The sequence below is a fragment of the Symphalangus syndactylus genome, chromosome 20 (genome assembly GCF_028878055.3).
Source record: "Symphalangus syndactylus isolate Jambi chromosome 20, NHGRI_mSymSyn1-v2.1_pri, whole genome shotgun sequence".
Classification (NCBI taxonomy): Eukaryota; Metazoa; Chordata; class Mammalia; order Primates; family Hylobatidae; genus Symphalangus; species Symphalangus syndactylus.
Window position 1 is genome coordinate 29,920,759 of NC_072442.2, and position 288,358 is coordinate 30,209,116.

Here is a 288,358-nt window from a genome sequence, read left to right on the forward strand (position 1 = left end):
AATAAAAAGTAGCTAGGCCACAGGAAACATCAACGGGCCTCGCAACTGAGCAGAAGAAGCCAGATCCAAACACACATGCTGTGGAAATTCCATTCAAGTCAAGTTGAACAACAGGCCAGAATGGCATCACCCTTGGGGGTCTCTGACTGGGAGGGACAGGAAGGAGTCTTCGAGAGGCTGGAAATGTTCTGGATCTGGTTCTGGGTGGTGGTCACACAGGTATTTACATCCATTAACAACAGGCTGAGGCTGGGTGCAGTGGCTGACACCTGTAATTCAGCACATTGGGAGGCTGAGGCGGGAGGATTGCTTGAGCCCAGGAGTCGAGACCAGCCTGGGCAGCACGGCGAGACCTTGTCTCTACTAAAAATCAAAAAAATTAGTGGGGCATTGTGGTGCACACTTGTAGTCCTGGCTACAGGAAGGCTGAGGCAGGAGGAATGCTTGAGCCTGGGTGGTTGAGGCCACAGTGAGCTATGATCGTGCCGCTGCACTCCAGCTTGGGTGACAGAGCAGGACCCTGTCTCAAAACAAAACAAAACTCAAACAGAAAACCAGGATCTGTACATTTTACTCTACCTAGACAATATCTCCATAAAATACTGCTAAAAGAAAAAATCTCCCAGAGCCCAAGGAGACACAGGCACAGCTCAGAGCTCTAGCAAATCAGCACCTTAGCATCACCTTGAGCCTTGGAGGCGAGTCACAGGTAAGCAGCCTCGCTATAGAGTCCAGTCCATAGAGGAGAGTCCTCTGCTCCACACCCTGCCTGGAGGGGCCCCAGTCATACCCAAAGGCTGATGTGTTTTTAGACTAATCAACACAGTAGGGAGACACTTTGAGGCACAGTGCCGGCACCCTTCAGTCACCACAATCCATTCCCAGTGGTTAACTCTGGTCTTCAGGAGATGAGAAGCAGCCCTCGTGAATGTTGCTTCTCAGAGCTCTAGTATTCAAAGTCACAGACCCATCTCGGAGGCTGTCTGTTCTCTGCCCTGTAGACTGAGGGATCTTTTCAAAATGTGAGTCTGCCACCTCACACTCATTAGGATGGCTATGATTAAAAAAAAAATCCAGAAAATAACAACTGTTGGCTAGATTGTGGGTAAACTGGAACTCTGTGAAAACAGCATGGCTGTTCCTCAAAAACCTCAACATAGAATTACTATATGATCCAGCAATTCCGCTTCTGGGTATATCCCCCAAATAACCAAAAGCAGGAACTCAAAGAGACATGTGAACACCCATGTTTGTAGGAGCATCATTCACAAAAGCCAAGAGGTGAAAGCAACGCATGTCCATCAACGGATAAGTGGTCAACAAACTGTGGGCTAGACATACAATTCTATACATAGCACGAATAGCCCACATTTGAATCGTGGCCCTGTCACTTAATTCTTTTGTGATCTTTGATAAGTTCCTTAATTTCTCCAAGCTTCCTTTCCTCACCCATAAAATGAGGCAAATGAATGTGAACCTTAGAGAGACGCTGTGGGGATTAAATGGGCTAATGCATAAAAAGGACTTGGGGCTGAGCTCCGCACGTAGTGCCCACACACCAGCACTCCTGGGCTGCACTGATCCTGTGCCCAGACCCGTTCACCTTCGCCAGTAGTAGAGTTCCTCGAGAAGGAATCCTTCCATCTGCAGTGACACCTCCAGCACAGAGGGCCTCGGCAGGGCAGTCAGTGATGCCCGTAGACACCTGAATCCTGTCGTACAATGCAGGGGGCCCTGGGTCGTCTCGTCCAGTTCCCTTTGGAAACCTCATTGTATTGGTACAGCCGTATTGAACCACATTAATCACTAAAACACGCATGCGCATCCCCCCCGTTGAGAACAAACATTCTCTTCGAGCGTATTCTACCTCCATGAAGTCAGATATATGGTTCTAACTGCTTCCTAATGGGCTAATTGACAGTGCACCTCCCTCCCGCAAACAGACTATGACAAAACAGTACTTCGTTTGCCTCACTCAGTAAATCCAGTAGTAGTTTAAGGCAGCAGTCACCAACCTTTTTGGCACCAGGGACCAATTTCATGGAGGGCAATTTTTCACGGATGGAGGGGGATACATGATGGTTTCAGGATGAAACTTTTCCACCTCAGATCATCAGGCATTAGACTCAGATTCTCCTAAGCAGTGCACAACCTAGATCCTTCACATGCGTAGTTCACAACAGGGTTTGTGCCCCTATGAGAATCTAATGCCGCTGCCTAACTTCATCCTATTGTGGTTGGAGAAGACGCTATGTTATCTGTTTAAATCTATTGAGACTTAATGTGTGGCCTACCATGTGGCCTATCCTGGAAAATGTTCCACAACTTAGCACTATCTTATGAACACAGTAGGTGCTCAGTAAATGTCTGCCCAGCAAATTCCTAGACTTCTGGAGAGGTTCTGGAGTGAAAGCTGTGGCCCGAGTCCTGGATTAGCCACCCTGCAGCTGTGTGATCTTGGGTGAATACCTTAACCTCTCCGTTTCTCATTTTCCTCAGCTGAAACATCACAATTCTTACCTCAAGGCCTTGGGAGGATTTAAGTGAGATGGTGTTTAGAAAGTACCTCTGTATATATAACTGGCAATGAAGGGCTCCTAGATACTGGATTCAGATGAACACCACCTCATCCCTCCAAGGCTTCCATAAGGCTAAGGCATCTCCAGCTCAGGAGATGCTGGGCCTGCTCATGGCTTTGTTGCTGCTGGGGCCTGGATGATCTTCCTCTGCGTATTGTGGGGCCATTGACGCTGTGCCTTCTCCATTCCTCCATCTGTTTAGAAACACCTGCCGCTGAGGTCCTGGCACAACTTCTTGCTTTGGAAGGAGCTCCTTAATCTATAGACCAGGGGTTCAGTCACCCCAGACCTATCCATTCCCGTGCCACCCATCCAAATGGTCCCCAGGACTCAGCTGGAACTGACCAAAGCAAACACAAGCCCCAGAACACCTTGGTATAACTTTATTCACAAACTCCAGACACCCAGGCCTGGCTTAGCACAGAGGGCATGTTCTTGCCAGTGGCAAAAAAACCCGATACAGCATATTTGTTAATACTAACCATTTTAATTTAAATTAATAGCATGTCTGGAAGACAAATGCAGTTGATAGAAAATATAAAAACTTTACTGTACAAATTTTACATCACATTCAAAAAAAGCAAGTGTGTGGCTTGTGGCCACAGAAGATGCTAGGTTTGCACGCTGATGAGATCCTGGCTAACACTGCTGCATAGCACAAACTCCAACTGGCTTCACATTTACATCTCCACCCTCCCCCCACACCAAATCAACACAGAATAACACAGGTTTCCAGGGCTTGCCATTCCTCTCTGTGACCTCAAGAGGAAATGCCGTAGGATGACAGAGGGTGTTTTGATTTGGTGACATGGAGAGATCAACTTTGCTACACACTGGTCACAACCCCAAACTAGCTAGGATTCAAGACTTCGAGTTAGACAGAAACCCAGGGGGCTGCGGCTCTGGTGGTTAAAGGCAGCAGGGCTTCAGAGGTGAGGCTGGAAACTGGGGACGCCTGGAGGGCCAAAGCTTGGGCTCCACTCTTAGACCCCAGTGGGGACTTCCGCAGCCCCTAAAAGCTCTCCCCGAGCCCTCCCAGCCTTCTCCATCCCCTTCACAGTTGGCCGTGAGGGCTGAATTCACAGTATCTGTCGTCCTTCGTGTGTTTCCAAAGCAGATGGAGAGAGCACACAGAAGGGCAGGTGTGCCTTCCTAACCTCAATTCACAGTCACTGAAATACAAGGGGAACAGAGGGGACCATCATGGGGTGGGGTGGGGTTCTTTAAAGACAGGCAGTGCAGAGGTGGCAGGCTGAGAGCCAGCTGCCCCCAGTCCTTCAGTTCCACCTTTGGGGCCCAGTGCCTTCTGGGTTCCTTGAAGATAACAGGGCCCCACCAGGTTATCAGTTCCTTAAGAGCAGGGACCATGACCGTTCCTATCTCTAGGTGCCCAGCACTTGCAGAAGACCAAGTGCACTGTAGTTGCTCAATGAGTGCTTCTTTAACTGTGATGCTCACGAGAAAAAGCAAAACCCAGACTGACTTTCTGTGGGCCTGTGCATGCCCACTGCGGCCTGGTGTCAGGGGTTGGGGAGGAACTGAGCCTACTTTTCCTCCCAGTTGGACGGCTGAGCTGACGTCCAACTGTGGGGCTCACCAGTACATCCATCGGGCCTGCTCTTGCCTGGACAAAGACCACCATTGCAACAGAAAGGTGAAAGGCTGGAGACACACGTGAACCCTGGGAAGGGGCAGGTGTGTGGGAGGCCAAAGGGATGATGGGGCAAAATGAGCAGTCCCACCACAGCACAGAAACTCCACGCAGCGCTGAATCCACATGGTTTACAGCCTCCCCACACAGACTGGGAAGGGTGAAGATGCTGATGGCCAGGCACACTGGCACTGTAATACGGCTGTGCCCTCCAAGGAGGGGCTGACCAAGGGATGCCAGGCCTGGACAGGAGGCAGCTCCACAGCTTGCTGGCAGAGCAGCTCATTTTCTGTGGCATTTTGACCAGACTCTGGTGCTAGGGAAAGGGCTGGAGACTGGGGCTCTGCTAGGCAGGTCTTCAACGGAAGGGGTGGGAGCCACACCCCTCCCTCCCCAAGTCTGAGCTCAGAGCATGGTCACAGGTTCTGGGCCTGAATCCAATCACGTCTCCACCCCATCACCCTTTTTCCTTTCTGGTTTTGGAGTCTAATGCAACCTAATCTCCACTTAAGGGCTCCCTTGCCATCTGGAACTTTTCTCTGCAGGTGAGAGTTTCTAACGAAGACAAGCGTGGTGCTCTCACGTCAAAGACTTTTCCAAATCCAGCCCCTCCTGCTTCAAATGGACACAAGTAGAAGGCCTAATGGTGCTAAGGAAGGCTCTGCAGATGGGGGCCAGCCAGGTAGGTCTAAATGAAAGGGGTGATAGGCCACACACCGCCCAGCTGAGCTCAGAGCACGGACTGAGGAGTCGGAAATGGGCTAAGGGGTTTCAGCAGGACTGAAATGGAAGAGGTGGGCAGTTCGAGAACCTTCTGGCATGACTAAGGGTTTTTACAGTGCTAGGGTCACCCTGTGGCTAGGAAGGGGGCTCAGGTACCTTTGTCATCTACTCCTCCTCCTTCCTCCATCCTCCTTGTTCCCACCCATCCAGCCCTCACGGTCAGATGTCAGTCAGGGACTGGGATGTATCTAAAAGCCAAGGCCCTGAGTCCCATCACCTTGGTGCCTGCCTGGGGGCTTCATCAAAGACTCACATCTGTACAAGCCATGGATGTTTCCTCACCTTGTAGCAGAAACCCTGGCTGGGAACCACCGGGTGAGTCCAGACCTTTTTTGGATTCTGTTTCTACTTTTCCGGCAGGAGCAGCCTGGATTACAGGGGTGAGAAGGTGAACCCAAGCTCTCCAGGAACTCCAGACTCCATAAACTAGCTCAGTTCCTAGCCAAGGTTTCCTCTGCAAGATGAGGAAGGGGCAGTATCCCTTTGAAAGGACAAGGGGAGAGCCCTAGATAGAGATTCCCCTGATAGCGTCTTGGGCCAAAAAGCAGAGGCCAGGTCAGACCTTCTGGGCTCCCCGCTCTACCCCAAGAACAGCTGCAATCACCATGTTTGTCTTCCTTCTGGCCCAGCATGGGTCCCTCACCGCCTACAAGGTCCTCTAGAGGGCACGGCCATTTCCGCCATCCTGGCCGTCAGTGCCAGTGCATCTATGCATGGACTGTTTTTATCATTACCTACTGTAAAACATCAGGTTCACTCAGGAGAAATATACGTGTAAACATTTGCTGTCTGTCACGACAGGTTTGGTTGTTGGTGGTGTCATTTTAAGAAATAGCAGGTGCAGCTCCATCTCCCGAGTGGGGTTTATGGCGAACAGTCTGAATCTAGGACGCGTGCTCCTGGTTTGCAGCGCTGGGCAGGCAGTGCTTTTTTGTCGTGGTGGTTGCTTGGATGTTTCAGAAACACATTTTAAAAAGAAAGAGATCAGCAGCGAAAAACCACATGGCTGGCTACATCTTTGGATTACTGGACTCCAGGACACCCAAGCCAAACCTTTCAAACCGGGGTACAACTTTGCTGCTGTTAATGCTGCAAAGAGGAACAAAAACAAGAATTATAGCCCCGTTGGTCTTCATCAGAATTAGGGTAACACTAGCTAGGAAATGAGCTCAGCAGAGGACCTGGCCTCCAACAAGAAATGAAAATGATTGATTGGCCAACAGCCCTGGCAGAGCTGCCCCTGGTCATACTGCGTCCAAGGCCTCAGCTACACTCCAAGTAGTTGTACTTGGAGCACCAACAGTGGCTCATTCGTCTCCAAGTCCCAAGCTCCCAGCGTGCTCAGTACTGCTGTGGGGTCCTTGGAATTGTTTTCTCATTTGCAGCCTAGGAAAGCTCTTGCTCCAAGTAGAACTGAGAGAGAAGAGAAACATGACCCCCAGGATACCAGGAGTGACAGGGCATGTTCCTCTTAGCAATAAACTCTAATACTGGGGTGCATCAGGGCCACCTGGGAAGCAGGTTGAAATATAGATTCCTAGAGCCCTGTTCCAGAGATCTGGGTGAACCAGATCAGCAGGTCTTGCTGGGGAGGGAGAACAGAAACCTGCATTTAGTAAACAGTGCAGTGACTGCTGCAGGGGACCCAGCAGCCATGCTCTTGACAAATGCTGACCTGGGGTCTGGTCTATGGCACACTGGGCAGCTGTAAAGGAAGTAACTTTGACAGGGTGGCAGGGTGGGGACGGGGCAGAGACTTTGTTTTCATCAGAAAAATTGTCTGGAGCCAGGTAACTCTTTGCTTTAAGACAACTTTTCTGAGGGTGCCACTGAAGACACAACCCTTCCAAGCTGGTATCTTTCATGGCCACAGAACTTTCTGTGTCTTCTGATCTAACTCTACAGAGGGGACTGAGAGACAGGAGCCAGCGCAGAGGGTTTCTGTGACCAGGGTGCCAGCCTCAGGGCAGCTCTGAAATCATTCCACTCCTTGTTGGACAAAATCCCCACAGGTTAAAAGCCAAGCCAACACCCTCCCAACCTCAGCCCGCCCCGCACTAGGCAAACACCCAGTGGGAGGCTGGTGTGCTCAGGAGGGTGGAAGGCATCTCACTAAGGTGTTAGCAGTGAGATAGAGCCACCCAAACAAAAACAGGACCAGCCCTCAGAAGAACACGGGAGCAATCAGTCACGTCCAGGAAGGTGGTTAGAAGCTGCCCACACCGCCTTGGAGGGAGCTCAGTTAGTGGGATCCTCTGAGAGCAGTTACTCGGGCAAATGCAGGCCACGTGGAGAGGGCAGAGGGCCAGTTTTTAAAACAAAGCAAAAGAAGTAGCCTCGAGAGAGACGACTGGAGCAGCAGAGGTGGCATCCCCTGGGTTAGTGCCCGCATCTCATTTTGCATTTTAGCAGAAGTCACGGTGCTGAGTTGTTGATTAGGAGGAAGAAAGCCCCTGGTGCATGCAAGGCAGCCAGGCCTACAACCTACAGAGGGAGAGAAGAAAGCAAAGAAGAGCGTCAGAATCACAGCCCCATGCAGAGCCTGTCGGGAGCTAGAGGTCTGGCCAGAGCAGCTAGGCAGGGGACTCCCTTTCCCTTCCAGAGAGAAAGGGTCATCCTGGACTCCCTCCCCCAGGCTTGGCTGCACTGCACGCTCAGAAGGGAGCCTGGGCACAAAGAACCCTCTCTAAGCTCCCATAGGGCACGGTTGCAGCACGTTTATAAAGAGGCTCCTTAGCCCTTGACGAGAAAAGTCTACTTCCAGGAGTATTTCTGCTTAACTGGATTCTCTTCTCTTGAGCTCTGGCTGGGGGACTGGGATCCTGGGGGCTCAAATCAATGACCAGAGTTTTCTCCGACCCAGGGACAAGCCACCCGTTCACTCGTGGTGTGGACAAAGGCCCCGCCACATGCTGTGGCTCTTCTCTCACCCAGCGAAAAATGCAAGCCTGTGTGACCCTTGCTGGTAGCCATTTCGGCTGCAGAAACCTCACTTTGGTTTGCGAGAATAAATGACACAAAGATGGGAGAAGCTGGGAAGCAGCGACAGAAAGGAAGCGGGGTTTGCGTCAGGAAAACCAGAGACAGGCAGCCAGCGAAGGAAGTAACAGGAACACACTATTCCTCCAGAACCGGACAGGAGCTCTTAAAGTCGGGGTGGCCGTAGCGTCCTTTTCCATAGTAGCGGCTCCTCCAGCGACTGGGAGTGCCCAGCGACCATTCCGCCAGGCGTGGGAAGAACGCAGTCCGGCCCCGGCAGGTGATGGAGTCAGGCACGTGTGGACAGGTGGAGGAATCAGGTGATGGGAAAGCGGGAGATGACCGAACAGCACATCCGCAACCCCCCGAAAATAAAAAAGTGACAAGATCAACGGGAAAGAAAAGAGGAAGTGAGAATTAGGAGGTAAGCGTACAGAAAGTCAACACTGTGAACAAGAAGCTTTGACACAGACTCATTCAGGAAAGGAAAGTCCACATGCTTTCCTCGAAGGGGCTGGGCAGGGAACAGCCCCATCTGTGACTCAGTTTCCTGCCTGTGAAATAAGAAGGTGGGACTATATGGTTTTTGGGGAATCTGGAATGATGTTCTGAATGCCAGTGTCCACCTAGTGGAGCCTTTTCTTTCATCACGGAGAAAACCAGTGCCCAGCTTGTTAAGCAAGTTGCCCAAGGTCTGACTGGAGTTTGGCCTCGCCGCCTCACATCACCCTCCTTGAACTGCTAAGAGCCCCATGCTCCTGGTCTCTGCTGGGATAGTTCTGGCTCAAAACCCAGCCCTGATGACCTTCTTCTAGAGACTCTTCCTCGCGTCCCCCAGGTGGATGCAGAGGCCCCCACCTGGGCTTTATCACAGCACTTGGCATGGTATCACCCTTTGCCCACATTCACTCGTGCACATCAAATATTTAGTGCACAACTATAATGTTCCTGGGACTGTACTAGGAGCCAGGAATACAAAGGTGACAAGAAAGAGTCCTGATGTGTGCAGGTTTCATTACAGTGTGTCTGTTTATGACGCTGGAACCTCCTTGCTGGTGGAGCCCTGGCCTCGGCCATCTGTGTTTCCCCAGGTGTGCAGCAATGGCTGCCTAAAATGCACACGTGTATGGCTACGATCCATTACCCCACATTTGTACTGGACTCTGACCCATCCTAAGAGCAAAATACTGAACCCAGTATTGCATGAGATGTGGTATTCCCTAACCCCACACTGTCATTCCTCCAGACCATCCCTCTAACTGGCCTGAATCAGTGAAGCACCAAGCATTTCTTTAGTGACTTCTGCAGGAGAGAAACTCATGCTGAGTCTCTCCTCAACTGCAGCTGGAGGCCCACTTTGGTTCTTTATCAAGACAGGGCCTGAAGGCCGGGCGCGGTGGCTCATGCCTGTAATCCCAGCACTGTGGGAGGCCAAGGCGGGCAGATCATTTGAGGTCAGGAGTTTGAGACTACCCTGGCCGACATGATGAAACCCCGTCTCTACCAAAAAAAACCACAAAAATTAGCCAGGCATGGTGGCAGGCACCTATAATCCCTGCAACTTGGGAGGCTGAGGCATGAGGATTGCTTGAACCCGGGAGGCGGAGGTTGCAGTGAGTTGAGATTGCACCACTGTACTCCAGCCTGGGTGACAGAGCGAGACTCTGTCTCAGAAAAAACAAAAAAAATAAAAGACACAGCCTGGAGGCTGGGTGCGGTGGCTCATGCCTGTAATCCCAGCACTTTGGGAGGCTGAGGTGAGTGATCACCTGAGGTCAGGAGTTCGAGACCAGCCTGACCAATATGGTGAAATCCCATCTCTACTAAAAATACAAAAATTAGCCGGATGTGGTAGCGTGTGACTGTAGTCCCAGCTACTCAAGAGGCTGCGGCAGGAGAATCGCTTGAACCCAGGAGGTGGAGGTTGCAGTGAGCTGAGATCGTGCCACTGCATTCCAGCCTGAGTGACAGAACAAGACTCTGCCTTAAAAAAAAAAAAAGATACAGCCTGGAAAACGATGTGCAAGCCAAATCTGGCCACACACTAAGAAAGGTTCTGACTACTTTAATGGGTTAAAAAACAGTAACAAAGAACATTTAACAGAGACTGTGTCACCTGCAAGCCCAAAATATTTACTACCTGACCCTTCCTAGGATAAGGAATGCTGCCATCACCACACCGGCACCAGGTATGGGAGTTGGGGATGCAGCTTCTCTAGGCACTCAGTGACACACATACACAGGGACGGGGGCCTCAGGGGCTTTCTTGGCAGTGGTGGCAGACAGGCTCTTCCCTTCACTCTCATCAAGAGCAGCTCCACTTTATGGGTTTTATATAGCGGGACTGTGTGGGAGATTTCACTTTTAGAAAGTGTCCTTTTCCTTAAAGTTTATAACTGGCTGGGTGCAGTGGCTCACGCCTATAATCCTTGCACTTTGGGAGGCCGAGGCAAGAGCATCACTTGAGCTCAGGAGTTTGAAACCAGCCTGGGCAACATAGTGAGACTTCATCTCTACGTATACAAGAATTCTTTTTGAAAAGTTTTTCAGAAAGGTAAAACTATTCTTAGTTTGCAGATTGTACAGACACAGGTGACAGGCCACACTTGACCTACAGGCTGGACTCCTGGGTGAGATGAAGCGATTTACTTTCTACATGGTTGGGGGCAAAAATACCACAAGAAGACTATTTCATGACATGTGAAATCTCAATTTCCAGCGTTAAGTCTTACTGGCACGCAGCCAGCTCCCTGGTTTATGCTGTCCATGGCTGCTCCTGTGTTGCGATGGCAGAGCTGAGATGCTGTGACAGAGACGGTGCTCCGCACACTGCCGAAATCAACCCCAGAGTGAGGACTTGAGTTGCCCTCTTGGCCTGCAATGCCTCCAATATTCACCTGGCCCCTTACAGCAAGTTCACCTGCCCTAGACCTGGCCCAACCCCTAGCCCAGAGACTTTTTAATGCCGTGGAAACTGAGGCCCAGAACAAAACTTCCCAGGTTCTCACAGAGCATTCGTGACAGGGCAGAGGTCTCTTCTGAGTGTTCTAGCAGAGGCAGCCAGAAGACAAAGGAAAAAGGGAACGAGATAGAATGCAGGAGAGACGACAGTGGCCTGCGACCTGGTGGACATCACCCCCGCACCAAGGGGTGCAAAGGGCTGTGTATTAAACCAGGAGGGAGACAGCTTCTAAACCCAAGTGACGATGGTCCCCATAAGAGGTGGCTGGCTTCTTGTGTTTCAGTGGGTGCCATTGTAAGCAATATTGGCTCTGCTTATTTCAGTGAAGCTTATAATACCACGTCACTCTGACTTCTAACTGGCCCCATCTTGCCCCTCCCTCGGCAGAGCCTTCTAGTCCTGGCCTGGCCTGGCATCAGTGCTGGTCTGCTAATAGTGATGATGTAGTTTTTCAGAGCTGCAAACTGGAGGTGCTCACCTGTCAAAGGGAGTCTCCAAAATAAACATGGTAAACGAAATCCTGGTATCACTTGGGCAAGGGGACTAGTCACCTTTGGGTGACCTACTGTGTGTATTCCTCACATCAAAGTCCTGGGCAGAGGCCAGGCGTGGTGAATCATGCCCATAATCCCACCACTTTGGGAGGCTGAGGCGGGAGGATCACTTGAGGTCAGGAGTTCAAGACCAGCCTGGTGAATATGATGAAACCCCGTCTCTACTAAAACTACAATAATTAGCCAAGTGTGGCGGCAGGTGCCTATAGTCCCAGCTACTGGGTAGGCTGAGGCAGGAGAATTGCTTGAACCCAGGAGGTGGAGGTTGCAGTGAGCTGAGATCGTGCCACTGCACTCCAGCCCAGATGACAAGAACGAGACTCTGTCTCCAAAAAAAAAAACCCCCAAAAGCAAAGTCTTGGGCAGAAAGAGCAGAAGGTGCCCTCTAAGACCCCAGGTGAGGCTGCGAGGGCCTGGCTGGCAGTCTGGCTCATGGAAGAGGTACTTACTCAGCTGACTTCCAGAAGTGTCCAGGATGGGAGAGCCGCCGGTTCAGCTTGGGAAGTTTCTCCAGCATGTCCATCAGCAGGCTGAAGCTGGGTCTCTCCTGCAGGTCGAAAGCCCAGCAGGCCGACAGGATCTCCTGCAAATGGAGCTGCCATCAGTGGTGTGTGAGCTGGCTGGGAGGGAGGGGGCACACAGTAGGGACACTCCACAAAGGGTCCCTTCGATGTTCTCAAGTGCCCTCTAGCTGGCGGCCCCCTGAACACCCTGCCGATGTGAAGGGGTCAGAAGTAACTGGGTTTCAGAGAATCACTCATGCTTCTGGTTCAACATGGAATGCACGAGATTACCTCATCTCCTTCCTTCTTAGATCCACGCTCACCCCAAAATAAGAGTAACCATGATGAACACGCCAGCAATGGGAAAGAGATCAGAAATGGGGCTGTTGGTTTTTTGAAGATGCAAAGTGCAAGGTACAATGTTCACAGGTGAAATGCAAGATGCTTGGAATATGCGAAAGGCAGGGCTGCGGCGGAGGAGGGAGCCTCAGCATTACTAGAACGGTGGCTGGAGTGACAAGGAAGACTCGATATAGGGGCAGCAGCTAAGAGTCAGCAGAACAGCTGTCCCGACTGCCCCCAGAGCAAAGCCCTTCTCGCTGTGGCATTTTGCTGCCTACTCTCAGGATCCACGTGTGTACCAGCACAGCCCTGCAGCCTTCTGATTCAGAGCTGCCTGTGAGGAAAGGCCTATTTCTTGCACATACGACCAGGCAGAACACATACACCCACACAGATTCAGCAACTCAGGCTTTTGCTCTTAAATACAACTGGACCCCATGGGGTTGCCTGCCGTATCAGGAAAACCAGAGAGAGATCAAAGATAAGCAGATCAAGACACTGTCTCTGGAGGATATGGGGTGTACGTGTGTGTGTACATTTGTGTAAAGCAGCTACTCTATCCATAAAACAAGACCAGGCTGCAGTAAAAAAGAAATCAACAAATAAGAAAGTGCTTGAAATGAAAATATAATTTCTGAACTGAAACATTAAAAGATAAAAATCAAGGAAATTCCCCAGACTGTAGGCTCAATTCTAAAAAGGGATGGAAAATACAAAAGAAGGTAAGAGAAATGTAGGCTCACTAAGAGGAACCAAATTCTGTCTAATGGGGATTTCCACAAAAGTAAACAGACTACTGGGCAGGAAATTACCAAAGAAATAATAAAAGAAAATTTACCAGAAGCTTTCAAAGGTAGCAGCTGTCTTCAGCTGAAAAGGTCCAATAAAGGGACCTCACTAAAAACAGTTAAAAAACAAACAAACACACACACAAAAAAAACTCTACCCTCAGATATATGTTTATGAAATTTCACTATAGCAGGGATAAACAGAAAATCCTAGATGCTTCCAGAAAGAGTAAGATAGGCATCCACAAATGGCTGAGAATCAGAGCAACACCAGACTTCTCAACAAGGCACTGGACACTTAATAGACAGCAGGGCAAAATCCCCGTGTTCTCAGGGAAAGTTATTATGAACCTGGAATTCTACTCCTGATATGAGGACGAAATAATAACTTTTTTAGGCATGCAAGGATTCAAAGATTATCTCCCATTCTTCCACTGGGAGGCAGTTTCTTCAGGTTTCACTCGCAGTTTGTTTGCTGGAGTGCAAATAAAGAGAGGGCAAGGTATGAGACATAAGGAACAGTGCAACTGACCCAGGAGTGAATGAAAACAGAAGGGTAACAGCTGTGCAGCAGGCCTAACATGCCATTGATTCCAATGACAAGAAACCAGTGGGCTCCGAAAAGAATGGAACAAATTCCATTTAGGAAGCAGAATGCAGAAGCTGAAAGACCTCAGGAATATGAGAAAGGTGTTTGTTTCTTCTCTCAGCAATAAGAAAAGGCAAGAAGGAAAAATGAAGGCAATTAGAAACTACAGGAAAAACCTAAACTGCACAAGAAAGCCATGGTCCAAATGTGAAGCCAATAAAATTGTGAGCCTTTGAGTAATTGATGAAGTGGAAGAGATGGACCCACAAAGAAGAAAATGTAATCCCAGTGAATTACTTGACCAGTGGCTAATACCACTTACAGTCTACTATAGTAGTGTATACACTGTTCATCATCTTCTCACGTTTAGCCTCCATCAACAGGCACAGCATGGAAGATTTAATCATGGTAACCTTAACAATAAGTAATGGGAGAGCTGACCAAAGTGGTGCAGCAGAAAGAACAGAGTGCCAGAGTGAAAAGCTGATAGACCCAGGTGATGCCTTTGGAGAATGATCTAGGGTGAGGGACTGCTGGTTTTCATTAAGAACCCTCTGGTCTTTTGATGTCTTCCCATGTGCATGGACCCTTAGATATAATGACTAAAATAACTCACTGGCTGCCTCAGCACATAAAGCAGTGCCCGGTGGTGAACTATACAGCAGTGTGGCTGGAGAGACAGAGAAAGGCACCACTCAGAGGGCACTCCCAGCTTTTGTCCATGACAGAAAATAATTTTATTGCGTTGACCAATGTTCCCCTACCCCTAATAGCAATGTGTTAAAAAGGGAAGGCAAGACCGGACAAAAGCCAGGGAACTCCTGTGAGCCACAGGCTGCTGCCAGAGCATCTGCTCTGTCCCCACTCCCCACGCCCTGACCCCAAACTGGTCTCAAACCAAGCATCACCCCACACTAAAAGAAATCCTTCCAATTAGTTCAGAACTCTGGCTGTGCTCTAGAATGATCTGAGGAGCTTTATTTAAAAATAAAAAATAAAAAAACTGTGATCTTATTCCCATCCCAGGCCAATTAAATTGGTACCTCTGTGGGGGAGGCCTTAACCCTGGCACTTTTATAAAGCTCCCAGATGATTCCAACTTGCAGCCAGTGCTGAGCCCTGACTCCCTTGCAGCCCTTTGCTCAGCTCTGCTCCAGCCTTTGCCTCCCTGAAGACGGCACTTACCATTCTCTGCTCCAAGATGCTAAGTATGCAGAAAGGAAACAAACTGTTGCCAGGAGGGCAAAACGAAGAATATCCTTTCTCTCAGATGCAACAAACACACATAATACTCTGGTTTATACAAAGATGTCCTTGCTAACTCTATTGTAAAGAGAGGTGAAAACTGGAAAGAATCCCCATGTCCAGTGACAGAAGTAGTTAGATTATGGTGCGGCCACAGGACATAAGGGCAGACATTCTTAACAATAAGGATTTGTTCATGATTTGTGGTAATGAGCATAATAAAATGTCATGTGGAAAAAGTCACAATAGAAGAATCAGCTAGGTTTTATGATATGTATGTCTTAAATATTTTTTTAGAAAACTATGCTGGGCATGGTGGCTCATGCCTGTAATCCCAGCACTTTGGGAGCCTGAGGCAGATGGATCCCTTGAGGCCAGGAGTTTAAGACCAGCCTGGCCAACATGGTGAAACCCCATCTCTACTAAAAATACAAAAATTAGCCGGATATTTTGGTGTACGCTTGTAATCCCAGCTACTTGGAGGCTGAGGCTGGAGATCACTAAAACCCGGGAAGTAGAGGTTGCAGTGAGCCAAGATCTTACCACTGCACTTCAGCCTGGGCGACAGAGCAAAACTGCCTCAAAAAAAATTTAAAAAGACTGGAAGGCAGTGGTTACTTCAGCTGCCATCTGAGCTGCCCCAGAGCCCAGCCAAGGAGGCTACAGCCACAGCCAGGAGCCCAAAACCTGCATCTTGAGCCCACTGACAGTTGCAGGAGGCAGATAAAGAAGGGTCCCTGGAGAACCTCCGTCCTGCACCACAAGTGTTTACACCAGATGTTTTTGTGCAGATGAGGGAACCTGCACAGGGTCTTGCCTGGGTACACCCACAATGGACTGGAGACCCACATGCACCGGGGGAATAGGGTGGAGCCACCAGGAATTCGCGCCTTATGCAGGGGAGGAGCCTGGCCTCTTCAGCTCGTGTGTGGTGGCCTGATATTCAATCTGTGAGATGGGAGCCTGTTGGGAGGACCCCCTCTTTTTTGCTGAGAGCTTTCTTTTAATGAATTCCGCTCTCCTCACCTTTCAATGTGTCCGCATGCCTAATTTCTCCTGGTCATGAGACAAGAACCTTGGATTTTAGCTGAGCTAAGGAGCAAAAAATTCTGCATCACCACCACACGCTCCTAAGGCGCCCGAGGATGCACCAAGGTGAAGGTGGTGTTTAACTGGCCCTGGCCCAGAAGGAGGCCAAGAAGGACGGGCCTGAGAGTGTCAGAGAGGTGCTCATCACCCATGGTCCTTGCCCAGCACTCCAGATGAAATGGTATCAACTGGCCAAAGAGGAGCCTGCTGCTAGTGTTGTTAACTAGCATTTTGGTGTCATCTTTGGAGGGGCATCCCCGTACAAATATTTTGCACTTCAACAAGATGACATATACTACTGTGGAATAAAGTAGATCAAATATAATGTCATCTTGAGTGAGCCTTCTGAAGACGCCCTAGCTGCCTGCCACCAGTCGATTGAGAAAAACATTACAATCTATTAAGATCTTGGAGGAAGATGAGGTCGAATTCATCACTGCGAATTTGCAGACAGAGTCTGCAGACAGTGATCCTGCCAACAATGTTCATGACCTTAACAAGAAGCTCACAGCCTGTTTGTATTTTAGCCTGGACAAGTGCTGGGTGGTCCCTCTGAAGACTTCAATTGTTATGCTGCCCAAATACTGACTGGAGTTGCTTATTAACATCAAGGCTGTTTTGTCCCAATCCTATCTGATTCATGGACACATGGCTGTCATTGATGGCACTGAAAACACTGAGCCCTGGAGTTTCTCTATGTATCACTGTGCTGTGATAAAGGAAACTGGAAGCTGTCAGAATCAAAAGAGAGTCGCTAATGTGAAGAGAACTCTGACAAATCTGGCCTGGGAAAGCCATGGAGAGAGGCTTCTTGGGCTTGTATGTCTGATAACAAAAACTACCACTAAAGACTGCAAAAACTGCAACCTTGTACGAAGGCTATGTCAACCTTATACAAAAATACTCCTACAAGGACATCTGCCCCAAACAACCTGTCTAACCTTGGACTGACATCACTCTTGTTACTGATCTTTGTAGCCAGGGAAAACTATTAAATGTTTCAAAATAATTGCGTAATCCTCTTCATTTTTTCCTTTACCTCCCTGAATTAGCAAGCCTTTCACCATGGCATGCATACTCCCAGTGCAACGCTCTATTTCCAAATAAACATCTTTTGAGAGCCTCTCTCTCTTATTTAGCCTGACAAAACTTACAAACACAGAGAAATCATTAAGGAGAAACCATGCAGAAACGAGAAGTCAGCCACTATAATTAAGACTTGGTTTTTTTGAAAACAAGTTTGCTGTGGAAACTTTGATTTGTTCTTAATAGTCAAGAAAAACATTATGGGGAAAGATTTAATACTACAGCATAACACGACTATTTGTATTTTGAGCAGTGATTTTTTAAAAAAATTATCTTCTTTCATGTAAATAACATGGGGCTTTACTTTCTTTTCATCTCATAAATCAGTGAAAACCATTATCTTTAAGAAAAAAAGAAAAAGACTGAAAGGAATGAAAAAGGTGAGCAGTGGGGTGAGGATGGATATTTTCTTATTTATGCCTCCATGTTCCTTCCCCATTCCCGGGCAATGCATATCATTTTCATCTCTAGCTAGACAGCTGCAGGTGGCAGAGCTCCTCACCCACCCCATTTCTCAGGTGGGTGAGTGAAGGGCGGCCGTGCCACGTGCCCCACCCCACCTCCAGCCCTACTGCCCCACCCAGGGCAGGTGCTACTTACACTGACTTCCTTCCCCAGGGTGACAGAAGTCAGGACACGCTTCATTCCTTCCCCGCTTCCAATCTGCCAGATGGATGCCTCCGCAGCCTGGTTCTTCAAGGGCCAGTCTCTTGCTTGCAGCTCATACCAAACAGTCCTGCGGAGACCCAGCCATGTCTGTGAGCTCCTGGGCCGCTCTGCCCAGCTCACACCCAGGGGCCCTCGAGCCATAGCCCGGCCAGAGGATCAGGACCCTTCTCCAGCCTTCCTCACCCACTTGGCTTCAGGGGATGCTACAATGGGCTCCTGGAGGCTCCTCCCAACCCTAGAGGACCTGGGCCCTGTGCTGTCGTGGGGTGGGAAGTCTGAGACAGCGCAGGTTTGACCGGAGCACTGGTGGTCATTCTGACCTCAGCACAAATCCAGCTCTGCCACCTTCTAGCTGCAAGATCCCAGTAAAACTGCGTCACCTCAGTGGGGCTAATGTCTCTTGTCACAGGGTTGTTTGAGGAGTACTAAAGTGCCAAGCCCAGCACCTGGCACACATGGGTACTCAGGAAAGGATACAGTTAAAGGTCAGGGAGGAAGGACGGCGCCAAGGCCACCCCACTGGGAAGGATACCCAGAGAGAGCACAGGTGACCGGGCTGGTGAGCCTTCCTTGGCCTCTCTACGTCCCCTTGGCTTTCTTGACTTGGGATGGGACTTTCATCAGGACCACACTGTCCAATGTGGGAGCCTCTTGCCACAGGGGGGCTACCGAGTGACTGAAATGAGCACAGTTGAATGGAGGGGTGCTCTAGGCAGAAAACATGCCAGATTTTAAAGACTTAGTAGGAAAAAAGAATATAAAATATCTTATTAATTTGTATATTGATTACATGTTGAAATAATATTTTGGATATATTGAGTTAAATAAAATACATCATTTTATAATATATAAAACATAAACAGGGGAAACTGATTTTACCCATTTCTTTTTTAATGTGGCTATTAGAAAACTTTATTTTCTATACCGGGCTCACGTTATATTGCTACTGGTCAGCACCCAGGTCTTTGCGGGGTAGCAGAGCCGGCAGGACATCCAGCTCCCCCAGACTGGGAGGGGCAGTTCTCGGTCAGCTCTGGTGAGCATCCTCCCAGATCAGCTGGGTGGGGCTGACAGCCAGTGTTAAGCACTGCACACAATTACCTGATTTAGTCCTCATGAAATGACCTTGTTGGGAGGAGCTATTCCAGAAGGTCAAGGATATAGTCACGCACTCAACAAGCAGCAGAGCCAGGACTCAAGACCATGCACTCAACAAGTGGCAGAGCCAGGACTCAAGGTTGATTTTTTACTCCAGAGCCTGGGTTTCAACACCTAGAAGCATGCCTCCCTCTGCCCCCAGTGGCCACCAGGGCCCTCTGTTTTGGCCACACTTAGCCTCAGGGCACCAGGGGCCTACTCACCCAAATGCATAGACATCAGCAGCTTTGGAGAATGGCAGCTGATCCTCGTCCTTCCCAGGGGTCATCTCGCGTACGATCTCAGGGGCCAGATAGCACAGCCAGTCGTGGGACAGCTTTAGCTGGTTCTCCCGCCTGGAGACCAGGGAGCCGGGACAAGGACACAGGCCTTTCAGCAGGCAGCAAAGAGGCGTGCCTGGCACAGGTCTGCCCCAGGGCTGGCGGAACACCCACACACAGCTTAGAAAACACACCCAGACCCAGAACGCTGGTCCTGCACTTGGGAAAGGCACCGGTGCTTTTGAGGAATTCTACAAAGGAGTCATGACCGGGTGTTTCTAGAAAAGCAGGGCAAGAATGGATAAATATTGACAGGGAGCTGCTGGTGAAGGTGCCCAGTTCCCTCTGCTGGAGAATGAGGTGCCTCTTTAACCAGGAACCCCGATCTGCCCGTGGATCTCAAACTTGCCTGGGGCTGGCCTTGCAGCCTCGCTGCCATGCTCCCTTTTGGGGTTCCCCCAGATGCGAGGGGGAGGGGCCTTTCTTCCTATGCCAATCCCTTCAAGATTTGGGGAAATAAAATTTGACACTCTTCCTCATCGTGGGGAAATGAATCCTGGTTCCTTGGCCAAGCGGGTGAACAGCCAGGGCAAATGTGAGTGTGGGGACCTGGTTTCCGTGGAAGTCAGCCTGAGAATCCAAACGCGACCCAAATCTGATTCTGAACCAGAACTACAAGGGCAGGACCAAAGCGACCTGGGCTTCCCTGCAGGGAGGGCTGCGGCTCAGCAACGAACAGTGAAAGTGCCCAGACCTTAGCCCTGCTCCTTCCCCATCCAGCACCCACATTCCACCCAGACACTCAAGCCCAACTCACCGTCCCTCTCGGACCACGCCTGAGATCCCAAACAGCCCGAAGTCTGTGATGACCACCTTGCCGTTGTCATAGAAGACGTTCTTAGATTTGAGATCTTTGTGTACGATACCCTTGGCATGAAGATATCCCATGCCCTGGAGGACACAGCAAGAGGAGTGAAGATGTGCGACGATGACAGAGGTGCCACCCTGGGCTGGATGCTTTACCTAAATCCCCACGTTTGATCTTCACAATTCCATGCAGTATATTGTCCCCATTTTACAGAAGAAGAAATCGAGGTTCAGAGAGGGAAAGTCACTTGCCCCAAGCCACACAGCAGTGAAGGAGCAGAGCTGAGATCTGATCCCAGACCGGTCTATGCTCTTTTAATGTTACTATGCTTCTAAACAACCACGTTAACCTTGGCTAAGGTAGGAGGTGTGAACAGGGTGATGGGCAGGGAGCCGGGGGGTCAGGGACGGTGAGATTATTAGTATTCAGTCATCAAGGGCCTAAATGAGCTGGGGTTTTCTGTCAGGATATGCACAGCTGGTCTGTGCTCTCAGGCAGGGCAAGGGCTCAAGGTGGGGGAACAGAGAGGCATTCCCACAGTGGGGTCCCCAACTTTGAGTGCTCCTAATATCTGAGCTGTAGTAGAAGGAGCCCTGGACTAAGAAATCTGGGGTTTGAACTCCATCTCAGCTCAGATTCTCACTCACTCTGTGGCCTTGGACATAGTGCTCAACTTCTCTGAAGACTGGTTTCCTCGTCTATCAAGTGAAAAGGTGGCAGTGAGTGATTTCTAACCAATGCTCTATTTGAACTGAACACTGATGAGTCAGGTGCATGGAACGTGCGTGACCTGACACAGGCATGATCTCATCCAAGGTCAAGCTGTCTTCAAACACCAGACCCAGGGCTCCTGTGTACCCCACAGCATGGACTATTGCATTTTTAACCTCACACCAATCCACAGAGGCAGGATATACGAAGATCCCCATTTTACAGGGGAGAAAACTGAGGCTTAGAGAGGCTAAACCTACCCAAGGTCACACAAAGGGTGTGACCAGGATTGAAACTGGCCTCTAAAGCCTGCCAAGTTCCTTCCCAACCAAGTCAATTCCATCAAGTCTAATCATGTGGACAGTCAGCTCCCAGCTCTGAATGAATGAGACAGAGACAGGGAGGAAGAGATGGGGTCCCACCCTTGAGGAGCCTGAGCTAGAGGGAGAGGCAAAGCTGCCCAAACCACCCTAACAGGGAGTAACAGGGAGAGAGGAACAGCCGAGAGCCCTGGAACCGGCCAGAAACCCACCCCCAGCAGCTGGGCACCCCCTCACCTTGATGATCTCCTGAGCGATTTGCCTCGTCTTGTTGATGTCCAGAGACGTCTTGGGGTCCCTCACAAAGGAGTGCAACGTCCGCCCCTTGCAGAAGCTGTCGAGGGTGGTGGGGGTCAAGCATGAGTCTGGGGCTGGTGCAGCCTGACCCTATCCCTGGTGGAGCCCATGGGAAGAACTGTGCCCGTCTGCCTGCAAGGACTCTCTCCAGCCCCTCGACTGTGAGCCAAATCTTCTTTAACCCAGCCCATTCCTGCTGGGTCCTGGCCTGAACGTGCAGAAACACATGACACCACGCACGTACACACACACAAACCCCCATTCCCTGAGAGCCAGTGCCTGCTCATCCTACAACAGGAAACAGTGCGTCAAAGCTCTCAGGAACTCAGAGTAGCCATGCTTGATGGGTTCAAGGCAGGACCACCTTGATGGGGAAGAACTTGGCTAATTTAAGGCCGTCAATAGGCAACATCAAGGCTCTGGGGCTCACTGTCAAGAGTCTCATTATAGTTTTCGTTTTTTCTTGATCACAGGGTTTTTATTACAATAAAGGAGTGTGCAACGAGGGAAAGGGGGTGGGGTAGATGTTAGGGGCATCAGGGTGACTACTGGAAAAGGACCCTGAGTTCTGGGGTCTCCACCTGCAACAACCCCTAAAACCCCGGGTGAGGAGGGACCCAGGGAGAATGTGGGTCCAAGGGAGCTATCTTAGGAAGGGACTATGTTTTTAGGAAAATATTCTTGGAGTCTCAGAGCGTTTGAAAACCGGGTGAGGGGTAGAGAATATTGGTTGGTGATTTCCTTATCTGTGTCCCACTTTTCTTCAGCATATTCTAAACAAAGTAAGATTTTTTTTGTTAATGAATGTTTTCCTGTTTCAGGCAGGCCACAGTGGCTCACGCCTGTAATCTCAGCACTTTTGGAGGCTGAGGTGGGCGGATCACCTCAGGTCAGGAGTTTGAGACCAGCCTGGCCAACATGGTGAAACCTCATCTTTACTGAAAGTATAAAAATTAGCAAGGTGTGGTGGCGCACGCCTGTAATCCCAGCTACTTGGGGGGCTGAGGCACAAAAATTGCTTGAGTCTGGGAGGCAGAGGTTGCAGTGAGCCAAGACCACGCCACTGCACTCCAGCCTGGGTGACAGAGCAAGACCCTGTCTAGTTTATCATTAATTAATTACCTGTTTTGTTTTTCATTAACTAACTTTTTTTTTTGAGATGGAGTCTTTTTCTGTAAATAAATTACAGGACCACCAGCGATCAGCTCATGATTATACAACTCTTCCCAACTCTACTCCACTCCAGGGAGTTAACACTGGTAGTCTGAAATTGACCATGGTGAGAGTATTTACACCACAGGAAGTGATGGATGTTATAAATTAGGGCTTCCCTCCATACTGCCCCAAAACTGGTTGTTACACATTTACCAGCACACCACTGGGTTCAGCCTACGTGACGGGGATATTGTGCAGGTGTTAGAAGAGAGTAGACCTCAGACCCACAATCGAGTGCAGGAGGCAAGGTGTGAGCCAGCATGATCTCTCTTTTGTATTTTTACAAAAAGGAATAAACAGTTTAAAAACGTGAGTATAGGCAAATGTCTTCATTTTAACAGAAGGAATGTTAACTGTTTATAGTGTCTCTGACTTTGGGGAGAAGCGCTCACCTGCAGTGCGAGAAGACTGGCTTTCACTCCGTACCTTTTATGGACATTTGATTTTCTCTAAACTTAGAAAGGTCTCACTCTGTCACCCAGGCTGTAGTGCAGTGGCATGATCTTGGCTCACTGCAGCCTTCACCTCCTGGGCTCAAGCGATCCTCCTGCCTCAGCCTCCCAAGTAGCTGAGACCACAGGCACAGGCACCTGCCACCAGACCCAGCTAATTTTTTTGTATTTTTTTGTAGAGACAGCGTCTCACTATATTGCCCAGGCTGGTCTCAAGCTCCTGGGCTCAAGCAATCCTTCCACCTTGGCCTCCCAAAGTGTTGGGATTACAGACATGGGCCACTGCGCCAGCCCATATTTATTTATTTTTTAATGTCAATGGGGTTATGTGAGTAGGAAGTTATACCCCATTTTTGGTTTTCTTCTTTATGCCTCTATTAGAACTTCCACACCCTCTAGGGCATCCACACAAACAGGGCTCCCTGGGAAGCAGGAGGCTGAGCTGGCCATCCAGCAAGAGGTCCTAGGGCTTGGTTACCTGGTGATAATGGCCAGGTGGGGCGGGTTCATGCAGGCCCCCATGAAGAGCACCACATTCTCATGCCGCGTCTGCCGATAGTTCATCACCTCTTTCTTGAAGAGCTTCAGGTGGTCCTGGTTGTGGCCGTCCATCTCCAGCAGGCGAATGGCCACCTCGCCATGCCAGCGGCCGCGGTGCACCCGGCCCCAGCGGCCCTGCCCGATGGGCTCGCCCAGCTCTACCTGCTCGAAGGGGATGTCCCACTCCTGCAGGTACACGCTGGTCTGGCTGGCCTTGCGAGAGATGGGGCCCCGCCAGGGCCGGCGAGAGCTGGGCAAGTCGTCCACTTCGTCCTCGTCATCTTCTGCCTCTGACTTGCCAGCCTCTGGCTCCTCAGCCTGAAAGGAGAGCAGGCAGGAACAGGGATGGACGCAGATCTGGGCTCTGCGATGTCTCCTCCTTCTCCTGGAGCCCTAACCAGGTAACAGGCGAGAGAGGCATCCTGCCAGGGGACCCAGGTTGTAGTTGCAGCTCTGCACTGGCCTGCTGTGCAGCTCACTTAGCACCACTGGACCTCAACGTCCTCATCCACAATATGTGGCGGCTGGCCCCAGTGACCTGAGGCCCTCCGTCATGCTAATACTCCAATACCTACCTGTGGGCAACATCTAATTGTCTAGGGAAGAGCAAGAGCATCCCTGGCATAGAAGAATTTCACTGCATCCATCCTTCTGGAACTCTTGTTTAAACACAGAGTTTCTGACTCTCCCCTGGGCAGGAGTAAATCAGTCTGTTAACATTCTCCAAGCCATAATGCAATGGAGGGATCCAGCCTCGGCTGACACTTTTGTCCAAGGGTCAAGGTAGTGAGTGGTTCTTGACCCTGGCTACAATCACCTGGGGAGTATGGGGAAGACAGAGCTTGGACAAGCTTGCTCCATTACATTCCTCATCGTTCTTCCCTGCCATGCACCTCTGCAACAGGTACCTGGGACAGCCCTTGCCCAAGTCCCGCACCCACTCACCCTCAAGCCCCCTGCACATTCTCAGATGGGGAAGGGAGAAAAGAGGAGGGGCCATCTGTGGACGCGTGTGTGTCACCCTCACCTCTGCTTCGTGAGCCTCCAACACATTTGCTTTCGGCTGGTCATCGAGCCTAAGAGTAAAACATGGTTTGTCAAGGAGACCTTCAGGGAGGCTGCTCTGCTGTCAGCTGGCGGGGACTCCCGGGAGAGATCTGAGACAAAGGTACTTACTCTGACTCACACCTGGCTATGGGAAAGGCCATGTGGATACCATGGCGACAGGCAGGAGGCTGAGGGCCAGGCCTGCCCCTTGTGCAGCCTCAGCCTTCCCTAGGCTAACTTGAGGGTGGTGGGGGCTGAGAGGTGGGCACTGATCCCCAAAGCCCCTTTCCAGATGTGACACTGCTACACAGGGTCTCAGAGCACACCCACAGGACTCGGAATCTGACGGCCTTGACTTGGAACACCAGCTCTATCACTTCCTAGATGTGTGACCTTATGTAATTTCTTAACCTCTCTGGGCTGGCTGTATGTTAAGAATGACACCTACTTTGATACCTACCACCACACTGAAGGTGAGATGCGGGAATGTGAGTCAAGTGCTCAGCATGGCCTGGTAGAGAAAGGGCTCTGCACAGGAGCTATTCTTAGGCTTCTCTAACTCCAAGTACCCTCTATCCACCCCTCCCGGGTCCCAAGACTGCTCTGGTTTCACATGCGGCCCCACCCAATGTTGATCGCACTGATAGGAGGCAAATAAAACCCTCTGTGGAGTTCACTTGCCCAGAGGGCGAATGAGCCCAGGGAGTTCTGCATCTGGCTTGGCTGGAGATGGAAAGGTGGAGTGGGAGGTGGCCAGGGATGTGGATCCAGCCTTAATAATTCCCCAAAGAAGGGAAGGGGACACCACCTAGGGATGCCTACCGGGTACCGTCGGCAGCTTCAGGGGGCGGGGCTGCCTGTGCAAAGGCCGAAATGTCTGGAGGAAACAAAAACCAAACACAAAGCATGAGATCGCTTTCCCCTCCCCAAAGAGACACCGTGCTTGCAACCCAGCACCCCCAGAGAGGTTGATTTTCCCCTGAGTGGACTGCCACATGTTCCCCAGGCAGTTCCACCAGGACCAGCCCGGGCCTTTCCATAAATTTTGCAAGGACACAGCCTCCACAGCACCTGCTTCTGCATACAGAGCTCTGTCTAGGGAAGGGGCTCTGGGCAGGTGGGGAGGGTGAGACTTCTCATTACCACCACGCCCCTGTGGCCAAACTGCCCCCTGCAAGCAAGTGGTAAAAGCAAACTGGGCTCTCATTTACTGGACAGGCTGGCTAAAGCTGCTGTTTGGAAGCAGGGGCTGCTTGCAACAACCCTTGAAAGTAATGAGATTCCCTCACTTTGGCCAGCAAGGCCGGTGGCAGGACGTGCAGGTGGCTCATTAGTGACACCTGGTGCCTGGTACAGCTGCTGGGGATTTCCAGCACAGAGGCCCCGACCCCTCAGCTTCAGGTATGGGTCACTGGTGGAGCAGCTCTCAGGGGAGAGGAAGAAACGCTACATATCAGGGGCCCAAGAGTGGGCAGCTGGGGCTGACCCCTGAGCCTGGGGTGTTCCCAGTTTTGGCGCTAAAAGTCCCACGTCCAGGGAGACCAGAACCAAAGGTTTCTCCAGCATGGAACCAAAGTGCTACAGGGAGATTGGTGGCCCCAGGGCCGCCATGGGCGGCTCACTCCCCGCTCTTTTCTGCAAAAAGAGAGACAGGAAGTGGCAGTGGCTGAAGCTATAAAAGGCCTCTCTCCTGCCTGTGTGGACAAAGACTCCCCCAGCTCAGCCAAAAGACCTCCCTCGACCTTCTTCTAGGGCTTTCTTCTGCCTTTGAAGGTCATCTGAACCACAGGCTGTCAACATCTCTGGGACCTCACCGACTTGGAGAATCGGATAGAGGCCGTGGGCCTTCTTATCAGGGAAATGCACACATGTGCCCAACATCTTGTGCACAATTTCTGGGGGATCAGAACCTTAGAAGCCTCTACTGGTAAGGCCTCCCCTGGACACAGTGTGTCTGCAGACTACCAGCAGGGGCCTGGCATTTCCACCCATCCCACACTGCTCAAATGTTCCACAGAAGGCAAACACACGCCTAAAGCATGAGGGAAGTAGTAAGAGTTGGGGTGTGGTTTCTCCCCAAACCCCAAGTGGGAAGGCAAAATGCCTCTCTGAATCCTCATGCTTTTCCTTAAAAGTTAAGAGTGTATCATGCATTCTGTTCCAAAACGTGTCCACATTTGCTTTAATAAAAATGTATTTCCTTGCCCTCCCTGTGACATATCTTCGGGGGAAAATGGACCCTTCTGGGAGAAGAGCCATGTCTTCCCAACGTTTTGGGGTAGTCCCCTGTGTGCATCCTAGAGCTAGTAACCAGGGGAACCACAACAAAAAACGGATGTGAAACTGCAGAGGCTGCTCAGCTGTTCAGAGGGAGCCTCCGGGAGGCGGGTTCTCAGGGCCCTGACCGCTGCCCTGCACACACCTGAGCAATGCTATATGGACAGTCCTCTAAGGACTCACAGATGTTCCAAGTCAGCCCCCTAATGGAGCTGGCTTAGGGAACAGAAAAGCCTGGCATAACCAAAATACTATGACTTCAAGACAGTCCTGTTCAACCCAAGAAAAAAACAGCTACCGTCTTTGTTTTAAACACCATTATGTTCATCACCTTCGGTTACAGTACAAAGCACTGATCTCAAACACTTCAGGGGCAGGAACGAAAAGGTTGGTACACAGTAAGTGTAGAAAACAATTTTTGCAGAAGGGACTCAATGCATTGACTTATTCAAAGTGTTTTCCTTTAAACTTTCTGCAATAAGGAGGCATGTCCAGCAATGGCCAGCAGATGGCACTGTGTGGTAAGGCACAGAAAGGTGAAGCCCACTAAGAGACGCCCGCAGACCTTTCCAAATGCGTTTCTACTTCTCTAAGACTGTGCGTAAGATATCCTCCCATCATCGCGCAAGGGAGGATACGGTGACAGATGCTCATAAGGCATTAGCAAAAAGTCCTCTCCCCATTCTATAAACCCAGATTCTAGTCCTGCTTCTGCCATCTCCTAGCCGTGTGACTTTGAAAAGGTCGCCTGCAGTCTCTGTTTCAAGAGGCTGGACGGGATGGATTCCAGGGTCCCTCCCAGCAAGAACTTCTCACATAAGAGGCCTACCGCCAGGGCACTTGCCCTGCCCCCTTCCCATCCTCTATGGGCAGTCAGCTCTCAGAACAGGTGGAGGGAGACTCAAGTACCTTCAAAGGTACCCAGGGAGACGGCACCCAGGTGGGCAGGACAGAAGGGGTCACAGCAAAGGGCAGTTAATGGAACCATGCAAAGGACTCACCTGGAAAGATAAACTGCTGTCTATGATGAATGAAGTAGGCAGCTTTAAACAGAAGAGGAGGTGAGTCACACACACAGAACGGCCAACGCAGGAGGGAGGAGCGGAATTGCAGGTACCGGCTTGGGAGACAGGGACTTGTTACTGGGCTGGGACAGCCCTACCCCAGGTGGACCTGGCAAGGACAGGCCAAACCATGCAGGAAGGAGGAAAAGAGCTGGGAGAAAATGGGCCCTGGCAGGAGCCCGCAGGACTAAAGGGGCTCACACTGGAGGATTGGGCATTCCAAGACCCCGTCTCTTGTCACCAGCGCTCTGTGAAATGCATGTGAGCCCAGAAGGGCAAGATACAATGGGAGAGAAACAGTGATTCTGAAAAGTTTAACAGTGTTATGTGCGGAAGAATGGCCTCCTCCTGCTGAGTGCCACCTGTGCCTCCAGAGTGTCTCAATCTAACCACTCCCTACCCACATTTTTTTCTCTCTCTCTCACAGGCAACTGAAAAGGACACACTGGGGTTCTGGAAGCTGACAGCATGTCCCAACCTCAATTCTGCCACATAACTAGGCTCTGGGACCTTAGGGAGTTGGCTAACCTCTCCAGCTCTCCGTCAAATGGAGGTGTAAATACATTCATGCGCCACAGAACGTGGTTTTGGTCAACAAGGGGCCACATACACAGCGGTGGCCCTGACTATAATGGACTGGGAAAATTCCTCTCGCCTGGTGATGTGCTAGCTGTGGCAACAGGGCAGCGCCGTGCATTCCTCACGTGTCTGTGGTGACGCTGGCAGGAAATAATCCACGGAACTACAAGCTGTATAAAATGATGGCACGCACGATTATGCACGGTAGCATCTTACTTGATAATGAGACTAAACAACTTTATTACTGGTTATGTATTTACTATATTGTACTTTTAATCACTTTAAAAAATTTTTTTTTATTTATATATTTATTTTTTGACACAGAGTCCTGCTCTGTTGTCCAGGCTGGAGTGCAATGGCACAATCTCAGCTCACTGCAACCTCCGCTTCCAGGGTTCAAGCAATTCTCCTGCCTCAGCCTCCCAAATAGCTGGGATTACAGGCGCCCACCACCATGCCTGGCTAATTTTTGTATTTTTAGTAGAGACGGGGTTTCACTATGTTGGCCAGGCTGGTCTTGAACTCCTGATCTCAGGTGACCCGCCCACCTCAGCCTCCCAAAGTGCTGGGATTACAGGCGTGAGCCACCACACCTGGCCTTTTAATCATGATATTAGAGTATACTTGTTCTACTTACAAAAAAAAAAAAAAAAAAGTTATCTGTAAACTAGCCTCAGGCATCCAGAAGGTGGCACTGTTATCACAGGAGATGCCAGCTCCACGTATGTCACTGCCCCGAAGACCTTCCGGTGGGACAAGATGAGGAGGTGGAAGACAGTCATACTGATGATCCTGAGGCTGCACAGGCCTAGGCTAGTGTGTGTGTCTTAGTTAACAAAAAAGTTTAAAAAGTAAAAGAAAAAATAAGAATTTTAAAAATAGAAAAAAGCTTATAAAAATTCAAAGAAAAATGTTTTTGTACAGCTATACAATACGTTGGTGTTTTGGGCTAAGTGTTATTACAAAAGAGTCCAAGTTAAAAAAATTTTTTAAAGATCATAATGTAAAAAAGTTGTAAGCTAAGGTTAATTTATTATTGAGGAGAACATTTTTAAATAAATTTAGTGTAGCCTGTTTAGTGTTTATAAAGTCTACAAAGTGTACTGGAATTCCTGTACACTACTGTCGACTTCATAAACACACCATTCACTCACTGATTCACCCAGAGCAGCTTCCAGTCCCCTACAAATAAATAACATTTTATTTATTGATTTATTTATTTAGAGACAGAGTCTTGCTCTGTCACCCGGGCTGGAGTGCAGTGGCGCAATCTCAGCTCACTGCAACCTCCATCTCCTGGGTTCAAGTGATTCTCGTGCCTCAGCCTCCTGAGTAGCTGGGACTACAGCTGTGCGCCACCACACTTGGCTAATTTTGTATTTTTAGTAGAGATGGGGTTTCGCCATGTTGGCCAGGCTGGTCTTGAACTCGTGGCCTCAAGTGATCCACCTACCTCGGCCTCCCAAAATGCTGGAATTACAGGCATGGGCCACTGTGCCCAGCCCTATTTTTAATATTTTATGCTGTATACTTACTGTAGCTTTTCTCTGTTCAGATGTTTAGATACACAAATATTTAGCATTGTGCTACAATTGCCTACAATATTCAGTACAGTCACATGCTGCATAGGTTTGCAGCCTAGAAACAACAGGCTACACCACACAGCGGAGGCATGTGGAAGACTATACCATCTGGGTTTACGTAAGGACACTCTATGATGCTCACGTTACAATGAAATCGTGGAATGCATCTCTCAGAACATTTCCCCGTTGTGAAGCAGCACGTGACTATCATCTTTTCCCAGGTTTCCCCTGAAGTTCAAGTGCAATGCCCCTGCACAGCACAGGGCAGAGGGACGATAGGAGGTGTGTCTTCTCCAGCTGAACTACCGGGCCAGCGGGGCGGGCAGTGGGGGTTGCGGGGGAGGGTTGACCCATTGGTGCTGCCATGACCAAAGAGATAGGATCTTGGAGAGAGTGAGGCCTCTGTGCAGGGGACAATGAAAGCCCAACCTGGGGACATCAGGGAAAGCAGCAAGGGTCTGGCTGATTGTGCAAAAAGAACTTTTTCTGTGGCTGCCGTGTTTCAAACACACCCTTTCCTTTTACAAAAACCCAAACTGGGAGGTTTAGCAAAAGGCACAGTTTCAGAGCATAATAAAGACAGAGCAGAATGGGAGAGGAGGTTAATCAAATGGGCCATCGCTCAATGCAGGGAGGGGAGGGGCGTGCTCAGGACAACGCGTGAATGTCAGGAGATATCCAGCCACGTGCGTACTGAGGTGAAGGCAAAGAGAGAGATGCCTACAAGATCTCCGTCTCCACCGTCCCCAAAAGAAGTCCCAGGAGAAGCTCCCTGGCCTCCTGCTGGCTGGGTTCGGCTCCAGCTGGGGCTCTCCTGGCAGGGAGAGCTGTGCCTGTCCTCATGGACCTGCAGCTCCAGAGGCCAGAGACAGGGGCCTGACCTGGACTCTATGGGCTGGAGATGGCCTGTGGCTGGATCCAGAGCAAACAGGAGTGTCACAGCCACCTTCCTTCCTCTGGGACTGCAAACTGTAATAAACTGAAGGCTGAGACTGACTCTGAGGAGCTGCCAGGGAGGCCGAGGCAGCAGCTCAGTCCCAAAATGGGCAAGTGGGCTTCACTCTGCTGCTTAGAGAGGCAGACACCCCCAGGCCAGCAGCTGAGGGCAGGAGAGGCTGGAATCCTGACCTCTCCCCACAGACACCAGGCAGTGGGCTGGGGTGGAGCTGGCGTTCAGCTCTGGCTCAGGTCTACTCTGCTCTAAACTCCTGTGGGACTCAGTGTCTTCATCCACACAATGGGAACGACCTAATTCCAACTTTACATGGTCACCTATCTTATGGAAAGGGAATGAGAGGTCTCCTTGAAGGAGCTTACCCAGATCACAAGTGGGAAGCACCAGGACCCCAGATTCCCTCTTTGAGGACTTCTAGCTCCCTGCGTTGCTGGCCATGTCTCCTGGGAGCTCAGAAGCCAGTCCCGAGAAAGCGAGCACTGCCCAGGAGAGGCCACCCCACGAAGAGGAGGGCAGCGTGGGGATTATGTTATGTCAGACGGACTTGGGTTTGATCTCCATTCTGCCACTTACAGGCTGTACAACTCATGGCAAGCCCCTCCCTCTCTCTGAACCTCAGTATTCCCATCTGTAAAACAACAGCATCAACCTCAGAGCTACTGTGCTTGGGGCACCTGGCAAGTGCTCCATAAACATCAGCTCTTAGCTGTGGCCATGTCTGACCTTCAATCTGCCGGCCTTGGGTCTGCTGACAAGGGGATCTGGCCGCACCCCTAAGAACCCAGAAAAGCCTGGAGATGTGGTACCTGGGAAGTTGAACCTGCTGTCCCGCTGGCCAGGTGAGGGGTTGGGGGGCGTGGTGGCGCTGGATGGGTTGGATGATGTCGGGAAGGGCGCCGGTGAGGAGGGTGTGGAGGAGGTGGTGGAGGACGGGTTGCTGCTGGAGTCCAGGTGATTCATGGCCGGAGGGTGCTCCTGCAGGACCAGAGATGCTGGGAGTCGCAGGGCTGTCCCTGCCCCACCTGCCTCCACCAGCCACACCCTCCCTTCCCCATCTGGAAAGGAGCGGTCAGCCCAGGGAATCCTCAGGGTCTGACATTTTATATATCTAACATTGAGGAAGGGCAGTGCACAGAGGCCCTCGCCTCAGTGCTCACTCCCCGGGGGGCTCCTGCTCAGCTTTCTGATTTTGGCTCAAGCACGCTCTTCCCAGAAGCCTTTCCTGCACCCTGGCTGGGACCACGCTCCTCCTCTCCATCCTGGCACAGCTCCCAGCAGTTCTTCATCAGGGCACCGTGTCTACTGCAGACGTCCACGGGCACTTTCCTGACAAAAGTCTCTCCCACTGCCTTGTGTGTTCCATGAGGCCAGGGTGATCGTCACATACTCAGTGACTGGCTCTGAGCTGGGCACACATTGGCATTTTATAATGAATTAAGTTCAGGCTCTGATAAATGTTATATCATGTCTGCTAGGCACCAGGCACTCTGCCAGAAGTAGGGAGACCAATGATAATTGAGAGGCGTACAGTCCTTTTCTTTGGAAACCTGGCTGAATCAAAGGCATTGTGAAGTCTTAGAGTCAAACTACAAAACCCTGAAAGAGGTGATGGCTTGGGCTGGTGTGGTCTGCCATTTTGGAAGGGTAAGAATTCTGGAGCTAGAAAGAACTTTCTAGAAGATGACCACAGGAGTTGGTTTGTCAGGACAGGCCTGGTTCACTCATGCTGTCCCAACTTAAATGTTAATGTCATCCCTTCCACACTCAAAGCAAGCATGCTCCCCCTGCTAATGGATCACATCAACCAGTGCTTGCCATGGGAAACACGTTTGGTGGCCAGTGAGACACCTTTAGGAGGCCCTTGGACACAACACAGAGGACGCTGCGCCAGGGAGGAGGGCTGCCCTGTTTCCTGTCTTGTTCTGCCTGAGAGAAGGCCTCGGCCTGAGTTGCTATGTCTTTAATGCCTCTCCAACACTGGCTCATTACCCATTCAACAGAGTGAGGGCTTCAAGCTCCAAGCCTTGAGCAAGTGCGATAACCAGATGAAGCTTAATAACTTCTTGGTTTTAACTGTGCTTGTTTTAATGATTACCTTCTATCTGTAGGGATCATGGTTTTTCCAATTATGATAGTGATGATTACATAAAAATGAAGTGTTACAAGTAAGTATTAGCCCAGGTGGTACCTGGTTAAGACAGAAACCATAAAGATGGTTTTCAGCTTTGATGAAGTTTGGGCGGCACTGATTATCAACCCAATCCACGCTACGTGCCACCACGGCCCCACTGCAGAGCTCAGGGGAGAAGGGCCCAAGGAAGCCAAGGGCTTTGCCCACGGTCATGGGAGATGGGCCTGGCATGATCCTGGCTCCAGGATGCCTTGTGGCCATGGCTCTCCAGCCACAGCACAGAGGAGACCCCTGAGAATGGCACCAGCATCTCACAGCCCCGAGCAAGAGCCTGTGGGAGCAAAGCACTACCAGACAGCCCTGGGAAGGCAGGGCTGCTGCGCTAGAAATGGAAAAGTGGGGGCGAAGGCAGAAAGTGGGGGGCAGGGAGCCCTGGGAAGGGAGGGCTGCTGCACTAGAAATGAGAAAAGGGGGGTAAAGGGAGGAAGTGGGGGGCAGGGAGAGAGGCCTAAGCTCCAGCTTCTCCCTGTGGCCAAAAAGAAAGAGCAATGGGTTTGGAGGCAGACAGACTGGAATTCTCAGCCAGCTTCCACCACCACTTAGCTGGGTGACTCTAGGCAACTTCCTCCACCTCTCTGAGCTTCCATTTCCTCAACCACAAAAATAAAACATCAACACCTATGCCAGAGGGTTACTGTGCTGATCAGTAGCATCACAAAGGTGGGAGTGTGTGGTACATAGCAGGTGACTAATACATGCTTGTCCCACATTCTTTTGCAGACCTGCTAGCTGGGAGCACCCAGAAGTTTGGGCCCCAGCAAGGCCAAAAGACCAACAGAGAGAGGGCTCCAGGGGGATTCTACATTAGGCAGGACCCTGGATCTGACCAGTGCTTCCTGAATGCAAACATCAATTCCCCTGGGGGTGGGAGAGGAATTCCTTGGTTGAAGAAGTTGAGGCCAAGTTGGGTTAAATGCTAAGTTCAACAGGTTTATTTGCTGCAGGCTGTGAAGGCTCTGGGGTACACAGTGACCTCTGGAATCTACTGGCCAGGGATAGTTGACATCATGTGGTGCCAAGCTAGAAGTGGGAGCTGGATCCACTGAGCCCTCCCTCTTCTCACTCATGCTCCAAGGCTCAGGACCCTCCATCAGTCCCTCTGTGACCCTGGACAAATGACCCAACCTTTCAGAGCCACTGTGTAATATGGGGGTAACAGCTGCCAGGTCATAGGGTTGTTCAATCATTCAACAATCGATATGCTGGTTTCCTGACTGCCTATTTTGTGCTTGGTGCCAATGAGAGCAAGACAGCATCACTGGGCCCTCAGGGAGCATCTGTGCTGAAGGGGAATATGGGGCAGGCAGGGGTGGAGGGGCAGGTGGCAGGACTGAAGAGGTCAAAGGGGAACAGGATAAACACCTCTCAGCACCATGTGTGGCCCCTAGTGAGAACTCAGTAACGGTTAGCTCATGTTATCATAGCGACCTTCAGTGGGATCCTGGAGGGCCGCCGCTCTCAGAGATGAGAGGCCTCTGGCACCACCACTGTGTGGACTTAGAGGCCAAGCAGGTGCACGCAGGAGGGGCTCATGGGGGAGGTGGGACAGAGAGAGAGTGCTGTGAGGAGGGCTGAGGGGTGGTGTCCAGGTCGGTGGAGATGCAGGACTGAACATGATGGGCAGGGGGTCGTGCAGGACCCACAGGCATGGGGGGTGTGCTTGGTGTAGCTGGAGAGGAGAGGCAGGGGCAATGATGACATTGTTGGCAATGGGGACAGGGGGCACTGCATTCCTGCTGAGGAATTGATCCTATCTGTGACGGGCTGGGAAAAGAATTACTAGCTGATGGTATGGTACTGCTCCCTACAAGTTCATGAACATTCTCTCTTTACCCTTCAAAAACCCTGTGAATGAAGCATTAGTAACCCCAATTTACAAAGCAGAAAGTGAGGCTCAGAGAGGTCAAGTGGCTCACTCAAGGTCATGGAAGCAAGAGAGGAGTTGGGAGTCAAAGCCAGGGCTGGGCAGCTGCTGTGGTCTGAATGACTGTGAACTCCCACAGCTCACATGCTGAAACCCTAGCACCCAAGGAGGTGGTACTGGGAGCTGGAGCCTCTGGGAGGTAACTGGGTCATCAGGGCAGAGCCCTCAGGAACGGGACTGGAGCCCTTATGAAAGAGCTCGAGGGAGCTTGCTGGGCCCCTCCACCACGGGAGGATGTGGCATGAGTGACATCTGTGAGAAGGTGGACCTTCCCAAGACATCGAGTTTGCTGGCACCTTGATCTTCCCAGCCTCCAGAACTGTAAGAAACTAATTTCGGTTTTTTTTAAGCTACCCAGTCTATGATATTTTGTTATGGTAGCCTGAACACACTAAGACAGGACCCTATCATCTTACCCCTCTGCCTCCCCATTCCGGGTGAGCAGCTACCACCAGAGGGAAACAAGAGGCAGGAGAGAGGACAGGTGCAGGCCCATGGCAGACAGTCAGGCCTGGGGCAGCTGGCCTTCTTGTCTGACAGTAAGAGGTGGCCCTGGCTCTCCCAGAGCAGCCCCTGAAGCTGTACCTTCAGGGTTCCCAGTATGAATTGGCCACATTGCCTGTCTTTCTCTTCCGGCCTGAGCCACATGGCCAGCCACAGCCATGGGGCAACTGGGCACATGCTCCTCATCGGGGGGGACACACGCTAAGCCCCTGGTTGGGGGCTGCAGGTAAAACACACTTAAAAATACACAGCCAAAACCACAGCAGCCAGCAGCCTGCAGCCAGCAGCCAGCCAGGATGGGAGCTGCTGTCAGAAGCCATCAGCACTGGCACCTCCCAGATGCCAGGCATACCTGTGCAAAGGGGCCCATGACAGGTGTGCCAACCCTCCTGAGGGACACAGGCTTTACAGACTCCGTCTAGCTGCAGAGGACACCCGTCTGCCTCAGCAGAGAAGCCTGACCTGGCTATGGATGGAAATACACTCTTTGTGTTACTTTTGGGTGCATTCTTGTGAGGGCAGCAAAGCCTTGCTCGGTGGCTGCCATGGCAATTGCTTTAATGAACAACTGAAGGTGTATCTGCTGCACTGTGACTAAGGGCCCAGGTTTTGGGGCTGGGTGGCTGCCGAGGCTACCACTCTGGGTTTGTCTCTTGCTCTCAGGGAATGCTGTGCTGTTTTCTCACCTGTGAAATGGATCTGTATGTACTCTTCAGAACTATTGTGGGGCTCAAATGAAACAGCAATGGAAGAAGTTCCCGGTACACACTAAGCACACAGGAAGTGTTAGCTCAAAGGAGAAGGGACTGGGAATCACGGCATACCACCACAACTTAAATGTAAAGCCTCCTAGTGGCTCAAGATATGATCCCCAAGGCCACCCTCTGGCCACAAATCTGAGACTGTGGTGTCACACCCCACTTCCCCACTGAGCCTCTGAGGCAAGGGTGCTTTATCGGAAGGAAGGCCAGTGGCAGAAGGGGGTCCTCCCCAGCATTACCCAGCGTACCTTCTTTGTCAGTGCTTTGGGGAGGGTTCCAAAATGGGGTTCGGCTGCTCTGTCCACCGGGTTGTTGATGTCTGAGGGGACAGATTCTGTCCTCCGAAGCCGAGTTACTGTTTGAAAAGAGGGAAAACTCATCACCAGGGAACAGGTCGAGCTAAAGAAAGATTCACCCAAATCCAGAGGGCAGAGGAGAGGAAGGCAAAAAACTCACATGGCAGGAAGGATATTCTACAGGCAGGGGCTTCTTTGGTACATTTGTTGTGACATTTCAACCTGGTAAAGAAGGGGAGGTTGGCGTGCGGAGCGCCACATGGGGGGGCTCGGGCACACAGGGGTAGCCCTGCGTAGCATTCACTCAGGACTGTCTCCATTTTCACACACTTCTCAACAAATGTTAGCTTGAAAGTAGAGAACATCATGATATTAATAGTAATAGCAGCTGCTACACTGAGCCGCTATGCTGAGCATTTACCACGTTCCGCTGTCATCTACCCATCCTCACAGCAAAGCAGGTCTCATGATGCCCACTTTGACTTGCCCCAGGTCGCCCACCTATTTTTCTACCCATATTGAAAAAGCTCAAGACAAATCTGAACTTACAAAAAAAGAAGAATTAGACAGACAATGTTTGCTTTACCAAAGAATCCCAGGGACCCAAAGGGCAGCCCCTCCGGCTATATTTGTGCAATGGACCATGCAGTCTGAGGGTCAGCCCCGGGCCAGGATTGGAAAGAACTGGATTCTCACTGTGGTCCTGCCTTCTGCACTGAGTCTTAGATTTCTCGCTAATGGGCTGAGGGTGTCCTATCAACCTCATACTACATCGCAGGACAGCCCTGGGCTCAGAGGTCATCCTGTGCTCTCCACATGATGCGAGCTAGAGGTCCCTAATGTAAGCCAAGTGGGCAGGAGCCACAGGAGACCCAGACTAGAGAGAAAACTCAGCAACTCCCTAGAGGTCAGGAGAGTCACTGGGAAAGTAATGGGTCTGGCTGATATGCACAAGACCCACCATCTACAGTCTGACTGGAGCCCAGATGCAATCACACAAACTAGCTCAGGTTCTCAGAGCCATCCCCATGGTTGATGTATACATTAAAAATCAGGCCCAGAAAGGGCAAGTGCCTTGCCCCAGGTCACACAGCAATGCAGGGGCAGAGTGGGCTGGGCACCGAGCCTCCAAGGCCTCCCTGCATTATGTGAGGGCAGCCGGACAGCAGGGGGCACACTCTGCCCAGCCCACAGTGTTCCCTATCCTTGACCTTCCTTCCCACCAGAAACCACAAGGCATGAGAAATAAAGTTGGACTTATACAGAATCTAGACCCTCTGCTCACTCTCCCCTTCTGCAAGCCAACTCCCTGTTTTTACCATCGCCTGTCTGCCACCTCTCAAGGGCTACAAAATGTAAGGCTAAACTTCAGAACTCCTTACAGGTCCCAGAATAGTCCTCATATTCCTCCGAGCCTTAGTACAAGACGCACCCATGGCCTAGAATTCTCTTTTCCCCTTGGTCTACCTTGTAAACTTCTATTCATCCTTCAAAGCCCACCTCAAGTATTCCCTTCTTCCAGGAGTAACCTGCTTAATCTCCCTGAAGAGGCCTCATCACTCTCTGGTGTGCTGAATAGGACTATGAATAGCAAGTATAGGGAAGCGCGTTTGAACTCTGATTTACTAAACTAAAAGTGTCTGCTCCCCCCACCCCTACTCCTCTTCCCATCACCTGCAATGCTTGCACTTCACTCCAAATATCATGGTCTTCTGGCACACGTGGCAGACCTGTGACAGCCAGGACTTGGTGGAGAACCTGCAGAGGGCAGACACAGGCACATGCTTGCACCGGCTAGGAGGCCAAGACCCAGCCACAGAAGGTTTCCCATGGAGCTCCAGGGCAACTGGGAGTCTTGGCTCCATCCCAGAGCCCCATGGGCCCTCTCCCAGAGAGGACAGAGATACCCAGGGGCCACCACTTCTCCCCTCGCATTTAAATTTCCCAGATGCAAAGTCATCACTGTCAATATGCTGAAGTTGGTGTGGTCATCTGGCAGTACCCATTTGGCAGCAGCAATCAAGAGTACAAGTGCGTATACCCTTTGACCCCACAGTTCTTAGGAATTCTTAGGAATTTATCCAACACATAGGCCCACAAGTGTTGCAAGATACATGGACAAGGTATGCCTGCAGCATGTTAGCAACGTAAAGGCGGAAAATAACCTACGTGTCCATCGATAGGGGCTGAGTAAAGTATGGTCTTTCCATACAATAGAACACCATGCATCAAGAAACTAAAACAAGGACGCTCTTTCTGTGCAAATATGGAATGATCTCCAAGTCACACTGTCAAGTTAAAAAAGTAAGGTACAATAAGATATGATCCCATTCACATGAAGTTCAAGTACAGGAAAAAAACTAAGCTATGATGATAGAAGTAAATAGTAACCACTGGATGGTAGCACTGTCAACTAGGGAGAACTAAAGGTAACTTTCTGAGTGCTGGAATGTTCTTCATCTGGATGGTATACACAGGTGTGTGTGTATGAATACATACATACACATACACACACACACTTGTGCATTTTGCTCTATATAAATTGTATCTCCATTTTTGAAAAAACAAAGTATAGGATTGTGTATAACATATGCAGTATTTGAGTAAAAAATAAAGGAGAAAACATATATACATATTTGTTTGTATAAAATATCTCTAGAAGACAACACACAGCTAAGACGTCTTTACAGAGGGGGCTGAGGAGTTGGGGACAGGAACAAGAAGACAATTTTCTGTTGACGTTTCAACGTATCAGTGTATTTTCAATCCAAAATGTAGAACATTAAAGAAAACACGAAAGATAGATTTGAAGGAAGGATGGGGGCTGAGTGGGTGGTGTCCTCCAGAAAAAAAGCGCAAGGCTGGTCCACAGGGTGGGGAGGCCTAAGAGCAGAAATGACTCATATTTTTGGAAACACAGATTTTTTTTAATGTATTGTATATCACAGTAACAACAGAATGAATGCCAACAGTATTTGGGAAGTAGTTTGTAATGCATCCACCAACACTAGCTCATTTGATTCTTATGCCCATGCCAGGGAGTGAGGCAGGTCCAGGATTCTTAATGTGCAGCCAAGGAAACCAGCTCAGAGAGGTCAGGTGATGTTCCCAAGGTGCCACAGTTGGGATGCTGTGTAGCAGGGTCTGAATCCCAGCTCTCTGAACTTAAGAGTTACAGAGCTTCTCTGTAAGAGATTCCACTGGTCCAACAGAGGCCAAGAAAGGCCTTGAGTACAAGGGAAAGAGAACAGGCTCTGGGGGCAAACAGCTAGGTTTGAACTCTGCCTTCTGCCTACTACCGGCTGTAAGATGCCTCAGACGCCTCTGCAAGTAGGGTTAATGCTAAGCCTCACAGGATTTGGGAAGGATCACAGATACGCCATGTAAATGGAATGTAGCAGAGATCCATAAATGTTACTCTCTCCACCCAACAAAGATGGGAGCTTCCGGTGGCAGGGGACACCCAACTGCATGGAGTGCCTTTTACGGAGTTGCGATCCGGCCTCCCCGAGATGCAACCAGGTCTGTGGAGGCTCGCACATGCATACGTGCTCTCTGTCTCCCTCATTGGGTTTTAATTACTTCTCACATCAACACTGGGGGTGAGGGGAGCAAGAACCTTAGGGGTGGGGCCCGGGAATCTGGATTTTCAACAAGCTCTACAGTGGACTCTGATGTGCGGCCAGTTTCAGGACTCACATGACACCGCACTGGATGCAGGGGAAGCTCCTGTGACTCCTTCCCATGACCCTGACCCTATTCCTCCCGGGACTTGTGTCCTGGGAAAGAAGGAAAGTGTTTTCCCTAAGCAGAGTGAGGAAGAGACCCGAGGAGGTGCAGATGAGGGAGCTGCAAGTCCATGTGGCCACCCTGGCAAGGTGAGGGCTCCAGGTAAGTGCAGGGCCATGTCCCACAGGTGAAATGGACAGACCCGTCAGAGGCAAAGAGCTCGCTGAGAAAGTGACCAGAACTCCTGGCCCCATGTGGGTTCCAGCCCGGCTCTGTGCCCTGCTCCCCCTCCAGGCCCGCTGTGCCTACCTGTGCGTCACCGACAGCCCGATATCCCTCCGTACCATCTGTGGGGAGCCATGCGAGAGATCTGCAGGGAAAGAGGCCGGATGGGCAGGCTGAGGAACTCCGCAGGCGACAGCTCATGCCTGTGGCTTCCTAGTTCAGAGACCACAGGCTAGAGGGGGGCGCAATGGTTTATTATATAAGCATCTCCCTGATCTACGTCCATCAACACAGGAGCAGGCCAGGCTAGCCCAGTGGCATGGCGTGGTTCCCCTCGCCTCGCTTGGTCCTCTAGCTTGTTCCTAGCCTCTGAGGATGGCTCAGTCAGCTGCCCCTGTGATGTTTCCAGATGAGGAGCAAGGCAGAAGGCAAAGCCAGAGTGAGGGCAAAAGCTTCTACACAGCCCAACCTCTTGCAACCTCTCAGCGACACACCACAGGCCCCCAGTATGCAGAGGCTCAATTCTGGGTGTTTCTTGGTCAATGGCTGAAGCTGTTTACCTCAGGTGGAGGCTGAGGCTAGTCAGCCCATCCAGTGCCTTTCCAGGCAAAAGCCCCTGGAGGATATTCCTCTGGGAGAAGCCACTGCCAGATATGGGCAGACAGAACGAGGACAAGGCGAAGCTTTACCACATTCTCGCGTGGGCCAGCCCCACCCAGGTATGAGCCTGAGCCTCTGGGGACTTCGTGGGCACCCTCCTTCTCTGCTGAGATAAGGGCCATACGCTTTGAGATGCCCCTCCTGCTGGCCTTCCCGCAGGGCGCTCCCTCTCCCAGCCTGGGATTCCCCGTAAGAACAGGCATCCCTAGTGCAGCAGACAAGCTGCTGGAAGCACTCTCTCCACCCACTGGCAGCCCGCATATTCAACTCACGCCCCCATACTCAGCGCCATTGCCTCCCAGAGCCAGCCCGTGGGTGGGCTTCGGGGGTCCGGGAACCCTCTGGATTGGTTCAGTAGAATGTTGTAGGCTTTTCTCTGGAAAGAAGATCTAAGACTTTCATCCAATCATCAAGGTGACCTGTGACCCAGAAAGGTCAGGAACACAGTGCTCGAGTGTGGCCATCTCATGTCCTCTGAGTCAGAAGGTCCCCCGAGGGTGGCCGCTGACCCCTTCAATCCCAAGTGCTGGTCTAGTACAAAGCTGGACTCATGAAGTGCTGGTTCACTTAAGGCCAAGTACCACATAACCAACCTCCGTGAGAAGGGTGTGCTGGAGGTACTGAGTCCTCCCACATCAAGGAGAGCTGGATAGGAACAATCTATCTCACCTGCAGCTCTCCCTGGCACATCTGCCATGAGGTTGACTTGTCCCAACTTCCTCCTGGGGCTCATCCCACCCATCAGCAGCCAAGGCCACCCAAACACATGGGGATGACCGGGCGCAGTGGCTCACACCTGTAATCCCAGCACTTTGGGAGGCCGAGACAGGAAGATCACCTGAGGTCAGGAGTTTGAGACCAGCCTGGCTAACATGGTGAAACCCCGTCTCTATTAAAAATACAAAAATTAGCCAGGTGTGGCGGCAGGCACCTTTAATCCTGGCTACTCGGGAGGCTGAGGCAGGAGAATCGCTTGAACCCGGGAGGCAGAGGCTGCAGTGAGCTGAGATTGCACTACTGCACTTCAGCCTGGGTGACAGAGCGAGATTCCGTCTCAAAAGAAAAAATAATTTAAAAACACATGGGGCTAAAGGCGCCAGCTGCCAGCCTAGGAGAAACAGACTATGCTGGAACTTCAATCAGTTAGCCCCAAAAGCCACCTATGATCTGCACCATCTTCTGTGGGCATGGGCAGTGAGGTGGTATATGTGCCAGGCACCGCCTCCATCTGATCTGCATGGAGACACTGGCCCTGAAGGCCTAACAATCTCACTGCTCCAGTGCTCGTGTTACCATAGCAATTGGAGGATGACAGGGCTGGGGCTGTCCTAGAGATGGGGGTGTTGAATGTTCCTCCAAGGTTCTGTGAAGCGCCCTGGGAGTTTCTGACCGGGCACTAAGGGAGGGAAGCGTAGCTCCTCTCCACGCTCCCCCTGTGCCTCCCTGGGGTTCCTACAGCCAGCTCCACTTCAGCATAGTCCCTGCCTGCTGCACCCCTCCTCATCCCCAAGACCCCGCCCACAGCTACGTGACTCTCCTTAGCCAGCTCGGGATAGTACAAAAATAAACTCCTATTTTGCTCAGGCAAAAACCAGACATCTCTGCATTTCCAGACAATTAAAAGCAGACTCCAGAGGCACAGCTGTCTCCCTCCGCTCTGACTCATGAGAGAGGCCCCACAGCATAGCCACGTGCAGGAACGTGCTCCCAACCTGGAGGTGGGGGTGGGAAAGGGGGTCAAGGGTTGCCCAGGTGTCCTCTCCTCCCAAAGGGGCTTCTGCATCTCCCATCTTTTGGGGCCTCATTCGGAGCTGGGCTACATTTCTGCCTCCAGGAATGTCCCTTTCTTGAAGAGTGGGGTCCCGGGACATCAGGTGGGGTTCTGGAGATGGCTAAAGTCCAGCGAAATCAGGCAGATGGCACCGCCTTCCCAGGGGCACTGCTTTACCGTGGCAGCCCAGCAGGCCAGAGTCCCTGCTGGAGAGTCTCGGTAGGGAAGGGCAAGGTGGAGACAGGGCTCTTCATGGGGCTGCCTGTGGGCCAAGATGTGCTCAAGGTCTCTGCTTCTCAGAGAGCAGCCACCAGCTGGGCTGAAGCCAGCCAGTCACTTTAAGGCCACCTGTCTTAGGGCTATTTCCTGAGGCGGTCACCAGCACCTCTGCTTCTGGACTATGGAGAGGTTGAATGGGCTACGAGGGGGGTCAAAGAGGTCCACCCCCGATGGGGACAGCAACGCACACACGACTCCCAGGTGGTAGAGGGGATGGAAATGAATCTCTCTTACCAAACCTGGAGGAGACAAAAAGCAGAGAGGGGGATTACGTCACCATGCTGGCTCGGCGTGTTCCTAGAACATTACCCTTGGGCGGGAGCGGGCAAGGGGCTGAGACACAGGACTCTGAGGCCTGGCTTGAGGCCAGACTGGCTGATTGACTGTGGGAATCCCTGCAATCTCTGTGGGGACATTTCCTCAATGGAAAGGACTAGAAGGGCATGTCCCCAGGCCTCCCCAGGGGACATCGAAACTCAGTGCTGTGCACTTTAATACATCAGCTTACGTAAGCCTCACCAGCAACCACGCATGGTAATTAGAGTTCAGCCCATTTCACAGTCAAGAAAACTGAGCCTCAGGAGGCTCAGTAAGTCACATGGCTCACAGTGGGAGAGCCTGGCCCAGAGCCAGGCAAGAAAAGGGGTCAGTCAGCTGGAGAGACCAGGCCTGGTGGCTCATGCCTGTAATCCCAGCACTTTGAGAGACTGACGCGAGTGGATCACCTAGGTCAGGAATTCAAGACCAGCCTGGCCAAGGTGATGAAACCTTGTGTGTATTAAAAATACAAAAATTAGCCGGGTGTGGTGGCGCATGCCTGTAATCCCAGCTACTCAGGAGGCTGAGGCAGAAGAATCGCTTGAACCCAGGAGGCGGAGGTTGCAGTGAGCCAAGATTGCGCCACTGCACTCCAGCCTGGGGAGCAGAGCGAGACTCCTTCTCAGAAAAAGAAGAAAGAACTATCAGTTGGCAAGGGTGTGGCTGGACAGGAGGGCAGAGATAACAGCTGTGCAGAGCAGAGGTAGCCCCCGGAAGGAGAGTCAGGCAGGGACACACCCTGAGCCTCCCCAGGTGCCTGCCACTGCCCCCAAGAACACATGGAGCTGGAGGAAGCAGAGCACTCAGGGGTCACCAGAACAGTGAGGTGTCCTGAGCATCACATCAGTGCTGGTTCTGGTAGCTCTGCAGGGACTGGACTCAGAATCCCAGGGTCTGAGGCTCAGTCACTGGCTGGAGTTTGAGGCTAGTTGTGCCATCTGCCTGAAGCTGTGTCCCTGCCACCTTCCAGCATGGGAATGAGACCAGAGCTTTCCTAATGCTCTTCTTGGGAGAAGAGAGAAACAGAGGGACTGGGTTGAGCCCACTGTGAGGCCTCCTCTGACTGACCCATGCTCGTGTGGCCATCACCACTGCATTCTACAGCCCCTTCTGGGTGGGACCCAGGCCCCAGCAGGACAGCCCGAGTGGGAGCAGCAGGGTCGGTGACACCTGGATCTCTCCTCCTTGGGCAGCACACTCAAACCCATTGGAGCTGTCCAGGCTCCATCCCATAAAGGACCCAAACAGCATGCACTGGGAGAGGGGATAAGGCCCGTTCCAAAGATGACTCCAAGGCCCAAGATACTCCAGGGCCCAAGGAGCCCCTTAGAAAAGGGGTGCCCTTATCGCTTCTCGGCCTTTTGGCTAAGATCAAGTGTAGAAAAGGGGTGCCCACGCCGAGGAGAGAAACCAGGTGCCCCAATCCTCAGGGGTACAAGAAGGTAAGAGGCACCCAAGGAAAACACTCCCTTTCTTTCTGTGCTGCCCACGAGGCTATATTGACAAGGGCAATCTTTGTAACAAAAAAGACAGTGATCTAATGCCCATCAAGAAGGGACAAGATAAACTATACAATGAAATAATATGAACAAGTCAAACAAATGGGGTTTAAATAATTAAAGACATACACAAAACTGCTAGCCTGGTTGCCTCCTGAAAGGGGAACCACGTGACTGAATAAAAATGGTGGGGTAGAGTTTTCACCGTGTACCCTGAATAAAAATGGTGGGGTAGAGTTTTCACTGTGCACCCTGAGGAGCCACAGAGCTGCTGCGCTTTGGACCGTGTGACTGTCTCACTCGTTCAAAATATATAGATAGAAAAATTTTTAAGTCAAAAACTAAACAAAAGAGTAAAAATATTCCAAGATGTACTGACATGATGTTCTCAGAGATACCAAGGGAAGCTGAAAAAACAAGTCATGGAAAAGAGTAGATGGTATGGCATCTGACAGTCACTAGTGGTTGCCGCCAAATATTCCAGTTCTCCCCTCCTGGGCGTGTGGGTGAAGAGCACTGTTTCACTCTCCTGTTCAGGTTGGGCCAGGAATGGTGAGTGGAACTTCCAAGAAGGAGTACTCAACTGCCAGGGCATGGCATCTGGAACTCACTTCTCCCTCTGCCACCGTGGCCAGCAACATTCAGATAGTCTGGGCCCGGAAGGAGGCTGACCCACGACGGACAAGATGGACAAGGCGGCATGAGCAAAAAACAAACCTTTGTTCCTTTAAGACCTGGTGATTTGGGGATATCTGTTATTTCCGTGTAACCTGGCCTACCCTGACCCATACGTGGCATCACGTCATGTGCACGTACGTGTACATACAGAACCAAATCTGGAAGGATTGAGCCCACACCACTAAAATAGTCTGAAGAATGGACTGGAAGATGGGGGCACCTTTTACTTTTGACTTTACATGCTTCTATAGGGGTTGATTTTATTGGTCCTTCCATATATCTTTATATTTAGAAAACACAGAGGGCACTTTTGGTAGCTGCCCAGAAGGAGCACTCACCTCATTGAGGAGACGTCGTCAATGCGGTTCCCCAGCTGAGACTCGTGGGACTTGCTCCGGGTGAGCGTGGGGAAGCTGGGCAGCAGCTGGAAAACCTTGCGACTGGGTGGGGGGGGCGTCCGTGGTGGCTTCAGCTTGGTGTGCCGTCGCAGCTGGGGTGTGGTGGGCGGGGTGATAAAGCTGTGCAGGGCACGGGGGGTCAGCCGGCCGCTGGCGTGCAGGGGAATACAGGTGTCCGAGAGGCCCTCACTGAAGCTGGGGGTGGGGGAGTCTAAGGCGGGCAGAGCTGACACGGAGATGGAGCGTGGGCCCTGGGCGCTGTTGCCTGCTCTGCCAAGCTGGGAGCTCCCCGGGGGCCAGGGCAGGCTGGCTGGTGAGAGGGTGTCCGTGGAAGGCCCTGAGCCACTTTCCCGCCGCGCATCCAACGAACTCCAACTGGAGTCCTCCTTGTGTTCCCCTCCTGTGGACCAAGACATGGAGTCACAGATGGTCAGGGCTGGAAGGCATTCACAGGGGAGATGGCTAGGGGCCAGAGATGTTCCACACCTGGTGTGAGGCTGCACTGTTTCTTAAGGGAAGGCTTCAACTACCAACCTTTACCTGGTTTATAAAGGCTGCTCACTCATGCGCACACATTATCTAGCCAACCATGAGACCCTCGGTGCAGATACTACCACAGGTTGAGCATCCCTAATCTGAAAATCCAAAATCCAAAATGCTCCAAAACTTGGGAGTTTCTGAGCACCGACACGGCACTCATAGGAAATGCTCATGGGAGCATTCTGGATTTGGGGATGGGGAATGCTGAACAAGTAGGCATACTGCAAATGCTCCAAAATCGTAAAAAATCCAGACTCTAAAACGCTTCTTGTCCTAAGCATTTCGAATAGGGGATACTCAACCTGTATCTCTGTTTTATAGAGGAGGAAGCACAGCCCAGAGAGGAACTGGCTTGTGCAGGGCTCTTATGGGCAGGTCTTGGGGGAGCAATCCAGGAAACCCACCCCAAAAGTGGGTGACCTCAGAAACCGAAGGGGTGACCAATCTTTAAGAGTTAGAAAAGGGAAGCTGGGTGTGTGAAGGAAGGAAAAACTCCACTTTAAGAAAATTCAAACATCGGGACAAGGGGCTGTTCCGAGCATCCAACAGCAAAGTGCCCCGGGGCTTGTGAAAAAAGATCCAGAAGAAAGGGATCAACAGCCACTTCCTTCTACGCCAGCCTTTGAGTGACTGTGGGCTGCCCCTACCATGACCCTGTGCCTGAGGCCCCCGAGGCTTGTGTGGCTCTGTAGTGCTTGAGCTCCAGCCATTCAAGCACAGGCTGGATGCTGGGTGGAAAGGCCTAAAAAGACCCATCCTTGTGCTTGTAGAGTCGAATGCGCATGACAGGCACATAACACACTATGTATGCTCTGTGCCAGGACAGGGACACACAGGGGGCTCTGCAGAGGAGCAGACCCTAAATCAGCTGTGGGGGTGGAGAGAGGGAGTGTGCCAGGGAAGGTTTCCCAGAGGAGGTGGCACCTGGGCTGAGCCAGCTATGGAAGAAGGTGGAGAAGGAGCACCAGGCAGAGGGAACAGCATAATGGGAAGGTAAGGGCGTATGGCGCCTTCTGGTCACTACAAAGAGTTCTGTGTGCTGTCAGAGGTAAGGACAAGCTGGGGTGAGGCAAGGGATGAAGTTGGAGGGGTCAGCCCAGTGGGGCCAGATCAGGAATGGCCTTGAATGTCTTGCTAAGAACTTTAAATCTCATATTGAATTGTAATCCCAAAGTTGGAGGTGGGGGCTGGTGGGAGGTGACTGGATCATGGGCATGGTTTCTCATGACTGTTTTGGCACCATCCTCTTGGTGCTGTTCTTGTGAGAGTGAGTTTAAAAGTGTGTGGCACCTCTCTGCCCCTTCTCGTTCTTGCTCTTGCTCCTGCTCCTACACTGTGGGACGCCTCACTCCCCCTTGCCTTCCGCCATGCCTGGAAGCTTCCCGATGCCTCTCCAGAACCAGAAGCTGCTATGCTTCCTGGAGAGCCTGCAGAACCATGAGCCAAGTAAACCTCTTTTTTAAATAAATTATCCAGTCCTGCAGATCACCAGGTCAGGAGTTCGAGACCAACCTGGCCAACATGGCAAAATGTCTCTATTAAAAATACAAAAATTAACCAGGTGTGGTGGTGCTGAGGCACAAGAATCACTTGAACCAGGGAGGCAGAGGTTGCAGGGAGGCAGAGGTTGCAGTGAGCCAAGATCACGCCACTGAACTCCAGGTCGTCTCATAAATAAATAAATAAATAAATAACCAACTCAGTTTCAGGTATTTCTTTACAGCCTGTGAGAAGGGACTGATGCACCTGTGTTGCACAAGCCCTGCCTCCTCTTCCCTCCGGCAATGCCTGTTCTTCTCCCCACTGTACAGTGGAGGTCACTGAGACTCAGGGAGGCCACAGACACTGCCCAAGGCCAGAGAGCTAAGAAAGTGGTCGGATGGGAATTGAAAACTTTGATCTCAGCACCATGCTCCCCACCGTGCCCCCAACGATGCTACTGATTCTGAATAACCTATAGCGGAACAGCTGTGGGAGGTAACAAGCTCCATCAGAGGTGGTCAAGCCACTTATCAAGAATAGGGGGGATGAATTAGCCTTCCCAATTCATAAGTTCTTTTGTACATCCCATCCCCTCTTCAAACACCCTTCCTCCCACCTGACTGCAGTGACTTTCTATTCAGGAACCGACTGGACAGGAGCTGCTCAGTCCCTGTGCTCCCATACCGCTTGCTCCTTATGAGCTGCAGCCATGACTGACACTGTAGCTCACAGACTGGCCTACTGGAGGCACCAAACGAGTTTCTTGTTGAGCAGATGAAAGAATGAATTTCATGAATCTATGAGCAAGCCTGCCACCAAAGGAAACAAGCCCCAAAGTTGCAAGTTGCCTGTTTAATCACCACTGCTCTGGGCCCACTTGAGGATGGCCAATGGGTCTTGATGTGTGCACTGACACCAGCTGATTGGCAGCGGCTGCTTGAGAATGACACTAGAGTCACTCAGAAGCATCTGTGGGTTAGTGGTATCTGCCTCGGGTGAAGGACTAGGAGGATCAGTAGGAATGTTCATCTCCTATTCACCAGCACAGACAACCATCCTTCACTCACATTTTTTTTTTTTTTTTTTTTTTTTTGGTGAGACAGGGTCTGGCTCTGTTACCAAGGTTGGAGTGCAGTGGTACGATCTTGGCTCACTGCAATCCCTATCTCCCAGGCTCAAGCCATGCTCCCACCTCAGCTTCCTGAGTAGCTGGGATTACAGGCACGCACAACCACTCTTGGCTAATTTTTGTATTTTTTGTAGAGACGGGGTTTTGCCATGTTGCCCAGGATGGTCCTGAACTCCTGAGCTCAAGCAATCAGACTGCCTCAGCCTCCCAAATGCCGGGATTACAGGCCTGGGCCACCATGCCCAGCTGTTCACTCACCTTTCTTTAGACCAGAGATTGCAAAGGAAATGACTTCAACACTTTCTATCACCTCGTAGGCCTCACACTGAAAAGAACATCTAATACATGCCAGGCTCTGATCTAAGGACTTTACATTAACTCATTTCCTCTTCACAACAACCCTGAGAGAGGTGTTGTTATCACTGCCATTTTACAGATGAGGAAACTGAGGCACAGTGAGGTGAAGTAACTCGCCAAGGTCCCACAGGTTCTAAGTGGCCGAGCAGAGTGCTGGGCCCAGGCAGGGCCCAGGCAGTCTGATTCCATAGCCCACCCGTACTGTGACTAGACTGCTCTCACCAAGCCCCATGGGGATGCAATGAAGATGCTGTGATGCATGATCTGATGGGATCACTGGTACCCAGCGGATCCCAGCAGGTGCCTGTGAAGTAAAGCCAGCACTGGGCAGACGAAAGGCCTGTGTCCTGGACTGTGATGGGGCTAGGATTCTGCTGGGGATGCAGAGGCACCACAAGCTGAGACTAAATGAGAGAGAAGAAACCCAGAAAATGCTTCTTCTTCAGGGACCTCCTCTAAGGCCTGCTGGAAAAAGCCCCCTCTGAACAAGAAACCTGAGTTCAAAGCCCAGCTCTGCTCCATGCCAGGTGTGGGGCCCCAGATGACTCATCCAGCGCCTCCAGTGGTCAGAGAGGCCTCAGCTACAAAGCGAGCTCAACACTACCCCTTACAACAGTGTGGCCACAATATGTGTGTCACATGCCTGGCACACAGTAGGTGCATAAATTAGTGATCTCCCTCTCTTGGCATCTAGGACAAGTGGACAGCAGCCTGCATGACACAAATGGGTCACTACCACTTGAAAGCTGACTTTTCCACAATTCTTTAAAATCCAGGCATAAGGAGGAAGGAAAGAAGGGCTGACAAATTACCCCAAAGATCTCAGCTTGGGTGGCAAGCATGGGGACAAACCAATCGCCATCACAGCCCAAGCTTCAAATTCTGACTCAGCCACCAACTGCTGTGTGCCCTTACCCAAGCCCCTTCCCTCTCTGAGCTCAGTCTCCTCCTGTAATATGTGAGAACAAGAACACCAGCCACACCTCTGTTGTGTTTATTTTCAGCATCTGCCAGGAGACCTGGAAGGTCAAGATTTTCTGAACTGAGTGCAACTTTCTACACTGTGCCATGTTCAGAGGACTTGATACAATGAGGGCAGAGAGGAAATTAAGCCCCATCCTCTCTGGGAAGAAAAAAACCAGGCAGAATATAAACCTCAGTGCCTTCCTTAAGCCTCAGGCAGACGGAGATAAGACAGGGGCCTCAGATAATTAAAAACCAGGCCTGATTCCATTCATGAGGCTTATTTTAATGCCTTATCTATGTGGTGGTGGGACAATTAAGTCAGGCATTTGAAGCTGTTTCCGAGGCAAGATTTAGAAAGCCTGTGAATAATTCCCAAGGACCTTGTGGCAAGGCCAGGATTACACACTTTGCCTGGGACAGCCACGTATATACTCCCAGCTAAAGAGCCATAGAGTTTCCCTAATCACCCTTGGCTCAGGCCCACATCAGCGGGTGCCTTCTGAGCACAGAACCCAGCCAGCAATGGAGACAGGAGAAGGCGGGGAGAGGGCTGGGGGCTGGAATGTGGGAAGCTGGCAGAGGGTACACAGAGCCCTCCACGGAGAGGAAATCATGCCAGGCCAGCCCAGCAGACAGGCCTGGGATTTCTAACCCTGGCTGAAGCCCCCTCAGATTCGGCCTGGCCAGACCCACCAGGATCCAGAGCCCCGAGGACCCTGGGAGAGCTTCTCAGGAGGCTGTGAACATCCAACCCTGGCCTTTCCAGGCTGCCCCAGAAACCCTGGGCCACGCTTGCCCCACTCCATCACCCACCATGGTGAAGGCCACAGCCCCCAGAGCACCAGGCCAAGCAAGGGAGAGGGTGGCAGGCCCCACGTACCCAGGCCTGTCACCTTCCGCAGGCAGGTGAGGGCGTACTGCAGACGGCCACACTCATCCCCGCTGGCCCCGCAGCGCCGCAGCGTCTCCTTCACCTTGGCCTCGTTCATCTCCAGCAGGGCATCCAGCGTGAGGTCGCGGGGGATCTCCTGGGGGGACAGAGGGACAGGCAGAGAGGCTGTGAGCAGTCGGCTGGACCGGGAGCCCCTCAGCCTCAGGCTGGCCTCCTGCTGAGTGGCAGGGGCCAGCTGCTGGCTGGGCCGGCCTCTGACCAGAGCCACCACGTGCTTGGGGACACAGGCAGAGCTCCCTGGCCCCCACCCTCCAGGCTCCCAAAGACAGCAGCTGAAGCAGACTCGGTGCGGGGTGAGGGGAGGAAGTAAAGACCAGAAAGGTTTGGATGAGGGCATGTTGCCCAGCTTGTTTCTTCTTACTCCTCTGTACAGAAAAAAACCAGCGAGTCATAACAACTTTTTAGAATGACGAGTACTTCAGACAAAGATGGCCCATCACAATTTTGTTGTATCTGAATCAGATAAGAGAGATTTCAAATCAAACTGGCTCAAGAAAGGAAGGATTGAAAAAAAAAAAAAAAAAAAAAACCTCGCCAAACGCTGTAGAGGCACTTACTGCCTCACCTGATTTCTGTCAAAACTTTTCACTGGGCCCACCTGACAGCTGAAGAAAGAGGCTCAGAAAGATTATGTCACCTGCACGAGGTCACTAGGCCATACGGTGAAGAAAGCGGCAGGCAGAATTTTAAGGTGGTCCTGTGACCTTCGTCCCCTGGTGTTGCTCCTGATCTTGTTACATTACAGCAATCTCCCTCTTATCTGCAGTTTCAGTTACCAGCAGCCAACCATGGCCTAAAACTATTAAATGGAAAATGCCAGAAACATTCCAGAAATAAACAATTTATAGTTTTAAACTATGCACCATTCTGAGTAATGTGATGAAATCTTGCGCCATCCAGCTCCGTCCCATCGGAGACGTGAACTGTCCCTTTGTCCAGCGTCTCCACACTGTCTCCACTCCCGGCCTGTTTGTCACTTAGCGGCTAACAGTCTTGGTTATCAGATCAACTGCCACAACCTCTCCGCACATAGGCACTTTATCCTCTCACAGCATCACAAGATGAGGGGTGAGAACAGTACAGTAAGATATTTTGAGAGAGAGAAGAGAGACCACATTCCTTTAACTTTCATTATAGTGTATTGTTATAATTGCTCTATTTTGTTATTGTTGATTATTAATCTCTTACTGTGCCCAACTTACTAACTTTATCAGAGGTATGTATGTATAGGAAAAAACACAGTATATATCATATATATATATATATATATTCAGTACTCTCCATGGTTTCAGGCATCCACTGAGGGTCCTGGAACATATCCCCTACAGAAAAGGGAGGATTACTATATACAGCAAAAGGGAAATTATCCAAGTAGGCTTCATCCAATCACGAGAGCCCTTTGAAAGCAAAGGGTTCTCTTGAGCTGGTAACACAGAAGTCAGAGACCTGAAGGGTGAAAAGGACTCAGCAGACTTTGAAGGAGGAGGGGAATGGGGGTGGCCTCTGGGAAAAAAAGTAGCCCCTGGCTGACAGCCATTGAGGGAATGAGGACCTCAGACCTCCAGTCACAAGGAAATGGATTCTGCCAATAACCTGAATGAACGTGAAGTGGATTCTTCCGCAGAACTTCCAGGTAAGAGGAAGGCCTGGCCTATACCTTGACCTCAGCCTTGTGAGATCCCAAGTAGGGATGTAAGCAGAGCCTGCCTGGATTCCTCCACCTAGAGAACCATGAGCTGATAAGCAGGTGGTGTGTTAAACTGCTAAATTTGTTATGAAGCAATGGAAAATACAAACAGTGAATTGTTTGAATCAAGGCCCAGTGGACTTCAAAACTTGTGCCCTTTCCTCTCATCAAGGAGAGAGGAAACCTCTCCAGCTCTGACTACTTTGAGCCACATGGCACTGTCAGAGGCATTGGAACCAGAGCCATTCCATCTTGAATAGGGGCTGGGTAAAATGAGGGTGAGACCTGCTGTGCTGCATCCCCAGGAGGTCAGGCATTCTTAATCACAGGGTGAGACAGGAGGTCACAAGATACAGGTCACAAAGACCCCATGATAAAATAGGATGAGCTGAAGAAGCCAGCCAAAACCCACCAAGACCAAGATGGTGACCAAAGTGACCTCTGGTCTTCCTCACTGCTCATTATATGCTAATTATAATGCATTAGCATGCTAAGAGACACTCCCACCAGCGCCATGACAGTTTACAAATGCCATGGCAATGCCCAGAAGTTACCCTATACGGTCTAAAAAGGGGGAGGGGCCCTCAGTTCCAGGAACTGCCTGCCCCTTTCCCAGAAAATTCACAAATAATCTACCCCAGTTTAGCATATGGTCAAGGAATAACCATGGAAATAGCCAACTAGCAGCCCTCAGGGCCGCCCTGCCTACGGGGTCGCCATTCTTTTGTTTCTCCACTTCTCTAATAAACTTGCCTTCATTTTATCCTGTGGACTCCCCCAGGATTCTTTTTTGTGCAAGACTCAAGAACCCTCTTTTGGGATCCGGAATGGGAACCCTATATCCAGCAACAATACCAAGCCTGGGACAAATATAAAAAACCAATGGGACATGCCTCTGGTCTCAAGTGGCCTGTAGCCCAGTGGGAGGGGTGACAGACATTTAAACAGGTAACTACAATGCAATAAGATGAGCACTAGAGCAGAGAGAGTTCAAAGAGCTATGGGACCAGATCAGACTTTTTTTTTGTCTTTAACCCTTTCTATATTTTCCAGATTTTCTATAACAGAGAAGGCCAGACATTCCACATCAAAGGACTGCTATAAAGCTCACAGGTGAGAATCTAAGCCAATTTACAATGACTTTTATCAAGTTGTGTCTAATTTTACTTTTAAGGACTAATTTCATTGTCATTCTATTTACATGCTGTAATTCTTTGCCTCAAGGGTCAAAACTAACCCTGATGAAGATACTGGCTGAGTCCTGGGGGTATGAGGCCCAACCCATACCCCTCTCTCCCATAGCACAGCTGGAGCTAGATGCCTGCCTTTTTGTTTTTTTTTGTTTTTTACTGTACCCGCTGACGGCAGATGCTTTTGTAGCTTTTCAGTATATTCTTCAATCTTCAGGGCTGTAGGCAAGAATCACATCAGCGCTTAGAAGGATTCACACCAAAATAAAGCCAGACACATAACTGTACCAAGAAGCTCATCACTGGTTGGCCAAAACCCTGGTTGCCTTCCAGAAGATAAAACTAAAGTGTCACAGGAAACCACTGATGAGAACGGCACCAGCAGGGGAGGCAGATTAGACAAATGGTGCCATGCAGAAGCTTCTATTCAATCAACATGTCTTGCTTTCTTTCCCTTAGCCTGTCTTCCATTGAAATGAGGTTTGGATATCTTTGCCCTCATTTGACTGTTAAGAGCACCTTGGCGATACCGTCAGGGCAAGCACAAAAGCGACCTTCACCTTATCTGAACAAAGCAATCCTCTACTTCTCTGGAAGGGTGTCCTCCGTTTGTCTCTCCACCACATACTCCAAGGCTGTGATGACTCAGCAGTTTCCCCAGAAGATGATAGAGATGTTTAACGGGGCTGGGGAGGGAGCCAGGCCGAGCAAACCCAATCTTCAACCTGACTATAATGCAAATAGGGATTCTTTTTCTTTCTTTTTATTCCTCTCCTCCTCACCCATACCAAGTTTCAAGTTCTCAAAGTAACTACATTTATTATTACAAACTATTTGCCAGAACAATATGCCTATGGCTTTGTATACGTTATTTTATCTTTAATCAACTCAGCAAGTAGATGGAGCTAAGTCCATCTTATTGAGGCTCAGAGACTTCACAGCTTAACAAGTGGCTGGGCAGAATTGAAACCCACGTGTGCACGATTCCAAACCTCCTCCAAATATTCCATGCTGTCACTTGTTAACCTGGCAAAGCCTTGGGATACAGCAGCTACCTTTCAGGGGAAATTATTTTTTTCAAAGTAAATTAATTTCTACCTACTTTCAGAAAATAGAAGTGAGGTACAGAAACAGCTGGATTGGTTACAACTCCTTTGCCTTATTTGAACAAGATTCGAACAGTTGGCTACATTTGATTGGCACAAGTGTAGTCTACAGTGTTTTTATACCTCCACTTGTTATGGTTCATGATATACAGAAAAACCTTTAGGCTGAACTTAAAATATCTAAGGAGGCAGCTCTAGGCTAAACTTGATTTAACACACTTCTGTGCCTTTTTACTGAACAAGAAACCCAATGGTAGCAATGGCAATGCTAAAGAGAACCCCCCCCGCCGCTTTCCTCCCTTGGTGTTGGGGAAAGGGGCAGGCAATGGAGGGGCACCAGACCTTCTGGTTTTAAAGAAATCTGAATTTTTATTTTTAAATGGCTGGCTTTTACATGGTGATAACTAATTCAAATCTGTACAAATAAAACAAATTATGTCCATGAAGAACATGGGGCTTCCAGGCCTGCACGCGGAGACCCCATGGGAAGAATCTGATGCCTTCCAAGGTTAATCTGATCAGTGAGTGACGTCTAAAACTTTATTTCTGTAGGCAAATGGGGAAGGATGCAGGCCCAGTAGCAAGTACTCCAGAGGACCAGGCTTTCTCAGGGAGGGACCCACCCTGGAAACAAAGTGCCCCGCCTCCCAACTCTACAACTGACTCTGAGACCCAAAGTTAACTTAATCAAGAAAGGAAAGCTACCAGGAAGGTCTCATGGCTGTGAAGGCCCGTGCGAGGGGCCCTGATATCTCCCAGTATCATGACTCAACAGTGCCCCAAAGCAACTCAGCACTCCGAAAACCTCATACATGGATGTGACTCGCCCACGCACAGTGACAGGCACAGCCAAGTCTGATTTAGGAAGATGTTTCAAAGCAGAGTAACTCACAACTTTCCTGGATCATCTCTAAACCAAAAACAAATTATGGAATCAGTTTTGCCACCTGCTGAAGGTGAACTCGCAGGTGAAGCCACTCTGAAACCTTCTCAGGTCTGAGAGGCTCCAGCGCCCCAGGAGGGCATCCCATCTGCCAGGAGGTGCCCAGAAGATGCTAAGTTGTCTCAAAGCCAAGGGCAAAAGGCCCCTCTCTCTGCCCATACCCCAAAGTTCTGGAGAACCTGGCTGGGAGTCCATACTGCTTCCAGGAGAATTACTGCCCACCCCAGCTTCTGTCTAAAGAAGAAAATATGGAACTACAAACCAAGAACGGAAGACATGAATGCCCAGACCATCATAGGAGATGCCCAAACCATCTTGAGAGATGCCCAGTCCCAGCTCCGACGAGTCTCAGGGTTAGCATGGGTGCACACAGGTGGGGAGGCAGGAATGAGGAGCAGAGTGACAGCGTCAGAGATCACTGGCTCCCCGCCTCTGCCTGTCTCCCTCAAACCAGGAGATATGTTTTCCAGTAGGTGGGATTAAGTTATTCTTTCTGATATTAATTGGAGAACAGGGCCAGTTGAGCGCTGAGGTCACTCCCAGTCTGTGACAATCCAGTCATGTCATTAGCAGGAGACTGCTGGTCTCCATTGTCTCCAGTAGAGGGTGAGGATGGGTTTGGGCAACATGCTGCCCCCTCCCCCAGCAGCTGGCAGAGGCTGGCGTCACAGGCCATGCTGGGTAAGCCGGCAGCTCAGGGCCAGTTAGGTATCAAATGGTATCCAGGGATTTACTAGCAGCCACGGGGCTGCCTAGGGTCTATACTTAGAAACCTGGGCCTGCTGACACTGAGAGGCGCCACACTCCCTGTGGCCAGTCAGGTGGACCAGGAAAATGCCAGGGGCGGCACCGCTGCTGTGCCGGCCATGCATACAAACACATTGCACTTCGTGCAAGAACACAGGTGAAAGCTGGGTTGAAGGAAGATCAAGAAGCAAACCCAGGCTCTGTGTTTCTGTTCAGCTTTGCACCCCTAGAACATGCCTCAGGCAGTGCTGCTGGAACATAGGTCCGTCTGTGGAACCTGCATCACTGGTGTGTACGGGAAGGTGCATCCCCCAGCCTCCCTGGCTGTGATGAAAGAGATCCTTAACCCCAGACCTTTCCCCAGGAACTGGTCAGACCAGAGAGGCCAAAGGTGGGCTCCTAAAGCCTTGTGGGTGGTGACATAGGACCCTGCACATCCCTCTGAGGCCAGAGCCCAGCGGGGCTGGAAGGAGAGAGAAAGAGAGAGGAGCAAGTGGAGAAGGTTTCTGTGGCAGCCCAGGCTGGGAGCCACATGTCTCAAATTGGCAAGGGGGCACCTGACAGATGTTCCTCCTACCTGCACCCACCATTGGGGATCATGGAGAGGGAGGAGTGAGACTTGGATAGCAACAGTCGGATATTCTGGGAGGCACAGGAAGGGCTGAGGCAAGAGCCCAGGTCAGGCAGCCTCCAGGGGCTTCCACAGAAATCAGCAGAAAGCCTGGGGATGCTGGCTTTGCTTGTGGCCAGTTCTAGGCCCAGCCTCCTCACTAGCCCACCCCTGGGAAGCAAGGTGAACAAAGCCCCCTCCTGGGAGAGTCAGTTGGTTCCTTGAGGGCAAACCCCCCTCTCAACACCGTTCCCTGGAGGCCAGCACAGTGAAGCAAAGAGCCAGACTGGGTCCCTGCAATGCCCCTGACCTCGGACAAGTCCCTGCCCCTCTTTGCGCTTCGGATTTCCCATTTATAAAATGAGTGGCTCTGCCTAGAACAAATCAATGGCTCTCAATCCGGGTTGTGCCCTGGAATTTTCCAGGGTCTTTAAAAATGAATCGCAATGCTTGGGCCCCACCTCAGACCAGCCAAATCAGAATTTCTGGAGGTGGGGACCATGAGGGCAGACAGGAGTTGGGGCCCAAAGTCTGGCCAAAGCAGCCCAGGACAGAACAGGTCTGGGGACGTCCAGACCGGAGGGCAGATGCGGCCACAGCACGGCTGTGCTCAGGAGGCCACATTCATTCCACTGAACTCCAGCCCAGCCCAAGCTCAGAGCTGTCCCAGGAGACGTCCTCTCCTGTGCCCAGGTCCCTGCTTCCCTCTCCACAAAGCAAGTAGGGGCTCACAGTGGGGAGGTGGGCTTGAACTGGAACCTTCAGGATTGGCTTTTTCTCACGTATGCATTGGTAAGCCTGGGATTGAAAGCTTGTTTAGAAAGAAGGTACAGTGGTGGGTGTGGAAGAATACAGGTCAAAGGGGAGAAGGAGATGAGAGGGGTTCAAGAAAGGGCGATAAGCATTTATTACACGTCCTGTGTGCCAGGCACTCTGTGAGATGAACCACAGAGGTCAGCACATGCAATCCTCCTAACAGCCTGAGATGGGAGATAAGGCGAAGGGAGGGCGGGTAGCTTGCTCAAGGCCACACAGAACGAGGCCATCTCAACCCACCACCAGCCAGCCCTTGTGTCCACTGCCTTGCATTATGAAGTGAGCCCTTTTTCCCAGGGCAGCGTTTATTTGCCACCACTGGCATCACAGGTCACATCTGACTTTCCAGACCCCACACTGCTCTATCCCTGGGCCCAGCTAGGGTGAGCTCTGGCAGTGGGGTTTAAAGCAGCTGCAGGAGGCTCCTCCAAGGAGGTCTCTCCATGTTCCCTTTTAATCCCACTTAGCCTCCACTCCAGTCCTTTGGAGGAGGCTGACACTGTTCAACTCTGCCTGGGACCAGATATCTAGCTTCCAGCTGCACCTGCTGTCACCACAGCCACCACTTTCTCTCCAGGCCAGCCCACCCTCCTGGAAAGCTTGTCCTGTGGCTGCCTCCTTGCTCTCCCTATCAGCGTTGGAAAGGCCCCATTCCTCCTTCTATAAATCCAGAGGTATAACATAGTGTGAGAAAAGGCAAACTTTTTCTGAAAGCCACACAAAGTCTCTTCAGCTTTGTGGGCCACATGGTCTCTGTTGAAACTGCCCCACTCTGCCGCTGTGGCACCACCAAAGCCACAGACAACACGTACACAAATGGGTGTGGCTGTGTTCCCATAAAATTTAACTATGGATACTGAAACAAATTTCATGTAACTTTTACGGGTCACGAAACATTCTGTTGTTTTTAATTCCTCCTGCCAGTTCAAAATGTAAAAAAACCATTCTTAGTTTACAAGGCTCTACAAAAAATAGTGCTGGGCTAGATTTGGCCCGTGGGCCAGTTTGGCAACCCCCAAACACATAGCAATGCTGTTGGGCTCCACCTCCTGGTGGCCCTGGGCCTGGCTCCTCCTCCTTTCCCACCTCCCCACCTAACCCCCAGCACACAGTCAGCAGGACAGGCTTGCGAGCACACACACATCTTGTCACCTTTCTCTGCATCATCAGCACACATTTCTAAAACCAGGCTCACACGCCAGATGTGTCCTGCATTAGAGAAACACACACAGCTACTCCAGCTTTGGGCACTGGTGTGTCCCCCAATTACTCCCAAAATGTAGAGAGGGAGATGGGAAGGCTTCTACAGAGTGGGTTTCCCTACACCCAGGATGTTTTGTAACATTTTACAAAATGCATGATTGTAAAATTTTAATTTTTTTTAAAAAAGAAACAGTATTATCCACAAGATCCCACTCTAGAACTTGAGTCAAAATGAATACATTAATTTTTTTAAATGTTTAAAGAACATTCAAAAGGAAAAGTGGGGTCAGGATGGAACGTGGGAGGGTGAGCCACAGCCAAAGAGCTGCGTTAACCTTGGGTGACACTTGACTTCTAGGGGACTGGCAAATGAGAAAGTCCCTCCCTGCACAAAATAGGGCTATGTGCAGGGTCTAAAGCTGAGGGCCTGGGATCAGAGGCCCCTTCTGGGATGGCAGCTGGCTGAGGATGGTGCTACAGAAGAGGGTAGGCACAGGACGTGCCCCCAACAGGGACACTTTTCCTCTACAGAAGGCAGAGCCCTGACAGCAGGCCTCGGCTGGGACTGTTGCCGGCAAACTGGGATGTGGTAATCCTATGAGGAGGGTGCAGGGTGCTAGGTGTGGCTAGAGATGTTAACTCCCCATGGGGGACCCCAGCTCTCCTGGGGGTCAAGGCACTGACAGAACTAAACAGGGGTTCCTGGGTGTGGATGCCATGTCCCCGGCATCTTTACTGCTCCCTCTCCCCATTCTCCCCTGCTGGGACACACCATTGAAAAAGAGAATGGTCAGATGAGTCCCCTCCTCCTCCACATGCACAGGGCGAGAGCTCAGAATTCAGCCAGTGAGGGCCCTGGCGCCAGAGGGCGTCCAGACTGTCAAATAGGCCTCGGGCGCCAGCCTCGGAGTCTGGTGGGTCCCTTGTGGGGCCAGGAGCCAAATCACAGATGCCCTCCACCAGAGGGACATGCCCCAGTGTTTAGCACATGAGGTCTGTCCTTTGGGGTGGTCTGTCCGTTCAGATGAGTGATGAGCCAGGCCACAGCAAGTGAGCCCAGAGCCGGAGACAGAAGAATCAGGCTCCTCCGCCTAGGAACAAGAGCTGTCAGGTTTCAGAGCTGCCCCATGGGGCATCTCCCATCGGGTTCGGAGCTTCGGAACAACTAGGAGACAGGTGTCTCAGGAGCTCCTGCTCCCCTCAGGCAGCCCCTCTGTGGTTTTCCAAAAACCTTGAAAACAACTTCTGCCCCACAGCAGCAACAGGCATCAAAGCTATGGGAGCTCAACAGAGACCCTGAGCAGATGGCCGAGGAGAAGCTGGGGAGACCAATGCCACAGCTACCAGGCTCTAGGGGCACGAAAGGGGCCAACGGATCTTCAAGGGGTCAGGAAGAAACCCCTTCGCTGCTGAGATCAAAGGCAGGCTCCAAAGGGAACTTAGGGACAATCTAGTCAGCACTCATTTTGCAGAGGAGAAAACCTGCCTGGGTCACCCCAAACGGTGGTGCCAGGACCAGGATCCAGGTGTCCAGACACACTTGCCAGTAACCCACGCCAGGATATACCCTGCCCCCAGGAGGGCGCGCCAGTTTCCAGCATGCATTCCCTGCCCAAGTGCAAAGGTTTCATTCCTTCCAGGTTTTCTGCGCTAGTCCAAGAAGGGAGCCAAGGTCAAGATCTCCCTGAGGTCTGCCCTGAAAATCACCTCCCTCTGCCTAAGGGACGCCAAGCCACATGAGTGCCTCGTGGGCCCAGAGCCTTGTGCAATCCAGAAGCAACGCGGCTCTGGGCTCGTGGCCTCACCTGAAGCCTAGCCAGGTCCTAGGCCTCAGTGGCTTAGAAGGTGGCAGATGGGCGGAACTCCTCAAGTCCATGTTCTTACCCACTCCTACCCACTACCACTTTTTTTTAAAAAAGAGATGAGGTTTCACTATGTCAGTCTGGCTGGTCTCAAACTCCTGGCTTCAAGCAATCCTCCTGCCTCGGCCTCCCAAAGTGCTGGGATTACAGATGTGAGCCCCACTCCCACGATGGTGACAATGCACTTTTCTTCTTGAAAGAAGAAACAGATGCCACATCACCAGCGACACCCTAACGCCCAGGTCCTGAGACCCACTCAGGGCCATGGCACATGGATTCTTACAAAGCTTCTTGACATATTTCCCCTTTTCACAATCAGTCTAATCATAAAAATAACAACCATTGGTATTATCACCACTCTGTAAGTAGCCTGGGCACAACTGCTTGGTAGCTAAGGAACTGAGCTTCATAGAGATTAAGTTATACACCTTAAGACACAGCAAGCCCTGAGTAACAGGGCCTGGATTTGGACCTTGGTCTGTGTGACCCCAAAGTCAGCACTCATAGTCTCTATAACCATCAGCCTCCCTGGCCTGGTCAACCAGAAGCATGGAGAGGTAGGGCTGGATCAGGCCATACAGCTCCACGTTCTTAAGCTCCCTGTAAAAAAGCAGCATGCTCAGAACAAGCGTGTGTCCTACTCAAAAGCAGGAAATGACCAAACACTATTCACTAGAAGGATGGGGAGGATCTATTTCAGGAAGATTCTAACTGATCCCTAGTGACTTTATCACACAGAAGACAGCGAATGAAGTCATGAAACAGAAGCACCTTCTGCCCCAACATGCGATTTCTCCACACGTGTTCTACAGCCAGTTCGCAAAGCAGGGACTCAGAGTCTAGCAAACAGACTCAACTCCAGGGAGCTGTGGAATGGCCTCCTGCGCCCAGACCCCCATGCCTACCTCATAATCCTCCAGCCCAGGTGGGCTCACGCCTCGGGCTTCTCTTGGCATCCCCAGAGGTGGGGGCCCTGTGCCCCTGGACACCTTGGCTGTCACCCAGCTCCACAGGCGATTCATGACGAGGGGGCCCGAGCCCAGGTTCCCCAGCAGCCCTGGCCCCCAGTGCAGTGTCCCAGGGAAGAAGGAGGCAGGGAGAGGGGTTTCTGTTTTCATGACTGTAGTGAACAGTCACTGCAGCCAAAAATAGTTTGTGCCTGGGAGCTGGGGAGTCAGCACATACTTCCCGGGGCAGGTGCTGGGTGGGAGACGTGCAGGCTCCAGCAGGCCCTGCAGCAGGGGCTGGGGACCAGGACCCAGGATGTCCAGGATGCCAGGCCACCAAGAGGTTTTCCCTGCCCTGCCACCTCCCTCCAAAAGGTAGGACCTGAGTCAATAAGAACACTGTCATCTTCCTCCTTCCAGTGAATCATCTGGGGAACCCCCACCCCCGCATGAACTCCAGCTGCCCCCAAGCCCCTACAGCTTCTCGCATGCTTCAGGTAGGTGGTGTAGAGACCAACAGGAAGAATCCTATGAACTGCAGCAGATGCCTGGGATGGCTCATGGGACAACCTTCAAAAGGATGCTCGGCTGTCAAAACTCCTAGAGGTCTACATCAGAGACCGTGAACTTGAGTCCATGCAAATGAAAAAAATAAACGTAGAAAACAGTTAAGTGCTGGCTGTCAGTGGCTGGCAGAGTTATGTGGGGGTTTTATTTTATTTTTAAACTTTTCTGTATTTTTAAATTTTCCTATAATGGATGTTCATAATTAGATTTACAGAATGCTGTTTTAAAATAATAATTAGTGGCCAGGTGCGGTGGCTCACACCTATAATTCCAACACTTTGAGAGGCTGAGGCAGGCGGACTGCTTGAGTTCAGGAGTTTGAGACCAGTCTGGGCAACATGGCAAAAGCCTATCTCTACCAAAAATACAAAAAAATTAGCCTGCTGTGGTGGCGCGCGTGTAGTCCCAGCTACTCGGGAGACTAAGGTAGGGGGATTGCTTGAGGCCAAAAGATGGAGGATGCAGTGAGCCAAGATTGTGCCAATGCACTCCAGCCTGGGTGACAGGGTGAGATGCCATCTCAAAACTAAATAAATATAATTTCACGTAGTTTCTCCATCTCTATTTTATACTGAGGATAAAAGCATTGCCTCCTCATACAGTTACTGGGAGGAGTGAATGAGATTCCACATAAAGCTCACAGCTCAGTCCCAGGTACAATGGGAGTGCCTGCTAAAGAATTACAGCATAAATTCATAAATATACTACAAAGAAAAAGAAAAAGAAAAAGAGAAGCCTAGCAAAGTTGGTTGACTGGAAGGAAATGCATCAAATGGTTTACAGTGTTTCCTTTGAGTGGTAAGATTACAGTGCAAACCATAATAAATGGTAGCTGTTACTGTTTTCTATAATTTCTATACTTTACACACTTTGAAAATAAACATGTATGTAAATTACTGGATATTAAGAAAACATCTAAAAAGCTAAGAGCCAATGGTTGTCTCTGAGTAGGGTTTTCTCTGCCTTTCTATTATTTTCTAAAATAAACATTGATTTCATAGTGAGAGAAATAAGAAATGTTATTAAAAACAAAAACTGGAGGGTGGGCTCACCTATTGTTTTCTAGAAACATGATCTCTGCAGAGCCTTCCTGCGGAGCTGCAAAGCCTCTTGACAAATCATCTCTGAGGGAGGAAAAGTTTCTACAGGTCTCTGCCTTCTGTTTTCAGGGCTGTCTTTCCTCCAAGAACCCATTTCCTGAGCCTATTGGGGGTTGGGGGGTTGGGGGTCTTCCATCTTCTTAGCCCAGTGATTGGTTATAGTATGAACATGTGGTCAAAGCCAAGCCAATCAGAGCCTTCTCTGGGATTTTTCAGCTATTTTTCAGCCAAGGGAAACAGCCCTTCATGGACAAGCATGACTACAGTAGAAGGTAGTGAGGCTTAGCTGCCTGTGCTCTTCATACCTGCCACGTGGAGCAAGCCTGTCCCACAGGCACATCCTAATGGCATCACCTGAGCCTCTGCATCCAGACTTCCTTGGATTTGTATTGCCTAAACTGGTAAGTCTCTGTTTTAAGCCAACAGGTATCTGAACTTGCTTTGAAAAAAGTTCTAACTAGGAATAGAGGAATATAACTTCGATTAAGTAAGTACTTACTATGAGCCCTGGTGCCATGTCATTCTTCCATTTGTCCATCTATCCATCCCATCCAGTCAACAAATAGCTACTGAAGGCCGGGTGCGGGGTCTCACGCCTATAATCCCAACACTTTGGGAGGCCGAGGCAGGCAGATCACCTGAGGTCAGGGGTTCGAGACCAGCCTGGCCAACATGGTGAAACCCTGTCTTTATTAAAAAATACAAAAAAATTAGCCAGGTGTGGTGGCGGGTGTCTGTAATCTCAGCTACTTGGGAGGCTGAGGCAGGAGAATAGCTTGAACCTGGGAGGCAGAGGTTGCAGTGAGCCGAGATTGCGCCATTGCACTCCAGCCTGGGCAACAAGGTAAAACTCCTTTTCAAAAAAAAAAAAAAAAAAAAAAAGGCTACCAAATACCAACTGTACAAATAAAAAAATAGCTAAAATACGTAATTGAAGCATGTGAATAAGTGCTAAAAGGAAAGAGCATGCTGAGATAAAGCAGCAGGTATAGGAGGCCTCTAAGCTTAGACAAGGTGGCCTCTTTGAAGAGCTGACCTCTAAGTCCCGGTCAGAGGATGAGATGGCACTAGCCACAAGGGGGTACAGCAACTTCCAGGCAGAGGAAACAGAACATACAAAGGCCCTGGGCTAAGACAGGAAACCATATGATGCATTCTCCTGCTGATGGCAGAGTAAGGAAAGGCAGGAGATGACGTGGAAGAAGGTGGCAGATACTGAATACTTAAGGGGCCTCAAAGGTAGGTGAAGGGTTTGGATTTTGTGCTAAGCGTAACAAGACACTGACAGAATATTTAACTCAGAACTATCTAGCCAGGCTCGGTGGCTCGTGCCTGTAATCCCCACACTTTGGGAGGCCAAGTGGGAGGATCACTTGAAGCCAGGAGTTTGAGACCAGCTTGGGGCAACAGAGCGAGACCCTATCTCAACTAAAAAATAAAAACATAGCTGGGCACAGTGGTGCATACCTGTAGTCCTAGCTACTGGGGAGCAGGAGAATAGCTTGAGTCCAGGAGTTGAAGGCTGCGGCCATGACTGCACCACTGCACTCCAGCCCAGGCAGCAAGAAAAAGAAAAGGAAAGAAAAGGAAAATGGAAAGGAAAGGAAACAAGAAAGGAGAAAGGAAAAAGAAAAAGTAAGAAAGTGAGATAACCAGATTTGCTAAAACCACTCTTAGCTCATGAAGAATGAAATCAAGAGGGTAAAGAGTGGATATAGGGAGCGACAGGGGAAACTGCAACAGTCCGAGGACTAGTCAGGACCAGGGAGGTGGCAGTGATGAAAAGAGATGCAGAAGGACTTGAGACCCATACTTGGACACAGAGCCAGTAGGATTTGCTAGCTGATTCCACATGGGCTTTGAGGAAGCAGAATGAGTCAGAAACGACTCCCGGGTTTCCAGCAAGAGCAGCTAAGACAGTAAGCGGGCTCTGAGAAGTCGAGGGACCTGTCCAAGGTCACAATGCTGGCAAGTGGCAAAGGAAGGATTTTGTCAAAATGTTGTCTGCCTCCAAGGCCATTTACTTCCAGAGGTGACATTCAAACAATTTTGTTTCCCAATCCTGTGGCCTCCCCCAAAGGTACATAGCTAGGAGCAGGGGCCACTGAAATTTATGTGCTATTTTTTTTTAAAGAAGGGTAATACGAGATTGCTGCTTTATAATATTTAAAACAGTACAGTGTTGACATAAATGTTTCCCAATGATATCTGGCCATAGTCAGATCCGTTCTAGAGCAATCTTGCCTTTGAGGTGGTCCTAGGAGGAGGAGGGAACACACAAGCTGACCACTCAGGAGCCAGGTAGTCCCCAGAGGGGGCTCAGGCACATACTACACCAAAGCCATCTCATGGCAGGGCTACAAACACACAGTCCTGCTCAAGTTCTGTGGCCAACAGAAGCCCAAGGCAGCTTGGGAGCTCTGGGATTCAGTAGGCCACCAGCAGCCACCTCATCCTCACCCTCCCCAGAGATCCTTGTAAGGCAAGCTTCACTGGCCCAGGTGAGAGCTCCTGAGATGCCTTGGCCCAAGAGACCAAAATTCTTTGGATAATGTTATTTGAATCCAATCATTCAACAAGAACACCCACCACATGCCAGGCACTGGGGATAGAGCTGTGAACGAAATAGCCAGGTCCCTGCCAACAGGGTGCTTCTAGTCTAGTCAGTTTTCACTGGACTAGGCAGCCCAGAAATCCAAAGGATTGATCAAAAACACCAAGCAAGGCCGGGCCTGGTGGCTCATGCCTATAATCCCAGCACTTTGGGAGGCCATGGCGGGCAGATCACTTGAGGACTGGAGTTCAAGACTAGCCTGGCCAACATGGAAAAAACCCTTCTCTACTAAAAATACAAAAACTAGCCGGGTGTGGTGGCATGTGCCTGTGATCTCAGCTACTCAGGAGGCTGAGGCACGAGAATCACTTGAACCTGGGAGGTGGAGGTTGCGGTGAGCCAAGATTGCGTCACTGTACCCCAGCCTGGGTGACAGAGCGAGACCCTGCCAAACAAACAACAGACAAACACACACACACCAAGCAGTACAGGACTAAGCAGGACATTCATGCTCATGATTTTTCAGATTTCATGACACCAGGGGAACCCCCACCCTGAAAAGTGGGTACCTTTGGCTCAAGATCAGAAAAATTAATGACTTCATCTGTTGGAGAAAGTAATGTCTGCCAGTTCCAGAAGGACAGGAACTCATGTTCAGTGGCTAGAACAGTGCCGAGCACACAACAAGTGCTAAACACACACTCAGTGAGTGAATAAATAACTGAATGGAAGTAGGACCTCAGCTCTGTACCTGACCACGCTTCATCCCTTCCCCGCTCCTTGGGGCCACCAGTCAGCTATGCACCCTAGTTATTTGCAGACGTGTGCATCACACTAGCTGTAAGTATCCAGGACAGACTATTTTGCTCATCAATTAATCCTCTGTGATAATTAATCAAGGTACCAGGCAAAAGGTAAGTGATCAATGGGTGCATATGAGTAACGAGTGAATGTGAAGGAAAGAAGAAATGAGGGGGGAAGAGAGAGACACACATGCACACATACGCACACACACAAAGGCAGGCAGTCAATTCATTTACACAACTACATATCATACAGTAGCCCCAGACTGTGCTATTCTGGTAAGATATTAGATGACAAAATTGGGTATGAGAAGGAAGTACAAGGACCTGGGTTTGAATCTTCATCCTGCCATCAGCTTGCAGGGGATCATCAGATCTCCCTCTCTCCTGTCCCAGGGATAAGGATGAAACAGGATGACATCTATACAATGCTGGCCTTGTAGCTTGCCCCTTCCTTCCATGCTCCAACTTCAGCTCCTCTCCTGACTGGCTGGGTGATACAGGCATGCCAGTCCACCACTTGCCGCCATTTCCCCATCCTAAGTGGAGAGCTGTGTGGCCCAGCCCCCACTGGGCTGGTACCAAGGCAGCCCTGTGCTGCTGGGCTGACACATCGGCACAGATCCCTCCAGGAGGCTGGGTTAGGGTGTGTGCTACTTCCTGGGGAGGCTCCCAGTTGCCAAAGAGCAAGGTTGTAAGAACAGCTGGGCCTCTGGCTCTCAAAGACAGTATGGGGCCGACAGGAGGAGGGGTGGGAAGCAGAGGCTAGGAATGAGGGCCATAGTCATGCCGACTCGAGCTGCACCCCAGGAGCCAAACACGGGTTCGCTTTCCTGGTTAGGTCTCACACATCCTACTGCCTCATACAGCCTACATTCCTGGTGTCCACACAGAGCTCCGGCCACCTCCAGCCACTGGGCAACCAAAATGGTGGCAGGAATCAGGTAGCTTTCTCCCCCATCTCTGGGAGAAGGCCTCATCTTAAACACGGGAACGCAAGGATGGAGGAGAGGGGAAAGAGAAACATGTCCAGTCAGGATCACAACAAAAATCCCCTTACCAGATCCGCCTGCATCTTCAGTTCTGGAACCACCAGCAGTAAGAGCTTATTCAGGGGAACCTGTGGCTTTCACCCTGGAATCCCAGACTCTGCAGCACCCACCTCTCCCAGCTAGAACTGCTCAGGCAGCGCTTGCCACTTCCTTTCAACAACTTCCAACCAGGAAATTGCTAAAGAAAAAAAAAATGGCTCCATGCCCGCAGGCTCTGAAATCATTTCCCCAGCTGCAGCCAGAACATGAAGCTGTGACTTTTAGATGTAACCTGCGGGACAGGGGGCAGCTGGAAACAGCCCTAGTGTGCAAATCCAAATGACCGGGAGCGGGGCGGGGCCCTGCCTCTCAGCTCCCTCCCATCTCATTTCCTATCCCGGACCCTTCCACCCTCCAGCCACGTGGGAGGCAGCGCTCCTCACCCCCACCCCGTCACTCTCAGCCCATCCCCATGTGAATGCAGCCTTCTCGCTAGGAGTTTTATTTTCCTTTAAACAATTCTAATGTTCATTTGGAATCCCTCCCCCTCTCTCACACACGCTTCCAATATCCCCCAAGAAGAGCCCCAACCCCTACACTGCACACAGCGAGAGCTGCAGGAATCCACCCCGGCTCCCGCCAGCCTCCTCACAGACTCCTCCTCACGCACTTCATGAGCGCTCTGATTTCCTCATCCTCAGGGTCTCTGCAGATATTCTTCCCTTCACCTGGTGTGCTCTTGCCTTCCTGGACACCATCTTTCCCTGACTACCCAGGACGAGTCGGCCCACTGGTTCCAACAGATCCCATCCCGGAGCCATCAGGGCATCTGGGGCTCTTACTTCCTGTTTCACCCCAGTCTGTGCACTCCTGGGCAGAGGAAGGTGTCTTCAGTAGCCCAGCTCTCACCACAGGGCCCTGGTCAATGCAGTCATAGCCAGATGTCTATTCAAATTAAAATTCATTACAATAAAATAAAACGTGAATTTCAGTTTCTCAGTTGCACTACACACATTTCAAGTGTCCCCGAGCCACATACGGCTAAGGGCTGCCACACTGAATGGACAATACAGAACGCTTTGAAAAGCACTGCTCTAGATGAAGGTCTAATGGTTGGGCAAACATATGGAGGCATCGCCCAAGTTCTGTCTCCAACATCTACAGACAGGGAAGAGACGAGGAACCAAAGGTGAGGCATGCAGCGCCGCAGCAGGCTCGGAGCCACAGAGGGCTAGCATCTGACTCAGGTGAGAACAGAAAGAAACCCACACAGGGCCACCTCAGCCACACCAGGAACCTGGAAATGCAGCTGCCATGCTGTGTGACCACATCCACGTCTATCTCCTCTCTTCCTTAGTAGAAAAGGCATTATTTCCTGGAAACTTTAAGACCACAAACACTATCCAACCAAAAGACAAAAGCTGAAATGGTATTTAGATAACCCTGCAGGGATGGTCCCTAGGAAAGTAATATGGAAAAGGAAGGAGGAGATTACACACACAGACGGCTGCACACATAAACGATCCATGTATGTGTTTTCCTAAGGGAAAAATCAAAGTCCTAGTCATGAAGCCATGAAGAGTCAAGGTCAGCAGAGAATTCGAAGCGACTGAAGGGACAAATCCCACCACACAAAGTTCCCCCAGGAGGCCTCGGAGGCAGCCCTGGGCAGATCATCTTCAGGCACTGACTGCACAGATGCTGCGGTCCTTCAGCACTACCAGGTTAGCAAAAGGAAACAGACAGGCTTCACGGATTTTGTTCCCTTCCAAAGCAAAAAAAAAAAAAAAAAAAAAACAGAAAGACAGACAGACAGACAAATATTGAAAGAGTCCTGTTTTCAAGTCTGGCATCCCTGACCTCCATCCTGCAGTGGCTTTGGTACATTCCTTCACCCAGTAAGTATTTGCCAGGGCCTCCCATGTGCCAGGCGTTACAGCTGGGCACCCGGCCTCTTCTGGGCACGGGCTCTCATCTTCGTTCAGGTGCTGAGTCACCTGAACCACCAAGTTGCCTGATGTCACTGTGTGCACGTGTATGTGAGCAGGTGGGTATCCCTCAGACACAGGCATTCATATCATACCTTGAAGAAACTGTATCTCTTACTACTCTACTGTTAAAGAAGGATAACATGAATTTTTATGGATAACACAGATGACGTTAAGACTGAAAACCTGCAAAATGATATCTATCGTATGATCCCATTTCAGCAAACAAAAAAAAAGAGAGAAGGGAGTACATTTGCACATCATTTTAAGTGACTGTAAAATGCATGAAGAGCTCTGGCAGGTGCACCCACCGACCTGTTAACAAGGTGTTACCCTCGCGAAGTGGAAGAGGAGGAGGGCCTTTGCTTGCTTTCTAACACTTCTGTACTTGTTTGGTGTTGAAAAATTTAAAACTCCCATCTCTCAGTAACAATGGATAGCTGATCACATCTTGTGTGGGCTAAAGGAAAAAAAATGGGTGAAGACACACAAGGAAGCTTTGCCCAAAATCCATGGGAGAAAAGCCTGACTCGGGGGCACATAGTACAGGAGTAAAAACATCGCCCCAAGATCTGTGCGGCAGAGATCTAACTGCTGCACACAAACATTACATAGCAGCCAGTAGGAAAAGCACATGATGAAATACCTCGGAAAGAGCATGGTATACAACTTACGGGAGAGCAGACACGTCTGAGAGGCAAAGCAAAGCCACCATCTGGAGGGTTCAGGGGAAGGTGCCGCTCCACATGGTCTCTCCGAACAACCTCACCTGACAGAACTCCTCCTACTCGAGGCTCCTTTACTGTCCAGAAGCAGCAGCCATCTGAGGAAAGGACTTAAAAGGTCACTTAATCTGTCATTTCTCGTATGGATAAACTGAGGCCCAGAGAGATGAAGTCACTTGCCCAAGATCTCACATTGTGTAAAAGGCAGATAGGCCCATTCTAGACACCCATAGGATCTCAGGTCCTGCCTGGGTCAACTATGGCCACGGCGATGCAGGTCCATCCTGCTTCCACTGGACAGTGGTTCTGGGAGGTAGGGTTACCTCCCTGCAGTCCACCACAGTGGACACCCGCAGCCAAGTGAGCGTGCTATGTCTAATTCCTGCCTGGAAAGAGGGGACAGATGCCATGACTTCCTGGCCTCCTCTGTCCCCCCCAGGACCCCTCCTGATGCTGGTGGTGTCTTTTGGTCCAACCTCTCTCACATGTACAGGGAACTATTCCTTCAGGGTGCCAATCTCTGCAGTCTGAGCTACCTGGAGGAGACTTCTCTCCAGGCCAAACTTCAGGGTCAGGCAGAGAGGGGTCCAGCTCTAATATCCTCCAAGCCAGACCAGCTGCCCCAAAGAAACCCCCAAGGACCTATCCCCACCCCCTGGGCCAGGTTTCTGGAGATCTTGCTGGGTTTTAGGTCCCTCCTAAAGCTTGACAAAGGGAAGTCCCTTTCCCTGCAGACCTGGATCGGGCTGTCCCATGGGGGCACTGGCAGGACCTTGGCACTCCTCCCCCTTCGTGTGAGCCAAGTTGTCCTGTTGGCCCTTTGGGGGCTCTCTAGCTTTCTAAACAACAGGAGGGCTAAGGCACTAAGTCAGGACAGCCAGGGAGAAAATACAACTTTGCTTCTAGCCTCCAAGGCGCCAGGCCAGTCTGGACAAAGCAGAGGCCACACCGACCCACAAAGACCTGGGCACCCCAGAGGGATTCCTGAGGCAGGACTAGGGCAGGCTGGAATCTGGGCCCTGCACCACACTGACCACTCAACACACCCAGGGACCCTGCTCCCTCCTCTGACTCTGAGTCTTCTTCTGTGGGCATGGCCCTACGCAATTTCTTAGGAAACATACAGGGAGAAGAACAGGGATGAGCTGGGGGTCTTAACTACCGCCCAGCCAAGTACAAGTTTAGAAAAGGTATATGTGCAGTTTACTGTCTGGTCCAGGTACACAGTCTCATTAAAAAGTTGAGCAGGCCAGGCACAGTGGCTCACATCTGTAATCCCAGGACTTTGGGAGGCTGAGGCAGGAGCATCACTTGAGCCCAGGAGTTCAAGATCAGCCTGGGGCTACATAGAGAGATCCTGTGTCTACAAAAAAATTAAATATATATATTTAATTTAAATACATAAAATTTATATATATTATAAATATATATAAATTTATATATATATATATAGCCAGGTGTGGTGGTGCACACATCTGCAGTCCCAGCTACTTGGGAGGTAAGGCGGGACGACTGCTTGAGCCCAGGACATTGAGGCTGCAATGAGCCGGGATTGCACCACTGCACTCCAGCCTGGGCAATAGAGCGAGACCCTGTCTCAAAATATATAAATAAATAAATAACCGTTGAAGAAAAAGACTGCTTTTATTGTATTTTAAAAGACACTTTGGCAACATTCATTAAAATCCAGCCTAGCAAGTTCACTTCTAGGGTTTTTTCCCTGTAGAAATACACAGGTGCACAAAGATGTTCTTGGTAGCAGTGTTTGTAACCATGGAAATATAGGTCATTAAGGGGAAAGAGCAGGTTCCTGAACCAAATGTCTGGCCTGATCTCATGTGTACAAAAGAGACAACATGCAGAGGAATGCGAGGGCTAGAAAATGTCCAGAAAGATGAGCAGGCTTCAGGGAAATGGGATGCAGCAATTTTCTTTCACTTTATCTCCTTTGTTTCATTTTACCCCCTACAATAAACATATCTCTCCTAATAAAACCAATGGTTCCTTTGAGAAGATGAAAACGTTCCAGTGGTGACAGTCACAAAACAACGTGAATGTGTTTAATGTCACTGAACTGTAAACTTAGAAATGATTAAAATGGTAAATTATGTTATATGTATTTCACCACAGTTTTAAAAAATAAAAATAATAAAATCAAAACAAAGCAGAGCGAATGACTCACCAGGCTCCCTGGGGAAATAACTGATTCTTCTTAGAAGTGGGGTTAGTAAAAAACAGAGGGAGCTGAAGCATACTGTAGTGTCATAAAGCAAAGGAAGTGCTACACACACACACACACCCCAAACAAAACTGAAGGATGGGGCATGTCACAGGATGCAGGAACAAACCTGCAAGAACTCCCAATGGCCAAAGCTGGAAGAACTTGAGAAACAAAATAAATCATGTAGTATTGGATTAGAACCCAAAGTGTAAAAGAAAAAGACATGAGCCTACACTGATATAAATGACTGAACAAATAAATAAATGGAGGAGAAAAGACAATTCTTTCCTACAGAAAAGTTCCAAAGAATCTGTGTAGATATACTGCCAGAGGAGATGGAACTTAACCCACCTACCCCCCATACCCCCAATCCTAAGGGAGGGCTCACTTCCAAAAAACAAAGTAGTGTCAAGGTCATGAAAAATAAGGAAAGACTGAGAAACTGTCACAGAGCAGAGGAAACTGGGGAGACATGATAAATCAAAATAATGTAAACCATGTGGTGCCCTGGATTGATCCTAGAGAAGAGAGAGGACAGTAAAGGAAAAACTGGTGAAACCTAAATAGTCTGCAGTTGCGTTCATAGTAATATACCAGTGTCTTTCCTCAGTTTTGACAAAGGCACCCTGGTCACAACAACGTTAATGACGGGGAAACTGGGTGAGGGGTACATACGAGAACTCTCTGTACATCCCTGCAACTTTTCTGTAAATCTAAAATTATTCCGAAGTAAAAAGTTTATTTAAGAAAATAAAAAATGGTTTAGAACAGTGGTCCCAAACTTTTTGGCACCAGGAACTGGTTTCATGGAAGATAATTTTTCCAGGGACAGGGAGCGGGGGATGGTTTCCAGAGGATTAAAGTGCATTACATTTATCACGTACTTTATTTCTATAACATTATAATATATAATGAAATAATTATACAACTCACCATAATGTAGAATCAGTGAGAGCCCTCAGCTTGTTTTCCTACAACTAGACAGTCCAATCTGGGGATGATGGGAGACAGTGACAGATCTTCAGGCATTAGATTCTCACAAGGAGCACATAACCTAGATCCCTCGCGTGTGCAGTTCACAACAGGGTTTGTGCTCCTGTGATAATCTAATGCCGCTGCTGATCTGACAGCTGGTGGAGCTCAGGCGGTAATGGGAATGGGGGGCAGCTGTAAACATGCTCCTCCTGCTGGGTGGCCCAGTTCCTAAGAGGCCAAGTGGACCAGTATCTGTCAGTGGCCTGGAGGATGGGTCCCCTGTTTTAGATGACAACCCACTTATGCCTAGTGTTCCATTGTCGGAATGCTAAGCACATGGGAGTTATTTATATCCTACTGCTCAAGGTCATTGCCAAGGTCTGACTGCAAAAATTCCAAAAACTGCAACCTCCAGCATAAATGGGTTAAGAAGTCAAAAGATTCTCTGACAGACATGGGTTTTTAATGCTGTTTGGAACTTTGGCTTCTGAATACTGCACCTATTTTTGACGGGCAGAACTTATAGAGCCAATTCCCACTGAAAGCACACAGAATCCATCAGGGCCAGGGCAGGGGTCAGGGGCAGCAATGGGTATCCAGTCAGAGTCCAAAGAACTGTCTGGGTTAAGAAACAGAATAAAATAGACCCACACCCCTGGGGCCAGCCCTTGCAGCCCAAGCCCTGGAAAGCTGCTCTAACTCAGGGTTCCCCCCATCACTAGGCTTCCACACATGTACAAGGAGAAACTCCCAGAGGTAGAACTGAACCAAGGTAGCCCTCTCCCCAGTCTGTAGGAGCTGAAGCTGGGTTTACTAAAGGAAATAGCCTTTTCTTTCTAGGCTTTAGAATACTCTGGCTACAGCCCAGGAACTGACATGAGATTTGGGAGGAAGAAAAAGAGAAATCCTGAGAAGGGGTTTCTGGAGAGTCTAGGGAAGATGGAATGACAGCAGCTAATGGTTCCTTGTGGTTCTTAAAGCCCAGGAAGAAAGCTGCCAGGCCCAGGTACCTCCAGCAAGCTCCTGCAGCCCAGTCCGCCCTCCTTCTGCTCCCCATCCACTCCAGCCTCACTTCCTCCCGGCCCTGCTGGTGAGGACACCCTTGGTACCAATTGGGGGGACGGAAGGAGGACACTTGGCCCAGCTCTGTCAGGCTGGTGTGCCGCCCTCTCTGTCCTAAGCTCTGGGCTGACTCCCGCTGTCTCTCTTGATTCAGAAAACTGCCTCTAGTCAGCCGTTCCCAGCCTTCCTTCACTCCCCAGGAGGCTGTTGAGAGCTGCCCTGTGTGCAGGCCTCTCTAGCTGCCTCGGCTGGGTCTGGCTCTTACCTGGGATTAACAGCAGCTGAGGGTAAGAGAGAGGTGGGAAATTGTTAATTTTTCCTCCTCCACCCCCGCACTTGACTTTCACAACTGCCTGTGCCAGCAAGCAGCACATGGGTTATTCCCATTTCACAAAAGGAGGAGACTGAAGCTTTGGAAGGTGAAAGGGCTTGGCCAGGTGCCTGAATCCAGGCATTCCAAGAAGAAGGAGAGAGAAGTGGTTGAGACCGAGGACTCACAGTCAGGTGTGGAGGGGCACCTGGCTCTGCTCCTCTGTGGCTCTAGGACCCTGGTGAGTTTCTATACCCATTGAGTGCCAGCTTCCTCAACTGTGAGATGGGGAAAATGGTCTCTATTAAGTAGGGTGTTGGGTTAATTAAGTAACACATCAGTGTACCCACCATGACACGCCAGATGTGCTCTGTGTCAACTTTGAGGCAAAAGAACCCAGAGGCTCTCAGGGGCCCCAGGACCCCACTGTGGCCACCAGTGCAGCTCAATAACCAGACAGCAGAGGCCTCCCAGGAAAGGGCTGCTTGGGCTCCTGGCAGCACAAGCCCTTCATGAATGAAAAGGACGTTGGCATGGGAAGAGGTGAGTGCTACTGCATCCAAGAAATCTTTGGGGCACTTGCCTTAGCCTTCCTGGAGAGGGCCATCTCCCCTGGGGGCACCAGCTCTCCCAGGGCTCATGGCAGGTGACTCATGGAGGTGACTCATGGCAGCAGGCATAGCTGGGAAGGGGGTTCTTTGGGGCTATGATCCCTACACCGGCCTCTCTTGCCGGGCTTAACTGAAAGCCAGAGCTAAGAGTAACCTGTGTCACCACCCACTTGGGGCCAAACCCTGGGCTATTGGAGACATCTACCATGTCATGATGAAATCTACTTATTCAGTAAATAAATAGGTATTTATTTTTATATCTGTTGCAACCAAGCAACTGCCATATTGGGCCCAATACTCAATGGGGATTTTGTGGCAAACAAACCCAAACAGCAAGGCCGTGTCTCATGGTGCTCGCATCCCAGGGGGAGCAGACAGACCACAGACAACAAATCAGTTAGGTCACTCCAGAAAGTGGTCGGTGTCATTGAGAAAATAAACTCAGGTGCACAGGCGAGAATGATGGGCAGGGGGTGATCTTTAGATCACATCACCAGGGACGACTGCCTGGAGGTGGTGACAACACTCAACACCAGAAAAATATTCACGGGATAAGTCATGGGCAGAGCACTCCAGGGAAGGGGGGAGCGAGTGCAAAGGTTAGAGTCTACTGAGCAAAGGAGAAGGTGAGCAAGCAGAGGCAAGAGAGGCCAGATCAAGGAAGGCATCTGGCGTTTATCCTGAAGGAAACAGGAAGCACTGAAAAAGGATGGGATCTAAGTCACCTTTCTAGGTGAGCACCCTGGCTGCTGGGTGGAAAATGGAATGCAAGGGGCGAGGTGCCGCTGCAGAGATTCTGCAGGAGGTGACAGTGGCCTGGACCATGGTGCTGGAGGTAGGGAGGGAGAGAGGCAGGCGGGTCTGCAGTGTGCCTTGGGGGAGAGCTACAGGGCCTTGCCCACACAGGTAAGAGCAAGGAAAGAAGTTATAGCACATTTTAATTTGGACTGGCCATGTTCTAAGTGCTTGATAATCATGAGGCTTGTGACTACCTTACAGGACAGTCCAGATAGAAATTTTTAAAAGATTTCCATATTGCGGAGAGGAAGGAAAAAAAAAAAGACCTTAATGATCCTAGATTTTCTGAGTGTTAGGAGTATGTATGTGATTTCTTTCCTTCTCTGTTTCCAAAGTATCTATATATAATGAATTCATGCTACTTTCTACGCAGCAGCAAAAGCCAATATTTTTAATTTTAGGATAGAAGTAGGGGATTTATGAGATCTGACTGGGTGAAACATGCCTGCCAAGTAGGACTAATCTGCACTCCATGAGAGCTGACCTGCACCCCTGGCACCTGGCACAGTACACACTCCGGGTACGCTGGTTGGTTGGTGGGCTGGCTGGCAGGTGGGTAGGTTGCACAGGCAGGAAGAGAGAACAATGGAAGGAAGACAGCATATTGTAGCAGTCAGAAGACTAAACTAAATTCAGACTCTTATTTCCAAATTCCAAGCTATCATTTACTAGCTGTGTGATTTTAAACAACTTAACCATTCTGTGCTTTAATTTCAAGTATAAAATGGCAACAATGATAGTAATTTCCTTATAGGAAATCATGAGAAGTGAGATTATCTGTCTTACAAAACACAGAAACGTTTAACACAGTGTCTGCCACACAGCCAATGCTTCCAGATATGTTGGCTGTTGTAAGTATGATGAACAAATCAATGCCCAGCGTGGGGCTGCCCTAGTTCATCAGGCAATAGCATCCAGGGCACTCGTTGGAGCCATATGTACCCTGGATCCCTCCTGGCTGCTGCTGTCCCTCCCCATCCTCCTTCTCAAGAGTAGAGAGCATCAACCCTTAGTCTTAGCTACGGGGAAGCTAGCCCTCGGGTTTGTGTGTGTTCCCTCTGCTTGGCCCCTCATGCCTATCCCTGTGCTGAGCCCCAGCTTGCATACCTGCACCACCTCCGGCCTCACGTTGAAAGTGTACAGCCAGTCGCTGAAGCGGGGGTAGCTGTTGAGCTCTGGGGTCCTCTCACCGGGAGCCACGCTCAGCTTGCACTGCCTCTGCTTACAAATGTAACGGACCAGCTTCGCCTGCAGAAAAGTCCGAAAAAGAAAAGCCTGTGTTCATCTGTGGCCCAACCATATGGCAGGCCCAAGCACACTACAGAGGAGCTCAGGCAGACACAAGCAATGTGATGAGGGAAGGGGCTGGCTCTCCTCTCTGCTGTTTGCAGGGGAGGGGAAAGGGTGGAGAAGGGTCTAGGAGAACAGGCAGAGGCTGGTGGCCACCCATGAGGCCCCTGCCCTACCCAAGGAGGCTGACACTGCCCACCTCAGGACATGAGCATCATGGGCAACACTGGTCAGAACAGACAGCTGGGTTAAATATAAGGCAGCCTTCCTACCAGCCAGGCCAACATGGCAAAACCCTGTCTCTACCAGAAATACAATAATTAGCCGAGTATGGTGGCACATGCCTGTAGTCCTAGCTACTTGGGAGGCTAAGGTGGGAGGATTGCTTGAGCCCAGGAGGTCAAGGCTGCAGTGAGCCATCATCACACCGGCGAACTCCAGCCTGGGTGACAGAACAAGACCCTGTCTTGGGAAAAAAAGAAGGCTTTCCTGCCAGGGTGGGGTCAGGGAGTTGGTAATTGCTAATATGGAAGACCTGCTGGTTTGAGGAGAATGGGTAACCTCCCGCCTAGGATGCTTCCAGGGAAGAATCCAACTGCCTGGGTTGGGATCCAAGGGCTCAGTCACACCCTAGCTCTGTGACCTTGGACAAGTTACTTAACCCCCTATAAAAGTCTCCATCTTGTCAAAGGTCTCCATCTTGTCCTCCAGAAAAATGGGGATAATAGAAGCTGACTCTCAGAGAGACAGAAGAAATGACGCGTTTGGCACACGGTGAGTACCGCAAGTGTAGCCATGACCACTGAGCAGCAGCAATATTGGCCAGGGTCCTGGACTCGGATTCCCAGTAGGCTTTCAGGGATCCACACCCTGAAATGTATGCAAATTTCAGATATGCAAGTCTGTGTATTTTCTAGAGTTATTGTCCAAAGCTTTCAAAAGACTCGCAAATGGCTAAAACTTCAAATAAGATAAGCTTACACAAGGACAGCCTGACTTGGGTCAACCTGACAAACACTCAGCTCTGACTGGGTGCCCAGCACTGGACTGGGGAACATGGGATACAGAGAAGCACAAGGAGGGCATGGCCCAGGTCTGATGAAAAATAAGGGACTCGCATTCCAAACAGAGGCCAGTTAGGCTCGACAGATGGAAACGAGCTCACCGCCAGAAGACCAGGGAGCTGCCTGGCTTGGCTACGGCCAAGTGACCCAGGGTCCCAGGGAGAACTCCTGAAATATTGCTAAGACTCTGGTGGCCTCCTAATGGTGACTTCCAAGCGTCCCCCCAAAATAAGTACCACCTTCACAGTCTCTTACAGGAACCTGCCTTCTGGAGACACTTCTCAACCCTGCTGTCCCTCATGGTTTTGGTGTTAATTCGTTCCTTTTCCTTTCATAATATAGGTTGTGCATTTTGAATCCAAAAACCCAAAATCCGAAACGCTTCCAAAGACCCAGAATCTGAACCTCTCCAAAATCTAAAACAATTTGAGCACTGACATGATGCTCCAAAGAAATGCTCACTGGAGCATTTTGGATTTTGAACTTTTGGGTTTGGGATGCTTAGCCATTAAGTACAATACGAATATTCCAGAATTCTAAAAAATCAAAAATCCAAAACACTTTGGACCTCAAGCATTTCAAACAAGGGATACTCAGCCTGTATCTCAGTATATTTTTCTTTTTTTTTCTTTTTTTTGAGATGGTCACCAAGGCTGGCAGGCTGCGGTGCAGTGGCATGATCTTGGCTCACTGCAACCTCCGCCTCCTGGGTTCAAGTGATTCTTGTGCCTCAGCCTCCCAAGTAGTTGGAACTATAGGCGCATGCCACCATAAAGGGCTAATTTTGGTATTTTTAGTAGAGACGAGTTTTCGCCATGTTGGCCAGGCTGGTCTCCAACTTCTGACCTCAGATGATCTGCCCACTTCCGCCTCCCAAAGTGTTGGGATTACAGGCGTGAGCCAGCACTTTGGGATGCTAAGGTGGGCAGATCACTTGATCTGAGTATAAAACAAAACACTTAGGATCACTGCACCAGGACCTTAGTACATTTTTCTAAAGAGCAAGGACTCTTGTTAACAGTCACAATATTTTACAAAGAAAAAAAAATGATGAATTAATAATTTTTAATTTCATATATCTAGAAAGGCTCCAAATTTCCAATTAGAATAAAAGCTTATAACCAGTTTGGGGCCATAGACCCTTTTGGAAGTCTAAGGAGGCCCATGATCTCTTTCAAAGAACAATACTTTCATTTATTTCTTTTTTTATCTTTTTTTTTTTTTTTTTTTTTTGAGATGGGGTCTTGCTGTGTTGCCTAGGCTGGTCTTGAACTCCTGGGCTCAAGCAATCCTCCCATCTCAGCTTCTCAAAGTCCTGGGATTACAGGCGTGAGCCATCGCACCTGGACAGAACAAGGCTTTGAAATGTATAAAACGACACACTTAGAATTACAAAGGAAATCAATTCTATTTGAACACATTTATCAAATTACTGAAAACTGTGATAGACGGCCAGTCATGGTGGCTCACGCCTGTAATCCCAGCACTTTGGGACGCCAAGGCAGATGGATCACCTAAAGTCAGAGGTTCGAGACCAGCCCGGCCAATATGGTGAAATGCTGTCTCTACTAAAAATACAAAAATTAGCCAGGCATGGTGGCACACGCCTGTAATCCCAGCTACTCGGGAGGCTGAGGCAGGAGAATCACTTGAACCCAGGAGGCAGAGGTTGCAGTAAGTGAAGATCGTGCCACTGCACCCCAGCCTGCCAGCCTTGGTGATCGCCTCAAATAAAAAGAAAAAAAAGAAAAATATATTGAGATACAGGCTGAGTATCCCTTGTCTGATTGCACTTCAGCCTGGGTGACAGAGCAAGACTCTGTCTCAAAAAAAAAAAAAAAAAACAAAAAAAAAACCTGTGATAGAATCATAAAAGCTTCTTTATTAAAGTATTAAACATCCAACAGTGCATCTAATAACTGCTATAACTTTAAAGTTGTGACAAGTGTAAACTGCTTTTTCAGATCGCTCCACAACTGATTCTTACTGGTGACCGAGTCACAGGTGTTTGCTAAGATAACTGTGCCTCATTGCCTACAACCAAGTGGAACGACATGCTAAATTCCAGTTAAGGTTAATAAAAATAAAAGTGCAATTTTCTTCCCCATCTACGTTCATGGGTGGACACCCTGAATTCTATCCACAGACCCCAGGTCAAGAACTCCTGTGGCTAGAGAGATGTGAGCATGAAAATGAGACCCATAATAATGAAACCACTGCTGCCACATCAGCGTTTTTGAAATTTCCCCCAAAAAACTAGTTTGGCCCCAGGCTCACCAACAATCTGACAGAGCCAGATTCAACCCCCGTGGGGTTACTTACCCCTCTCCCATGGCCCCTGCTCCCTTCAGGGTGCTAGGGGCTCAGTGGCAAGTGCAGACAGCTGCTGGAGAGGGAGCACTGAGTCAGAATCAAAATAATTCCACACTCTCAACTGCACAGTTTTGATGTCTGGTGAAACCACAGACCCAGAGGCTGATCCCCTGACATTCCTGCACCCCATGCCCCTCAGGCACCCAGAGCAGACCCTGCTAATCAAACACACTGCTGAGGCTCAGGACTCTGAGTCTACTTGCTGTCCTATTATGGAACCTAAGCCCTGGGGAGCACTTACACAGCATGAAGCTCACAACCGTAGACACACAAGTGAGCTTTGATCCTACAGGTCTAAGTGGAGGCACTCATGTGCCCTCTCCTGGCTTACCCCACTCTGATCCATCCCGCCCAGTGAGACCAGAGGCAAATTCCAAAACCAGGGCCCCAACTTCCCCCAGCTCCCCAGCTCCATTCCATAGCCCCTGGCCTTGCCCACCAGGCACACACTCACCCAGCAGCTATTCCTCCAATACCTGTTGGAGTTTCCTACCCAGGCCAAGTCAGAGTCCGCCTCTCCCCTTCCTGGTGTGTCGTGTGTGACTCTTTCAGAGCCCTGATCATGGAGTTACTATCATACTACAGTTAACAGCTTCTGCCTTGGTCTCCCCCAATAGACATGAGCTCCCAGGCTTCTGAGTTGAACACATCTGGGTTCAAATCCACCATATACTAGGCTGCACTGCCCCAAGGAAGATAATTAATTTTTCTGAGTCTCAGTTCACCCACCTGTAAACAGGAATGATGATACCTAGCTCATATTCAACTACAGCATGGAGACCTCCAAAAGACTAGGTTAGATCCCCCTATAATTACACATCAGGGCAGGACCGTATTTCCCTCATATCCCCAGTTCCTACTACAGCACCTGGCGGCACATAACATGTGCTCAGGAGTGCCAGAGGAAGAAAATGTGGGGTTCTTATCTCTATGTTTCTCACAGCCAGCCCTTCCCTCCATTCCACGTGGCTCTGAAACCACCAGTTCAAAGGGCTAACCAGAGACAGGACTATAAATCAAACAGCTGTGCAAACTCAAAACCACTCTTTTCCACATTAACTGGAGAGGTCGGGCTGCTGGCGCTAAAGGCAGCAGCACTAGAGCCCTTCTGTCATTGGCACATGGCCTTCAAGGGTCCTGCGTCTGGGAGTGATTCATAATATATGCCATTTGCACAAGACTTTGGCCACCACAGGCCAACATCGAGATGAGCCCACCTGGCCTTAGCCTGAGCCAGCGTTTGGGCCTTCCCCAGTCCAGCCTCCCCACAACCTACCTGCCCTTTTCAGCTTTGAGGCACTGGGTCCCCTGCTAAGCAAGCTCTTCCCAGTGACTCTCCGCCTACAAGGATCAGCTCAGACACCACTTCCTCCAGGAAGCCTTCCTCAAGCCCTCCAGCCCCCTGCCCAGATCACATATCGCAGTTCTGATTTTTCACACTTGTCTGCTTCCCTCTTCAGGCTGGAAACTCTGGGAGGTGGGGTCCAGCTGGTGTTCTTGGTCACCAACAGACCTCAGGAGCCAGCACAGCACCCAGCACATGGGCTGCTTTTTTTCTTTTTTCATAATAGTGATGGGGTCTTGTCATGCTGCCCAGGCTGGTCTCTAACTCCTAGGCCCAAGTGATCCTCTTGTGTTAGTTCCCCAAAGTGCTGGGATTAAAGGCATGAGCCACCACACCTGGCCTGGTTTGCTATTTTAAAACCTTTGTTGAAAGGAGGAACACACAAACACACAACACATTGCACACAAAGTTTATCAAATGGCAGCGAAAAACAAACACCAACTGGGCAAGTGATGAGACAGGGGTCTGAACATCTCAAAAGCCAGGGCAGCTTCCCTAGAAGAGGAGCAAGTGGTTTCTTTTTTCAAAGGCCGGTAGAGATCCCCGCTAGACAGCCCAAAGCAGGCCCATGGGTAGGACTGCGCAGAACTTGAAGTGATTCTTCCCTGCACCCAGATAACCCATAAACCTGGCTAGCTGTGCCTGAGACAAGGAAAAGGGAAGACATGCAGTGCAACACGACCCAGCTACTGGCAGGTCTGGTGTCCTGCAGCTGCTATCTCCCAGAACTTGTCAAGAAACAACCTCTGCAGATTTGGGTTCTGCTGATGGAGCAAAACTTCTCTGGTTGACAAAGGATGGAGGTGGCCTGCAGGCAGCCACTCCCGTCAGAGTGAAATGAAGCTGCTCTCACTTCTTGGAAAGTTGGTTGCAGTCACAGAAGCGCCAAGGGGCTACTTTCCCAGACAAACCACAGTGGGGCCTGCCAGCCCAGCCCTGGGGGCCTAAAAGGGGACCTTTCATTGGTAGCGTCATTTTCTCTTAACCACAAAACCGCAAGATATAAATTTGCCGGAATAGACAAGCACCTGGGGTTTCAGGGATGGGACCAGCAGCAAGAAGGAAAGAGTCATTAGGTCTCTGGCCACAGGGGAGGCCCTGGGCTGGAACCAACATCTCTCGCGCTCCAATATTCTTTTGCTTCAAGAATGTACTATGGGCCCACCCCAGCCCTGACCAGAGTCTGACTTACAGAAAGAGAACAGTATCAGGTCAGCCACAAACAGTTGGTGGGTGCTACCGATACTACAGCAGGCGCTCACTAAGTATCTGGGGCTGAAGGAGCTCAGCTCTAACCCCAGCTCTAACATCTAAAAATCAAAGATTGGGGAAATCCCCCTTGGCTCAGCTTCAGTCTTACCACCTATAAAAAGAGTATCATTTTATGGAGGTTGAGGCCAAGTGAGTTGCCGTATACAAAGTGCTTGGAACAAGCAAAAAACAAACCACGGGTCCTATTATTCTACCACTGGTTATTCCAGCCGTACCTAGGAGTCGGTGCGGCTCCATGAAGGACATCTCTAGCCCTAAAGTCCCTTGACACCACTCCCTTGGGTGAACATAGCCATGGGATCTAACCTGTGAGCCTCACCTTCCCTACCTGTAAAATGGGGTTGATCTACCTCAAAAGGCTGTTGTGAAGGCTTACATGAGAAAAAGATGAACGCAAAATGCTCAGCAAAACATGTGGAACACAGAAAACACTCTTGCGGCGGCAGCGGACATGGGTGGTGTTCCTCTCAGGCGAAGCCCTCAGGTTCTCTCTTATTGCCTCCCTAGGCAATACAGAAGATATGGGTGGGAATCTGCCCCTGTCAGAGATGGGACTAAGGAAGACCCTGAAATCTGGTCTTGACTTCAGGACAATGCTGGAGGAACCTGAGAATCAGATATATTTCTTCTAAAGGCTAGAGGTCCAAGACCTGTACCCACCCAGCTGACTCCAGGGAACCCAATCCTATCCTCCTTTGAGTGCTCACCTCCAACCTCAGCACCAGAGGATGTGACGGGAATGAAATGACATCGGCTCCACTTGCCCAAAGGAACATCTGCACCCGTAACCTGGCATCCTGATCAGCCTCAGTGTCATCTGCCACCCCAGCTGCTCTGGTATGACTCTGGCACAGGCCTCCCAAATGGAGGCTCCACGAGTATCACTTGGATGGTGGTGAGGCTCGTCAGACATCCCTGGAGAGTGTGGGCCTGGTTGAGCAGATACTGTGGCAAGGAGAAGCACATGCCACTGAGGAAAGAGACTTCTTCAGGTAAAGGACACAGCCCCCAGAACTGCAGGGACCCCCAGGAACATGGAGGCCTCACACCCCTACCCTGCAGGTCCTTTCCTTGTCATCCTTCCTTTACACTGTGCCCCAACCTGCCTCTCCATAGCTGGTGCCCCATAGCACGGGTCCTGGACCCATCCTCCATGGTGTGTCATGGCTGTCCCAGGCAACCCACCCGTGGGCCAGTCTGATTTGGGAGGCTGGGTTCCTCTGTGGCCACAGAACCAACCATCCCTTGGAGGCTGCCACAGTGGAGCTGGAGCAATAGCTGCCTTGCCTCTAAAAGCGAGACCATTTAGCACCAGCTAAAATGGTAGTCTAGACAGAAAGCTCCCACGGGCTTCCACAGGGTGTGTGGACAGGGACGGGCCAGCCATTGTGCTGGACTGGCTGGAAGTGCAGCAGTGACAGGCAGATGACCCATGTCTCCTGTTTACCACCAGCAACTGTTCTGACTGGTCAGAGGCCATGCCTACCATTAGTTAGTGGTCCCATCCCCCCTGCGAGAAGCTTGGGTTTAGCAGCCAGGAGGCTCTACCCCTCGCACCGTCACACATCAGCTGTGTGGCAGGATCTAGATCACGTCATCTTAGTCTCCTTCTCTGTAAAGCAGAGAAAATATAATACATGTCCCATAGCACTGCTGAGAATTTGCTGCAGACTCATGTATGCAAAGTGTTTAGTCCAATGTCCGGAATATATAAAGTGCTCACTAAATAGAACTCTGTTAGTGTTACTCCTGCGCAGCCTGCAGAATGACCTCAAAAAGGAGGAGCATGAAGACTTTTGGCAGGTGCCGTTTGGATTATACCCCACCCAGGCTTTTTTGCACCTTTGCAAAAAACACCTCTTTCCAGACAACTGACTTTGCAAACAAAGTCAGCTCCACCCTAAAATTGCAGGGCCTGAGATGGGGAGGGCTCTTCTGTGGGCAACTCTCAAACCCATGATCTTGGCTATGTTAGCAGCCAGATGCCAAGGCCTATTACAGGTTGTCACCCTAACCCTGACTTTGGTCGTTGGCTGCCACAGGACCCTCTCAGTGGCCCAGGTCTTCATGTCTCAGAAGCAGGGCAGGGGTTAAATCTGTTGTGACAGATGTCACAGATGTTAACATATAAATGAGCAAATGAATCCGAGGCACAGGCTAACACGGACACCAGTTTCCCATGTATAGTAGCAGGCTCCCTCAGTTACAGAATCATGTCAATACTCATTTGTCAACCTAGTGGTGTTAACAATCTTTTCCTTATGTATGGTACCATATCACTTCCTCTACCTGGATTGTCAATGAAAATTCCAGAGGCTAGGAATTAGAGTAGATCCTTGATAGCACAAGGGTGACTGATGTCCCAATCTTCACACACAACCCCAAAGCTGGCAATATCCCTAAAGCACATCATTCCCTCCACAAAATACAGTCATGTGTAACTGAAAACACTACAGACCCTTCCAGACTTCTGATGGGATGTACTGTGTATTCAACATTTAGTAAAGAAAAACAAAGCTACATTGGGATGTGGGTGCTGAGCAGCACACTGGGCTCACTCACTGGCTCAGGGATGCTCACCTGCATGCCTGCCATTGAGTCCAGCCTCAGCCAAATGACAAGTCACTGCTCATCCTTTACCGTCACTCACAAATCATGAAACCACGCATGTGAAACCCACAAGACTTAAAGGTATACTTCATCATTCCCATCTTACAATGAAGAAACCAAGGCACCAGCCTTTGTAACTTTCTTGAATCCTGTGGTTAAAGAAGGGATTCCAACCTCAATCTAATGCTCTCTATGCACCTCTCGAAATAATGACTCCTGCAACCCACACCCTGAGCTGTCTTGACTGGTACAAGCAGGATGGCAGCGGGCAGGGTCTACCTCTTTTGCGATCCAAAGCCCAAAATCCAGCCACGCCTAGACTGTTCCAGGCAGTGAATCCTGTGAATAAGAGCCACCAACTATGCACCCACACCCTCTAAATGTATCCAGCCACCCAACTGGGCCACCACCTCTGGTCCTGACTTGCAATAACCTACCCTCTGGGCTGTACCCCACCCCTGGCTCTAAGCCAGCATTAAATTCATTAAAACTAGCCATCATCCTGCCTATAACCTGAGGCCATCCCTTTTAAGAAGATCCTAGCATGCTTTACAGAGTGACAGGAAGCAACTGGACAGCCACTCCACTCATCCATCACTTGCCTCTTGTTTTATTTAGTCCTCCTGTGGCAGGTGCAGTTGTGGACCAGCTTCCAGCTCACCAGCACCCATAAGACCCTGACTCCTTCCTCCTCAGTAGGCAGCACCAGACTCTTACATGGTGCCCACAGCAGTCTTTGCTCCTGCCAAGTCCCTGACTATACCATCCCGAACTTCACGATGCCACCAAAGCCCTGGCAACTTACTCCAGCCTTCACTCCAGTGGTCCCTGAAGCTGCTGCTCCTCCTCCACTATTGACCTGTTCTGTCCATGCCTCAGGGAAGCTCCCCTTACATCTTCCACTTCCTTCCCAAAGCTGGAGTGCATTTCTGGGGACTTCCCGCCAACCCAGCCAGCTAAGTAGTCTAGCCTGGCTGCCATGGCCAACTTGTTGCAAAATGATTTCTGAGAATGTAAGGAGGCCTCTGGAGATTGTGATGCAGCTGACAGTTCCACGCACAGGCACGCAGTGACCACAGCACCCAGCTCCGAGGGCACCAGAGGCAGCCCTTGGCTCCCGGCACTGCCCAGCCCTCAAGGGCACCCACGGGTGCTGACATTCATGGGCACAGGGCAGAGCAGGAGAGGCACACAGGGAAAGTGGGGCAAGGAGAGGAGAAGGTACAAATGACCTGAATCCTTGAGCTGGGCATTTCGCAACAGCAGCCCTCTCCCGGCCCGGCCCGTACCCGCACTCTCCTGGGGAAGCTGCCAGGATTTTACATTTGTGTAGAGACAACCTCCCCGCCAAGCCTCCCACCAGCAATCCTGCCTTGACGTCAAACTCGGAGTCGGGGAACTTCAAACACAAACAAACAAGTCTAACCCAGACCACAAGTGGAGACGTTCCCAAGGAGGCCAGGGGTGAGAACGGCCACAGCTGGGAACTCAGAGCCTCCTGCCCTTCCCTAAGCTCCACTGGGAATGCAGTCTGAGGACCTGACAACAGACTGTAGATGGGAGATTCAACCCCAGGCTGAGACAAAACGAGCTCACTTGTCTAAGAGTATGACTGACTGCCTTTGGCTGGTGCAGCAGTGGGCGCAGGAGACCCCGTATGGAAACACTGATGAGTTAGCTCCTCTGTGCAACTAAGCACCCACCTTAGATAAATCACATAAATCACCTGTTCCCACTGCTCCAGTACTAAGCACGAGCAGTCAGGGAAAGAAGACTGTGGTCAAATATGGGTTAAAAGCACCCATGATGCTTCCTGGGAAATGCAGAGCTTGAGCTGGGCCAAGGTGAATGATGGCCAAGGGCCCGAGTTTTCTCAGCAACAACTGCTAGGCCATTTCATGCGCCACGGAGGTTGTGAGATGCAGCAGAACCGAAGAGGAAGGCATTTCCCTGACCTAACAGCCTAATACAGCTTCCATCTATAAAGCCAAGGTGAGTCAAAACACTGCTCTTCAGAAAGCAATTATTTGAAAAGTCAGAAAATGATCTGTCTTGATCTGCCTTTCAAGTTTTCCTTCCTGCCTCAATTGATACAACCCCCCAGTATCTCAAGTGCTGTTAGTATCAGTAGTCCTTAGGGGCTGTGGGGACCAACAGGACTAAATCATGAGAAAGAAAGACACCCACTTTACCCCTTAACTCCCGTGTGCCTGAAGTAATTGAATAAGGGCAACAAAGAACTTCTGCCCATCATCCAGTCATTCAACAACCAAACCTCTTCCCGATGCCAGGCACTGTTGGACTCTAAGGACAACGGTCGTAAGCGGCAGGGGTCCATAATTTTCAGGAACCCACACAAGTTGGGGGAACAGATGTGTCCGCACAGACACCTGACCAAGGGCTAGGAAAGGCAAAGCAACAGATAGCAGGTCTGAGCGTCCGTGACACAGCAGCCCCGCTCCTTGGTGCTTCTGCTGGAGGCTGAGGGGAGTGCTGGCCCAGGTGTCAGGAGCCACAGATGTGGTGTTGCTCACAGACCAGACACTTCATCAACACGGCCTGTGTCCCAGTTCAAACACACACTCCATGTGTTTGTCTGAAGGTCACCAGGCCCACAGGGCACAGCCACAAACTAGTTTATCCCCTCAGCTCAACCCCTCAATCACAACAGGTAATCCTGGAGTATTCCTGACATTGCAAACTGAAAGGGACCTGGGTGTGAATTACCAAGCAGGGCCCTAGGGAACAAGGCAGAGGCTGCACCTAATGGCAAAGATAGATTTCTGCCAATGGGCCAAACCCCTTACCTATCCTTAAGGCCTGTTCCCTGGGGAGCCACCAGAAGGGAGGGATGGGGAAGGCAAGGCACCTTAAACTCTGACCTATATGCACCAACTATGAGAAGGAGACTGTGCCCGACGCTGGAAAGATAGGGCTTTCTTTCCAGGGACGTGACTGTTGGCTTAGCAACTCAGGCCATCACAGAAAAGGACAAAGGGCTGGACAGGGGCAAGGGGTAATGACAGATGAGTGCCCCGGACACCAGGGATCAATGAATGCAGTGTGAACTCCCCCAGAAGGATGAGGGGAGCCCGAACCGCCATGCCCTGTGGAGCACCATGCTCAGACTGCTCATCTCCACCTAATATCAGCTCCCAGCTTCTCCCTTGCCCACAGGACCCAGTTTTGTTCAGGGTAGCACTGTGCCCAGTGATGAACTGGTCTCAGTCAGTGGTTCGCAGCCCAGTCTTCACATCACAGCCCACGAGCCTCAACTTCAGTGAGTGTGACATAATTGATCCGGAATGGGGTCCCTGCACGGCCATCATGAAAGTCCCCACTTACAGCTTCCCTCGAAGCTGGTTACCTGTGACAGTTTTGGCTAATGAGGCATGAGGACTTGCTTGCTAGGGGACCTGCTGGGAAAGCATGGGACAGATCTTGGGGCTGCCCAACACCTCCTGCCCATTTTGAAGACGGACAGGCTGCAGTGGCCATCTCACAACCACAAGGATGGCAAGAGCTGCCTGGAAAACCAGAGACAGTATCGCTGTTCGGCTGCAAAACCAGCACATGTGTGCCACCTAACTCCAGACTCATTGTAGGAGAAACATAATGGCCTATTCCAATCATATTTTCTGTTACTTGCAACCAAAAGTAGTTCTATTAAGTCCGCACTATTCCAAATCTCCTTCTACCGCTAATGTTTCTAAGGCTGAGGCTTCCTGCTGGCTTCCAGAAAACCTACAACAGTAAAAAGAACGTATCCCTCATTCTTCTTCGAACCACATGCCATCCAAAAGCATTCTTCCAAAAGTCCTTAAATCTCGAAGAGCAGCTAATTTTTATGAAGTCCAACTTAACAATCTTTTTTTTTGTTTGTTTGTGCTTTTTATTTCCTATCTAGGAGATATTTGTCAAGCCCACATTCACAAACATGTTCTCCTGGGTTCTAGAAGTTTTATTGTTGTATCTTTTTTATTTAGGTTTTTGATCCACGTTGAGTTATTTTTTGTATTCCAGGACTGTTTTAACCACAACTGGATATATTCTTTTTAACTGGCTATTCCAATGTACTAGGCATCATGCTATACATTCTATATTATCTCACCTAATACCTACATGAATCCCGATAGGTATTTTTATTTTATTGTTTGTTTGTTTATTTATTTGAGATGGAGTTTCGTTCTTGTTGCCCAGGCTGGGGTGCAGCAGCCTGATCTCGGCTCATTGCAACCTCCGCCTCCCAGGTTCAAGTGATTCTCCCGCCTCAGCCTCCCAAGTAGCTGCGATTACAGGTGCCCGCCACCATGCTCAGCTAATTTTTTATATTTTTAGTAGAGATGGTGTTTCACCATGTTGGCCAGGCTGGTCTCGAACTCCTGACCTCAGGCGATCTGCCGCCTCGGCCTTCCAAAGTGCTGGGATTACAGGTGTGAGCCACTGCGCCCAGCCAGGTACTATTATGAATCTCATTTTACAGCTGAGGAAACTGAGGCTGAGAGTTATATATCCTTGAAAAAGGACCCCAGCATACTGTAAACCACATGCAGTACCTTAGAGTACCTTCAAGTCTATTATGTAAGACCTGGAGTACAGACAAACATTTGCCACGAGCTAGAGATATGGAATCCTTGTTGTTCTACCCTGATTCAGTTGATGCTGAGTGTTTGGGAATACAACCCCCAGCTGCACCCCTGCACTTAGGAAGACACATGATGACTCAGTTTCCCAGAGTGCACAAGGTAAGGGTGGGGGTGAAGCAGGCTATGTAGGATCTTGCATTTGCTAGAGAAAAAGAATAGGTGGGGGAGCCCCCGCTCCTGGCAGTGAGTGGTGAGGGTTCTTCTTCCCCATTGGGTAGTCACAGGATCATCTGAGTCTACCATACGAGTGTAGATGACCACAGCAGATTGAAGATGGCCACAAAGTATATGACACTCCTCCAATCTAGAGGTCTATTTCCTCTCCCCTTGAACCTGGGTTGGTCTGTGGCTACTTTGTCCAACAGAGTACAGAGTCTCCTAGAGTCCTGACTACTGTGACGAAGAGACCACAATGAGTGGCCCTGGGCCTGCCCCTGATGGAATGGTCCCCACCCAGGGCCAGGTGCATGAGCAGGGCCTTCTTAGACCCTCCAGATCAATGGCTGGTGCCACTTTTTTTTGTTTCAGTCAGCACCAGTTCATGCAGGTCCTACAAAGTTCCATAAGGTCCTGGAATGCCACACTCAGGCATCTGCACTCAATCTTGCAGGCATGGGGCGGGAAGCAAAGGAAAAAACGTGATCAGATTTGCATTTCTGAATGATCCTCATTCTGGAAACCATAAGGGGGACAGATTGAAGTGGGTGTGGAGAAACCGAAGACAGGAAAATCAATTGAGAAGCACTGCAATTCAGCAAATGATGAGAGCAAAAGGTAATTTAGTTAGTGGCAGTGTGGGTGTAAAGGAAGGAGAAGATTCTAGAGCTGTTTTATTAGTGTTTTTACTATAAAGACATGACTTCCCTTCTTGCTTGTCCAGGGAATTTCTGGCATACCAGCATACTTTAGCAGGAAGCTGAAGCACTGAGTTTCTCCAGCAAATGAGCCGCCCAAGCAGAGCCCTGTTTGTTGTTTGATTTACTAGGACTTGGTGCTTCTCGGGGAGGGGCGCTTCAGCTGGAGATTCCACCCTCAAAGGGCACTCAGCCCACGGGCAGCCCCAGCCCAGCTGTCTCTCACTTCAGCACTGTGCCTGCCCTGTCTCCCAGACAGAGGGGAAACCTATGCTTGCCAACAGCACAAGCCACTGCTCCAACAGTACCATCTCCAACTCTTCCCCACACCCGTGGAGGTGGGTCAGACAGAAAGCAATGGGAGAGGGGCAGTGTCTGCCATCGTGGCCAGACCCCACAGGGCCCTCTCACATTGGTGTGCGCCACAGAAAGGACAGTCATGTCACTAGGGGTAATTCTGGTCTCATTTGAAACTCAGCCCTGACTTCTACCAGCTAAGGGCCCATGGGCAATTGAATGTCTGAGCCTTCACTTCCTCTGCTATAAATGAGGGGCAAAGATCAGCCTCAGAAGATCACTGTGAAGACAAAACAATATGACACAGCAGCTGGCTGACTGCGAGCTCCCAGCAAAGATTCCTTCCCATCTTCCTTCGCTGCAATCTTAATCTTAACATCAAAGCTGTGCCTTTGGCAGCTGATAGGAAAACCAGGACGGGTGACTGAGGAAGAGTGCAGAAGGCAAGCGTCCAGATGAAGGATCACGATTGTTGATCTGTTAATGAATCTGCAAGCTTCCCATGGAACAAGGAGAGCAACCGGCTGTGAAAGTAAGCTCTATGCATGAGGGCAGATCAGCACCCACACCCTTTTAACAATTCACTTGTACCAGAGGCCCAAGGAACACCTCTGGCACCAAACCACCATGCTGAGTTTCAGATGAGACCAGAATTACTCCTAGTGACATGACTGTGCATTCTTTCTGTGGCGCACACCAATGTGATGATTGTGTACCTTATGGAGACTTGGTCGCAGCACCTCACACTCAGTCACAGCATTGCAGAGTTTACAGAGCGCTCTGGCAAGACAGCACCTCATCTGATCCTCACTGCAAACCAAGGCTCAGAGGTAAAGGCACATGGCCAAGGCTACACACCATCCTATGTTGTGGCGCCAGCTTCACAACCACTGCCCACCCCAACTCCCACCCAGGAAAGCATGATTTTAAATTCATAGATTAAAACCAAGCACCCCTGAAACACTGAGTCCTACCCAGGGTCACTCCCAGCTGTGACCCCAGGGACCTCTCAGATGCCTCTCAGGGAAGAAAGTCCTGACAAGGACATCCACACGCTTTTCCTAAGCGATCTGAGAAGGTCACTGATTAGCCACAGCCATCTCCACTATATAATCTTCAAAGCTCTTTTCCTGAGGGACCATATCTGGTCAGAGGAAGGATATATGGGATGTAGGGGACACAAAAATCAGACCTGAAACCCAGGAATAAAATTGCAGCAGGGTTTAGGTGACATCAGCTCTGGGAGGGAGAAAGAAGGCAAGACCACCCTCTTTAACAAGCAATGGCTAAAGACAACGCAGTTATCCCCCTAGGCCCTGTGTACCTCAGGCAACACAGCTGTAACTGGACTCACATCACCAGCACTATCATTAGTGGGGGATGAGAAAGGGCTCAGGGGACAGGATGCTGCTGCTGTATAATCCCAGGAATGCCAGCCAGGGGCAGTATAGTGATGGACAGTCAGGTGCTGGGGCCTAGAGGCCAACAGACCAGGGTTCAAATCCCAGCTCGGCCACTGACTAGCTGCTTTAACTCAGATTATTTAACCACTCTCTGCCTCAGTTTCCTTATCTGTAAAATGGCGGAAGAGGGGGATGTCTACTGCTTCACATGAGGCCTTCTATAATAGATTAACACTCATTGTCAGCCATCTCTATCATGAAAATTCCAGTCTCTTGTACTCTTTGAAAGCAGTTAGTCTGACTTGTTTATTGCTTTAAGATTCTTAAACACATTCCTGGATGACTCCATCTACATGGCATGTCCCAAGCTACCCTGGTGTATTCCTTGAAAATGGGCAAACGCAGACAAGGCCAGGTGTGGCTGGAACGCACTCACACTGAAAGGATGGCTTTCTTGGCCCTTATTTTATTCTCAGGAGGTCAAGAGCTGGGCACACCCGAGCCAAACTGTGCAACATGAACCTCTGAGCACAGTCTGTGCAGAAGAGGAAGGCAAACCAGGATGGGTAACAAGATGTACACAGCCTGAAGAAGCAAGCCGAGGAGAGGTCTGGCCCCCAGGCTGCAAGGGGAGCTACTCTCCAGACCTGGATAGCGGTGACATGGCTGAAAAAGATACACACACACACACACACACACACACACACACGTGTGCACACATGCACCTGTCACCCTGGACAAGCTGTAGCTGAACAGAGTGGGGATGCACCTCAAAATAAAGAGAGGCGGTATGCTGCCAAGCTCCCAAGAAATCAACTGACCACCCTTATTGAAGAAATTAGACAATGACAGCTAACTCCAACAAGGGTGACCATCATGCGCTAGACACTGCTTTAAGTGCTTTATGCGCACAGTCAGCCCTGGATCTGTGGGTTCTGCATCCATAGATTCAATGGCAGATCAGAAATCTTTTTTAAAAAGAGTGGTTGCGGCTGGGCGCGGTGGCTCACACCTGGCTCCCACCTTGGGAGGCCGAGGCGGGCAGACCACGAGGTCAAGAGATCGAGACCATCCTGGCCAACATGGTGAAACCCCGTCTCTACTAAAAATACAACAATTAGCTGGGCATGGTGGTGTGCATCTGTAGTCCCAGCTACTCGGGAGGCTGAGGTAGGAGAATCGCATGAACCCGGGAGGCAGAGATTGCAGTGAGCCAAGATTATGCCACTGCACTCCAGCCTGGTGACAGAGTGATACTCCTTTTAAAAAAAAAAAAAAAAAAAAAATATGGTTGCATCTGCATCTGTACTAAGGTGACTTGAGAATCTGTGGATTTTGGTATCCTCAGGGGTTCCTGGGACCAGTCCCCTGTGGATACCAAGGGACAACTGAATTAACTCACTTAATGTTTGCAACAAACCTGTGAGAGACGCCCTAACATAACTATCCCCATTGTACAGAGGTGTAAACTGAGGATGAGGAACAGTCCCACGTCATGCGGCTAGTAAGTGGCAGAGCAAGAAACTGAACCCAGGAAGTTCAGCTGCTCAGCCCATGCTCTTAACCATGGGCTACATTACTTCCTTGAATGACTGAGACTTTGGAGGTGCCTACTGTCCATCAGGCCAATGCTGGGCATCTTGGTACAAATGTTCTCATTTATAAAAAAGGACTCAGAGGGTCAGGAAGCCAACCCAACATCACCCAGCTGGTATGTGTCAGAGCCAACTTAAACTCATAAGAGGCTGATGCCCCACGCTGCCCCTCCAGGCTTGAGGCGCTGGGTCTGACCTTCCACAGTTTGAAGGCTGACCTTTCCCACTATGCTTCACCAGCAGTGATGCAGATGGAGACATCACTGACACAGAGCACACGAATCCTGGTGAGGAGCCCCAGGGATGCTCTGCCACCTGATCAGGAGGAGGCCAGAACCTTCCAGAAAGCCTGTGGGAAAAGCAGCGCCTGGGAGAGAGTCCACCAGCTCCAACCTCTTTCCTAGCACAGTCCTCTCCTCCACAGTGGCCTGTATGCCACATCCTACCCCGTCCCACCCGCTGACAAAGAACCAGAGCGAGGGCCTCCTGCTAGTTCTCCCGTTGCAAGGGCTCTCTGTGTTTAGCTTCTGATGTAACGGCTTGAAGTGGAGATGCACGCACTCACTCTTGCATAAGACCCGATTTTGCTCACCCAAACCTCAGGGCAAGTCAGTCTCAAGTGCTGTGGGCTGGAGCACAGGGTGGCCTCACAGAGCAGCCCGTACCTGAAAGTGCTCTGCCGCACAGGACAGCACATTCCCAAGGAGGCCAGTTCTCCCACAGCCTGTTCCCAGGTGACCCAGCTACCATAACCCTCCAGGTGGAGGAGAGCTCACCCGCACCGAGAAAAACCGAGCAAACCCCACAGGGCTGTGCATCTCCTGCCCTCTGGCCTTTGCAATCGGCCCCATCTAAGGACCACGTCAACCAGTGGGGATTATTAGCAGGACCAGACCCGTCTTGAGATGTCTGAAATGCCTTTAAATTACAAAATTCTTGGATGTTCTAAGATAAGAAGGGCCTAAGGTCATCTCACAGAAATAGATGAAAAACTGATGAGGAAACTGAGGCCCAGAGAGGGACAACGACTTAGTCAATGTCACACAAAGTAGAAGGCAGTGTCAAGACGGTCTCCGGGTCTCCTGGTTCTGGTCCAGCACTCTTTCTCCCATACTGGATGGCAGAAGTCCTGGGTTCAACCTGCTGTGAGCGAGTGGTCTAGCTGGTAATGCTGGTTCCCTATTTTTATTTAACAAACAGGGACTGTTTTAAGAAGTGTATAAAATGCTAACTCATTTCATCTGGGGAGGTGGGTGTTATTACTATCCCCACGTGGAGATGAAACACAGAGCGATAAAGTAACTGTCCAGGGTGGGAGGTGAACCCAGGCAACGTTACTCCACTGTCCAAACCTGAGCCTTGAGTGCCACAGTGGCCTTTGTCACTGCAGCTCCTCAGGGCGCCAAAGTGCTCTCTGGAGCTCAACAGCATGCCCCAAGCAGCTGCTCAGAGGAACAGGGCTGAAGCCACCTCCAGCACAGCACACATCTCAGCAGCCCCACAGGAAGGGTTCTCCTCCAACACTCGCCCACAGAACACAGGGGCCAGATACGCCATGACGGATCTGAGTCTGGGACTAGGCAGAAAATGGACTCAGGTATTCACTACACCCCCTCCAGAGACCTGCAACATGTGACCAGGGCCACCCCCTCAGCTTACTGTCAGGGGAAAAGGTTTGCTAGGCAGCCCCTCCAAAGGCGTGGCCTCCCTGTCACCTGCACCTTCTGTAACCCTGGGCCTGTGAGGCAGAAGGGGGCCGCCCCGCAGTGCCAAGGCCATGACCCAGCAGGCAGGACTCTGCACCTTTGTGCACAGCCTCCTCGAGGCTCAACATCTTGAGCTTTCTTCCTGAAAAAGGAAGCCGTTTCTCAACATATTGCTACACACGGAGACTGAGAAACACAAACCGAGAGGCAAATAGGGCACTGGCCCCAAGGGAGGAGAATGAAGCGGGGAAGGGCTGGTATGGGCCAGTCTGCCTGAGGTAACCAGCCAAAGGGACAAGGGAACGCCCAGCACAAACTTGTCCATCCCGACATTGTTTACAAGAGGGACACAGTGCAAACAACCCACAGACCCAACAATAGAAGCACAGCTAAGGAGGTGACGGTAAAACCACTTACTAAACTATGACAGAGCCACTGAGCAGGCTTACAAAAACATAGGAAGCTTTTTGTGTTATTTTACTGAGCGACAGGCAGGACAAAAAAACCTACATGATGGATGGCAAGAACTACGTAAGCAAAACCTCGCACACAAAGTCTTTGCCTGGAAAACACAACCGAGAGAAAACACAGCAGAAATGTCATCTATGAATGGGCTGATCTGAGTGGGAAGGCTATAGGTAATCATTTTCTTCCTTCTACTTTTCTGTTTTCCAAATGTTCTCTAATTACTGTGTACTGATTTTATAAGGCTATGAATGGTAATAATACATTTTAAAATGTCACAAGAGGAAAAGGGAGGGTGCTGGTGCTTCTCTTCTAGCAAAGGGAGAAAGGCCCAGGAACCCACGGTGGACGTGCTATTTGGAGCAGATCCCTGCTCAGGCCGCCATGCCCAGCCTCACCACTAAGGTGGCTTTCCTGGTTACTCCATCTGCCCTGCTGGTTCTTTTTTTTTCTTTTGAGACAGGGTCTCACTCTGTTACTTAGGCTGGAGTGTGGTGGTGTAATCACAGCTCAGTGTAGCCTCGACCTCCCAGGCTCAAACGATCCTCCCACCTCAGCCTCCTGAGTACCCAGGACCACTGCCACACACAACTACACCCAAATAATTTTTGTATTTTTGGTACAGACGGGGTTTCACCATGTTGCCCAGGCTGGTCTCAAACTCCTGGGCTCCAGCAATCCACCCACATCAGCCACCCAAAGTGCTAGGACTGCACTCAGCCCCTGCTGGGTCTTTAGATGGAGCAAAACCTCATTGATTCCAAAGGGAAAGATGCGGAAAGGAAGAGAGCAGTTTCACAAGGTGGCATTAAACTCATTTTGCTGACGGGTGTGGGGTGGGTTGGTTGGTTTGTTAAGAACAGTGTGTGTCCATCTATCCATCCATTCAAGAGTATCGAGTACCCACTAGTTACCCAGTATGGTGCCAAGGCCCTGCAAACCATACAGAAATGAATGACCCATCTCCTACCCTAAAGACCTCAGATTCAAGTGGGGGCCAAAGATATCAAGTTACAATGCAAAAGTGTCTTTGACAAGGGTTTTCAGATACACATAGGCTGTGAGAATTCAGATACGAAAATTAAAGCTTCCAGCTTCTGAGAAAAGATGGGTGTCAGGAAAGAGTTCATGGAAAAGATGAGCTTTGAATTGGGTCTTGAAGAATGACTGGAGCTGCACAAAGAAGTCAGTTAAACAGGCCAAGGAAATACACATGTTTATCTCAAAGGAAAGTTACCTCTGCTGGCAACCATAACAAACCTCCCACCTTAATAATAAGCAAGGAAATACAAAATGGAAACACATGGGCAGATGTTTGGCAACACTGGCAGAGGGACTCCCCAGTGTGGCTGTGGCAGGAGCATGGCAGGAGCGTGGAGCGGCATCGCCCCCCTGGAGGGCAGCAGAGAAACAGGATGATGCAACAGAAGCCTCACCAGGCGGCCCTCACCCCTTGAGCCAGACTCCACTTCTAGGAATTTATCCTAAACGAACAATTAAGTGTAAGCATAAGCCTATTCACGGAAGTGTAACTTAAAATAGCCAAACATGGGGAAGTAGGTAACTACATTCTGGTGTGTCAATCACAGAAAACTATGAGGCAACATTTTTTTTTTAAGTCCCTTTTAACAGTGTACTTAATGATATGAGGCAATGTCCATAATCTTCTAGAAAGTTAACAGCTCAAGATAAGAAAACTACATTTGCAGTATCATCTTCACATATCTTTTTTATTTTAAGGCATTAATTTTATTTTTTCAACTTTGAGGTCAATTTCTATTTTTATAGCAAAATTAACATCTCAAAATGTAAACACTAGAAAGTTTTATTTTTTACTTTTTTGTATCGCCAAAGAACAGGTGTCATTTTTATAATCATAAAATGTTACCCAAATTGAAAGAATAATAAATGGAGTTTTTTTTTCCAATAGATTTTTGGGGAACAAGTGGTGTAAGTTTTGTTTTGGGATTTTTGTGGTTTTTTTTCCAGTAGAGACAGGGTCTCTTGTCACCCAGGGTGAAGTGCAGTGGCGTGACCATAGCTCACTGCAGCCTCGCACTCCCAGGCTCAAGCAATCCTCCCACCTCAGCCTCCTGAGTAGCTGGGGTTACAGGTGAATACCACTACACCCAGCTAACTTTATTTATTTTTTAATTTTTGTAGAGGCAGAGTCTCACCATCTTGCCCAGGCTGGTCTCAAACTCCTGGGCTCAAGAGATCCTCCTTTCTCAGCCTCCCAAAGCACTGGGATTACAGACGTGAACCACTGTGCCTGGCCCATAAATGGAGTTTCAATAGGAAGATAAGAGGGCATCCTCGGCTTAAAAAAACAGCAGGAGCCAGAAGTGAAGAAGTATAGGTCTCTCCTGGGAAGGAGAAAGAACTGAACATCATGGTTAGACAGAGCTGGGCTCACATACTGGATCCACTCTTTTCTAGCGGTGTGACCTTTAACAAATTACTGACCCATTCCTGAGCTTCAGTTTCTTCCAAAGACTAAATCTGTTAAAGACTAAATGTGTTAACTTGGCCAGGCACAGTGGTTCATGCCCGTAATCCCAGCACTTTGGGAGGTTGAGGTGGGCAGATCACCTGAGCTCAGGACTTTGAGACCAGCCTGGCCAACATGGTGACACCCTCTCTCTACTAAAAATACAAAAATTAGCCGGGCATGGTGGCATGCACCTGTAATCCCAGCTACTCCGGAGGCTCTAAGGAACAAGAATCGCTTGAACCCCAGTAGGCAGAGGTCGCAATGAGCCGTGATGGCGCCACTGCACTCCAGCCTCGGCAACGGAGTGAGACTCCATCTCAAAAATAATAAAAAACAAAATAAGTGCATTAACTTACACAGAATACCTACTCGATACACTAATTAGGTCACAGCCCTTTCTGCTGACCAATAAAACAAATTCCATCCTGGATGACCCACAAGAGGTAGGGATGTTCATTTATGAGACACATAATCAATGTAATAACAGCATTTGGGGAGAGCAAAGAAGTACTACATTAAAGACATTGTACAAAGCCTCCCAATTTCAGAAATATTAAACTATGAAATATATCCTAAAATCAAGAAACTATGAAAATTTATGTCTTCTAAAGATACTGCTGACCAGGATAAAACATCTGGTGAAAGCCCAAGATATTACTGTTTTTCTCATGATTCTTATACAGTCTGATTTGTGCCCCAAACAAGAAGTCAGGCTGGGCATGGCTCACGCCTGTAATCCCAGCACTTTGCGAGGCCAAGGTGGGTGGATCACTTGAGGTCGGGAGTTCAAGGCCAGCCTGGCCAACATGGTGAAATCCCATCTCTACTAAAAATACAAAAATTAGCCAGGTGTGGTGGCTGGCGCCTGTAGTCCCAGCTACTCGGGAGGCTGAGGCAGGAGAATCGCTTTAACCCAGGAGGTGGAGGTTGCAGTGGGCCAAGATCACGCCATCGGACTCTAGCGTAGGTGACAGAGCAAGACTCTGTCTCAAAAAAGAAAAAAAAAAAGGGGGGGGGGTGCGCCACTGCAGTGTCTCCTTTTGTCATTCAGGCTGGAGTGCAGTGGTGCAAACATGGCTCACTGTAGCCTTGACCTCTTGGGCTCAAGCAGTCCTCCTACCTCAGCCTCCCAAGTAGCTGGGATTACAGGATAGCTAGCGGCCAGGAGAAATATAGTGGAAAATGCAAAACGATGAAATTATAAAACCTGCCAAATACTTCTCAGAACTAGAAAAGAGCATCCTGCTGGTTTTAGTAGAAAAGTATAAATATGTGCTGGAATGTAAGAAAAGTGATGTGCGAACTATTGCCCTTAAGCAATCAATGTACCTGCAGGCGCCAACCCATGAATGCAACTCTCAGCCGAGCTGTCCCTGCTGGATTTCAAACAGCTGAAGAAGTGCTGGGAGAACATCAAGGCTCAGACTAAAACAATTATGGCCCATGAAAGGAGAGAGAAGGTGAAAGGGAGCATCAGTCCCCTCCTGAGTACCCACGTCCTAGGGAAGGAGACCACCAGCATGCTGCTGGAGCAGCTCTACTTCCTGCAGAGCACTCCCTCCACCCCTCCCCCCGGAGGAGAAGCCCAAATACCACTCTGACGCCACGGCCCAAGAATCATTTGCTGTTTCAAATAGAGAACTGTGCGATGATGAGAAAGAGTTCATACGTTTTCCAACACGTGAGAGGACCTCTCAACCTGAACCCTCGTGTTCAGCTGTCAGAATAACAGCCAATAAAAACTACAGGAGCAAAATCTCTCAGGAAGCTGCTTTAAAAAAGATGCATGAGGACTGAACACGATCAACGAATGTCCATCTTACAACTGCAACTGATACAAATGAATGAGGTGCATTGTGGCCAAAATCCAGCAGACAGAGCGAGAGTGTGAGATGGCAGAAGGGGAACACAGGATAAAAACGAAGTTCTCAATAAAGAGAAGATGTATCGGGAAAGAAAACTACAAACTTTTACCAAGGAATGGCTTGTTTCCTCATTTAACTGGCCCTTTCCCAATTCACCCTAAGACTTTGGGGGTGGCTCTCTTGTAATTAATTGTGTTGGCAAAAAATGTCTGGAACATGGACTTGCGGTCAGTAACCTGTAACCGAGCGACAACGAGGAAAATTCCAGTGGTAGTAGTCACTTATTTAAGAATTCCTTCAGTGAAACAGCTGCACCCTTTGTACCCCTCAAGTGGCAAAGAAGCTGTTACAGTCTTCTGAAAATTATCACTATGACTGCTATAATTCTGAATGTAATGTCTCTTAATTAGAATTCATACAAGAACCATGAGAAAGAAACAGAGAGAGAGAGAAAGAAAGGGAAAGGAAGAAAGAAAGAAAGAAAGAAAGAAAGAAAGAAAGAAAGAAAGAAAGAAAGAAAGAAAGAAAAAGAGAAAAAGAAAAAAAAGAAAGAAAGTTGCAGTTACCGAACAGATCTGGATGCCATAGGGGCAAGGCCCCACCTTCCATGCAAACTGTTCCAAATTGGAAAGGGCTGTTTTCATTCTCCCTATAGCACACCTACATTTCTCCAGTTTGATGTTAGGGAGAAGATTTACGCAAATATCTAGCAAGGGCAAATCTTGCTAGACTACCCGGGGTGTCCTTGGCCCCAACTACCTCATCCTCTTTCGGATGAAGGCACCAGCAACACCAAGGTCAGCTGCCTTAAGATTAAGCAGCTGCAACCTGGAAAAGCTTAAGGTTTAGAGAGAACCTTTGGAAACCTTTGGAACCTTTGGGAAAAAATGCAAACTCAGTGACCAAACTGTAAGGGGTGGAGAGCTGTATCCTCTCCTAAATGCCAGGCTTTGGGAAACTCAAGATAAGCCTTCAGAGGAGACCCAGAAGGCTCAGCTCATTCCAGTACTACATATAATCAGCATCTAATCCTTACCATGGTTCTTTGCCATGTGTCAGGCCCTGTTCCAAGCACATTACATGCGGTAACTCATTTATCCTCTCCAACGAAACTGATGCGCAGAGGCAACTTGCCCAAAGCCAGAGCCAGAACCAACCCATGCAGTGCCTTTGTGCAAGGTGAAACAGTGCATCCCATCCTCTGCATAGACACAGCACAGACCCACAAAAGGCATATTCCTGGCAATAGGGGCAGTCTGGATTTCAGGAACCCTTCACCCCCTTGTGCAGTGTACAACCTGCTTGACTGTACACAGCCCTGTCCAAGTTCACACAGTAAGTAAGAGGTGGAGCTAGAATCTAAACCCAGGCCACCTGGCTCCCAGGTCTGCTACCAAGTAACAAGCAGGCACACTTTCATATTAAATAAGTGGCCTGCAAAAAAAAAAAAAAAAAAAAAAAAAAAAAATAAGTGGCCTGCAAATTAATGCAACTCAAAATATACAGAAGCACTGATGTGGGTGACTGAGAGCACAATTCTGTGTGTCTAGAATGATCACATTTTCAGTAACGAGACAATGCTCTGACATTTACTACTTCATGGGCATAAGATTTTTTCTTTCTTACCATTTCTAATGGGAATATTTCTAAAATGTGCCCCACCCTTTTCCACCTTACAGCATAACGTAATATAACCCTGCTTGAACTCCACACTACCACTGCCACTCCAGGAACCCAGAGCCCCCTCCCTGCCTTTTCCTGCCGCTCTGTCTGCAGCCTTCTAATCCTGGGTAATCTCTTTTTCTCTGCTCCTGTAATTGCTACTGGAGAAAACTCAATGTGCAGGTGGGTTGGGGACATCCAAAGTTTTAGGTTTTGACCTACTTCCTCTGGCTTAGCAGCTCTTTGACTTGATCCTATCTAATTCCTTGCTCTTCCCCAATTCCTGGGGCAGCATCTCACCAGTTTCATGCTCTACAAGCCCCTTTGCAGAGATACTGGAGGCCACCGGCCTGTACTTGCTGGATTTGCCTATCCTCACCTCCCATCATTACCTCCCTCCTTGGGAAGGGGATGGCTGTCCTTCAGCCTCCAAACCTGCATTCAAATCTTTCTGGCCTTAATAAATACTTTCTCTTCAGCTCCCCCTTTTCTCTCTTATTCCCTTCAAGTTCAAAGATCTTGACACATTTCCTCAGCTGTTCAATATTACTCTTCCATTGATCTTAGTCTCTCGACTCCACCAAACCTGCTCTTGCAGAAGCCCCCAGAGTCCGTGTTCTCACTCCCACCCTCATCCTGCTTGACCTCACTGGGGCATCTGGCCAGGTGGTCTCTCCTCCCAGACATGCCCACCTCTAGCTTCCCAGTTCTCCTACTTTTCTGACAACTCAGGAGCCTCCTTCCCAGGACTCCCACAATCACCTACATGCTGATGCCTCCCAATTTAGAAAACTCTGAACCCCACTCCTCTCATAAGCTCCAGCCCCAATCTAACCCCCAAATGGATGGCCGGCCTGCATGGGCCAGAGGTACCCAAACTCATTATCTCATCTTTCATCATCTAGTGGTGGCCTCCCACTTTCTACTCTCCTTTCTTCCTAACAGAATGCTGAGGTTTTAGCTGGCTCATTTCCATCCTCCCTTGCAGGCTGTGTGACTAATACCTGGCCAATGACACATAAATGGAAGTGCCACATGGCAATTTCAAAAGGAATATATACATGACACATCCTTCTTCAGTTCATTCATCCTGCTCCCTGGAAAGCTGCATGTGAAAGCTGGAGCTCCAGCAGCCATCTAGGAACATAAGGACAAGGAATGGCAGAAGGGTGAGCTGGAAGGTTCCTGAGTTCCTAATGACTTTGTGGACCCACCACACCGACATTGGGTTACCTATATCCAGACTTCTTTTATGTGTGAGAAAAATTAACTTGCTTGAGTTACTGTTATTTGAACTCCATTTTATCTAATATCCCCTCCAAATTGGTCATGTCTTGCAAGACAAGGAACTTGGTCAATAACATCAACGTTCACTATCTGGAAGCCCCAGCTGTTTATTTGCCAACTTTCCCCATTAGACTGCGAGCAACTTGATGGCAGCAACATGTGTCAGATGGAATTGGTGAAAACTACTACACTGTGTAAACCATCATTTATTGATATATTTCCTGGCTAATAGGCTTTTAGTTTCCTTCTAGTTTTTCATCATCACCAAAAATGCTACAATATACATCTATTTCTCCTTGAGCACTTGCATGCTAGTTTTTCCAGTACAGACAGTAGAAGTAAAATTTTTGGCTATAGGGTATGTGTATCCCTAACTTCACCACATCTAGTCAAGTTCTCCTGAGAGTAGTTGTACCAATTTACACTCCCCAGGGCCCTGTGTGAGAGAGGAGGCCCCTCCCCATGCTATATTTCTAAACTGCCAGTTTCTACCTAACATGATGGTAGCAGGATCCTTTTTTTCTTTCTTAGTACCCCGAACTAGCTACAGCAGAAACACAGGAATCCCCTGAGCTACTCACCCCAGAATGTTGCCTGGCTGCTGCCTGAGGACAGGCCACCCTGCAAAAAGCAACCTAGCTGGGCAGCCAGCATTCAGAGCGGTGCACCCATTGCTCACTAACTATGGTGTCTCCTCTTGCAAGACAGAGACTTTCCCTCACTGCAAACTTGCTGGGGGGTTGGTGGATTAGTCCTCTGCATTCACCACCCCTCAAATTATTTCATATCTGGCCTACACACTCAAGCCCTCTCCAATACCAACCAGAAAAGGACAATGTGAAGGTGTTTGTCCCACCACAAAGCCCTCTCACTTTTCCCTGGAGCTCTTGGGCAGGCTGCTGAAAAGAACACCTCATCTCTGCTGAAAAGAACATCTCATCTCTGGTGGAAAGAAACACCTCATCTCTGGTGGAAAGAAACACCTCATCTCTGGTGGAAAGAAACACCTCATCTCTGGTGTAAAGAAACACCTCATCTCTGCTGGAAAGAAACACCTCATCTCTGCTGGAAAGAAACACCTCATCTCTGCTGGAAAGAAACACCTCATCTCTGCTGGAAAGAAACACCTCATCTCTGCTGGAAAGAAACACCTCATCTCTGCTGGAAAGAAACACCTCATCTCTGCTGGAAAGAAACACCTCATCTCTGCTGGAAAGAAACACCTCATCTCTGCTGGAAAGAAACACCTCATCTCTGCTGGAAAGAAACACCTCATCTCTGCTGGAAAGAAACACCTCATCTCTGCTGGAAAGAAACACCTCATCTCTGCTGGAAAGAAACACCTCATCTCTGCTGGAAAGAAACACCTCATCTCTGCTGGAAAGAAACACCTCATCTCTGCTGGAAAGAAACACCTCATCTCTGGTGGAAAGAAACACCTCATCTCTGGTGGAAAGAAACACCTCATCTCTGGTGGAAAGAAACACCTCATCTCTGGTGGAAAGAAACACCTCATCTCTGGTGGAAAGAAACACCTCATCTCTGGTGGAAAGAAACACCTCATCTCTGCTCGAAAGAAACACCTCATCTCTGCTGGAAAGAAACACCTCATCTCTGGTGGAAAGAAACACCTCATCTCTGGTGGAAAGAAACACCTCATCTCTGGTGGAAAGAAACACCTCATCTCTGGTGGAAAGAAACACCTCATCTCTGCTGGAAAGAAACACCTCATCTCTGGTGGAAAGAAACACCTCATCTCTGCTGGAAAGAAACACCTCATCTCTGGTGGAAAGAAACACCTCATCTCTGGTGGAAAGAAACACCTCATCTCTGCTGGAAAGAACACCTCAACTCTGCTGGAAAGAACACCTCATCTCTGGTGGTGGCTCATGGGCATCTCCTGATAAAAGAAAATCCCAGGCAGAGAGAGGGGCCAAGTTGTTTATTTCTAAACACAAGCCAGATTCCAGCTGTGACATGTATACTGGATCTGCTCACTGCAAAAGCGAGCTGGGCGGGAGGGCCACGGGGAGCGGGGCGGAAGCTGTGTGGAGGATCGCGTGGTTGTTTAGTTTTAGGTAAGCCAGTATTCCTAGGATCGAGTTCATAGCCCCTTCTCAGTCCTGTTTTTCCTGACTCTGCCTGCCTATGGATTTTTCATGTGAACTTGCCCCAAGTGCAAAGGGTAGTTGCCTTGACCCACTTAACCCAGGGGCTCAGAGAGACGCTCCACCAGGCTCAAGGCTCGGGGTCTGGTATCCACCTTTCCACTCCATAACAGTTATTGAAAGCTTGCTCTGGCCAGGCACCAGTGTATAAGAATGGCTGTAACAAAAACCCAGCCATTACCCAGAACCGACCCTCTGAGAACTCATGGCCTAGAAAATAAATACTTGTGATGTCATGTGAAAAGATGTGATGGCAAATATGTGCAAGAGAAAGGAAAGAACAAAGAAAGTAAACCTAAGCCTGGTCTCCCTAGCAGCAGGGGTGATGAGCAGACATTTTTATCATCAACATCATAATTCCAACTGCCTGCCTTTCCCATAGCCATGAGAGTGTAGATTAACAGGGCAACAGGCAGTGCTTTGGGAGCTCAGATGTCAGGAGACCTGGTTCTAACCCACCTGCCTCCATCAGAGTAGCCTTTGCAGGCCTTTGCAGTCGTGGTGGCTCACACTTGCAATCCCCACACTTTGAGAGCCTGAGGCAGGTGGATCACTTGAGCCTAGGGAGTTTGAGACCAGCCTGGGCAACATAGTGAGACCCCATCTCTACAAAAAAATTCAAAAACTAGCCAGGTGTGGTGGCTCATGTCTATGATCCTAGCTACTCAAGAGGCTGAGGCAAGAGGCTTGCCTGAGCCCAGGAAGTCGGGGCTCCAGTGAGCTACTGAACTGCAACTTGGGCAATGGAGCTAGACCCTGTTTCAAAAAAAAAAAAAGAAAAGGAATGGCCTTTGTCAACTCACTGCCCTCATGGGTAGACTGACGGGTGGAACAAGCAACTCCTGAGCAGTCCTTTCAGCTCGGGTATCCTAACCAGGGGCTTCCCACCCTCCCTGTGTATCAGAATCACTTGGAGCGGGTATACATACAGAGATGCCTGGGCCAATTCCCACCCCAGAGGTACTAAGTCAGCTGGCCCAGGGCTGTGCTCCTGATATGGATGTGTTTTAAAAGCACCCATGATTCAAACAGGAGGATGGGGTTCAGAACCACGGTGCTGAACAAACTTCCTGTCGGTGACAGCCACCAGTGCTTGAGGACTGGGCTCCCATTCCACAGACTGCCCAAGGCAGGAAGCGAACCGAAGGCCAAACAGCCCATAGTGCCTGCTGTCTGCTCACAGGGATACAATGATTTCAGGAAGATTCCAGTTAGGCCAATTGGCAAACAGGGACTCACACGTCTCCCGCCCCCTCCAGCTACCTGCTCTCAGCCCCTTTTGGCCACGGGGAGAAATGGGTAAGGGGGAAGGCAGCACCCCTCCCATCCACTGGCAGGGGGCCGCCCCACCCCCGGGAAAAGGAGGCCAGTGAGAGTTGGAGGCAGCGGGGCCTGGGAAACCTGGGCGGGCACAGCCTGGCCTCCCTGCCTGTGAGTCACCACTGAGAGGCCTCGTCCGGACAAAGGGGCAGAAGAACAAAGCTCCACTGTGCCCGTTCTGCACGGAAAAGCCAGCAGAGACAAGGAGACTTCAGGGCTGGTGGCACGATTAGCATTTTATTTATTTATTTAATTTTCGTTTTATCTAATAAATGCCTTAGGGGACACAGCACTTATTATGCGCACCAAGCAGAGTTTCTGAGCCCTTTCTAAAGATTAAGCTTTAGAAGATTAAGCTTTCCAGAGTTAAAGTCCAGGGAGGGGAAAAAACTAATTCTCTCCCTCCACAGGCACATAAATTTACCTATTGCATTTGCTACTGTCTGGCCTATAACATACAGAAACCACTTGGATCTAGGAATGTGTCCCAGGGTGTGACTTAAATCCCTTTGGTGCCCTTTATAGAAGGCCATCTTCTGCAGGAATGGAAATTTTCTCATGGCAAGGTGGAAAGAATTTGGAAGTTAAACTCCATTTGCTACATGAACTTGGACAAGTTTCAGAAACTCTCCGAAACTCATTTTGGTGTCTGTCAAATGGGAACAGTGTAGCCTATTTCAGAGGTGTTATGGAGTGAAATGAAATAATTCGGTATAAAGGGTGCAGCAAAGGGCCTGACATCAGCTACAGGTTTATTCCTTTCTCCCATCTGCAAAGCACCACCTCTGCCATTTACAGAGACTCTGCTGCACCGAGTACCCATGGTCTAACAGCAGCCCTGCCAGGTTCAGTGTTACTACCCCCACTCCCGGCTGGGGAAACAGTTTTACTATCCCCACTCCCAGCTGGGGAAACAGTTTTACTATCCCCACTCCCAGCTGGGGAAACAGTTTTACTATCCCCACTCCCAGCTGGCTGGATGAAGAGCTCCTCCCGAATCTCACAGCTCTCAGGTGGTGGGGCCCACACTCAAAGCCTGTGCCATGGACTTTCCTGTGCTCTTAGACTCTAGGTCCCTCACCACAACCTGTCCCAGTTTGGAGCTTAAATCATCACACAGCTCAGTAGAGCTTCTTGCTTTTTGTTTGGTTTTAACAGTGGCAGAAATCCCCCACAAATCTGGCAGCTCTAAACACTCACATTGCAGGCCCCACAAGCAAGCATCCAAGGCTGGGCTGTGCAGAGAACAGGGACAGCTGGGGTCCCAGGACTGACAGAGTGGCACTGACTGACCAACACCACTCAGGCTGCCCATTCTTGGCATCAAACGCACCATGGCCAGGTCAGAGAAGAAGCTATGCCGACATGATAGAATCACCAAATGCCTGGGGTTGAAGGGGCCTCCTTTCCTCAGCTGTAACACGGGTGTGGGGAGGAGTATTGCTGAACTAAACAATCCTGGAGGGATTTCCTGTCCTCCCACCCCTGGGAGCCCTAAGGGAGCAGTTGATTCAACCTCCATGTGGCCCCACACTTGAGCCACAGGGCAGGCCCTGACCTGCAACTGGCGAGTGGGTGCCCAAGACAATTTTAACAAAACAAAAACCTCATTTCTGAGGCCTCAGAATTCCTTTCTGCAGGGAACCACAGCCACGGCTTCCAGGCGCTGACCACCACAAGCCATTATTTAGGGCAGCCTCTGTTCAGGTATTACTCCTCCCACTGTCACCACTACCCACCAGCGGCCTCAGAAGGCCCAGAAGTGAGTTCCGCAGCCCAGGGTATGGTGAGAGGAACCAGGGCTTCAGGATCAAGCAAGCCTGCAGCAAGCGCAGCCCTGCCACTCTTCTAGACAATGTGACCCTAGACACATCACCCAACACCTGAGCGGTCACTTTCTCACAGCTACTGTGCTATGCAGGGCTAATGATGCACACATCCTACTCCAGGACCCAGCCAGTGCAGGCCACAACAAATGCCAGTTCCCTGGAGGGCTCCTTCCCTGTCTTTTTCCCACCACAGTACAATGGAGGGATATGGAACATTTCCAGCACTATGAAGGCTATGCCTTTGGTGGAGAGGGAGGAGGGTCTAGGGAGTGTCCATCACTTATCCTCTCCTTTGAGCATCGCAGCCTTAAGCTTTCCCGACTCCTGCCAACACAGTTCTTGCCCCTACCTCCACTTTCCCACAGAACTTGTCAGCACAGAACATCAATTATCAACATAGATGTCCACCGCCCCAGATTGCAGGAGCCTGGCAAGGTCAGGCTCTGAGCTTCCCTGCACAGTGCCTTGTAGAGAGGGGGCACTCAGATGATGGATGGGCACTGGGTGGGCAGGCAGACAGCAAACACCAGAGTTAACAGAAACCACTTCTATGCTTTTCCGGGGGAGAGCTACACTTTCCAAAAGGACGGAAAGAAAACTATAGGATGCTTTCGAAATACATACCTTCTGCCTTTTTCTTTCACTTTAAGAATATTAAGGTTCATGCCAAATTTCACAAGTGCAGCTACTCCACCCAGTATTAAATGGATTGAGAAATGAAAAGGTGTAGCTATTGCTTCATTGCTGCTAAGCTAATCCATCCAAGCTGTTTCACACCTCTGGGGCCTTGTTTACAGGCTGTCTCCACCTAGAATGCCCTGCTCCCTACAAAGCCTTTGCCAGCTCCCCCCTTGCCAACCCCCTCCTTCAGACTCCTTTTGGGGACAGGATAGATTTCAATGAGAGCATCTCTAACAGCCTACCGCATGAATTGGTTTTTTAAGTCTTCACTCACTGAGACAGATGCTGTTTGAAACTAGAAGGTCTTCTTATTTATTTCTGTATCAAGAGCATCTGGCCTCATGTGGTGGCATACAGCAGGTCCTCAATAATGACCAAATGAATAAATAGCTTGAATCGTGTTACTGCTTTAGCTTACAATCATTCTTCTTCCATTCTTGCCTGTTATCTGAAATCATCCCAGGTCCCCAAATCTTCCACTTACAATCCAAGCTTACAAACCCCCACGATTACATAACATAGGGACCCAACTGCAATGCACTCCATCCCTCAGTTAGAAAAAAGCAAGTCTTACAATACAGAAGTGGGCCAAGGGTGGATTCTCTGAGCTCACCCAGGAAAACCAATCTATCTTTAATCCTCAGTGGTCTCTTCCAACTCCAGGTTGAAATCCATTTGATGAAATGCTATACAGGAGCGGTATTCACTAACACTCGTAGTTTATCGTCCAATGAAAATGAAAGAATTATTATTGGCTAGGCGCAGTGGCCCAAGCCTGTAATCCCAGCATTTTGGGAGGCCAAGGTGGGCGGATTGCTTGAGCTCAGCATCAGGAGTTTGAGACCAGCCTGGGCACCATGGCAAAACCCCATCTCTACTAAAAGTATAAAATTAGCCAGGCATGATGGTGTGCACTTGAGCCCAGGGGGTGGATGTTGCAGTGAGCCGAGATCACGCCATTGCACTCCAGCCTGGGCCATAGAGTGAGTGAGACTCTGGCTCAAAAAAAAAAGAAAGAAAAAGAAAAAGACTTATTAAAGACCTGGAATCAATAGAAACGAGTGTCTGGGTTAAGATAAGGGGTTGTGGAGCCCAGCGTTCCTATTATGTAGATGAAGTCTCATAGGTAGCCACCCTTAAAGGCAATAGATGGCAAATGTTTCCCATTCAGACCTTTAAAAGGTGCTAGGATCTCAGTTTATCTTTTCAGGATCAGAAAATTACCTAGAAAGGGAAGGGGATTCTCTACAGAACGTAAATTTCCCCCACAAGAGACAGCTTTGCAGGGCCATTTCAAAATATATCAAAGAAATCTATTTTAGAATAAAACACTTCTGTTTTTGTTTCTTTCTTTCAGGGCCTGCTATCTGTCATGTGATGTTATACTAGAGTCAGGTTGGAATTTGGTATCTCATTCCCACAAAGAGTCTCTTTTGTATTAAGATCTCTGTTTTAATGTTTAGACTGGTCATTCTGTCTCATGAAAATGTATAAAACCAAGCTGTAACCCAACCACCTTGGGCACATGCTCTCAGGACCTCCTGAAGCTATCATGGGTCATGGTCTTCACATTTGGCTCAGAATGTACCTCTTTAAATATTAAAAAAGAAAGAAAGAAAATAAAAAATGAAAGCAGGCTATAGAGCAAAAAGTACAGGATGATCCCAGCTTTGAAAAGTTCTCTCTATGTATACATTTTTAAGAGTGTTTCAATTTTCTTTTATGCTTTTCAAATTTTCCACAAGGAACATATATTACTCTTGTAATCAGATATGAAAATGATGGAAGAAAGGATGAAAGGGGGAGGAGGAGGAGGGGGAGGGAGACTGTACTCTGCACTACCACAGAAAGGGAGCGAGGACAAAGGCACATGAAGACATCTATTCCAACAATGGATCGATCTCTCTCATCAGGTAAATATGGCTCACAGTGGCCTCCGTCCAAACACCCTCCCAGGGTGGCCCAATCCCACAATGAACACACCCCATCTGTGATAATGATGATAATATTAATGATAATAGCTTTTTTGAGCATTTACTACATGCTAGGCACTATTCCATTTAACTCATCCTCATTTCTTACAATGACCATAAGGCAATCATTGCGACTGCTCTTGCACAGATGAGAAAACAGACAGAGATCAGGTAACTAGCCCAACGTCACACAACTACCTTTTCTCGATATTCTCCTTTGGCAACTTCCTGGATGTGATAGATCTCTTAATTAGATAAAACCAGGTTTTCTAGAGGTTGTACTTATAAAATTGGGAGCTACATTCACAAAGACAGATGAGGTAAGGAGGAAGCTATGTTGAATGGTGATGAGAAAATTAGCATTAAGTCAGCCACGGAGAGCCAATTGTTAAATATTGCCTTGACTGGAGATTTCAAACTCCTTCCCTTAACAACAACAACAACAACAACAAAGGCAAGTTCTTTTATCTGATAGGCCAGGAGAGATCAGAGCTGATAAAACAGACTAAGCCCGCTCACGAAAGCCCTACCTAACCTAGAGGAGAGTCCACAGTTCCCCCAGAGCCTCCTTCCTCAATCCGCATTTCTACCATGCTGGGTTCTCTGCTTTCCGCCATCCATAGATTCTAGTAAAGCAGAACATTTTAAGGTGAAAAGAACCAGGTTTCCAGAGGTAAATGCACAGAGGCCACAACACCTGACAGCAATAATGGAATAAGTGGAAAAACAAAACAAAACAAAACAAAACTACGAAACAGACCCAAGATTTAAAAAGCATAATTTTCTAGGACCATTATATGAGAGGCAAAGTGGACGTTCAAACCACACCTCAGTAGAGCCTACTGAGACTCCCAGCCACACCGAAAAAGTCATTAAGTTGTTTAGAAGAAAATGTGTCTTCTCAAACTACAGTCATGCGGAGTGTAACGACAGAAATACATTCTGAGAAACATGTCCTTAGGTGATTTTGGCTTTGTGTGAACATCACAGTAATGAGTATGGTAGGTGACTGTAATACATTTGTAAGACAAATCTAAACATAACAGAACACAGAAAAGATACAGCAAAAATACAGTACTATAATCTTATGGGATTACTGTCATACACGTGGTCTGTTGTTGACAATGCGGCACACGAATGCAATTAAAATGATTAAAATAATTTTAGTGCTTACAGGAATGTTTCAGTTACTGAATATAAATTAGCTTTCTATGAAACAACTTGTTTCCTATCTATTTTATCCAGTGAATCATGGTAGTTGCTGTTAGCTGCCTTTCCACGTCCATCCTCCTTTTCCTTCCTTAACCTCGGGAATCCCTGATTTTGTTCAAATAACAATGTGCTCAGCTCCCAGCCACCCTGACAACCAGTGGTTGCCATGTGATCCCGTTCTAGCCAGTGAAATGTAAGGGAAAGCCTATTGCTTGGTACTTCCAGAAAGTTAGTTTTCCTCATTAAAATGGATAAGAGGCAGTTGACAAAAGCCACCTTCCTACCTGAAATGCAAATGTGAAGCCTGGAGATATAGCAGCCATCTTGGGAGCATGAGGCTTTGTGCTGAAGATGATAAAGCAAAAAGACAGGAGGCAGCAATGTGGAGCCGTAAGACTGTCAGCCTCTGGGCATTTTGTTTCATAAGAAAAATAGTCCCTTACTTCCAGTGTTACTTTTCTTTTTTTTTTGAGATGGAGTTTTGCTCCTGTTGCCCAGGTTGGAGTGCAATGGCGCAATCTCGCCTCACTGCAACCTCTGCCTCCTGAGTTCAAGGGATTCTCCTGCCTCAGCCTCCTGAGTAGCTGGGATTACAAGCGTATGCCACCATGCCCAGCTAGTTTTTTGTATTTTTAATAGAGACAGGGTTTCACCATGTTGGCCAGGCTGGTCTTGAACTCCTGACCTCAGGTGATCCACCTATCTCAGCCCCTCAAAGTGCTGGGATTACAGGCGTGAGCTACTGTCCTCAGCCTTACTTAATTTTCTGAAATATGTAGCCAAACAAACCCTAACTGGCACCTTAATATCAGGTTATAATTCCCCAGTGATAAATATGACTCCTAATATCTTACTGTTTTCCTCCAAGTAGCCTGCAAAGTATTTTCGTGTCTTTGGGGTGCCCCAATAAAACACAGGCTAACCGAGTGTTATTTACTGGGAGCTTGCCTAGCTGTTGCAAGTGGCAAATGGCCATTCATTGGTATTGTGTTTTTGCTAAGCTGACTTGCTTTTGCGACTTGGAATTTTGTTAGGAAACAAAAAGTGCTTTATGGCAAAGGCGTTAGCACCACAATGGGACCTTTCTGCTTTGATTATGAAAACACATTAAGAGCTTTGCTGCACCGCAAGCAGTGGCCCGGAGAGTCGGCTGAAGCCTCAGCCTTTCTGACCATTCTCCACTCAATATGCTGGAAGGGCACCAAACCCACTTGGGAGGAAACACTGCAGGCAGACACCAAAGATTAAAGGGGTTGGGCACTCAGGTCCACTCTGGAGGACCTGTGTGATGAGCAGGCTGTGCCCCAACACAGCCCTACACCCTTCTTCACCAGCCCCCGACACTGGCTACATCCAACTCCCATTTTCTGCATTGCAGGGGTTAAACGTAAGCAGCAAGCAAGCTTTACTGCTCTAATTCCTCACAACATCTGGAAAACGATGTGTCCCCAAGAGAAGCTCAGAGACAACCCAAGGGGTATAGACATAGGACAGTAAGCAAAGCTTCCCTGGGGTCCCAGCAGACACACACTTGCTAAGGTGAGCCACTCTCCCCATCGGCTTACAAGGTTAATACGAAGATGGGATGAGATGCAGTGATGCCGCCTCCAGGTACACCCAACACAAGTGTGTGCCTGCACATACACAATACAGGCTGACCAAGAGTCATGCCCAACAATGCTCACAGCAGCATTTTTTTTTTTTTTATAGAGAGGGAGTCTTGCTATGTTGCGCAGGCTGGTCTTGAACTCCTGGGCTCAGGTGATCCTCCTGCCTCAGACTCCCAAAGTGTCAGGATTACAGACATGAGCCACCGCATCTAGCCTGCAGCATTTTTTAGGAATATCCTCAAAATGTAAACAAATAAAATGTTCAACAGGAGAATGGATAGAAAAATTGTGCTAATCAGTCAATCGAATAACACACAGCAATGAAAATGCACAAATGACAGCTACATGCAACGAAAATGCACGGATTTCACAACAATGTTGCATGAAAGAAACCAGATACTAAAGAATATATACAGCATGATTATCCTTGTAGGAAGTTCCAAAAACAGGCACAACTAAATTACAGTGTTTAGGGATTCATATTTTGGGTAAATAATTATTTTAAGAAGCAGGGAGGCAACTACTACTAAAGTCAAGCTAATGTTGTGTGTGGCAGTAAGAGAAGAGGTTATGATCAGGGAGCCTCCGGGGGCGCTGGCAGGGTTCCTTTTCTTGGACAGTGGTTACAAGGGTGCTCACTTTGTGATAATTCACCAAGCTGTACATTTATGTTTTGTGTACTTTTCTGAGTCTATAATATTTTACAATATAAACAGAAAGTAAAAACGAAAAGGAATGATGTCTAGATCCAAACAAACCCAGCCTACCGTAGGTTCTCAATACATCTTTTTGTTTGTTTGGAGACGGAGTCTTGCTCTGTTGCCCAGGCTGGAGTGCAGTGGCATGATCTCAGCTCACTGCAACCTCTGCCTCCCAGGTTCAAGCGATTCTCTTGCCTCAGCCTCCCGAGTAGCTGGCATTACAAGCATATGCCACCACATCCAGCTAATTTTTGTATTTTTAGTAGAGACGGGGTTTCACAATGTTGGCCAGGCTGGTCTCAAACTCCTGTGACCTCAGGTAATCCACCTGCCTCGGCCTCCCAAAGTGCTGGGATTACAGGCGTAAGCCACTGCACCTGGCCATTCTCAATGCATCTTGATTGAGCCTGAATCCTATGCCACTTTATCACCTCTCCAGGATGCCTGGCATCCTCCTCTTCAGAGAAGAAACGCTCACATTTATGTTCCACTGGAAACTGGCAAGGGTACAGCAATTCATCCTTCCCTGGATGCTTCGAGTATATTCATCTCCATTTTCCAAGCCAAAATCATAAGCTCCTCTGAAGGAGGAAATGGCTTGGGATATACACATTTTCTCCACAGATTAGTGATGGAAACCTAACCTAGCTCAGAAAGCAACAAAGAAGTCACTACAGGGAGAAAGAGCAGGGAATTTTGCTGGGGTCATCAAAGCAAAGGCTAGAGACACATTAGGACCTTGATGAGGGGATAAGGGGTTCAGGATCTGGTCTACTCCAGCCCTGAAGAGTCAGCTCAAGCTAACTTAACATACACATGACTACTACCAATTGCACAAAGCCACTTGGGTTCTGCTATCCTAGAAAGTCCACATCAGTCAGCGTATTCTCCCTGGTGAGCAAGCTTACACTTAAGCAGATGTTTGTCGGGTGTGCTTATCCTAACACCAAAAACTAGTTTTAAGAATTGCCACATGTGTGGCAGGGAGCAAACAAACCTGGATGCTTGCAGCTCATCACAGCAACGGTCTCGCCGGTGAGACGGGATGCAGAGGAGCCTGACCCTGAGAGCCCTCTCACCTGGGCAACCCTGCTTGGGCACTGAAAAGGTTTGCCTCAGGAACCTCCATTTCCCAAGCTGACCAAGCTGCCTCTAAATCACACATTCTCCCTATGGAGATACCTCAACTGAGGAGCCACAGCCCAGCCCTGCCAGCCCAGAAGCATCCCACTCCCATCTCGCCCCAGGTCCTGCAGGAAACTTGGCCCAACGCTCCACAGGCCCCTCCTGAGTGGGGTCTAACTGCTCCAGAGAGCAGGCTGTTTTCCTGTCTTTCTCAGTTCCAGACTCCAAGTGACCAACGATGCTCCCCCTCCCTACCTTCTGGCACTGTTCAGTTTCTTCCCAGCCAAGTGCAGACAGCCCTCAATGCGCAGCAGCATGCACCCTCCGCACCCTCCACACCCTCCTGGCCTTCCCCTCGATGCCCAGCATGCACCCTCCACACTCTCCCAGCCTTCTACCTGCCCACACCGGTGAGCAAGTGCACCTCCAGAGCACTCAGACTGGAAGAAAGGTAAGAGGCTTCTGGCTCTGAGATGTCATGACAGTCCAGTCAGCTGCCTGCCAGTGTTCCAGCCCCAGCCAGCCATCCCCACATTTCTTGGCCTACCTCTTCACAGCCAAACAGGAGCAAGATGCACTAGAATCTCTAGCCAGGAAACTCCTCACCCTTCTCACTTTTTTCCTAAGGAAGAAGTAAACAGCGGAGGAAGTGGACAGAAGAGGTGTTTTTAGAGCTTCTAGATTGTTTTTCCAAGAGCTGTGTGCAGTGTGCACAGGCAGGCTCAACCCCACCTTCTGAGACTCTATCTTCTCAGATGGGGATAATAGCTTTCTCCCTGCTCTCAAGACAGTCGTGAGAATCAAGGAATGGGAAACATGCTACATGGCTCCTGGGTGGTACGGCGCTCCATACCGAGGTAACTCTGGCTCCGAAGTGTGCCTGGCAGGCAATGCGGGATGCTCACAGGAGGATCAAAGTGCATTTGCTGCAGAGAACTGAGCCAGGAAATGGTTATCTGTACACTTTTAAAAGACATTAGATAAGCATTCTTGGTAGCCTTCTGCCAAGCACATCATACCTCCAACCTATGCGTTTGGAAAAATGAACCAGCAAGCGAGCATCTGCTCTGAACAGATGGCACTGCAGCCTCACTCAAATCCTCTCAAATGCCCTGTTTTACAGACGACGGCACTGAGGCTTGGGGAGGTTAAGTTACCTAAATTACCTTACGCTAAGGCCACTCAGCTCTTCGGTGTTAGGACTTGGATTTCTCTCTAGCTCCCACACTCTTTCCAATTTCATCATGTCTAAAAACCATCCATTAAACTACACAAAATGACCACTCATGCTGGTACCGCATGCTTTATTGGCAACCAAGCCATTTTACGTCCACTCACTCGGTCCTTATAACTCTTCAGCGAATAAGTTTTATCACCACCAACACTCCCCTTTTAGAGATGAGGAAAACTGAGGCTCATTGAGGTGAAGTGATGTGCCAGAGGTCACTGGGACAACCATGGTCCGGAAGAGCCCTGGTGGGGCAGCCCTGCCACCTTCCCAGGCTCATCAGGGATGGTTTTTCCAGAGTCTTGGTTCTGCCACAACTCACGGCCCTCAGAAGAAAGGATCAGAAGTCCATGGAAAAAAGGAAAACCAGAAAGGTTCTCTCCAGGCAAGGTGCAGCAAGCTTCAAGGCAGTGGCCCAGGTGAACTTGTGTGAAGAGAGAGATTCCCCAGTTCCCAAGTGCCAAGAGGAGGGACAAGGTGAAGTGCTGGCACTGAGGGTAACTACCCTCCTCAGGCCCCCAAAACTAGGATTATATGATGAACTCCACTACCTCTTGAGCCAAGTCTGCCCACCTCTAGGTAAGGAGATTAAAGCCAAGGCTGGGTATTGCCCCTGCGCCCCCAACATGGCCTTTCACGCACAATGAAGGGCTCTGGCCTTTATTTTATTTTATTTATTTATTTATTGAGACAGGGTCTTGTTCTGTTGCCCAGGCTGGAGTGCAATGGCACAAACACAACTCACTGCAGCCTCAAGTTCCTGGGTTCAGGCAATCCTCCAACCTCAGCCTCCTGAGTAGCTGGGACTATAAGCATGCACAACCACATCCAGCTATTTTGTTTGTTTGTTTTTTGTTGTTGTTTGTTTTAAAATAGAGACAAACTCTCCCTATGTTGCCCAGGCTGGCCTCAAACTCCTGGGTTCAAAAGATCCTCCTGACTCGCCAGGTGCGGTGGCTCACGCCTGTAATCCCAGCACTTTGGGAGGCCGAGGCGCGGAGATCACGAGGTCAGGAGATCGAGACCATCCTGGGTAACATGGTGAAACTCCGTCTCTCCTAAAAATACAAAAAATAGCCGGGCGTGATGGCGGGCACCTGTAGTCCCAGCTACCCGGGAGGCTGAGGCAGGAGAATGGCGTGCACCCGGGAGGCGGAGTTTGCAGTGAGCCAAGATGGCACCACTGCACCCCAGCCTGGGCAACAAAGCGAAACTCCGTCCCAAAAAACAAAAACAAAAAAAAGATCCTCCTGACTCAACCTCCCAAAGTGCTAGGATTACAGGCATGAGCCACTGCACCCAGCCTGCTCTGGCTTCTTTAATATTTATTTGGTATTTAAAAGCCACTTGGCCTAGGAAGCAGGGTTGCAGAAAAATGCTTGGAATGTAGGAAACCATTCTTTCCTTGCTCACTCTGCAGAGGATCCACTGGAGCATCAGGCCTGGCTGGCCAACCCCTCTGCACCTGGCTTCTCTCCTGGGTCTGTTCAAAATTCAGGCCCAGGCTGGGCACGGTGGTTCATGCCTGTAATCCCAGCACTTTGGGAGGCCAAGGTGGGTGGATCACCTGAGGTCAAGAGTTTGAAACCAGCCTGGCCAACATGGTGAAACCCTATCTCTACTAAAAATACAAAAAGTTAGCCAGGCGTGGTGGCAGGCATCTGTAATCCCAGCTACTTGGGTGGCTGAGGCCGGAGCATCACTTGAACCCAGGAGGCGGAGGTTACAATGAGCCGAGATCACGCCATTGCACTCCAGCCTGGGCAACAGAGCAAGACTCTACCTCAATAAATAAATAAATAAATAAATAATAAATAAATACACGAAATTCAGGCCCAAACCTAGGAAAGAGGGCCCAGTTAAGACAGGCTGAATCTCAAGACTATGTTTGTCCCTGCCCTTCCTGCACCTCCTGTGAGCAAGTGTCCAGTCCCTTTTGTTTTCATCAGGAAACTGAGGGTTGGAGAGAAGAGGCTAAGCCCAGAGAGGAGTGATGTGGGGCAAAGAGCATGACCTTGAGTCAGAGAGGGGCTTCACTACAAGCTCCTGCCACTTACAAATAGCAGGACTCCAGGCTAGTATGTTACAACTTAGGCCCTTGATGATCCTCATCTGCAAAATGGACATCACAGCACCTTCCAGCTCAGTGGGAGAACTCGGAGGGATGATAAAAGTTCCCAGCATAGGGCTTGGCAGGCCATAGGCACCCAGTCAATGGTAACCATTATGCTAATTGCTCAGAGCCAGAATTCCATACAGGGCTCATGGCTTCCTCTGTCCAGTTAGATATATTCAAACCCATGTCCACGCCTCCAAAGTCCACCCTAACCAGCCACTCCCCTGCAACAGAAGCTCCCTCAGTAACCTAACTTGCTGACCCAAGACCCCAGAGTAATGTATTAACAGGGTGGCTGCCACAGTGAACACTGCCCAGGGCACTTGCTCCTTTGTAATCAAGGTAGCAGGTTGGGGAGCAGGAGACTGGGGGCACGTGGGAGATTAGGGAGGTACCCAGATGGGTTTCACTTCTCCCCTCTGAAGCCAAGATAGCCCCTTCTAGGGCAGGACAGCAGCTGCCAGGCTACACGCTCTAGAACAAGACTATCCAAGAGATGTATTTGGTATGTTCTAGTAGCCATATTCAAAGCCAAACAAAGGCCAGGCACGATAACTTACACCTGTAATCCCAGCACTTTGGGACGCTGAGGCAGGTGGATCACCTGAGGTTGGGAGTTCAAGATCAGCCTGACCAACATGGAGAAACCCTTTCTCTACTAAAAATACAAATTAGCCAGGCGTGGTGGCTCATGCCTGTAATCCCAGCTACTGGGGAGGCTAAGGCAGGAGAGTCACTTGAACCCGGGAGGTGGAGGTTACGGTGAGCTGAGATCGCACCATTGCACTCTAGCCTGGGAACAGGAGTGAAATTCTGTCTCCAAAAAAAAAAAAAAAAAAAAAAGCCAAACAAAAAAGATTTTAATGATCTATTTTATTTAACCAAACATACCCAAAATATCACTTCGACACATAATCACACAAAACATACAAAAATAAATATAAAACATTAAAAATATATATATATTTTTCCTTCGAGACAAAGTCTTGCTCTGACACCCAGGCTGGAGTGCAGTGGCATGATCTTGGCTCACTGCAACCTCCACCTCCTGGGTTCAAACAATTCTTCTGCCTCAGCCTCCTTAGTAGCTGGGATTACAGGCCCCTGCCACCATGCCTGGCTAATTTTTGTATTTTTAGTAGAGACAGGGTTTCACCGTGTTGGCCAGGCTGGTCTCGAACTCCTGACCTCGTAATCTGCCCGCCTTGGCCTCCCAAAGTGCTGGAATTATAGGCATGAGCCACCTTGCCCAGCCTAAAGAGATCTTTTACATTCTTTTGTTCATATTGTCTTCTGAATCCACCAAGTATTTTTACACTGCACACCCCGACTCGGACTAGCCACAGCCTCAGTGCTGAGGAGCCACACATGGCTGATGGCTACCGCATTGGAAAAAGCAGAATTAACATTTCAATTATTGCAGAAAGTTCTAGACAGTGCAGCTGTCCTTTTTCATCAGATCCTGAGATTTGAGGGGTGGGAGGCTGGCATGTGTGCGGCTCTTCTCTCTGAATTACCAGAGGGACCAACTTCTCTGACAGCTGGGGGCTGACAGGAAATACCTGTTTGTCAGGCTATGAAAAAGCTTTCCCCTCTGTCTTCCTCAGGCTTGGGCAGGGCTGGGGGTTTCCATGACCCATGACACCTGCAGAGCCCAAAGCATCCCCTAGGGAGCTGAACCAACACTCACGCCACAGAAAAATGCAGCTTGGTGGTGGGGGAGGGGGGTGGGAGTGGGAGATGGGAGATAAAGGCTGGACAAACCCCCAAGAACACCAAGTTACCAACTGCAAAGGGAAGACTCCAGGGGACTCCCAGCTGCCGGCCCCCAAGTCTGTTCTCTCCAGAGATGACCAAGAAGGGGAGGTGGAAATCATTGAAACTTGCAACCCCAGACACAGGTTGGACAAATCCAACTATATCCACATAATCGAGTATCAGGCAGTGCTTAAAAACTCTACAGTGAACATCTGCAACTAATAATAAAAACTATGCTTTGTTAAACAACCACATCGAGCTAGAATGTTTACCTAAACTACCTCTTGTAATTATTGCAGTGGAGTCATGAGTTAGGGTAGTATTATTCCCATGCTATGAGAAAAAGTGAGAGTGAGGTTCCTCAAAGTAAAGTTCACTTAAGCAAGATGGCCCAGCCAGCAAGGGGCCAAGGCCACACAGCCAAAGCCCCTCAGACTCCAAAACCCAAATCTGACCTTATTACTACACTATTGCCTTCCCGTGGTGTTTTTGGGGCAGAGGAGGTGAACTAGATACACATCCGCTTGCAGACAAGGACAAGGAGGGAGCATAGAAATATGAAAAGTTTGGTTAGGTGGGGGCCCTGAACCAATTGTTTTTACATTCTTATGCTGTGTATGCAATGCATCATTTTTTAAAGGCTATCTTCTAGGAAAAGAAAAAAATGAGAAAAGTACCAAGAACATCAACTATGCACAAGCCATCCTGGTCACCCCTGAGGTCTGATGCCCCATGCTCCCCCATAGTGGGTGGGCAGAGACTAGAACCACGGTGCTTCAAGTAAGACTGAAAACACATCCACTGTTTCTATCAAAGAACCGACTAGAAGCATGGTTGATGGCAACCCCTTGGTGACACCAATACCTGGTACAAAATGGAAGAAACATCAACAAAAAATATGAATAGCAAACATGTTTATGATATGCCAGCACTGGTATAAGCATTCTGCCTATGGTAATTACAAGAACTTATTTAAGATGCATTGATAACTCTCCTGAGGGAGATACTGCTACCATCCCCATTTTACTGATAAAGCAACTGAATAACAGGGGGCTTGCTCAAGACCACACAGCCAGGGAGTGGCAAAGCTGGGATTCAAACCCAAGCAGTCTGGCTCCAGAGCAGGGCTGGTTGCCGTATTGCCTCTCTCAGAGCACTAGTAACAAACCTCTGCTGCCTGCATCTGAGCAAATCACCCAGCTCAGGTGGAGACTGCAGGCAGGCACCTTCTTGGATGGAGAACTAATCCCTCCTGGGTTAATGAGGACAGAGAAGGGGCAGAGTCACAGGAAGCATGCACGTGCAGGCCTGTGGACACTGGGGGATGGCTATCTCAGGGGCAAACAGGTTGCACTGTAGAACCCACAATGAGTTCAGGTCAACCCCTCATTCTGGGAGCACCCAGAACCAGGAGGTGAGAGAACAGATCCCTCTCACTGGCCAGCTCCCAGAGGATTCAAACGGACTATCCTCCTGAAGTGTCATAGCCCGTGGCCACAGCCAGCAGGTACTGATTCCACAGGTGCTATCAGAGCTGTCCCAGGGCTCCCGTCCAAATCCCTTTCTAGGTAAGGGTTCCCTGAAGATCTGAACCATCCCTTTCTGACCCATAAGGGCATCTTTCCCTGGCTTTATGGGACAGAGCCCTCCCACATGCTCACCTTAGTGGAAGACAGGCAGAGCTTTTCAGATTATGCCCGTTTTAAAGACAGGAACACTGAGGTGCCTGGGAGTGTAAGTCAAGCTGACTTTGTTCTGTGCTGCTGGGAACAGCTCTGGCTCTGGGCCAGGATAAGCCGGCTCCTGGCACTAAATGATTATTCTCCAAGCCACTGAGGGAGATGAGCATAATTCATGAGCCTTCAGTGCACTTCCTGCAAAGCAGCAGCCTTTCCAAGGGCACGTGCTACTCAGGTAAGGCAGCATCTGCTCAGGCAGATGGCGGCGGGAATGTCCTCTCAGGGAAGACATCCCCCCCTAGTGCTCCTCCCTCATGGAGTCCCTCAGGACTGCGGTGCTTCCTGCCCATGTGAAACTCAGAGAGAAGTGAGAAATGTCCAGCCCCTCTCCCTGCCCAGGCCCCATCCCCGTCTGTACCCACCCTTCAAGCAGGCTCCAGGGTCTCTGCCGGCCTCCTCAGGTCATCTCTTTCCCTGGAACCCTCAAACCCCACAGCTGCACCCCATCATGGCACTGCTCACTGTCTGCCTTCTCTCCCCCATATCCCAACTCACTCAACAAACGTGACTGTGCCACAGCCTGCGAGAGGCCCTGGGAAGGTAAAGACAGACTTTGCCCTGGAAATATTCACAGACCTGCAACTGAGTTGAAACCACTAACTGAGGTAGGTAAGAATGGCCGGCTGACTGTGGCCCAGCCTCACAGGGCCAGGTTGGGCACAGCTGCTGGATCCCAGCAGGTGCCTTCACAGATGTTTGAGTAAGTCATTAAACCTGTCCAGACCTCAGAGACTCATCTTTTAAACTCCCTTCCATTTCTTCTATGAAGCAACCTGCCAGTGTCTCTACACTTCCCAAGGGGCCAAGCACAACATCTTCACTATAGGAAACAACCCATAAAATACTGGATGCTTGGGCTTTTATCCACAGTAGCCAGATATCCACCTGCCTAATCCAAATGTCAACTTCTTATTTTGTTCTTCTTAGAGTACATCTGTCAGGATTGCATAGGCTATGCCATAGTAACAAACAACTCCCAAATCCCAGTAATATAAGCAACAGAGGTTGCATCTCATTCATACTACATGTTCATTGTGAGTTGACTAGGAGCTCCGACCCGCACCTCCTTACACCAGGACTAGGCTGATGGCACCTCCACCATCTAGGAGCACGAGAGGGTAGGAGGAAGGAGTGTGGCAAATCACATGAGCACTAAAGGTTTCCCCACTTTAATGTCATGTTTCTTCCTGCTCATAGTTCACTGGTCAAAACAAGTCACATCCACACCTAACTGAAGAAGGTAGGAGGGTGCAATGCTCCCACGTGCTCAGTAGAAAGACAACCAGAAATAGATGGGAACTGCACCAACGACCACAAGCAGGATTTGAGCAGGAGTTAATGATAACAAACTGGACAAAAGGCTGAATATGATTTTGTCTTCTCTTTAGATCAGAGAATCTCAAACTTCTGACCTCAAGTGATTTGCCCACCTCAGCCTCCCAAAGTGCTGGGATTAGAAGCAGGAGCCACCCGGCCTAGATCAGAGAATCTCAGCCTTGCACTATTAACATTTGGGGACAGATAATTCTTTGTTGCAGGAGGTCCTGTGCATCACAAGGTGATGAACAGCATCCCTGGCCTCTACCCACGAGATGCTGGTGGCAAACTCTCTCTCCAAATTGTGACAACCAAAAATGTCTCCAGACATTGCCAAATGTCCCTGGAGGACAAAAATTACCTCTAGTTGAGAACCTCTGCTTTAGACTTACAAGAAGTATACTCTTTATTAAAGAGCAAAGAAAATAATGACATCATCCTCCTCCCTCAAAATATCTTACTCAGAACTCTCTTAAGAGACAGTTTTCTCATCTGCAATATAAGAATGCTGGTACCCACCTCAAAGGGTCATTGTGAGGATTCAACAGGCAAATGCCTTTAGAGCATTCAGCCCAGGCACATGGTAAATGGTAAGGGTGAGGCAGCAGTGGCATTGCCTGTCAGTAACTGGGGCTCACTGTGTTACTGTTACCATCAGCACAGCTGCTAGCATTACTGTCCGTGAGAAGTGATGGGAACAGCCAGGCAGAGATTTCTTATTTAGAGAGCCAGGGGAGCCACTCGCTTGGCCCAAGGTCATCCTGGCCCCAGACAGGAACCCAAGGCTGGAAGGCTGCTGCAGAATTCTTGCCATTTGCACCCCAGCCCCCAACTGAAGTCAAACAAGATCTGTGCCGTGATTACGGTTGAGGTAGGTTCTGGAATGTGCTGACGCTCAAGTGTGGGCAAGCACAGAAAGATCAAAAACCAGAGCCTGCCCCCGAGGAGGGCTCCCGACAACAGACTAGGTCACCCACAAGCCTACAATGACCGCTTGTGAGGCTGCACGTGGCTCGAGGCCGGCCTCTGCCTTTTCACCAAAGGCTAGAGAGTGGAAGGAGAGGATGGAGTTGATTTTAAATTAGCAAAAGGAAAAGATTGTACAGGGAAAATGTCACACCTCAGATGTAAGACAGGGTCTCGGAATCAGGGAGGGGATACTTCAGAGTCATCAAGCCCACTCTCTCTCCACCCACTGGGGGATTCCTCTTGTGGTGTTGATGGACAGCCACCTTGTCGTTGCAGGACCACTTCCAAAGACAAGCCTCAGGATGGTCGAGGCTACACCGGATGCTTCTGACAGGCATACAGCTTTCTCCCCTCCACAGTGGTTTATGACAACAGGCTCCAGAATCAGCAGACCTGGCTTGGAATTCCAGCTATGCCATTTCCTAGCTGAAAGGCTCTGCCCAGGTCTCAGCCCCTTGCTCATCCTTCAGAGCCATCAGCTGTCATGCAGTCTGAGCCCTTGGCTAAGGTACCAGTCAAGGAGGCAGGCGTGGAAGCACAATCCAGCCTACATAATCTCCACTAAGCCCAGCACCTGGCACAGTCCACCTGAGGGACAACTTTCAGTAATTTGTGCAAAGTCTGCATGCTCTGCTACAGCAGCCCACCTGACCCTCAATTCCTTCACCTCAAAATGTTTCCTAAATCTCCATCAAGTTATTATGAGGACTAATGACAATGTATGGAAAGTATTTAGCAGTGTCTGGAACAGCAATCATCGTGATGAAAATTATGACAAGCTGGGTGCGGCGGCTCACGCCTGTAATCCCAGCACTTTGGGAGGCTGAGGCGGGCGGATCTTTTGAGGTCAGGAGCTCAAGACCAACCTGGCCAACATGGTGAAACCCCATCTCTACTAAAAATGCAAAAATTAGCCAGGCGTGGTGGCGCATGCCTGTAATTCCAGCTACTTGCGAGGCTAACACAGAAGAATCACTTGAACCAGAGAGGCAGAGATTGCAGTCAGCCAAGATCACGGCCACTGCACTTCAGCTCAAAAAAAAAAAAAAAAAAAAAAAAAAAATAGGACAACTCCTGATGACCTAATGTATAACCTTGGTCAAGGTTCTGACTCTAAAGCAACCACAAGCCTAAATACTGCATCAGAGGGCTGCAATGAGGATTAAATGAAACAATGTATGAAAGGAGTTTAGCACAAAGTGAAGGGCTCAGGGCTTGATAGACATCAGCAATTACTGTTACAGACTCCCACAGCCTTTGGTCTGAATTCTGTATCCTGGAGCTCATGCAATCTAGCATAATGCCTGGCACATAGGAAGGGCTTGAAAAACATCTGCCATTGTCATTATCACATAACTTGCATACTGTTTGGTATGAATCCTGCATCCTGGAGTTTCACATAAGCTTGATCTCCTGATAAAGCCAAGGATTTGGGGTCAACCCATGTAAAGGGGCTGGTGCAAGGCCTGGCAGAGTCAGGGTCTGGACCCGGCAGCACCCTTTGCCCCCCCTACTTGCAGAGGGCCCCAATCCCTGAAGGTGGTGAGTGCCATCCTTCCTCCACAAACCTCCTCCCATTTCTCATACCTCTGCGCCCCAATGACCCACAAGTTTGTCAACATCTCTTCCAATGTGTACCCCTCAATTTCTCCCAAATTTTCAGTTGTTGTAACACTACTTTTAGAACTTTAAAATATTCTTCCAAAACAACTTTAGTTTCTAATTTAACCAAATAAGCTAAAAATAAAATGTGGTACCCAGAACAGAACATGAACATCTCAATGAGGCCTGGTTGGTCCAGGTGCATGGCTAAGCATCAAACCTCCATTGCTATGGCCCAAGGTGTCCTTGTCCTTGCTGGCTGCCACACCTCCACAGAGCCTTCTGGAGCATGACAGCAGTTGAAACCTGTCTTTTCACACCATCAAACCTACACTATCCCATGAGTACTTGCACAGCTACCCCTTTGCAGCTGGGTGGCCTTGGGAACGTCACTTCTAACATCAGCTTTCATCATCTTAAAGATCACTAGGGCCACTCTGGACCCTAATGCTCAAGGGAAGGCTTCAAGGGTTTCATTCCTAGGAGCCTTCTGACCAGGTGCAAAGCTTTACACTCATTGCATTGCACGGACCCTCCCTTGTCCCACTGACCCCTGCACTCTTTATAAGCTTGCTGGTCATCCATCCTGGCTCAGCTCCCCCAGACCTGGGTCTCCAGCAAATGTGCCTGTATCCAAGGTGATGCCATAATGCAGAATGGCAGAGGCCGAAGGTGCCTTCTCCCATCTGACGAGTCTACTCTCAAGATGACAGCAGCACTGGTGCAGATGTGGCAGGTGACTCCGCCCTACAATCGCTGCCAGTTCTCCCAGGCCAGCCTCAGATAACAGGCACTCAAATGAACCGTGTGCTTGCCACAGTCAGTACTTTGCAACAAACTCCCTTTGACACCCTTCCAAACAGAAGGCCTCGTACACCCCCTCTGCTTTGGTGGTGGCTGATGAATTTTAAACTCTGACATGCAATAGTTCATTCAGTCCCCGTCTCTCCACAGGATTTTCCCTAACACATTATTGAAGGCTTACCTGAGAGCCAGACCCATCTTCACTGTGGGGAGCACATGAAGATGACATCATGAGTGCCTTGCCAATAGCTTTGCCAAGGGCCGGCTGTCCGCCACCTACCAGAACAGGCCTGGCTAGCCTGGCATGCCTTGCTCTGAAAGTAGGAAGGGGCCATTACTTTGACCGAGACCGGGGTCAACATGTGCTCATAAAGCAACTGCTTTAATAATGCTTTCTGGAAATTTCTTAGAAATGAAGCCCAGCCTTAGCAGACTATAGTTTCTGGAATTCACGTTTTCCTAATTTCCCAGAAGCTGGGACAATTTTTGCCCCCCTCTGGTTGTCTGGTGCCTTGATCTCCCTTCTTGGCTACTTCAATTGACTGATAAACCATCCTGTGATAGTAATAACCAGGTTCCCAAGTGCCCAGGAAAATAAGTCCTAGGGGTGGACTTCATTTAAAGCAGACTATGGTCTCTGCCTCAGTTCCCTCTTGCTCCTGGTTGGGTTACACTTGCTGCCCAGGGGCCCAACAGAAAACAGAGAGGCACTGCTTCCCTCCACCTCCCTGAGTTAATGGTGTATTGCTTGGCTTTTGCCTCAGGCTGATCGCACCCTTGCTCCTCTTGCTCTGAACCAATCTTCAAGAGCCCTTCTGATGCCCTTGGCATATCCTGAAGCTGTTAACCCTCCTGGCCCTGCTCTAATATCAACAGGCTGGTGCTGCTCTCCCACTCATCCTGGCTTACTTGCCTTCTAACTCCATTTTTTCATAGAAGTCCTCTAAAACCTAACTCAGATCTGAGGGTTCCTCTGCAGCTGCACTCACTTCTTTCAGTGCCTCATGCCGCCCTTTGCTTCTTCCTCAAAGCATTCCCACATGTTCGTTAAAGTTTCCCTAAGAGTCTCCATCAAGGCCAGTTGAGTCTCCACCTGCCCACACAACCGCATCACCTGAGGAGCATTTTAAAAATTCCAATGCCCAGGCCCCACCCCAAGATTCCAGTGGGGCTTCGCTAGGGTGGGATCCAGGCCTCAGTAGCTTTAACAGTCTCCAGGAGATTCTAATGGCAGCCAGGGCTGGGACCCACGACCTGGGCCACGATCTCAAACACTAGTGTTATCGGGATCACCCTGGGAGAAACAGTGCACAGAGGCCTGGCTGGGTGCGGCAGGGTGCGTCCTCCATCTTCTATCAGCTTCCCCAAGCAATGCTGACAATGACAAAAGTTTGAGAACCACTGGACTGTCTGGAAAGTGGGAGAGTTTGAAAAGGAGATTTTGCCCATTGGGCTTTTTACTTGGAAACTCCTGGGCTGTTTCCCTGTGGTTGAAATTATCTAAATAGAATTGTCACACCAAGTTGTGTGTAAGTAGAGTTGGTTGGTCAAGAGGCTTTTTTTTTTTGAGACTGAGTCTCACTCTATTGCCCAGGCTGGAGTGCAGTGGTGCAATCTCGGCTCACTGCACCCTCTGCCTCCCGGGTTCATGCCATTCTCCTGCCTCAGCCTCCCGAGTAGCTGGGACTACAGGCACCCGCCACTCGGCTAATTTTTGTATTTTTAGTAGAGACAGGGTTTCACCATGTTGGCCAGGCTGGTCTCGAACTCCTGACCTCAAGTGATCCGTCTGCCTCAGCCTCCCAAAGTGCTGGAATTACAGGCATGAGCCACCGCTCCCAGCCTCAAGAGGCATTTTTAAGGGCAAAATATTGCTGCTACTGAAGGAAAAAACAGTATGCACACGCACACACACACTCCTCATTTTTGCAGCAAAACCTGTACAAACCTGCCTGCCCATCCCGGAAAGAAACTGCCACCGTGACGGTCTTGCTGTGCATGCACTGACTCTGCCAGACTTTCTGGTAAGATCTCTTTCTCAGTCACTCCTGGAGCGTCCTCACCAATACTGCCAGCCCTCCTTGCTGCACATGTGTTGCTGCAGCCGAACAGGGCTTCTCAAACGTGGGCTGTTCATCAAGTCTGGCATATGCCACCAGTACTATTATTTAATATTTTCTCTTAAATCTACTCACTTTTTAAAAAAGAAACTATCTCATTACCATAAAGGAGACACTAGTATCTGTGCCATACAGAAGATTTCCATAAAAACAAGCATTACTGAAACAAAACAACATTATTATGTATTTGGGGCCCCACTGTCTGCAGAAGGCTGGGATCCTGAGGCCGGTTTCCTCCTGGTCCCACTCCTTGCTTTTTAGAAAGGGAGGTCACATTCAGACTTTCTCCTAGAGGCCATTCAAGGACTGAAAGGGGGCTGTAAGGAGACGTCTTCTTCATTATGGGGTTTACAGTAATTAATGCAGCCACATCTGGGCACCATTCTTGTCCCAGGACATTTTCCAGAAAGGACGGCAGTACTGACAAGTGAAAGTCACTGGGACAGCTGGTCCCACGGTAAGAGGATGAAGCCCACCCTGGCACTGGTTATTCAATCTTCCCCAGCTTCAGCCTCTGTTTCTCTGTATGGAGTTTAAGGTCCTTCACCATCTGGAAGAATGAAATGGGTTGCCGATAACATAAACTGCAAGCCCTTTTTGGGAATGTCTGCTGTCTCATATCGCAAAGAGGTGCAAACGAAAGAGCTGAAGACCAAATATCTGCTCATCTGCTGACTTTAATGAGCAGCTCCGCATTCTCCTGCCCAGCAGGGAGGGAGGAAAAGCCCACTTACTGCTGCCCCTAGAAAACACCAGAGCAGGTAGGGTCGGATGCTTTCTGCTTACGCAAAAAGAAAGACAAATGTGAGCTTTTAAAACTGTGTGCAATTGATGAAAGCTGAACCTCAGAGTTCTAACCTGCTGGCCCACAGTCTCATCTCAGAGGAGCACACGGCAGGGCTGTGGCTACTAGCAAATTCACTAGCACACGGCCAGCCTCTCGGTACCCCTCCAAGACAGTTTCCATCTTCACTCGGCCTGAGAAGCTAACAGAAGTAAGAGGCCCTGCATTTGGCAGGTGGCTGCAAATCCTGAGGGCCACTGCCACTGCCTGGCTTGAATGAAGGCTCAGGGCTTAATCATTAACCTGAGATCCCCCAGGATCCCCTTGCTGGTTACCATGGCACATGCAAATTCCCCACAGTCCCAACCCAATTCCTGCATTCTCAGATTCTCGCTCTGGGGCACAGGAGGCCCAGCTAGGCAAGAAGACCACATGGGGGCCTCCCCTCTGCTGGAAGGGAGGGGAGAGGTGAGGAAAGAGGACCAGAAAATCTGGCTGAGACATATTTCAAATACTTAAAATCAGGCAGAATCAGCCACCAGGCTGAACAAAATAGAGAAAGGGGGCGGCAAATTATCTAGGTTTTTCTATTCAACTCATGAGTTTCAGGGTTTCTAATTTTAGGGGAAATTGGGGTTTCTATGGTACTCTTATGCCTTCCTCCCCTGCCGCCATCTTATTAAATGTAATTGGAGACAAAAGCAGCATCAGGGCTCTCTCCAGTCACATCTGGGTGGCTGGAGATGAGGCATCTCCCTTAGGCAAACACAAAAACGCCACCCGGGGCCTCACTCTCTTACTCAAAATAAGACTTGTTCACACTGCAGTTATTAAAGGAGAAACAGGCCTATCCCAGGAACTTGGCCAAAAGAGATTAATAATGCTGGGCCTGACCACTGGCCCATGAGGTCCCAACAAGCCAGATCCTGGGGCGGCTCATGGAGTAGGGGCAGAACTCAAAACGTTCCAGAAGCATTTACTATCTGCCTGCATAAAGACCCAACCCTAAAGGAGGCTTATGCGCAGTACCATCTTGTCTCTTCTTGGAAGGAAGCACTTTCCAAACTGTTCCCTCTGAGAGCCCAGGGGCAACACTCAAATTTTACTAATTATAATAAGCAAATATGATCCAACTTAAAAAAAATGATTCCAGGCTTTGAAAAGAATGTCTGCACCTGACCAATGACAGCTAAAGTAAACTGAACTGACTGTAGACCCGCCATCAACTCAGGTTCCACAGGGACTGCATGATCGATGAAGCAATGAATGCTCTGTGAGAGCTCGCCCTGTTATTCTGAAATCACAGTGATTAAAATACCCACTTGGCAGTCATGTGTTACCTGGTAGAGACAGCCTCACTGGACAACATTGCTCACAGATTTCAGAGCTGGAAGGGACATGAGAAATGATCTCCAAGCCTCCCTCCTGTCGCCCAACTCCACCTTTGGGGCAGATCAGGGGGCTATATCCCAAGGAGACCAAGGGACTGGGCCTAAGTCATCATCAGGGCAGACATGTCCTCCAAGTCCTGGCCCAGGTTGTCCAATGCACCTCACCTCCTCTGTGTGAGGGGTCCCTTGGACTTTTCTTGAGTTAAATAAACACCCACAGTCACAGTCACACACAGAGCCTTGTACAAAGACAAGCACACATATAAACTATGCTTTTCTGCCTCCCAAGATGTTGGACAAGGCCAGGAAAGTGCCAGATCAGTATTAGAGGGCTCAGGGGAGGAGGAAAGGAGCAGCCGCTGCATATACCCCCAGAACCCTGTGCCACTGAGGCGTGCATTCTTTCAGAAGCCGACAAGCTCCTGTCCTGCAAACACCCCCCGACTCCTGTGCCGCTGAGGCACACATTCTTTCAGAAGCCCACAAGCTCCTGTCCTGCTCAAATCAAGTCTGATTTCTCAAGCTTCCTTCCCTGCCCAATGGGTAAGGGCAGAAACCACCTCCTGCGCTGTGCAGAACTCACACCCACTGCACACCTGAAGCCTCCGCCCGCCCTCCCCTGCCCAGCCGCCCGGCTTACCAGCTGTGCCCACCTGGAACCTGCACCGCCCGGGAGCCCCTTCCCTCTGCCTCTCCAGTCACTGAATGTGAGCAGGATCACCTGGGGCACTTGCTTATGGGCTGAGCCCAGGGACACTGACAGGGCCGCCTCCCAGGCGCAGGGAGCCACCCAGCAGGCCACACTGAGTCAGCGGCCAGGGTCCAAAATTTGCTTCCTGGAGAACTTGGAAGGGACACCGCCCAGTGGCACTCTCAGAGCAGCTTTCATTCTCAGGACGTCAATGCTGAGAGGACTGCCAGGCTGACTGGGAAACAGCTCCATCAAGATTTTTTGTCTAGTTGGTTTTTAAACTGCACAAATGCCAGAAATCTCCTTCCTGCTCTTTACTGCTTTTAAATGTAAATCGAAAGACCTGTTCGTACTTGTCCCCAGAATCCCTAATATCGGTCCCTCTATTAGTCTCTGGGGAAACACTAACTGTGTTGAAGTCGAGGCAGAGGGGGCTGATGACGACTCATGGGCTCACACCCTGAGTCCATTTAAGGCACTGACCAGGCACGTGACCCTGGGTAAATCTGCCCCTTTCACTGGCTCTTTGAATGCAGCGGAAAAGACGCATTCTAGTTAATCTCACTCAGAGGCAAGCTTCCCAGTTACTGCCACCTGCTGTTCCCTTCCTTCCTTCCCACAGGCCTGAATGCTCACCTGCTTGGACTGCAAGACAAAACTGCACTTTACACGTCTCTAATCCGGGTGCATGCCCGCCTCTCCAGGAATAATTCCAGATACTCCACGTATAGAATTATGCAACCACACAGAATTTCTCCTGCAAATTTCAAGTCTTTAAGGGCCGTAAAAAAAAATCATCTCCACTTTTTGTTCCTGGAAGCTCTTTGTAATTTTTTTTTTTAACCTGCTGTCAGACAGTGGAGTGGGAGAAGGAGCCTTCTTCTGAATTCACAGAAACTCCCCAAGCATTTCTGGGCCTCTGCTCCAAACCACTGCGGACATGAAAGGCGGGCATTGATGACAGCTGCTACAAACCACCTCAGCGTCCCCAAGTTTCTCTCTGGCCAGAGAGAGGAAGAAGTGGTGGAAAGCCCAGCCAATCACACCACAAAATGGGAGCCTCAGGTGCCTCAAATTAAAGGGAGTAAATTCAACAGCTAAACCTCTAAGGCTGAGGCAGAGGTTGTTTTGCTTTTTAAGTTTTTCCCAGCAGCAGGCAAAAATCTCCAGCTCTGCTACTGAATATAACCAGTGCAATTTCCAATGGTCTCACGACCCCATTATTTCCTATTCAGTACCCCTGCCTCTCCACCATACCCCATAATTACAGAGACTTTAGGGCTGGGCTTTTTCATGATGCTGCTTCTTTACACTCGTGACAACACAGAAGGAAAGGTTATTTAAATCTGAGTTAGAAGGGTAAAATCAGCATTGTTAAAAGGGCAGATTAAGAACACATTTCCCTGGGTTTTAGGTAATTCAAGGTCACTTGCAATAAGCAAGACAGAAATGGAATCATCAGGCACACGTGGGCAGTGGGGTCTACCGAGCACCAACCACGGGGCAGGGTCACACAGGCCATAAACACTACACGGAGCTGATCGTTAATGTCTCTGACTTTAAAAATCGGCCCCGTTAAAGAATTCAAGGGCGTGATTTCCTGTCTGACCCCGGTGTTTCACAGCCTTTGCCTCAGAATTGGAGCCCTTCCTGGTCGTCCAAAGCCCTCTCGGTCCTGAAAAGCAAGCTTACATTAATAACTAAGACTGAGGACTCCAGCTTTAGCATTTACTAACTGGGTGACCTTGGGCACATCATTCAACTTCACAAAGCCTCACTTTCTTCATTTATATGTATAAAGTGGGGATAATAATAGTCCCTTATTGCTTCATAGGGTTTCACGAGGATTAAAGGAGACTGGGGTTCTCATGCACCTCACATAGTAAATTGCTCCATAAATGATCATCGTCAGCAGAATGATGAAGGAATACACACTGCTTTGGGAAAGGCTGGCAATCCCAGTGCCAATGCTTTCTATGAAGTGGCATCTATAAAGTAAGATCATTCCCATTTCCCTCCCCGCATGGAATATATTTCCAGCAAAGACAAAAAGCAAGGCTGGGAATGCCAAGTACTAAGTGTATAACAGTATTTAATGAGCACCTACGATGTGCCAGGAATTCAACCATATTTTCACAAATCCTCATTACCCTGCAAAGCAAATCCTGTTAGCCCCATTTTGTACATGGGGAACTCAGGCTCAAAATAAGTCCCACCTCCTCCCTATTCCAAGCCAACATCTATGGGTAGATAAGGGACAAGTCAAGATCCACAGGTCTGCTTGGTGGCCAGCATGAAGGGATGGGTGCCTTGAATTCCGGGGCTTTATCTAACTCATGGCTGCCTCCCTGCAAACAGCAAGTAGGGCATATTACTCACAGAACATTCTAGAGCTGTGGAAGTCCACAGGACTCACCTCTTTTGATCCCCTGAGTTAAGAATGTTAGAAACTCAGCCCAAGCAAGGGAAGGGAAGCAGCTTGTCCAAGGTCACACGGCAGCTCAAACACAGAGCTGACATTTGGGCTCAGGTCTATTGACTCTCGTGGAAGATCTTGCCTATGGATGCCTGATCATTCCGAGAAAGGAATTCACGGGTACAAGAAACAAGCAGGTGTAACTTTGAACAGACCCCGTTTCAGAGCTCTGCAAAGTTGAGGAGTCTCCTCCCTTCCTCCCTCCCAAGTCTGACGGGAAAGCAAGGTCAACATGTGCTGCGCAGGCTGCCTCCAGCTTTGCTCACCCCTGAACCACAGCCTCTAAATGAACAGTGTTTAAAATTACCTTCCTAGAGCCTTCATGAATTTCTATTTTGAAGCCACCCACTCGTATCTGCGGCACACACTCTCCTCGTCTCCTCCCTCCTCCCAATGTGCAACTAATCTGCTTGTCAGTACCGTTTGTCTCCAGCAAAGGCGTCCCATCAGGTGGCTGACCCCTGTAAGTAATTAAAGAATGATCCCACAGCCTTGGTGGAGGCCGACGGAGAGAAGGGTGGCTGGTTAAATCAGACATGGGAGGGAGGCAGGCACTGCTCACAGCCTACCAACTGCTTCCTTAACAGATGGTGAGCAGAGTGTAGCAGGAGTGCAGCCCCGGAGCCAGCCTGTGAGGGCAAAAACAAGGCAGGAGCAAGGGGCCTCCCAGCCGACTAACTTCAGTCGGAGCCCCTGAGCTCTCCTGCTGCACACACTAAACAGCTGGCCACTGCCCCACACAGACCTGGGCGACCCTGGGCAAATCCACCGCCCCCTTGTGAGTCATTTTCTCACCTCTGTGATGACCAGCATACTTTTATTTCCCTTCCTTTTTAATTTGAAGGAAAACAGCAACTAGGAAATAAATTACACAAAGTACCAGCCTTTGTGGACAGGGGAAAACTATGAAGTAAAAAATACCAGTTTCCCTTCTATCCCCCCAAATAAGTACTATTAGCAGTTTGGTCTGTAGCCTTCCCAGCTGGTTCCTAAAGTAATGAGCATTAGAGTGTTTTGTGGCCGGGCACAGTGGCTCGTGCCTGTAATCCCAGCACTTTGGGAGGCCAAGACGCAAGGATCACTTGAGGTCAGGAGTTCAAGACCAGCCTGGGCAAGAAAGCTAGACATTCCACCCCCCCACCCCGCCCCCGACACACACACACAAACACCACTAACAAAAAATTAGCCAGGATTGGTGGCATGAGCCTATAGTCCCACCTACTCAGGAGACCAAGGCCAGAGGATCACTTGAGCCCAGGAGGCTACCGTGAGCTAGTATCATGCCACTGTACTTGCTCCAGCCTGGGCGACAGAGTGAGACTCCACCTCTAAAAAAAAAAAACATAAAAATTAGAGTGCTTTGTGTATCTGTGTGTATGTGTGTGTATACATACACACAGTTATAGATACATATGCATATGGTTTTTTAAAAGAAGGATCATACTATATATATTGTTCTGCATCTTGAATATATCACGAAAATCTGTCCAAGACAGTCCACAGATCTACTTTGTCCCTTTTATGGTTACATAAGCAAGTTCAAAATTGACTCAGCCTTTCCCGTTACTGGACATTTAGGTGTCTCTAACCCTTTACACAATGAACAACCTTGTGCTTGTGCTTGTATGTGCACAGGCTATCGTTTCTATAGGTGTCAGAGTCCCACAAGTTAGACTGCTGAATCCTAAGGAACATACATTTTCAATTTCAATAATGATGGTAATGTACAGGGGTCAGCTGCCTAAGGGTAATACTGTCAATTACCATCCAAAAGGGCAGTACCTATTTGTACAACTCAATTATATATTAGAGTTGCAAACTGCTCCCTGGACCACAAGAATGAGGCTCAGGAAGCCAGCAGGAAGATCCCCCAGGTCTTTGCTGCTCACATTCTGTAACCCCCACCCCTGATCCTCCTACCAGTGCAGCTTCCATTTCACCTTCTTTATACACTGGCTTTCCATGTAAGATTTCACTCGGGAAAGAAAGGGGGATTGCTCTGGCGAAGGTTTTTGAAAACCACAGGATGAACTCTAAGGTTCCGTTCATCTTCATTTTTTAACAATGGGGAAGATAAAATGGTTTTATGTAAAAATAACTTTCTCATAATTTTAAAACAAAACCTTATTTTCCATGATAAATGAGATAGTCTGCTGTGGTCTTTTACAGTAAGTATCAACAAAACCACCTCATACAATTGCTAGCATTTACACAGTATTTACTATATGCTTAACTTTTTAAGGATAATCCCATTTGATCCTCTCAACAGCCCCCTTGTACAAATGCAGAAACGGAGACTTAGAAGTTATTTCCGTAAGGTCCCACCAGGATGCTGATAACAGGTAGAGTGGGATGGACCTGGGCAATCCATCCCAGAGTCCACACACTTGCCCGACACCTTACCATCTTCCAGTGAAGGGTCTGAGCACACACACAGGTGTACACACACGCACACACACAAGGCTTCCAGATCCTGGCCTGTTGGCCTCTTTGAACCAATTGTATGCAACAAGCTTCTGGGTCAGCCCTTTCTGCCCAGATTGGTGAAGCAAGGAAACACTGTCATTTTTGAGAACGCAGCTGCCCCTCCTTTTCTCCCTGCGGACCTCCCAGCCACCTCCCTGCCCCTGGGCCCCCATCTTCCCTACTGTGGATTCTTCATGACCTCCTCCTGGGCAGATCTGGTCTCCTCATTTCACAGCCACACACCTGAATGAGGAGGGAGTGAGGATACCAAGAAGAGCAGCCCCACAGGGGAGAGAAGAACCAAAAGCAGGCCAGGGCGCCAACCTCCGATTCACTGTCTCTGACTTGCACTCTACTGCCCCCAAATCTCATTCAGATGGGGGATAAAGAGAAGGGCCAGAACTTTTGTACACATGGATGGAAGAATGAGCGAGGATTACCAGGAATTGTAGACTAAAGAGGGGCTGAAGAAAGAGAAAAGGAGAAAGAACAAAAGAGAAGAGGAAAGGGAAAGTGGCAGATGGGAGCAAGCAAAGAAAAACAAGGAGCCTCATCTCAAAAGCTCAAGTGACCTGGGCTTGAACCCCCAAACCAGGCCCCCTGCCTCATTCCCCGCTGCAGGAAGATGAAGAAAAGCAGAAGGGCAGACCCAGATCCCTCGCAGGGACATTGCACAATCAAAAGAAAAGGAACTCTGCTTGGAGCCAAGCCTGCAGCTGAGTTCCCATCAGCACACTTCTCCACACCCTGCATGTGGGCACACCCATGGCAGACACCCAGCTGAGGATTCAATGAGGATCCTACACTCTCCCACGGGCCCGGCCCCCAGGGGCTTCCAGGGAGGCATGGCATCAGACAGGAATGCTGGCACCACCCAAGTACAGGGAGAGTGGCACAGGACATCAACATGTTAGGAGACGAGAGCCATGCAGGGCTTTCGTGCTGCAAATGTTTCTGTATTGCTCTGGAAAGCACTGACAGGTCAGAGACGCTGAGACAACAGGACATTTAAAAAAGAATTTTTTTTTTTTGAGATAGAGTCTCGCTCTGTCGCCAGGCTGGAGTGCAGTGGCGCGTTCTCGGCTCACTGCAACCTCCACCTCCCGGGTTCAAGCAATTCTCTTGCCTCAGCCTCCCGAGTAGCTGGGACTACAGGCGTGAGCTACCACACCCAGATAATTTTTGTATTTTTAGTAGAGACAGGGTTTCACCATGTTGGCCAGAATGGTCTCGATCTCTTGACCTCGTCATCTGACTGCCTCAGCCTCCCAAAGGGCTGGAATTACAGCCGTGAGCCACCGCACCTGGCCTAATACTATTTTTTAATAGAGACAGGGACTCACCATGTTGCCCAGGCTGGTCTCTAACTCCTAGACTCAAGCAATCCTCCTGCCTTGGCCTCCCAAAGTGCTCCCAAAGTGAGCCACCATGCTCTGCTAATAGGACTTCTCATAGCACATTCTAATTAATGTCAGTTCTTGGAAGCCAGAAAAATTATTGCAGCATTGTTGGTAACAGCAAAAGATTGGAAACACCCTAAGTAACCATCAAGAGGAAATTGGTTAAAAAAAACTACTACTAATAATGGTACATCCAGATACAGGAAATGTTATCAGCTATTAAAAAAAACAAGACATGTGAGCCAGACAGAAGTAAAAAAGTAAAAAGAGCATAAATAGCATATTCCTACTCAAGTAAAAGGATTGTGGAACACAGAAGGGGTCTAGAGACTGGGAATATTCCATTTCTTAACCTGAGTAGTGGGTACATGGGTGTTCAGTTTATCATTCTTCAAACTTTATATATGTTTTGAATGTATATTTCACAATTCAAAAATTTTAAAGGCTGGAACACATGTGCACATTTATGGGTGCACATGCACAAAAAATCTCTAAAAGCTGTTATGAATGCCTCTGACCAGGGACACTGGGAGGCAGTGACATTGGGTATGTGATATAGTTTGAATATTTGTCCCCTCCAAGTCTCATGGTGAAATGTGGTCCCCAACGTTGGACGTGTTGTCTGGTGGAAGGTGTTTGGGTCATTGGGGTGGATCCCTCATGAATGGCTTGGTGCCGTCCCCACCGTAACAGGTGAGTTCTCACACTATTAGTTCAAGCAAGAGGCGAGAGCCGGTTGTTTAAAGGAGCCTGGTACCTCCTCCTCTCTTAGTCCCTGTCTAGACACATGACACACCTGCTCCCCCTTCACCTTCGGCCAGGAGTAAAAGCTTCCTGAGGTCTCACCAGAAGTGAAGCAGATGCTCCACTATACTTGCTCCAGCCTGGGTGACAGGGTGAGACTCCGCCTCTAAAAAAAAACATAAAATTTATGTTTGTACAGCCATGCTTGTACAGCCTGCAGAACTGTGAGCCAAATAAACCTTTTTTTAAAAAAAAAAAAGAGATGGGGTTTCGCCACGTTGCCCAGGCTGGTCTCGAACTCCTGGCCTCAAGTGATCCACCGACCTCGGCCTCCCAAAGTGCTGGGATTACAGGAGTGAGTCACCACACCCAGCCCAAATAAACCCCTTTTATTTATTTATTTATTTTTTTTTTTGGAGATGGAGTCTCACTCCTGTCACGCAGGCTGGAGTGCAGAGGCACGATCCCGGCTCAGGGCAACCTCCACCTCCCAGGTTCGAGTGATTCTCCTTCCTCAGCCTCTCGAGTAGCTGGGATTACAGGCGTGCACTATCACGCCTGGCTAATTTTTGTATTTTTAGTAGAGACAGGGTTTCACCATGTTGGCCAGGCGGGTCTCCAACTCCTGACCTCAGGTGATCCACCCACCTAGGCCTCCCAAAGTGCTAAGATTACAGGCGTGAGCCATCGCGCCCAGCCATAAACCTCTTTCTTAAATAAACTACCCAGTCTTAGGTAGTCCTGTATAGCAACATAAAATGGACTAACACAGTATGAGGGAGGTTTACTCTTTCACTCTATATTCTTTTACAGCTTTCTAGTGTCTTACCACATGACTATCTAAAAAAAAAAGGTCACTGGCAATTCTCCGGCATGTTTCAGCATCATAGATCAGGAAAGTACCCAAGGCGACAGTTTCCCCATTTTACAGCTAAAGACACTGCAGCCTAGAGGGTCTGAATGTCCTGTCAAGGGCTGCCCAGCAAGTGAGTGGTAGACTCGGGAAGAGAAGCCAAGTGTCCCACCTGCAGTCCAGTGTTATCTAGCCTGCTCTCTCAACCAGGGATTCCCAGGCCACTCCAACCCCAAACCACCCACCTTGCCTCCTACAGCTCCCTCCCCCACTGCAGTCTCAGGTGGACAGGGAGAATCCAGGGAGGGGACCACAAATCCCAAGGTAGGAGTCAACGGGCACAATCAAGGTTGGCACTCCAAGCTTTGAAGCCTCCCTACACCATCCCTGGGGCTGCTGCCTCCAGACTGTGTACACCCAGATGGGTGGACAGGCTCCAGGGCCCCCACTTCCCATCCTTATTCTCCAGGCATTGTCAGCCTGCATAGCCATTCCTGTATCCTCAGCAGAGATCCTCCCAGCAAACTGATGCCAAGCAAGCCCACTAGGGAGTTCCACATACTGGCCACTTTGCAGTCACAACCACATTTGGCGGGGTGGTTGGGGTTGGGGAGCACTTACCCTGATGCCTTCATGCCAACCAGGCACCAGACTCACCAGCTCAGCAGCCTTGGATGCCAGACCTAAGACAACGGGTGGGTACCTGGAGCCAAACCAGACTCCAGTTGTTAAATACCACCCTTGTCAGTGTGTTTACATTAAAGAAAATCCTTGCAGGGCTGTGCAGAAGAATCACAAATGCTCAGTGCCAAGGGAAGTTAAGAAAACAGGATGGTTTTGCTTGCAGCAAAAATCCACCATGCCTGCTTCATGTATTGGAGGCCAGAAACAACTTAATCCAAATTCTAATACTTCCTTATTTAACAAACGCTCATAAACCTGAGTTCATACGTTCTTTTCAAAGCCTACCCCACTGTGAGCCAGGCACACTAAGAAGCACGAAGAATAATTAGAAGAACTAACGTTTGGAGAACACTTACTATGAATTAAGATATAGCAGCCCTGTAGCTAAGCTCTTTGCACGCAGACCCTCTTTCAATCCTCCCAGTAGCCCTCGGGGGAGAGACGCATTTTACAGAAAAGGAAATCAAGGTTTTGGGGTTAACTCACTCATCCAAGGTTACAGAGCCAGCAAATGGCAAAGTGAGGTTGGCTGGCTCCAAGGCCCATTCCCCACCCACTACACAAGACACAGCCCTGTGCACAAGCCCTATTGATGACACGATTTTGCCCCCAACACGAGACAGGTAGGTTCACTGAAACATTGGGAAAGGAAAAAAAAGTACCAAGAGGAAAATAAGTTAACTATTAGGCACTGATGGTGAACAAACCACCCACCTTTAACAACTGTATGCATTTCCTTCACTTTCCCTCCACTTATTTCATTTATAATAAACCCACTGTGAAAGACATAGCCCTGTGTCCCCTCCATGAGGTTCTGGGCTTCCTCCAAATCTACTCTGTCTGCAGAGGGCCAGTCAGGCCTGTTACTTCCTGCTCCCAGACTTCCAAGCCCACCCATCTGAACTCCAGGAATGGGAGCGTGCAAGCCAGATTGACAGTGGGGGAGAGGGAGTGTCTCCCCAGCAGTTCCAAACACAGCAAGAGCCTAGCATCCACCCGTCACCCTGCCCTCTCTGCCTCAGCTCAGACCAAGGGTTCTGGTGACCCATCAGCCCACATGCGGACACCATGCCAGGCTGACAACCCAGGAGATGACTCATGTGAGAGAAGAGAACAGTCCAGGGTGGGCATACTGGCCCCCATGACAGACAGCCATGGCCCGAGAGCTGGTGGACTCTCTTGTATTAGGCAGGGGCAGTGTTGCCAGGCTGGGGAAATGGGCCAGAGATAGGAAGCCAGGTTCAAACCAGGCTCGACCAATAACCCTCTTGGGGAAACTGTCTTAACCTCTCCGGGATGTCTCCTCTCCCGTAAAAGTGGGGATAATCTTCCATCCCCAACTCCATGGGGAGGACAGTGTTGGTAAAGGAGCCTATTCACATACACTTCCTAATAAAGCTCTGAGACACATTTTACAGATGTGATGTACCACTCCCTGCACACCGCAGCCACTACGAATGCCGCGCGGCTCCTTGGGTAATCCCCTGCCTGGAGCATTCTCTGTGCTCTTCTGATCAGGAAGGTTCAAGCTTCAGATCAAGCATCGGCTCCTCTGAGAGGCAGGCCCTGACCCCTAGCCCCGAGGCAGGCAGGCTGTTTCCCTCTCTGTGCACCTGCCCTCCCTCCCTCGCAGGACCTCAAGCTCCCCAGGGGCCTCCCCCTCACACTGGATAGGAATTGTGTGTATGCTGTGGGTCAGGGCTCCTCCTTCTGCACCCATGACACCTGTCAGAATGTCTGGCATACGCTAGGTACTCAATAAATGTTCACCAAATAAATCACAATGGAGTCAGGTATGGTGGCTCACGCCTGTAATCCCAGCACTTTGGGAGGACGAGGCAGGCAGATCACTTGAGGCCAGGAGTTCAAGACCAGCTTGGGCAACGTGGTGAAACTCCGCCTCTACTAAAAATGTAGAAATTAGCCGGGCATGGTGGTGCACACCTGTAATCCCAGCAACTCTGGAGGCTAAGGCAGGAGAATTGCTTGAACCTGGGAGGCAGAGGTTGCAATGAGCCGAAATTGTGCCACTGCACTCCAGCCTGGGCGACAGAGCAAGAACCTGTCTCTAAATAAATAAACAACAAGTATTATTATCACTCTCTGAAATCTGTGAAAAGGACAGAGCCCTCCTGGAAGGAAGGGCGGCTCCCCATTGGAGCCTCCGACACTGGGACTGACCAAGGTCACTGGCACCTCACTGCTCTCTGTCTGCTTTCAGCCAATATTTCTCACACCCCAAGTCAGCCTCCTCTATACCTGGCACTGCAGATACAAAAGACACACATCCCCAGCTCCCCACCCGCCACCACTGCAATACAGGGAGTTCTCCATCTAGGAATTCCCATCCAGAGGCCCTCAAAGAGAGCTGCAGGAAGAAAATAGAGCTTTCCTTATCTCTTCCTTCAAAAGGTCTATTTTTGTAGACATATTATTACAATGGACACTAAACGTTGGAGGGGGTCACCTTGGGAGAGGATGTGCCCTTCAGCAGAAGGTGACATCAGGGGAGGGACTCAGCTATGAGCTGTTAGCGGCCAAGGCTCACGGCAGCTGGGGGTGGAGAAGTCAGCTCTGAAGGGGGCTTTGGGCAGCACATCAGGCCTTTTCAAACGGTCCCTTCAAGGAGTTTCATCTAGAACAGAACATCAGTCCAGTCACCTAAGAAAGAAATGACACATAAAGTCACAGAGGAAAAGCATGGGTCTGTGATTTCTTTCTTTTTTTTTTTTTTTTTTTTTGAGAATTTCGCTCTTGTTGCCCAGGCTGGAGTGCAATGGCGCGATCTCAGCTCACTGCAACCTCTGCCTCCCATGTTCAAGTGATTCTCCTGCCTCAGCCTCCTGAGTAGCTGGGATTACAGGCATGCGCCACCATGCCCAGCAAATTGTGTATTTTTAGTAGAGATGGGGTTTCTCCACGTTGATCAGGCTGGTCTGGAACTCCCGACCTCAGGTGATCCACCTGTCTCGGCCCCCCAAAGTGCTGGGATCACAGGCGTGAGCCACTGTGCCCAGCTGGGTCTGTGATTTCTACCTCACGACTGAGCTGACAGGATCTAACGTGCTCTTTCCTGGTTTTAGATTATTTTTAAGAGCACATAATTTCACTTCAAAAAACCTGTTGATGAGTTGCTATGTGAATTTTCCATTTTCTCCCTCATCATTCTCAAGCTCCTAGTTCACGCACTTGAAAAAAAATCTATTTTTTTACCTGTAGACTCAAACCACATCACATGAGCAGATAACCACATTAAGCCAGGGACGAGGCCTGCGCAATGAAATGGTTAAAACTTGGCAGTGGGCACAAAAATAACGTGGGAGAAATGTCTGTCACATTTTGAAGTACTGAAAATCCAGCCAAAATATTTTTTGTGTATGACATGATTTTCCCCCCAACACATGAGACATGTAGGTTTACTGAAAAATTGGGAAAGAAAAAAGAGGAAAATAAGTTAAGTATTAGGCCACTATCCACTGATGGTGGACAAACCACTCACCTTTAACAACTGTATGCATTTCCTTCACTTTCCCTCCACTTATTTCATTTATAATAATTAACTGGGGTCATACCGTTTGGTAACCTGTTTTGTTGCCTGTTAGTGGTTCATCATTAATATCTTCTCAAGTAGTAATTCTTTATAGCAAATGTTTGCTGTTTTTAAGTGCCATGGGTCTAAATGTGCTCCAGTTTTACTTTTACTTACACTCTATCCCAAGGTTGTAGGTATAGGATACTGGATATTTAGATGATTTATTAATTCTTCATCAGTATAAAATAATGCTGCAATTAACATCCTGGGGCCAAATTATTTTTAAATCGTAGTTGGTCCTTAACACAAATCTCCAGTGCCAAGACTCAGGTAACTTTATTGAGCTAGCATCTTATAAACGTAAACAATGGGTTGTTCCCACCTGCAGCACAGTTACCAGCCAAGAGTGGTTGTACACATTCAGGCTCACTATCTGCCTCAGCAACTCCAAAAGATGGGGCCTTCTCCTTGCTGGTGTTCTGCAGACAGTGAATCCCTGCTTCTGCAACCCCAGGACCATGGATACAATTTTTATATACATATATTTTTATTTTTTTTTGCTACGTTATCCAGACTGGTCTCGAACTCCTGGTCTCAAGAGATCCTGCTGCCTTGGCCTCCCAAAATACTGGGATTATAGGCATGAGCCACCACGCCTGGTCTGGAGATGTTCTTTACCCCCACATCATAATAGTTCTTCTTTCTCAGCACCACCAACAACATTTATGCTTTTTACTAAGCAGCTGGCATGCGCTATAACATTTAACCCTCAAAAACATTCTGAGAGAAGCTGTTGCCCTCATCTGATGGACGACAGAAATTAAGGTTCAACATACAGAGTCCAATCAATGAACACAGCTAGCATCATAGCACTCAGGATTTAAACCAAATCGTCTCCAAACCCCAAGGGCACCAGCTTCAAACTCTGGCAATAAAATCTACATACAGTTCTGGTATAATGGACAGTGGAGACTCAGGAGAAGGGACAGTGGGAGGGAGGTGAGGAATGAAAAACTACATATTGGAATACAATGTTCACTACTCGGGTAATGGGTACACTAAAATTCCAGACTTCACCACTCTACAATTCATCCATGTAACCTAAAACCACTGCACCCCCTGAAGCTGAACCCCCAAAAGGATGAGTTTCCATGGCATAGAGATAGCTATATAAGTGCTGGTGGCCCCACTCATCATGCTGGCAGTCACCAGAGAGTCAAGCAGGAAGGCTGGTGGCTCCACAGTCCACAACCACACGATAGGAAGGCATGAGGCTGACTCGTGATTGAAGGGCCACAGTACCTACGTGTATCTTATGTACAAGGTGCAGCGTGCCTTATCGGCTAAAATATGGCACGTATGTGCTATGAACTTAAATTACTATCTCTGTGAGTTTGGCCCGTGAGAGACAGAATTAAAGAATTGAAAGAGACTTCAGAAGAAATCAGCCAGTCCAATTCCCTCACCTCGTTTCCACAAACAAGAAAACTGGGGCTCAGGACACTGGGTCACAAAACCAGTTCACGGCAGTCCCAGGTCTACAGCCTCCCAACCTAGCAGTCTAAGCAATAACTCACAGCAGTATGTGAATCACAAAACTCACAAAAATTCCCAAAAACAAAATTTCGATTTTAAGAAAAAAAAAACTACCTGAAGTTTAAACAAAGCTGAGTATCTAATTTACAGGACTTTGATGAGGTATTTGGTTTCATGTCTCTGGCATATTTGACCAAAAAACAAAGTCAAGAGATGTAAATAATAAAAACAACAAAAGCTAAAGACACAATAAGCTGTTTCCATCAAAGGTAGTTTTGTTTCGTAAAATGACATCAGAGTGTTACTGAAACCTTAATCACAGAGGCCTGGAACACACCCTGCATTATCCTGGCTGATACAAAAGAAGAAAACACACCCGCATGCAACTAAGGAGGATCCAGCCCAGATCCACTGGTGTTATTTCCAATACAGGAAAACTACTCAATGGGTCCTACTGGGCTCTGAGTGTCAAACTGCACTAGGCCTTGGCAGTTTTCTTAGTAACTTGCTTTGTTCCTTCTTTCATTCATTTGAATATTATTTAAGCATCTATTCTGTTTAGGCGTTGAGGATAAAACATCAGTGAATAGGCCTGGTGCGGTGGCTCACAACTGTAGGAGGCCGAAGCGGGTGGATCACCTGAGGTCAGGAGTTTGAGAACCAGTCTGGCCAACATGAAGAAACCCTGTTTCTACTAAAAATACAAAAATCAGATGGGCGTGGTGGTGCATGCCTGTAATCCCAGCTGCTCAGGAGGCTAAGGCAGGAGAATCACTTGAACCTGGGAGGTGGAGGTTGCAATGAGCCAAGATCACACCACTACACTCCAGCCTGGGCAACAGAGCAAATCTCTGTCTCAAAAATTACCAAAAAAAAAGAAACGAAAATCAGTGAATGAAAGAGAAAAATCCTTACCCTGCGGAGCTTTCATTCTCGGGAGGTGAGGCAGGCAATGAACAAGTCAGTAAAACCACAGTATGTGTGAGGTGGGGGATGCAGGAGGGTTCACAATTACATGGGCTGCTTAGAGAAGACCTCACTCTGGGAGTGAAGGCAAGGGGAGGAGGCCTGGGGGCATCTGGGGGATGTGGGAACAGGAAGGTGGCCCAAGCAGCTGGGGCAGGATGAGCAATGGGGTGAAGGACAGAAGCTATGGCCTGGACTTTGGCTTTTGCCCCAAGTGGAATGAGAGTCAATGGTCTCTGCAGATGATGCAAAAGAGCTGACTTGCATTTTAAAGGACCCCTTTATCATTAAACTTTTCCCTGAATGTCACCAAGAATTCCTATTTACATTCAGACAAACCCACACACAGGCAGACACCTACATACATTCACACACACCCCAGAGAATATGGCCTGACCCAGGTGCCCCCGCAGCACAGGTCAGCCTCTAATGTCTGTGTGGTGCCGCCACCCCTCTGTCAGTCAGTCACTCTCATCCCACAGCACCTGTGCTGCAGACTGCTTAGGAATGGCCCCTTTCAACCATCTGGACCCAGGGATGTAATTCTCTCCTGTGCTTGAGGCTCACATCCCATTGAAGCCCTTCCTCCTTCCAACCAGAACCTACCCACTCCCTGGAGGCAGCAACAGAGGTCTGGGATGCCCGCCTCTCAAGGGAACTCCAAGCGTCTGTCTCATGTCCTGCAGCACTTGAAGGAGATGAAGGGGTCCCAACTGAGCAAAGAGCAGGTAGAGGGCCAGTGTGGGTCAGAGCGGCCCATCCTTGTCACCTGCACTAGGAGCGGCACCTTCCTCCCTTCCCTACACCCACCTCAGAAGGAACAAAAGGAAGAGCAAAGAGAGGTGAGGGGTGCAACCTGGGATGCTGCAGCGAGAACGGGAACCCAGCCACCCATCTGCTCTCGCCTTATTGAAATGGGTTCTGTGAACTCACATAAGATTGACAGTGGGCCTGGAACTCCAGGATGACGGAGGAGCACGGATGGAGGGAGGAGCATGGATGGGGGAGGAGGGGCAGAGCACAGATGCACAACCATGGAGGGAGAGAGGAGCACAGATGGAGGGAAGAGCATGGATGCAGGGAGGAGCATGGACGGAGGGAGGAGCATAGAGGGAGGGAAGTGCATGGATGGAGGGAGGAGCATGGATGGAGGTTGGAGCACAAAGGGAGAGAGAAGCATGGATGGAGGGAAGAGCGTGGATGGAGGGAGGAGCGTGGATGGAGGGAGGAGCACGGAGGGAGGGAAGGGCACAGAGGGAGAGAGGAGCATGGATGTAGGGAGGAGCATGGAAGGAGGAAGAAGCATGAATGGAGGGAAGAGCATGGATGAAGGGAGGAGCATGGATGGAGGTCCACCCACCACATGCTTTATGGCACTGACCATGTTCTCGTGACTCCAGCAACAGTCGTGCTTATTTCACAGATTAGGAAATGGATTCCCAGGACGGGACCTGCCCAGGGTCACAGCATGACAAAGCTGGGACTCAGGGGTCTTGAGTCTGCCCAAGACTTCCCCACCTCCCAATTTATCTAATCTTCCTGGGGTGATAAGCCCCCAACCCCACTCCGCCGATGGTGCTCCATGGTGGGGGTGCAGGAAGGGCAAGGAGGTCGGTGGCACTAGGTCTGGACTCTGAAGCCACAGACAGGATGAGAACCCACACCCGGGGGCAGAGGATTCTCCCCAGAGAACAATAATGGACAGCTCATGTTTATCAAGCGCTTACTGGGCACAAAGCCCTACTCCACCTACTGTATTCATTTAATCCTCACAACATCTCATGGCCAATGGGGTGACATCATGCAAAAAACAATAAAGAATCCGCACAACAGCCCCAACCAGTAGGTACGACATTGTCCCCATTCATGTGTCCCCATTCCTCAGATGAGGAAACTGGGAACACAGAAAAGCAAAATGACCAAGGTAAGAAGAGTCCACAGCACAAGCACAGTCACACTCAGGCTGTCTGACCCCAGAGGCCACACTCCTAACCTTGACACCATCCCCTTTTACACCAGTTTGTGTTATTTTTCTAGGAATGCCGTGAGGTTAGTTTAGCCCTGATTAAAGCATATACTCCAGAACCCTCGTTCAATTCCTCAGCACTTACTGTGTGCCAAGTACTGGGCTAGGCCCTGGAATTTCTGGGTGAAAAGGTCATGACATAGTCTGTCCTTAAAGAAAGAACTCCTTCCTTTGAAGCTAGAAGGCTTTAGTCTCCCTCAAAGACAACAGGAAGGCCAGGTGTGGTGCCTCACGCCTTGTAATCCCAGCACTTTGGGAGGCCAAGGCAGGCCTTGGCCTCACTTGAGACCAGGAGTTCAAGACCAGCCTGGGCAACATAGTGAGACCTCATCTCCACAAAAAATAAAAGAATTAGCTATGTGTAGTGGTGCATATCTATAGTCCCAGCTACTCAAAAGGCTGAGGAAGGAGGATTGCTTGAGCCTGGGAAATCGAGGCAGCAGTGAGCTGTTATTGTACTACTGCACTCCAGCCTGGGTGACAGAGACCTTGTCTCAAAAAAAAAAAAAAAAAAAAGAAGAGAACACGGAACTTTCCCTGAAGCATCTGGTGTAGAAGTGGAGGGGCTATGATGGCATTCTGGGAGGGATGGGCCGGGAGTGGAGCAGGAGGCAGAGAGGGGTCTATACATCACCGTTTTCCCTATGTAGACAGATTTTTAACTTGTACCACCCCACAGTCCAGTGAGCTGTGACAAAGAATAACTGCAAAGGCATGGGGTTGGTCATCAGCCAGACTCCAATTCTAATCTCAGCCTGTCACCACTGGTGTGCCCTCAAGAGTCTAACTCACCTCTCTGGGCTTCAGTTCCCTGTACAATAGGAGGTGAGAACCAAACTCCGGTGTTTCCAGGGCGGCTAGAGGTGTCAGAGGCGTGTGAACCAGAGCGACTCCGTCTTGAACAGGAGCTGGGTAAAATAAGGCTGAGAGCTACCAGGCTGCATTAAGTCACAGGATGAGACAGGAGGTCAGCACAAAACACAGGTCATAACGACCTTGCTGATAAAACAGCTTGCAGCAAAGAAGCCGGCTAAAACCCACCAAAACCAAGGTGGCCACAGGAGTGACCTCTCTGGTTGTTCTCACTGCTACACTCCCACCAGAGCCATGACACTTTACATATACCATGGCAATGTCAAGAATTTACCCTGTATGGTCTAAAAAGGTGAGGCATGAATAATCTACCCTTTATTTAGCATATCACCAAGAAATAACCATAAAAATGGGCAACCAGCAGCCCTCAGGGCTGCTCTGTTTGTGGAGTATTCAGTCTTTTATTCCTTTACGTTCCTAATAAACTTGCTTTCACTTTACTCTATGGGCTTGCCCTGAATTCTTTCTTGCATGAGATCCAAGAACCCTCTCTTGGGGTCTGGATCAGGACCCCTTTCCTGTAACGGAGGGGACTGGCGGGATACAGTATTCCCAGTGCTATCTGAGAGCCCAGAACATAGACAGCAGGCCTTACATGTGTGCTATAGTTACAAATGTCCTCATCGCCACCACCATCATCCAAACAGCCAGAGGGCTTTCCTCAGAGTGGGGGCAGCGGGAACCATCTGTGGCTGTCCAACATTTCAGTCCTTCTGAGTCAACCATGGGCTTCCCAGGGCACATCACGGGCAATGTGGACCCTGTGAGTGTTGGGCACCCAGGAGATGAGCCCACAGCTGCGGTCTCCTTCCTGGGACAACCCCTCATACCAAGGGCACCACAGTCAAAAGGGCAGGGGCGCTCCCTGAGAAGGTGGGATCACACCTCACCGGCAGCGCCCTAGCACTGCTCAAGTCCCAGCAGCCAAGACTCAGGGAGCCCTTTTGGTGCCATGCCAGCTCTACCCCTGAGTTCTCTACCCTCAGGAGGGGGTGGCAACTCTGGAAACTTCCCTGTTTCTCAGCAGAATCTGGGACTGGCTCAACAAGCGCCCTGCAGAGAACCTAGAGGATCAACTCTCCGGTTTATTCCAAAAGTTTGAATTTTGCACCACTTCATTAGCCTTCAATCCTTGAGCGCTGAGAAGGGGTGGGGACTCGAGAATCGCTCACTGAGCATGGTCCCCCGGGGGCAGGGGCCATGCAGTCCAGTCCACTGCTCTACCCAAGCACCTTCTCAGAGCCTGATAGCTAGTAGGCGCTCAAATATTCATTACTTTAATAAATGAAGGAATGCAATTATAGCAATAATAAAGGAATTTTTCCAAAAGGAAAACAGTCCCACCACACATAACTCATTTCAATTTCACCTCTAGTTTTCCCCATCTGCATACGTATCATCACATATTTACAGGACTACAAATGCCACATACATGCAATCTTAAATACTGTGTATTTTCCCTTGATGTAACAGTATGAATATGCTCATATTCTTACCCAGCCTCTGTAACTGACATCTGTGTGTGTGATGACCCACCCATCGTGTGCTGTGCCATGGTCTGCCAAACCTCCCCTTACCACTGGACAGCTACCTTGTTTTCATTTTTTTCTGTATTATGGATGGTGCAAATAGCCTCATACATTCTGCTTTGCTTTTCTATTGCATTCTTGCCTCAGAAGGAACACCCCTGGAAGGATGGAGTAGATGGAAGGGCATCGCTGTCCCCGTGTCATAGATGAAGAGAGTAATACCGGGCAGGTGCCAGCACGATCTCCTGCCGTGGGAGCTCTGTAAAAGCTGCTGGATGAATAAACATGGCTCACCCACCTGACGCCCTCAGTGAGTGGCAGAGCCTCAGCCTGCCCCGGGCCAGCGCTCTGTCACCGGCCCACGCAGTCAGAAAGTGACTTTCTGTAAGTCAGTAGGTTAGTGTGCCAGCCCCCAAACTCCATTTTTTAGTAAGACAGAAGTTTCAAAATCCCCTGTGGATCCTACAGGATGGAGGCAGAGCCCACGTAAACCCACCACCTTCTCTTCTCACTACTCTTTCCTCCTTCACACCTGTGCTCAGAGTCCCATGAGTGCAGTGGGTACTGGAGAGCAAGCACCTCCCTAAATGTCATGCCCAGGGCCCCTTGTGGCCTCACCCCTGGCCCCACAATTTTCCAACAACCCGGGCTCACTCCCCTTCGGCTTCCACATGAGCTGTTCCTCAGCTTCCAAAGCTCTTTTCCAGCTGTATCCCCGTGGAGCCCTTCTCTACCCTTTTGAGGTCTTTACTCAAATATCACCTCCTCTGCAAACCCATCCTGACCCCTCACTTTAAATTATACCACCATCTAGGCACCCCTCCCTGCTTTCATTTTCTCCACAGCACTTTTACCACTTAATAGATAACACATTTTCCTTAGTGTGTGTGTGGTATTTTTAGGGATGGGAATCTTACTATGTTGCCCAGGCTGGTCTTGAACTCTGGCTCAGGTGATCCTTCTGCCCCAGCCTCCCAGGTAACTGGGATTCCAGGTGTGTGCCACTGCTCCAGGCTTTACTTATTTACTTGTCATCTGAATGTCTCCTCCCAACACTAAAGTGTAAGTTCCACAAGGTCTACGTTTGTGTCCATTTTGTTCACTGCTATTTTCCCTAGAGCTAAGAACAGTGCCCAGTCCCTAATGGGTGCTAATTAAACACTTGTCGAGAAAATAAATAGTAATATTATAATATAAAAATATTCTCATTCTGCACAAGGCATTGTGCTTTTCCATGGCTCATCTTACTTACTGTGAAAAATGACCCCATTATAATCCCCATTTCACAGATGAGGAAACTATTGCTCAGAAAGGGTAAGCAACTTGTCCAAAGACACACAGTTAGCCAGAAAGGCAGTGCAGCCTGAATCCAGGCTGTCAACCACCAGAACCTGTGCTCTTATGCAGCATGAGGTGCTGCTCATCCTCCCATCCTTACATTCAAAGACAGAAGCCACCCATGGTCCAGCAGAGCTTTATAGTAAGAACAGCAGGTCTGACTTTTGGAACATAAGCATTGCCTGGCTTGCAGCCACAGGGTGACAGGGGCCTGTTTGCTATGACAAGTAGCACTAGGGCTTTGACAAGCTGGGTGCTAAGATAACAAATCCTGCCAGACCAGGAAACTGCTTAAACCAAACAGGGCCAGAGAGGAAGTTTGGCCTAAGCTGTTAGATGCTTGAGACAAGGTCTGGTCATTTGAGGCCGCCTAAGTCTTCCTCTAAGAATAGTCAGAAGCCCCCTCTGGTTTAGGGGTCTAGGTGGGAGGGATGCAAGTGAAGGATTTTCCTCTAGACACATGGCCGATCGCAGCCCACGTGGCTGGCTGTACACAGGTATTGTGAGTAAACGAGGTCTTTGGCTTTTGGTTTCTCTTTTTCTTTTTTTAACTACTTCCTAAAACTCTCAAAATTGTCAAAGATGCAGTTGGAAGAGTGGCCTGGGGTTTTGTCTCAAATGTTCACCTCTCCTCATAAGCCACCAGGCCAACCACACAAAAAAAGTTTCCTGTCCCCTAAAAAGACAAGTTTCCATTCGTTGATGGATTCTTCCTTGTTCTGTTCTGTCCCCCTGTGCCACGGTGAGTCATGGCCACCACAGGGACTCTCCCCAGGGACTCGTCACCTTCTTTCTCCTAAAATGTACCACCAGTATTTAAAATACCACTGTGCCTATCGCCATCACACCCAAGCACTACCTGCTATGTTGCCTTTGTAGCTAGAACCCTTCCAAGCAGAGGCAAAATTATTTGAGATGATCAGATAAAGTCCTCTGCCTGCCTGATGCCCAAACCCCAGCCCTGCAGGCTGCTCCTCACAAGGATGCCCCTCTCCCACCTTCCTGCTCAGCCAGAAGCCCCCATCTCTTGCTTTGCAGCCTCCTTTCTGCGAATGGCCACCTGTTAATCCAGATCCCCACACTCTGTTACTTCATCCTGTCTCCAACTGTAAGGGACTCCCATTCCAATGACGTGAAAAACGAGACTGCCAAATCCATTTCCACCCAGCATTACTTCTTCTAAAATGCTAAGCATTACCAAAGCCTTGTATTATCTCTTTCTGCCCTGAACAAGACAAGATCAAGCAAATTTCTAAAGAGGGCAATGAAATGAACACAAATGGAAATTCAGACAATTCAGCTCCACCAGTTACCGTGTGACTTTGGGCCTCATTTCATCACTTACACGGGCTCAGAAAGTTATCATCACTGAGAAGTTAACTGAGAGAACTGCTGTCAGAACCTTGCTGCCTTAAACCTGGGTACTAGCTGGGCATGGTGGCATACCCCTGTGGTCCCAGCTATTTGGGAGGCTGAAGGTGAGCCAGAGAGGTAGACAGAGGCTGCAGTGAGCCATGATGGCGCCACGGAACTCCAACCTGGGAAACACTGTGAGACCCTGTCTCAAAAAACCTGGGCAGGTCCACTTCACATTAGCCATGCCTGTGGGGGGAAGGGGTAGGGCCCTGAGTTATTATTGATATGTTCCCAGGATTCTGGCCTTCCATTCCATTTATTTTTTTATTTTCATTTTGAGATGGAGTCTCACTCTGTTGCCCAGGCTAGAATGCAGTGGCATGATCTCAGCTCACTGCAACCTCCGTCTCCCAGGTTCAAGCGATTCTCCTGCCTCAGCCTCCTGAGAAGCTGGGATTACGGGCACCCACCACCATGCCCGGCTAATTTTTGTACTTTTAGTAGAGACGGGGTTTCACCATGTTGGCCAGGCTGGTCACCTGACCTCAGGTAATCAGCCCACCTTGGCCTCCCAAAGTGCTGGGATTACAGACACGAGCCACGGGGCCCAGCCCACTTCCCATTTATTTAATAGCAACAAGCTTACATGCAAGGAACCCAAGGCGCTGGTTAACCCTGGTCAAAGGAGGCCCCTAACTCAATGACATCAGAGCCCCCCTGAGGCTTATGAGTCATTCAGCCTCCTCCAAACGAAATGGTGCCAACATCTTCCACCAGGCTATTGCCAGGCACTCTCATGAGGTCCACACCTTGCTATGTGAGTACACTCTAGACTCCCAGAAGCATCTGCTTGATCTCATAACCCCTTCTTTGCCCCATCCTACGGGAAGAAACCCATGAGGAGCACAATGTCCCCAAGTCTACATTCCCAACCAGAGCCACAAATCAGAGTCCACAGTCAGGGGAGAAAGGGGCAGGGCAGGCAGCTCAGTAAGAAGGGGGTTTCCCATGGCTGTCTCTTGGGCTTCTTTCCCATAACTGGGAGCCTAGACACTCACACCTGGTATCAGCAGCCCCACATCTGAGCTGGCAACCTCAAGTCTGAGGACCCCTTCCCTGGCAGGGGTCCACGAGCCCCCAAGCAGGCCAGGACTGGCAGGCTTTACATCGGAGAACTGAGTTTCAGTTACCACGGTGAAGGCTGGCAACACAGAGCACAGTTCCGTGCAAATCAAGACACATTTCCCAAGTCCCTACACACCTCAGTGCAGAGATGAGTCAGCTGTGCCACCTGATGAGCCTTCATTCACACCTCACCAGCACCTTCTATGGGTTTACTCATCCACAAACTCCCCCACTAAGCTGGCTTTCTGGAGCACAATACACCTCTCATTCACTCTTATATTCCAGAACAGTGCCGGGCACGAAACCCAGCCAGGAGGGTGGAGGGGGAAGTGGGAGGACACCTGTTTGTTGAGTTGGTGCATTAATTCTCTCCTGGGGCCCAGCACTGAAAAAACAGCCCCATGCCCCTGCCTACCTCCTTGACCCCAAGGCCAACCATCTTCCCCTGACACTGTGTTCCAGGCACACCAGCCTCCTCCTGGCCCTTGACCACACCAAGCTCGATTCTGCCTCAGGGCTCTTGCATAAGCCAGTCCTCTGCCAGGAACACTCCTCCAGGCTACAGTGGCCTTCTCATCTTTCAAGACTCAGCTCAAAAGTCACCCTCTCTGGGAAGGCCTTTCCCGATCACCCCATCTAAAGAAGTCACCTCTTCCATACCCCCACGTCTCTCTAACCCACTTCCAGTTTTCTTCTGAGAGCACGTCTATTTGGCATGTTTATTATCTTTCTCTTTCCACTGAAGGAAGCCCTCTATTTTCTTCCTTGCTCCTTCCTCAGTGCCTAAAACAGTGCCTAAAACAAACCTGATATTGAGCAGATTCTCAATAAATCGTCACTTGAGTGGGCCCGGTGCGGTGGCTCATGCCTTTACAGCACTTTGGAAGGCCAAGGTAGGGAGATCACTTGAGGCCAGGAGTTTGAGACCAGCCTGGCCAATATGGCGAAACCCTGTCTTTACTAAAAATACAATAATTAGCCGAGTGTAGTGTGCGTGCCTGTGCTCCCAGCTACTCAGGAGGCTGAGGCACAAGAATTGCTTGAACCCGGGAGGCAGAGGTTGCAGTGACCCAAGATTGTGCCACTGCACTCCAGCCTGGGGGACAGAGTGAGTCTCTGTCTGAAATTTAAAAAAAAAAAAAGTCACTGAATGAATGGACAGGAGAGAGAAATAAATAGCAAATTCAAGATGAGGAATATCTAACAAGGTCAAAAAACGGGGAAAATAAAGGAGAGAGGAAGAAAGGTCAGAAAGAATTGTAAAAAATATGAGATACTTACCCAGGAGTACAATTTTTAAAACAGCCATCATTCAAAAGGAGTTAAATGGAGGGGCTAGATGTGGTGGCTCATGCCTGTACTCCCAGTACTTTGGGAGGCCATGGTGGGCGGATCACCTGAGGTCAGGAATTTGAGATCAGCCTGGCCAATATGGTGAAACCCTGTCTCTACTAAGAATACAAAACTTAGGCCTGGTGCAGTGGCTCGCGCCTGTAATCCTAGCACTTTGGGAGGCCGAGGTGGGTGGATCACGAGGTCAGGGGTTTGAGATCAGCCTGACCAACATGGTGAAACCCCGTCTCTACTAAAAATATAAAAGTTAGCTGGGCGTGGTGGCACACACCTGTAATCCCAGCTACTCAGGAGGCTGAGGCAGGAGAATTGCTTGAACCCGGGAGGCGGAGGTTGCAGTGAGCTGAGATCGCACCACTGCGCTCCAGCCTGGGTGACAGAGCGAGACTCTGTCTCAAAAAAAAAAAAAAAAACTTAGCTGGGCATGGTGGTGTGCACCTGTAATCCCAGCTACTCAGGAGGGTGAGACAGAAGGATCACTTGAATCCGGAAGGTGCAGGTTGCAGTGAACCGAGATCACACCACTGCACTCCAGCCTGGGCAACAGAGCGATATTCCGCCTCAAAAAAAAAAAAAAAAATGAGAGAACAGTTTGGCAAGTCTTATCTCACACACACACACACACACACACACACACACACACACACACTAACTCCATGTCCATGCTCTTTGATCCAGTAATTCCATTCCTGGGAATTATCCCAAGAAAACAAATTCAGAATAGGAACAAAAATAAAGCGCCTATATAGAAACGATTCCATTCACATTGTTTATAATTGCAGAAATCTAGAAACTACTGAAATGTCCAATAACAGGGAAAATGCTTTGCCAAATTACAGCAGATCCACTAGATACACTCTCATGTGGCAACTAAAATGACCAAAAGGAAGATAATAGGGAACATGGAAAAGTGTTTTGGAGTAATGCTACGTGAAAGGCGGGGGCCAGTGGGGGGAAACACTGAACTCCTTCAAGTACCAGGCACTGTCCAGCACTCCTTCTGTATCTTGGTTCTCAAAAGAATCCAAAATTAACCTATTCTTATCCCCTTTTAACTAACAAGAAAACTGAGGTCCAGAGAGCTAAAGAACTTGCCCAAGGTCACATAGCTGGCAAGGAATGGAGTCAGAATACGAATATGTCATCCTCACCCCAGAGTCCCCGCACATCCTGGCGCCCTCAATGCACGCCTCAATGTCCTACCAAGTGCTTGAGGGGCTCTTTCCCATAGCGACATCACGATTGTGTTGTGGAGGCCAAACTCGGAGACTGAAACAGCCAGCAAAAAGTGACTCGGCACCTGAGAAATGCTTGCAAGAGAATACAGCAAATGCCAAAACAAAGCAGAAACCAAAAGAAAACTACCTGTTGGGATCAAAAGACCGCAGAGAAAAGAAATGAGAAAGCAGTCAGCAAAGCCAGGCTTCAGGAAGGACTGTGCAGAGACACGAGAGAAGAGCCGGGAAGGGCAAGGAAGCCTTTTACAGGTGCTGGATCCAGGTTCCAGGCTGGAACCGCAGAAATGAGGGTTTGCCCGGGGCTCCCAGAGAATAGCACCTTCCTGTACTCACAGCTCTTCTCTCCAGGGCCCACACAGTGAAGCTTAATCAATGTTAGCTGAAATACACTTATTTCATAATGGGAACAAGCAACAAGGAAAAGGAAGGGAAGAGACATTAGAGGCATGGGCAAGAGTGGACTGGAAATCAGGACATGCACAGTGGGATTCCGCCGGGTCTGGGGGCCCTGCTTCATTAAAGACTCTCATCTCAGTCTCTGGCAGGACTGCTGCAGGGAGAGGGAAGGCACTCAGCCATCTGAGAACAGGTTTCAGGTGCGGCAGGAGACTCAGGTTAGATAGTGAGATGGACACTCCGCAATGTACCTGCTGCCAGAAGCCAGTGCAAGCTTAGGAGAAAATAATCAAAACTGCCTTTTCATAGGAAAACATAGAGATTCCTGCCAGCCTGCTGAGACAGGTATAGCTCAGCCTAGAAGCAGATGGCTGGAGAAGACTGCCCTGGGTCACTCTGCTTCCTAGAGATGAACTGCCCAGGGCCACCATTGCCAAAACAGAGCATAAATACCCTAGATTACTCAAGATTGGCCACAGGCCAGGCACAGTGGCTCACGCCTGTAATCCCAGCACTTTGGGAGGCCAAGGTGGGTAAATTGCTTGAGCTCACGAGCTGGCCTGGCCAACACGGTGAAACCCTGTCTCTACTAAAAATAAGAAAATTAGCCGGGCATGGTGGTGTGTGCCTGTAATCCCAGCTACTTGGGAGGCAGAGGCAGGAGAATTGTTTGAGCCCAGGAGGCAGAGGTTGCAGTGAGCTGAGATCTCATCACTGCACTCCAGCCTGAGCAACACAGCCAGGCTCCATCTCAGGAAAAAAAAAAAAAATAATTGGCCACAGCTGGTTATTGCTGAAGCTGGGGAATCACTACACAGAGGTGGTCACAACATTCTCTCTACTTTTGTACAAGTTTAAACCTTTCCATGACAAAGTTAAAAAAAAAAAAAAAAAAGGCCAGGCGCAGTGGCTCACACCTGTAATCCCAGCACTTTGGGAGGCCAAGGCGGGTGGATCACGAGGTCAGGAGATTGAGACCATCCTGGCTAACACGGTGAAACCCCGTCTGTACTAAAAATACGAAAACGAAAAATTAGCCGGGCATAGTGGCGGGCACCTGTAGTCCCAGCTACTTGGAGAGGCTGTGGCAAGAGAATGGCATGAACCCAGGAGGCAGAGCTTGCAGTGAGCTGAGATTGCGCCACTGCACTCCAGCCTGGGGGACAGAGCGAGACTCCATCTCAAAAAAAAAAAAGAAAAAAAAGAAAACCATAAACTCAGACCTAGGCATTTCACCTGATGGAGCACAGGGAACTTGACCTCAAAACATAGCTCTCTGACATAATGAGCATTTTAAACTAAAGGCCCTTAGAGATTAACAGACACTGAAAGAGACATGTCCCCTATCTATAAAAAGACCAGATGGACCCACCAGGGACCAAGGATTGTTTTTTCTTCCCCTCACTGTTATCTCATTATCTATTTCAGGAAAAAAGGCCAAAAACGCAACCACACCCTAAAAGACCCATTCACAAGATAATGTCTATCTCTTAGGATCATTCAAAGAAATATTTGGGTCCCACTGGGATATTAAGTAATCGCTCTGTGATTCTGTGATACACCAGGGAGAATCAATTTATATGCCATTTCTCTTAGTCATCTATATGTTGGGAGTTAATTTTTCAGTAAACCTTCGGAGGGCAAAAAGTAAGTTTCTCCCTTGGCCGCTACACAACAAGGAATCACTATGGCCTGGCCCAGGGTTTGGGGCTACCCCCCAGAGCCTAGACAAAGGCAACTAGAGTCTTCAAAATTATCCTGTGCTAACAGATTTTCCAGCTGGACGGAGAGAGGAGTTTGCAAATCCAAGTTGGGTGGTAAAGGCAAGGAATTAAGACTGCCTGGGTTCAAGTCACAGCTCAGTCTCTCCTTAGCTATGTGACTCTGGGAAAGTCACTTAACCTCTCTGCGCCTCAGTTTCTTCATCTGTAAAATGGGGACAGCGAGAAGATCTTCCTCACAAAGGTGTTGTGAGAAGTAAATGCTACATAAAGCTTAACAAGGGGGCCAGGCACAAAGCAAGGTTGCCGTAAAAGTAAATGTCACCTATTATGACACATCCATTTTGTAACAGGTACAGATATTCGTTTTGGAAACCACATGCATCCATTTGACTCAGCGACTGGCGAAAATGAAACGGGGTGGAACAAGCGCTCTCTTTCTGAAACCTCAGGCAGCGGTGTGGGAGCCTTGACTCCAGCACACCTAGAGTGGCCCCAGCCGGCCCAGGCCTCCATTGGCCAAGAGGCCAGAAAGAGCTCCTCCTTTCAGAAAGCCACCACGAGAAACAGGAAGCTGCTTCCTTTCCTTTCCATTCAGAGCCAGCATTTCCTTTTTTATTTTAAAAAGCATTCTTCATCTGCAGCCCAGCCCTCGCCCCCAACCCCCCTGCAGCCCAGGCTCAAACGCACCCACAGCCATCTGCATTTCTCTTGGATTGTTTTCTGCCCACCAAGGGGATCATGAGGTTCCTGGTAGACCCTGAGCAGACCATGCCCTTAACACCAACTAAATGCACCCAGGGTCAGGAGGAGGCAGGAAGTGCAAACTCCAGGCAGGCAGGCAGGCGGGCACACCTCTCTGGGCAAGCTTCCTCTTCTTGTTAGAAAGCTTCAGTGATACATGTATTTAAGTGCTAATGTGATGCCCAGGAGACACCCTATTTCCCTTTGTAAAAAAGGCCACCTCTCATGGCTGGCTAAGTCTACAGGGATACCAGCCTCTCTTCAACCACCCAATTTTATTTGGAACCTCAAACAGCACCTCAGTTTCATAAAAACCTAAAACTTAAACACAACACTTGGTTGTAAGTGAGCCAACAGTTTCTTGTCTCTTTCTCTGCTCAAGGCTTAAGGCCGTGTCTCCCCAACTACGTTCAGTGGAAGAAAAGATCCCCTGGACAAATAAGTTTGAGAACTGTTGTTGCAGGACTTCTCAGAACCTTTAAAACACAAATCCTCACCCGCAGGGATCTTCAGGAGGGAGATGGCTGATGCAGCACAACTTTCTTTCACAGGAGCATCGTGCAGAATACAGTATGAGATACAGAAAGGCTGCACTGAGTCTTTTTAAGGGCCCGGGCCTTGGTGGGAGTGGAGTGGGAGCCCTCCAGATAGCATCTAATGAGTAGGAACATTCAGGTTGCCTTTTTTTTTTTTTCCTTATTGGCAAAACTGTGTGTGCACCATGAATGAAGCTGGTCTCCCTTATCCATATCAGAACTAAACCCAAAGTAATTGGCTAAATTGGGACTCAACACCTCCAGGAGCCACGCGGAAGAAAGCCCCACCACACTTTAAAGTAGCTTGCCTCATCATATTTGAGGAAAGCAAAACGCTTATGACCAGTATGCTGCTAATACAAGTCTATAGATAATGCTGTATATTTTCCCAATCATAGCTGGCACAGTCCACATTTTGCATTACACTTCCTCTCTTTTTTTAAATTTTAAACACAGGTCTTTATCTCTTCTTTTTTTAAATTTTAATTTAATTATACAAGACGGAGTCTCAGTATGTTGCCCAGGCTGGTCTCGAACTCCTGAGCTCAAGCGATATGTCCGTCTCCACCTCCTGAAGTGCTGGGATTACAGGCCTGAGACACTGTGCCCGGCCTTAAACACAAACCTTAAATTATCCTGAGGTTAGAAAAATGGAAGGGGAAGAAAAATGGCAAGCAGGTAGGCTGACTTCGGCTTCATTATTTGGAAGGACAGTTTGCTTGGTTAAAACACACTACTGCCCACAAAGGCCAAGACAACAGAAAAATACAGACTTATATAAATAGATTTTATATGTGACAGCAGTTTGAATGGAGACTTTTTCAATGCAAATGACAAACAGCTGTGCCTGGGAATAAATGACAACGAATTTTTTTATCTCAACAGCTGTCCTGAGAGCACGTCTCTACACCTCTACCTGCATTCTGGAATCAGGGAGAAAGCCAAAACGGACGACAAGACACTAGATCAGCCGTGTCCAACCGTTTGACTACAAGGAGTTTTCCGCCTGTCTGTGGTGGTGGGTATCACGAAAATTACGCACAAACCTTTTTTTTTCTTTTAAGCTCATCAGCTATCGTTAGCATTAGTGTATTTTATGTGTGGCCCAAGAGCATTCTTCTTCCAATGTGGCCCTGAGAAGCCAAAAGACTGGACACCTGTGCACTAGATTAAAAGGCTACTCCTTCTGGAAGCAATTGTAAAGAATTTCTGACATTATCTTGACATGAAAACCAATGGATAGTGGGACAGAATGCAAAACCTGCAAGAATTTTTCTTGTTGGGTTTTTTTTTTTTTTTTTTTTTTTGAGTCAAGGTCTTGCTCTGTGGCCCAGGCTGGAGTACACTGGCGAGATCACAGCTCAGTGCAGGCTCAAGTGCTCCTCCCACCTCAGCCACAGTAGTAGCTGGGACTACAGGTGCGCACAACCACCCCTGGCTAATATTTTATTTTTTGTAGAGATGGGGTCTCACTATATTGTCCAGGTTGGTCTCAAACTCCTTGACTCAAGGGATCCAGGACAGGATAACAGGTGTGAGCCACCACACCTGGCCATGTGCATGAACTTCTAAGACAAACACAAGGCCCCACAAAAGTTAAGGTTTTCCCACCTAATTTCCAGGGCATCTTTTGGTGCAAGGATGAGAAGCCCTTAAAAGTACACAGACAACTCCAAAGATTCAAGACAGTTCATTCGGGCTGGGCCAGCCCACTGGGCAGACTGACCTTCAAGAAAGGCCCACCCGTGACATACACCAGATGGCTCTCCAAGAATCTCTCCAGTCCTCAGGGTCCCTAAGGCACTGGACAGAGCTAGGAAAGCAAACCCATTTGCTTCTTCCTGCAGGAAACCCCTTGAGGTCAAGACCCCACAATCAGACGAGGATGCAGTGGCTCACCCTCAGTCAACAGGCCACACTCAAGGTGGTACAATGTCTTAACCAAGGGTGTGGGCCTCCAGGTCTGACTCCCAACTCAGTGCTCCTTTAATAACCACCCTTTGTTAATTCTCCTTAACAGGGGTTCCTGGCAAGTCAGTTCTCCCTCAGGCCTTCAGTTTCCTCACCTGCAAGATGAGAGGCTGGACCACATGGAAATTCCAAGACCTTTTGCAGCCCTAGAAACCTACAACTCTACTAAATCATCCCCAAAGCCAGGCACCCCAAATAGCACTGTGATCAGTATTTGTAGTTAGGGATGCAACCAAGAATGCAGTTAAAGTGACTTTCATGAGCCTCAAGTGATCAAGACCTCACCATATGATTATGTACTACCAAAGCTGATCAGTCCCTGGACAGGGAGACCTGAAATCCAGCCCCTCCCTCCACTATCTTGGAGCAAGGAAAAGGCCTTCTTCTAATTGGTCAGCCCAGGGGGCCCCCCTTTGCTGCAGGTAACCACAAAAACTAGAAGCCACAATGCCTGACACATAGCCCAGAACAAGCAACCACAAAACTAGAAGCCATAGTTCCTGACACTTATCCCAGAACCTCAGCCAGAGGACCATGTCCAGCCTCTTTTTTTTTTTTTTCTCTGTCATCCAGGCTGGAGTGCAATGGTGCAATCTCAGGTCACTGCAACACAAGCAACCACAAAACTAGAAGCCATAGTTCCTGACACTTATCCCAGAACCTCAGCCAGAGGACCATGTCCAGCCTCTTTTTTTTTTTTTTTTCCTCTGTCATCCAGGCTGGAGTGCAATGGTGCAATCTCAGGTCACTGCAACCTCCACCTCAGCCTCCTGAGTAGCTAGAAGTACAGAAGCACGCCACCATGCGTGGCTAATTTTCTATTTTTTGTAGAGATGGGGTTTACCATGTTGCCCAGGCTGGTTTTGAACTCCTAGACTCAAGCTATCCACCAGCCTCAGCCTCTCAAGGTGCTGGGATTACAGGCATGAGCCACCACACCCAGCCCTAGCCTCCTTTTAAACTCTTGGACGTCAATGTGATTACAGATGCAGTGGCAAACGGAAAAATGTATGAAGGCTGCCATTCCTGCTTAGGAGAGGGGGAGTTATGATGCCACAAAGATATTAAAGACTAGGACAGATATTAAATGTATTCATATACTTTGACCCAGCAAATCTCACTTGTAGGAAGATACTCGTTGCAGCACCATTTATAAAAGCAAGACTTGGAAACAGCCTGAATGTCCCACACAGGGAAACTGGTTAGATGAATTTGTGATATGACCACACAATGCAGCCACTAATAGTGCTGATGCATATGTATATGTGCTGATATAGACAGAAGACATTTACAAGGCAATGCACATGGTATGTGCCACAAATATACACCACATGTACATTTGTATGCAAATGCAGGAAGAATATACAACAAAATGTGCACTGGAATGAACTCTGAGAGGTGGCATTATGGGTGATTTTCACTGTTGTACATCTAGTACTTTCTTTTTTATAGTGAACATGTATCATTATGTATTTTTAAATATTTTAATTAAATGTAGAAAGTTAAAGAATATACTGTTTATCAGAGGAACTGTTCAGAAAGAATAAGACAGGTAGCCATTTAAAAACTTATGAGTAAACTGATCTCCAGGCAGCTTCTCCTTTCTCAGAATGAGACAAGCGTAGAGCTGGCTGCATCATGGTGCTGAGAGTCCTGTCTTTGAGGATGTGCTGGCCTGGACATTAGGGAGGCAGACCCAGGTCCGAACCCTGAGGCTGCACGGCCTGGGTGGCCACCAGGAAGCCCAAACATCTAGAGTTGAGCCACAGAATGCCCTCGGCCCAGCCCTTTTTATTATTGGCCATTTCCTTGGTCTCAGCAACCATGGCCCTGCACAGAATCTCCCCACCATAGCAACAGCTGTGGAGTTCTGAACATAAGTTCTCAAGACCAGTCAACCCGGGTTCAACCACCTGCTGAGACAGTCTCTCCATCCCTCTGAGCTGCAACTCCCTCATCTGCAACATCAGGATAAGGCCTTATAGCATCATCGTGAATGTTAAGGTGCACCATATGCCGAGAGCCTAGTGGAGTGCTCGACACAGAACAGGTGATCAAGCATGTTCCTCATCTGTGTCTGCCCTCTCTACTCCAAGACCATTCCCCTAACCCCAAAGGCACCTATGCAGCTTCCCCCTTGAATTAAACGTAAAAAAGAGATCTCAACCGGCCTATTCTGAAAGGACGGCCTTTTTAAAAGGCACAGCTTAGAGAGACTTGGCCACAGGCTTTGCTGCTTCTCCTCAGCATTGCAGACACTGCCACCGTGGGCCAGCGTCTCTGCATGGTCCGTCTCCAGACACATCCAGCGGGCAGGAGTAGAATACCTGCGGCACACTTTCCTGGATTTTGAGGCAGCCCAGACCACTCCAAGAAGAGGAAATAACCCTGACGTGGAAGAAGGCATTCCCATAGCTGCAGGCAGCAAACCACACCTCCTGGCACCCACATCAACCCATGCTGCAGATCTGATAAGGCCTCTCTCCAGCACCACCCAGCCCTCCCCAGGCTCACAGCCACTGGGGGTCCCGTCCCCCTCCAGGCTGCCTCTGAGAAACATTTGAGAGGAGGTTTCACCAGGGAAAAAGTTACCCAGGTGAAAGTGGACACAAAAAGGGCCAGAGCCCCAGCTCTGTATCTCTTCAGAGATGGCTGGAGCCACTTGGCCAGAGGGTTACAACTGTGGCCACAGAGCAGAAGCAGAGAAACGCCACACTTCGAGACAGTGGCTGGGTGGGAAAGCAAAACCAGGTTTCAGTCTCAGTTCTGCCAGGGACCTGTGACTTGCGAGAAGTCCCCAAAACTCTGGGAATATTTCCCAGAAAACCAGGAGGTGGCTCACACTTGTAATCCCAGCACTTTGGGAGGCCAAGGTGGGTGGATCACTTGAGGCCAGGAGTTCAAGACCAGCCTGGCCAACATGGTGAAACCCTATCTCTACTAAAAACACGAAAATTAGCTGGACACAGTGGGGCATGCCTGTAATCCCAGCTATTCAGAAGCTAAGGCAGGACAATTGCTTGAACCTGGGAGGCCGAGATTGCAGTGATCTGAGATCATGCCACTGCACTCCAGCCTGGGTGACAGAGTGGGACTCTGACTAAAAGAAAAACAAAAACAAAAAACAAAACAAAACAAAAGCAGGAGGTTGGATGGGCCAAGGGTTCAGTGGGGTTCCCAATGCAGGGTCCTGAAAGCTGTGCTACTAGAGTCATTACTGTGCCCTGCCTCGCTCCTTCACTAGACTGGAAGTGTCCCTAAACCCCAAAGACTGGGAGAGTAGCCCACCTACTTCAGAGCCCTTGCTAGGTGGCCGCCAGCCAGGTAAGCACATCAACAGTAATGCCAGCCAGGTAAGCACATCAACAGTAACTAAAGGTCTGTCCAGGGAACGTGCCTCAACACACCCTAAGGACCCAATCTGCAGGCATGCCACCCCTCCCCTCTCCCAGCAGTTCCATCATCAGATGCTCCTGGGAGGCATAGGGAGAGCTCAGGTCCCCCACACAGTGGGGCTCTGACCTCTGCCATGGCAGAGCTGTGTGAGGGCCAGGCCTCTCTGACCTTCCAGGTGGCAGGAGGGCCTCCCCTCTGACCCCTTGCGGCTCCAGGGCAACTGCTCAGGAAAGCAGCCCAAGGGCAGAGACTGTACCTACCACAGTTCCCAGCATCACCTCCCCCAGCAAAGCCTGACTCTGCACCTACCACAGTTCCCAGCATCACCTCCCCCAGCAAAGCCTGATAGTCAAAGTCCTTCAGCCCCTTTCTCCACGCCAGCTTGCTTAGGAGGGATTTTTTTCCACAAGAACACAAGATGAGGAGACTCAGGATGGCAGAGCCTGTCTCTGAAAAGTACTAGTAGGCTTGCAGGAAAGGGCAAGTCACAATGTCCCTGGAACGTAAATCTCCATGAGGCAAGACGTGTCTGCTTCTACACACCCTTGTCTCCCCAGCACTGGGCAGATTCAAAGGAATGAAGGTAATTATTACTGGCATAGGTTGCAGGCCCAGCTATGAGGCAGGCCAGGTGCCCCTCCGTGAGCACATCTGGGGCATAAGAACATTCCCGTTTGCCTCGGTGGAGTTTTCAGACCCCTAGGGGGGTCTAGCGGAGACAGAACACAAGGTCCTGCCACGATGAAGTAGCCTCACAACTTCTGTTTACAGATTAAGACCCTGGTTTCAGATTGTGCCTCCCACCCTTTCTATTTAGAGAGGGAAAACCTGTATGATGAAGACTGCTGATCTCCAGGAACGTGTGTGAGATTGAGAAGAGTTAGGCACACTGCTGGGCACATAGGCAGCAAACGTTAAGTCTCAGCTCCTTCTACCCTTTTCCATCCAAACTGGACCACAACAGAGAAAAGCTATTCCCGGACAACCAGACACGCTGACCCCCCACACCCCATCACAACCCGATTTCAGGCAGCAGCAGCCCATCCCTGGTCAGGGACCTCCACGGACATTTCACGTGCTGCTTCTCCCACTGAGTGTTTATTTCATGAAGGCCAGAGTGAGCTGGGGCTCCTAAGATTCTAGCTAAGACCGATGCAGTTGCACAGGCCAAGCCCTCCAGGTCAGATCCTTCTTCAAAAGCCAGGAATCCAGTGTTGCAAGCAGTCTCTGGGGCCATGGCCTGGTGTGTGGGGAGCCCACAGAACAGGAAAGAACGCTGGACTGGACACTGCCACTGGCCTGCCTGGCCCCAACACATGCTGCTGGGGGTGGACGGCCCCACCCAGCTTGCTGAGATTATTTCCTGGCTTGTGTCACCCACCTATATGAAATGAGAGGCAGCTGCAGAAGTACCTTTCCCTAAAATCCAGATTTACTGAACCCATAAAGTAGGGGTTAAGTTTCCCTAGCGAGGGTCCAGTAGGGGTTAAGTTTCTCTCCTGGTGGCCTGTGCCATAAATGCTACTGGACCCTCACTAGGGACAGCTGCCAGGCAGACTCTTTTGGTAGTATCAGCATGGACTGACAGACAAAACGCTGCAGGTGTGAGCAGTCTCGTTCCTGTTTTACGGACAGGAAAGCTTGAGATTCAGAAGTCATGGGACTTGCCTTAGGTCACACAGACAGAACCAGGCCCAGTATGAAAGCCATGGGGCTTCCTGCTCACCACGCTGCTCCTATGGCAAAGATTCTTATGATAACCTTAACCCCTGTTATGGGTTCAGTAAATCTGGATTTTAGAACCATTCCTAAAGTGGGTTATTCTTAAACAAGGGTAGTATAAAAACAATCACAAACATTTGATTTCACCCAACCAAGTCTCCTTCTCTAACCTAGAGAATTTCGAGCTTCCAGAGCCCTCAGAGATCCACTCCAGCCTCCTTGTTTTGCAGGTGAGGAGGCTGAGGCCTCCGGGGTGAAGTGACTCATCTAAACTAGCTGGTGGCAGCCCCACGGAACTCGCTCCAGGGGTCTAAATTCCCATCCCCAAAAACAACCCAGGCCCTGCCTTTTCAGGAAGAGGAGTGAACCCGAATCCACATCATGGTGGGAAGAACAGGGAGCTGCAAATCCCCTGTGGGCCTTCGGATGGGTTCTCTGCTGCCAGGGATGATCGTCTAAACAAACACTCAGGAGGGAAGCCACTGAATAAACCAGCTCCAAGACTTAAATAGCTGGATGCTCTGGGGTGTCATGAACGCCACACCGCCATCAAAATGAGGGACTCCGGAAGTTAGGGTAGGACAAAAGGCCATTCCAGAGAATGCACAGCAAGTGGTTCTCCTATATACACACTCTGGAAGCCAGGAGCACTTCAGAGCAACGTGGGGACAATCCTACAGAGGCCGACACAGAGAGCATTCTCCAAGCCCAGCAACACCGAAGTCCAACCACGCACACTCTGCCAGACAGCGACCCCTCCTCCCGGAACTGAGCCTCACAGGCCCCCTATTGTGTCAGCTTAAAAACTGAACTTTGCTGAGCAAACACACTCAGCTGTGTTCAAAAAATCAGTTTCTCTCAGTACTTGGAAAACTGCAGCATGCATGCAGAAAGGCCGGTTGTAGGGGGTTTTGTTTGTTTTTTAAGCAAAGCCTTGGTCAGTACAGCTTTAGCCAACTGTAATAAAAAATAATAATACCCAGCACTGACTGTATTCTTCCAATGTCCTGTGGTTTTATAGCTAAAACTGAGGGAGAGTCACCCCCGAGCATTTGGGATCAAACAAGGATTCAGGCTTGTGGCATGCCTGGAGGAAGGATTGGTCTTGTAATAATTACCGCGATCACAGAGGGCCTTATGACAGCTGGCAGAGGCAATTAGCAATAAGGGGCGGGGGGAGGGTTTAGGGGGAGGAGAAATTGAGGATCTAATAAAACATCCCCAGACCTGCAGGAGGCCAGATGTGGCAGGGCAAGATGGTGAGAGGTTCCTTCTTCAAGATGGGGCAGCTATTAACTGGTCTGACGATTCACCGCCCCGTCCCTGGCCAAAATCACATTCGGAATCCACCAGTCGCCCTCATTTGTGTATGGACAGGGTGCCCCAACAACCCTAGGGCTGGTTTTTCCAAATCCTTCAAATACTTCCCCAGCTATAATTTGAGAGAGGAAGGCCCGCATACCTTATTTCCTCTTTACACTCCAGGCTGTCTCCATCAGAACCCCTTAAACAGTGTCATCTTCCCACCAAAGGCTTGCTTCCCAGCATAATCCTTCCTAAGCCAAAATCCAATCTTTGGGGGGAAGCAGGGGGAGTCAGCGGGTAATTATTAATACATTTTAAGCAGCGAGCCTCCGTGGCAACGTGAAAGGAAAGCACCAAACGCCTGAATAGCAAAAATGCAGTTTCAGCAACACTTTTTGAAAAGGCGGCAGACAAGACCTGGGAGGAGAGGAAAGGAAGGGACAGGACGGCGTCTGGGGCGTGAGGGGAACAGGGGACGGCAGGCCTGCGATCACGCTTCAGGGGAACCTCCTCCGTCACCCCGACCCACGGGTGCTCGACTCAGTCACACGGGGAAAAGTCCAGCTTGTGACTCAGTGGGACAACGAGTCCTGCGGCCCCGCAAACTGGAAATGGGGTGGGGGCGGAGAAGGGGGGGAAGGGGATGCCCGCGCGCAGCCCACCCCGCCCACGGGCCCCTCGAGCCTCCATCCCAGTTCCCACCACGCACCCGCCCCACAAATCCTGCCCAAGGTGAGGGCTGGTCCCGAGTCCTCCGGCTGCCGCATCAGCGAGTGCAGGAGGGAGGGGAAGCCTCCAACGGGGCGACGCGAGCTCAAGGATGCAACTCGGCCAGGAGTGAACTGGAGCCCGTAGGGAGGTGTCCGGGCCGCTCCTCGAGCCCAGCCCGGGTCCCCGACCCACTTACCTCCAGGGTCCGTATCTCCTGCTGGGTGAGGTCGTTGGACACAGCGCACTTGGTGCGCAGCCCGCGCAGGCTGCCGATGGAGATGTCGATGAGCTTCTGGAGCTGCCCGCACTGCTGCAGCGCCCGGCTGGCCGCGGCCCCTGCGCCTCCCTCCGCGGCCGCCGCATCCCCCCCGCCACCGCCCTCCTTCTCTCCCATCGCCGCCGCACGCAGCGCCGCTCTATCCATGCCTCGGCATCGGGGCCGCGGCGGCGGAGGCGGGGAGCCCGGGGCACGGGCGCCTCGGCAAGGAACCCCCGAGCCAAGACAGCTGGACCAGGAGCGCCCCTCGGCGCTGCCCGAGCCGGGACGCCGGTAGAGGCGGCCGCTGAGTCTGCTGCTCCCACCCTCCCAGCCGCGGCGGCAAAGCGAAAGCCGCGGCGACCCGACGGCTGCGGCTCCCGGAGCCTTTAAGCGGCGGCGGGGGCCGGGTCAGGGCAGCCGGGCATGCTGGGACTTGTAGTCCACGCGGCGCACCTGCCGCCGGCCCCCGCCCTCGGGGCCCCGGACCGCGCCCGCGCCGCCCTCCCAGCCCTCCTCTCCCCTCCCCTCCCGGCGGCCGCGGCGATGCAGGCGGTGAGGGCGGGCCCCAACTGGGAGCCCCGAGTGGGGCTGCTCCGCGCCGGCTCCTCCCCCAGGCGCCGAGAGTCGGGGGAGCAGCGTCTTCCCGTCCGCCTCCGCCCCCCGCAGGGCCTAGGAGCTTCCCACGACCCCCGGATGGGGCGGCGCCCCCTGGACGCCTGGCGGGTGTGCGTCCCTCAGTTCCTCAGCTGCGGCCCAGCCCTGGAAGATGGGGACCGGGGAGATTCCAGGATTTTTATGTGGGTTTAGGGGCTGACATCTAGTGGGAAGGGGCTTACAGCACTTCTCCTGTAGAGCTGGCTCACCAAGCGCTCTACTCTGGACTGCCTGCGCCAAAAGGATTGCTCAGGCTTGGAGAAAGACGAAGAGCTTTCTTCTGAACCGCATTTACCTATCAAAATAAATGTCCCATTCCTCCGCCATTCCCAACCCACCAAGCCAGCCCAGACACGGGGGACACCACACTGAATTGTCGGTGGCTTCGGAGCAAGTGGCCAGGACTAAAATTCTCACTCCATCACTGTCTAGGGTGAGACTTTGGGCACGTTCGATTTCCTGTGAACGCCCGAGTCTCCTCATCAAATAACTCATAGGGTTCCTATGAAGAATGAGTTAATACATGTACAGCACCTAGATTGATTACTGGCACATGTGGTCGCTGGATAAATGTTAGCAATTCTTACTATCTAACCTCAGATCTGAATGTGGCCCTGGACCCAAGTAGTGGCCATGGAGCAGTACAGTACTGCCAAGGACTGGTAGTCCTCTGTCCTCTGTGCCTTTCTGTGTCTCCTAACCCAGCAATCAAGCCTCGCCCATCTGTTCACCCTCCTCTCCCATTAGTTCACCGCATGTGTTCCATTATCTGGCAAAACTGAAAAACCAAGTCTCTGATCAAAGCTCCCACACCTTCATGCTTTCAACATCTGTCAACCAGAAAAAATGTCTCCCCTCTGAATTTTCTCTTGTAAGCTGCTTGATTGCAGAAGCCACTAGCTATTGTACCCTCTTTATAGTGCCAGATACAGTGCATGGCACACAAGAAAGGCTCCAACGTGCCTCAGGGGCTCTTTCAGCAGGTCCTACGGGTTGTTTCTTTTACCTCTCAGGCCAACCGAGGGTGTGTGTGTGTGTGTGTGTAGATAGATAGTTGTTTTTTTGGTTTTGTTTTTGTGTTTGAGGATGAGAATTGGACAGGAGGTGGGATCCAAACATTGTAGACACTAAAACAATTAATACTGGATGGCAGTTTATATTACACCTTCCTTTAATGTTTATATTACACCAGCCTTTGAAATAAATTAAGGGCTGGGCACTGTGGCTCACGCCTGTAATCCCAGCTTTGAGAGGCCAGGGGGGAAGGATCACTTAAAGCCAGAGTTCGAGACCAGCCTGGGCAACATGGCAAGACCCTGTCTCTAAAAAAAAATAAATAAATTTTTAAAAATCAGGTCTAGAAAGCAAAACTATAACTTTAAAATTTGTTTTTGCAAATTAACCCCTCCTCGAGATTTTCCAAATGCAAGGAGGTTCCTCCCTAACCCCTGGCCTTTCCCATTGAGAGTCATTGATCCAGTCCTCACTCAACTTATAAAAAGACCCCCTGCACGATATTATGAATTTCTCAACCTGTTACCTTAACCCCACCCGTGGGACTCCTTGCAAAGTAGTAACTATTATGAAAGGGAAACTAGCTGTGGTTCTCAAACTTGAACATGCATCAGAATCACCTGGAGGGCTTGTTAATTCCCAGAACCATGGACCTCACCTCTGTAGTTTCTAATTTTGTAGATCAGAGAACAGGGCAGGAGAATTTGCATTTCTATCAAGTTCTCAGGTGGTACTGATGTGGTTAGTCTGAGCCCAGTCTCAAGTCTATGCTTCGAGAAGCCTAGGTACAGAGGAAGGTCAGTGGGCAGAGAACTATCTCGAGGGGCTATCCACAACCCAGCCTGGCTGGTTCAGAGCCTCTGTCCAGCAGCCAGAGCTGCCAGGCTTGAACGACTCACTCATTCTAACGCAATTCACAAACGGTTTTTTTTTTTTTGAAACAGGGTCTTGCTCTGTCACTCAGGCTGGAGTACAGTAGCATGATCATGGCTCAGTGCAGCCTCGACCTCCCAGACTCAGGCGATCCTCCCACCCCAGCTTCCCAAGTAGCTGGGACTATAGGAGTGTGCCACCATGCCCGGCTAACTTTAACTTTTTTTTTTTTTTTTTTAGAAATGGAGTCTCTCCACATTGCCCAGGCTTCTGGTCTCAAACTCTCGGGCTCAAGCAATGCTTCCCCTTCAGCCTCCTGAAGTGCTGGGCTTATAGGCGTGAACTACCATGCCTGGCTCACAAGAAATTTTCTGCTAAGTGCCTGTTTATTCACTTACATCGAACTTATTGCCACTGGGGCCTGGTCATCACATTCTCCCTCTAGGGCCACTTTATGTGGGAAGTCACATCCTGAGAAGAGCCACTGCCAGCTTGTGGCATTCATGCCCACCCATGTCACCACAGGGGTGATGTCAGAGCCTAAGACTGGACAAAATGCCAGCTCCATGGTTACTCTCCCGCCAGGTTCCATGCAGCGAGTCTCTCCTCTGCGGATACAGTCTTCCCTCTGATTATCCAGAGCATTCAGCAGGCCGCAGCTTTCCTTCCTCACAGATGGCCTCCAGCCTTCTTGCCTGGATTTGAGCCATCTGTCAGCCACCAGTTTACAGAGCTGCCCCTCAGAGGTGGAGAAACTTTTTTGTTTTTGTTTTTTGTTTTTAAGAGGCAGGGTCTTGCTCTGTTGTCCATGTTGGAATGCAGTGGTGCGAGAAAGCTCACTGCAGCCTCAAACTCCTGGGCTCAAGCCATCCTCCTGCCTCAGCCTCCTGAGTAGTTGGGACTACAGGTGCCTGCCACCGCATCTGACTAATTTGTAAATTTTTCGTAGTGACAGGGTCTTGCTATGTCATCTAGACTGGTCTCAAACTCCTGTTCTTGGCCTCACTCTCCCCAAAGTGCTAGGATTACAGGCATGAGCCATGGCACCTGGCCGAAATAAGGATTTTTAAATAATCCCTTCATTCGTCCTTTTAACATTCAGTAAGCATTCATGAAGTGCCACGTACATGGCAGGCCCTGTTCTGGGCTCTGGAAAAGAGTAGCGAACAAAACGAAGATTCTTACCCTTCGGGAATTTATGCTGTGGTGAGAAGAAACAGACAAGCAGATAAATGCAGTGTGTCAGTGATAACAGGTTGTATGGCACTGCAGGGAAGGAGACGGGGAATATGGCCTTTATGACTTTGAATAGAGCTGTTTTAGAGAGTAGGGTAGTCAGCTCTGTCTCTGAATCGACGTATGACCTTTGGCGAGTCTTATATGACCTTGGGCAAATCTCCTAATCTGGTAGCGCAGCTTCTTATTTGCAAGATGGTGATCATGTTTTATGAGGACGAACAGATTATATAACACAAAGTAATGGTCATAAAATAAGAGTTCAGCATATTTATTTATTTGATAAATATTTACTGTATGTCTACTGAAACTTCCAAATGCTTAACTCATTGAACTATGCATTACTTTCCTCCCCGCCTTCCAGAATGAATCTCTTCTGGTTAGATGAATTCATCTACTATGTGTTGATTCAGGGTTTCAGCATCACCTCCAGGTTCTTGAGGCTTTTTCTGAGGCACCTCAGTAGAGACAGTTTGCTTACTCTCTCCTTCCTCTCCTCTGTCTCAGGTCCCTCCATTGCTTTTCCCGGCTTGTCTGCATCCAAACACCAACAGCAGCGGTGGGAGCGTTTTCATGCACAGGCCCAAGAAACATGAAGAGGACACTTACCATGCGCCAGGCTCTGGGGTAGGCTCAGAGCAAAGGAAGCCGAGTCCTTATCCCTGTGGAACATACATGAAGGGAAGGACAGGAAATGAATGTCAACAAATATATTACCAAAATAAACTGAGAATCATAAGTGCTATGCAGAAGAAGAAAAAAAGCAAATAGCCAGGAGTCTCTGGTGGCTAAGGTACTTCACTAGGTGAAGTGGACAGAGAATTACTATCTCACCATTGAACTAAGATGTAAATAAAGAAAAGCAAGCGATGTGGAATGTTCCAGGAAAGGAGCACTCCAGGCAGTGGGAACATCATGTGCAAAGGCCCTGAGGTAGGAGCAGCTTGGCATACTCCAGGAACAGAGTGAAGGCCAGAGGAGCCATAGCAAGATGAGGGAGAGGAGCAAGGGCTGGAGATGACGTGGGAGAGCTATGCAGGGGCCAGATACAGTGGGACATGGGAAGGAAGTTTGGATTTTTCTCCAAGCCTTTGTTACTCCTAATGCGGTCCAGCAGCAGCAGCAGCAACTGCATGGCCTGGGAGCTTATTAGAAACGCAGTCTTGAGCCCAACCCCGGATAACTGAATCACAAACTGCATCTTAGCAAAATTCCCAAATGACCCAAAAATACATTAAATTTTTAGAAGCATGGTACTCTAAGAAAGCCACGTTCTTTGCAGGTGGAGAGTTTTAAAGATCTCTCAGGCCACCACATGGAGAGCTGATGGTAGGGAGGCAAGGGCACAGCCATGGCTCTGGTTTTGAGACAGCTGCGGTGGCCCAGGCCAGGTGGGGAGCAGGAACTGGGTGAGAGTGGAGGAAATGGAGGGGATAGAGGACATGTTTTGCAGACAGAGTCGACAGGACAAGCTGTTGGATTGAATGTCAAAGGAGGAAAAGAAGAATTCCGGCCATCCTGACCGTGTAGCCTCCACTCCTTCAAAGATGCCAAAGGGCACTGTGGGAAGAGCCCCATCCTGCAGCCAGGTGTGGCCACACCCTCAGGTGCCAAACCCACTCTCCCCTACCCACCCCTGCCCTGCCACTCCTAGCATCATCTCAGGACTCGGTAGGTTTCTGTTAGAGCCTGAAGCTCTAGAGTTTGCGGTTCGTGGATTTCACCTTCAGTTAAATCAGTCAAGAAATGCATGGGGCCACTCTGGAGATATACATTCTTTTTATTGTTATGATGTACACCTGTGCACATTCATTCATTCATTCATTCATTCAACAAATATCTACTGAACCCCCAATATGTGCTCAGCACTGTGCCCGACTCTAGGGATACGGCAGTAAACAGTAGATCGTGTTGTAGTTTATGAAAGGACTTCCCATCTATTTCAGTGGACAGTAAACTGTGTTGTCTTCCTAAGGCTAGAAAGCGTGCTTAAGGCAGGTGCTTTCTCCCGGCTAGAAAACACCATGGGTTCCCTGTTGGCCTCAGAGTGAAGGATGAATTCGTGAACCAGGGCTACAGGGTCCTGTGTTCCTGGGCCCTGCTGATGTCTCCAAGCTTATCTGCTACCCAAGGCTGTCTTGAGTGAATGTCCCAGTTTGAAGAATCAATTAAAATAAAAAGCCTCTCTCTAGAAAAAAAAAAAAAGACACCCACAACTGAGATCAAATGTCTGGGGGTTTGTGGGCCACCTCCTTGAGGCTGTCCATGAACCCCAGACCAATAGACAATCTTGTCTCTGCCTTTAACTCAACAATCTTGGTCACACCATGGAGTTTCGTGTCACCATGTCTTTGCTCAGGCTATCACTTCTGCCTGCCGTCCTTCCTCTCCAGCTCCCTATGTCAATTTCTACTAATCCTGGAAGTCTAACTCACATGCACCCCACCTCTTCTCCCATAACAGGAGTAATCTCTCTAACTTCCATGTTCCCTTAAAACTTTGCACAACGACTTATGTTTTATTATTTATTTCCCTACCTCTTTCTTTCCCTATCTGGATAGTGAGTCTCCTTGGACTCAGATAGACCCTATATGACCTTGGCAAAGTTTTTCAGCTCTCTGAGCTTTTATTTCCTCATTTGTAAAAATGAGCGTAATAATCCTCCCCCATTACTTGAGCCCAGGAGTTCGATACAACCCTAGACAATATGGTGAGACCCTGTCTCTACAAAATAAAAATGAAATAAATAAAAAAGAATCCCTCCCCTCAGGGTGGCTGAGAGAGGTAAAGAAAATAAAGCAAATAGGCCTGGCATGCAGTCGTGCTTAACACATGTTTGAATAAACAAATGAGGGAGGGAATGCAGTTTACAGGAGAAGACACCAGGCCTCTGTCTAGGGATCTGACTCCCGTGTGCCCGTAGGTGCTTGTTCTAGAAGACACGTTACTAGCACCCGTGCAGTGCAGTCAGAGCCAGGCTGTGGATAAGGCTGTAAGGAGAAACAAAGTTGAAAAATGGCCTGATTCGGCCTAAAACTGAAGCCACTGAAGTTGTCGTGGGCTTTTTCAGGCAACCTGGCAAGAGACAGAACTGCTCTGGGAGATGTAGGGAGAAGCGTCCTGGGAAGGCCAGGAGGAGATGTGGGCGCCCTCCTTTTCATTCAGTTACTTTCTGAGCCATTTCTCCTCCTCCGCTTTCAAAACCCTTGCCCGGCTGATGCCATCAGGGAACACCCCGTGCTCCCTCACTTGCAGTTTCTTGCACTCATCTCCCAATCACTTCAACTCAGTTTTCATGGGCTCTAGATTCCCCTCCATGCCATGCTCCATCAGAGCCTCCAATCCTCTTTAGTGTCACCTTTTTCACTGTCACCCACTCATGTGCTTGCTTCCCTTCTAACCCTGAGTAGATCCCACGCTCCACCATGACTGTCACTCCCTGGCTGAAACCCTCAATAAACCTGCCCCTCTCTGTCCATCATGTAAACCTGGCTAAATCACAACTCTTCCAAAACCTAACCCTCACCTTCTTCAGGCCAGTGCCAGAGCAGCTGCAGGTGCTGGAGAAAAGCACACAGCACTGTTGACGGGTTGCTCTTTAAATTCATGACGCAGCCAGGCAAGCGCGGCTCACGCCTGTAATTCCAGCACTTTGGGAGGCCAAGGAGGGTGGATCACATGAGGTCATGAGTTCAAGACCAGCCTGACCAACATGGAGAAACCCCGTTTCCACTAAAAATACAAAAATTAGCTGGGTGTGGTAGCAGACGTCTGTAATCCCAACTACTGAGGAGGCTGAGACAGGAGAATCACTTGAACATGGGAGGTGGAGGTTGTAGTGAGCCGAGATTGTGCCACTGCACTCCAGCCTGGGCAACAAGAGCGAGACTCTGTCTTAAAAAATAATAATCACAAAATAAAAATAAATAAATAAATTCATGATCACAAACCTCAAACTGACACTCCTCATACCTGGCAACCCTACCAACCTTTCCTAGAAAGTTTGTTTTCCAGTTCCCTGAGATGGCTATTTCATACTGTCTTCTAGCTGCACAAACTCCCCTGCCTTCCTCAGCTAATGGGCATGGCTCACTCTCCTTTGAGAAACTGGAAGCCCTCAGGCCAGATCTCTCAACCCTCCTGCCCCTGTGCCCAGGCTTCCTGCCTCTCCTCCTGCAACCACAGAAGAGGCATCCTGCTGGAGTCTAAGGCAATGACCATCTGCTGGGACTCTGGATCCCAGGCCCTCAAGCAGGCTGGAGACTTTTGATCCAGTGAGTACCCTGCTTTTCTCTGCATCATCATTTTCTCCCTTTCTGCTCTGTTATTCTTTTTCTTTTTTTGTTGAGATAGAGTCTTGCTGTGTCACCCAGGCTGGAGTGCAGTGGTGCTATCTTGGCTCACTGCAGCCTCTGCCTCCCAGACTCAAGCAATTCTCCTGCCTCAGCCTCTCGAGTAGCTGGGATTACAAGCATGTTGCCATCACGCCTGGCTAACTGTATTTTTAGTAGAGATGGGGTTTAACCATGTTGGCCAGGCTGGTCTTGAACTCCCAGCCTCAAGCGACCTGCCCACCTCAGCCTCCCAAAGTGCTGGGATTACAGGCATAAACCATTGCACCCAGCCGTCTGCCCTGTTATTCTGATTTGCACACAAACATATTCTAGTATCTCCCTTAAGGGAGGGAGGGAAGGAAGGAAGGGAGGGAGGGAGGGACCGCTCTATCAGTTAGAGTCCTGGCAGAAATCAGGATTCTCTCAGATGGTTCAACTGATTCAAAGAGACCACTAACAAAGTTAAGGGAACAAACAAGGATGTTGCAGCACCCAGAGACAAATGAAGATTTGTAGGGTGACAACTCCTGGCCCAGAAAGGACCAAGGGAAGAACTAGCATCCCAGGAGCCATTGAGGAAAGGGCAGCCTGGAAGGAACTGCAGGCATGGAGGGGGACACAGCTCCTGCCCGAGACAGGGCACTGAAACAGAGAGGGACGGGCAGAACACCTGCTCTCTCTTTCCTCCAGCCTTCAGTTCTCCTGCCTTTGCCTCCCCTTGGCTGAACCCATATGGAAGTGTTGTAACCGGAAGAGCCCCGGCAATGCAGTGCAAAAGGGTCTCTCTCCCAGGGCCCAGAGTGGGACACAAATGGACAGTGAATGGATCTTGGATGGGATAATGGCCAGCACACCTTCCCTCATCTCCAAATCCCCTTCCAGCTTCTGCCCTTTCTCTGCTTACATTTATAGCAAAACGTCTTGGAAGAGTTGTCTGTGCTTGGCCGGGCTCGGTGGCTCACATCTGTAATCCCAACACTTTGGGAGACCAAGGCAGGAGGATCTCTTGAGCCCAGGAGTTCAAGATCAGCCTGGGCAACATGGCAAAACCCCATCTCTACAAAAAAATACAAAGATTAGCCGGGCATAGTGGCATGTGCCTGTGGTCCCAGCTACTTGGGAGACTGAGGCAGGAGACCACTTGAGCCTGGTAAGTTGAGGCTGCAGTGAGCCACGTTCATGCCACTGCACTCCAGCCCAGGTGACAGAGTGAGACACTGTCTCAAAACAAGCACAAAAAAAAAACACAAAAAAATTCCACTGTTTTACTTTTGCAAGACTGAATTTCCTCATAGGCACCTAAATATTCTACTGGGTCTTTTAAAGGAAACTTCCTTTCCTATTAAATTTATAGTCACATATATTACACATATATGTGAAATATGAACAGAGGATCTGGCAACCTGGATTTGGGAGTAGATGAGGTCTCATATTATTGGCATATAATTCCATAAAGTGAAGACTCAGAATGAGGTAATCTCTGTGCCCCCTCTGGTTCCAGCCTCCATGAGGCAGCAGCATGAAGAATGGCTTAAAGGCCAGGACTGCAGAACAGGAAATTGTTTACATTTCATTTCTAACCCTCCTTTGCAATGTGACCTTAATCAAGTCACTTTATCTCTCTGAGCCTCACGGTTCTTATCTGAAAATTGCCTGAGTCGGGTTGTCACAGAGATTAAGTGAGCAACACAAAGAAAGCCCCCAGCCTCTGAGCCCTGCATGAGTAAGCACACTGGAACAGTGCCAATCACTTCCATAGCTGGGATATTATTTTCCAGAAGCTTCCCAATGATCACAGGCTACAGAAAGAGGTGATGCACATGGATTGGGGCAGTGAGTTGAGGGCTGGCAGCTGTTTCTGGCAGGTTGTTTGGAAGGGGATGAGGAGTGACTAGAAATGAAAGATGACGTAATGTCCTTTCCAGGGTCAAAGCATTGAAGGGATTATGGTGTCCATTCCCACAAATATGAGTCAAAATAAAAATAACACTAAAAACCACAAAAGACAAAATCTGAATGTATGGTGAAATGAAAACAGTCTCTTTCTAGATGTTCCGATTGCACCATTCTAGATAAATTCATTGAAGCCGAATTCATGTTTTCAATGCCCTTGCTCTGTTTGCCTGCCTGCAGGAAATGCAGCAGGTGTTTGAGCCCAGGAACAAAAATTCCTGGGATCTGAATGCCATGAGATACTTTCACACCTGTGATATAAGTCATGATAATGATCATTCATGGATTGAGTTGATTTTCTGTTGTACCATTGTTTTTTAAACTCTTTAAAGTCCTTTCACCTGTGTCAGCTTGCTTGAATGCCACAGTGGTAGTCAAAAGGTAATCAGTATTAGCTCAGTGGGTTTTATTCACAGAATAACCAGAAACATAGCCTAGAACTCTTTGACATCAGTTGAACCATCTGAGCCGATTATGATCCCTGCCAGGACCCTAACTGACAGAGAGGTCCGCTCCCTCCTTCTCCCTGCCTCTCTCTCTTTCTTTTTCTTTCTTTCTTTCTTTCTTTCTTTCTTTCTTTCTTTCTTTCTTTCTTTCTTTCTTTCTTTCTTTCTTTCTTTCCTTCCTTCCTTCCTTCCTTCCTTTCTTTCTTTCTTTCTTTCTTTCTTTCTTTCTTTCTTTCTTTCTTTCTTTCTTTCTTTCTTCTTTCTTCCTTTCCTTCCTTTCTTCCTTCCTTCCCTCCCTCCTTCCTTCCCTCCTTCCTTCCTCCCATCCTTCCTCCCTTCCTCCCTCTTTCCTTCCTTCCTTCTTTCTTTCTTGAAGGGAGATACTAGAACACGTTTGTGTGCAAATGAGAATAAAAGGGATAAAATGAAAATGCAGAGAAAAGCAGGATAGTCGCTGAAATGGAGGCCTTGAACCTGCTTGAGTCGTGGGATCCAGAGTCCAAGCAGAAGGTCCTCCAATCACAAGCCAATTGACCTTGAAATTGCTCTTTGCCTGGAGACCACCACCACTTTCACTCCTACATAGCAATGCACTTCTCAGGACTCAGAAGTCACCTCTTCTTGGAAACCCTCCCTCACCTCCAGGCTGGCCCAGCTCACTTCTTCCAAGCCACCAAGTTCTCCCATGCTTGTCCTCAGTGTCAGGGGACACTCCTGCCTCAAAACTCTCTGCTTTCTTACTCTTGCACTGGCCTGTGAGCTCTTTGCAGAAAGGGCCCCACTCACATATCACAGTGCTCCAAAAAGCTTGTGGTTCATCGTTGAACTGAGTGGGTCAATTTAACACACAGATCTTTCACAAGCTGGATTTAATATCCTCGGAGGACCCATTTTATGGTAAGTAGAGGCAACACTAATCCCGTCCCAGGTAGGAGACAAAGACCCCTCTGCCGCCATCACACACCCATGAACACAACACATATTATGATAACCATGTGCCTGAAATTCCACAATTCAAGAATCGTTTCTTGTCTTCTGACATTCTTGTTCCCCTGGACAGGTGGGACTGCAGTGATGTGGGTGGGTGGTTAAGTACCTAGGCGGGGGGGGTCTACTAAAGACACTAGGGCTTATGATGATTGCCCTTCCTGCAGCTATGCTCCCCATTTTCTGGAGACTGAAATGCTTCATCTGTTCCCTGTGCCCTGGGCATCTGAGAGGAATGCTCAGTTGCTCAGTATCTAGGTTCCTTATGCCAAAGTTGTGGTGACACTGTTCTCATTATTTTTTTCTTTAAAATTGTTGCCCAGGCACAGTGGCTCATGCCTGTAATCCCAGCACTTTGGGATGCCTAGGTGGGAGGATCACTTGAGCCCAGGAGTTCGAGACCCTTGGGCAACATGGTGAAACCCCATCTCTACTAAAAATACAAAAAATTAGCCGGGCATGGTGGTGCATGCCTATGGTCCCTGTTACTCAGGAGGCTGAGGTGGCAGGATGCCTTGAGCTGGGAGGTAGAGGTTACGGTGAGCCAAGATCATGCTACTGCACTCTAGCCTGGGCAACAAGAGTGAAACTCTGTCTCAAAAAAGAAAAAAAAAAGTTGTATTGGCCAGCTGCAGTGTCACAAACCTGTAATGCCAGCACTTTGGGAGGCCAAGGCGGCAAATCACTTGAGCTCGGGAGTTCAAGACCAGCCTGAGTACCATGATGAAACCCCATCTCTACCAAAAATATAAAAAATTAGCCAGGCGTGGTGGTGCCCACCTGTGGTCCCAGCTACTTGGGAAGCTGAGGTGGGAGGTGGAGGTTGCAGTGAGCAGAGATCGCGCCACTGTGCTACAGCCTGAGCAACACAGTGAGACCCTATCTGAAAACTAAAAAATAATAAAGAAATAAGACAGAGGTTGTCTAGAACTTTTTTAAAGTTCTATTGTTCAAGCCTTGTTTCATGAACATTAAATTAAAATAAGAAATAAAGTCATATTGTACTTTTCTGCCTTTGAATGTCATAGACAGTCAGTGCCAGTGAGCGGCTGGGTGTGAAGTGACTCAACAGGACACCCCAAGCCGCAGTTCCCGAAGGGATAGCAATGGTGCCACGAGGGAGGGGTTGTGGTGTCTACGTTTCTGTCCATGGGGAGAATCTGCTCTCAGCCCCCACACCAGTGGGGAAGCTTCCCTCTCTACCAAAGGGAGTGGATAAAAGAACATGCTGAGCACAGTGGCTCATGCCTGTAATCCCAGCACTTTGGAAGGCCGAGGAGGGTGGATCACTTGAGATCAGGAGTTTGAGACCGGCCTGACCAACGTGGTGGTTGGTCTCTACTAAAAATACAAAATTAGCCAAGCATGGTGGTGCACACCTTTAATCCCAGCTACTCCACAGAGTGAGGCAGGAGAATCGCCTGAACGCAGGAGGCAGAGGTTGCAGTGAGCCGAGAGCAAGCCATTGCACTCCACCCTGAGCGACAAGAGTGAAACTGTCTCAAAAACAAAAAACAAACAAACAAAACTGCACATCCCAGAATGGTAGTCCCAGGAGAATTCCCAAGGAGAAGGCAGGAAAACTGAGCAGGAAACAGGGAGGGCCAGAAAGCTTCAGGGCAACCTCCCCAAAGAGAGGGTCCCGCTCCTCTCCCATTCCTTCCCCACTCATCTGGGCAGACCTTATCCCATCTCAGCATGAAGCTCCAACAGCCCCAAGCACCCCTGCTCACCGTGACCCACTCTTCACACTGCAGCCAGAGCGGTCTCTCTACCCATGAGTGTCTAGTGCCTCCCTCTTCAACCTTCCAGACTCTCTCCTCCCCCATCATTGTGGATTGAAACCAGATAGGGCCAGACAGGGCCAGCTGCATGGGCCTATGACCTGTGCAGTCACAGAGGCCCCTGGTGCTAAGGGCCCCACACTTGGCTTAATTCTCTGCTATAACTGCCTTGACATTCCTCATGACACATGACCAAGAGATTCACATTTGCTTTTTCAGTGGGCTCTGCAAATTATGTAGCCAGTCCTGGTATCCAGCCTCACCCACTGGGGATTAATCTTTAAGTCCAGGCTTCGAGGCTCAGGAGTATAAATGAAGTCACATTTCTGTTTAATAGCAAAATTACCAGACTCAAAACTCTCACCTCCTTAATCACAGTCTTCAGCCAGGCCCTATCCCTGAGGCTCTCTGGGCCTTCTGGGCCTCCCTTTTGGGAGCCAAGTCTGTTGCACAAACCTGCTGGCTTGCGATGTGCCTCGGCCAGCCTGATGGTGCCAGGCTGTGAGCAGTAGTCTTCCCCCTGAGCAGCTGGCATCCTACAGTGCCCAGGCCACCTGGCTGAGGTGGGCTCTAAGTTTCTGTATAGATGTTCTCGCCTGATAGCTAAGGCCAGCAGGCAAGGTTTGACAATTCTTTAGAAGGTTCAGAGAAGATTCTCATTTTTAGCTAATGCGCTGAGCAGCTCCTATGTGCAAGGCACTGCTCTAAGCACTTTTAGTGCACATTCCAGGAACCTCACCATCACGCTATGAGGGAAGTACTATTAACGACTGCTGCCTAGTTATTACAAGGAAACTAATGTTCAGGAAGATTAACTGCACCTCACTGGCCACTCCTTCTCATCTTCCTGCTGGGTTTACCTCATTGTTTAACCTCTAAGTGCAGATGCCCTGGGCAGGCCTCGATTCTCTCCTCCTTTCAGTCCACCCTCCCACCGCTGTTGGTCTTCTGCCACCTCACCCATCCACCTGATCTATCAAATGACTCTGAACTCCAGATTCCACCTGCCTTTCAGCACCCCCCACAGAGATTTCTAACAGGCAAGCTCAAACTCCATGCATCCACGACAGAGCTCCTGATCCCCATCCCCAACTTCCTGCTTCTGTAGCCTTCCCCCATCTTAGACACTTGCCTGACCAAAACCACTGGAATCATTCTTAATTCTTCACTACCCGAAATCTAATTCATTAGCAAATCCTGTCAGTGAGACTTTAAAAATATATGCACACACAAAAAATTATATGCAGATGCTTCTCTACTTATGATGGGGTTACATCCCAACAAACCCATCGTACGCTGAAAATAATCAGGTTAAAAATACATTTAGTACACAACCTATGAAACATCATAGCTTAGCCTAGCCTACTTTAAATGTGCTCAGAACACATACATTAGCCTACAGTTGGGCCACATTATCTAACACGTAGCTTATCTTATAATAAAGTGGTGAATGTCTCATGTAACTTATAGAATATTGTACTGAAAGTGAAAAACAGAATATTTTATTCTTTCTTTGTTTTCGTTTTTTTTTTTTTTTTTTTTTTTTTGAGAAGGAGTCTCGCTCCTTCACCCAGGCTGGAGTGCAGTGGCGCGATCTCGGCTCACTGCAGGCTCCGTCCCTTCACGCCATTCTCCTGCCTCAGCCTCCCAAGTAGCTGGGACTACAGGTACCACCATGCCCAGCTAATTTTTTATATTTTTAGTAGAGACAGTGTTTCACTGTGCTAGCCAGGATTTGTTGTTGTTGTTGTTGTTGTTGTTGTGTGTGTGGTGTTTTTTTTTTTAAGACAGAGTTTTGCTTTTGTTGCCCAGGCTGGAGTGCAATGGCATGATCTCGGCTCACCACAACCTCCGTCTCCCGGGTTCAAGTGATTATCCCGCCTCAGCCTCCTGAGTAGCTAGGATCACAGGCATGTACTACCATGCCCAGCTTATTTTGTATTTTTAGTAGAGATGGGGTTCCTCCATGTTGGTCAAGCTGGTCTTGAACTCCTGACCTCAGGTGATCTGCCTGCTTCTGGCCTCCCAAAGTGCTGGGATTACAGGTGCGAGCCACCTCACCTGGCCAACAGAATGGTTTTATGGTTACTTGGTATGATTTCTACTGCATGTATATGTTTTTCATACCATGGTAAAGTCAAAAAATTGTTAGGTTGAACCATTGCAAATCAGGAAGTGTCTGTATGTATCGATCTACAGATAGATAGAACACAATAAAATTGATAAATTAGACTTCTTCAAAGTTCTAAACGTTTGCACTTCCAAAGACACTATTAAGAAAGTGAAAATAGGCCAGGCGTGGTGGCTCACGCCTGTAATCCCAACACTTCGGGAGGCTGAGGCGGGCGGATCACCTGAGGTCAGGAGTTCAAAACCAACATGGCCAACATGGTGAAACCCTGTCTCTACTAAAAATACAAAAATTAGCCGGGTGTGGTGGCAGGCGCCTGTGATCCCAGATACTTGGGAGGCTGAGGCAGGAGAATTGCTTGAACCCAGGAGGCAGAGGTTGCAGTGAGCTGAGATCATGCCACTGCACCCCTCCCTGGGCAACAGAGTGAGACACTGTCCCCCCCCGCCAAAAAAAAAAAACCGGAAAGAAAAGAAAGAAAGAAAGTGAAAATAGGGCCGGGCACAGTAGCTCATGCCTGTAATCCCAGCACTTTGGGAGGCCAAGGTGGGCAGATCACCTGAGGTCAGGAGTTCGAGACCAGCCTGACCAACATGGAGAAACCCCATCTCTACTAAAAATACAAAATTAGCCGAGAGTGGTGGCGCATGCCCATAATCCCAGCTACTCAGGAGGCTGAGGCTGGAGAATCTCATGAACCCGGGAGGCAGAGGTTGCGTTGAGCCGAGATCGCGCCATTGCACTCCAGCCCAGGTGACAAGAGTGAAACTCCATAAAGGAAGAAAGAAGGAAAGGAAGAAAGAAGGAAAGAAAGAAAGAAAGAAAGAAAGAAAGAAAGAAAGAAAGAGAAAGAAAGAAAGAGAGAGAGAGAGGGAGGAGGGAGGGAGGGAGGGAGGGAGGGAAGGAAGGAAAGAAAAAGAAAGAAAGAAAAAGAAAGAAAGAAAGAAAGAAAAGAAAGAAAGAAAGAAGAGAGAGAGAAAAAAAATAGGCTGGGTGTGGTAGCTCACACCTGTAATCTCAACACTATAGGAGGCTGAAGAGGGTGGATTGCTTGAACCCAGGAGTTCAAGACCAGCCTGAACAACATGGTGAAACATCATCTCTACAAAAAATAAACAAAATTAGCTGAGCATGGTAGTGCATGCCTGTAGTCCCAGCTACTCGGGAGGCTAAGGTGGGAGAATGGCTTGAGCCTGGGAGGCAGGCAGAGGTTGCAGTGAGCTGTGTTTGTGCCACTGCACTCCATCCTGAGCAACAGAGCTAGGCCTTGTCAAAAAAAAAAAAAAGAAAAGAAAAGAAAGAAGGAAGAAGGAGAGAGAGAGAAAGAGGAAAGAAAGAAAGAAAGAAAGAGCTTTCCCTCACTTTGTCCTACCCTCGAGGCTCTGCCAAATGCAGGTGATGGTTGCTGACCCCCTTCTATGGCAAACTCTGAGTAAGTAACTTTGCTTGTTCTCATTTGAGTGCTTTTTGTTTATTCCTGCACTGTGGACTAGGAGTAACAAGAGTCATGGGAACAAGGGGTCAAGTTGAGGTCTATTTTGGAGATAAAACAGGCAAAACTCGATAATGGATTGTAAGGAGGAGCAGGAGGCAGGGAAGAAAAGAGGGACATCAAGAGGACTCCTAGAGTCTGGGCGTAGTGGATCACGCCTGTAATCCCAACACGTTGGGAGGCTGAGGTGGGTGGATCTCTTGAGGCCAGGAATTTGAGACCAGCCACGGCCGACATAGCAAACCCTGTCTCTACTAAAAATTCAAAAATTAGGCATGGCGGCACACGCCTGTAATCCCAGCCACTCAGGAGGCTGAGACACGAGAATTGCTTGAAGCCAGGAAGTGGAGGTTGCAGTGAGCCAAGATCGCGCCATGGCACTCCAGCCTGGGTAACAGAGTGAGACTTTGTCCCAAAAAAAAAAAACCAAAAATTAAAATCAAATTTAAAAAAGAAGACTCCTAGGTGTCTGGCCTTGGCAACTGGGTGGACAGTGGCACTGTTTACTGAGACGAAGATTAGAACAAAAGCAGGTTGGCAGGGTGGCTAAAAGCCAGAGTTGAGTTTTTGACGTGAGATGTCTATCAGATGAAGGTGCCAAGGAGGCAGTTACATCCCCAAATCTGTGCTCAGAGGGAGACCAAGCAGGAGAGAGGACATAGGAGGGGCACACAAAGATGCTTTATACAGCCAGGAGCATGGATGATGTCACAGGAGACAGCGTAGACAGAGAAGGGATGAGGAAGCAGGACTGACCCTCATCAGAATTGAGCCTGCGGGAATCCAGTTTTTCTCTGTAAATATTTATGTATTTATGTATTTATTTATTTATTTATTTGAGACAAGGTCTTGTTGTGTTGCCCAGGCTGGAGTGCAGTGGCAAGATCTCAGCTCACTGCAGCCTTGACCTCGCAGGCTCAAGTGATCCTCCCACCTCAGCCTCCCAAGTAGCTGGGACCACAGGTGCGTGCTGCCACGCCTGACTAATTTTTTATTTTTTGCAGAGATGGGGTCTTGCTATGTTGCCCAGGCTGCTCTCCAACTCCTAGATGCAAGTGATCTGCCTGCCTCAGCCTCCCAAGGTACTAGGATTATAGGCGTGAGCCACCTCACTGGGCTTGTAAATACTTATTGAGTGAATGAGACATTCTTCAGCACTAAGTAAAGTTGATGGCCTCCTAAAGGATTAGATTAGAAACTCCCACAGTCAGATGTGGGCAGAAGATGAGGAGGCAGCCTCAGAGACTGAGAGGAGCTGCCAGCGAGGACAAAGAAAACCTGCTGCACTGGGATGAACCCTATGCTCCTCGGCAGAGCGTGGGCTAACCTGGGCCATCTGCCTGCCGCCTTCCTCTCCAGTCTCACCTCTTCCTGCCATCCTTTTTGGGCCAATTTTAGTATTTCCCCAAATGCATCCTATTGCTTCAGACCTTCGCACATGCTGTCCCCTCTCTAGGATTACAAAAGTCACGTGAGCTCATTATCAGTAAGTGGAACACAATGGAAACACATGACAGAGTAGAAGTTGGCCAGCACCCCTCTCTCCATTAGTAAACATTTGCGCTATGCGTTCGCAGATGTGTTTTCTGCGCATATTCTAATGCACTAGTTCTCACACACATGCACACCAGATTTTCCTCCCTGCCTCCAAATTGGGAAATACCTCCTTTACCGCATGATTTTTCCTCTTAATGCATTACGGACTCTTTCCGCATACATAGAGAGTACATATTTGCTTATGCTTATATTTCAGTACAAATGTACATGCAGTGCATTTCGGTAAACAGAGAGGTGCCTTGTTCTTTAAGATAGATCTTTAGAGTTTGAGTGTATGGATTAATCACAATGTATTTAAACAATCTGCATTAATAAACCTTCCATCCCTTTTTTATTTCTTTCTTTTCTTTTCTTCTCTTTTCTTTTCTTTTCTTTTGAGATGGGAGTCTTGCTCTGTTGCCCAGGCTGGAGTGCCATGGCACAATCTCAGCTCACTGTAACCTCCACCTCCCACGTTCAAGTGACCCTTTCACCTAAGCTTCCCGAGTAGCTGGGATTACAGGTGCCCTCCACCACGCCTAGCTATTTTTGTCTGTGTGTATTTTTTTTTTTAAGTAGAAATGGGGTTTCACCATGTTGGTCAGTCTGGTCTCAAACTCTTAACCTCAACTGATCCACCTTGGCTGCCTTGGCCTCCCCAAGTGCTGGGATTATAGGCATGAGCCATTGCACCTGGCCACCCTTTCTTTTTTCTTCTTCTTTCTTTCTTTTTTTTTTTTTTTTTTGAGACAGAATCTCCCTCTGTTGCCCAGGCTAGAGTGCAGTGGTATGATGACAGTTCATTGCCACCTCAACCTCCTAGGCCCAAGTGATCCTTCTTCCTCAGCCTCCTGAATAGCTGGGATCACAGGTAAGCACCACCATGCCTGGCTATTTTTTTTTTTTTTTTTTATAGAGACAGAGTCTCACTATGTTGCCCGGGCATCTTTTTTGCTATTATAAAAGTGGCAATGCTCTATGTTGTACAGACTATACAAAAACATGACCTTAGACACATAAATTCCTAGAAGTAGGGTTGTGAGGTCAAAAACAGTGAATGCTTTAATAGATATTGCCAAACTGCTCTCCAAAGAGTTCAGGACAACTTTGCCAACAAGCGTGAATTAAATTTCTTGTTTATCTACACTCGTGCCAAGACTGGGTATGGTCAATCATTCAACTCAGTCAATTTTATAGAAAAAGTGATATTGTATTATTGTTTTAATTTGCATTTCATAGAATAGAAATAAGGTTTCCAATAGTTTTTCACATTCTTTGCCCATTTTTCTGTAGGCTTTTTAATCTTTTGATTTGCAAGGGTTCTTGGTATATTAGATGTCATATATAGGTATTGCAAACACTCTTCATTTAAATTTTTTATTTTACTTTCTTTTTCTAGAGACAGGGTCTTGCTCTGTCACCTAGGCTGGAGTTCAGTGGCATGACCACAGCTCACTGCAGCCTGGTCCTCCAGGCTGAAGCAATTCTCCCTCCTCAGCCTCCTGAGTAGCTGGGACTACAAGCACACACTGCCACACCTGGCTAATTTTTGCATTTTTTGTAGAGCTGGAGTCTCGCTATGTTGCCTAAGCTGTTCTCAAACTCCTAGGCGCAAGCTATCCTCTCACCTTGGCCTCCTAATGTGCTGAGATTACAGGCATGAGCTACTGTGCCTAGCTGTTAATATTCCTTATTGACTGCTTTTTCTTTACTTGTCTTATTTTTTCAAATATATAGTCGGGCTCTATGTTGCCCAGGATGAAGTGCAGTGGCTATTTATAAGTGTAACCATGATTCACTGCAGCCTTGAACTCCTGGCTTCAAGTTATCCCCCTGCCTTAGCCTCCAGAGTAGCTAGGACTACAGGTATGCACCACGGTGACCTGCTGATTTTTGTGTGTGTGTTTGTTTTGTAGAGACAGGGTCTCACTTCGTTGCCCCGTCTGGTCTCTCAAGCAATCCTCCTGCCTCAGTCTCCCAAAGTTCTAGCATTACAGGCATGAGCCACCATGCCTGGCCAGTTTATTAATCTTTTTTTTTTCTTTTTGAGATGGAGTTTAGCTCTTGTTGCCCAGGCTGGAGTACAATGGCGCAATCTTGGCTCACCGCAACCTCCGCCTCCCGGGTTCAAGCGATTCTCCTGCCTCAGCCTCCTGAGTAGCTGGGATTACAGGCATGTGCCACCACGCCCTGCTAATTTTGTATTTTTATGTCCGGCTAATTTTGTATTTTTAGTAGAGACAAGTTTTTTCCATTTGGTCAGGGTGGTCTCGAACTCCCGACCTCAGGTGATCCACCCGCCTCAGTCTCCCAAAGTGCTGGGATTATAAGCGTGAGCCACTGTGCCTGGCCCAGCTTATTAATCCTTATTTTTGCTTTATAAAGGTTTAGAATTTTATGTGGTCATGCTTATGAAGGCCCTTAATATTCCAAAAAAATTTTTTTTTTTCCAAGATGAAGTCTTGCTCTGTCGCCCAGGCTGGAGTGCAGTGGCAGAATCTCAGCTCACTGCAACCTCCGCCTCCCAGGTTCAAGAGATTCTCCTGCCTCAGCCTCCTGAGTAGCTGGGATTATAGGCACACACCACCATGCCTGGCTAATTTTTGTATTCTTAGTAGAGACGGGGTTTCACCATGTTGGCCAGGCTGGTCTCGGACTCTTGACCTCATGATCTGCCCGTCTCGACCTCCTAAAGTGCTGGGACTATAGGCGTGAGCCACCACGCCCGGCCCACCAATTTTTTTTCTAAAACTTACTCATCTTTATTCTAGAAAGTTATTGGCTTCATTTTCTTACATATAACCATCTTTGAACCATCTGGAATTGTTTTGGTGTTGAGAGGTAGGAATCCAGCTTCTGCTTGTAAATATTTATTGAATGAATGAGTGAGACATTCTGCAGCCGTAAGTAAAGCTGATGGCCTCCTAAGGGATTAGATTAGATGGTTAATAAAATTGTTTGTTCACTCTACAAATATTTGTAAACTGCATGCCAGCAATGCAGAATGCAATGGTGAATAAAATCAGATAGAGCTCCCACTCTGTGGCTATTACAGTTGATGGGACAGGCAGACATTAGCCAGATAGCACAAATGGATGTAAAACTTACAAAGGAGATATGTGCCCTGGAAGAGTATATAGTCAAGGAATCTACCCTAGCCTGGGAGGTCAAGAAGGTGTCACTGGTTAAGGAAGTTCCTTGGGAAGTGCCCTCAGGACCAGCACCTGTGACAGGGTGAAGCTGGCAGGCCTGGCCAGACAGAGTGACTGCACTCCAGTTGCAACAGAGGTCTCAGCCACTCCCACAGGGAGCTCTAGTGGGTAGATGACCCTTCAAAGTTGCAGTGAATGGAGGCAAGGGGTCTGGGCTTTTATTGCCCACCCCGTCTCCCTGCTCCAATGAACTAGGCAATGGATGTAGACTGTCCTCAGGCAGCTCCGTTCAGCCAGGGCATTTCCCAGAGTAAGACTCATCTGCCGGCATCCACCTCCAAGTCTCCTAGCAGCCAGGGAATGAGGGCCCTGGTCCTGAAGTGGACGTCTGGGTGGCAGGTCACAGCATCCACTACAGAAGTCTTCCATAAAGTAGTTGGGGGGACCTTGAGTACAGTACTGATGGGTAAGTGGAAGTTAACTAGGCATAGAGAACGGAGACTTTTTCTAGGAGCAACCTGCTTTCTCTAGCACAATGCCAGGGAAGCCTTTGCACAGCAGGCACAGGCAGGAATGGGGGCAGAGACTAATGAGGAGGCTGCTAATGGAATTTAATAGAATACATTCAAATCTGGAGACGAGCATATACAAAATTAGACAGAAAAGCAAAGTTTCCTGATATCCCCAGCCCTCAGAGGCGACAATTATTAAGGTTTTTTTCTTTTTGTCTTTTGAGACAGAGTCTTGCTCTGTTGCCCAGGCTAGAGTGTAGTGGTGCAATCTTGGCTCACTGCAACCTCCACCTCCCAGGTTCAAGCAATTCTCTTGCCTCAGCCTCCCGAGTAGGTGGGATTACAGGTGCCCACCAACATGCCCTACTAATTTTTTTTTTCATTAGAGGCAGGGTTTCACCATGTTGGCCAAGTTGGTCTCAAACTCCTGACCTCAAGCGATCCTCCCACCGTGGCCTCCCAAAGTGCTGGGATTACAGGCATGAGCCACCATGCCCAGCCCAATGCATTTCTTTTCCATCTTCTCTGCACATTTTATTTAAAAGCAAGGATTTTATTAGAGATGTGATTTGTTTTTCTGCTTTTTCCTACACATTCTTTTCTATACCTTTACTGTTTCTGATCACAAAGGCAACACCTGCCAATTACATAAACTCAGAAAGTACAAATTTTAATAAAGAAATAAACAATACTTCCGACGAGGCGCGGCCTGTAACCTGGCACCCCACGGGCTCCAGAGCTCCTGTATCCATGGTCCAGCCCAGCGCCTGGCATGCCGAGAATGCCTGGAAAATGCCAGCTACGCACTGTCACCTTGGGAGGGTCTCTTCTTATTTCCAAAGCTGCCTTCTGCTTAATGAAATGCGTGCAGACACTGAGCAAGTATTTATTAAGCTTCTCATCTCCCAGACACCAGAGACACATCCATAGACTGACTGAGTTCGCTGCCCTTGTGCTGCACTCCGCTTGAGGAGACAGACGATGGTGTCATCTAAGGAGCTAAAATGTCCTGAGCTGTGAAGGTGGCAAGCGGGGGCTGAGGGGTGGAGGGGGCAGAGTTGGGGCAGGTGGGGGTGACTGGGATGTCTAGAGCCCAGGGCTGGGGCCGGACCCCTGCTTGGGGACCTCACTGTGCTCTGAGTCCTGAGGGCAGACAGTGGCCAGGGTGAGGCTGGTACAGTGCAGCCCTTTCCCCATTGCTGAAGAGGCGCCTTCGTGGGGTGGGAGAACAGGCTGTGGGGATTCGAGAGTCATCCTGACCCCAGGGGTGGTTGTTTCTGGAAACAAAAATCCAGGGCTTATGCTCCTGGGACAGGGGAGCCCTGGGGCCTCACGTCCTCCCCGTGGCCTTCGCATTGGGCAGTGAAGGCGTCTTCCTGTTGAGTCCGAGGGAGAGAGAAGAGGTGTCACTCAGGGAGTCAGCTTTCATCTCACTTAGTCCTCACAGTGGCCCTGTGAGGTAAGGACCGCCAGCAGCCCAATTTACAGATGAGGACTCTGAGGCTCAGAGAAGTTACATGGTTTGCCCAAAGGGACACAGCTACTAAGTGGCTGAATGGGATTGAACCCAGGTCTTTCTGAGACAGCCCACGCTGTGGATGGAACGCTCCAGCTCATAGATGAACAGGCGAAGTGGAACAGACACTTTAGAATGATTTGGCAATATTCACCAAAGCTAAATATTTGCCTCCCATGAGCTAGCAATTTCCTCCCTGCATGTGTACCTTACACAGATGTGTCTATATCTTCACTAAAATACAAGTAAAACAACCCTCATAGCAGCACAATTTGTAATAGCCTCATACTAGAAACTTGCCAAATACCCATCACAGAAGAATGAATAAAAAACCATAGGACATTCAAGACTAGAATACTGTACAGCAAAGAAAATGAATAAACTGTGGCTACAACATGAATGAATCTCACACAGCTTGTGTGTGAGTGACAGAAGTTATAGGTCTATAAGAATAGGTAAGAATAATATCTCTAAGAATAGATAATGTGTGATTCCATTTATATAAGTTATCATCAGGCAAACTAATCTCCGGTAAAGGAATTTAACTCAGGGTGGGGGTGCAGGGAATTGAGCCTTCTGTGGGGCCTGAAATGTTTACAGTTGCCCCTCAATGTGTGTGGGGAATCAGTTTCCCCATCTCCCACAGATACCAAAGTCCTGATATAAAATGGTGCGGTATTTGTATATAACCTAAGTACATCTTCTTGTATACTTAAAATTATCTCTAGATTACTTATGCAATCATGTGTCAGATAATGACATTTCAGTCCATGCCAGAATGCATATAGGATGGTGGTTCCCACGAGGTTATAATGGATCCACCCTATACAGGTGTACCATCTCTAAAAATTGATATTTAAGAAGAGATGGGACTTGTTATGTTGCCCAGACTAGTCTTGAACTCCTGGGCCCAAGTGATCCTCCCATTATGGCTTTCCAGAGTGCTGGAATTATATGCATGAACCACCACACCTGGCCAGGTGTACCATTTTTTATTGTTTATACTGTATTTTTATGATCCTTTTCTGTGTTTAGATACACGGATAGCCACCATTATGTTACCATTGCCTACAGTACTCGATATGGTAACATGCTGTAGAGGTTTGGAGCCCAGGAGCAATCAGCTCTACCACTCAGCCCAGGTGTGTTTGGCTGGACCATCTGGAGGAAGCTAAGGAGACATGACCTAAAAGCAGAGGGGAGTCAGAGGTGGGATCCCTGGACAGGTATGAGAAGCTAGGCAAAAACGGGTGAAGTCTGAATAAATTTCACCCTATTCATGTAATTACTGCATCAATAACCTTAGATAATAGTTTACATTATCATTTAGTTAATAGGATTGCACCCATGTTAAATTTATTATTTTGTTTTTTTAAGAGACAAAGTCTCACTCTGTCACTTAGGCTGGAGTGCAGTGCTGTGATCACAGCTCACTGCTTCCTGGAACTCAATTGCTCAAGCAATCTTCCCACCTCAGCCTCCTGACTAGGTGGGACTATGGGCACACGCCACCACGCCTGGGTATTTCTTTTACTTTTCTCTAGAGAAAGAGTCTACCTATGTTTCCCAGGCTGGTCTCAAACTCCTGGGCTCAAGTGAACCTGAACCTCCTGCCTCGACCTCTCAAATTGCTGGGATTACAGACATGAGCCACCACACCTGGCCTAAATTTCTTATGTGCCGTGGTAATGCAAAACGTCCTTATTAAGGGCAGCTGGATGGAAGGTGTACCTGTAAAATCATTTCAACAGTAAACATTTATTTTACAACATGAAGGTGGTTATCCTTCCATGAGTGTAAAGTATGTAAAGTACAAAGGCAGGCTCATGGTGTCATCAGAAGTCAGTACACTGGTTTCAGGGCTGGGGGTGCTGGGAGGGGCTGGGCATGGTTGGCTTTGTGACCTGGGGGTTGGTGTGTTCCATCTCTGAATGTCTTTAGAGCTGTGGACTTACCAGGGATGTAAGTCATATCTTAATAAATTTTCATAAGTTTAACAAAAAATAAAACGAGGATGGGAAGCTTGTTTGGGATCTCAGGTGCTTATCTAGCCATGAGCCCTGGCCCAGATGCTTCTAGAAGCCTGGAGGGAACTGAGAACATTCAAAGTAGAGGTGGCAGAGCCAAGGCCCCAAGGTGGAAGCACACTGCTGCTTGTCCCTAGCTGTGAATGGGGCGTCCTGCTCAGAGGCAGTGCTGTGTGCACTGCAGGGCCCACAAGTCCATGTCCACATTGTGGCTCAGTGCAGTGAAAGCCAATCTCAGCCCCTCCGCAGTGCGGTCAGCCTGCCAGCAGGTGGCCAGCTGATCCTCCTGGGAAATTGTGCCATCCCAGGGACTAGGTGTGAGTCTCTCATCCACAAATGTGGTGTCAGCCTGGTGAGCCTTGGTAAGGGCATGTGCAGGATGCTGAGCCTCTTCCACCCCCATGCCGGTCTCAAGGCCACTTGCTCCGTGGGCCCATCTAGCAAGTGTGGCGGCTTGGAAAGAAGCCGGCTCCATCCACAGGGCATGCTGTTTTGCTCAACTCAGGACCAACATCATCCTCCATAGTAATTCTCTTTGGTGGGAGTACTGGAAACATGAATAACAGATACCTTCAGAGTCTCAGCTGCTGAGGCTGGGGCTGCAGGGTGCCCTCCTGTCAGGAAAGCCTACACTGGCAGCTGGAAAGCACCTGGTGGTGGTGCCTGCAGGGGCTGCAGCAGTGGCTGCAAGGCTTCAGGACTCACCCGGCTTCTGTGAGGTGAATTGTGACAGTGGCAGAGCTCTGCAGCGCCAGGGTCCTCTGCATGGTCATACTGACTGCAGCTGGGAGCCCACCATACCCCTGGTGCCCCTCTCTTCCCAGGGCTGGGGTCTAGGCCAGGCCCCTCTTGCCTGGGAATTGTGCGCTGGGAGGGGGACACGGGCCCACAGGTTGGGACAGAGGCCCCAGGGCATGCTGCTGGCTGGCCGGGGCTGCCATGCTCACCTCTCTCTCTCTCGTGGCCTTGGTGGGACCGGCCTCACCATTGAATGGGATTTTCCAAGGTGTCTGGGGCTGCAGGGCAGCTGGCAGGGTGCCACCCTGGCTTCTTCCAGACATGCCAGTCACTGGTCACCGAGGGGGCCAGATGCAGGTGCCCATGTTGCAGTGGGGTTATCTCCTGACCTCCTTCTTAGTCCTGATGGGCCTGGGCTGGGCCCCGTGTCAGGGTCCCCTTGGGCTTCCTGGGCTAGGCCTGTCCCATTGTCCCAGGGCTATCCAGGACACATTCAGAAGGGACATGGGCCCAGCAGCTCTGTTTGAAATCATCATGGGGGAACCAAGGGCCCCCCACATCCAGGTCCGTCGGGAGCCAGGACATCGAGTTCCACTGCAGGAATCTCCAGGAACGCCGAAGTCCTCCCTGAGCTGGGGCCAGGCTGGGCATGCCCTGAGTCCCAGGTGCCCCCAGAGAGTGGTCTGCTGCCCTGGGCTCCCCAGAAGCCCCCTCATTTTCCTGGGCCTTGGCCTCATGGACAGCCCCACCAGGACAGGGTGTGGGACGAGGTGGGGAAGCTCACCAAATGGGCCGCTGGAACTGGGCTGGTGGGCCGGGAAGGGCCTGCCTGTCCCCCTTGCAGATGGTCGTCCTGCCATGTGATGCTGGCACAGACCTAGGTCCCGAGGACCCTTGCTCGGGTTTGGCTGAAAGGAAAACAGACGTGGTCAGTGTCTCCAGTGAGCCCATGCAGGCCTTTCCGGGCTGGGCCCCACCTGCCTGGGTCTCTGGAGTCCTCAGGGTCTCTGTGTGGCCCCCGTGGTCTGACACTGATGACATGCCTGTAGTCTGCTGATCCCAGAGGAAGGGGTGTGTGCCGCCTGGCATGGGGAAGCTGTCGGGGCATGGCAGGTGTCTCCTGGGACTGCCTCCAGGGTTCAGCCTGGCTGGGGGCTTCCTGCCACACACCCTCGTCCCAGGGCTGTTGGGCCTGGAATATGGCCTCCAGTCAGAACTCAGGTGGGAGGGGCCTCGGATGTCACCCAGCCCCTTGCCACCTCACATGGGGACCTGTCTCCACAGTGAGTGACTGGGCCTAGACGTGGGTCACCCTCTGCCCTCCTGGGCTGCCCCGTCCATACCAGAACTGACCGTTCCCACACCTGGCTAAACACTTGGCTCTGGCTCTGGGCCCAGGGTCCCACCTGTGCCCTCTCTCTGAATGCTCTGGGGGTCAGCGACACTGATTCCCTTGTCTCCCTGGCTCAAGGCTTGTTGTCCTGGCACCCTTGGAGGAGTCTGCAGGAGTGAGGGGCCTCTGCTGCTCTCTGAGGCTGTCAGCGCTTGCAGGGAGGGGCAGAGGCTCTCATAAATGGGTCTGGCTCCTCCAGTGCCCTTGAGGGCCCTGTGAGGGGGAGAGCAGACCACTGTGGAAAGTGGGAAGGGGCTTGTTAGAGGGTCTTGCCCACATGCCCCTCCTGCATGCACAGCACATCCAGTACCTACGCACGGAGTGCCTGCCCTGAGGAATGGTGGGCCTCCTGTACTTTCTTAGAGTCCAGGAGGAAGAGGAGGAAGAAAAGGTGAAGAGGAAGACCCAGGTAGTAGGGTTAGGGGTCCTGGGCACTCCTCCAGTATTGACTGCCCCAGAGGGTGACTCAGGAGGGTACCTGGTACTGGAGCCCACCTGGGGGTGGCAGGTCCCCATACTTCTTTGTTAGTTTCTTCATAGAGGCCCAAAGATGATTAAGAACAGTGTCATCCACAAACAAATGGAAGAACATTCCATGCTCATGGATAGGAAAAATCAATATCGTGAAAATGGCCATACTGCCCAAGGTGATTTATAGATTCAATGCCATCCCCATCAAGCTACCAATGACTTTCTTCACAGAATTGGAAAAACTACTTTAAAGTTCACATGGAACCAAAAAAGGGCCCGCATTGCCAAGACAATCCTGAGCCAAAAGAACAAAGCTGGAGGCATCATGCTACCTGACTTCAAACTATACTACAAGGCTACAGTAACCAAAACAGCATGGTACTGGTACCAAAACAGAGATATAGACCAATGGAACAGAACAGAGCCCTCAGAAATGATACCACACATGTACAACCATCTGATCTTTGACAAACCTGACAAAAACAAGAAATGGGGAAAGGATTCCCTATTTAATAAATGGTGCTGGGAAAACTGGCTAGCCATAGGTAGAAAGCTGAAACTGGATCCCTTCCTTACACCTTATACAAAAATTAATTCAAGATGGATTAAAGACTTAAACATTAGACCTAAAACCATAAAAACCCTAGAAGAAAACCATTCACGACATAGGCATGGGCAAGGACTTCATGTCTAAAACACCAAAAGCAATGGCAACAAAAGCCAAAATTGACAAATGGGATCTAATTAAACTAAAGAGCTTCTGCACAGCAAAAGAAACTACCATCAGAGTGAACAGGCAACCTACAGAATGGGAGAACATTTTTGCAACCTACTCATCTGACAAAAGGCTAATATCCAGAATCTACAAAGAACTCAAACAAATTTATAAGAAAAAAACAAACAACCCAATCAAAAGTGGGCAAAGGACATGAACAGACACTTCTCAAAAGAAGACATTTATGCAGCCAACAGACACATGAAAAAATGTTCATCATCACTGGCCATCAGAGAAATGCAAATCAAAACCATAATGAGATAGCATCTCACACCAGTTAGAATGGCGATCATTAAAAAGTCAGGAAACAACAGGTGCTGGAGAGGAGGTGGAGAAATAGGAACACTTTTACACTGTTGGTGGGACTGTAAACTAGTTCAACCATTGTGGAAGAAAGTGTGGTGATTCTTCAAGGATCTAGAACTAGCAATACTATTTGACCCAGCCATCCCATTACTGGGTATATACCCAAAGGATTATAAATCATGCTGCTATAAAGACACATGCACACATATGTTAATTGTGGCACTATTCACAATAGCAAAAACTTGGAACCAACCCAAATGTCCATCAATGATAGACTGGATTAAGAAAATGTGGCACATATACACCATGGAATACTATGCAGCCATAAAAAGGATAAGTTCATGTCCTTTGTAGGGACATGGATGAAGCTGGAAACCATCATTCTCAGCAAACTATCACAAGGACAAAAAAACAAATACTGCATGTTCTCACTCATAGGTGGGGATTTAACAATGAGAACACTTGGACACAGGAAGGGGAACATCACACACCGGGGCCTGTAGTGGGGTGGGGGGAGGGAGGAGGATAGCATTAGGAGATATACCTAATGTAAATGATGAGTTAATGGGTGCAGCAAACCAACATGGCACATGTATACATGTGTAACAAACCTGCATGTTGTGCACATGATGTAAGTACCCTAGAACTTAAAGTATAAAAAAAAAAAAAAAAAAAAAAAAAAAAAAAAAAAACCAGCGTCATCATCCGGGGCTCAGGTATGGAAGAGCTGGTCTTGAAAATGTGCCCCCAGGCCAGACGTGGACGTCTTCATGTGGCGCTCTAGGGACAAGGTGGGCATCAGGCCAGGAGAGTTGCCTGGGAAGGGTCAGAGCCCATAACCGGTGACCACTTCAGTCTCCCACTGGGCAGTGCCGGATCCTTTTGTGGCCACCCCAGGGGTCCAGATGTGCACAGAAGGCTGTGGCTGCGGGGGCGGCCTGGGCAGGGAAGTGCTCACCACACTCCTGACTTTCATCTGGGTCACGTGAGGGATGGGCTCGGTGTCACTGTGCCCTGCCCAGCCCACCTGGCCAGACTTCCCTGTGGGCCAGAACAGAGAATCATGAGAACAGTGTGAGGAAGCTGCCCTTCGGCTAGTCAGGGTCTGATACCAGTGCTCCCCAGGCCCCACTGGGCACACGTGGACTTACTCCTCTGAACCTTAAAGGCAGCGCTTGTTATCAGCATCAACATCTGTTCCTCTTCCAGCAAATACACGTCCCACAGGCGCAGGGTGAGCCCGAGAGAGACCTGTGGGGAAAGTAGGCATGGGAGGACCTGGCCCTTCCAGGCTGGGGCTGGTGGCTCAAGCTAGCCCATGGGACTTCAGTGACCCTCCCTATGAGGGTCACCCGACCCCTCCAGGAGGCTGGGTCATACAAGGTCTTGCAGCTCCTTATGGGGGGCACTCATTTCAGTGGAGAGAGGGGCTTCCCCAGGGCTTGAGGCTCACCTGAGCCCTCCCAAGTCAGGTCCTGGCCCAGTCTGCCCTTAAGGCTGGGGCTGAGCCCTGCCCTCTGCCCTGGGATGACCCCTCTTGGGCAGAGGGTCTTGCTTGTGTGTCCTGTAGGGATCTGCCTGAGCCTTGTGGGCTGGGGGTGAGCCAGACCCCTGGGCTGGGGGAGCAGGGCACTGCAGGGCAAAGAGGGTCCCTGAGCTAGGGTCTCCCTGTGCCTCCTTACCCCATCATTCAGCATCCGGAGAAGCCAGCTGAACGAGGAACCCTCTGCGCATAGACCTTCCTTGTCCTGATGGGAGGAACAGAGGTGCTCAGGGCCCTATGGGCTGCCCTAAAAACCTCGCTCTTCCAGGGCCCTCTGAAGATCCCTCCCCAAGTGCAGAATACTGGGTGGTGTCCCGGGCTCCTCCCAGCATCTTCTCCTTCCAGCACTCCCGGTGGACACACTGCCCTTAGCCCTGATCTGTAGGAGCTGGGCCCCCATCGCTGTGCCTCTATCTCCTCCAGGGCTGGAAAGGAAACCCAACTCCCAGCCCATGGGGAACCCAACATCCCAGGTTAGGCCCTGGCTGGGACTCAACCTGTCACCAGCCCCATGAGGGGCTCCAGCCCCTGCTGCTCCTCCAGCCCCCCAGGATGCAGGGCCTCTGGGGAAGAGCCGAGGGGACCATAAACTCACCAGATGCCACATGGTCTTGGGTTGTGACGTGGGTACCACATGCTCCTGATGGTCTTGGAGCCCCTGGACTGTCCCGCCATTTGGGCTGTGGAATCCTGAGAAGCCCCCAGCCCATCATGAAATCAGAGCCTTCCCCCAAGATGTGGAGCCATCAGCTGCAAGAGCTGGGCAGCTGCAGAGCCCCCCAAACCTGAGGCCTCCCACCCTCCCATCTGGTAACCCCACCATGTGGCCTTGGCCCTGGGGAGAAGGGGTGGGAACATCCCCTGGAGGCTGGCTGGAGGTGCTCCTGGAGGCCTCCTGGACCAGGGTGCCGGGAGGGCAAGCCTGACTTTGAGGCCATGACAGGGGTTGGCCAGAACAGGGTGGGTGCTGGGCTTCGTGGTCATCTCCTGGAAGTGATGTTGGGCCAGGGTACACGGGATGGGGAGATGCTGCCATCTGGGCTTGGTTGGCCCATTTGTGGGTACCAAGGGAAGCTGGAGCCTGGGCAGCTGAAGGGCAAGAGGACTCTCGGGGAAGGGATAGTCAGCTGCACAGAATCAGAGCCGGAGGGCGTGGCTCCATGATACAGAGGGCGGCCTTGGGGAGGATGAGATGCCTTCTGCTGATGAAGATGAAAGGTGTCTGACTTGGGCTCTGGGGGTCAGCCCTGGGCTCCTGTGGGACCCTCAGCGGAGACATCCTAAAGGCTCCCAACAAGCTGGTGACACAAGGAAGGCGTCTTCACTGAAAGCCGAGATCACCTGGCCAGGGTGGCTCTCCCTGGGTCTGACTGCGTGAGGCAGAGACATCCTGAAGGCTCCCAACAGTTAGCTGGTGACACAAGGAAGGTGTCTTCACTGAAAGCCGAGATCACCTGGCCAGGGTGGCTCTCCCCGGGTCTGATTGCGTGAGGCCCCGGGGGCAGCTGTCCACCTCCTGCAGGGAGTGCCTCTCACTGGCCAGCAGCTGCGCCAGTGCCTAGAATGCGTCATCCTCAGGCAGATAAAGGAGGAACAAGGCAGCGACGTGGCTCGGGTCCCTGTAGTAGCCCACCTCCTGCAAGAGCCAGAGTCACCGTGGAAGGACATCACCTGGGAGGGCTGAGGTCACCTGGGAGGACTCATGTCATCAGAGAGGGCAGAGGTGACTGAGGAGGCTTCCTCTGAATAAGAGGCTTCCTCAAGATGCAAATTCATTTTATGACAACAGCTATGTCCATTGGGCCTTTTAGCACCTTGTCCAAAATGTCTCCTGATAGCACCATCCTGCTTGTGACACCACCAAGCTCCTGAGCTTTGGGGCAGCCCCAGGAGGAGGGCATCATTTCTTGTTCCAAGAAGGGGTGGTCATGCCCAGGTGACACCAGGAGTTCAGGCCCGACACCTTTGTGTCTCAGTGCGACCCCTTGAGACCACCCCCCTTGCTTGGAGGTTTATGCCAGCGGTGGGCTGGAGTTCTACCTCCTATATCCCAGTGGGTCACAAGTACTAACTTTAAAAGAAGCAATGACACCCCCACCAGACACCCATGCCTGGGAATATGGAAATATGGACCAGAAATATAGCCGTGAATATGGGAATATGGTTACTGCCTTGAAATACTCACTGGGTTATACTCTGAATATGCCAGGAGGATGTAGAATAGTTCCCGCTGCCTAAAAAACAGATAAAGGGGGCTTTTGTTTCTTTTGTGCAGATGTTAGTTTCACTTTGTCTACAAACCCTAATAACAAATCCAATTTCAGGTTCAGACGATTCACCAGATAAGCAGTGAGCTCTTCAGGGCCTTTGGCTATTTAAGAAATGTTTCAGTAAAATCCACATCTGTGAAATGCTAATAGCCCAGTTGTACAGTGAGTTGACTGATCATTTTTGCTCTGATTTTTTTTTTTTTTTTTTTTTTGGTTTGCACGCACGCCAGTCCAGTCTTTGGGTATACAGTTCTTCTATGGTTCTAAACCAATGTGCAGAGCCTTCTGGCCACTGCTCCAGCCCCTCCTGGAGCGACTCCTTCATCCTCCAAGTCTCCAGGGTGGCCTCTATGCAGCCAGCCTCTCCCCGATCCGTCAGTTCCTGGCCACTCAGGCTGGTTCTCAGTCCCTGTGGTTTGGCCTTTTCCAGAATGGCCTATGATTGGAATCCTACAGTGGTATTTTGTTGACTCTGGCTTCTTTCCCTTAGCGAAATACATCTAGGATCCACCCACATTTGTGCGGGCATCACTGGCTCATTCCCTTTTCTCACTGAGTCTTCTACCGTTGAAGGGAGGACCAGCCTTCCTCTCCGCATTCCCGTGTTGAAGGTCGTTCCTGAAGGCTCCATGTATGAGTGATGAGGAATCAAGCAGCGAACGTGGCGGCATGCAGGTTTCATGTGGACGTCAGTTTTCAAATCAGTGGGTTCAATATCTGTGACACTTTGGGGACGTGGAGTTCAAGTCCATTGAGCTTTGTGAGCCACTGCCCAACCAGCTGCCAACGTGGCTGTGCCATGTCACATTCCCAGGGACCTGGATGACAGTTTCCAGGAAACTGAATCCCCTCAGCATTTGGTGCTGTCAGTGTTGCCTGGGGAGGCTCATGGGCCCTCCATCCTGCTGCCCTCCCGTAGGTCCTACCACAGGTCCCCGTGGGTCAGGGAGAGCACCTTTCACCATTGTGCGTGATTTTCTTTGCTGCCTTCTGTATCTGCAGGATCCTCCTGGGTTCTGGCCCCACATGTTCCAGCCTGGCACAGGGCTTGGAACCTGGGAGGGGCTCCGTCCATGGTGCCGGCTGCTCCCTGGGCCAGGAGAGCCCTTGGCAGCTCTGTCGTGCCTCCTGGGTGACCCTGGATTCTGCTCCGGGGAAGTCCCCATCCCTCTGGTTCACCCCATCTCTGCTGGCACCATGTGGCTCCCATTGGCTTACTTGACTCCATATCGATCCCTGAAGATGTGGTTCCCTAGTGTCCAGCTCATGTCCAGGTAGACCTGGTGGATGTGTTCAGAGGATCTCTTGCCCTTCTCCCTCATGACCTGTAGGGCAGGGCCAAGAGGAGGAAACAGCCTCAGGACAGATGGAAGACTCCCTGCCCCAAATGGCAGTCAGCCCACAGTCAGCACTTCTAGAAGGAAGGAAAGAAAGGCTTCCTTCTGCAGAAAGCTGCTTTTTGGCTTGTTTCTGAAGCTGGGGAGGGTCTGTGGTTCCTATGTCACCTTCCGAGCTTAGGATGTGCATTTGACCATGGCACCCACTACCCCAGGCTGGGCAAGACATTCCCTCCAGCTGGAGAACTGGGCCCTGACCCGGCCTGGCCTGTTTGTTGTGCTCTAGCTTAGCATACCTGCTATTTTCTGGGGTTTTTCATCTTGATTTCCTGAATGTTCAGGAGGACTGACCACACCTGGCCCTGGACGTTCATGGGAATGCCCTTATACACTCGATCCATTAGCTGTGGGCAGAAAATGATCTGGTGTCACAGGCCACAGGGCGACCCCAGCCAGGACCAGAGCCTGAGGATCCTGGAAATCTTTGGTTTTGGCCCCATGATTCCTCGGTAAAGGTGAGGTCAAGCTGGGACAGGGTCTCCCTTCCCAGGATTGAAAGAGTGGATGGGCACTCAGAGTCCTGAACTCTGATCTGGACCTTTTCCTTCCTTCGGGTCACCAGGAGGCATCCCTACCCCGAGCTCCAGGGGGCCCCAGCCCTAGATTCAGATTCGTTCTCAGCAAGGTGACGCTTGCATGAACGGGCAGTAAAGCTGGCAACCAGGCCTGCGGTCCTCTGGGTGAGGACAGTGTGCCATCTGTCCTCTGAGAGGCTGATGGAGCCAGGCCACAGCCATGGGTGCCTGTCCTCTGTCTCTGCAGAGAGTGGATCTGGGGGCCTCTCCCTCCACACATTACTTTTTTGCGGTTCTGATATGTCTCCCATTCTCCCAGCTTTTCCATCCACTTGCTCTTTCATCTCATCTTCTGCCGAATTCGCTGTCAAATGAGGAATGTTGGAGTTAGTGGAGCTGCCAGACTTCCCAGAGCCGCCCGTGGATGCCAGGTCTTGGGCTCTGGAGCCCCGGTGGGACCCAGCTGGAAGGAGCCAGGGAAGAGCAGACCCTAAGGTCTGAGGGCCTTTGAGAAAATGAGTGCCAGTGGGCTGGCTTTGGGACCCTGGGACATGTCATCCTCAGGCCACAGACACATCAGTCTTAGGTCAGGTCCCAGCCTCTAGGTGGGGTCCTGACACAAGCGGGCAGCCATCCCCAAGCCAGGACTGTGGTTCTCACTTTGGAATTTCATCAAACTGCCAGAGATACAGCAACCTGGGGTCAGGTCCAGCAGGGACAGCTGCCCCTCCGAGTGACAGCGTGTTGCCCCCACCTGCTACTGCCCAGGCCCGCTGCTTCCTCTGCCTCACTAACCACTTACCAAGTCCCCGCATCCCTAGACCAGCTCCCTATGGATCAGGCTCTTACCTTCACCTCCCGGGCTCTGACGGGGCAGCTCCGTCTCACTGTAATGCAGCCCAGGCAGAGCTGAGGACTTGCACAGGGTCTGGAGCCATCTCGGTCTGGGAGCCGACCCCGAGAAAGGACTGGCTCTGTCCCTATCCAGCTCAGGGCTCAGCCCAAAAGAAGGCACAGGGAAGGGAGGACAAGAGCCTTTCTGTGGGGCTGACTCCCAGGAGGGGCCAGGACCTGGGAGAAGAGGGAGTGCAGGGCCAGCCTGGCCGAGGCTAATGGGGGCCCCTGGTGTGGGGGGGTGGTCAGGGTGCAAAATGGGGGCTGCCCCCCTGGACTGGAAGTAATGCTTTGTGCTTGAGCTGAGAAAGGTCAGGCTTGAGATGGGATGGGGTGACCGGGCCCTGACAGGAGTCCCTCTGGGAGTGACCACGTGATGTGGACCTGCTAGGGTCTAGGGTACACTGGGGGCCCACCCCACCTGACACTCCCAAGGCCCTTGCAGGGTCTGACCTCCCAGGGGCCACCTTCCTCTCCCTGCACCCAAGCCACACACACTGCATTTCAGAAGTGGCACAGCTCATAAGCTTCCTCCCACCCTACCTGTCCCGGCATCTTCCATCTCTCCATCCTATGATCCCTGAGGGATGGGCTCCAGCCTGGGCTCCTCTTACCTGGCCCCAGATCCCTTCCCAGCACCAGACCCAGGGTCATTAGCCGCAAGCTCTGCTGCCTCCCTGGCCTCTCTGTGAGATGCCCAGAACAGGGCCCTGCCCATCTTCTCCCCCATTCCCTTAAGGCCACAGCCCCTACTGTCCCCTTGCCTTTCCCCCTTCCCCATGGGGACAGTGAGGGCTGCAGCTCTAGGGAAACTGGGGAGAACAGGGGCAGGTGGGGCCTCAGAGACCAGAGACCTGCTGGACAACAGCCACAAGGCTGGACCAGGTGTCTCCTTACCTTGTGGCCACAACCCTTGGATCTCACTGGGGTTGTCTCCAAGTGGACAGGGCCAGACCCTCAGGCTGCCCCCCTCCTCTTGTGCTAACTTGGAGACAGAACTGCTGAGAGGCCAGAGGCCTGACCTAGCCCCCTCTCCATTCCCACCCGCTCCCTAGATGGGCCCTGCACCTCTGGCCTAACAACAACCTCGGGCTGGACCTGCAGGGGAGCCAGGGAGGAGTTCTGATCCTGGAAGGGAGGTTGGCCCAACCTAGAGAGACATGTCCTGTGTCAGAAAGTCCTTTCTAAAAGCAAATCCATCCCTAAGCTGAAATAAGTGCTTTAGGGGCTGAGGGGAGCACAGAGGACTCACTGCAGAATCCCAAAGTGATCAGTGCTGCTGTTGATTCCAACAGGCTTAGGCCCCATGTCTGCTGGCAGCCCAGCTCAGTGCCCCTGTAACCCAGAGGGAGCCTTGATGAGGGGTCCAAGGTAAAGGGTGCAAGGGTCTGGGGGTAGTGGCCACCCGTCCCTGCCCTGTGCTCCTAGGGAGCCCAGGACCCTTTGACCAGGGCGCACTGGAAGAGGCCTCCCTCCAGGGAGCAGACGGACCTGTATGTTCTCATACTTCATAATGATGTCCTCTCGCTCCTGCAAAGTATCTGCATCCTCTACCATGTCCATCCTGTGAGACAAAATCATCTAAATATTACACTGTACCTGAGAGCTTCGGAGAACACCTGAACTGCTCCCACCTGGCTCCCAGATGCTGCGTGGCTGCATAACCCCCATTCCACCACTGCCCTCAGGTGAAAAGGGGCCAGACCCAGTGGCCCACACCTGCATGGGTCTCTGGAGTCTCAAGCCCAAAGCAGGGGTGGGCATCTTCCCAAGGACTTGAGAACAGTGGGACTTGGACAGAGAATTCTGTTGTCCCCAAATGCCATGAAACAGGTACACACCTGCCCCAGCAGGTTGAATGGTGTCCACCTGCCAAGGTTGAAGGGCCCATGATGGGCTATTCCAGGGATGTGGAGGCAGACTGGGGTCAGGGACCAGAGGTCTCTGTATAATCGGCCTCCTGGGATGCTCAGGGACCACAGAGATGCCCAGTTTCCTATGGGGAACATGACCTCTCCAGACTGCTCGGTTCTACTCCGCTCATCACTTGGGCTACTGTGGCCCTTGAATCTCACCAGTGAAGCCACTTTAGGAACGACGCCAGTTGAGCAGGAGGGTGTTTGGTTTGGGGGATGAAAATAATCTACTGTCTCCAAAGCAGCCCCTGTGCTCATGGAAACCACATCTCTTGGGGAGGGACAGTGGACTCCATCATTCTGAGCTGTCCATACAGGAGGGGGCTTCATTTTCCTGGGTCACTGAGGAAGAACAGTGGGTCCTTGGTTCTGGAGAACACCTAGATGGACCATCCCTCCTGGGAACACTCGGGGCAAAAGGAGGGTGAGGCCTCGAGAGGACCAGAGAAAGAAATACTTGGGGAGAACCCCAGTACCTGGACCCCTTTTAACAGGAGGGAAGATAGTCTCCCTCCAGCCAGCTCTCCAGGGCTCCTTCATTTTCCACAACTGCCCAAATGCAGAAGGCTCCCCATCCCACTCCCGGACAAAGGACTGTGCGTGTTCAGTGGGTCCCACAGGGACCATCATGACCCAGCTTAGGCTACAGACGTGTTCTGAGGACCCTCCCCTCCACCTCACCCACAGTGGATCCATCTCAGTGACTCTGCCACGGCGAGGCTCTGCCCCATTGGGATCAGAAACCCTGGACAGATTTGGAATCTAGGGCAAGGAGGCCGCAGGGTTCAGGCCTGAAGTCCAGCATGGCACAGGGCAGGGCCGAGAGCAAAACCCAGGGTCGTGTTGGGATTCCCGGGCCGGTTACCACCTCTCTGACCCCAGATGTCTCACTTGTCAGATGGGTACATTCGGGAGCCACCATGAGGACGAAAGAGACAATTGTCTACACAGGCAGCGTAGAACAGGCACCCGGTGAGTGCTCAGGGATGACCCTCCTCAGCAGGTGCCCGGAGGCCAGCACCACCCACACAGTTAGCCATTGTCCCCAGGTCAGCATGGAGGGAAGAGAGCAGGTCACACTCACCTGATTCTGATGAATCAGCTGGCCTGGGCTATGCCTCTCAGGGAGAAAACCTTTGAGTCCATAGAGCTGCTCACAGATACCATTGTGTGTGTGTAGCTGCTGTAGAACACAGAGGCAGGCTGGAGAGCGGATGGGTGTTAAGCACCAGTGATATTCTGTGACAAAGGCATGCATCACAATGGGGCCTAGCCCGGGTCAGCAGGGCCCAAAGTCAGCATCCTCCACTGCCTAAGGCGTCATCATGCTTGCGTGCCATGTGTTTGCGCATGTGTGTGCACACATGTATGTAGCTAAACACATTTGTGCACATGTCTGTTGCTTCTCTGGCCAGGCCTGGCAGCCTCACCCATGTGTGCACCCTGTTCCTCATCACTGTCACCCCCGGGGCTCAGGGCCAGCATCACAGCATCCATGGGTGCTCCCTAACCTCAGCCCTCCCCGCCCAGGGTGGTCCTGGGATACACATAGGGGTGGAGGGAAGTGATTGCTGCTGTTGAATCTCAGAATACAAATGCTAATACTATTACCTAATGGTCTTTTTAGTATCTCTAATGGTATCTCTTTTTTTATTTCTGATATTTTAACTGGGTATTTCTCTCCATGACCCTTGGTTATTCCAGCTAGAGGATCCTGTGGGGAAAGTGCCGGGCACACAGTAGGGGCTCACTCTTCTAGACATGTTATCTAAAATCTGGCTTATCCGTCCTTCCACCCAAGGCATCCTACGGGATGCCAAATTCCAGGGGCCAGAAAGAACTTGGGATAAAAAGAACATTCAAGGGGAGGGCTTTGACCGGGGCTGAGTCTGCCTGTGCCATCCAAACCTGGAGCCTCAAGTCCTGAGATAGGGCATCCAGATGCCCCAATGCAGGGCCCTCCTGATTGACACTTACTCCCTGTACTCATTAGCAACCTCACCCCTCCTACTCTCAAAGCACACTTGGCCCTCGTATCTGGGAGCTCTGCATCTGTGGATTCAGCCAACAGCGGATGGAAAATATTCAGAAAAGAAATTAGATGATTCTACTGAACATGTGCAGACTTTGTTCTTGTCATCATTCCCTAAATAATACAGTATCACAACCATTTACATAGCATCGGCATTGTATTGTGTATCATAAGTAATCTAGAGAAGGTCTAATGTATATGGGAGGATGTGCACAGGTTATATATAAATACTAGGCTGTGTTAGGCCCGGCGTGGTGGCTCACACCTGTAATCCCAGCAATTTGGGAGGCCGAGGTGGGCAGATTGCCTGAGGTCGGGAGTTAGACACCAGCCTGACCAACATGGAGAAACCTCATCTCTACTAAAAATACAAAATTAGCTGGACGTGGTGGCACATACCTGTAATCCCAGCTACTCAGGAGGCTGAGGCAGGAGAATTGCTTGAACCCAGGAGGTGGAGGTTGCAGTGAGCCAGGATTGCACCATTGCACTCCAGCCTTGGCAATAAGAGTGAAACTCCATCTCAAAAAATAAAAAATAAAAAATACTTGGCCACATTACATCAGAGACTTGAGCATCCATGGATTTTTGTATCCCTGGGGACTCTAGAACTAATCCTCCATGGATACCAAGGGATAACTGTGTAAACTCACTTAGGAAGGCTTCTCATTGGAGGAAGGGCCCAGTTCAGGACAGACAGGGACATCCTCCCTGGACTACTGTCCATTCATTCATCCATTCATCCATTGCCCCACCACCCCACCCCGCCCCAGGACTGTCCCAGTGACAGCCCTAGCAAGTGGAGACAAGAAAAAAGACTGGCTCACATTGTCCAGCTTTGAGGTCTTGGAAGAAGTTGCACCAGTATGAGGATTGGGGGTCAGTTTCCTCCAGGATCCAGAAAGCATATCAGGCAGCCTCAGGGTGAGGAAAGGAGCCTGGCCTCTCCAGCAGCCAACAGGCCTGCGGTAGGATGGGGCTGGGCCTGGCCGTGTGGATCACTTGGGCCTAATGAGGGGGAAAGAAAGACCAGGGGGCAGAGGAGGAGCATCGGGGCAGCTGGTGGCCTAAGGAGAAGGCATTTCAGGGAAGGGGTCTGTATTAATTTGTCTTCACACTGCTATAAATAAATACCTGAGACTGGGTAATTTATAAAGGAAAGAGGCTTAACTGACTTGCAGTTCAGGAAACTTACAATGATGGCAGAAGGCGAAAGGGAAGCAGAAGGCGAAAGGGAAGCAGGAGGCTTCTTCACAAGGCGACAGGAGGGAGTGAGTGGAGAACGAGGAAGTGCCACACTTTAAAACCATCAGCTCTCCTGAGAATTCATTCACTATCGGGGAACAGCACAGGGGAAACTGTCCCCAGATCCGGTCCCCTCCCACCAGGTTCCTCCCTTGACACCGAAGGATTACAATTCCAGATGAGATTTGAGTGGGGACACAGAGCCAAACCTATTAGGGTCTCCATCTGTCTTGCAGCTCCCTCGGGGCTGAGGTTGACTGCAGATCTATCTGCTGGCCCTGCTCTACAGCACGCGGGGACTCTGCCTGTGTGCCCCTAATTGCTGCTTCCTGGGGGTGGTGGCTGTTTCCTCAAGAGGAGGGTGGATCTTTTCTCCTGCCAGCACACATCCCCCCTGCAACTCCAGGGCCTCGTGGAGCCCTCAGGCTTGAGGGCATAAAACCAGGTTCCTTGCTCTTCTTGCTGTTTAGGTGACAGGCCCCCAGTCATCCCTAGGTCCCGTCACTGCCCCTGCTTCTAAATAAAGAGTGTTTTGCCAAATCTTCCTGGGAAAAGCCGGGGCCTCATCCCTGTTATCTGTTCTATCTTGCTAAAGCCAGATTAAGACATCTGGACAAGCAGGCAATAGAGTGATTCATTGTGATTTAACAAGTATTTGTGTTCCTCTTGTGTGCCACACAATTTGCCTAGGTACTGTGAGTGCAAAGACGAAACAGATATGATTACTATTCTTATGGAGGCTCAGTCTAGTCACTGTTTTTTTAAACAGAATAGAACATATCAGAGTGGGACACTGTAAGGGTAAGAATGGTTTAATGAAGTTTTTTCACATACTGTGTGTGTTTATACATATACAAAATGTTTCTTATTGCAGGTCTCATTCCAAAAAGTTTGATAGCCATTACTCTAGTGCAGCGGTTTCAATTGAGGTGATTTTGTCCTTCAGGGGACATTCAGCAATCTCAGGAGATATTTTTGATTGTCACAGCTTGGAAGGTGCTACTGGCATCTAGTGGGTGGAGACTGAGATGCTGCTAACCCTTCTACTGCACAGGACAGTCCCCACAGCAAAGAATGATTCTGCCCAAAATGTCAATAGCGCTGCTGTTGAGAAACTGATTCCAGTAGAAGAGACAGGCACGTAAACACATGAAAGAGAACAGGGAAGGGAATTATAGGGCAGGTAGAAAGTGAGCTTGCTAGGGAGAGGGCAAGGTGGGGGAACCACAGTTATTGACTTGCCAGCTCTACTGGTCACTGTTCTGAGTGGGGAAATAGTTTTATCATAAGTATTTGTGCAAGGTATTATATGAAATCTTTAAAATGGCACTGGAAGGGGTAGGTATTATCCCAACCTATGAATGCACAAGTCGGGGCTTTGAGTGTTTAAGTAACATACCTGAGGTCACATAGAAAGTTGTGAGCTGGAGCCTGGCATGGTGACTCATGGCTTGTAATCCCAGCACTTGGGGAGATGGAGACAGAAGGATCGCTTGAGCCCAGTAGTGGGCAAAAAAGTGAGACTCTGTATCTAAAAATAAACTTGTAAGTTGGGACTGATGCTACCATTACCCTGAAATATGTTTGTTTGGTCAAAGGATTTGGATGATCAATAGACAAGTTTTGTGTCCCAGAGGAATAAGGAAATGAGAAAGTTGAAAGTGCTGAAGAAAAAAGCCCATGCACTCCATCGTGAGATTTGGGCTAGCTAGGAAAGGGAAGCAGGAAGCGAGACAGCGGCTGGTAAATTGGGAGGAGATGTGAGAAGTTCAAGAGTCTGGAAGTCTTAGATGAGATACATGCATTAAAAGAAAAAAAGAGAAAACAACAACGACAAAAAGAGTCTGGATGTCTTGATGACTTCCTAAGTAGAAATGACAGAGAAGAGGAACCGAAAAAGGAAGTCATGGGCCAAGAGTGGAGTATTACAATTTCAGACTTCTAGTACGGAGCAGCACAGTTACGGGTGTGGACAAGTGAATGGATTGGAGTAGAGGGCAAAGGACATTTTTGCATGGAACATGGCCACACCATACCTTGGTGTGATCTCAGGTATTGGATAGGTTGGCTGTAGATACTCAGTGAATGTGGAAGAAGGGCCTAGAGATCTATCGATGATAGAAACTGAGAAACAGAATGTAGAATATCAGCTTGTGAGGAGGAAGGGTTTGGAGTAACAGGAGAGCAGTCATTGAGTATGTGAGGAGCTAGGAGAACATGGGAATCTTCATTCTCCTAGAGCAGGCTCTATTTGAAAAGCCATCAGGGAGGTATTTATTCAGAAAATAGTTTTGCTTAGCTAAGATAAGGATGTGATTATGGAAGAAATGTGAGAGAATGTTTTATAGTAGAAAGGAGGTTCCAGGGGAATGAGAGGAACCTAGAAAGTTTAACAGTAGTGTCATGAGTTAATAGAAAACAGGAAGCAAGCTGGGTATGTGCGTTTAGAGGTGGTGTACATTTTCAGCATTATAAATGGAGAGAGATGAGTGGCAATAGTTACTTTGGTCCATAGGTTTTTGGTGTCTTAACTAGTTATGGATCTCTACCACTAAAGGAATTGCCTGTTGAACGTTGTTAGGAATAAGACTACCGAAGGCAAACTGCCTGGGTTTGAATTTTATTCTGTTCCTTGTGACCTGTCTGGGTTCAAATCCTAGCTCTGCGTATTAAGTTCTTTTAAGTTGATGATCTTTGAGCAAATGTCTTAGCTTCTGTTTGCCCATGTAAATGGACGCAATAGTTGTTACCTTGAGAAAGAAGTTAATTCATGTAATTGACCAGAATTAACTAAGAAGCATCAGTGTACAATTTTAGTCAGTGGTAATTGACTAGCTGGACTGTGAGGCTGTGTGTGTGTGTGTGTGTGTGTGTGTGTAGCATGTAATAGAAGGAAGAAAGGAAAAGATACCTTTTATAACCTATGGGCAGCTTTTCTCTGCTTTTGTGTCAAGAGGGAAGAAGGAAGTTTGGAGGATATGAATTCTGTTTAATACTAAGCTCTCTTATTCAAAACCAGAGGTAGGTAGATAGAATGTGTAATAATTTACAGAATTTCTAGACTTAATCTGATTTTTTAAAATTTATTTTCATTTTTTAGGTTGAGGCTGAGCTAAAGTTAATCTGTCGTAACATTCTGGATGTACTGGACAAACACCTCATTCCAGCAGCTAAAACTGGTGAGTCCAAGATTTTTTATTTGTTTGTTTGTTTGAGATAGAGTCTTGCTTTGTCACCCAGGCTGGAGTGTGGTGGCGCAATCTTGGCTCACTGCAACCTCCGCCTGCCGGGTTTAAGCGATTCTTCTTCCTCAGCCTCCCGAGTAGCTGGGTCTACACGCCCGGCTAATTTTTGTATTTTTAGTAAAGACAGGGTTTTACCATATTGGTCAGGTTGGTCTCGAACTCCTGACCTCGTGATCTGCCCTCCTCAGCCTCCCATGGTGCTGGGATTACAGGCGTGAGCCACCACACTCAGCCTGATTTTTTTGTTTTTTTGTTTTTTTTTTTTTTGGCAGAGTCTTACTTTATTGCCCAGGCTGGAGTGCAGTGGTGCAATGTCAGCTCACTGCGACCTCCGTCTCCCAGGTTCACCAATTATCATGCCTCAGCCTCCGAAGTAGCTGGGATTACAGTTGTGTGCCACCATGTCAGGCTAATTTTTGTATTTTTAGTAGAGATGGGATTTCACCATGTTGGCTGGGCTAGTCTCGAACTCCTGACCTCAGATAATCCACCCGCTTCGGCCTCCCAAAGCTGGATTACAGGCATGAGCCACTGCGCCCAGCCAGAGTCCAAAGTTTTCTGTTATAGAATGTAGGTTTTATACTAGAAGGGAAAATGTAAGATTAAATGTTGACTTTTTTAGAATCATGACTTTTTTCTATGTCGGTTTTCAACTTTTATTTAAGAATAATTGTTTAATGTTAGAAGGATACTTAATGTTGGAATAAAAAGATGGTCAGGCTATTATAAAAATGCATTAGCTTTTGCTTTACTTATTTATATTATTTTGCTTTTGTGGGACCTATCCCCTTTCCCTCCCCGTAATGGCCATACATTTCACAGTGCTGTCTCAATGTTTTATGTAGAAATTTTATTTCATAATTAATAAACTCTTGTGCCATTCCTTGGAACCACTCGCTTATTTAATTTTAGTCTGTGATCATTTTGTTGATTTTTAGAGGCTCCCCAGTTAATTTCTGTGGGATTTTTACTTGTATTTTGAATATGAAATGTCTAAGGAAAAAAACGAAAGAAAGTCAAACATTCCTGAGAGGGTTTAAAATTATTGAAGTATACCTGCTAATTGTTACATACATTTTGTCACATATTTTAGAAAATATAGAACTATTTTAGCTTATTTTCCTTTAAAAATCATTGTTCCTAGTTAAAATTTTTTTTTAATTTGGTTTTGTTTTAGGAAAGGGGATTACCACATGTATCTGGCAGAATTTGCCATCACCACTATTTATTTGAAAACTTCTTCTTCACCTCACATAAAACAAACTATAGCCATTAAACAAAAACTCTTCATTTCCCCTCTCCCCAGCTGCTAGTAATCTCTATTTTACTTTGTCCCTATGAATTTGCCCATTCTAGATACCTCATGTAAGTGGGATAATATGATTTTTGTCCTTTGTGGCTGCCTTTATTTCACGTAGCATGATGTTTTCAAGGTTTCATCCATGTTGAAGCATGTATCAGTGCTTCAGTCCTTTCTATGACTGAATAATAATTTGTTTTATGTATTTTGCACACATTGTTTAGCCATTGAACTTTTGATGGAGAGTGGGTTTCTTTCCCCCTTTTTCTTATTGTGAGTAACGCTGCTGTGAACATTGGTGCGCTAAGTATTTGCCCAAACTGGAGTGCAGTGGTGCAGTCTCCGCTCACTGCAACCTCTGCCTCCCAGGTTCGAGCAATTCTCCTGCCTCAGCCTCCCGAGTAGCTGGCATGGTGTCATGCAGCTCTAGTGCTAGAAACTTGGGAGGCTCAGGCAGGCAGATTGCCTGAGCCCAGGAAGTTGAGGCTGCAGCGAGCTATGATTGCACTGCTGCAGAGACAGAATAAGATCCTGTCTGAAAAAAAAAAAAAAACAAAGTTACACACAGAATTACCTGTCCCAATTCCACTCCTAGGTGGAGTTGAAAACAAGGACTCAAGGCCGGGTGTGGTGGCTCACGCCTGTGATCCCAGCACTTTGGGAGGCCAAGGAGGGCAGATTGCTTGAGGTCAGGAGTTCGAGACCAGCCTGGCTAACATGGTGAAACCCTGTGTCTACCAAAAAAACAAACAAACAAAAGACACAGTGGCTCATGCTTGTAATCCCAGCACTTTGGGAGGCTTAGGCAGGCAGATCACTTGAGGCCAGGAGTTCGAAACCAGCCTGGCCAAAATGGTGAAACCCCGTCTCTACTAAAACAAAACAAAACAAAACAAAATAAAACAAAACGCCAGGTGTGGTGTCACGCACCTGTACTCTGGAGGCTGAAGCACGAGAATTGTTTGAACCCAGGAGGTGGAGTTCCTGTGAGCTGAGATTACGCTTCCAATAACAAAAACAAATTAGCCAGGATTGGTGGCGCATGCCTGTAATGCCAGCTACTTGGGAGGCTGAGGCAGGAGAATTGCTTGAGCCCAGGAGACGGAGGTTGCAGTGAGCCAAGATTGCACTACTGCACTCCAGCCTGGGGGACAGAGTGAGACTTCGTCTCAAAAAAAAAAAAACAATATTTCCATGGCTAAGACCATTGTTGATATCTTGAGGCAACATCACTCAGATTCTTTGTCATGCATATCTGTCTGTATTTTGCTTTTCAAAGAAAGGAACTTTAAACATCACTTATGAGTTTCCTTAGAGATCCATGGGCTGGGAGTCAGGGGTCCCGGACTCCAGTGCGAGGTGGCACCTAATAACTCTTCTCTCCTCTCCAGGCTGAGTGCTGAATTGTGGGTAATGGCTGAGTGCTCCAGCCTAGACATAGTAACATCAGGAAGCATGGGCAGCCAGCGCAGCCTTAGGGCTGCAGAGAAACATCACGGGGGAAAGGGAAGGCCCAGAAATGAGGTCTGGTGCCTCCATAAGGAAGGCTTTTCTTTCCCTGGCCTGAGCTGCTGTTGTTACCTGGAGTCTCCCACAACTCCCTGCAATTCCCCAGGTTTTGCACCAGGTTCTCTCTGGCCCAAGCCAATTTTCCACCGTCTCTTCCTTCCTACTGACCCAGTTTGGTTAATTCCTACTGATCTTCCAGGGAGCCTTGCCTGCTTCCCTAGGCTGAGGTAGCCTCCTCCTCTGGCCTCTCAGAAAGCTTTCACCCTTGCAGCACTTATCACAGGACACCATGGACATCTGTTTGATCATCTCCCACCTGGATTCCCCCCTAAACTGTGAGCACCTTGACCAGAGGTGGAGTCCAGGGAAAGTAGACAAAAGCACAGTGCACCCAGCACCCAGTCCATGAGCTTGCCACACTCTCTGCTCTGTGACTGCAAGAAATAGACAGTGCTTTATCCAGTTGGAAATTATAAGCAAAACCTCTAAGTGCCACCTCCTGGTGAGCGCTCCCACTTCCAATCGGAGTGCAGCCCTCGAACTATGTAAGTCCCATGGCCCCGGAATTAAGACCAATAGCCTTAGTGTGGCCTTCAGGCCCTACGTGATCTGGCCCCTGCCTGCCCCCAAGCCTGGCCTTGAGCAGCTCTCCCAAGAGCCTTGTTTCCTCCACACATGCTGGCCCTCTGTCTTGTTCTAGAAGGCATGGTGTCCCTTCCCTCTGGCCTCTCCATTACACTGTTTTTGCTGCAGGAACACCTGCCTCATTGAACTCCACAACCAGTGGAGACCTCCACCTATTCCCAAGTTTAGCTCAAAAGCCACTTCCTCCAGGAAGCTCTTCTGGATACCCCAGACCAGGCCAAATTTCTTTCTCCTAGCCCTGTGTGTTTCTCCTTTAGAGTATTCACTACAATTGTAGTTAAATGGCTGTCATTTAACATCCAAATCCCCTGCTAGACTGTAAGCTCTGTCGGGGCAGAGCTGTGTCCATCTTGTTCACCACCAGACCAGCCCAGAGCCTGGTACAGAGTGAGTACTAGGGAATATTTGCAGGGAGAGACAGAGAGAGAGAGAAAGGAAGAAGGAGTGAGAGAGGAAAGGAAGGAAGGAGGGAGGCAGGGAGGGAGGGAGGAGGGAAGGAAGGAAGGAAGGGAGGAAGGGAGGAAGGAAGGAAGGAAGGAAGGAAGGAAGGAAGGAAGGAAGGAAGGAAGGAAGGAAGTCCCAGAGAAAAATATCATTCTTCATAATAGAAAGATGATGGAACATGAAATATGATTAATTAAATCATGCACATAAATAGAGGCCCATATGTCAAGGTTCTATTTGTTCTGTGACAGTGTAAAAACTGCACATTTTTTATCAAGATGGAAAAACAAATAAACAAAACACCATGTGCTCCATCTCCTGGTAAGACCTCCTGCTTCTGCATCAGAGTGAGCTCCACTGCATTCTGCTCCATGAGGAGGAGCAGGTGGGCCTCCAAGTACAGGTAGACCTGGTCCCAGTTTCAGAGCTGGGACCCAGAAGCCAAGCTGCAGGTCAGGGACCAAAGGCAAAGAGATCAGAGGTAGATGAATTATTTCCTCCACACTGAGTCCTGGGCTTGGTGGTTGGCTTGTTTCATCTTCACAGTAAGTCTGTGAAGTAGGAATCACTATCCTTATTCCACAGGTGAGGAAATTGGGCTTCAACAGGATAAAGAATTTGGTTAGTGTCATACAGCTTAACAAGTGGCAGAACTACAGCTTGTCCCAGCTCCACTTGACCTCAACAATCATGTTCTTTTTTTCCTGTAGCTTCTTTGAACAAGAGGCAGAGGTCTTGCTAACAGCTATGGGTGTAGTATTGAGGCTGTGGAAGTCAGGGCAGTGCTGGGCAACACCTGCTGTTTTTATCTGTGCCACAGCCATCCCCATTTCTGGCAGCACATCCCTCTGTCTGAGGGGCAACTCATTCTGTGTGGTTCTGGTGAGCTGACCCTGTCTTTTTTTCTCCTCAGATTAGAAAGGTAGATAGATGCCCCTGTTCTTAATTTTTTTAATTAAAAAAATTTCTTTTTAGACACAGAGTCTTCCTTTGTCACCCAGGCTGGAGGACAGTGGTGCGATCTTGGCTCACTGCAGCCTCAAACTCCTGGGCTGAAGCAATTCTCTTGCTTCAGCCTCCTGAGTAGCTAGGACCCCAGGCACATGCCACCAGTCCTGGCTAATTTTAAAAATTTCTTTGTAGAGATGGGGGTCTTACTATGTTGCCCAGGCTGGTCTTGAACCCCAAGGCCTCAAGTGATCCTCTCAGCTTGGCCTCCCAAAATACTGAGATTACAGGTGTGAGCCATGGCAACTGGCCTAATCCACCTGTTAGAACACCTATCCCCAGCCAGGTGTGGTGGCTCACGCCTGTAATCCCAGCACTTTGGGAGGCCAAGGCAAGCAGATCACCTGAGGTCAGGAGTTTGAGACCAGCCTGGCCAATATGGTGAAATCCCGTCTCTACTAAAAATACAAAATTAGCTAGGCATGGTGACACACGCCTGTAATCCCAGCAGCTCAGGAGGCTGAGGTAGGAGAATCGTTTGACCCTGGGAGGTGGAGGTTGCAGTGAGCTGAGGTTGCAGTGAGCCAAGGTTGCACCACTGCATTCCAGCATGGGCGACAGAGAGAGACTCTGTGTCAAAAAAAAAAAAAAAAGACCAGACAGGGCCAATCAGAGGCCTTCTCTGGATTTTGTGCTGAATCTATTGGTCTTTTTCTCTGAGGTGCTAAGTAATTTGGAAACAGAATTGGGGCTGCCATGGGACATCCTTCTTGCCATGTGCAGAAGGCCAGTTATGGACTCAAACCATCAGACAGAGGGAAGGAGAAAGGGCGACATAAGATGGAGACCACTCTGAAGACCTTGTTTGAGCTCTGGATCCAATCATGTCTGAATTGCCCTTGCTTGGACTTCCCAGGTCCACGAGTTAATAAGTTCCTTTTTTTGTTTTTTTGAGACAGTCTCATTCTGTTGCCCGGGTTGGAATGCAGTGGTGTGATCTCGCCTCACTGGAACCTCCACCTCCTGGGTTCAAGTGATTTTCTTGCCTCAGCCTCCCAAATAACTGGGATTACAGGTGTCCACAACCATGCCCAAATAATTTTTGTATTTTTAGTAGAGACGGCGTCTCACAATGTTGGACAAGCTGGTCTCGAACTCCTGGCTTCACATGATCTGCCTGTCTTGGTCTCCGAAAGTGCTGGGATTACAGGCATGAGCCACCGCGCCTGGCGAATAAGTTCCCTTTTTGCCTTGAGCAGATATAAGCTGGAGAAAAGTAAGTTCACCTGGATGGAGGAGATGAGAGGTTAGACTTGGAGCTCAGCAAGACTTAGAACTGCTCAAGTTACACCGAAGGGGACAGGAAGGGGAGGTGATCCCCTTTGGAGGATTTGGAGGTCGGTTTGTCTGTGTCCCGACCCAAATCTCAGCTTGAATTGTAGCTCCCATGATCCCCATATGTGATGGAAGGGACCCGGTGGGAGGTAATTGAACCATGGGGGTGCTCGTGATAGTGAGTTCTCGTGATAGTGAGTGAGCTCTCACGAGGTCTGACGGTTTTATAAGGGGCTTTTCCCCCTTTTGCTCACCACTTCTCGCTGCCATCATGTGAAGAAGGATGCGTTTGCTTCCCCTTCTGCCATGATTTTAAGTTTCCTGAGGCTTCCCCCAGCCATCCTGAACTGTGAGTTGATTAAACCTCTTTCCTTTATAAGTTACACAGTCTTGGGTATTTCTTTATTAGCAGCATAAGAACGGATTAATATAGGAGGGGAAGCAGAGTCTATTGACTTGACAAGGGCCATCTTGTCAACCACCCACCAGCCTGCCATGTGACTTTGTACCCATGGTGTACTTCTCTGATCTCAGGCCTGCCATCTGCAGAGGGATGTACTAATTTGCAAAATACACCAGGGACTGCTTGTTCCTGGGAAACCACAGTGAAATGGCAAAATTTCCGGTGAAATAAATATAAAGAGATTTTTCCTGGTCTGGAGAGGGAAGAGGGGTCACACATTTACTGAGCCCCTAATGTGCATCTGGAACACACACTAGGTGCCTTGCTGCTTCATTATAAGCCACTAAACTGAAAACAGGGTACACTGCTTGACACTCAATGAATCGCTCTCTCCAAAAGGAAATATTTTGGGGCTGAAAGAAACATCCCAAATAATCCTCACAAGAGTCTGATGAGAAGAGAGCCAGAGACAAGGAAACTGATGTTCAGAGAGGACCAGAGACCCCCCCACAAACCACAGAGTTGGTAAGTGGCTAAGGCAGAATTCAATACACATCTTTTTTTTTTTAATTTATTATACTTTAAGTTCTGGGATACATGTGCACAACATGCAGGTTTGTTACATAGGTAGACATGTGCCATGGTGGTTTGCTGCACCCATCAACCCGTCATCTAGGTTTTAAGCCCCGCGTGCATTAGGTATTTGTCCTAATGCTATCCCTTCCCTTGCCCCCCACCCCCCGACAGGCCCTGGTGTGTGATGTTCCCCTCCCTGTGTCCATGTGTCAATGCACATCTTTCAGGCCTCAGAACTTACACATTTTGCCCTTGGCCTGGACTAACTGAAGCCAACACCTTAGCAAGAAATACCCATGGGAAGAGCCTCCTCTGGGCACCTGGGGCAGAGGAGATGGAAAAAACAGGTTGAATTATATCACTTAGGAAAATAAGACCGAAAGCATTCGATGATGAGGGATGTGTAACTGATGCAACACCAGTGATATCAGGAATGGCTTGGAATGAAGGTCTTATCTAAACCCTTGGCCTTGAGGGTGGGAGATCTTGCTTGTGCGAGGACAGGGAAGCTGAGAGATGGCCATGGCTGCGGTCAGGAGGGCCTGACACTGTCAGAGGAAGGGGTGTTTCTGCACAAGGCAAAGGAAACAAGGCAAGAGGGATAGCAAGAGAGACTTAGGATAGATAAGGGAAACTTCCTTGGAGGCACCAGAAAGGAAGCTGTGGGCTGGTGGACTAGATGACTTTGCAGGATCTGTGGAGAGCAATTCATGGGGACTGCTAAGAGCTGTCGCTCTGGGGTCAGCCAGACCTGGGTTGGAATCCCAGCTTAGCCCGTCACTGACTGTGTGACCCTGGGTTTCTTTGTTCAGAGCCTCCATTGACATTGGGAAATCAACATAGTCTTTCATCAGCGCCCGGCATAGTCTTCAGCTTGTGGAGCAGGGACAACAATAGAGATGCTCCAACCTTATGCTCTGGGGAGATGGGAGGCCTCTTCCACTCCCTCACCTTCCCCTCAAGCAAGGCAGGGTGGGGACAACTTTCTACTTGCAGAGGTCCCTAGAGTGGAAAGCGGGGGAAGGGGATGGGGGGCCCTGAGCCTGAGCCTTGTGGAAAACATTTATTAGCCAGGCGCTGTGTCTCACACCTATAATCCGAACACTTTGAGAAGCCAAGGCAGGCGGTTCGCTTGACTCAGGAGTTTGAGACCAGCCTGGGCAACATGGTAAAATCATGTCTCTACAAAAAGTACAAAAATTAGCCGGGTGTGATGGCATGTGCCTGTAGTTTCGGCTACTCCGGAGGCTGAGGTGGGAGGATTGCTTGAGCCCAGGAGGTGAAAGCTGCAGTGAGTGGTGTGATTGGGCCACTGCACTCCAGCAGCCTGGGTGACAGAGTGAGACCCTGTCTCAAAAAAAGGAAAAAGAGAAAGAAAAAGAGACAAAGAAAACATGTATCTGAGACTTTGGAAACTTTTTTTCTTAGGGGAAAAATATACTCAGTTTATCGTTTCCTTGTTTTCTGTGTGAGGGAGAGGAAAAGTCTTAAATAAACCTCTGTGGCACAGGCCCCTCTTGTTTTGGGAGAAACTCTTCTGTGGGCTTTGGCTGACTGTGGGTTAGACCAGACCTCATTCCGGAGTGGACCAGGCCCAGCAGGAAAGGCGGCCTCGAATGCTCACGGGGGAAGTTGTGTTGCACGGTGTTCCCAAATCTTTGGAAACAATTTTTTTTAATTTTTATTTTCTTTTTCTGATTTTTTTTTTTTTTGTAACAGGGTGTCCCTCTGTCATCCAGGCTAGAGTGTAGTGGCACAATCAGCTCACGGCAGCCTCAACTTCCTGGACTTCAGCAATTCTCCCACCTCAGCCTTCCAAGTAGCTGGGACCACAGGTGTGCACCACCACACCTGGCTAATTTTTGTATTTTTTGTAAAGATAGGGTTTCGCCATGTTGCCCAGGCTGGTCTCAAACTTCTGAGCTCAAGCAATCCAGCCACCTTGGCCTCCCAAAGTGCTGGGATTACAAGTATTTGCCACCGCACTAGGCCCAACATTTTTCTTCCCCTTGGTATAGAGATATGGACTGCACTGCTTTGAAAATTGTCTGGGCCAGGCACAGTGGCTCACGCCTGTAATCCCAGCACATTGGGAGGCTGAGTTGGGAGAATCTCTGGAGCCCAGGAGTTTGAGACCAGCCTGGACAACATAGTGAGACTCACTCTCTACAAAACTGAACAAAATTAGCCAGATGCGATAGCACTCGCCTGTGGTCCTAGCTAGTCGGGAGGCTGAGGCAGGAGAATTGATTGAGCTCAGGACGTCAAGGATGCAGTGAGCCAAGATTATACCACTGCACTCCAGCCTGGGTGACAGAGGGAAGCCCTGTCTCAAAAAAAAATTAATTAAATAATAATAATAATAATAATACCTTTTAAGCTGTCGTGGGAGTTTTTTAAAAAGAAAAAAAGAAAAAGAAAATGGTCTGTCCTCGGGAGAAAAGTGTATGTGTGTGTGTGTGCGTGTGTGAGTGTGTGGATGTGGTGTGGGGGTGGTACTAGCGACATGTATGTGTGTGTGTGCGTGTGTGTGTGTGTGTTAGAGGGCTGTTTTCTGCCCAGGAGGCCCCCCAGGAGATCAGGCTGGTGTTGCAGGAAGGCTGCTGAGGTTTGTCTTCATTTTCTGTTGTTGATGGGTGTCTTCAGGGCTGGTTGGGGACTGCGGAGTCCCCTGGGGTCACTGTAGAAGGAAACCCATAGGCTTTGGTTCCTGTGTGGTTGCAGACATCTGGATTCTCTTATATTGTCATGGCAGAGGTAGAGCTTTGTTTCTTTGTTTCTTTTTTCAGACAGGGTTGGAGGGTGCGGTGGCATGATCATAGTTCGCTGCAGCCTCGAACTCCTAGGCTCAAGTGATCCACCTGTCTCAGCCTCCCAAGTAGCTAGAACTTCAGGCCACCACACCCAACAAATTAAAAAAAAATTTTTTTGTAGAGATAGGGTCTTGCTATGTTGCCCAGGCTGGTCTCCAACCCCTGGCCTCAAGTGATTCTCTAGCCTTGACTTCTCAAAGTGCTGGGATTATGGGTAGGAGTTACCATACCCAACCCGGCTTCCAGTTTTAAATCTGTTTCTCCAGCCTCTCAGTTCCCTTCTGCTATGGTTGAGCCTTCAGTAATGCTGGGTTGACCATTGCAGCCCTGTCTTTGCTTTGGGGTATTAAAAGGCAGCCAGCGCCCACACCTAGGGCAGACCCATGGAGGAGCTGATGGTCTTCCCCCACACCTTCTTCCCCAAGGCCTCTAAGGTGAGGCAGCACCATTTCATGAAAGACTAGCAGCAAAGTGGGCCAGGTCCCCGTAGAACCAAGTGACTCTAGAGAGCCCAGTACCGGCGTGGTTGCAGCCTCAAGCATTGACAGACTGGGAACCAGACAGAGGTAAACTCCCTCTGCCTCCAGTACTGGAAGGGAACAGACCTGATGGCTAGAGCCAGCATTCCATGGTAGAAAGGCAAACTAGTCACTTGCAAGCTATTTAGTGTATTGATCAGGACTCCGTCAATTGTGAGAGACCTAGTTTATATTAGCTTTAAACAAAAAAGAAATGCATTGGCTCATGTAGCAAGACATTCAAGGGACTCAGGCATGACTAGATCTAGTAGTATTCTGGGACCCTAGGTTTGTCCACCTCTCAGATCCACTTGCTTCTGCTTGACTCCATTCCCCAACAGGATCTTACTCAGCAGTGCTAAAATATCTCCCAGTAGCTCCAGGTCTACATGAGCTTAGAAGTTATAATTCTAGAGAGAAACTCTCTGTTTCAGAGTCCATGATAAAACTTCCAAAAGGATGTAAACTCGTGGTGTTTAATATGGAGACATAGAGTGTGTTCCCCATTCACAATGAGCACACTGGGGACATAGATACTTTTTTATTTTTATTTTTTGCCACCTGGCAGTGAGTTTGCATAGGGCATGGATATTGACTTCTAAATACAGCTCTATGCTAAAAGGAATTAGAATGCCTTAGAGAAATGTCTAATTCCAAGGCCGAGCCTGGGAAAGTACCATATGAACCCGAAATATCTTATTAAACCAGAAAGCAAGGAAGCACTTAAATGAGGACACAGAAGCTGGCTTGAAGAAGCTCCCACTAGCCAAATCTGGGACAATTTGAGCATCAAAATGAATAATGAGAGTAATGGATTATAAACCCTTGGATAAAATAGGAAGCAATGAGTTCATACTAATATAAATAAATAAGCAAACAAATAAATGGGATGATTAAGGAGTAATGGGGCCAGGTGCAGTGGCTCATGCCTGTAATCCCAGCACTTGGGAGGCCAAGGTGGGCGGGTCACTTGAGCCCAGGAATTCAAGACCAGCCTGGGCAACATGGCGAACCCCGTCTCCCGAAAAATCACAAAAATTAGCCATGCATAGTGGCAAGTGCCTGTAGTCCCAGATACTTAAGAGGCTGAGGTGGGAGGATCGTTTGAGCCCAGGAGGCAGAGGCTGAAATGAGCCGTGATTGTCCCATTGCACTCCAGCCTGAGTGACAGAGCTAGACCCTGTCTCAAAAAAAAAAAAAAGGAAAAGTGGAATATTTACATTGTCTCAAAGTAACTGCCCCCAGATTTTATTAATAACTTCACAGTGGAGAAGGCTGGCCAACATTGCCTTAATCCAGTAACAAAGCATCACCAGCAATGGGGCAAACCAAAATGGCGCCACCTGATAGGATGCAATGAAAAGAATACAGCTGCACTTCTGTGATATTCATGCCAAAGATTCATCGTCTAAATCTGATCAAAAGGAAACAACAGACAAACGCAGGCTGAGGTTCATGCTACACAGTAACTGGTTGGTCATCTTTATGGGACCAAGGTCATGATAGTTAAGAAAAGATCAAGGAACTTTTTCAGACTGAAGGAGACTAAGAGTCTTGCCAAGTAAATGCAATGTGTGATTCTGAATGGATCCCTTTGCTATAAAGAATATTCTTGGGCCGGGCGTGGGCTCACACCTGTAATACCAGCACTTTGTGAGGCCAAGGCAGGAGGATCACTTGAGCCCAGGAGGTCGAGGCTGCAGTAAGCTGTGATGGTGCCACTGAAAAAAAAAAAAAAAGAAAGAAAGAAAAAGAAAAAAAAAAGAAAAAAGAATATTTTGGAACAGTTGGTGAAACGTGAATGAAATCTGAGGATTTAATGATAGTAATGTATCAGCATGATTTCCTGATTTTAATAGTTGATGTAGTAGAAAGTCCCTGTTTTTAGGAAACACACACTAAAGTGTATTTGGAGGTGATGGGCATCATATCAGCAAATGTATTCTCACATGGTTTAGCAAAAAGGTTTTTTGTACTGTACTTATAATTTTCTAAAAACCTAAAGTTGTTTTAAAAAAATTTTAAATATAGCCCTCCAAAAATTCTGATTGGCCCTGCTGGGGTCACATATTTACCCCAGGCCAATTGCTTTGCCCAAGGTCTGAGGTCTTCTGAATGGCCATTTAGATGTGTGCCCACTCCTGAGACAGGGTACCCGGGTTGGGGGTGGGCAGTGGGAGTGACAGCTTACCAGGATCAGATGGACTGAAAAACAGTCGTTTCCTGACACAGGGAATTCAGGACAGACCAAAAAAGGAACAGCTGTGTACTCCACTTAGATTAGACTATGATTATTAACTTCGGGAAAATGGTCATTTAAAAGCACATAACCTTTGACTGAGTAATTCCACTTCCTGGTAATCTATTTTAAGAAAATAACCCCAATACAGAGGAGGGGAAGCTCTATATTCAAAGATGTTGGCTCCAGTGTTATCTATGGTAATAAAAAACTAAAAGGCACTGATTGGTCCCCATATGGAAGAAAGGCTGAGGAACGTGGCTGGAGGGCTGACCATCTCTGAGGACATTTGCACGCAGCCGGTGGGCTTCTGGGCATCCTAACCACAGGCCTCCATTTTCCCCCATTCAAGTGAGACCATCTTGGTCCACCCGACTTGTCTGAGCCACCTCCTGGCATTAGGTTCCTGCTTCTCATGCCACTGTCACCTTTCCCTCATCCAGGGCAGGTGTCTCTCTAGGTTATAAAGAGGGCAAGGAGCCTTGGATGTGTACTCTTCGTGGACAGGCTGGAGCCTAGCGCCTGTGGTCCCGACACGAAAGCAAGATACTATCATTATAATCGTGATCATGACAATGATGATGATGATTTTAAAATTCATTGAGTGTGAAACATGCCAGGCACAGCTCTAAAGGCTTTTCCTTGCTAACTCATTCAATCCTTACACCGTCTCTACAAAGTAGTTGCTAATTTCATCCCCTTTTCTCAGATGAGGAAACCGAGTACCACACAGCTAGAAAGGAGCACGAATCTAGACCGTTACTTGAGCTCCTGCCCTCAGAAGTTCTCCTGAACTGACTCAGCAATTCTCTTCAATCTTCTGGCACCTTCTTTGGCCCATCCTTTTTTTTTTTTTTTTTTTTTTGAGATGGAGTTTTGTTCTCATTGCTTAGGCTGAAGTGCAATGGTGCGATCTCAATCTCGGCTCACCACAACCTCCGCTTCCCAGATTCAAGCAATTCTCCTGCCTCAGCCTCCTGGGTAGCTGGGATTACAGGCATGTGCCACCATGCCAAGCTAATTTTGTATTTTTAATAGAGATGGGGTTTCTCCATGTTGGTCAGGCTGGTCTCGAACTCCTAACCTCAGGTATTCCGCCTTGGCCTCCCAAAGTGCTCGGATTACAGGCATGAGCCACCCCGCCCAGCCTCCATCTTTTCAATACTTAACATTTACTGAGGCAAGTTAGAGAGATATTGTGACAGGTACTTGGAATACTGAAGTAAAAGATAACAGGTCCTGGCCTTGAGGTCTCACAGTCTAACAGGGTATATGGACATGAAGGCAGACAATACAGTCCAGGAGATGTTGGAAATTGAGGTTTGGACAAAGGGCTGTGGAGGGACATACAGGGACACTCAATCCACCTCAGGAGCCAAAGAGGCATCAAAGAGGAGAAGCTGACTTTGCCAGGCAGTTGAGAGTACTTGAGAGTAGCACCTGGCAAAGCCAGCTTTGCAGGAGGAGGCTCCACATAGACAAATGTATGGCACTGTGCAAAAAGCTTGGCTGTTTTTTATACCATTTTCACCATTCTTTTGTGGGTTGATTGAATCAATGAAGTCCAAAGGAATGTCCAAATGTTTTCACTTTGTTGAAATTCTTTGTACTAGATTGCATGCAATATAAGCAAATCCTTGCCTTGGGCCTGAAATGCTCTTTGTTTCATAGGAATTTTAGGCTATTTTGGGAAAATGTGGAATAGGAAGTGGCCCACATGCATCTCTTTTTTGCTTGCTTGCAAGTTTCTCAAGAGGGAAAGCCTGTGGTTACACAGTGGTCTGACTGGTTCAGCACCACGTGGTTTGGAAGGGCTGGATCACAGGGGAAATGAGATGCAATGGAAAGGAAAGTGGAAAAGAGAATCCTAACTCACCACATGTAACTTATGGTGCTGGGAAGCATATTCAATCTCTTGGATCTTCAGTTTTCTCATCTGTAAAATTGAAGTAATAAGTATCTTTCTTCTAAGGTGGTAGGGCAAACTGAATGAATAAGATACCATGAGCAAGCTTCTGGATCACTGGTTGTGTGCTGCAGAGGGCATTCTGGCCTTGTTGGAGGACAGTTTGGCCCACATCCCTCTTATCTGACTTGCGCCTTTGAGACTTAATATTCCCAGTCTCCACAAATCCCAGGAGAGAGACACAGAGAAGCTGCACAGTTAGATTCCTGCTGAGGACATTCTTACTCTGTGCTGCTATAACAAAATACCTGAGACTGGGTAAGTTACAAATAACAAAATTTATTTTTTCACTGTTTTGGAGGCTGGAAATACCAAGATCAAGGCACCAACATTTGGTGTCTGGTGAGGGCCTTCTTGTTGTGTCCACACATAATGGATGCGGAAGGGCAAAAGGAGCCTAGCTAGTTCCCTCCAGCCCTTTTAAAGGGCACTAATCCCATCCATGATGATGGAGCCCTCGATGGCCTAATCACCTCCTAAAGGCCTCACCTCTTATTACTGTTGCATTGGGAATTTAAGTTTTAACATGAATTGTGGAGGCGACACAAGCATTCGAATTATAGTAGGGCCCCAAAGAACCAGCCAGTTTCCAGGCCAGCTTGGCTCAGCCCTGTAGGGACTTTCTCAACACTTGCCCCTATTTTTGCCTCATCCTGCTCCATGTTTTGCTTCTCCTTCCCCTCTGCCCTCCTTGGCTCTGGCCATGGGAAGCCAAATGCAGCCTAGGCAACGCGGGAGGCTAAAGGCTAGATGATATCACAAATGGGCCGTTGGTGTTTCTGCTGTTGTTTCTTTACTCAAAGTGTTGGTTTTTTTGCCATTATTATTTCATCTTCTAAGCCTATTCAAAGGCTACTAGAGGCAGCTGGAAAATCAGTTCTGGGAGACAGACTCTTAAAACAGGCATAATTTACCAGGAGAATTTATGTGTAGATTCAGCCAAAAAGATTTCCATGTTCTACAAATGGATGTCTGTATGGGGAAAAAAATGAACCTTCACTCCACCTTACATCACACACATTTTTTAAGAGACTGGGTCTTACTCTGTCCCCCAGCCTATAGTGCAGTGGCACAGTCATAGCTAATTATAGCCTAGAACTCCTGGGCTCAAGCAACCCTTAGTCTCCCAAGTAAGTACCTGAGACTACAAAAGTGCACCATGCCCAGCTAGTCTTTTTAAAAACTTTTGTAGAGACAGGGTCTTGCTATGTTGCCCAGGCTGGTCTCAAACTTCTGGCCTCAAGCCATCCTTCTGCCTTGGCCTCCTAAAGTGCTGGGATTACAGACATGAGCCACCATACCTGGCCCATATATAAAAATTAATTCAAGATGAATCATGGATCTACATGTAAAAGATTAAACCATACAGTCTATTTTATTAGAGACTAGGATTGCTACCCCTGCCTTTTTGTTTTCCATTTGCTTGATAGATCTTCCTCCATCCCTTTATTTTGAGTCTATGTGTGTCTCTGCATGTGAGATGGGTTTCCTGAATACAGCACACTGATGGGTCTTGACTCCTTATCCAATTTGCCAGTCTGTGTCTTTTAATTGGAGCATTTAGCCCATTTACATTTAAAGTTAATATTGTTATGTGTGAATTTGATCCTGTCATTATGATGTTAGTTGGTTATTTTGCTCGTTAGTTGATGCAGTTTCTTCCTAGCCTCGACAGTCTTTACAATTTGGCATGTTTTTGCAGTGGCTGGTACCGGTTGTTCCTTTCCATGTTTAGTGCTTCCTTCAGGAGCTCTTTTAGGGCAGGCCTGGTGGTGACAAAATCACTCAGCATTTGCTTGTCTGTAAAGTATTTTATTTCTCCTTCACTTATGAAGCTTAGTTTGGCTGGATATGAAATTCTGGGTTGAAAATTCTTTTCTTTAAGAATGTTGAATATCAGCCCCCACTCTCTTCTGGCTTGTAGAGTTTCTGCTGAGAGATCAGCTGTTAGTCTGATGGGCTTCCCTTTGTGGGTAACCCGACCTTTCTCTCTGGCCACCCTTAACATTTTTTCCTTCATTTCAACTTTGGTGAATCTGACAATTATGTGTCTTGGAGTTGCTCTTCTCGAGGAGTATCTTTGTGGCGTTCTCTGTATTTCCTGAATCTGAATGTTGGCCTGCCTTGCAAGATTGGGGAAGTTCTCCTGGATAATATCCTGCAGATTGTTTTCCAACTTGGTTCCATTCTCCCCGTCACTTTCAGGTACACCAATCCTACAAAATGGGAGAAAATTTTCGCAACCTACTCATCTGACAAAGGGCTAATATCCAGAATCTACAATGAACTCAAACAAATTTACAAGAAAAAAACAAACAACCCCATCAAAAAGTGGGCGAAGGACATGAACAGACACTTCTCGAAAGAAGACATTTATGCAGCCAAAAATCACATGAAAAAATGGTCATCATCACTGGCCATCAGAGAAATGCAAATCAAAACCACAATGAGATACCATCTCACACCAGTTAGAATGGCCATCATTAAAAAGTCAGGAAACAACAGGTGCTGGAGAGGCTGTGGAGAAATAGAAACACTTTTACACTGTTGGTGGGACTGTAAACTAGTTCAACCATTGTGGAAGTGAGTGTGGCGATTCCTCAGGGATCTAGAACTAGAAATACCATTTGACCCAGGCATCCCATTACTGGGTATATACCAAAGGACTATAAATCATGCTGCTATAAAGACACATGCACACGTATGTTTACTGCGGCACTATTCACAATAGCAAAGACTTGGAACCAACCCAAATGTCCAACAACAATATACTGGATTAAGAAAACGTGGCACATATACACCATGGAATACTATGCAGCCATAAAAAAGGATGAGTTCATGTCCTTTGTAGGGACATGGATGAAACTGGAAAACATCATTCTCAGTAAACTATTGCAAGGACAAAAAACCAAACACCGCATGTTCTCACTCATAGGTGGGAATTGAACAATGAGAACTCATGGACACAGGAAGGGGAACATCACACTCCAGGGACTGTTGTGGGGTCGGGGGAGGGGGGAGGGACAGCATTAGGAGATATACCTAATGCTAAATGACGAGTTAATGGTGCAGCAAACCAACATGGCACATGGATACATATGTAACAAACCTGCACATTGTGCACATGTACCTAAAACCTAAAGTATAATAAAAAAAAATATATCATTAAACAAACAAACAAACAAAAAGATTAAACCATACAGCTTCTAGAAGAAAACAGAGGAGAATACTTCTTGACTTTGGGGTAACCAATAATTTTCTTAGACAGGACACTAAAGCATTACCCATTAAAAAGAAAGGATAAATTTGTCATCATTGAAAATAAAACCTCCGAAAGACAGAATTAGTGAGCAAAAAGACCCATCACTTTTTACTGGGAGATTGAGAGAAAATATTCACAAGGGGTATATCTGACAAAGGACTCACATCTAGGACATATAGAGAACTCCTACAAATCCATAACAAGAAGACAGACAATCCACATTCAAAATGGGCAAAGGGCTTAACCAGACATTTATCAAAAGAAGATACATAAATGGCCAATAAACAGATGAAAATTTAGTCATCGGGGAAAAGCAAATTGAACCACAGTGAGTTGCACTTCATATCCTTGCACATGACTAAAAGTAAAAGACTGACAATTTCAAGCATTGGGTAGATGGAATACTGCTCTATGACAAAAAGAAAGGAATTACAGCTAAATGTGATGAATGGATGACTCTCCAAAGCATTCCATGCTAAGCGAAAGAAACCTTACACAAGAGGAGGTGGAGCAAGATGACCACATAGACAGCTCCACCCATCATTCTCCCCATAGGAACACCAAATTTGAACAACTGTCCACACAAGAAAGCACCTTCATGAGAACCAGAAAAAAACTCAAAAAACTTGGTATAGACGGAACATACCTCAACACAATAAAAGCCATATATGATTAAACTACTGCTGGTATCACACTAAATGGGGAAAAACTGAAAACCTTTCCTGAAAGATCTGGAACACGACAAAGATGCCCAATTTCACCACTGTTATTCAATATAGCCAGTCCTAGCTAGAGCCATCAGACAAGAGAAAGAAATAAAAGGCATCCCAATTGGAAAGGAAGATTGACTAATATCCTTGTTTGCAGATGATATGATCTATTAGGAAAAACCTAAAAGACTCCACAAAAACACGATTAGAACTGAAAAACAAATACAAATTCAGTAAAGTTGCAGGATACAAAAGTCATGTATCATATGCAACATACAAAAGTCAATAGCATTTCTAGATGCCAACAACAAACAATCTGAAAAAGAAATTAAGAAAGTGATTCCAATTATAATAGCTACAAATAAAATACCTAGGAATAAACTTAACCAAAGGAGTGAAAAATCTCTACAATGAAAACTTGAAACCATTGATGCAAGAAATTGAAGAGGCCACAAAAAAATGGAAAGATGTTCATGGATTGGAAGAATCAATACCTTTAAACTGCCTATACTGCCCAAAGCAATCTACGGATTGAATGCAATCCCTACCAAAATACCAATGACATTTTTCACAGAAATAGAAAAAACAATCTGAAAATTTATATGGAACCATAGAAGACCCTGAATACCCAAAGCTACCCTGAGCAAAAAGAACAAAACTGGATGAATCACGCTACCTGGCCTCAAATTATATTACAGAGCTATAGTAACCCAAATAGCATAGTACTGGCATAAAAACAGATACATAGACCAGTGGAACAGAATAGAGACCCTGAAAACAAATCCATATACCTATAGTGAACCCATTTTTGACAAAGTTGCCAAGAACATACATTGGGGAAAAGACAGTCTCTTCAATAAAAGATGCTGGGAAAAGTGGAAATCCACAGGCAGAAGAATGAAACTAGACCCCTATCTCTTGCCATATTAAAAAAATCAAATCAAAATGGATTAAAGACTTAACTCTAAGACCTCAAACTATGAAACTACTAAAAGAAAACATTGGGGTAACTCTCCACGACATTGAGCTGGGCAAAGATTTCTTGCCCACAAACACAGGCAACTAAAGCTAAATGGGATCATAACAAGTTAAAAAGTTTTTGCACCAAAGGATAGAATCAACAAAGTTGAGAAAACCCACAGAATCAGAGAAAACATCTGCAAATTATCCATTTATCACGGGATTGATAACCAGGATCTCTACAGGAAAAAAAATCCAATAATCTGATTTAAAAATGAGCAAAAGGTCTGAATAGACATTTCTCAAAAAAGGACATACGAATGGCAAACAGATATATGAAAAGGTGCTAAACATCATTAATAATCAGTGAAATGCAAATCAACACCACAATGAGATATTATCTCACCCCAGTTAAAATGGCTTATATCTAAAAATCAGGCAATAACAAATGTTGGTAAGGCTGTGGAGAAAATGGAATCCTCTTACACTGTTGGTGGGAAAGTAAATTAGTACAACCACTATGGAGAATAGTTTGGGGGTCCCTCAAAAACCAAAAATAGAACTACCATATGATCCAGCAATCCCACCAAAAAGCATATATCCAAAAGAAAGGAAATCAGTATATTGAAGACATATCTGCACTCCCATGTTTATTGCAGCACTATTCACAATATCCAAGATTTGGAAGCAACCTAAGTGTCCATCAACAGATGAACACATAAAGAAAATGTGGTACATATACACAAAGGAGTATTATATAGTCATAAAAAAGAATGAGATCCTATCATTTGCAACCATATGAATGGAACTGGAGGTCATTATGTTAAGTTAAATAAGCCAGGCACAGAAAGACAAACTTTGTCTGTTCTTACTCATTTGTGGGGGCTAAAAATTAAAACAATTAAACTCATGGAGCTAGAGATTAGAATGAAGGTTACCAAAGGCTGGAAAGGGTAGTGGGGTGGCAGGGAAGTGAGGATGGTTAATGAGTACAAAAATATAGTTTAATAGAATGAATAAGGTCTAGAATTCACTACAAAGAACAATAATTTATTACACATTTTAAAATAAAAAAGAATAATTGGATTGTTTCTAATACAAATAAAGGATAAATGCTTGAGGTGATGGATACCACATTTACCCCAATGTGACTATTATGCATGGTATACCTGTGTCAAAATATCTCATGTACCCCATAAATATATACACCTACTATGTACCCACAAAATTAAAAACTTAAAAAACTGAGGAATAACATATAGTAAACAAAGGAAAAAAACCTTCCACAAGAATATACACTGTATGATTCCATTTATACAAAGTTCAAGAGCAGGGAACTAAATTAACTCCAGTGACAGAAATCAGAACAATGGTTGCCTCTGGGGAGTGGGATTGGGATAGCCACTGGAAAAGGACACCAGGGAAATTTCTGGGGCAATGGAAATGTTCTATATTTCAATTTAGCTGGTGGTCATATTGGATGTGTTAAAAATCCATAGCATTTTACTGTATATAATATATATCCTTATAAAGTATAATAGGCTGGGTGTGGTGGCTCATACCTGTAATCCCAGCCCTTTCGGAGGCCAAAGCAGGAAGATCCATTGAGTCCAGGGGTTTGAGACCAGCCTGGGCAACAAAGCAAGACTCTGTTTCTATTTTTAAAAAATAAAAATGAAAATGTATATGCTTTAAAAAAATTAAGACTCTCAAGTCCTGAAAGACAGATGAATGGAGAGATGCATCTATTATGCATAGTGCTTAATACTTGCAATACATGTTTACATGCATGGTCCTAGCATCCAAAGCCCTTAATTGGGTCTTATTTTGTCCTGAATTCCTACCATTCTCTCACCTAGGTTCCTCTGCCCCAGCCCCACTGACCACTCATCATAAGCCAGACACATTCCCATCTCAAAACTTGCGCTTACAGTTTTCTCCCTGGAATTATCTTTTCCCAGGGGCTGGCTTGCTCCTTAACGTCTTCAGTTTGCTGCTTACATGTCACTCTGTCACAGAATAGCACATACATCCTGCCTTCTCTCATTCCTCTCCACTTTTCTTCATTCCCCTTATCCCACCCTTTGCCCTGACATTGTACATATTTATTTGCTTATTGTCTGTCTGCCCTGTTAGATTGTCAGCTCCACAAAGACAAGGACTTCGTCTGTTTTGCTCACTGCTGTATCCTCAGTACCTAGACAGTTGTTAAATATTTGTTCTCAGTGAGCTCTCATAGCAACCCTTGGAGACTCTTGGGGCTTGTAAAGTTTGAAAAGGAAAATGATTACAAACAGAAGGCTTGATATACATTAGATGGTCAATAAATGTTAGTTCTTTTCTTTCCCAAATTCTTCGTTGGGTGTAGAGGCACAGATTTATTAATCTGGAAATTAAAAAAAAATTTAATTGGGAAAATTAAGTTCTGAATGGTTTGATGACCTTCCCAAGGTCATACTACAAATGGACAATCTCAAATTTGAGTTCTGGGCTTTTTGATCCCAAATGGCCCTTAAGACAGAGCAGCCATCATATCGATGGTCAGACTATGCAATGGAAGGCAGAGGTGTTAGCACAGGGACTAATTTCCTGACCACTCTTGGACACTAGACAGGTAGACTCCCCCTCCCACAATTTCACACCCTATGGACTTATATATATATATATATATATATGTCCATAAGCAGGATACATAGAACTCCATTAACCTTGAGGATTAGGAGGGATGCATGTTGGTGCTGTAGATCCACTAAAGGTTACAGGGATTTGACACCTGGACACATCACTTGTTTTCTTTTGACAGCGAACTTGCCTTCCCAATTATGTATGACCTTAGCTGCATTCACATTAATCTTCATATCAAGACACCATTCGCTCTCCATTGTCTGCAGGACATGGGAGACTGGGGTGGTGGGATGAGGGAGCAGGAAGGAGCTCATTTGATTGAAGGCAACCAGCAGGAAAATAGACATGTGTCATAGAGTCTAAAGTACATGTTCTCCAGGATGGAAAATAGCCAATCACTGTGTGTAATAAATAAAGGTGAGTGGAGGGACCAGCACTCCTTAGCCCTTTAAACACTGCTCTTGGACCCATTTGGTGTCTGACCTAGCTGTTGGCACATCTCAGCTGGCCTCTCACTTCCTCTTCCTACCCTTTTTATCCTGCGTCACTGGCCCTGGCCCATCTGACCTATCCCTCATGTTCCACTGATGATGTCACTACCCTCCAGGCAAATGGAATGCTCCAGGTCTCTCTCCCCAACTTGATCATATCTGCCTGGGATTCTCCGCCCAGCAGTGCAGTGTCAGCACACCCAGCTGGACCTTTTCCCCAGGGAAATGCACAGTCACACAAGAACTAAGGGGGTTTCTGCACTCCATGAAACCCATCCACAGAAACAGGGTTAAGAACACCTGCATTAAGTCTTTAAAGCATCTCATGTTCAGACTCTTCATTATATTCCTTAAAACATTCCAATAACCCAATGCTTTTCAATCTTGGGGGAGTTTCTCCTCTTAATTACAGAGGAGTTTGTATTGGATGTAGGCAGATCTAGTGGTAAATGAAGCTTAGGGCTTGTCTGGGAGAATGGAGATGAAAAGAATAGCTCAAGTCTCGTGTCTTGCCAGAAGGAAAAGGAACACAGCGTCCTCACGCTCAAGGCTTGTTCTAAACTTAGCTGGCTCCCATGGTTCCAGAGTTAGCAAAATGAGCTCCCGCTGTCCTAATGAACATGCCGTTGTGCAGTGACTCACGGAGACAGCAGCCATGTGCGGGATGTGAGTGCTTCTAGCCAGATGGGGACCATGGTGGGCTGAGACCCTTGACATATCAGGAAAGGCCAAGGCAGGACGGGGGTGAGGATGGCCTGGGTGCCAGGCTGGAGATCTAAGGAGGCCCAACAGTGACAGAACCCAACTTCTGGGAAACACAAGAAGGGACCAGAGTAGGCCACACAGTGAGGGAGAGATCAGCCTTGGAGATTTTGTCTGATAGGACTTCATACCCATCAAGGCATGGAACAAGAAAGACAATAGTGCCACATGGGTACACAAGGCCACCTAAGAAGAATGGCGGTCCAAGATGACAAGTGATTTCTCTCTCCATGACCTTAGACAGGTGGGCGTTAATAAAAGGTGGCTCCTGGAAGGAGAGAGAGGCAATGCTCCTCTGTCCTGCCTGGCCCTGCCATAGTCAGGCTGCCCTGGTCAGGCTGGCTGGGGCCTGTAAGCAGCTTGAGGTGCTGCACCCATGGAGGATGTGGATGGACTTGGGGTTCACCATTAGATGGGGACACAGAGAGGAATGGGTACAGTCAGTGTCTCTAAGGAGCTGGTGGGCTGTCCAGGGTGCCACTCCCTCTGCAGAGGCTGGGACTACCCCAAAGGAATGTCAGCACAGTGGGGTAGGAAGGGGCCTCCTGGGGCCTGGTGGAGGTTGAACTTCTTACGGAAGTCAGGATAAGTGTTCATCTGAGCAGCAAGTAGAAGTCACAACTGGGAAGTGGAGCAGCCTGGGGCATCATAGAGCAGCAGGCCTGAGAGGTGATGGGAGGCTGGGCAGATGTCCCAGGTCAGGGAGGTGAGGGACAGGCCAGGAGGCTGGAGGCTGGAGGCTGGAAAGCCACAGGACATTGACTCTGAACAAGGCAGGAATGTGCCATCTTGCTCTGAGTGCAGTGGCCTCCTGGCACCAGGAGAGTCAGAGGGCTGAGTGAAGTGGGCCCTGTGGGGCATCATGGCAGGGGGGTTAGTCCCATTTCATGAGGCCCAAGGGGAGAATCAAGGCTATGGGAAGAGCTCACAGAAATCAGAAATCAGTGCAATAGAAGGAAGGGCTTCCTGAGTGCCGCATTGTCTAGCAATAAAATGGGAGGTAGTGGCCAGGCATGGTGACTCACACCTGTAATACCAGCACTTTGGGAGGCCAAGGCCAGTGGATCACTTGAGGTCAGGAGTTTGAGACCAACCTGGCCAACATGGTGAAACCCCATCCCTACTAAAAATACAAAAATTAGCCAGGCATTACAGCACATGCCTGTAGTCCTAGCTACTTGGGAGGCTGAGGAGGGAGAATCGCTTGAACCCAGGAGGCAGAGGTTACAGTGAGCTGAGATTGTGCCACTTCGCTCCCACTTGGGCAACAGAGTGAGACTCTATCTCAAAAGAAAGAAAGAAAAGAAAGGAAGGAAGGAAGGAAGGAAGGAAGGAAGGAAGGAAGGAAGGAAGGAAAAGAAAAGAAATACTAAGATGACTTTCAAAAAAGAAAGAAAGAGAGAGAGAAAGAAAGAAGGAAAGAAGAAAGAAAGAAAGAAAGAAAGAAAGAAAGAAAGAAAGAAAGAAAGAAAGAAAGAAAGAAAGAAAAAAGAAAGAAAGAAAGGGGAGGTAGTACTCTCTCTGGCACTGGACAGCATCCCTCAGATCACCTGAAGAGAGTGAGAACAGATTCAACCATCAGAGTCCCTTCTAACCTTGCCGGTCTTCAGTTTGGATTTCTCCACCAGCCTTGTTGAGGGAGAAGAGCAGGATTCACTTCTTTTCCACAGGGGGAAAGCTGAGGTCCAGAAAGACTGAACACTGCACCCAAGGTCACGCAGAAAAGGAGCAGAATTGGGAACAAAACCCATGTCTGCTCTTCCCCAAGCTCCAGAGTTTCCCATCTGGTTTCCCAACTGGCTTCCCAGCCTGTGCTATTTTTGACTGGCTCCCTTGGCCAGGACAGAGGGTAACTACAGGACGGGCACAGTACCGCCTGCTGCTTCCCAGGTGAGGCTGGTATGTGAAAGGCCTGTCCTCACTGCCCAGGTGCTCAGCATGGCCATCAGGTCACTATCAGCCACATGCACAGATAAATGGGGGTGAAGATTTGCTACACACTTACCCAGCCCTGGCTCTGTGCCTGTCAGGAGGGAATGTCATCGTGCAGGACACTGACCCTGACTATGGTGCTCTTGACAAAAAAAACCCTTTGGCTTCACTGTTGAGGGGTAGTTCTTCAGGGTCCACTGGAGAACCTTGTCCTCCAGGCCACCAGAGGGACCAAGTTGGCCTGGTTTACATCTTTGTTTTCCAAAGTTTCTTAAAACACCAATCCTTCCAAAAACTCCTTGAGGAAAGGCTTTTTTTTTTTTTTTGGTAACAGTTCAATTGAGATAAATTTACAAACCATACAATTTACACATTTAAAGTGTGCAATTCAATGGTCTTTAGTATAGTTACAGAGTTACGCAACCATCAGCACAATTAATTTTAGAACATTTTCATTATCCGCAAAAGGAGCCCATATCCTCCATGCTCATGGGTAGGAAGAATCAGTATCATGAAAATGGCCATACTGCCCAAGGTAATTTATAGATTCAATGCCATCCCCATCAAGCTACCAATGACTTTCTTCACAGAATTGGAAAAAACTACTTTAAGGTTCACATGGAACCAAAAAAGAGCCCGCATTGCCAAGTTAACCCTAAGCCAAAAGAACAAAGCCAGAGGCATCACGCTACCTGACTTCAAACTATACTACAAGGCTACAGTAACCGAAACAGCATGGTACTGGTACCACAACAGAGATATAGATCAATGGAACAGAACAGAGCCCTCGGAAATAATGCCGTGTATCTACAACCATCTGATCTTTGACAAACCTGATGAAAATAAGAAATGGGGAAAGGATTCCCTATTTAATAAATGGTGCTGGGAAAACTGGCTAGCCATAGGTAGAAAGCTGAAATTGGATCCCTTCCTTACACCTTATACAAAAATTAATTCAAGATGGATTAAAGACTTAAATGTTAGACCTAAAACCATAAAAACCCTAGAAGAAAACCTAGGCAATACCATTCACGACATAGGCATGGGCAAGGACTTCATGTCTAAAACACCAAAAGCAATGGCAACAAAAGCCAAAATTGACAAATGGGATCTAATTAAACTAAAGAGCTTCTGCACAGCAAAAGAAACTACCATCAGAGTGAACAGGCAACCTACAGAATGGGAGAACATTTTTGCAACCTACTCATCTGACAAAGGGCTAATATCCAGAATCTACAATGAACTCAAACAAATTTACAAGAAAAAAACAAACAACCCAATCAAAAGTGGACAAAGGATATGAACAGACACTTCTCAAAAGAAGACATTTATGCAGGCAAAAAACACATGAAAAAATGCTCATCATCACTGGCCATCAGAGAAATGCAAGTCGAAACCACAATGAGATACTATCTCACACCAGTTAGAATGGTGATCATTAAAAAGTCAGGAAACAACAGGTGCTGGAGAAGATGTGGAGAAATAGGAACACTTTTACACTGTTGGTGGGATTATAAACTAGTTCAACCATTGTGGAAGTCAGTGTGGCGATTCCTCAGGGATCTAGAACTAGAAATACCATTTGACCCAGCCATCCCATTACTGGGTATATATCCAAAGGATTATAAATCATGCTGCTATAAAGACACATGCACATGTATGTTTATTGTGGCACTATTCACAACAGCAAAAACCAACCCAAATGTCCAACAAAGATAGACTGCATTAAGAAAATGTGGCACATGTACACCATGGAATACTATGCAGCCATAAAAAATGATGAGTTCATGTCCTTTGTAGGGACATGGATGAAACTGGAAACTATCATTCTCAGCAAACTATCGCAAGGACAAAAAACCAAACACCACATGTTGTCACTCATAGGTGGGAATTGAACAATGAGAACACATGGACACAGGAAGGGGAACATCACACTCCGGGGACTGTTGTGGGGTGGGGGGAGGGGGGAGGGATAGCATTAGGAGATATACGTAATGCTAAATGACGAGTTAATGGGTGCAGCACACCAACATGGCACATGTATACATATGTAACAAACCTGCACGTTGTGCACACGTACCCTAAAACTTAAAGTATAATAATAAAATTAAAAAAAAAAAAGAATAGCATACCATAAGGTCTCACCTTACACTAAAACATAAGAAACTAGCAAATAAAATAAAGCATTCATATTATTCCTATTAAAAAAAAAAGAGCCCATATCCTATAGCTGTCATCCTTCAAAACCCTCTCATCCCTTCCTCTCAGCCAGCCCCAGGCAACCACAGTTCTACTTTCTGTTTCTATAGATTTTTGTATTCTGTGCATTTCTTTTTTTTTTTTTTTTGAGACGGAGTCTTGCACTGTTGCCCAGGCTGGAGTGCAGTGGTGTGATCTCGGCTCACTGCAAGCTCCGCCTTGTGGGTTCATGCCATTCTCCTGCCTCAGCCTCCCAAGTAGCTGGGACTACAGGCGTCCGCCACCACGCCCGGCTAATTTTTTGTATTTTTAGTAGAGACGGGGTTTCACCATGTTAGCCAGGATGGTCTCGATCTCCTGATCTCGTGTTCTGCCCACCTTGGCCTCCCAAAATGCTGGGATTACAGGCGTGAACCACCACGCCCAGCTGTGCATTTCATATCAATAGAATCCTACGTGATATTCTGTGTGTGGCTTCTTCCCCTCAGGGTAATGTTTGCAGAGTTCACTCATATTGTAGCATGTGTCAGTACTTTGTTCTTTTTTATAATCAAAGACTATTTCAGGGCTGAGCACAGTGGCTCACGCCTGTAATCTCAGCACTTTGGGAGGCCAAAGCAGGGAAATCACTTGAAGGCAGGAGTTTGAGGCCAGCTTGGTCAACATGGTGAAACCCCGTCTCTACTAAAAATACACATTAAAAAAAAAGTTAGCCTGGCGTGGTGGCACACACCTGTAATTCCAGCTACTCAGGAGGCTGAGGCAGGAGAATCGCCTGAACCTGGGAGGCAGAGGTTGCAGTGAGCTGAGATCAGGCCATTGCACTCCAGCCTGGGCAACAGAGTGAGACTCTGTCTCCAAAAAAAGAAAGAAAGAAAGAAAGAAAGAAAGAAAGAAAGAAAGAAAGAAAGAAAGAGCAATACTCTATCTCAAAAAAATAAAAATAAATAAATAAAGTGTCCAGGTTAGGTCAGGTGCAGTGGCTCATGCCTGTAATTCCAAATCTTTGGGTGGCGGAGGCAAGAGGATCATTTGAGTCCAGTAGTTTGAGAGCAGCCTGGGCAACATAGTGAGACCTCATCTCTACAAAAAAGTAAGAGAATTAGCTAGGCACGGTGGTGCTTGCTTATAGTCCCAGGTATTTGAGAGGATGAGGCAGGAGGATCGCTTGAGCCCAAGAGTTGGAGGCTGCAGTGAGCCCTGATTGCACTACTGCACCCTAGCCTGGGTAACAGAGAGAAACCCTGTCTCAAAAATAAAATAAAATAATAAAATATAAAATAAAATAAAATATAATATAATATAATATTAAAATAAAATAAAATAAAATAAAATAGTGTCCATGTTACACAACTAATAACAGGTTCAACCCAGGCTGGCTGACTGCAGAGTCGTGCTCTAAACTCTGAGTTGGAGCACAAGGAACCCTCAGTATAGTGGCCATGCCTCCTTGTCCCTGTTGCCCAGGCTGACTGCCCCAGTTGGCTGTAGTCAGAATCTGCTCCCAATCAGTGAACCTGTGCAAGAGCAGGGCTGGCCTACCTGGAGGGGTGATGTGGCCGACAGAGGATGCCCTCGGTGGGTGAGTGACAGTGGCCTACACCCTGCATCTCTTCTGAGTCTCCTCCCTACATCCCCTCTGATTTGGCAGCACTAAGAGCTTTCAACCTCTTCTTCATCACTTGCTTCCTGTGGACAGGGACAGGCCAGATCACATGCCATCTGGTATCCAGGCTGCCAGAGCCAGAGAAGGCCTCCTCCATCCTCACCAGGCTGGAGGGTACAAACAAAAACCTCCCTTCCACTCAGGGCCACTCTGGGGCTGTGCTTTCTGTGGTGGCCAAGCCTGGGTCTAACTATTACTGAGACCAATCATTAATAGCAAACATTTAGTGGGACTTCACTGAGTGGCAGGCATCGTGCTCAGTGGGCTCCACACAGCATGTCTGTTAGCCCTTACCACAGTGCACTCACCACAGCACGTCCGCATTTGCAGACAAAACACCGAGACTTGATGCGCCGAGTGAGTCACCCAAGATCACCTGGTTAGCACCGAACAAGAGCAGGCGCATCTCTTGACCATTGGGCAGTTCCCCGGACTCCCCCTCAGGGGAGCTTCCTGGCCCCGAATCCCCAGGGGCTTAGGTAAGGATGGGAGGGGCTCTTCCCTCTGATGGGGGCACATCAAGAGAGATAGAGCCCAGCAGAGAATCTCAGGGCTCTTCCCACCCACAGGAATGGGAAGGACACTGTCTCTGTGCCTGGCAAGGTGGCAGGCACTTAATATATCTAACCCCATCATTCAATAGTAGCAATAACCCTGCTGGAAGGAATATAGACTTTGGTTGGGGTCCTGAGCAAATTGACCCAACATCCTCTGGCGGGGTGGTGCTAACATAGCTGAAAGCCAGGTGGTGAGAGGCACAGCAGCCGATGGAGTCAGAGTCAGGTGCAGCTCCAAGCACTGTTCTGTTTACCGATCCAGCATCCCTTTTCCCTTTCTCCTTCAACACACCCCATCCTCTTGGCAACAGGGAGGTCATGTGACCCAAGTTAGTCAATCAAAGGGCCTCATTTTCTAGCTTCAGTGTCACCAAGGGAGGGGCACATGACCCAAGCTGAGCCAGTCAGAGTTCTTCCCCATGAGTTTTCAAATTGAAGCAGGGGGAGACACTCCTTTTCCCCTTTGGCTATAAAGCCCTGAGGAAGTAAGCCCAGAGCTGCTGGAGACATATTTTCTTCCAGTGAAGAAGCCAGTCCCAAGGAATGAAGGTGTATCAGCTGGAAATTGAATTGAACCATGAGTAACAGAAGCCTGACCACAGTGGCTTTTCACATGAAGAGAATTCCAGAAACAGGCAGTTGCTCGTGTTGGTTCAGTGTCAGGGCTAAGTTCTTTGGGATTCTCTTAGCCCAAGATGATTCTCTTAGTCTCAAAATGGCTGCCCCAGCACCAGTCCTCAAGCCTACCTTCCAGGCAGAAAGATGAGGGAAGAGGCAGGGCCCAGCCCTTTAAAGAGCATCCTAGAAGCCCCACTCAAAGATTTCCATTTCTAGGCCGGGCACGGTGGCTCACGCCTGTAATCCCAGCACTTTGGGAGGCCGAGGTGGGCATATCACGAGGTCAGGAGATCGAGACCATCCTGGCTAACATGGTGAAACCCCGTCTCTACTAAAAATACAAAAAATTAGCTGGGCGAGGTGGTGGGCGCCTGTAGTCCCAGCTACTCAGGAGGCTGAGGCAGGAGAATGGCGTGAACCCCAGGGGGCGGAGCCTGCAGTGAGCCGAGATCGCGCCACTGCACTCCAGCCTGGGCGACAGTGAGACACTGTCTCAAAAAAAAAAAAAAAAAAAAAAAAAGATTTCCATTTCTAGCTCATTGGCCATTCCCATGTGCAGGGAAATCTGTGAAACATACCTCACCATCCCTTAACAATAGAGGGGTTCTGTTGTTAAGGAGGAAGGGGAGAGTGGTTCCTGGGTGGTGTTTAAATCTTGCCTATTCTTCATAGTTCTATGAGCCAACAAATGCGTCTTTTTTCAAGCTGGCTTGAATTGGGTTTCTGTCACCTGCCACCAGGGAACCCCTGATCAGCAGCAGATAACCTACGTCAGAGACCTCCCTGCCTCCTTTGGCTTTCAGCTCAGGATTTCTCTCACAAATCCCCTCGCTGCTTCAAGCAGAAACTTTTGGCATCAATTTCACCCTTACTCATGATTGGATTCACAGCAGTCTCTAATTTCCCAGCTGACTCATTTCCCACCCTGGTAGAAGGTCCAAACTGGGCCCTGTTCTGAGCAAGAGTGAGGCTGGGGGAACTGCACAATGTCACAGGCAGGCTCATTAGAGAAGAGCCCAGGAAACAGAGTGCAGACCTGGAGGACCAGCTCACCCAATCCCCCATTTGGGAGATAAGTAAAAACTGAGATCCGGAGAAGGGACTTCAATTTGCCCAAGGCCACAAAACTGTCTCCACACTCTCATATTGACCCTCGGTGGAAGCCCCAGGAGGCTTGGATAGGGAGGTCCAAGGTGCCTGGCCAACCTTGAGGCCCCAGGGGATACCTGCTCACCCAGCAGGAACTCTGAGAGTCCTCCTGCTGGAAGGACTTAGAGAAAAAGGGAGAGAATGAAATGACTCTCCCGTGACTAGCTGGCAGTTGCCATTGATAACTTGCCTGGGGATTGGCAGGACCCAGTGCTGGGCCTCCTGCCCGGCTCTCTGAAGGGTAGGAAATGAGTCGGCATGCAAATCGGGAGTCCACTGTTATCCCAGGCATGAGTAAGGGCAAAACAGCTGCCAAAACAAAGTTGCTTCTGCTCAAAGTAGCAAGGAGGATTTTGAGGAAAGCCTGCACTGAGACCAGAGCCAGGACTCCTTATTTACCTCACTGCTGTCTGGCTCTGCGAACTTCAACAACCTGCTTAACCTCCTGGGGCTTGGAAATTCCACGCATCATCTCGGACAGCTGAGTTTCTTTGCTTGTTCATTCATTCAGCCAATGATCATTTCTTAGCATCTGCTTCCTTAGGCAGGGGCATATGGTGGGAAGAGTTAAGGCTTTGGAGTCAGAGACCTGAATTCAAAGTTAAATGATTTTGGGCAAGTCATTTAACCTCTGTGTGCCTCAGTTTCCTCATCTGCAAAATGGGGGTAAGAATACTTCCTTCACATGGTGGATTTAAGAATTAAGTTAAACTGGACAACATAAGGGTCTCTAATAAGTGCCAAACACAGCAGTTGTCAGTAATCTGATGGTGATGATGATGATGGTGATGATGGTAATAATGATCTGTAAAGCCCAAGCCAGTGCCTAAAGCATAAAAGATGTTCAAGAAGTTGTAGCTACTGACTGGGCATGGTGGCTCACACCTGTAATCCCAGCACTTTGGGAGGCCGAGGCAGGTGAATCACTTTAGGCCAGGAGTTTGAGACCAGCCTGGCCAAAATGGAGAAACCCCATCTCTACTGAAAATAAAAAAAATTAGCTGGGCGCGGTGGTGCATACCTGTAATTTCAGCTGCTCTGGAGTCTGAGGCAGGAGAATCACTTGAACCCAGAAGGTGGAGGTTGCAGTGAGCCGAGATTGTGCCACTGCATTCCAGCCTGGGCAACAAAGTAAGACCCTGTCTTTATTAAAAAAAAAAAAAAAAAAAAAAGACCGGGCCCAGTGGCTCACGACTGTAATCCCGGCACTTTGGGAGGCCAAGGGGGGCTGATCACCTGAGGTTGGGAGTTTGAGACCAGCCTGACCAACATGGAGAAACCCCGTCTCTACTAAAAATACAAGATTAGCTGGGCGTGGTGGTGCATGCCTGTAACCCCAGCTACACGGGAGGCTGAGGCAGGAGAATTGCTTAGACCTGGGAGGCGGAGGTTGCGGTGAGCCGAGATTGCGCCATTGAACTCCAGCCTGGGCAACAAGAGCGAAAGTCCATCTCAAAAAAAAAAAAAAAAAAGCAAGAAAGAAAAAAAAAGAAGTTGTAGCTATGGTTACTGTGTTACTGTTGATGTTAGCAATCATAACACAACAAAGTGCTTAACATGCTTCCTGATGTAGCAGATGCTCAAGACGTGGTGGCTACTGATGCCTTTATTTCAGTGATGGCATCATGACCTGCCCAGTGCCCAACACGGAGTCAATGCTCAATGCGAGTTTCCTTCCCTTCAGCAGAGGTCTCAGAGCACCCTAACCTTTGCAAAGGGTCCATTGACATCTAGAATGGAGTTAGGTACCCTTGGGTACCCACGGCAGGGCGCGTGTGAATCCCAGGGTCCCATGGAGGCTTCCCCTCCAGGGTAGTTCACAACACAGCTCTCACAGCTGTTGCTGGAGAAGACAGATCTTTCCAGCAAACCATAAGCCTGGTACCAGACCAGCCACTATCCCCCCACCCCCACTCCATGTTTCCCAGCCCAGGACCAAGCTGGATTCTGCTATCCCTGCCCAACTTTTACATTCCCAGCTACTTATAACCCTGGCCAAAAGCAGCCTGTGTCTGAGGCTAAATGGGTGGTGAGAAATCTGGCCTCCCAATCACATGCGAAGCCCCTGGCACCCATCAGAGCATCTCATCTTCCAAAGCATCCCTCTAGCTTTTTTTCTCTGTGCCTAGCTCTCTCTCGAGCAGCTGTAGCTCATCTCTGGTCTGGAGCTTGGGCCATGTGGTTCAGGGAGAGGTCATTTCATCTAACCACATAGCTCTGTTTTATAGTCGCCTGGACCATAGAGTCCTAGCCTGTTGGTGGCCCCAATGTGCTGTGCTTCTCTTTCAAACCCTCACTAGTACTAAGGGGGAAGGTGGCCCTGACTGTCTGCAGGGAAGTGGAGGAGAAGATGAGGAGGAATGTCCAATGGCATGGAGACAGGGAGGAGGAGGGCACTGTGCTGTCTGTAGAGTGCAGAGAGTGGGATGGGAGAACCAGAAACCACTGCAACGTGGTGAGGGGCAGGAGCTGATGCTGGAATCCCCCATCTGCCACTTCCTAGCTGTGTGCCCTTGGGCAAGTTACTTAACCTCTCTGAGTTTCCATTTATTCCTCCGTAAAAGACAAAATAAGTCCCACTGTAGAGTTACTGTCAGGACTGAGAAACCGTTTGAGGATCTCCAGCAGCACAGTGCCTGGCATGCAATTGCTGCGTCTGTCTTCCTTTTACCTCCCCTAAACTCGGATCCCTGGACCACAGAAGGCTAAAAGATCCAAATCCATTGCTCCCTTGCCTTCCCCAGGGTTTGCCATTCAGAAAAGAGATCAACTTGAGGAAGAGAGCCTTGGCTTCAAGTTCAGCTGACTGGCAGTTGACTCTCACCTAAACTGCCTGATTTTTAAAATTTGTCTATTTTTTTGAGATAGGACCTTGCTTTGTTGCCCAAGCTGGTGCGCAGCAGTGCAATCTCGGCTAACTGCAGCCTCCAACTCCCAGGCTCCAGCAATCCTCCCATCTCAACTTCCCGAGTAGCTGGAACTACAGGTGCTGGCCACCACGCCTGGCTAATATTTTTATTTTCATTTTTGTAGGACAGGGTCTCCCCATGTTGCCCAGGCTAGTTGAACTACTGGGCTCTAGCAATCCTCCTGCCTGGGCCTCCCAAAGTGCTAGGACTACAGGCGCAGGCCGCCACGCCTGGCTCTAAATTGCCTGATTTACAGCTGGTCTCTGTCCAGGGCAGCGGCAGTCCCAGCTTGAGCTTGCATGGCGCAGAACCTTTGGCTCATCAGAGGCGGGGACGAGGGAGAGGCTGGCGAGAGGATCACAGCAGAGAATGTGTCTGAGGCCCAGGCGTGATGCAGGGACCTCCTGCTGGCTGTTGAGATACGGCCTCCAAGGCGCTTTGTGGCAACACCAGGGCATGGCCTAGGTGAAGGCCAACGGGCCCTCCCCACAGGGCTGGAACAGGAGGGGAGAGAAGTGGTGACCCAAGAGGTCACCAGGAAGCTCAACCCGGGGGGGGGCCCCAGAAATCACCGAGGGGCGTGGTGAGCAGAGCAGGAGCCGCTGCCGCCACCAGGGGGCGAGAGCCTAGGGAATCCTGCTCGCTGCCCTCACAGCGCCCCCTTGCGGCTGGCCGCCTGCCAGTGCTGCTGGGCACCGCTGAGGGCTAGAAGTCCCCGTTCCCATGTCACTCAGAAGATGAAGGGACTGTTTGTGTGGGTGCGTGTGTGTGCGTGTAAATCGGGGAGAGGAACTGGATTTAACATTTACTCCCAATCCGCAGGTTTGATGTTCCCGGCTCTCCTTAGGGACCCCCACTAGCCTCGAGCTCTTCGCAGGAAGGGTGGTATCTAGCTTGTTCACTGTAGTCCCCCAGGGTTCAGCACGCGGCCTCGATTGCTCAGGAATGAATGGATGAATGGCTGAATAAATGATGAAAGAGGACAGCTTTCAGGGACAGCCTGCCAGGTGTGGGCAGAGAAACGAACCTGAGAGGTCTGCCATCCCCCTGGCTCCCCAGGTCAGGGCAAGCAACAGCTTAGGATGCTACAGGCAGTTCGGTGCAGGGTGAGGAGCATCCCCGCTCTGCTACCTACAAGCTGGGTGACCTCGGGCTCTTCATTTACCCTCTCTGAGCCTTGTGACACCATCTAAAAAAAAGAGACCGTAAGACTGTCTAGAAGGAGGTTGTTTTTCTGTTTTTTTTTAAATTAAACACGTGAGGCAGGTGAAAGGGCATCACGTGGTCAGTGCTCACTACACGGACATTTCCTTGGCCTGGCGGGGTTGGGCCGGCAGGGGGTCCCGTCCCCCAGCACCCTGACCGGCGTCCTCTTTCTGTCGCAGCGACCTGCCAGCTCTCCAAGCCCGTCGTGCTGTGCTGGCCGCTGCCTGCTGGCCGCTGCCTGCTGGCCCACGGCCAGACCCGAACCAGAGACGCCCGCCCCGGCCAGCGGCAGCCACTCCCCCCTTCCTCCTTTGCATTCCCCACGCCGCCCCCTGCTCCCAGCCTCTATTCCTTTCTTTCTTCAGTGGCTTCTCCGCCTCTCTTTGTGTTCCTTCTAGAAATCATTCCAGCCCGCTGGAGCAAAATAAAACAGAAATCTCCTCCTCATCCACCTTCTGTGACTCACAGCTCCTCCTCTTGGGCCCCCTGGACTCTGAGAGCCACCCACACCCACCCCGCGCCCACCCCCTGCACCCGAAGCTCCCCCGGTGAGGGGTATGGGCATTCAACGAAGAAAAATACCGTTGATTGAGGAAGCAGAGCTCAGGGAAGCTGGGCTGCACTCCCAGCTCTGCACAGATCTCAGATGGGAGCTGAATCTCTCTGGGCTTGGGTTTCTTTCCCGGAAAAACATGGACCCGTTCACACCACTCTAGGCTCCTGTGCTACTCCAGTTGACATGACAGCAGCCCCAGCTTAATAGGGCTGACATCCCAAGAGGACCGGCCTCTCAAACAGTGTCCTGGGCTCAGGCCCCTGATGTACCCTCCTCTTGGAAAAATGACTGATGGAGCATCCCACTGTGAGCACCCCCTACCTCAGAGTAGGAAAAACCCCATGAGGTCTCATTTAATGACTGCTTACTGCGGGTCAGTCACCGTTCTTTGAGCTTCATGTGAAATATCTCATTTAATCTTCATCACAATTTTTTGAGGTCAATACTATTGTTTCTCCCATTTTACAGATAAGGAAACTGGAAGACCTGTCCAAGATCACATATATATCAGAGGCAGGATTTGAACACAGGTATCTCTAACTTCAAAGCCGAGGCACTTTAATCAGCATCCTTTCACAGGAGAGAAAATGCACAAAAGGCAATAAATAAAACTTCCTCGGCCGCCCCGTCCGGGAAGAAGTGAGGAGCGCCTCTGCCCGGCCGCCCCGTCCAGGAAGAAGTGAGGAGCGCCTCTGCCCGGCCGCCCCGTCCGGGAAGAAGTGAGGAGCGCCTCTGCCCGGCCGCCCCGTCCGGGAAGAAGTGAGGAGCGCCTCTGCCCGGCCGCCCCGTCCGGGAAGAAGTGAGGAGCGCCTCTGCCCGGCCGCCCCGTCCGGGAAGAAGTGAGGAGCGCCTCTGCCCGGCCGCCCCGTCCGGGAAGAAGTGAGGAGCGCCTCTGCCCGGCCGCCCCGTCTGGGAAGTGAGGAGCGCCTCTGCCCGGCCGCCCCGTCCGGGAAGAAGTGAGGAGCGCCTCTGCCCGGCTGCCCCGTCTGGGAAGTGAGGAGCGCCTCTGCCCGGCCGCCCCGTCCGGGAAGAAATGAGGAGCGCCTCTGCCCGGGCGCCCCATCCGGGAAGAAGTGAGGAGCGCCTCTGCACAGCCACCCATCGTCTGGGAAGTGAGGAGCGCCTCTGCCCGGCCACCCACCGTCTGGGAAGTGAGGAGCGCCTCTGCCCGGCCGCCCCGTCTGGGAAGAAGTGAGGAGCGCCTCTGCCCGGCCGCCCCGTCCGGGAAGAAGTGAGGAGCGCCTCTGCCCGGCCGCCCCGTCTGGGAGGTGAGGAGCGCCTCTGCCCGGCCACCCATCGTCTGGGAGGTGAGGAGCGCCTCTGCCAGGCCACCCATCGTCTGGGAGGTGAGGAGCGCCTCTGCCCGGCCACCCATCGTCTGGAAAGTGAGGAGCGCCTCTGCCCGGCTGCCCCATCTGGGAAGTGAGGAGTGCCTCTGCCCGGACACCCATCGTCTGGGAGATGAGGAGCGCCTCTGCCCGGCCACCCATCGTCTGGGAAGTGAGGAGCGCCTCTGCCCGGCCACCTATCGTCTGGGAAGAAGTGAGGAGCGTCTCTGCCTGGCCGCCCCGTCTGGGAAGTGAGGAGCCCCTCTGCCCGGCCGCCCCGTGTCTGGGTAGAAGTGAGGAGCTCCTCTGCCTGGCCGCTCCGTCTGGGAGGTCTACCACGGAGGCCAGAAGCAATGTGGGGGCTGGACGTGGTGGCTCACGCCTGTGGTCCCGGCACTCTAGGGGGCGAGGCGGGTTGATCACTTCGGACTAGGAGTTCGAGACCAGTCTGGCCAACTTGGCGAAACATGAAGAATACAACAGACAAACCAACCAACCAACTCAATGACAACAAAACAGGTCTACCCTGGAGTCATACTCTAATTTTTTCTATTTTCCTCCCTTTCTGATCCTTTATCCCACTTTCTTTTTCTTCCTCTTCCTTCTCCCTCTTCTTTGTCAAATAGAGGATTGAGTTATTATCACTGATCCATATAAAGTCCCTCTCTCATTTATTTTAACTCCCACCCCCATTTCTATTCCCCGACTTCCCATGTGCAACCTTCCTAATATGTTTGATACGCATCTTTTTGTTTGTATGTATTTTTAGAAAATGTTTATTGTTTTTGTATGCAAAAAAAATTAATAAAAAAAAAAAAAAATAAATAAATAAAACTTCCTAAATCTGGATGGATTTTATGCAAAGGGAAAAGTCAGAGGCCTGGAAGGCCCATTATTGTCACTTGAAGAGTAAGTAGTTCTGGGACTTTTGACAAATAAGAGATGGAAGACAGATCCACATAATAAAAAGCATGTGGGGTCAGGGGCGGAGGAGACTGGTGTTGCTGAGTCCTGGGTTTGAATACCTGTTCTGCAGTTTGCTAGCTGAGTGGCCACAGGGCAGTGACGTTACCTTTCTATGACTTGGGTTGGAGGATTTCTCTTCCAGAAGAACTAAGATCCTACTGAATTGACCTTCCCACAGATAGCAAGTGTTGACAAAATACAAAAACAAAACAAAACGAAAAAGCAAAACAAACCCAAAAACCACCGCGAGGCACTGAAGAGTGAATAAAAGCAAGTAGACCCTGACTGGGAGTCAACACTTGGAAGAAGGGCATGACATGTGGTGAGTTATCTGCTTTTCTGGCTTTGATCTTGAAGGTGAGCTACAGTCAGCAGAGCACACTTAGGGAACCTGCGGTCTTTCTGGCCTGAAGAATCAGAGTACAAAGTTTAGAGCAACCACAGCCACTGGAAAGTGAAGTGGGGAGGGCAATAAAGGAAAGGCTCGGAAAAGGGGTGGCTCCAGATCCATCTGTAAACTCTGCCCAAATCTCTCACTGCTCCCTGAACCACACATGCATGAAAAACACTTCAGCAGAGGAAAATAACTGAACTGAGGTTTGACCTGCCACCGAAGAGCAGAGTTTGAAGTTAATTGCCTAATAAAAAAAAAAAAGAAATCAACATGTTTCGGAAGACTAACAGAAACCAGAGCCTCTACAGCGTAACATGCACAACGTCCAGGATAGAATCCTGTTCCTGTATAAATATGTTCTCAAAACACAACGGAACTAAACTAGAAATCAGTAACACCAAGATAGCTGGAAAATCCCAAAATGTTTGGAGATTAAACAACACACTTCTAAGTAACATATAGGTCAAAGAAGTCTCAGGAGAAATTTTTAAATATTTTTAATATATGAAAATGAGGCTGGGCATGGTGCCTCATGCCTATAATCCCAGCAATTTGGGAGGCTGAGGAAGGCGAAGTGCTTGAGCCCAGGAGTTCGAGACCAGCCTGGGCAACAAAGTGAGACCTATCTCTACGAAAAACATAGAAAAAATTAGCCAAGTGTGGTGGTGAAAGCCTATAGTCCCAGCTACTCGGGAGGCTGAGCTGGGAGGATCACTTGAGCCCGGGAGTTTGAGGTTACTACAGTGAGCCATGATCGTGCTGATGTACTCCAGCCTGTGTGACAGAGCATGACACTGTTTCAAAAAAAAAGAAAATGAAAATGAAAATACAAATCTTCAAAATTTGTTGAATGCCATGAAAGCAGTTCTTAGGGGAAATTTATATCATTAAATGCATATATTTTAAAAAAGAAAGATCTAAAATTAATAACCTATGTTTTCCCCTTAAAAAAAACTAGAGAAAAGGGGCAATTTAATCTCAGAGCAAGCAGAGGAAAAGGAATAATAAAAATTAGAGCAGAAACCAACAAAACTGTCAACAGGAAATAAATAGAGAAAATAAATAAAATCTAAATCTTGTTCTTTTAAAAGATCAATAAAAATGATGAACCAACATCCAGGCTAACTAAGAAAGACAGAAGACACAAATTACGAATACAGTAGTCCCCTCTTAATGGCAAGGGATATGTTCCAAGAACCCTGAAGGGTACCTAAAATAGGCGGTAGTATCAAACCCTACATATACTCTGTCTTTCCCTGTATGTACCTACTTATGACAAAGTTTTATTTATAAATTAGGCACAGTAAGAATAATATAATAATAATAATAAAATAGAACTAATAATAAAATAGGACAATTATAACAATATACTGGAATAAAAATTATGTGAATATGTTCTCTCTTTCTCTCTCTTTTCCTCTCAAAATATCTTATTGTACTGTGCCCATCCTTTTTCTTCTTGTGATGATGTGACATGATAAAATGCCTACACAACGAGATGAAGTGAGGCGAATGATGTAGGCATTGTAACTGCCCAGTGAGCTCACCTTACCTGCTGCCTACAGAGAGCCAATTTATCAAGACAGAGGAATTGCAATAGAGAAAGAGTAATTCACAGAGCCAGCTGTGCTGGAAACTGGAGTTTTATTATCACTCTAATCAGTCTTCCTGAGCATTCAGGGATCAGAGTTTTTAAGGATAATTTGGTGGGTGGAGAACCAGTGAGTTGGGAGTGCTGATTGGTTGGGTCAGAGATGAAATCATAGGGCCAGGCAATGGTGGTTCATGCCTATAATCCCAGCACTTTGGAAGGCTGAGGCGGACTGACTGATTGAACTCAGAAGTTTGAGACCAGCTTAGGCAACATGGCAAAACCCCATCTCTACAAAAAATGCAAAAATTAGCCAGGCGTGTTGGCTCACACCTGTAGTCCCAGCTACTCCAGAGGCTGAGGCAGGAGGATCCCTTTAGCCTGGGAGGTAGAGGCAGCAGTGAGCTGAGATCGTGTCACTGCATTCCAGCCTGGGTGACAGAGCGAGACCCTGTCTCAAAAAAACAAAACAAAACAAAAAACAAAACAAAAAACAAAAAAAAAACAGGGCCAAAGCTGTCCTCTTACACTGAGTCAGTTCCTGGGTTGGGGCCACAAGATCAGATGATTCAGTTTATGCATCTGGGTGGTGCCAGCTGATCTGCAAAATATCTCAAGCACTGATCTCAGGTTTTACAATGGTGATAATTTCCCCAGTAGTTCTTTGGAAATGGTCAGAATCTTGTAGCCTCCAGCTGCATGACTCCTAAACCATAATTTCTAATCTTTTGGCTAATTTATTAGTCCTACAAAGGCAGTCTAGCCCCCAGCCAAAAAGAGGCTTTGTTTTGGGAAAAGGCTGTTACCGTCTTTGTTTTAAACTGTAAACTAAGTTCCTCCCAAAGTTATTAATAAAGTTATTAATAGTTTGTCCTATGGTCAGGAATGAACAAGGATAGCTTGGAGGTTAAAAGTAAGATGGAATCAGCTAGGTCAGATCTCTTTCTTTTTTTTTGAGATGGAGTTTCACTTTGTCGCCCAGGCTGGAGTGCAGTGGCAGGATCTCAGCTCACTGCAACTTCAGCCTTCTTGGTTCAAGCGATTATCCTGCCTCAGCCTTCTGAGTAGCTGGGACTACCGGCATGCACCACTACACCCCGCTAGTTTTTGATTTTTACTAGAGACGGGGTTTCACTATGTTGGCCAGGCTGGTCTTGAACCCCTGACCTTAGGTGATTCCCTCACCTCGGCCTCCCAGAGTGCTGGGATTACAGGCATGAGCCACAGCACCCAGCCAGGTCAGATCTCTTTTCACTGCCTCAGTTATAATTTTGCAGTGGCCATTTCAACATTGGCGTATATTGTTAGGCCACGATACATCAGAAGGAGGATCATCTACTTCAGATGATCCTGGATCATCAAACCATGCTGATGTTGATGACAGCATGTCAGGAGCAGATGATGCCGATGACTAACAGGCAGGCGGCATACACAGCATGCATATGTTGGACAAAAGGGATGATTTAGATCCTGGGGTGGGTGGAGCAGGACAACGCAAAATTTAATTATGATACTAAAAAGGGTGCATAAATTCATAATTTAAAACTTATGAATTGTTTATTTCTGGAATTTTCCATTTAATATTTTTAGACTCTTACTGACTACAGATAACTAAAGTTCACAGAAATTGAGCCACTAACAATGGGGGACTACCGTATCAGAAGTTAAAGAGAGGTCATCAATACTGATCCCATGGATATTAAAAGGATAATAAAGGAATATCACGAACAACTGTTTCCATAAATTTGATAACCTAGATGAAATAGGCCAGTTCCTTGAAAGATATAAACTACCAAAACTCACACAAGAAACAATAATCTTGATAAGCCTATATCTATTAAAGAAATTGAGTCAATAATTAATAACCTTCCAAAAATGAAAGCACTAAACAACTATAAAGCTGGAGGACTGACACCCCCTGACTCCAAGACTTACTACAAAGCCATGGAAATCAAGACAGCAAGGAATTGACAAAACAACAGACACATGGATCAATGGAACAGAATGAAGAGCCCAGAAATAGACCCACACAAAAAGAACAAAGCAATTCAATGGAGAAAGGATAGCCTGTTCAACAAATGATGCTGGAACAACTGGATGTGCATATGCAAAAAAAAAAAAAAAAGAATCTACATGCAAATCTTACTTCTACAAATACTAACTGAAAATGGATCATACATCTAAATGTACAATGCAAAAACTATAAAACTTCTAGAAGCTAACTGTATTAGTCTGTATTCATGCTGCTGATAAAGATAAAAACTGGACAGCTTACAAAAGAAAGAGGTTTAATTGGACTTATAGTTCCATATGGCTGGGGAAGCCTCAGAATCATGACAGAAGGCGAGGAGGAGCAAGTCACATGTTATGTGGATGGTGGCAGGCAAAGAGAGAGAGCTTGTGCAGGGGAATTCCTCTTTTTAAAACCATCAGATCTCATGAGACTTATTCACTATCATGAGAACAGCACAGGAAAGGCTTGCCGCCATGATTCAGTTACCTCTGACTGGGTCCCTCCCAAAACACACGGGAATTCAATATGAGATTTGGGTGGGGACGCAGCCAAACCATATCATTCTGCCCCAGGCCATTCCCAAATATTGCATTCTCACATTTCAAAACCAATCATGCCTTTCCAACAGTCCCCCAAAGTCTTAACTCATTTCAGCATTAACTCAGAAGCCCACAGTCCAAAGTTCATTGGAGACAAGTCCCTTCCACCTATAAGCCTGTAAAATCAAAAGCAAGTTAGTTACTTCCTAGATACAATGGGGGTACAGGCATTGGGTAAATACGGCCACTCCACATGAAAGAAATTGGCCAAAACAGAGGGGCTACAGGCCCCCATAGAAATCTGAAATCCAGCAGGGCAGTCAAATCTCAAAGCTCCAAAATGATCTCCTTTGACTCCATGTCTCACATCCGGGTCATGCTGATGTAAGAGGTGGGTTCCTATGGTCTTGGGCAGTTCTGCTCCTGTGGCTTTGCAGGGTATATCCCCCCTCCTGTCTGCTTTCATGGGCTGGTGTTGAGTGTCTATGGCTTTTCCAAGTGCACAGTGCAAGCTGTCAGTGGATCTATCATTCTGGGGTCTGGAGGATGGTGACTCTTTTCTCACAGCTCCACTATGCAGTGTCCCAGTAGGGACTCTGTGTGGGGGCTCTGACTCCACAATTTCCATTCTGCACTGCCCTAGCAGAGGTCCTCCATGAGGGCCCTGCCCTCACAAACTTTTGGGTGGACATCCAGGCATTTCCATACATCCTCTGAAATCTAGGGGGAGGTTTACAAACCTCAATTCTTAACTTTCTCTGTGCCCACAGGCTCTACACCACATGGAAGCTGCCAAGGCTTGGGGCTTCCACCCTCTGAAGCAACAGCCTGAGCTGTACCTTGGCCCCATTTAGTCACAGCTGGAGCAGCTGGGATGCAGGGCACCAAGTCCCTAGACTGCACACAGCAGAGAGACCCTGGGCCCAGCCCACAAAACCATTTATTCCTCCTAAACCTCTGGGCCTGTGATGGGAGGGGCTGCCATGAAGGTCTCTGACGCCCTGGAGACATTTTCCCCATTGTTTTGGTGGTTAACATTTGGCTCCTTGTTACTTATGCAAATTTCTGCAGCCAGCTTGAAATTCTCCTTAGAACATGGGATTTTCTTTCCTATCACATTGTCAGGCTGCAAATTTTCTGAACTTTTATTCTCTGCTTCCCTTTTAAAACTGAACACCTTTAACAGCACCCAAGTCACCTCTTGAATGTTTTGCTACTTAGAAATTTATTCTGCTAGATACCATCAATCATCTCCCTCCAGTTCAAAGTTCCACAAATCTCTAGGGCAAGGGCAAAATGCCACCAGTCTCTTTGCTAAAACATAACAAGACTCATCTTTGCTCCAGTTCCCACCAAGTTCCTCATCTCCATCTGAGACCACCTCAGCCTGGATTTCATTGTGCATATCATTATCAGCATTTTGTTGATGCCATTCTACAAATCCCTAGGGAGTTCCAAACTTTTCCTGTTTTCTTCTGAGCCCTCCAAACTGTTCCAACCTCTGCCTGCTACCAAGTTCCAAAGTAGCTTCCACATTTTCTTTTCAGCAGCACCCCACTCTACTGGTACCAGTTTACTGTATTAGTCTGTTTTCATGCTGCTGATGAGGACATACCTGAGACTGAGCAATTTACAAAAGAAAAAGTTTTAATTGGACTTACAGTTCCACGTGGCTGAGGAAGCCTCACAATCATGGTGGAAGGCTAGGAGGAGCAAGTCACATCTTACATGGATGTTGACAAGCAAAGAGGAGAGAGCTTGTGCAGGGGAATTCCTCTTTTAAAAACCATGAGATCTCATGAGACTTATTCACTATCATGAGAATAGCATGGGAAAGACTTGCCCCCATGATTCAATTACCTCCCACTGGATCCCTCCCACAACACGTGGGAATTCAAGATGAGATTTGGGTGGGAATACAGCCAAACCATATAAATAACATAAGAGAAAATCTGATAAATCTTGGTTTTGGTGATGAGTTTTTAAATATAACAACAAAAGTATGATCTATGCAGGCTCGGTGTAGTGGCTCATGCCTGTAATTCCAACAATTTCGGAGGCTCTAGTGGGTGGATCTCTTGAGGCCAGGAGTTCAAGACTAGCCTTGGCAACACAGTGAAACCCCATCTCTACTAAAAATAGAAAAAATTAGCTGGGCCTGGTGGTGCACGCCTGTAATTCCAGCTGCTTGGGAGGCTGAGGTATAAGAGTCACTTGAAATGGGGAAGCAGAGGTTGTAGTGAGCCGAGATCACACCACTGTACTCTAGCCTGGGCAACAGAGTGAAACTCTGTCTCAAACAAACAAACAAAGTATTATCTATGAAAAAAATTCACAAATTGTACTTTATTAAAATTATAGCCTTCTGATCTGTGGCTAAATGAAAAGGTAGAAAATCTCAGCAAAGAAATAGAGTTTTTTTTTTGAGATGGAGTCTCCCTCTGTTGCCCAGGCTAGAGTGCAGTGGCAGTATCTTGGCTCACTGCAACCTCTGCCCCCTGGGTTCAAGCAATTTTTCCTGCCTCAGCTTCCTGAGTAGCTGGGATTACAGGCACCCATCACCATGCCCAGCTAATTTTTATATTTTTAGTAGGGATGGGGTTTCATCCTGTTGGCCAGGCTGGAGAAATTATTTCTTTAAAGAACCAAATTGTAGTAATGGAGAGGTATAGGGAGGAACAGAGAGAAATACGAGAACAGAAATATACAATATCCTTGGTGTCACAGCTCAGGAGGAAAAAATTCACTAGATGGGTTGAACAACAGAATAGAGAGGAATAGAAACTGGTTGGTGAACTCGAAGATAGATGAATAGGAATTACACAATCTGAAGAATACACAGAAAAAATGTTAAAAACAACTAAACAATGTTTCAAGGACCTGTAGGTCCTGAGACCAAAATAACAAAAGGATATTATTATATGGCCTAACATACATGTAACTAGAGTCCTAGAAGGAGAGAAATGAGAATGAGGCAGAATAAAATATTTGAAGGAAAAAACGGTCAAATACTTCCTAAATTTGATAAAGATATAAATTTCAAATTTCAAGAAGATAACCAAACCCCAACCAGGATAAAATTTTTTTAAATGACTGGGCACAGTAGCTCACACCTGTGTAACCCCAGCACTTTGGGAGGCTGAGGTGGAAGGATCATTTGAGGCCAGGAGTTCGAGACAAGCCTGGCCAAAAACATACTAAGACCTCTGTCTGTACAAAAAAATTCAAAAAAAGGAAGGAAGAAAAAGAAAACTATGCCAAGAAATATCAGGTCAAACCAATATCTGAAAACCAAAGATAAAGATAAAACGTTGAGGCTGGCCGTAGTGGCTCATGACTGTAATCCCAGCTACTTGGGAGGCTGAGGCATGAGAATTGCTTGGACCTGGGAGGCAGAGGTTGCAGTGAGCTGAGATCGTGCCACTGCACTGCAGCCTGGGCAACAGAGCAAGATTCTGTCTCAAAAAAAAATAATAATAATAAATAAAAAGAGAAAATGTTGAAAGTAGACAGTGAAGCCAGGCACAATGGTTCATGCCTGTAATCCCAGCACTTTGGGAGGCTGAGGTGGGCGGATCATCTGAGGCCAGGAGTTTGAGACCAGCCTGACCAACACAGTGAAACCCTGTCTCTACTAAAAATACAAAATTAGCCGGGCGTGGTGGCACATGCCTGTAATCTCAGCTACTCAGGAGGCTGAGGTAGGACAATTGCTTGAACCTGGGAGGTGCCTTGGTGACAGAGCAAAACTCTGTCTCAAAAAAAAACAAAGAAGAAAGAAAGAAAGAAAGAGAGAGAGAGAGAGAGAAAGAAAGAAAGAAAGAAAGAAAGAAAGAAAGAAAGAAAGAAAGAAAAAAGGAAAGAAAGAAGACAGTGTAAAACAACACACTACATAGGTAGCACTAGTAATTTGCTTGACTGCTGACTTTTCATTCAAAAACTATGGGGTCAGAAGATAGTGGAACAACATTTTATAATGATGAATGAAATTCAGTATTTCCATATAAAATTCTATAACCGGTGAAATAATCATTCCTTCAGGAATGAAAATCAAATAAAGACATTAGAGGGGAAAAAGCGAAGAGAATTTATCATCTGCAGTCCTGCATTATAAGACATGCCAAAGGGAGTGCTTCAGGCAGAAGGGAAATGATACCATGTGAAAATTTTCAGAAAGGAATGAAAAGTATAGAAAACGGTAAATATCCTGGTAACTATATAAGATTATTTTATTTTTAATTTATTTAAAGACATATGACTGTTTTAAAGAAAAAATTAACAAAAAATACAAAAATTAGCCAGGCATGGTGGCACATACCTGTAGTCCCAGCTACTTGGGAGGCTGAGGTGGGAGGACTGCTTGAGCCTGGGAGGTTGAGTCTGCAGTGAGCTGTGATTGCACCACTGCACTCCAGCCTGGGTGACAGAGTGAGACCTTGTTTCAAAAAAAAGAAAGAAAGAAAGAAAGAAAGAAAGAAAGAAAGAAAGAAAGAAAGAACCACAATATTGTCTTGGAGAGTTTATAGAGTATATAGAAATAATGCATCTGACAATTGTAGCATAAAGGACAGACACAGCCAGGTGTGGTGGCTAATGCCTGTTATCCTAGTATTTTGGGAGGCTGTGGCTGGAGGATTGCTTGAGATCAGGAGTTCGAGACCAGCCTGAGCAACATAATGAACACTATCTCTATTTTAAAAAAAGGGCTGGCATGGTAGCTCATGCCTGTAATCCCAGCACTTTGGGAGGCCAAGGTGGGTGGATCACCTGAGGTCGGGAGTTCAAGACCAGCCTGACCAACATGGAGAAACCCTGTCTCTACTAAAAATACAAAATTAGCTGGGTGTGGTGGTTCACGCCTGTAATCCCAGCTACTCAGAAGGCTGAGGTAGTAGAATCGCTTGAACCCGGAAGGTGGAGGTTGAGGTGAGCCAAGATCGTGCCATTGCACTCCAGCCTGGGCAACAGGAGTGAAACTCCATCTGAAAAAAAAAAAAAAAAAGGAAAAGACAAGACAGGAGGGTAGCACATATGGGTAATGGCAAATAGCTGGAAATAGCATGTGAAATCATGCAAGATGAACCCCAAGTTGACGGTGAAAAGTTAAGGATATATACTATATTTGTTGCTGTTTTCGAGACAGGGTCTCACTCTGTCATCCAGACTGGTGTGCAGTGGCACAATCTTAGATCACTGAAACCTCCGCTTCCTGGGCTCAGGTGATTCTCCAGCTTCAGCCTCCCGAGTAGCTGGGACTACAGGCACAAGCCACCATGCCTGGCTGATTTTTGTGTATATATAATTTTTGCATATGTATATATGTATTTTTTTGTAGAGATGGGGTTTCACCATGTTTCCCAGGCTGGTCTCATACTCCTGAGCTCAAAGCAATCCCCACCCTGGCCTCCCAAAGAATTGCATTGTAATTCTTAGGGAAACCACAAAAGATATGCAGAACCAATAAGTCAATTAAAATGGAATTCTAAAGAATTTTCAAATAAATCAAAAGAAGGCAGGGAAGAAGTCTTCCTCATTTGTAAGTGGGAATCACACATTCGCCCTTCACAGAGCTATTGAGAGACTGAGATAGATATGGCAGCGGCCACAGGGCCTCTGAGTAAGGCTGCTGGAGGCAGGGAGTGGGGAGGAGGCAGGGAGTTTCTCATTCAGCCCAGGAAGAGTGGACTGATATTATCTAGTCACAACGGAGGGACACCCTAGCCATTCAGATGACCGCTGGGACCCTGCCTGGCTCTCACAATGTAGGGGGTCCCCTTCACACTTCCTGATCCTTCTGTCCTCCCTCTGCTTCAGCCTTTCCCCTCCTCTTAACCTAACCAGGTGCCCAAAAGGGCAGAGAGCCTCAATTCTTTGCATGGGCTTTGTTCTGGCATGCAACACTGTCAGGCCCTCAGTCCCCTTCCACACTACTGGGCTGGCAGATTGTACCAGCTTCCCCCGACTCACATTAGTCCTACACGTGATGCCTGTTTGACCTGGCTAGGGTTCAAGGTCGTCAGGGACTAGCAAAGCCATGGTAAGGCAGGAGGTAGTAAGCTGGGGAGTCACGGTCTTCCTCTTCCTCTTTGCTTCTGAGGTCCCAAAGTCCCAGAACAGGGATCCCCAGATTCATGAGGACTAAACAGGACAATGCATTAATTCACTCATTCCTTCATTCATTCTGCATTATGGACCTACTCTTCGCCAGATGCTGGCAATACAGCAACAGGAAACCTGTTCCCTGCCTTCAGGAAACTCCCAGGCTGGTTAGGAGACAGATGCCGTCTGCAGTTAGTGCATGAATTTATGAGCTGGTGCACAGCAGTGGTAAGCCCAGGATGCTGTGGGGACAGAGATGAAGGACATGAGGGACGGCCTTCTGGAGGAGGTGGCACCTTGATATGATTTGGCTCTGTGTCCCCACCCAAGTCTTATTTCGAATTGTAATCCCTATGTGTTGAAGGAGGAGCCTACGGGGGAGGTAATTGAATCATGTGGGCGGACTTCCCCCTTGCTGTTCTGGTGATGGAGTTCTCACAAGATCTGGTTGTTTAAAAGTGTGTAGCACTTCCCCCTTTGCTCTCTCTCTCCTGCCACCACGTGAAGATGTGTTGCTTCCCCTTTGCCTTCTGCCATGATTGTAAGTTTCCTGAGGCCTCCCCAGCCATGCTTTCTGTACAGCCTGTGGAACTGTGAGTCAATTAAATTTATTTTCTTTATGAGTTGCCCAATCTCAGGTAGTTCTTTATAGCACTGTGAGGATGAACTAATACACACCTGCAATAAATCTTCAAAGTTGAGTAGAAGTTAGCCAAGTCAAGAAGGTGAGCGGGCATTCAGGAAGAGGATTCCACTTATGCAAAGACTCGAAGGCGAGAGGCCTGCAGCCTGCACCTCTGGGAAAATGCAGGGCTGCACAGTGGCTGGGGCTTGGCACATGACGTGAAGAAGGCGGGGGATGAGGCTGGCAGGAAGGGTGTCAGAAGCTCAGCAATTGTTCAGGATATTGCACAGGGCCTGTGCCGAGCTGGCAGTGGTCAGGGAAAGGACTGGAAGCATTCTGGAGGTGTCCTGGCAGGAGACTCCACCGGGCTCTAGACTGCCTGGAAGTGGGGGAGAAAGAGAAGGCAAGGAGGAGGTCGTGTGTCTGCCTTCAGAGGCCTGGTGGAACTGACATTGTAACTGAGACTCCCCAGCCTCTGAGACTGAGGCTTCAGCCAGGCTCTGCCAGCAGGTCTCCTCCCCTTTCCCCAGCCCAGGCCTCAGCCTGCAGGGTTCTCCCCCTACCTTGTCAGCCAGGCGTTCCTGGATGTATCTCAGGCAAACCTCCCCCACTTCCCCCACAGAACCCCTCACTGACTCCGCTGTTTTAGGAGCTATGTGAGGGCAGTGCCTCCTTCCCACCAGGCTGCTGGTGACCCAGGAAGGCTGGCACTTGTGTAAAGGCCTGCAGTCGTGACGTCCAAAAGCTGCCCCGCCTCATGGTGCTGCTGGCCCTGCAGGCCTTGCTAGTGGCCAAGCGTGTTTAGTCTAAAGTAAGAAGTCTCTTCTCTCCAAGTCTGTGCTGCACTTGTCACCTGGCCCCAGAGCAGAGTGATTTGGGCTGATGTGTCTCAGAGCTAGTGGAAAACACACACACGCGGCTCCTTCGTCTTCTGCCTGCAGATCCACTCCAGAATTTCCACATCTGCCTGCAGCCCAGTCAGGGCCTCTGCTATGGGCTCAGCACGAAGTAGGGTGATCAGCCCCTCCCAGCTTGCCCAGGGCTTTCCTGGCTTGGGCACTGGAAGTCCTATGTCCCCGGAAACCCGTCAGTCCTTGGTAAACTGGGGCAGTGGTTCACTGTGACATGGAAAGGGAGAGCGTGGGCGAGATAGTAAGTCAGCCCCAAGATGGAGCCTGGCCCAGGGAGTCCCTACTAAGGGCTCCGAGCTGGGGGAAATGGGGCTTTGGTTCAGGCCTCTGGTGAGTTATGAATCTCCAAGCAAGGTCTGGGAACCGAACATGGACTTGTTTCTTTAGGAAACTGTTCGGATTCCAAATAACCAACCTTCCCACAACCTGCAGAAGAAACTAGAGGATGCTAAAACGTAGAGAATTTCATAAGAAAATTTTAGCACTAGGAAGGACCTCACACATTGAATTTTCACCACGTTCCCACCCATTTAACAGTCCAGAAAGGTGAGGCTAACAGTTAAGAAAATGGACTTTGAAGTCAGGCAGCTCAGGGTTAAATCCTGGCTCTGTCATAGAACAGTCATCCCTGGGTGGTGGGTGACTTTTTCACTGACCTGCAATCAGTCCTTTAGCTTCTGTGTCATCTCCTCGAGTCACAGAGGGCTCATGACCTCTCCTGGCCACTACTGGGCAGGTCTCACTAACAGGAAGGTCTTCCCTGATTTAGTTCTATTCTTCCTCAGTTCAATTTCTCCCCAGAGGTGACTAAAACGCAGAAGAATATGTTGAATGCCTTTTCCTCATGACAGCCTTCACGTGTTTGAAGATGATGTCCATCTTCCCCCGCATCCAGGCAAGGGCCCTAGCCAGCTCCTAATATTTATGGACAACCAGTCTGTAGACCTTCAGGTTATGAAAGGTGAGGTAGCCTTCCCAAGTTCATGCAGCTAAGAAAGGAACAAGGCCGGGCACAGTGACTCACATCTGTAATCCCAGCATTTTGGGAGGCTGAGGAGGGCAGATCACTGGAGCTCAGGGGTTTGAGATCAGCCTGGGCAACATGGCAAAACCCCGTCTCTACCAAAGATACAAAAATTAGCCGTGCAGGGTGGCATGGGCCTGTTGTCCCAGCTCCTTGGAAGGCTAAGGTGGGAGAATTACTGGAGCCTGGGAAGTCGAGGCTGCAGTAAGCTGTGATTATGCCACTACACTTCAACCTGGGTGGCAGAGCGAGACGCTGTCTAAAAACAGTAATAATAATAACAATAGAAGTGGGCCGGGTGCTGTGGCTCACGCCTGTAATCCCAGAACTTTGGGAGGTTGAGGCAGGCGGATCACTTGAGGCCAGGAATTTGAGACCAGCCTGGTCAACACAGTGAAACCCCATCTCTACTAAAAATACAAAAGTTATCGAGGTGTGATGGTGCATGCCTGTAATCTCAGCTACTCAGGAGGCTGAGGCACAAGAATCGCTTGAACCTGGGAGGCGGAGATTGCAGTGAGCCAAGATCACACCACTGCACCCCAGCCTGGGTGACAGAGCCAGACCCTGTCTCAAAAATAAATAAATAAAATAATAGAAGTCAACGAGCCATTATATGAGCCCAGCATTGTCTCGGCCTTTTTATGGTTCCTTGTGACACGCATGATTTTGTTAACCTTCTCTCTACCCTTGTATTCATTTCCTGGGGCTGCGGCAACAAATTACCACAAGCTGAGAAGCTTAAGACAACAGAAATTTATTCTCTCATAGTTCCAGAGGCTGGAAGTCCAAAATCAAGGTGTTGGCAGGGCCATGCCTTCTCTGAAGGCTCTGGGAGAGGACCCTTCCTTGCTCCTCCTAGCTCCCCGGGGTTGCGGTGATCTTTGGCATTCCTTAACTTACAGATGCATCCCTGCAGTCTCTGCCTCCATCTTCATGCAGCCTTCTCCCTGGGTTGTGGCTTCACATCATCTTTTCTCTGTGCTGTCTCTCTCTTGTTTTTTGGTTTTTTTTTTTTGTTTGTTTGTTTGTTTCTCCTCTTTCTCCAGACTGTGAGTGTCTGTGTCCAAATTTCCCTCTTATAAGGACACTAATCACTGGATTTAGGGTCTAACCTAATCCAGTCTAACCTCATTTCAACTTGATCATATCAGCGAAGACCCTATTTATAAAAAAGGCCATAGTCACAGGTTCTGGGTATTAGGACTTGAACATCCCTTTTTGGGGACACAATTCAACCTCATACCAAATGTGACTGAAACTAATTCAGAGGCTGGGCATGGTGGTGGACGCCAAGGCGAGAGGATCACTTGAGCCCAGGAATTCAAGACCAGCCTGGGCAATACGGCGAAAGCCCATCTCTACAATAAATATAAAAATTAGCCAGGCATAGTGGCAAGCACCTGTAGTCCCAGCTGCTCTGGAGGCTAAGGTGGGAGGATGGCTTGAGCCCAGGAGGTCAAGGCTGCAATGAGCCATGATTGTGCCACTGCCCTTTAGCCTGGGCAACAGAGTGAGACCCTGCCTCAACAAAAAGAAAGAAAGAAAGAAAAAAGAAACAGAAAAGAAATAATCCAGCAAGAGGAAGCAGCTGAACAGAAATGGTCATGTATGGGGAATAGACAGTAATGGTCATGTATGGGGAATAGAGAGTTTATGCTTAGGGTGTGATGGAGGGCAGGGCAGAGCCCACAAGACTCAGAGCCCAAGCCCTCAGGGAGAAGGCCTGACTGCCCCAGGCCAGCGAGAGAGCCCTAGACAGAAACTTGGTTTTTTCTCGGTCACCAGACTGTCTTGTGCTTTTCCTGGCTGCTCTGTCTGCCTTCCAGCCCGCAGGAGGGAAGGCGGTATGGGCAGATGAAGGAGCTCAGAATGGGGAGGCCTGTGCTAACAATTTGCAATGAACCCTGGGCAGGTCACAGCGCTGCTCTGTAAGACACTCTGGATCTCAGCTGCCACTGAACTGACCTCATCTGTCAAGCAGCAACTCTGTCTGGAGCTCCAAGGATCCTTGGCAAGGGCTGGAATGACTGGGAAGGAGAGGAATTTCTCTTCAAAGAAAAGACAGAAGACTCCCAGGGCAAAGAGTATAGCTTTTTCCTTTCTCAGAGCCACTGACTAAAGCCCAGTTTGTGAGAAGGACAGCCTCCACCAACATCTCATTATTTAAAAGAAAGGCCTCTGCCAGGCACGATGGCTCATGCTTGTAACCCCAGCGCTTTGGAAGGTGGAGGCGTACAGATTACTTGAGGCCAGGAGTTTGAGACCAGCCTGGCCAACATAGGGAAACCCTGTCTCTACTAAAAATACAAAATTTAGCCAGGCACGGTGGTGGGCACCTGAAATCTCAGCTACTGGGGAGGCTGAGGCAGGAAAATCACTTGAACCTGGGAGGCAGAGGTTGCAGTAAGCCGAGATTGCACCACTGCACTCCAGCCTGGGTGACAGAGAGAGACTGTCTCAACAGAAAAATAAATAAATAAAATTTAAAAATAACAAATAAAAGGAAGGCCTCTGAGTAGGGACTCCAAGGTCCTTCCTGTGTCTGAGACCTCTCCCTGGGCAGAGCAGCTGTGTAGAAAGTGCTACTCGAAGTCAGCAGAGCGGGGTTCGAATCTTAGCTCTGCCACCCACCAGCAGTTTGGCTTGAGGTTGTTCCTCTCCCTCTCTCTGTGCCTCATGCCCCTGCCTCTAAAGAACGGAGAGTTGTGGGGTGGGGGGAGGGGGGAGGGATAGCATTAGGAGATATACCTAATGTTAAATGACGAGTTAATGGGAGCAGCACACCAACATGGCACATGTATACATACGTAACAAGCCTGCACATTGTGCACATGTGCCCTAAAACTTAAAGTATAATAAAAAAAAAATAAAAAAATAAAAACATTTGTCCTCTGCCTCCCTGGCCTCCACTCACCCCTCTTACAGCAACGCCCACAGGTTTTCATTTTGGGCTCCGCCCCTCCCCAGCTCTCAGGCAGGGCCCATACCACATTCAGGACATGAAGCCTTTGGTGTGTTCCTCAAACCACTGGGAACATTGCTTTCTTCTGGCTACAGTAATTGTCTCAGGGACAATTACTGAGCTGGTCATCAGGGTGGATGGCTGGGGTCCTGCAGGAGCTGCTGGAAAAGAGATTTTCACTTTCCCACTGGCCTTGGGGCTCTGGGGATATAAATCTACAGCCACCTGGCCACCATGAGAAGAGAACCCAGGGCTGTCAGGGTGACAACACGGTGCCAGCTCAAGGAGGAAAGAACCAAGAGACAGGGTGGCATGGTCCGGGAGACACTATCAAATCCAGAAACCCACCATGCCTGAAGCCAGACCCAGCCCCTCGACGTTTCAGTCACATAAACCAATCTGTTCCCTTTTTTGTTAAAGCCTGTTTGAGGAGTCCTGTGTCACTTGGAACAAAAATGTCCTAATCAATACAAATCGATAATACCCACTAAAGTGTGTCACTGTACGATTCAACAGAATGAGATCATCAAACAACGACCTTTTTGAGGACAGGCACTGTCTTATTCACATGGGTGTTCCTGGTCACTGACCCATAGTAGATGCTCAAATGTTTGTAGAATAAATGAATATCATGTCTAAACATACAAGGAGCATGCGGTCAAAAATGGAACAATCCGCCCACCAGAATAGCTGGCCAAAAACACAAAACACAAAAAATAAAGCAAACAAACAAAAAACAGGTACGGCCAAGTATTGGTGAGCACGACAAGCAACCGGAACTCTCACACACGGCTGGTGGAAGCAAAAATTGTTCCAGTCACTTTGGAAAATGGCAGCTTTCTGCTAAGTTGAGCATATACCCTGCCTCTGACCCAGCAGTCCACATCTAGGTACATACCCAGGATGAATACACACATATGTTCCCCAAGACAGGTACAAGAATGGTCACAGAAGCAATATGCTTAATAGCCAACAGCTGGAAATGACTTAAACATCCATCGGCAGCAGAATGAATAAAGAAATTGTGGCTTACTTATACCATGGAATATATTATAGAGCAATGAGAATGAATAAACCACAACATGAATAAATCTCACATATACAGCATTAACCAGAAGAAGTTAGACCCAAAAGAATATATATTGTAATGTTATATTTATATAAAATACAGCCAGGCACAGTGGCTCACACCTGTAATCCCAGCACTTTGGGAGGCCAAGTCGGGTGGACTGCTTGAGCCCAAGAGTTCAAGAACAGCCTAGGAAACAATTAGACTCCGTCTCTGCAAAAAGACAAAAAAATCAGCCAGACATGGTGGCACATGCCTGTAGTCTGAGCTGGGAGGATCGCTTGAGCCCAGGAGGTTGAGGCTGCAGTGAGCTGTGATTACATCACTGCACTCCAGCCTGGGTGACGGAGCAAGACCTTATCTCACAAAATAAAATAAAGTAGGCCAGGAATGGTGGCTCACCCCTGTAATCCCAGCACTTTGGGAGACTGAGGCAGGTGGATTACTTGAGGCCAGGAGTTCGAGACCAGACTGTCCACCATGGTGAAACCCTGTCTCTACTAAAAATACAAAAATTAGCCAGGCATGGTGGTGTGTGCCTGGTAGTCCTAGCCACTCTGGAGGCCGAGGCAGGAGAATCGCTTAAACCTGGGAGGCAGAGGTTGCAGTGAGCCAAGTTCGTGCCACTACACTCCAGCCTGGGCAACGGAGCAAGACTCTGTCTCAAAATAAAATAAAATAATAAAATGTAATATAAAATAAAATTAAATTAATACAATAAAATAAAATACAAAGCAGGAAAATTAATGCTGCTAGGGTTACAAGAAGGGTCAGCCTTGGGGAGCGTAGTGCCTGAAGGCAGCACAGGGCAGCTGTTTGCATTCTCTTTCTTAATTTGGGTGCTGCTTACATGGATCTGCTTACGTTGAAAATTCATCAAACTGTCAACTTCTGATTTTGATTATTTTGGGCATGTATATTGAATCATAAAATTTACAACAACAAAAAACAGAACAAGCAGAAACTGGGTGTGACGCTATGGTCAGGGGTGGAATGGAGATGAGTCTCTGTAGGGCTGGCCCCGGCCCAGGGTTCCTCTTCTGTGGGGGTTGACACACTCCCAGCCTTGGGGGTGGCATTTAAAGCAACAGGCTTCCAGGCAAATGTGTGGAAGGTGAGGAGCAAATTAATTAACAAGTCCTTTCCCTTTTTCCCTCTCTCCATCCTTCCTCCTTTTATTTATTCTTTTGGTTTTTGTTTTTTTGCTTTTGTTTTTTGAGATTGGGTCTCACTCTGTTGCCCAAGCGGGAGTACAATGGTGTGATGTCTGCTCACTGAAGCCTCAGCCTCCCGGGCTCAAACTGATCCTCTCACCTCAGCCTCCCGAGTAGCTAGGACTACAGACACACACCACTATGCCCTGCTGATCTATGTACTTTTTGTAGAGTTGGGGTTTCACCACGTCGTCCAGGCTGGTCTTGAACTCTTGGGCTCAAGTGATCCTCCAGCCTCAGCCTCCTTAAGTGCTGGGATTACAGGCGTGAGGCACCATGCCCAGCCCAATTCATTCATTCTTTTATTTACACTTTCAGAACTCATTTATTGAGCACCACATCAGCCAAGCCCTAGGTACTCAAAGAGAAGTAACTCACAGCCTCTGCCCTCATGAAGCCCACGGTCTGGCGGGGGAAGCTGACCCAGAGCAAATCAGTCCAACCTAGAGGGAAGGGGGCCCTGACACGCATCCATCCTGGGAGTAACGTGGTCAGATCAGGCTGGCTGGTGGACAGGGCAGAGCAAGGGAGTAGTCAGGGAAGGCTTCTCAGAGAAGGTGATGCAGGATCAGGGGCCTTAAGCAGGTGCTGACCAGGCAGTTTAAGGAGGCAGGATGCTCCTGGCAGAGGGAACAGCCAGCTGGCTCCCTCCCCTCATCTTATAACTATGTGGACATTATTGGGGAGGTGAGTATGAAGAATAGGGGGCAAGTCAAGAACCAAAGAGAAGGCACCTGGGGATGACCTCATGATTTTAGACAACACAGGCTACTATGTTCCAACTGCCGGCTGGAGAGGAATCCAAAACCATCCTAGTAGAGGAGGCTAAGGGGATTTCTCCAGGCGTCACCTTCTTTGAGTCTCGCTTATGAAATGCAAAGGCAGGCTGGACATGGTGGCTCACGCCTGTAATCCCAGCACTTTGGGAGGTTGAGGTGGGCAAATCATGAGGTCAGGAGTTCGAGACCAGCCTGACCAACATGGTAAAACCCCATCTCTACTAAATATAGAAAAATTAGCCAGGGGTGGTGGCAGGTGCCTGTAATCCCAGCTACTCAGGAGGCTGAGGCAGGAGAATTGCTTGAACCCAGGAGGCGGAGGTTGCAGTGAGCCGAGATTGCACCACTGCACACTAGCCTGGGTGATAGAGCAAGACGCCGTCTAAAAGAAAAAAAAAAAAAGGAAAAGAAATGCAAAGGTGGCCTACTCAGGTGTCCAGCAAACAAAGCAAATATATGAATCTGACTGGTTGTGAGGCAGTAGGGAGTGGTGGGGTCTGCAGACCATGTGCTGTGGAAGGAAACAAGTCAAAGAAGGCAGACAGGCTGTCAGGAGGTGTGAGGGCTTCTGAGTTCAATGGGGTGGGGTGGGGAGGGCCCCACTGAGTAGGTGACACTTGAGATAAAATCTGAAAAAGTGAGGAAGTGAGTCTTGGCTGTTTCTGAGAGATTACAGATGGAGGGAACAGCAAAGGTGCTAAGGTGGAGTGAGCAGGGCATGGTGAGGAACGACAAGGAGGCGATCCCAGCACTGTGCGAGGCTGAGGCGGGAGGATTGCTTGAGGCCCGGAGTTCAAGACCAGCCTGGGCAACATAGGGAGACCCCCCCACCTCACAGTAACTGGCTTCTCTGGCTCTGTGCCAGCAGTTCCTGCAGACCTTCCTGGGAAGGCCCAGCAGGTGTCTCACGGCCTTCTGAGGGATGCTCCCCAGGACTCAACCACTCACAGCTAATGCTGATTTAAAAACAAAACCAAAATCCAGCTGGGCGTGGTGGCAGGTGCCTGTAATTCTAGTTACTCAGGAGCCTGAGGCAGGAGAATCACTTGAACCCAGGAGGCAGAGGTTGCAGTGAGTCAAGATCGTACCACTGCACTCCAGCCTGGGCGACAAAGCGAGACTCCATCTCAAAAAACTAAATAAGTAAACAAAAATTTTAAAAATAAAAGCAAAACCAATAACCAAAGCAACCAAATTATCAGTGTCCAAAGCAGGTGTGAGGCCACCAGATTGTCCTGAAGCTACCACTGATTGACTGTGATGATGCTTGTTCTGGCATGTTCCTGAAATCGTCCACTGCTCTCCACAGTGCTCCTGTGAACACCGAGGAGGCTCTACCCCAAATCCCTCTTTTCTCCTTGCCCTGTCCTTGAAACGCTCTTATGCTCTTCAACTCTCTTTCCCCAGGATGACTGCTTCCCAGGAAGCCCTCTAGCCCTCAAGCAAACAGACCCTCAGGAATCTTCCCTTACGGTCCACCAGGGCTGCTCTGACAGGCCTAAGTCCTAGAGGAAAATCAGCTGAGGCAGTAATAATAGGTTGGTTGGTTTCCTTCCTTCCTTCCTTCCTTCCTTCCTTCCTTCCTTCCTTCCTTCCTTCTTTCCTTCCTTCCTTCTTTCCTTCCTCCCTCTGTCCCTCCCTCCCTCCCTCCCTTCCTTCCTTCTTTCCACTTACTGGGTTCTTACTTTGTGCCAGACACTGTTTTAGGTGCTAAAGATATAGTAGTACACAAAGACAACAACACACATATACGTATACAGAGTAATGCATATGTTAATTAATTTGACTTAGCCATTCCAGGGACACACAGTGTATACATATATCAAAGCATCATGTTGTATATTATAAATACATGAGATTTTATTTGTCAAAGAAGAAAAGACAACAACAGAGGCCGGGCGCGGTGGCTCACGCCTGTAATCCCAACACTTTGGGAAGCTGAGGCGGGTGGATGGCTTGAGACCAGGAGTGTGAGACCAGCCTGACATAGTCTGGTCAGGTTTCAACATGGTGAAACCCTGTCTCTACAGAAAACATAAACATTAGCCAGGCATGGTAGCACTTGCCTGTAGTACCAGCTACTTGGGAGGCTGAGATGGGAGGATCTCTTGAACCTGGGGAGGTCAAGGCTGCAGTGAGCCATGATCGCACCACTGCACTCCAGCCTGGGTGACAGAGTTAAGACCCTGTCTAAACAAAACAAAACAAACAAACAAGAAACAGACAACAGAACCCCCCTTTCATGGAGCCCAAGCGCTGGTGGACTGTTGCATGCTTACTGGACACCACTGCTGTAAGTACCTTCCATGCATGAGCTCATTTAATCCTCACAATAAGGTATTGTACTACTGTGTCCTTTTTACAGATGAGGAAGCCTGAGGCCCTGAGAAGCTAGGCAACTAGCTTCCTAATGACAATGACTACCATTCATTGACTGCTGTCAGACACTGGGTGGAGCATTTTGCATTCATTATCTGGGCAGCATGGGAGGTGACAGGTCTAAGGCAGGACAGGTATGATTTCAGCTCTAGCTCACCGTGTGGCCTTGCATGACTTCTTCCATGTGTCTTAAAGGGACGCACTCTTAGGTGGCTCTAGGTCTTATGAAATATCTGACATTTTCAGGCTGAGTGAGTTCCTCTGCCTCCCTGAAACCTGACAGGGAAGGCAGAGGGGACAGGGTCGGGTCCTGAGGACCAGCAGTGGGTGCTGGGAAGCCGGAGTGGATGCGAGGGTGAGGGGCACCTCCCGACACAGCCAGGTCAGCCGGGGGCAGCGCCGCCCAATAAATGCAGGCTCCACGTGCTTCCCAGGTGGAGCCCAAGTGGCCCTCGGCTCCTGGTGATTCCAGGGGCGACCACGTTTCAGGGCCTACAAGTGATGGAAATCGGGGGAATATTTCTGCAGACTTTGTGCTGAAAATACATACCATGGGGTGCGGGAGGATTAACACCTGCAGGTCTGTGGGAAACCACGGGCCTGGGGCCGAGCGTCCTGAATTCCAGTCCCCTACTTCCCAGGGTGGGCTGTGCTGCCTTGGTCAAGGCTCGGGACTCAGCTTCCCTATCCGTGACCGTGAGAGCTCTGACTCCCAGCCAGGCCCTCAGCGGGCGAGCGGGACCGCGGCCGCTCTCTGTCCCTCCCTCTTCGCCGGCCCAGGCCGTGGCGGGGGCGGCCCGGGAGGCCCCGGCGGGCTCCGGCGCCCCCTGCCGGCCGAGAAGGGCCGCACCGCGCCTGCGCCCGCGCGCCGAGAAGGGCTGGGAGGAGACCTGGGAGTGCGCAGGCCGCCGCCCCGGCCGGGCCACGCTGGGGACACGATGATGTCAGCGGGGGAAAGGAAATGAGTCATCACTCCCCGGGACTGTGGGGCGGCCGGGAGCGAGTGTGGAGACGCGGCCACAGGAACCCAGGACAATGGCGGGAAGTAAGAGGAATGTGGGCCTGGCTGCAGCCGCGCGCCCCTGACCCCGGACCCCACGGCGGAGAGGAGGCTAGGGCGCAGGGCGGGCCCAGAGGGGTCGGAGGGCGGCCAGAACTCAGGCGGGGACGGGGCGGCTGGAAGAGGATGGGGACGCAGCCAAGCCCAGGGTGCCCTGCCTGAAGAACAACCCGGGCCGTCTTTCTCACCAAGGATGTTTCCAAAACCTTAGCCGACCCCTCGGCGGTTCCTCCACTTCCCTTAAACTCTACTGAACCTCAGAATAATCCTGGGGGCTGGTTAAAACCCGGATCCCCCGGCCCCACCCCAGAGATTCTGATTCAGCAGGCCAAAACTGGGCCTCCATGAATTTGCATTTTTTTAATTATTCTTTTTTATTGAAATGGGGTCTCACTATGTTGCCCAGGCTGGTCTCAAACTCCTAGACTCAAGCAATCCTCCCGCCTCAGCCGCGCAACGTGCTGGGATTACAGGCATGAGCCAGGATCCCAGCCGGAATTTGCATTTTTAACAAACTCCTAGTAGGGGGTGCTGGGCCAGGGTCCTCAGACCACTCTTTGAGTAGTGCCACCTTAGAACGACGTCCAGCTACTTCGCAGACCTAGGACCGTCCTCTGTCATGTGGTTCCTCCAGTCTCACCTGTCCCCACCTCCTACCCCTCACCAGTGTACTAGCAAGACCCAACTACCTACATGTTGCGGTTCTCTCCTCTGTATGTTTGCACAGGCTATTTCCTTCTATTGAAAGGCCTTCTCTTCACTACGCTGCTGCTCAAACTGTCTGACTTCTACCTGCCCTTTAAAATCTTCTCCATGGGTGTGTCAAAGAGGATAATCAACGAGTGAAAAAAGCAACCTATAGAATGGGAGAAAATATTTTCAAATCATAGATCTGATAAGGAATCAATATCCACAGTGTATAAAGAACTACAACTAGACCACAAAAAATCAATCCTGATTCAAAAATGGGCAAAGGACTTGAATAGAGATTTCTCCAAAGAAAATAAACAAGCGGCCAATAAGCACTTGGGAAGATGTTCAACATCACTAATCATTAGGGAAACGCAAATCAAAACCGTAGTGAGGCCCCCACCATCCTGACTCTCCTTCCTTCCTTTAGAGGATGTTGCCTTCCGGATAGACCTCTACCCTACTCAGGGAGCCGCTCAGCTTCCTCAAGGGCCTGGAGTAGATGGCTTCCATCTTCTCTTTTGCCACCTGTGGAGGTTTTTAAGAGCAAACAGAAATTCAAGTGAATTGTCCTCCTACAGTTACTGATAAATCTATTACAGCTACTTCTGATTATCCATTCAGGTTAAATCAGGCATCATTTCAGTCACCTCCAGGTATTAATGTGTATGATATAAATTGGAAAGTCAAGTCCTCCTAGGAGATGACTGTTCTTCTGCACAATTCTGTTGCATTTGCAGTCTCTGTCTTCCTGTACTGCATTGCTGTCCTGCTTTATGTTGGTTACAGGAACCTATATCAGGGTAGTCATAAACTTCCCATGATTGGCTTTGTCATTACTCTTGTTGCCATCTTTTGCGATTGGTGAGCACTTCAAAAGCTTGCTTGGGCAAAAGCTCTTGAAGATATTAGAATAACTACTGGTCAAAATATTGTTCAGGAACTTCTGCTTGTAAGAAATCATGATGATGTGTTATCTTGGCTCTGTGACCAGCATGGGATTCCTAAATGTATCTGTGATCTTTGTCTTTCTGAATATGATGCTTTGGAGGGGAAATGCTTGGTGTGTGTACAAGTATGAGGAGACCAACTTACACAACCCATCAAATACTTCTGCTCCTCATAGCCAAGGAGGTATTCTACCTCCTGCTGGAATGTGATTAAAGGGAGAAACACACTGTATGAAATATATGTCTATATCATGACTCGTTGCCAACATCTTGAGGCACATTATTTGTTTCCAACAAAAGTAATGTTGTTTTTTTTTTTTAAGCCACACAATGAGATATCACCTTACCCCCATCAGAATGGCTACTGTGAAACAAAAACAGAAAATAATAAGTGTGGACAAGAATGTGAAGAAATTGAAACCCTTGTGCAGTTGGAGGGAATGTAAAATTGTCCAGTCACTGTGGAAAACAGTGTCTTCATCTGTTTCCTATTGCTATAACTGAACACCCGAGACTGGGTAAATTGTAAAGAAAAGAATTTATTTCTTACAATTCTGGAGGCTGGGAAGTCGTAGGTCAAGGGACTGCATCTGCTTGGCCTCTGGAGAGGGCCTCATGTCATAACATGTCAGAAGGCATCACGTGGGAAAGGGGTGCACTGAGAGCCAAACTGCCTTTAATAGCAAACCCAGGCTGGGCACAGTGGCTCATGCCTGTAATTCCAGCACTTTGGGTGGCGGCGGGGGTGGGGTCAAGGCCTGCAGATCACTTGAGGCCAGGAGTTCAAGACCAGCCTGGCCAACGTGGTGAAACCTTGTCTCTACTAAAAATACAAAAATTAGCCAGGGGTGGTGGCAGGTGCCTGTAATCTCAGCTACTTAGGAGGCTGAGGAAGGAGGATCGCTTGAATCCTAGAGGCAGAGACTGCAGTGAGCCGAGATTGTGCCACTGCACTCCAGCCTGGGTGACAAGAGTGAGACTCTGTCTCAAAAAATATAATACAATATGGCAAAAAGAATACTAAACAGACCTCTGTACTTGCCCACACAGGTTTAACAAATGTCAACATTTTGCCACATTTGCTATTTCTTTTTTCAAAAAAACAAAACAAAAAAATCCCCAAAACTCTGATAAATCTAAAGCCCTCCCATTTTCCCTTGTATAGGTAACCAGTGTCTCAAGTTAGTGTAGATCCTTCTTGACCATGTATATATACACATACATACATACACATTTACTACAGAGGTATATATCAATATATACAATACTATATCGATAATATGTATATTTCATACATATATAAAATATGGGGACCCAGGAAGCAATCCTCCTGCCTCAGCCTCCAAAGTAGCTGAGATTACAGGTCTAAGCCACCACGCCTGGCTAATTTTTATATTTTTATTAGAGATGGAGTTTCACCATGTTGGCCAGGCTAGTCCCGAATTCCTGGTCTCAAGTGATCCACGCACCTCAGCTTCCTAAAGTGTTGGGATCACATACACAAATATAACACATATATTAACAATATATGTACATATATACTATCATGCTGTGTAAATCTTTTTGAAATTTGCTTTTTCACTCATTTTTGAGGTTTACCCGTGTTAGTACATTGTAGATCTGATTCGTTAATTTTAAATACTCCATAGTTGCCCATTGTTTGAATAAACCTGTTTATTTATTTGTTCCTTTCCTAATGGACTGTTGGTTGTTTCCATTTTTGTTATTACACACAGCATTGCAGTGAAAATTCTTGTATCGATGTGTGGGTGTTTTTTCCTTTTGAGACAGGGTATTGCTCTGTCACCCAGGCTGGAGTGCATTGGCACAATCACAGCTCACTGAAGCCTCAACTTCCTAGGTTCAAGCAATCCTCCCACCTCAGCCTCCCAAGTAGCTGAGACTACAGGCGCATGCCACCACACCCAGCTAAATTTTAAATTTTTTGTAGAGACAGGGGTCTTGCCCTGTTGACCGGGAGGATGGTCTCAAACTCCTGGGCTCAAGTGATCCACCCGCCTCAGCCTCCCAAAGTGCTGGGATTACAGGCATGAGCCACCGCGCCTGGCCTATTTTGCGAGGCATATGGTTGCTAGATCACAGTGCGTGCACATCTTCGGCTTTTACTAGCTATCGCCAAATTCTCCAAAGTTGATCTGAAACCAGTGGGGCGTGTCAGCACTGCCCCTAGCGTGCCCACACCAGGCCGGGGTGTGACAGCCCTCGGGCTGGGCCCCAACCCCACTTCGAGATCCGAGCGGGGGCCGGGAGCGAGCAGAGGCCAAGCAATGAGAGCAGTAACCTCCAAGCCTGCAAGGACAAGGCGAGCACCTTCCTGGGCCCCGCAAAATGCAGAGAGGCCCGGGTCCACAGCCCGGACTTGGGCGGCTCCTGCCTCTCCTGGCTCCCGCCTGCTACGTGGAGCGTGATGCCCGGGCCGCACCCCTCGCGGCCTGGGGCGGGGTCGCCTGGTCCTCGCTGGGCCGTGGCCGGGTCTGGGGCAGGGGCGTCCTCTCCGCGAGCCTACCCCCGTGGCCCCGGCGCTCAGGGGCAGCCCGGAGTTCCCCTCGCCCGGCTCGCGGCACGGCCCGGGGCGGGGCGCCTCCGGGAGCGGATCGTGGGCCCAGGCCCAGCCTTCTGGAGTGTCAGGCCCGCGGTCACCCCGATGAGGGGTGGACCCCAGGGACGCTGCCCCGGGCAGCCCTGCGCAGAGCCTCCTCCGGAGGCGCAGGAAGTCCGCACCCTTGGTAGGGCAGGCGCCGCTCTCCCTTCCGGCGCTGGGCCCCCGAATGCGGCCCCAGCTTCGCCTCCTCCCAGCGGCCTCCGGGCAGCAGCAGCGGGCAAGAGCGGCGACGCGGGGCCAGGGTCCGGAGCCCCGGACGCTCAGGCCTGGAGGCACGTCCTGCCTGGCCGCGCGAGGGTGGGGGCGGCGCAGTCGGTTGCCTCAGGGAAACGGGCACAGGGTACCCGCTGCCGCCACTGCTGCTCCAGCAGCCGCTCCTGCCACCGCCGCCCGCGCCCCAGCGCTGCGGACGGCCCGCCGCTGCCATCAATATATTAAATTAATATGTTAATATTAACACTACAGGTAGCCTCAAATTGGTTCATATCAGGTTTTGCCACAAAGTGAGTTTAAACCAGAACGGGCGCTGTGGCTCACGCCTGTCATTCCGGCACTTTGGGAGGCCGATGGCGGATCACCTGAGGTCAGGAGTTCGAGACCAGACTGGCCAACATAGCAAAACCCCTTCTCTACTAAAAATACAAAAATTAGCCAGATGTGATGGAGGTTGCCAGGAGGCTGAGACAGGAGAATCTCTTGAACCCGGGAGGTAGAGAACGCAGTGAGCCGAGATCTCGTCACTGCACTCCAGCCTGGGCGACAGAGCAAGACTCATCTCAAAAATAAATACATACATACGTACATACATACATACATACATAAAGGAGTTTAAACCAAATTTAGGGGAGCAAACTTAGTTTTCAGAATTTTTCTATTTTGGAATTGCAAATAAAAGATTTTAAGCTTCTACCAATTTATATTCCCAACAGCCGCTTATGACTTCTCATTTCCCCATTATCTTTGCCAATATGGTGTTATTAGGCTTTTTAATTTTTGCCAATCTGATGAGTGTGAAATGAAGTCTTTATTTTGTTTTGAATTCTCATAACTACTAGTGAGGTTGAGCATTTTTCATTTGTTTATGACAATTCCGGTTTCCTCTTCTGTGAAGTTCCTGTTTCTCTTGAATTGTTCTTCTTTTATTGATGTATTCTGGACACAAACAAGTTGTAATGAATTGCCAATATCTTGCCTTTTCATATTTATGGTACCTTTCATCATAAAGAAGTTTAAAATTTCAAGGTAGTCAAATTCATCAACATTTTCCTTTATAAAATATGTCCTTATCTTATTTAAGAAACCCACCCCCCTTCAAGTTCATGGTTGTATTTGCTTGCAGATTTTTTTTAAGTTTTAAAGTTTGGCTTTTTATATTTAGTTTTAAAAAATATATCCGGAGTCTATCTTTGTGTACGATGTGAGGAAGGAATCTAGTTTTATATTTTGCATCTGTTAGCCAGTTGTTCTGGTATTATGTACAAATTGGTGTCTTATTTTCCCGCTGATGTGTAGTAAAACCACCTCTGTCACAGTCCAAGTTCCCATCAATATGTGGCCCACCTCTGGGTCCTCTGTTCAGCCCCATGGTCTCTTTGTCTGTCTTTGCTAATAATAATTCTTTATTATGGTAGGACAAGCCCTCCCATCTTATTTCTCACTTTCTTCTTCAATAGTGTCCTAGCTAGTCTTGGCCCTTTATTCCTTTATTATATAAATTTTTTAAAAACTTGTCTATTTCCATAGAAAAACTAGTTGGAATTTTTTTTTTTTTTTTTTTTTTTTTTTTTTTTTTTTGAGACAGAGTCTCCCTCTGTTGCCCAGGCTGGAGTGCAATGGCGTGATCTCAGCTCACTGCAACCTCCACCTCCCAGGTTCCAGTGATTCTCCTGCCTCAGCCTCCCAAGTAGCTGGGATTACAGGCATGTACCACCACACCCAGCTAATTTTTGTATTTTTAGTAGAGACGGGGTTTTGCCATGTTGGCCCGCCCAGCTTGTCTCAAACTCTTGACCTCAGGTAATCCGCCTGCCTCAGCCACCCAAAGTGCTGGGATTACAGGCATGAGCCACCGTGCCTAGCCAGGATTTTTTTTTTAAAAAACAAACTCTCAGATCACTAAAAACTGGTTGGCTTTTGATGAGTATTGTCTTTGGGTCACAATTTCCCTGTTAATAAGGAGGGATGAAAATACTTCTTTTATTTTTTGACACATAGTCTGGCCCTATCACCCAGGCTGGAGTGCAGTGGTGCAATCATGGCTCACTGCAGCCTCAACCTCCCGGGCTCAAGCAATCCTCCCACCTCAGCCTCCTAAGTAGCTGGGACCACAGGCGTGCGCCACCATGCCTGGCTAATTTTTGTATTTTTTGTTGTGACAGTGTTTTGCCCAGGCTGGCCTCAAACTCTTGAACCCGAGCGATCCACCTACCTCAGCCTCCCAAAGTGCTGGGATTATAAGCATGAGCCACCGTGCCTGGCCTGAAAATACGTTTTCTTTTCCCTCAAAGGAGAGAGGGCAGTCACACCCCACTTATTCTGAGGTTACATTTCAGCAAACTCCAAAGTCTGGAAAACAAGAGGAAATGAGAATAAGGTCAAGACAGCCTCTGAGAAGCTCTAGGCACCTCAGAGCCCATTTGCTAAGTCACACCCACTTTTGTCATAAGTGGTCTTCTCATGCCTCCCTCAGAACCTGTTTACTTTAGTCACTGTTCTAGGAAACTTGATGGTCTGATTTCCTAGCCTACAGCAGATTTAAGGCAGCTGCAACTTAGAAGAAACCTGGAGGAAAACATGCTGATAACTAACATCTGACAGAGATAGAAAAGTCCAAATACTTATGAAAACCAGCTGCAGGAACATGAGAGGGCAGCAGAGCAGGGCCGCTCACTTCTGAAACCTTGGAGGCCCCACTGCACATATGATGGACAGAAGGCAGCTCTGTTCCACACGGTCATTCAGGAGCCAGGAGTTAACCCCTCCTTGTGTGTTCCGGGGCTGCTCCGGCTGTGGACATTCTAGGCAGAGTGGGAAGGTACAGTGAAGAAGTTCAAGTCCAGCATTTCCTCTTAGGCAAGTGACGGGGAAGATGCACCCACCTACTGCAGTTTCATTCCATTGCTGAGGTTGGCACTAGGCCCTACCCAGCTGCACAGGGACCAGGTGATACAGTCTTTGCTGGCATATAAGGCCTTGTAGAGCATCGTAGTGATATAGGAGTTAAAAAGAAATTTCTGGCCAGGCATGGTGGCTCACGCCTGTAATCCCAACACTTTGGGAGGCCGAGGAGGGCGGATCACGAGGTCAAGAGATCAAGACCATCTTGGCCAACATGGTGAAACCCTGTCTCTACTAAAAATACAAAAATAGCTGGGCATGGTGGTGCGTGCCTGTAGTCCCAGCTACTCGGGAGGCTGAGGTAAGAGAATTGCTTGAACCCGGGAGGCGGAGGCTGCAGTGAGCCAAGATCGCACCACTGCACTCCAGCCTGGCAACAGAGCAAGACTCTGTCTCAAAATAAAATAAAATAAAATAAAAATAAAAGAAATTTCTTAGGCAGATAATGAGGGTAAGGAAGTCCTCGGTAAGGTTTTCCTTTTAATAAAAAGCAGCCCCCAAATCATTTCTTTTTCTAACAAAGAGCAGCCTGTAAAATCAAGCTGCAGACATAGGTAAGCAAGCTGGAAGCTTGCACGGGTGATTGCTGGCAGCTGTGCCAATAGGAAAATGCTACCTGGGGGCCAAAATGTCATGTTCAACATGGAGGCTCCATCTTCCCTTTTCTTTGTCAACCACATGTACAGTAAGGAACAGACAACATGGCGCCGGCCAGACAGAGACGCCATCTACATAATAAAAGATTAGGGTGGGATGGCCAGCTTTTTCACGCACTATGCAAACGTCACACCGGGCCCAACCAATCGCTCAGGCCCTATGTAAATCAGACACCACCTTCTCATCAAGTTCCTCTGTAAAACCCGTGCTTTTAACCACAAAACCGGAAGATCCACTCAGGACCCTCTCTCTCTCTCTCTCTGCAGGAAAGAAAGCCATTCTCTTTTTCTCTTTCTTTCGCCTGTTAAACCTCCACTCTTAAACTCACTTCTTGTGTGTCCATGTCTTCAATTTCCCTGGCGTGAGACAAGGAACCTCAGGTGTTTACCCCAGATAATGACGCCGCTTCAGCAGGACCTCAGCTTTGACTCTGAGTGAGATGAGAGCCATCCGAGAGCTCTGAGCCCAGCTGTGACCTGATCTGATTTGTAAATGATCCCTCAGGTTGCTGTGTTGAGAAGGCTGAGGGGCTGCAGGTGGGGGCAGGGGCAAAAACAGGGACCCCCCACTTGGGATGACCTGCTCTCTGAAGCTTTCCTGGCCCCTCCTCCCTTCAGGTGGAGCTGACCTCTTCCTCTATTGTTCTCTAGGGTTCCACAACATTTCCCGTAATTTAAACACTGACGGTTTACTTGTCTGTCTTCCTCCAGGTCAATATATCCACAACACCTGGCCCAGAACAGGTGCTTGGCAAAGTATGTTTCCAGCATGTTAGATACAATTGAAATAACAGCCAGAACCCAGTATGTTGGTCAAGGATCTTTTTTAAAAATGTATTTATTTTTTACAGACTGGGTCTTGTTTTGTTACCAAGCTGGAGTACAGTGGTTCCATCATAGCTCATTGTAACCTTGAACCCTCTTGAGGCTCAAGAGATCCTCCTGCCTCAGCCTCCCGAGTAGCTAGGACTACAGGCCATGCCACTAAGCAGAGCTAATTTTAAAATCTTTTGTAGAGACAGGGTTTCACTATGTTTCCCAAGCTGGTCTGGACCCCCTGGCATCAAGCAGTCCTCCCGCCTTGGCTTCCCAAAGTGCTGGGATTATAGGCGTGTGCCACCATGCCTGGCTGGGGATCCTTAACTGTGGGAAACAGAAACAAACTCTGGTTGTCTTTAAATTAAAAAGAAAACTTTGGAGATGCCCAGAACCCACAGGAAGGCTGGAGAACTAGGTCTGGACAAAGAACAGGAAGCAGCAGAGAGGTTGCTGGCAGTCAGGCTGTGTGGCTGTGGTGGAGAAGTCAACTGCCTCTCCTACCTTGTTTCAAAGTCCTGGGAAGGGCTCTGACCGGAAGGATTGAGGTCAGGTGTCGATGCTTTAATCTCACTGGGGCAG

At 48.9% G+C, this 288,358-nt stretch overlaps 1 protein-coding gene, 1 long non-coding RNA gene and 3 pseudogenes across 5 annotated transcripts in view; 2 read left to right on the forward strand and 3 right to left on the reverse strand.

The window, feature by feature from the left end:
• Positions 1–2,947: 2,947 nt before the first annotated feature.
• On the reverse strand, positions 2,948–173,640 carry KSR1 (kinase suppressor of ras 1). Of its 4 annotated transcripts, XM_063628750.1 has the most exons (21): positions 173,220–173,640; positions 78,768–78,908; positions 51,733–51,880; positions 46,319–46,778; positions 46,134–46,138; positions 40,860–40,920; positions 38,496–38,579; positions 36,982–37,043; positions 36,774–36,880; positions 31,952–32,120; positions 27,966–28,007; positions 25,510–25,564; positions 24,668–24,716; positions 23,579–23,958; positions 21,374–21,470; positions 20,055–20,188; positions 19,181–19,312; positions 17,751–17,886; positions 11,958–12,091; positions 8,132–8,212; positions 2,948–6,102 (listed from the first exon to the last, which is right to left on the reverse strand). In XM_063628750.1, the coding sequence occupies exons 1-21, from the start codon at positions 173,445–173,447 to the stop codon at positions 6,024–6,026; spliced, it is 2,784 nt and encodes a 927-aa protein (XP_063484820.1). In that variant the 5' UTR covers positions 173,448–173,640; the 3' UTR covers positions 2,948–6,023. The 4 variants fall into 4 exon arrangements, with proteins under 4 accessions (XP_063484820.1, XP_055113743.1, XP_055113744.1 ...); XM_055257768.2 differs by lacking the exon at positions 8,132–8,212 and having other exon boundaries at positions 173,220–173,639; XM_055257769.2 differs by lacking the exons at positions 8,132–8,212; positions 27,966–28,007 and having other exon boundaries at positions 173,220–173,638.
• LOC129470208 (myb/SANT-like DNA-binding domain-containing protein 3) lies at positions 102,251–103,176 on the forward strand (annotated as a pseudogene).
• A 27,166-nt stretch (positions 173,641–200,806) lies between the features above and the next one.
• Positions 200,807–212,346, reverse strand: LOC129469631 (ubiquitin carboxyl-terminal hydrolase 6-like; annotated as a pseudogene).
• A 66,553-nt stretch (positions 212,347–278,899) lies between these two features.
• On the forward strand, positions 278,900–282,261 carry LOC129469632 (synaptophysin-like protein 1; annotated as a pseudogene).
• A 1,547-nt stretch (positions 282,262–283,808) lies between these two features.
• Positions 283,809–288,358, reverse strand: part of LOC134735385 (uncharacterized) — a 5,064-nt gene continuing 514 nt past the window's right edge. Inside the window, exons 1-3 of the long non-coding RNA XR_010118430.1 lie at positions 286,286–288,358; positions 285,616–285,752; positions 283,809–284,339 (exon numbers count right to left, since the gene is read on the reverse strand). The exon at positions 286,286–288,358 is cut by the window's right edge and continues 514 nt beyond it. This is a non-coding gene — a long non-coding RNA (uncharacterized lncRNA). The remainder of the gene's footprint in view (positions 284,340–285,615; positions 285,753–286,285) is intronic.

Coding starts and splice junctions, on each gene's coding strand:
- KSR1 (XM_063628750.1), bottom strand. CDS start 173,447: ATGGATAGAGCGGCGCTGCGTGCGGCGGCGATGGGAGAGAAGGAGGGC. Junction 24,717..25,509: donor GAAGCTGCCGACGGTACCCG/GTAGGCATCCCT, acceptor TTTTACTCTTAG/GCTCGATGACCAGCCGAAAG. Junction 12,092..17,750: donor CCCTGGGGAAGGAAGTCAGT/GTAAGTAGCACC, acceptor CTCCATTTGCAG/GAGATCCTGTCGGCCTGCTG.